General features: G+C 38.5%; 1 protein-coding gene and 1 pseudogene across 1 annotated transcript; both read left to right on the top strand.

Moving 5' to 3' along the window:
• The first annotated feature begins 76,062 nt into the window (after positions 1 to 76,062).
• On the top strand, positions 76,063 to 204,098 carry CSNKA2IP (casein kinase 2 subunit alpha' interacting protein). Its single transcript, XM_028131242.2, has 2 exons — positions 76,063 to 76,249; positions 201,428 to 204,098. The coding sequence occupies exon 2, from the start codon at positions 201,741 to 201,743 to the stop codon at positions 203,874 to 203,876; it is 2,136 nt and encodes a 711-aa protein (XP_027987043.2). The 5' UTR covers positions 76,063 to 76,249; positions 201,428 to 201,740; the 3' UTR covers positions 203,877 to 204,098.
• A 43,498-nt stretch (positions 204,099 to 247,596) lies between these two features.
• On the top strand, positions 247,597 to 248,958 carry LOC114229383 (nuclear prelamin A recognition factor-like; annotated as a pseudogene).
• Positions 248,959 to 288,358: the final 39,400 nt, after the last annotated feature.

Here is a 288,358-nt window from a genome sequence, read left to right as displayed (position 1 = left end):
GTTCCTTAAGTGCTGGGCTCCATGACCCACAGCGCACAGACACACTGCTCTGTGAGTTGGATGTCATGTTTGGTTCCACTGGCCTAGGCAAAAATAAACACCCACCCAGAAGTTCACCCCTCAGCATTCAGTGGAAATATCAGGACATTTCTTCAATGCTTCTAAGTTTCAGTATTGACTTTGTATCAGTGAAGTCAGTGCAAGCACGAATTTTTCTCTTTCAGGCTCTCATTTCACATTATTCAGATTGAATAACCCTCATAGGTTATTAAAGCATTTAAACTTATATTTGGGCAAGAACATTATTTGAGTCTGGAAGAAGCTTTCTTGTGATCATCACTGCAAAAGTAAGTTGTTGTAATTACTTTGTTCTACCCTGTTTGTAGCAGGACCTCAATAAATATCAAAGGTGTGAATGAAGAAATGAATGAATGAAGATAGCCAATATAGCATGACAAAGATCCTGGAATTTATTTCTGGCTTTGCCAATCATCAGATTTTAGAAAAAAGTAGAATTTTTTAAAATGGGAAGAAAAATTAAATGTTCTTTTGTTTCTTTTTCTATTAGAAAAGAGCTTCTAGGAAATTTTAGTTTTAATCAGCTGCATTCAAACACTGACTGTTTTAGTGGTATTCATGGTTGCATAGATATGCTTAAATCATAAAGAAAAAATTATAATAACTGACTTAGTATTTTGAATTAAAATTTCCTTTCATGGTAAATTTACCTTTTGGCAAATTAGGTAAACTATGAATTTACTTTTCTATGAAGAAAAGTATTAAAAAATGATTTATGTAAGTAAATAGGCTGCACTTAATCTACAAACTAATTCAAGTACAATTGCCACCCCGTGGTCACAGTGCTAAGAACAAGATTCAATCCAGTAGGACATTCTACTGATGAGAACACAGTCTTAATCTGTGATAGGTGTTATACTAAAGAGTGAGAAAACAACTTTTCACCAACATCCTGAGGAAAGATAAGGGGGGAGACACAGCTGTCAATGTACGTGCACATTAAAACATTGCCATTAGAGCTGGCTCATTTGGCAATGCCACTCACAGGAGTCACTTATTGGTTTCAGTGTGCATAGACCAGTGGTCGGCAAACCGCGGCTCGCGAGCCACATGCTTCTCTTTGGCCCCTTGAGTGTGGCTCTTCCACAAAATACCACGTCCGGGCGCGCACATACAGTGCGATTGAAACTTCGTGGCCCATGCGCAGAAGTCGGTTTTCGGCCTGGGTGAGTCTATTTTGAATAAGTGGTTCTAACGCCGAGCCACACTCAAGGGGCCAAAGAGCCGCATGTGGCTCGTGAGCCACGGTTTGCCGACCACTGGCATAGACTATTCTAAATTACTGCATAAAAGAGATAAGCTAAATGGGCAGATAATTTCCTTTGAAACTGGAAGCACTGGAGGTGAACACACACTCAGAATGCACTTGTCTGTGATCACCCAGAACAGCAGCATTGCAGTTGCCTAGGATTTGAGTGTCTATCACTGATGCAAAGATTTCCTTAGGCTATTACTACAGGTCACTAGGAAGGCTGGAACTGCCCATGGGTAATGATACTATCACTTTTGATCACATAAAACAATTTTTAGGGCAGCTTCTTGGTAAAGATTGCCTTCCTCCGGTCCAACAATATCTAAAGCTTGCTTTCTAGGGGCTGTTAGCCTTGCCTGCCTCAGACCATTCATTGCCCATTAACCGGCCACCACAGGCCTAGACTTGAGGGAATGACATCTTATTTTAAAGGCTCTATCGTATATTTCTGATTAGCTACCTCAAAATTTCTACAATGGAGGGAATTACTAAATCAAAATAATGGCTTTTAAAATTGTCTAAGACATCTGTTTTGAACTAGGGTTCTCCACTGTAGGGAAGCACAGGAGACCTGGTTGGAAAGTCTGTAAGGAAGAAATTCCGAAAAGGGAAGTTGGCTGAAGGCGGCCTGGCCCTGTTTATCAGAATTCCAACTTAGGGGAGTTGGCCGAAGGCAGCTGTCCCTAATTGTTCCTTGACCTTTCCAAACAAGTCTGTGCATGTGCAGATCCTTAGGTATTTACCTGAATCTTTATGCTTAATCTTTAGGTGTCCTTGCTTAAAGGACACTGCAGACACATGTGCCCCCCCCCCCCCCCGCCCCAAGATTACTTACCCTACTGATTGTATCTAAAAGATAAACTTTATCTCAAACTGCTGTTACAATAAAAGCCTAACAAGGCAGGTGATTGAGGCTGTCTGGTTCCATTAGCTAGGCAGTCCCTTAGCCCTCTCTTTCACAGCGATCCTGTGTCAGAGTAATCATTCATCCATCACTCAGGGTCTGCTGGTCAGCCCCGGCACACCATACTAGACCTGACTTAAGAGGCACAGTTGTAACTGGACTGCAGTGGAGACTCTTCAGGATGGTTTGATCATTCCTGAGCTAGAATATAATGCTAAAATGAAGGTATTCCACTTTCAAATCCTCCTATGATGACTGCTTCTCTTAGACACACAGAGGCTCAAAATTTTCACATTTGGAAAAAACTGTTACTATTAAAAAAATGAATTCTGCTGTTCCTATATCATATAGGAATGTGATAATTAATCATGGGGGTATGTGACTTTTTTGTTTAAGAAATTTCATTGACAGGACTTTAGGTTATATAAAAATAGGCCTTAGAACTTAGTCTGGAGTGAAGAATAAAGTAAATATAAAAATAAATTATGCTTTGTGATTAAATTAGAGGAAGTTGGGGATCTGGAAGGGGTGCTAGGTTGAAGGGGCCTACATGTGGGTAACAGGTTTTAGGATAGACTGCGACAGTGGGACTAGCAAATTTTACTAGATAAGGGCCTAGAAGACAAGGGACTACTGAGAAATTCCCTGTGGTGGTGATAGCTCAAGGACTTTGGAAGAAAAATATTTAATTATTTATGTTAAATTTATTTTTTATTTGGTCCCATGCCATTATCTCCCAAAATTATTCCTATGCCATTAGTAAAAAATAAAGACTATACCTTTGAGTACTGGTACTCTTGGAAATGCAGGAGAAGCTCTGTCTTCTTTTGCATATGCAGAGAAGACAGCAGCTGCAGTGTGCAAGATGGTGGAATAGGAGATTCAGACCTAAATCTGGCCCAAAAATTTGGAGCTAGTCAATAGTCTAAGGAATATTATGAAGATGTTGTATTTTCCACTGTAGTGTGCTCCTGGGGGCTCTTATAATTTATTTATTATTATTTTTAAAATACTTTTTTTTTTTTTTCAGAGCAGTGTTAGGTTTATAGCAAGGTAGTTACAGAGATTTCTCATTTGTCCCTGACCTGAAACATGCATAGCTTCCCTGATTATCAACATCACTCATCAGAACTGGACTTTTTTTTTTTTTTTAACTGAACATGAACCTATGTTGACACATCACAATCACCCCAAATCCATAGTTTACATTATGTTTGCTTTTGGTATGGTAGATTCTATGGGTTTAGACAAAGGTATAATGCCATATATCGATCATTATAATATCCCACAATGTATTTTCACTGCCCTAAAAATCCTTTGTGCTCTGCCTATTCATCTTTTCCCAAACCACATCTGGGTTCTTGTTATTTTGTATAGATATTAAAGCAAAGGAAGACTGGAAAATTTGGGGAGACTTGCTTATAGTAACACCCAAGAAGAGAGGGGAAAAGAGAAAAAGTGAAGGAACAGAACCCCCAATTCATGGCATTTGGTCTTTCACCTTCTCAAATTTGTATAGGTTATCTAACCTTTCCTACTGGTTAAATCAGGTTAAAATTAAGCTTTGAGAGAAAAAAGTATTAAAAAAACACAAAAAAACCCACAGCAAGCATCTGAAGACAAAGTGATTCCAGTAAAAGCAGGATGGGTCTATGCACTTGATCTCTATTGAAGAGGTTGTTTAACAATTCAGGCTTTTATTTTGCACCATCTGGCAAAGTCACATATTCTCCTTCAAACCCCAGGACCTTTCTCAATCTTCTAGTTTTAATGTCCTCTAGGGACGTCCCTGAGCGGAATCCAGTGACAAAAATGATGTACTTGACATTTTTCTGAAAATAGAGAGGAGGGCTAAGAGATGCAATCACACACCGTAGATCATCAGCTAGGGTTCAGAGGGAGGGGACATCCTTTCAGGAGTAGGAATACAGAAGATAATCTGGGCCAGCGCTGTGCTACATACAGCTCTAGGGGCTTGTACATGCTAAGCTGGGGTGGACTCTGGTAGCAGTTATTGGTTCATATAAGTTAATGTTAAGAAACTGAGCTCCTACTCTGCATGGTCCCCTCAGATTCTGTGATGCTCTTTTGTCATGTGTGGGGCACTGGGAACTTCTTCAATGCTGCTTGTGCCCATCTGTGACATCTACCCACAGGCAACACTGTTGAGTTCATGAGGTTTTGCAAGTGCCTTCAGGGACCTGTGTGCCCTGAAGAATTGCAGATGCTGCCTCATTCTTCTTGCCCAGCATGCATTCCTAGTCTGGGGTGAATCATTTCCCCATCCTGCTTCTTCAAAGCTACTGTGTTGATGTCTGTGAACTCTCTAAGTTCTCCATTGGGTTTTGGCTTTTGAAATTTCAAAATAGGACCTTTAAGCTACTCCATGGTCTGCCTCCCCTGAACCAATGAATCACAGAGGCTGCCAGCTGTCTTCTTTAAAAGGAGGGAAGAGAAAGTGGATATATATTGAGCAAAACAGTTAATATCTCAACTAACTTGACTTGATTAATAATTAAAGAACAATACAAAGCCTCAGAGAGTGACCTTTTCTTAGTAGATGTGCATTGTTTTATACGCGCATTTCAATACTGCCTTATTGTAAATGTGAAGGAGGCCACTTGAAGGATCTGAGAAAAGGACAAATTGTCAGCCCCTTCTGGAGGGGCTGGAGGATGTCAATCTTCTCTACTTTTCAAATTAACAGAAAATTAAGAGTATTCTTTTCAGAGAGGAACTGAATGGGCATGCCAGATGGGGATGGGTGGCCTAAGAAATCTGTCGGTGTTGGTGTTGGGTAGAGAACAAGGGCTGCACAGGCAGAGAAAGACAAGCATCACATGATCTCATTCACATGTGGAATCCAATGAACAAAATAAACTGATGAACAAAATAGATCCAGAAGCATGGAACAGGCTGATGAATTTCAGAGGGTGGCGTGGGTGGGGAATGATTAACTGGGGAACTTATATACATACTAGTGACCCGGTGCATAGATTCGTGCACATTGAAAGGAAATTAATTAGAAGGTGGCCAGTGGGGCTGGGACTGGACAAGACGGGCTGGACATGCCTTAGAGCCAACCTCCCTCAGTCCCTCCCCGGCTGGCCCCACCTGAGGTGGTGCCGTGGCTCAAAGGGCATCTACTGAGTAAGTGGGGTCCCTTTTGCAGGTGGGGTCCCTCAGCCTGGCCTGCGGGGATTGGGCCAAAACTGACTCTCCCACATCCCCTGAGGGGTCCCAGAGTGTGAGAAGGCATTCTGCAAAGTTGTTGTTGTACAGTGTGTGGAACGCAAACGCAAGTGTGCAGTAAACCAGATTCGGAGCCCACAGTGCCCCAGCAACAACATAACCCACGGCCAAAGGTGGAATCGTGTGGCCCTGTGAGGAATCGAGCTCCCTCCTCTCTGGTTTTGTGGTGCATCACCCGCATCACCCAAGAACTGCCGCTGCCAAGTTACTGCAGCTCAGCAGCTCCTGCGTTGAGCATCTGCCCCGGGTGGTTAGTGGGCATCGTAGCTTCCAGTTGGATGGACACTTAGCATATTAGCCTTTAATATATATAGGTATGCATAGCATATGGCCACAGAAAATAGAGTGGTGAAGGCCTAGGATGGGCGGGTGCAGGGTGGAGGGGGGCAATAGGAAAAACAAGCAAACAAACAAACAAACAAACAAGCAAACAGGACATCCATAATACTTTCAACTACTAGTATAAAGATTAAAAAAAAAAAAAAAAGAACAAGGGCTGCAGGGGGAGCATCGGGCAGAGAATTACCTAAGGAGAGTCTTCTGGGAAGTGATGCTCCACGCCTGAGGCCATGAGGTCAAAAGATTTTCAGCTTTTTCATCTCATGGCACGCATAAACTAGTTACTAAACTTCTGCAGCACACACAAAAATACATTTTTTGCCTGACATAAAGAAATAGGTATAATTTTGATTCATTCAACACTGGATGGCTTTTGAGTTGGCTGTTGTCATTTTTTTATTTTATTTTTTGACAATCTAAGGGAAAAGAGATCAGTGCCCCTAACTAAATAGTCAGGTATTACAGATTTTAAAAAATTCTTGTGGCACACTGGTTGAAAATCCCTCCTCTAAAGTGTAGGTTCTGAACATGAGCTTTCTGTGAGTGCCCAGAGAGAGCTTGCAGTATTTTTTGTGTGTTTGGTTTTCCTTAGAATGTGCTAAGTGAATGTTTGAGTTTTTGGATGGAGGTCAGTGGAGAGTTGCCAAAGGCATGGTGACTTGCCAAAGGGTGAAGGAGTTTTTCTCAGGACTTAGTTTTTCTACTGGGGTAGCTGCCCAGATGCAAGGCAGGGACATCTGACATCAAAGGAGGCATTGAAGTGGCCCAGGACCCAGAGAGGTGACCAGCACACAGACTCCCGTGTGAATACTCTTCACATTAGGCTCCGGCATCCGGGGCAGACAGAGTTGGTGAGGACAAGAACCAAGGGTCTGTATGCCAAACCAACTTGTAGTTAAACCAAATTTACGTGATGGTTAAAAAATGTGCACTGTAAAAAGGACTGTTTCCATGATTTTGTTACCCTGTAGTTGTTGCTTTTTAATTTTGTTTTTCCTTTAGTATTTTGGAGAGCCCATTTTGAAAATTCCAGTGTATCTCAGCTGAGCTATGGGATAAGGACTTTCTTCCTCCGCTGTCCCCAGTACACACACACCTAACCTTGGAGAACAAAGGGGTCAGTGTGAGGGTCACAGCTGCCCAGCAGACAAGTGGTGGGACGATATGGTCGAGCTAAGAGCATAGCTGGTGTTTCTGAACTAAAGACAGGGTGTGCTCAATGTTGAACATGTAGTCTTTAAACTGAACACTGTAGAATTCCCTGGTAGGGAGAACTTGCTGAGGTCAGGTTTGCAGGGGAAAATTTCGTGAAATAGTTTTCATTTGAACTAGACCTCTGTGTAAGGACTCAGAGAAATGCACTTAGGCAAGACCATGCTTCATCTTTACATGTTAGTTCAACGTTCTATTCCCTGAACGCTGCGTGTTCCAGGAGCAGCCTTCCTAAGGCATGGTTTTTCACGTTCTGGATTCTCAGTCGTGGCTGTGTGTGAATGAGGAAGGCAGGCAAGTTACCTTAAAAGTATGACTGTAAAGTAAGTTGATAGTGGATTAAATGAAGATATATGGAATGTTCTACAGAAATTCATTTTTAGGAAATCTGGAAACAATGGAAGAATCGTGGTTTTAACATCTCCTTATATTAGTTATCAGGTGGAAAATAAGTATTAACAGCAGCAAATTACTGTGCTTTAGCCTATGGTTAAGAGGACTCTAACCTTGCTTCTCATAGATTTACATGTGGAACACAAGGTAAGAAAATCATTTGATTAGCTTATTCATATGTATATTTATGCAGGATTTCTATTGAGAAATTGATACTGAACTATTGATATAAAATTTTGAGATGACTTGTTTAGGGAGAGAAACTTTCAATTCAGAAAGACCAGCTTCTAGATCTTGTTAGATACTAACCAGCTCTTTGGCCTCGGGCTACATACCTAATCTCTTTCTGTATTTGTGCCTTTTGAGAGTTGGTATATGCCAGTGTTCCTGATCTTTCTCTGAGTATGAGTTACTTTTCTTGTACCTTTCTGAAAGCTCTCAGTCTGCTAAATGTTTCTAAGTGCTAATTTGGTTCTGAAGATGGCTAACAAAGAGCTGTTTATGATGATTTTATAACTTCATGCAACTTGCTGGGTAAAACCCTAACCCTTCCATCTATGTCAAGGTATCTGGGATCAGAATTTGCAAATAATGAAATTGATAAAGTGTAGAAGTGCTTATTACTAATAAAATTCCTGAGTATAATTAAGAAGGGGCACCACTGACTTCTTTGCTGGAAATCCTAGAAAATTACAGGAAATAGGCATTTGTTGTCAAAATATCATTTATATCCCCACAGTGCTTAGTTTTCAGACCCAGAGTATATTTATTCTGCACCAGCTTATTTTTCCATCTTCTCAAAAGATTGTATAATTTACTCAAATCTGGAAATGAAACAGGTTATAGCCCCTAAAGATCTCCATTCCCCTTTGTTTTTACAACAATCACTTGAGGCAAGGACTGAGCTAAAAATCGCAGATCACTGTAGGCATGGCTTGTGCTGTCCATAGGTCCTGTTCCCTTGGCGACATGTTCTGTAGTCCCTTCTTTGAGTTTGGACCTGGGATAGTCAGGCTGATACCAGAGTATCGCATGCTCTACCCCCACTAAGGTGAGTTCCACCTTTGGCCTCTTTAGATAAAGAGCACTTTTTCAGTACTAATTATATAGAATATAAATGGTGTTAGTTTATACATATAGTATTTATATATTACTATTCCTAACACTTCTTTGGTTCCAGTTCCCAGAATTTCTAGTGCCACTCTTAGTTTGGGCCTAAGCAATCAGTAGGTAAAGTTGATTATATCTTTACTAGAGGCCTGATGCATGAAATTCGTGCAAGGGGCTCGGCTCTCACAACCCCAGCTGCCTCACAGCCCCACCCACTGGTCGCTCCAGAAGGTTGTTCTGCTGTCTGGTCTAATTAGCATATTAGCTCTTCATTATATAGGATTATATAGGATGAGGTGCCTGGCTTCTTTTAGAATCTAAACGCATCATTCTTTTTCTGAAATTCATACTGTCTGATTTTATGCAAGTGCTCTTAGTAGCCTTATTGCCTTATCTCCTGTCTCTGCTATATCCCAAGGAAATAAGCGTTTGTTGATTCAAGAAATCCTAATTTCTTGTGAGAATTTTGACTAAGTTCTTGTTTCTAATATTTTAGACCTTCTGTGTGTAGTCAATTTGTAGAGCTTAGTGACACACCAAGGCACAATATATACAGTAAAGAATTTGGCTTTACTCAAAGAGAAGTGACTCTTTTTTTTCTTCTCCTGGAAGGTAATTTCTAAATCTTTGAAATTTACCAAGTGGTCGGAGTGTCTTTGCTATTCCTAGTGGGTCCCTTAGACCTGTGGTCGGCAAACTGCAGCTCGCGAGCCACATGCGGCTCTTTGGCCCCTTGAATGTGGCTCTTCCACAAAATACCATGGCCTGAGCAAGTCTATTTTGAAGAAGTGGTGTTAGAAGAAGTTTAAGTTTAAAAAATTTGGCTCTCAAAAGAAATTTCAGTCGTTGTACTGTTGATATTTGGCTCTGTTGACTAATGAATTTGCCGACCACTGCTTTAGACCATACCTAATAGGTTATGCTAATGAGATGACTTAGGGTAGTGCAAGTCACACCAATAGTCTTAAAGGTAGGGTCTGGCCACACTGGAAAGATCATTTAGGGTATCGGCTTTGGGTCATGCAGTATTAGTTAACCTAGAGACTAAGTTCAGCCATGTGGGCAATCAATAAATCAACATGCCTAGGTAATGAAACCTCAGTAAACCTCTGGATAGTGAAGATAAGTAAGCTCTCAGGGTTGGCAGTACTCTGTGTGTATTGCTACATATCAATGACAAGGAGGGGGTAACGTGCCCCTAGGACAATGGAAACTTGATATCTGGAATCTTCCCAGACTTTGCCCTATGCATCTCTTCCTTTGGCTACTTTTAATTTGTATCCTTTCCTTGTAATAAATGTAACCATAATGGGTTCATTAAATTTTGTGAGTATTTCTAGTGAATTTCTGTACCTGGGGTTACTCTTGGAAAACTCCTAAACTTGCAGTTGGTGTCAGAAGTGAGAGTTTTCATATGTGGACTCTTCCTCCTGACTTTATAGTTGAACTCTGTTAAACACACACACACACACACACACACACACACACACACACACAACTTAATGGAGTAAATTTGAAGATCTAATTGGGTTTAAAATTTGGCAGCATCCCGCATAGCAACTGAAAGGGTGCTTGGAGGGGTTGTACAAAATTGAAAGTTTTTATAGGAAAAAGGGTAGGGCATGGGAACAATTAACAAAAGAAAAGAAAGGATTATTTTTGGACCAGGACATCTTTTTCTTTGGGAGGGAAAGTAGGGAAGAGTTTTTGTCATGCAGATTGCCTCTTCTTTCTATGGGGGATAAAGAAGACTCCCAGAACAGATATCTTACTGGTGTCTGAGCAGAAAATTCCAAACTGGTTGATTAATATTATGTTTCTGGATGAAATAGAAACTGCAATTAGATCAGGTCTAATTAAATGTAGGTTTGCTATCATGGGTTTTTAGCACAAGTGACACCATTTTGGGCCTGTGGTTTTCTCTTTAACGCTACTAACTCTTTGCAGGCTGGGCTCAGGAGTCTTGAGAAGACTTGGTGCTGAGCACACACATTTTGCCCAATGGAGCACAGTCCTTTCTCGGTTGTTAGCTGAATCCTAAGCCTTTGGTTTTCTGGGATGAGTCATCTGCAATCTACTCCCACTTCGGTTTCAGGAAAGTTGTTTTGAGGAGTATATTAAGACATATTTCACTACATATGGTTTATTTTAAATCATAATCATGCACATTAAAGTACAATTATTTTGCTCTACATGTTATTTAATATTAAACAAGCATTAAGATGGATGCCATGTCTTCTGTGCTTTACCCTTCCTATAAAAGGGTGATATAATAATAAATATATATTTGGTTTTCATCTCTGGCTTCTGGCCAGAGCTCCTAAAACCCTTGTAATTTCCTAAGTGATAAGAGCGGTAGGAGCATCTTTTGTTACAATGTTTTTTGTCCCTGGCTCCTGAGACAACTTTCCAGTAAAAAAATGTAAAAGGAATGTATTTATTCACAACAACCCCCTTTCAACTACATCTGAGTTTTGTAAATGAGGTGACTTTTGGAAAGGGCCTAAGCATGGGGGCTGGCTGCCATGGGAATCAACCAGGTGGTCAGATGGTTGGACCTTCCAGCCCACTTTCACAACCTCAGGGAAGTAGAGACTAAGTTCCATCACCAATGGTCAGTGGCCTGATCAATCATGTCTTCATAATGAAGCCTCCATAAAACCTCTAAATGATGGGTTTCAAAGACCTTCTGGATTGGTGAACACATGGAGGTGTTGGGGACTGGTGTGCCCAGAGAGGGCATGAAAGCTCGGTGCTCCTTCTTCATACCTCGCTCTATGCATTTCTTCCATTTGACTGTTCCTAAATTGTATTCTTTATAATAAACCAGTTATAGTAAGTAAAGTGCTCTTCTGAATTCTGTGACCCATTCTAGCAAATTATTGAATGGAAGAGGGGATTTGGGGAGACTAGGTCACAACTTGAGGCTTGTCATTGGCATCAGAAAAGGTGGCCGTTGGTGAAACTAAGCTCCTTAACCTATGGGATCTGTGCTTACTCAGGTAGTTAATGTCAGAATTGCATTAAATTATAAGACATCCAGCTGGTGTTCAAAAAGAACCAGAGAATTGCTTGGTATGGAAAACGAACACATTAGATGTCAGAAGCTGTCTTAGTTTGTTCAAGGTGCTATAACAAAATACCACAGACTGGGTAGCTTATAAACAACCGAAACTTATTTCTCACAGTTGTTAAGGGGGAAGTCTGAGGTCATGGCACTGACTTGTGGTGGCTGGTGAAGGCCACCTTTCAGACTGCAGACTGCTGACTACTCAGGCTGTGTCCTCAAACAGTAGAAGGGCGGAGAGATCTGGCTGGAGCCTCTTTTCCAAGGGCACTAATCCCAAGCATGAGGCTCTTCCCTCAAGACCTCCCTAATCACCTCCCAAAAGCCTTACTTCCTGATACTATCCTATTGGGCATTGGGATTTAACATATGAGGTTAGGGAGGACATAAACATTTAGACCACAGCAGAAGTATTGTATAGAAAAATGTTTTGTTTTTTTAACCTCCCTAATCCACATTTGACTTTGTGGCCTATGGGTAATACCCTTTGTTAATACTCTTGAATTTTTATCAGTGAAAGAATGAGGGTCTTTCTATTATATCATTTCTCTTCCTCTCTTATCACACTAAACTGGCAGGTAGCATTCTGGGAAGAGAAGGGAGTCAGGTCTGGGATGGAAGCCCCCACTATATGCTCCCAATCTACAGATCTAGGTTTGTCAATATCCAAGATCTCTTCTAGCATTGAAATATTAAAATTCAATATAAAAGTTCAGTAATATTAATGCCTTTAAAATGTCTAAATTTCTGAGATAGAATGGGAGCACAAAGTGACAAAATAAGGGGAACAGGATATAACTTAAGAAGAGCTGAAGTTCTCTTTGGTTGATGATACTAAGCATCACTGACGCATGCTTCTCTACATGAGTTTTCCTACCATGATAGAACTCTGTATGAATCTCAACATTTCTGAAAAGGGGCAGAGTACTCTTCCTATCTCCTTCCTATCTTTTTCCTTCCGGGATGTTACAAGCATATCTATTAAAAGTTCTGATTATTCTCTGGGCATGATACTTGTTGACTGGGAATTCAGTGTTTGCATTATGTGTAACAAACTTGGTGGGCAAGTGTTAAATACTTTTGAGCAACAAGGAAATTTTGGACTTTACATGAGGTGGGATCTTATTATTTTTGCCCCATGTTTCCATATTGGGAACACTGTCAACTAGTTTAAAAAATTAGATATAGATAGGAATATAACAAAGTTTTACATGAAAGTTGCATTTTGTCACATTTTTACATTTTTCTACCTTACCTTCAAAAGCATGTGGATTAGCTCTGAGAGAGAGGTACATAGAAATCACTACCTTTTCCCCATTTGACCCTAAGCCTCTGGAATTCTTGAGTCCTCAATTTATAAGAATTCACAACTTGTTTATATTTGTAACAATTAAAGTCACATGATCATTCCAGAATTATTACATATTTATAGTGTACAGATTATATGATACTTATAGTTCTAATTTAATATTGAACAAAGAGTTTCCATGTTACAAATAACTATTAAAATTATGGGAATCATGTAAATTAGATTTATTTGGGCTTTAGTGGCTGCCTGAATTCCACAAGATAAACGCCAGATTATTTTTTATTGCCAGAACCCATATTTAGGGAAACCATGAAAAACTTGGAATTTCCTAAGTAACTGTCACAAAGATACAGTTCAATTTAGACTCTTCTCCACCCCAAACATGGCCATGCCTTCCTTTCCCTCCAAACCCCAGTACTCCTGCCATGCTGCTCAGACTCTATTGACTTCATATTTGACATAAAATTCTGAAAATGTTATGACTATGGATTACTAGTTTATTATTAAATCAAAAGTCATAGCTAAATTTTATCATATTAATGTTTGGGCTAGATTTTTAAGATTTTATTTTATTTTTTTACTTTAAATAATTTTTTACTTTTTAATTACTATTGACATACAATTTTATATTAGTTTCAGGTGTACAACCCAATAAATCTTGTACCCATCTGATATCATACATAATTATTACAATATTATTGACTCTATTCCCTAAGTTGTATTTTACATCCCCATGACTATTATGTAACAACCAATTTGTACTTCTAAATTTCTTCACCTTTTTTACCCATCCCTTCAATCCTCCTACAATCTGGCAACTATCAAATTGTTCTCCGTATCTGTGAGTTCATTTCTATTAAGCTTGTTCATTTACTTTGTTTTATAGATTCAATTGCTGTTATATATGTATTTATTGCCATTTTATTTTTTATATAGTCTATCTTTTTTCCCCTTATTTTTTAAGAAGACCCTTTAGCATGAATGAGGGTGGGTTGGGGGGCAATGGTGAGATAAGGACACATATGTAATACCTTAATCAATAAAGAAAAAAAATGAAGACCCTTTAACATTTCATGTAATAATGATTTGGTGCTGTTGAACTCCTTTACCTTTTTCTTATCTGGGAAGCTCTTATATATGGCCTACACTTTTAAATTATTCTTTTGCTGGGTAGAGTTATAGATCCTTGCTTTTCATCACTTTGACAATTTCTTGCCAGTTCCTTCTGGCCTGAAAAGTTTAGTTTCAGAAAGCAGTTGACAGTCTTATGGTAACTCCCTTGTAAGTAATTAACTGCTTTTCTCTTGCAGTTTTTAAGCATCTCTCTTTGTTTTTAACATTTGGTATTTTAATTATGATGTATCAGGTTAGGGAAGTTTTCCATTATCATCATCATCATCATCATCATCATTATTATTATTATTATTTTTACATAGGATTATAATTCCTTGCTCTCTCTCTTCTCCTTCTGGCACACTCAAGATGTGAATTTGTCCCAGAAGTGCCTTAAACATTCCTCATTTATTTGGATATTTGAATTATTATTTTTTCTTTTTTTATTCAGATTGGGTGTTTTCTGCTTTCTTATTTTCTTAATCTCCAAATTGATCCTTTACTTCATCTACTCCAATGTATTCTTCATTTTAGTTAATGAATTCTTCAGTTCTGACTGGTTCTTTTTTATATATTATAGTTCCATTTTTATGTTTCTTATATCTTTTTTGAAGTTATCACTAAGTTCATCTCCTCTTCTCCTAAGTTCATTGAGCATCCTTATAACCAGTGTTTTTTAACTCTTCATCTGGTAGATTGCTTGTCTCCATTTTCTTGAGTTCTTTCTCTGGAGTTTTGTTCTGTTCTTTCATTTGGGACATATTTATTTGTCTCTTAATTTTGGCTGCTTCCCCATGTTCTTTTCTATGAATTAGGTAGAGCTGATATGACTTTGTAGATTGGCCTTATGATATAGGTGTCCCATAGGATCCAGTGGCACAGCCTCCCCATTTACCCAAGCTAGGCACGTCAGGTGTGGCCCCCCACCCCGTATGGGCTGTATACACTCTCCTGTTATAGGTGATCCTTGATTTCTAATGGCACATCACTGAGAGGAATTTACCCCCAGGCTGATAGGCTGCAAGAACTGGTTGCAATCACCAATCACCATGGAGGATCAGATGTGCAGGGGCCCACCCCATAGAACAGAACTTACTTTGATGAGTCTCTGGAGCCTGCTGAGTCCACCCCTTGGGTGTGTAATTTATGGTGGTGGTTGGGTGGTGCTTCAGTGTGGTTTAAAGCTGTCCACTTGATGTGCTGGCTCCCAATAGGTGCAGGCCAAGGTCAGCCACTGCCTGTGTTCTGCCTGGGGTCACCCATCATGAATTGCAAAGCTATCTGCAGATTGCTGCTACTTGTGCTGGGCTTGGAGGTGCTCAGGAGAGGCCAACCTACAAATCAAGGCTGGCTGCTGCTACTGCTGGGCCTGGGGCCACTTAGTGAGTGGTACAGGCACACCAATGCCAGATGCTCCCTGTTAGGAAAACCTGAAGCATGAGCCAAGATAGGCCATTTGTATGGAAAAGCCACTGGAAACAATTTAGGTGAGCCTGCACTTTGTGTGGGGCAGGATCTCAGGGTGCTACCAGGGCAGAACAATGATAGCTAGGTTGATGGAGACAGATATAGCTCACAACTACTGGCTCTGTTTGGGGAGGAGGGTTTCAGAAAAGAAACAGTGCTCTGTGACAGCACTTTTTTTCTGGCAGAAAGCTGCCCCTCCAGCTCTCCCCCTGATGCCAGACAATTCAGTTCCTCCCCACATGTCCCTGGTGCCTTTCAAACTACTGCCCCAGTACCGGAACTCAGAGGGAGTGAATCCAAGTAAGTCTTGCATGGTCTCTTTAAGAGGAATTGCCTGGGACTCCAAAAGCCCTCCAGCTCACTCAACCACAATCCCTGCTGGTTTTTATAGCCAGAAGTTTTGGGGATGGCTATTCCTGGTCCTGGAACCCTGAGCTGGGGAGCCTGGTGTGGGGCTGAGACTCCATGCTCCTCAGGGGGGACCTCCACAACCAAGGTATCCCTCCCAATTTTTATCTGCCACATGTGGGGGTGGGACCAACCCATTTTGCCTCTCTGCCACTCCTACCAGTCTCTATGTGGCTTCTTCCTTAAATCCTTAGTTGTAGGACTTCCATCCAGCTAGATTTCAGGTGGTTCTGAATAATGGTTGTTCTGTAGTTTAGTTGTAGTTTTGATGTGGTTGTAGGAGGATGTGAGTACAGCATTTACCTATGCTGTCATCTGTGGCTAGATTCTTAAGGAGTTATTCAAACTGCATATGCTATGAGTTCAAGACTCTCCTAGATTGGAAGACATACAATAACTCTCAATTATTCTTATCTTCTAATATTTGCAGGTGTGGTAAACAATTTAGAAGAAAGATTGACGTTTGAAATAACTCTTAGGAGACTATATATGAGCTTTGGCTAATAGTCTTTACTATTAGTTTAGTAAATTGACAAGAGAACTGTAGACTAAGGAATCAGAGATGCACTGATGATTACTAGTAAATTTTGGAAGTCAAAGGAGACAGATGACTCTGGGATTGAGAGTTCATGGTACAGATATAAATTTATCTGAATAGCAACTGCATGAGTAGATTTTGCTACATCCTTGAACTTTAAAAGATTTATGCCATATTTAATAGAAATTATCTGTGAAGTTTAAGATATATGCTTGTGAGTATGCATACATATATAAAAATATCTATATATCTACTTGTCTGTCTATCTATTATCTAGCCACACAAATATATATATATATATATATATATATATATATATATATATATATATATGTTAGAATTAGTTTATATGCTATACTAATTCTAATCTGAAGTTAAACATGTCTGGGGATATTTCTGAAAAAATATCTATTATTTGTCCTTCATTTTTGTCAGATTTCTGTTCATAAAGACATGTGTGACTCCTCTTCCCTGAAGATTTCCATTCTTTATTCATGTTATTTATTTATGGATTTCACTATGCATGTCAGTTTCACATAGATATTCCATACATCACCAGTAGGAAACTATAGTCAATATTCACTCTTATTTTTATATTCTCTAACTTTCTCATTTATTTTTGACTCGATTATATTCTTCTGGGTCTTTTTTCAGAGTCTCTAAGATTTTTATCCTTAACTCTGTGGTAGAATCAAGTCTCTGCCTTTCCCCTCATTGCAATATTATTTCCAAACAATGGACTTTTAGGATATATAAACATTAATTTCTGGTTGACCACTTTTGCAAGGTCATATTATTTTGCTTAAATTAATATCACATTTGAATATTTGCATATCCCATAGTGTCTTTGGATTAAATAGAAAACATGTGATTAATTCCATTGGTAGCCACATCACTGCTCTAAGATACCTTATTAACATATAAATGATTCAGTTGAAAATGAAATGTATTCCCTCTACATTTAAACACAATGTGGTAAAAGCCACCTCGGTAGTAATATTTCCTATGCATCTCTCTTATCCCTCCTCATCTAACATCCCCTACCCTCTTTTTTTCCTGATACCCATTCTTGCAATATCCTTACTGATAAATATTAGCTTCTACCCTGTGCTCAAAATGATATCTTCTTAAAAATTAAGTTTTATAATAAAATAGGTAAAAGTTTATGTAAATATTAGCCTGGCTTTTTCTTTAAGGAAACCAAATCTAATCCTAAGTAAATTGTTAATAGTGTGCATTTCAGGAAGGGTTTCAATTTTGATTTGTTGTTATGGCTATGAAATGAAGACACTGCCCAGAAGGTCATGATTATAATGTAGTTCTTAGGATGGTTATGCTGTGTACTCTAGCCTGGATTTAGGGAGAGGCATCTGGAAGATTTCTTAGAGAAATAACTGCTATAGTAGACCAAAGTTAGCCAAAGAGAGTGGGAAGGAAGAGATTAATAAGGAGAGGATATAGATTGTAGAGAGAAATCAAACGATAACAAGTATGTCAAGGTGGTACAACTGGAAGGACTCAGTGAGGCTGGGGTGTAGAGATAGAGGTCAGCCCAGACATTTAAGCAGAGACCAGCTTTGAAGGGCCTTTTATATTCATTAAGAGGCCTGGTGCATGAATTCGTGCATCAGTGGGGTCCCTTGGCCTGGCCTGTGGGATCGGGCTGAAACTGGCTCTGTGACATTTCCCAAAGGGTCCTAGATTGCAAGAGGGTGCAGGCCAGGCTGAGGGACCCCACAGGTGCACAATCGGGGCTGGAGAGGGAAGTGGGAGGTTAGCTGGCTGGGGAGGGACTGTGGGAGGGCTCCAGGGTGTGTCTGGCCTGTCTCACTCAATCCTGATCAGCTGTACTCTAGCAGCAAGCTAACCTACCAGTCGGAGCTTCTGCCCCCTGGTGGTCAGCGGACATCATTGAGGGCGGTTGAGTGGCTTTAGCATATCATTAGCATATTATGCTTTGATTGGTTGAATGGATAACTGGAAGACAGGACGACCAGACCCTTAGCATATTAGGCTTTTATTATATAGGATGGTGACATGAAACCCATCAACATACCTATGTGTTGTTAAAGTAATTAAACTAGGAGGCTATTAGACTGAGGTGGCTCTAATGCCATGGGGCCTATGTAAGCAAACTAACACAAAATCTAAGCCTGTAAATGCCTCAGGATTACAAAACCAAAAATGCTGAGGACAACCAGTCACAGTCAACAAGACTTTAAACTATAGACAATCCAATAATTTCCTTTCTTTGCTTTCCACGCTTTCTCTGTATAAGTCTTTCCCCTGGTTCTTGTTGGCCAAGGCCTCTTAACCACTTCCAATTTGGTGCTGCCCAATTGAAATAGATTTATGCTCAAATAAACTCTTAAAATCATTAATGTGCCTCAGTTTATCTTTTAACAGTTCCTAAAAAAAGAATGCTATTTTAGTCTCAATAAGATGAATGCTGTATTTTCTCTTAATGGCTAATGACTGTCTTAAATATTCTGAAATCTCAACCAATAAATTATTCAGCCAATATAAATAATGCAATATAACTTCTTTAAAGCAAACACTACCTCTAAGGAAATGATCTTATTTTGGCATTTCTTAAAATCTCTAATGTGGTTTTGGATCATTTCCCTACTTTTAAATGACATCTAGGTTAGTCCTCAGGATGTGACTGGTGTGTAATAAATTCTTAACTTAAATAAGATTTCCGAGTAATTCATGCCAAAGAAAAGTCTTTTAGAAATAACTTTTTTTTGATACAAGCAATATAATTAAGGGAAAGGAATTTTCCATAAATATTTTTATATTTTGATGTGAAACATCAATATCATGGAAACATTTATATAAAAAAAGTTAACAATTATTTAGGGAAAATTTTGGGAAATGCTTTAAGGCCCTTGGAGGAAAGCACACATTTACATTATTATAAAAGGTAAGAAATTAGTCAATGTAGACAAAGCCCCGCAGGTGTTAAGCATTCTCAATTGTCTTCAATAATAAAAATAATAAAGAAATAATATGAAAATAAGGCTACTGAGCATAAACCTTAACAAAACTTGCTTAAAAAGTTACCACAAAAAATTATAGGAGAGAAAAGAATCAGCCTTCACATATATGGTGCTGCTTCAAAATCAGCTTTTATCAGATGAAAGTGAAGATATGTGCAAACCTGTAAGAAATGCAGAGGAAAATAAAAAAAAAATGATGTGAGTAGAAGTAGAGGAGAAACAGATAAGAGAAATGGCAGCTGAAACTAGAAGCAATGTTAGCTTCTGTGCAAAATTATCAAGGATGAAAAAGCTGCCATGTGTGAAAGAGGGAAGAAACACTGACCATAAAAAAGACTGAATTGTGGAGACGTGTAGCAAAAGAGAAAAATCATACTTAAAAAATTCAGAGCATGCTTCTTTGCAACACTTAAAAATGTATTTGATCAGTCTAGGGATAAATTTAAAAAAATTTTTCAAATACAGGAAAATATCTTGCATCTACAAAATAATCCTAACTCATTAAAAAAAGACCAGTATGCTTGGTTTCTTTAAACACAATAAGAAATAGTATAATATATTTTAAAAATGTTTTCATAAAATGATTAAAACAAAATCTCCATTTATCTGAAATTCAATTTATCCAAATAAACCTTTTCTAAGCTCTATCTACTTCACAACTTGTCTCAATATCAATATATAAAAATTTATTTGTCTGAATTATCCAGCTAATTTTATTGTTGTACTTCATCTGTCTCCTCATTTCTTCTGGGTAGAAACAGCCTGATTTGGGTTCTTATTACTAAATTACTTCTTTTCTATATAACTGGCTTAATAGATCATTTTAAAAATTGTATAGAGAAGGATATAATCACTTGCTTTGTCAACCATTAAAAATTAGAAATCAAGGTTTCAATAATACAGTATGTGTTAAACTGGAATCTAGAGCATTCACTGTTAATGAAAATTATAATAGTAATCCCTTGTGCGTTAATATAGTGCCTGAAGAATAAATTGAAGCAAAATGCAAATGTTCAGACTTTTCTACAGTCAGAGGGTTTGGACATTTTCCATTTTTATCTGCTCAAACCACACTGCAGTGGGCTGCCTGAATTTTCTTATCTTTAGTTTCATACCTGAATTGGATGCACTTAGTTGTTTTTTCCATTTCCAACGTGTGATTCAATTTGAGAACTTCTTAAAAATAGTCTAGGGATTGTAAAAATACTTGGAGTGGGGCCAAATTTTCATGAATTAATATACACTCTTCTCTGCTCTCAGTTACACATGACCACCATTGACATTTGCTGTGTACCTTTTGTACCAATTGCTGATGTGTCACATGATGCTATTGGGCTTTTACAAACATTTCTCCCAATTAGCTTTAAGCAAGCAGTGTTCTCTCATTATGATGTGGTGATCTTAACAGGAATGTGTGATCAGAATCTAGTACAATAAACAGAATATGCGCAAAATCAAATTTTCAAAGATCAGCAGCTTCTTATTGCTACACACAACTTTGCATTTGCTAGTGATTAAAACTGTATATTAGCAAGAATTTTCTGTTTCAATTTCTCTGTTTATTTGTAATCTAGGAGAAAAAATCCTTTGGGGACTTAAATATTTTATCTTCAGTGTTTTCTGAAACCTCCTTTTAGAAAATATTTGGAATAGTTGTTTATTAAAATGCAGTAATTCTGAAAAGATACTAAAACATGGTGGAAAGATCATTTCCATTTGTTTTGTTTGTCTATCTATGTGTGGGCATGTGTGTATAAATGTATGAATATTAATAAATGTCTATTCACAATAATGTTTTCATAGGCTGCAGACCTTTAAAATGCTTCTATTCTAGGATGAATGCTGGGAATATAATGATATACCACCAAGTGTCCAGGGAAAACTATATAGCCTCACACAGACTTATCAGTAATAGCCTTATACAGCCTTTAGCATGTTTTGTGACCTCCCATGTGTTTACTGTAATGTGTGGTGAAGTTTATGAGGACCAAATATCAGATATAATATAAAATAAAAATGAAAGTAATAAAAAGAAAGTAATTTATGATAAATACTAGAGGCCCGGTGCACAAAATTTGTGCACAGGAGGAGGGTTGTCCTTCAGCCCGGCCCACACCCTCTCCAATCTGGGACATCCCTCTTACAATCCAGGACTTCTGGCTCCCAACTGCTCACTTGCTGCCTGCCTGATTGCCCCTAACCGCTTCTGCCTGCCAGCCTGATCACCCCCTAACCACTCCCCTGCCGGCCCGATCGCCTCCAACTGCCCTCCCCTGCTGACCTGATCACCCCCAACTGCCCTCCCCTGCTGGTCTGGTCACCCACAACTGCCCTCTCCTGCCGGCCTGATCTTACCCCCAACTGCCCTTGCCTGCCAGCCTGATCACCCCCAACTTTCCTCCCCTGCTGGCCTGGTTGCCCCTAACTGCCCTCCCCTGCAGGCTTGATCACCTCCAACTGCCCTCCCCTGCCAGCCTGATGGTCTCCAACTGCTCTTCCCTACTGGCCTGGTCACCTCCAATTGCCCTCCCCTGCCAGCCTGGTCTCCCCTAACTGCCCTCCCCTGCAGGCCTGGTCCCCATCAATTGCCCTCCCCTGCAGACCCAATTGCCCACAACTGCCCTCCCCTGCTGGCCTGTTCACCCCCAACTGCCCTCCCCTGCTGGCCTGTTCACCCACAACTGCCCTCCCCTGCCAGCCATCTTGTGGTGGCCATCTTGTGACAATGTGGGGGCGGCCATCTTGTGATGACGTGGGGGTGACCATCTTGTGACAACATGGGATGGCCATCTTGTGACGATATATGGGCCGCCATCTTGTGATGACACGAGGGCGAGACACCATCTAGGCTTTTATTAGTATAGATAAGGAATAAATATTCTAAAAAGATATTCTTAGTACATATTTGCTGGAGATGTGGTGTCCAGTCGAATTATATTAATGTGTTGTTTGCACTGGATGTTGAAACCCAAGTTTCTTCTGTTTGATCTGCTTAGTAGTGTCCTTGGGAAGAACTTGCACATCACACTCCTGCATAACCCTCCTACATCTCACTAAAGTCCTTGGTGTGGCTTTGCAGAGTGTATAGTTATGTATATTTCAGGTAATGGAAGGCATCCAAATATGACAGGTTAAGAAGCCAATTCCTGAGAGTGTGGAGCTATGAATTACTGGAATAGAAGAACAATCAGACATGAAATAAAAAAAATATCTCTAGATAACTTATTTTTGAAAGGCGTTTGTGCTGATGCTGTGTATGATTGCGGTAAAGTTTGTAGTAGAAACTGGTGGTGCTTTACCCTGATTCCTCCCAGCTGCAAGCAGGTACCCATGGTTCAGCTATGGTGACTGATGCTTACTAGAGACTCACAGTCATTTCTTTCTACAGGGAATTTCCTTTCTTTGACTGAGATCAGCTGCAGATGGAGTTGATTTGCAGATGGAGTGGGAGTCCATACTTTCCACCATCATTGTCCTCGACCCTTGGCAGACTCCAGCAGATGACTAATACAGAGGTCCAAAAAGCCTGGCCCCTTAGCTCAAAGGGACAAAACTCTGGTAGGCTAGTCATGCTCCAGAGAGCCCCATGGGGTCAGGCTTAAGTGAGGACTCAACTAACAGTGCACCTTTGCTTAGCTTCTTTCTTGGCCATGGCCTATTCCTCACTGCCCTACTGGTTTCTCCTGAGTGCACTCAGGAGACTCCCCAATGAATCCCTTGTATGGAAATCCAATTCTAGGCTTTGCTTCAAGGCAACTGAATCTAAGACAATGTTTATTCCACTCCCTCAGGTCTAGAATGCTTATTTAACAAATGGCTATTGCAGACATTGGGCATTCATATACAAAACTGGGTAGAACATTCCTGTTCTTAAGGCACTCAAGATCTTTTTGAAGGAGCACTTATAACAAGTCATTACAAAGTAATATGTTCTCTGATAGAGGAAAGAACAAGATCTTTGACATGAGGTGGGGTCAGGAGGCTTCACAGAGGAGATGATAAATGAGCTGCATATTTGTTAGTAAGAATGTGTTAGGCAATTGGAAGAAAAAGACAAAAAATTTTTTCTTTCCCCCCCGAAAAACACAAAAACATGATATCTTTAGGTACCCATTGTAATCTCAATATGTTTAGAGGTGTATGGAAGGGCAATGAAGAATGAGATTGATTTAGTCAGGTGTGTAGACTATGTAGGGGATCAGTAGACTTTTTCCTATAGGACATGGACGTCTGAGGAATGTCAAACATCAAAGGGACATGATCTTATTTAAAATAAAAAAAAATTGAAGATATAAATCTAGAGAAGGAAGGCGGTGAGGTAAAGAAAGGGAAGAGGGGCAGTGAGAAATACTGACAATGTAGGTAGTATATAGGCATAGAGAATTCTTTGAGAATGTGAGATAAGAGAGATAGAATATTTAGAAGAATCTGACAATTTATTAAATGTAGGGGATGAGAGAGAAAGAGTCTAGGGTAAATTTGGGGGACCTGGAGTCACATCACCAACAGTCGGACATCCCTCTCACAATCCGGGACTGCTGGCTCCGAACTGCTCACCTGCTTGCCTGCCTGATTGACCCTAACCGCTTCTGCCTGCCAGCCTGATCACCCCCTAACCGCTCCCCTGCCTGCCTGATTGACACCTAACTGCTCCCTTGCCAGCCCAAACGCTCCCAACTGCCCTCCCCTGCCAGCCCAATCGCCCCCAACTGCCCTCCCCTGCTGGCCTGGTCACCTCCAACTGCCCTCCCCTGCAGGCCTGGTCGCCCCCAACTGCCTTCTGACAGTTCCAAGAGCAATACAATTTTGATTCTAACACCAAAACTTTTTTTACTTATATTGTCTTGCAAATTTGTAATACTTCCTTAGTAGACAAATTCACTGGTGGCTGGTAGACAACAGGAGGAAAGATCTGATGATTTTTACCTTCTAAAAATCTTTAATGTCTCTTTCAAATTGCTACTGCTTCCCTAGTTCGCAAATTTAATTTTATCCCCACTCTTTTTATTCAACTCAACCTTTCCTGACAATTGAAAAATTTTATACATCCGTATCCTCTGGAAAACCTTGTTTCCTTATTTATTTTTAAACGTATTAAGTAGTTCTTAAGAACTACAAATTATGTGTCTGTTTCCTTTGCCAATAGTGCTCTGTTTAGAAAACTTTTTTTGTAAAAATGATACCCTGTCATAGCTTTCAGCATACTGTTAGTCCAAATGGTTTTGATTGAAGATACTAACGCAGTGCTTTCTACTATAATTGTCCCAAGCTTTCTTTAAGGGCGTGTAATAGAAGGTCCTTGTGCATATTTATATGAAGTTTGTATGGTACTTATAATCTATAGGGCAGTTAAAACTGAAGTATCACAAAAGTCCCTAGGAATTGGCCAGAGTAGAAGGATGTGTTGAGGCATCATGGGCACAGAAAGCAAACAGAGCCTCATGGAAAATTTCAAAGACAGATGCCCTGTATTGCAGATATTAATTGCAAACGAACTGCTTCTGAAATGGGCAAATTCAATGTAGACGAGGTGATTTAACAGCTGTACCTGAAATTTATTTATTTAATAATTCTCCCAAGGAACACTAACTAGAAAGACTGGTTTTAAAATAAAATATATATCTAAATTGAAAGTGAAATAAGAATATGTATGTAACCAGTTTTTTTTGTCAGAATAAAGTGAAGAGAAATTCTATTTCTAAATTATTATTTTTAAGTTTGGAAGTTTATTTTTAGAATACATTCTATAATAATCTTTGATTGTTAACTATAAATTTCCATTAGGGTCACAAAAAATATTCAGATGATTATAGGTCAAAATAGTTTACTTATTTATAATATTTTTATTTCTAGTGTGTCCTGAACTTATAACCTACCCATTTAACATGGAAAATAAAATTTATTTTTCTATTCCTGAAATACATATAAATACTGAAAATAAATAATATCAATCTGACTTTGATTCCTTACTTTGTTTTCCCATAGTACATTATTAAATAAAACATCTTTAACAGTTAAGTATTGATTGAACATGTACTAAATTTAAGACATTGTGTGACAATTTTATCCTATGAGGTAGGTACAGTTTCCTGTCATAATGTAAAAATGTTTTTTAAATGATGCCATTTTGGTACTTTAACTACTAAACTTTTTATTTATAAAAGCCAGTATAGACTCTCAGACAAACCTAATTAGATTTTAATATTTTACTAATCAATATAACAAAATATTCTCTCTAGTAATAATTTCATCTCAATATTGGTTGATGACAAACATTATCCTCAGGTATTATAGACATTTAGAACATGATTTTAAATTCTGAGACTATACAATAAGTCAATGGTACAGAAATAGAATGTGGAAAACAGAGTTCAAATAATGTTTGATTTGGTGACTGTAGATACATACAATATGCTATTGGTATCCAGTGAGAAACTGATATAATAGGAAATTATTATTTAAAAAAACTTTTTAAAATTGATATTTAGAGAGAGAGAAAGGGAGAGGGAGAGAGAGAAACATCGATGAGAGAACATAACATCAATAGGCTTCCTCCTATAGGCCCCCACCAGGGATCAAGCCTGAAACCTGGGTATTGACCCTGACTGGGAATCGAACCGGCAACCTTTTGGTGCATGGAATGACACCCAACCAACTGAGCCACTCTGGCCAGGGCTATCATAGGAAATTATTTTTAACCCAAACAAATGTACATTTTTGCTTCTGTATTATTTTACAAGGGCATTTCAATTTTACTACAATCAATTTTACCAAGGTACTAATGCCTTTGTCCCTGATCTGAGAACCTTTTACTTGAACCTGGCCTCCCAAATATGATACATATGGTTATGGCTGTGGTTTGTGGAAGGACAGCCATCGTGACCACCCAACCAACACTCAGTGCAATGTTATGGTGCAGAAGAGGAAACGTGCCAACGCAGATGAAAGAATTTCCTGTGCTTCCCTTCTCAAAGCATTCGGAATTATTGAGTTGGCCTCAGATATACAGAAAAATATTCATAACTGCAAAGTAATTTGTTTGGAAAGATTTTCTCCCATGTTGAACCATATGAAAATAACATCTATGTATTATAACATATAAGGTGAAAGTTGATATTCTATATCTCTAGGTAATATTTTCCTTACATGAGGGAAGTCTCTGGAGTCTTGATAATTAAAACTACCCCATAATACTGGCAAAGTGGATGTAGGTTGATATTTTCCACCACATAAGTATTGCCTAAGTTTTATTGCCTGAAAAAAATGTCCTTTTTCATTAGTGAGTTTTTCTATATTACTGTGTGCCAGTTGTAACATTTATTTTTGTTTTATACAAGTTTTGATTTTTCCTCATATAATTAAATTCAGACTTTATTGGTTGGACTTAGTTACGTGGAAATTTTTGTCCTCAAAATGATATCTGCAAATAACTTCCAAGTGGTCCTGTTTTTTTTGCATTGAAAAAAGTATGATTTAGGTGGAGAGGAAAAATGAGAAGCGAATCCTGCTGACAAATGAATTTCACTTTCATCTTGCTGCTTCCATAATTAAGAACCCTAAGTGTCTTAAAGCTCATCTCAAAAAGTACTAACTTATTTATTTAGCATTGGAGTTCTTTCATCAACAGACACTTTATGACCTTAATTTTATTTTTCTGCTGTTATCAAGCATCTTTCTTCCTGCTAATACTTACCTACATTTATCTATTTTCCTCTTCTGAAATTTTTCACATAATCTTCCTCCTGCCTAAAAAGGCTTTTCTTCAATTTCCTGGCTATTCAAATCTATTTTTATTTTTTTTTAAATTTTTTTAAATTACTTTATTGATTAAGTAATCACATATTTGTCATCAACCCCCTCCCCCCGTTCCCTTCCCAATCCCCCCACATGCAAGCCCCCCTCCCCCTGTTGTCCGTGATCACTGGTTAGGCTCATATGCAAGCACACAAGTCCTTTGGTTGATCTATCTCCCTTATCCCCACCCTCCCCTACCTTCCCTCTGAGGTCTGACAGTCTGATCAATGCTATTCTTGTTCTTCAGTCTATGTTGTTCATCTTTTCCCCTAGATGAGTGAGCTCATGTGATACTAGGAATACACTTATAGGAACTGAAAATGAGACAAGCAATAATGGTTATGCTGAGAGGCAAATGAATCAGTCTATAGTGAGTTTCTTTCTGGGCCAATGGTTCTTTTGAGTCCCGGTTTCTATGTCCAACAGTTGTTAATGTATTCATAACAGCACTGATAATTCAGTTCTGGATGGTGGACAAATGGTGGTAGTGGCTATTCAAATCTAACAGGTTCTTCAAGGCCTTGATGAAAAAGACCTCCTGTGAAGCTTTCTTAGGGAAACTGTGGCCAAGAAGGCTCTTTGTGTACCTCCGTTACTTTATTCATTTATTTTATTTTTAATTTATCTTTATTGTTGAAAGTATTACAGATGTCACCCTTTTGTCCTTCATTGACCCCCTTTCACCCCATTCCCTCTTCCTCTCCAGGCCTTCACTGAACTATTTTATGTTCATCAGTATGCATATATGTGTATAAATTCTTTGGTTAATCTCTGAAATTCATCAGTCTGCTGCATGCTTCAAGGTTTCTGTATCTATTTTGTTTATCAGTTTATTTTGCTCATTAGAGTCCACATATCAGTGAGATCACATGATACTTGTCCTTCTCTGACTGGCCTATTTTACTTAGCATAATACTCTCTAGGTCTCTTCATGCTGTCTCTAAGAGTAAGAGATCCTTCTTCTTTACAGCTGCATAGTATTCCATTGTGTAAATGTATCACAGCTTTTTTATTCACTGATCTACTGATGAGCACTTGGACCTCTGTTACTTTAAATGACTTTAATCATATACACTGAGTGGCCAGATTATTACGATCTCTGAATGCATAATAATCTGGCCACTCAGTGTATATCCTATATAATTAAAGGCTAATATGCAAATTTTACCCTCTATCAGGAGTTCGACCAGCAGGCAGGACGGATAATCACCCATGTCCCCTTCCCCTGGCCAGGCTGGCTGAACCTCACCCATGCACAAATTCATGCACCTGGCCTCTAATACTGAGTGGCCAGATTATTATGTGTTCAGAGACCACAATAATCTGGCCACTCAGTGTATATATGTGTTTTCTATCTATCTATCTATCTATCTATCTATCTATCTATCTATCATCTATCTATCTATCTATCTATCTATCTATCTATCTATCATCTATCTATCATCATCTATCATCATCTATCTAATATATATCTCCTATCTTTAATATATCTACTAGTATCATTTATCTACCTATATACCTAGCTTAAAAATAAATGCCAAGATTTTGGAGTCTAACTGTCTAGATTAGTACCTTTGAACTTTTTATCTCTCAAAATGTATAGATGTAGGTTACAATATCAGTTAGTAATAAAGGGGAAATTTATGCATAAATTCAGGTTGAGATGGGTTATTTCATTCTCAGATTGTTCCCAAGCTTTAAATTCAATGTTTTTTTTTTTTTTTTTATTAGAAAAGTCTTCATAGAAATTATGTTTGAGTTAGCTGAACCTTGAAGTTCAGTTGAATACCTGAAGAAAGCAGAGTATTCCAAACATGAGAATAGCATGAGAAACTTTCTGGAGTCAAGAAAGACTAAGGTGTGTTTATACAAACAACTAGAGGCCCAGTGCATGAAGATTCATGCACTCGGGGGCATCCCTCAGCCCAACTACCCTCTCACAATCCGGGACCCCTCGGGTAGGGTCCCTAGGCCTGGCCTGAGATCAGGGCCTATCGGGTCTTTCCTTCCCCAGTCTGCAGGAAGCTGGCCCCACCCCCGCTGCTGCCACTGCTTGCCATCTGTGCAGCACTGCCTCCCCTCCCCTGCCACCGGTGGCCTCCCTCTGCAGGCGACAGGCTGGGGTGCAATGGCTTGGCTGGCCTGGGCCTCCCTCTTTCTTTGCTGGGGGGTGGGGCCAGCCATGCAAGGGGCTGTCTGCCTACCTGATTGCCCCTAACCGCTCGCCTACCTGCCTGATCACCCCTAACAACTGGTCCGCCTACCTGATCACCCCTATCCACTCTGCCTGCCTGCCTGATTGCCCCTAACACTTGCTTGGGGGAGGGGCCAGCCCAGTGAGGGTCTGTCTGCCTACCTGATCACCCCTACCGCTGGTCTGCCTACCTGATCTCCCCTAACCACTTGCCTGCCTACCTGATCACCCCTAACCACTGGTCTGCCTACCTGATCACCCCTAATCCCTCTGCCTGCCTGCCTGATTGCCCCTAACCGCTTGCTTGGGGGCGGGGCCAGCACTGACTTCCAGTTGGTTAGCTTCTGGTTGTCGCAGGAGCCGACCGCCAGTTGCCTGCCATCCGTCGCAGGCTCTCCACGTTTGCCCAAGGCTGGGAAAGCCTCCGCAGGATGGTTTCCTGGTGGGCGTGGCTGGTGGGCGTGGCTTGTGGGTGTAGCGAAGGTACGGTCAATTTTCATATTACTCTATTATTAGGTAGGATATCAGATTAATAGAATATAATCTGCAAAATTGAAAGCCATTTAGCCTGCTGGTACCTTACAGCCCTTTTATTTTATGTGTGCTCTCTTTGCTTCCAGCCTTTGGTTTTATGAAATAATCAAAATATCAAGAATAATATGCATAGCACATTTCACCAAAACTATTTTGAGAAATATGAGCAAGCAGACAATTTTGGTTGTAAGACCTTGAGTATGTACATAACTCTTCTGGTTCAGTATATTAAATTCCTTCTTTAATTAGCAGTTATTTGCATATTATTTTGAGTGTTGTGCCTAATAGATTACTTAATCTCACACACACACACACACACACACACACACACACACACACACACACACATTTTAGGCCTATCCTAGTACAATTTTGAGAAGATTTTACATAGTGTTGATGTAAAATAATTTTCATTATTTACCATTATTTCATTCAACAAATATTTATTTAGTGCCCTCTATGCAAGATAGGCATTGAAATAAACACTTGTGATACATTCATGTACCAAACAGATAAAAAAAAATCCTTTCCTGTGGAGCTTATACTCTTGTGGTCATATGTTATGAAGGGAACATACTGCAGTGATTAAAAGCTTGAGCTCAGAAATTGGACAGGATTGGGGTAAAATTTCAGCTCTAACTTCAATTATGTTGAGTTACTTTTCCTCCCTATGCATCAGTTAGGGATAATTATAATATCTTCATATAGGATTTATCATAGGAATTAAATGAGATAATGCATTGAAGAGAATAATATTAATAATAATCTAGAATGTATTAAGTGCATTTTCTGTCACAGAAAATATTATACTATTATTAATATTATTAATACTAGAGGCCCAGTGCACGAAATTCGTGCATGGGGGTGTTGTCCCTCAGCCTGGTCTGCACCCTCTCCAATCCGGGACCCCTCAGAGGATGTCTGACTGCCTCTCACAATCTGGAACCGCTGGCTCCTAACCGCTCACCTGTCTGCCTGCCTGATCATCCCTAACCCCTCTGCCTGCCTGCCTGATCTCCCCTAACCACCTTTGCCTGCCTGATCGCCCCTAACCACCTCTGCTTTGCTGCCTGATTGCCCCTAACTGCTCCCCTCCTGGCCTGATCTCCCCTAACCGCTTCTGCCTCACCCCACACCTAGGAATCAGGTATCCCTCCGCCAGCTGGTCGCAGGCACTTGGGACCCAGGCTTCCCTCTATCTGGCTGGCCACAGGCATCCAAGACCCAGGGCAGCTTCACCTGGGCCAGCTACACCTGCAGGGAACCATGGGTGGGTGGTTTTACCTGGGCCACAGACGCAGGCACCCGGGACCATGGGGCAGGTGGCTTGTCCCTTTCCTGGGCCGCAGCCTGGCTGGTCTCCATTCCTCTCTCATGAGCATATTTGTGCCTGGCTGGTCCCCATTCCTTTCTTGCAAGCTTATTTGTGCCTGGCTGGTCCCCATTCCTCTCTCCCCAGTGTTGAGTGTCTGAGCCATTACTACGTGACAGAGTGAGGGTTTGATGACCATTTGCATATTAGCTCTTTATTATATAGGATACCTTAAAAATAGTAGTTTATTAAACAGAGAATAAATAAGGAAGATTCTTTGAATGTACCAACCTCACAAGTTCATTTGGCATTAATGATATTGTCAAAATGTAATATAAATATAATATAATCCTTTTCTCTTATGAATCTGCAAAATTGGAAGAGCAACACCTTGTTTACTGCAATAGTCTGAAGGGCAGTTTTTACTCTCCAGAGCCTCAAATGATCTCTGATTCTAAAGGAGTCAAACATTACATGAGTTTTTTACACATTCAGGGTTTTGCTTAGTAAATGACTAGTTTAATATAACAAATGGTTTATTTCTGGTCAGAAAAATGATCTAACATGTACCTAGGGGAGAGAGTTATTTGACTAATGACACTACTAAAAACTGACTCTGTAACTTACTCTTCTTATAGTGTTTTGTTTCTATTTCCATATTAGCTAGTTCTTAAATCAGAGGATAATATTTATCTAAACAACTCTTCATTTGAATTTATGGCAGTTAATGGCTTGGTTCATTTATTTATTCATTCATACTTTTAGTCATATGTTTGCTCATTCTTTCATTAGATTTTTTTTCATGTTACTGTGTTAAAATCTATAATAGAAGCAGAAAATTGAATAAGACGTTATGTGGGGAGAGATGTAGTGAATAGAGCAACTGGAAAATAAGGCTGCAATCTACCTGATAAAAGAGCAACATGCTAATTTACCGTACTTTCATGATGTCCACCAGCCAATCAGGAGTGAGTATGCAAATTAACCCAACAAAGATTGAGGTTTAATTTACATACACAGGCACCGAGTGGCTGGGGACAGGACGCTGGGCAGTGTGGACGGGACGCGGGGCAGCTGCTCCAAGCCTCTGGGCAGTGTGGGAAGGCAGAAAGGCGGCTCTGGGCCAGAGTGGAAAGGCGGCTCCAGCCAGAGTGAAGGGGCTGCTGGCAGCCAGGGGAAGGAAGGCCCATTCTTGCACGAATCTTTGTGCATCAGGCTTCTAATGTCGGTGTAATGCAACAAGAGTGAATGACTTATAGTGGTCAAAGGTAGCCCTCTTGGAGTCAAAGTTTGAAAAAAATGAACACTATGCCTTGGCTAGGAAGTAGTCAAATATTGGATGCATAAAAGGTTGGATGCATAATTATTCTTCAGTATTAGAATATTTTATAATAAAGTTATTTATTTCGTTTTTGAACAAAACACCCTTTAGTTAGGTAATGGGGTTTAAAGAACAGATAGCCAAAATAAAGCTTACTCTCTAAGTATTCTCTCTAAAATTTTGAAGCTGGTGGAAAATTTTCTTTCTTTTGCTTGACATTCTTTTTATTTATTTATTTTTTAAATTGTATTCTTACTGATAGGAAAATATGTTAAGACTAAAACACATTCATATACATACACACTGAAAACCACTTTAGCAGGATGTACGATTTTCCCTCAACCCATGTGGCCTTGAAAATGAGCATGTGAGGGAAGGAATTGGTCTATAGGGAAAGTGTCTCTGATTCTTGGGTGGCTTATGGTTAATGTTATTGTTTTTAAAAACCACTCTTGGCTTTGTGGTACATTGACCTGTGTATGGAATTTCAAAGTAAATGTTTTCCACTCTCTGGGACACTGGGTCAAAGACGAAAGATTTTGCTCCCTTTCTAGTAACAATTTTTCTCTCTCTGTATTCACATGATGATTTAAAGTCCTTCTCTTTATTTGAGGCAAACCTTCTTTCTTAGAACAAGCATTTCATAATTTGGGAAGCCAACCTCCAAGGCCTCATGGTCATTGTAAGCAAGGCAAGGCAATTGGTCTAATTGTAAGGGTGTAGAGGGATTTCTCTCTACTACAAGGAGCTGCTGTTCCTAGCATACTGAACATTTTGGTTAGGCCAGGTTTCACCAGCATGCTGCTATTAACACTCTGAGTTAAACCATTATCAGCTTGAACATAGATTAGTTTATTAGATTACCTAGAAAGATTAGTAGTTCATTAGATTATCTGTGAAGGGATGGGCAGTGGATGCATTTTTTTTTTTTTTCTTATAGGGGAGAGAAAAAGGGCAATTAGGAGCTCTATGCATTATTCAGTTGCATGATGGAAAAGAGTGAGATACTGTTTATTGGAGGCCACTGAGTTGGTGGATGGCTTATGAATAGGGAGGAGACTGAAAGTGAGAAAAGGATGGTGAAAGATGATGACCCCCTTGAAACAAACTACCCACATAACAAAGTTGTGTAAGGTATTTTTCTGTTTAGGGTGAGACCCTATCTGGAATTTCTGTAGAGTGCTGCCATGTCTGACTCACCAGGACATTTGGCCTATGAGAGAGCTACTCCAGGGATTCTTAGAGTTTGGATGAGACATTAGGGCTACATTATGCAAAGTTGGAGTAACTTAATGACTTAAGACCTTAACCCTTTGCACTCGCTTGCTTTTTTCTCGATTCCTTTATTCTAATGCTAACCGTGTCAAGTCACACTCAACATCCGAGTGCAAAAGGTTAATATCCCTCTAAAAAAATCTGAAACACCCTTTAGCATTTCATAGGACTGAATCGTCTTCAAAGTCTGAGACCTTCATATAAAGCTTGGTCTATGATACACTAAGGCAATTATCAGGACTTTGTCACATTGTTCTCCCTGATGGAATATGCTGAGCCATGTGATATCCTGAACTAGTTTTATATGGTAGTAGGCAGTTAGATAGGAGCACAGTAGAAACAACAGGCCAGGTGTGAAATATCACCAGGGAGGAAACCTGGGTGCTTAGCAGCAGGCAAAACTGAGGAAACAAGGACCCCGTTGCCAGGGTGACCTGTCCTCCTCTGTCACTTGGCTAGTCATGCAGTTTTGGACCCCTTTAGAGGAGTAACAAGGGGGCCAGAGAATAGCCTCATAAGACTCCCATACAAACCCTTGCACAGCCACTCCTTAAGCCCTCAGGACAATGAGGTTCTGGCCTGCATCAAATAATCTTTGGAAGAAAACTTTGCATCTTTTGACCACAGAGACAGAGTTTTGACCAAACCAGAGTTAATATCTAGGCCTTGGTTGTGTTTAAACTCCATGCCCAGAAAAGCAGCAAGTCCAGGCAGGGCAAAGCCATGGCTGACAACAGGACCAGCTATGATGACTAATGACCCCTGTCCTGGCACCTATCAGTCAGTATAGACCAGTGGTTGGAAAACTGCGGCTCGCGAGCCACATGTGGCTCTTTGGCCCCTTGAGTGTGGCTCTTCCACAAAATACCATGGCCTGGGCGAGTCTATTTTGAAGAAGTGGCATTAGAAGAAGTTTAAGTTTAAAAAATTTGGCTCTCAAAAGAAATTTCAATCGTTGTACTGTTGATATTTGGCTCTGTTGACTAATGAGTTTGCCGACCACTGGTACAGACCATGACCCTGAAAGGACACACCTAGAAAGCTGATATATATTCCATTGAGATCCTCCCTTGGGACATCCCCTAAAATCCCCACCTTTAGAGAGAAGATAAAAACCCTCAGGACAGAGGACCCAGTATTCTCTCTCAAGCATGCCTTCACCTTTCCTACCCTTTCTTCCTCTATGCACATACCTTTGTCTTTCTTTCTTTTGCCTTTGTAACTTGTTTCCTGAGCCCACACAGTTCAGCTGACTCACTTCTTCCATGGCTCACTTCTACCTCTGTGACTTTCTAAATAAACTTTTGCTTGTATTTGAACCTTGGCCATGAATTCCTTCTTAGCCAGAACTCAAGTACTGAGGTTGCTGAACCAAGGTCCAATCACCGGCAACATTCTGGTGGTATTTTGTGGCTAAAAATATGTCCTCTGCCCTGTATTCCCAGCCTTTCCCTTTCCAATGCTTCCTATATGTGTCTACACCAATGTCCCCCATCTGTCCTTAGCCCTGCCCTCATTTTTTGCTCTACCTCACTGTAATTTCTGAGAAAACAAAATAAGGTAGTGTAGGAAGAAAACAATCTCTTCTACCTGCCTTAGATTCTCCAGCTTGGGCCCTGGAAATTAGAGTGGCCAAAGCCAGAATAATAAGAGAAAAACAAACAGAAACTTACTTCAGCTCCTTGGTCACATTAAGCTCTTCTGCATCTTGGAATATCTGCCTGAAATGACATATTTCTTGCATGATCAAATCTTCCTATTCATCAAACTTTTAACTTTAGTGCTATACCAACACTCAGTTTTTCCATTCCAAGCATTTATCACAGTGTTTATTTAACTTATTTTTTTCTGTTTATGTATTTGTTCTGTTTCCCATACCTGTATGTTCTTTTTGAGGGAAGAGTTTGTCTAGTCTTTAAAACTTTTATGTAATTGAGATTGTAGTATAGTCTCTGACACATAATAGCTACTTAATAAATATTTGATATGCAAACAGCCAAAGCCACATCCTATTTCCAATACTTTTGATAAAGACCACCAATTAAGCATTGCTTCCCAAAACATGCCTCTGATTCTACATGTCTATGCCACTATAGATTAAAATAGCATCTGAGCCGAAACCGGTTTGGCTCAGTGGATAGAGCGTCGGCCTGCGGACTGAAGGGTCCCGGGTTCGATTCCGGTCAGGGGCATGTACCTTGGTTGCTCAGGGGCATGTACCTTGGTTGCGGGCACGTCCCCAGTAGGGGGTGTGCAAGAGGCAGCTGATTGATGTTTCTCTCTCATCGATGTTTCTAACTATCCCTCTCTCTTCCTCTCTGTAAAAAAATCAATAAAATATTTAAAGAAAAATAGCATCTGAGTGAATTGGGTGTACACCTTTTATAAATTTCTAGCTATTTTCCTTTAAATAAGCTGCTAAATAAGATTTTTGCCCCAAAAATTATTATTGTGAGAGTCATAGGTTTTTAAATATACTACTCAGCTAATCCAAAACCATTAATATACTGATTTTATAGTTTCCCCAAGCAAATCATGCATATCGTAAAACTTTTGAGATTTTACTTTAAAAATTGCTTTTCTAGCCATGCACATCTTTCTGTTTTCCCACCTCCTCACATCTTATCTAACTAGGAGAACTAATTGCAAGAAGTTCACAGATGTGAGTGCATTGAAATATCAGAATAAGCTGTTTTTTTGAAGTTAAACTGAATATGTAACTTAACTATAGTTATTAGTTCCAAAGTATATCTGACCCAATGGCATTCAGTAGAATATATCTCATCACTGTGTTGTGTAAAAGGCTTGACTCCAATTCAGGAGTTTAAACTTTGCTCACTGTATATTCACTTTTCAGTAATGTTAATTAGCTAATTTGAGACACACAAATAAGCTATAATTAGCATGGTGCTTTGATATTTTATTTCTAACAACACAAAGATGATTACCTTCAAAAATAATAAAAGATTTAGATCAAGGAGGATCTAAATTACAGTCATTGAGTTGTGAAGAAAAGTGAATTCAGTTAATCCCTATTTGCATGTGCCAATTAGTTAAGTATTAATCAATTTCCTATATAAATGGAAATGAGGAAACCATGATTCTTTAGTAAGATAATGTTTCTCATTAACACAAATACCACCTCCTGACATTTTATGGGAAACACACACACACACACACACACACACACACACACACACAAACAAAACACCAAAAAACTGCTTCATCCCCTTTGTATTTTTCTTCTTCAAAATATCTTTTGATATATTTCTCTGTACTTATGAAATCTGTACATCTAAATTTTTTTCAGAAATTTTCATAATAATAATAATAATATAGCTATTGAATAGAACTTAGAGCATTCATTAATTACCTTTCTTTATTAAAAAATTCAAATCTCAAAACTCAATTTGATATTTTAAGAAATAGGAAAGCAAAGTAAGAAGAAGCTAAAAAATTTCGGATGCATTGTGCTCCAATGAATTTATCTTCTCTCTCTCTCCCTCTCCTTTATTCATGTAGTGTGCATAAGTATACATGTTTAAAATATTTATATTTAAAACAAATATTGGAGTTTAAAAAATCAATTAAGTAGGCCAGATTTTTTGATATTTACAAAGGTATCTGGTACTTGAAAAACCAAAGGAACAGAAAATTTTAATGTGATTTAAATAAATGAACCATTTTTAAAGAAGTGCTTTTCTAGAACTTTTAGCTTGGGAGCTCACTTTTGCACGATTCAGGACTGACGTAATCATGAAGTTCACAGAAGCAAAAATACATCTACACGCTCTGCTTTTAGAGTTAGTCCTCTGGGGTCTATTTGCTCTATGGCAACCTGGCACCGTGTCATCATATTGACATACCCCTAAAATTCAATTAAAAATATTACTGCAGGAAGTGAGAAATTAAAATAAAACCAGGATGGGCCTTTGAAGAGTGGTAAATTCTGTACTAAGATTGTTACCAGACATCTTCCACCCTGGGGGGCTGGCCCTGCCCCAGGAAATCTCCTACTTTTCCCTTATCAGGCAACCTTCAAGACCTTGACTCACCCAGGGAAGAGTTCATGGGTGAATTGGAATGAGAATAAAGCAAGTTTTATTCAGGTAGAGAGAAAGAAAGAGGCCAGGGTGGGTTGCCACGTGAAAGAAGCAACATTTACATTTTTTAAGAATCTGTAAAATTTTATTGATGGTATTTTCTAAAATCAATATGTTATGAAGAATTCATCTGTCTTGGGGATAACTTAAACATTTTGGTTAGTTGTGGGTTTTTTGATGATTTTTGAGTATTTCCAGTAGTTTATGTTTTCTGTCAAACATGATTAATGATGAATAACGAAAAATTCCTAAACAACTTTTTTTTTAATTCACCAGGAGTTTTTAATTATAAGAAATTATATTTTAAAAGTGTAAAATATGAGGTAGATTAACTATATAATAGTTCTTTAGGAACAACAAATGCTAGTAAGGAAATATGGGTTGGCAATGACCATATATTCTTTTAAGCACCATAGTTAAAACGTGGCTAGGCTTGTAACATGATATTAACTTGCATTGCTTTTTAAAAAATCATATATACATAGCCAACCCACTGCTCTAGCCATTTAGTCGAAGCTTTCCTGAGGTATTGATACTTAGACTTTCTAAAGTCTTTCATTGCCACAAGCCACTTTATTTAATTCCTTCATCTCAGAAATGGGAATTCTACCGCCTTTCTGACATCAGTGACATGATTAATTAGTTAATGTTTGTAAAGTGCTTTGAGGATATAAAGTGCTAAATACGTGTTAAGCACTGTTAAGTTTCACAATCAATCAACATATTATTTTATTGTACAGAATCTCATGTGTTACTTCAAGTGCAGTATACTAATTTAGTTAATGTGCGAGTTTTTATGAAATTAGAACTATATCACAAAATTGGCAGAAGTTTCATAAATTACAAAGATGCATCAAAGACCATCTATTGATTCATTTATTTAGTGTTTTAATTTGTATCCATTATTTTCATTATTAATTAAAAAGAAATAACATTTCTTATCCCAACGATCCATTTTATTTATTTTAAATAGGTTTTTAGTGATTTTAGAGAGAGGAAAGGACAGGGGGAGAGACAGAGAGAAAAAAACAGATTCTTCTGTTGCCTCCTGCATGCCCTCTATTTGGGGACTGAGCCCACAACTTGGGCATGTGCCCTGACTAGGAATTGGACCGTGACCTCTCAGTGCATGGGTCGATGCTCAACCACTGAGCCACACCAGCCAGGGCTCAACTTTCCATTTAAATTTTATGTATTAAAAACACACATAAAATAATCTATGCTGGAATCTCCTCTCATCCTCAATTCTGAATACAGTATTTCATTACTAAAACTATTATTGATCTCTTTTCAAGACTATCTGAGAGTAAGAGCTGCAATTAATTTATCTTTCTATACCCATAAAACTTAATAAATGGCTTTGCTTTAATAAAAAAATAATTGGCAAGAATCTTGTACTATGGCTTTTAGATAATATAAGACAACTTTTCAATCTGAATGAGGTTTGATACAGTCCAGATATATTGACTCTAAGTTCAAATGAACAGAACAAGAAAGTAGGAAACATAAATTCATTTTCATTTCTTAAATCCCAGAGGACATTCATGTTCTTTGTGCAGAAATAAAGAATTAAATCAAGTTTATTTATCTATATTTAATATAGAAATGAACAAATGATATCTCAAAGACAATTCCTTATTATTAAAAATAGTTAATAAACTATTCTTAAAAATACCTGAAACAATGTAACTACATGAAAATATATTGTGTTCTTTGTTGCAGCATATGATTTTACTCTATGGGGGGAAGGTTTAAAGCAAGTAATGAACAGAATGAAAGAGCAAACGCAGTTTATGTACTCTAGACAGCTTTCTCTTGCCTTTGTAGACCTAAGGAAATTCCTTTTCTGTGTCGACGTCAGTACTTGCGTGAGAATAATCTGAGAACACCAAAGGGATTTAATTAGGTAATTGAGTTTGCAAAAACAAACCACACTTTAAAAAACAAACAGATCCAAGAATCTTCACTCATTCCGGGAAATTATTTCCTGGGTTCCTAAAATCATGTAGTGTAATCCTGTCGATGAGAACACTGCATTCCTGGGACGTGCCTGGGGCATAGGACTGACTGCAGAGCCCAGGGCTGCTCCATCCAGGGACCTCACCCTGCTGACCTCTCCTGTCTTTACAGGTGAGGAAGTGGGCACAAGTTTTGGGACTAGGCAGACTAGGCCTGGGCCAAGGTCTGTCTTTGTCACTTTGGATATGTGTAATTTTGAGCACATCACTTCTCTATCAATTTCAGTTCTTACAAAATGAAGAAATGATGCTGCTTTTCAGAGATGCTCTAAAAATTAGAGATAATGTACGATAACTAACCAGTGAGGAGCCTGACTTAAAGTCAGGAGCTCAATAATTAAGGGCCAAAAATATAACCACCCTAAGATCCCTTACACATGTTTATCTTAATTAGAAAAACAGCAATTATTATTATACTTAATTATATTAATTCTATCAATATAGTATCTTTTACTCAGTAACTCTACATTAATTCACTTAATTTTGTTGTGGGGTCGAACCCTGGAGTCAAAATAAGACCACTGGAGGCTGCTGATTGATTAAAAAAAGCAGGCCAGGATTTATTGAGGTGGCCAGGACGGCCGCGACAGCACCACACGCAGGTGGAGTCCACACTCACGACCGCGCCGTTTCAGGTGTAGGCAGTCTTTTTAAAGGTCCAAGCCACAAAAATTTTCCTTTGTTCTAAATTCTAAATTCTAAATGCTGGGAACAACCCACAGGGGGGTTCCCAGCCACATCCTGCTGGACATTGGAATGTGGCCCTATCTTGCAAAAGAAATTTTTTACAGAAGCAGAACCAAGCAGAGTTAGTAATCTCTAAAGGTTATCTACAGTTTCTACTCCTGGAGCTACTGAGTCAGTGGGAATCAATCTCCTGTAGTTCTGGTCCACAGGCACAGGAAAATTACCTTTGTGAGTCTCCAGGTCTCAGTCTGGAAGCTGAGGTAACTACCCTATTGTTTAAGCAAGTAAGTGCGTGCAGAAGCCAGAATAGCAGGGTTAAAATTCAAACAGCAGTTTTTACCTAAGTATGGTTGCTACCATACTTCAATTTCACAAGAGCTGTTCGGTTGTGTTTTATTTCTATGTTATAGATGAGAAAGCTGAGATAGTTATGGATATCTGTAACACAATCAAGACTCATGGAGAGAAAGTAAGCAACCCAAGGAGGACCTCACAGCTGGTGCCAGGAAACGGGACCTCTGTCAAGTGGGCCCATCTTCCCTTCTGCATCTTATCCTATACTAGCTTTCCCGTTGCAGGAAAAATCCTGCAATAGGATTTCCTGCTGCACTCTACCCCGCTTCCGTTCCTCCCTTGCCGCCCGCCTCGCCTTCTCCTCCAGCCCGTCCGTGTTTCCCTTCGCCCCCGGCCCCGCCTCCGCTCCGCCCTTGCCGCCGGCCCCGCCTTCTCCTCCAGCCCACCTTCGTTTCCCTTCGCCCACGGCCCTGACTTCACTCCTCCCTTCTCCTCCTCCCCCCCCCGCCCCCACTTGCTTGCTTCTTCGAAGCTTTACTCCCTTTTGCAGCTCTTGGCTTCTTTCGACACTGTCTTGATATGCAAATTAGCCGCCATCTTTGTTGGGATAATTTGCATACTCGTCCTGATTGGTTGGTGGGCGTGGCTTGGCTGGTGGGCGTGGTTTAGGTGTGACGAAGGTGCGGTCAATTTGCATATTTGTCTATTATTAGATTATATGGCTGCCTACCTAAATGACTCATTAATTTTAACCTGTAGCAGTGACCTTAAAGATAAGAAGGGGCAATCTCTCTAAGAGAGAAGAGTATAAAAAATGAGGCAGAAAAGGAGAAATAGATAAGAGTAGAAAAATTCTAAATGTGGTATGTAAGGTTCTTGAATAACCAATGTCATTGATACATTCTTTTACATTAATTACAGGATTTTAAAAACCCCACTATTTTGTTACTCTGGTGTAACCTTAACTCCTTAAGAATTTGAACTTTTTTCTTAGTCTTAGTGTACTGGCAGTTAGACGAGGTCAGTTTACATAATATCCTCTCTTTGCCACCAATTTTACTGACTAAAATAAACTCAGGGTAGTATCTGTTACTGATATAGCACTCATTTGTCATTGTGAATGCACATTATGTCCTCCACCGTGGCAGTGACTTTACCCACAGTTCCTTGGGGAACCAGAGTATATCACTTACAGTGCTTGGTGAGCTCATAAAGCTATTTATAATGTGTAACACAACCATTAATGGTTTAAATATTTATAACCATATTTAATAGCTATATATCACTGGTACAACAACAAAAAATATATGTGGAAAGAAAATGGTTTATTTCTCAAAGGCAAAACATATATCTTTGCCTTTAAATGAGCCTGTGGAAAAAAGTAGATTAGCATGTGCACAAAAACCATAAATGACCCCCGAGGAGGAATGTGTCCTAGGATTTTTGTAACATATCCTTATGGCATTGTTATTTACCTGAACACTGCATTTCATTTTTGTTTCCTTTTCCTTTTCCTACTGTACTGTGTCCCATTACTTCAGGCTGGCTTAATTTATCACACAAACATCTCAAAGTTAACCCCATGCAAAACTGAACACTTGATTCCCACCCTCCCAACTCTACTTAAAATTCCCAGATCCACTGGAACTCATCCCTTACCAATTGATGGCATGTTCCATTTTTTTCTGTTGCCTGGATGAAAATCTTTGAGCCATCTTTTTTGCGCTCTCTCTTTCTCTCTGCTCTCTCTCTCTCTCTCTCTCTCTCTTTCTCTCGATCCTCTAATTAGAAGCATGTTCTTCAACATAAAATATCTTACAGTTTTAGGTTCACAGATATTCTTAGCCTAGAAACTTTTTGGACATTGGATTAAGAACCCCTATCTAATGCTCCTTCCAGGTTTATAATCACATTATGTTTTACATTGAAAGTTTTTATTTGAAACTAGTGGCCCTCAGCCCAGCCTGCACCCTCTCCAATCAGGGACCCCTTGGGGGATGTCCGACTGCTTGTTTAGGCCTGATCCCTGAGAATTGGGCCTAAACTGGCAGTTGGACATCCCTCTCACAATCTGGGACCACTGTCCCCAAACCGCTCACCTGCCTGCCTGCCTGATTGCCTCTAACTGCCTCTGCCTGCCTGATCACCCCTTACTGCCCTCCCCTGCTGACCTGATCTCGCCCCCAACTGCCCTCCCCTGCTGGCCTGATCTCGCCCCTAACAGCTCTCCTCTGCTGGTCTGATCACCCCTAACTGCCTCTGCCTGCCTGATTGCCCCCAACTGCCCTCCCCTGCTGGCCTGATCTCACCCCCAATGGCCCTTCCCTGCCAGCCTGATCTTGCCTCCAACTGCCTCTGCCTTGGCCCCCACCACCATGTCTTTGTCAAGATGGAAGTCGGACATCCAGAAGATGGCCGGTTGACCTGGTCTAATTAGCATATTACCCTTTTATTAGTATACATAGATTATATAAGATAAGATTGCTTAAATGGGGGGAGGGGGGGAGGAAAGCATTTTTCAGAAGGAGGAGATGCTCTTGGCAGACAAAAATACATAATCCCTGTATCTGGACTGATAGCCAGCCATATACACTATACTGCCAAACCAATCATTAAAAAATTGAACCACTTTCTTACACCAGACACCAAACAGCTGTTGCCCTTAAAACCCCTCCTCAGCCCCCACTTTAGGTTCTGCCTTCACAGTTCACCCAGGTTAGGTTCTGATTGGTCGGTTTCTATGCCAGTCAGCGTCAGAAGCTCTGCCTCCTAGGCAGCCATTGGCTCCTCACAGTTCACCCAGATTTGGTTCTGATTGGTTGGTTTCTATGCCAGTCAGCATCTCTAGGTCTATCTCTGGGCCTGATCAGAGAGGCGGGGCTGATCAACAGCCACCCCAGGCTGCTACTGAGCAGGCTGAACTGCTGATCTCTCAGAGAGAGAGAGGCAAGGCTGCTGGCGAGGCCCCGAGAGAGAGAGAGAGAGAGAGAGAGAGAGAGAGAGAGAAACAGGGTCAAGCAGGATCCACAGGCTGTGGATCAGACCCTGCTTCTCTCTCTCGGGGCCTCACCAGCAGCTGCAGTAGCTGCTGATCAGCCCCGCCTCTTTCTCTTCCTGAGAGGCCAGCAATTCAGCAAGCTCGCCAGTCTCCACCCATCAGAGCCTGCTGTGCGTGCAGCCTGGTGTTCGGTAAAGCCTTCAGTCATTATGGACCCTGGGTTTTTATATATTAGGATGATAAAAAATAAAATATGACTCATTTTCCAACAAATAGATGCCCCTTTAATAGTTGGCTCTTTTAAACAACAGAAAAGAATATCTTAATTAGGACTTCTGATTTTTCTTCTCAAGTATTGATAGTATGAAAGTCTCAAGTGGAAAATTCATCACAAAGGAGCCTAAGGATCAGAGAAAACAATGTCAAGTCTGCCTTACCATATTCTAGAGAACTTAGATATTTACAATATCACCAAAGAAAAGGGTTTTAAATATTACTCTAAAATTGCAATATTAAAAGTGCAATAATTAAACATTAGAAAGTGGATTTTAAGAAACTCAGTGGGAACCTTACTCTGGTAATAAAATCAACAACGATCAAGTAAATATTTATTAGACAAATAGAAATTGCAATTGTATCATACAAGCTTTGTTGAATGTGAAAAACTCCTACCTGAGATTCTAAGACGTATCTGACCTTAAAATTATGACAAAGCCTATTGATTGCTTTGGAATTCTGCTTAACATATAAAGTTTTAACCAGTAATGAAGGAAATGATTTGTACTTGGTCATATCTCTTTTCCATCCCTCTCACAATATTCTTATTTTTAACAAAATTACATATTTATTTTAAGCTTTTATTTTAATTATTTATACATAATTTTGGCTTTTAATTAATATTTATAAATATAAAACAATAATTGAAAGATTGAAATATTGGCTATCAACCCTCTGGGATAGCAGAGGTAAAATTCACATGCTCGGAACAGAACAAATTGAAATTAAACTATTCTAGCGTACTCTTGTGTTTTAAAAGCAAAATGGGAGAGTTCTAAAGAAATTTTAGTTATTATTATCATAATTTTGGCATACAGTTAATACATTTTATATTCTAATCTTTAGAAAAGTTTATGGTTTAAGAAATTAAGAGATTTTTTTTTGCATGTATCTGTCCAATTTTCCCAACACCATTTATTGAAGAGACTGTCTTGACTCTATTGTATGCTCTTGCTTCCTTTCTCAAATATTAACTGAGCATAATGGCTTGGGTAGATTTCTGGGTTCTCTGTTTTGTTCCATTGGTCTATATGTCTGTCCTTGTGCCAGTACCAGGCAGTTTTGAGAACAGTGGCTGTGTAATATAGCTTGATATCTGGTATTGTGATCCCTCCAACTTTGTTCTTTTTTCTCAAGATTGCTACAGCAATTCAGGGTCTTTTTCGATTGCAGATGAATTTTTGGAGAGTTTGTTCTAGGTCTTTGAAGTATGCTGTTGGTATTTTAATGGGGATTGCATTGAATCTATAGATTGCTTTGGGTAGTATGGACATTTTCATGATGTTGATTCTACCAATCCATGAACACAGTATATTCTTTCTTTTGTTTATGTCTTCCTCTATCTCTTTTTTCAGAGTCCTGTAATTTTCTGAGTACAGGTCCTTTATCTCCTTGGTTAAATTTATTCCTAGGTATCTTAATTTTTGTGTTGCAATGGTAAATTGGATTTTTTTTTTTTTTTAGTTTCTCTTTCTGTGAGTTCATTATTGGTGTATAAAAAAGCCATAGATCTCTGGGTGTTAATTTTGTATCCTGCTACATTGCTGAATTCATTTATTAAATCTAGTAGTTTTTTTGATGGAGTCTTTAGGGTTTTCTAAGTACAATATCATCTGTGAATAATGACAATTTTACTTCTTCTTTTCCAATTGGGATGCCTTTTATTTTTTCTTCTTGTATGATCACTATGGTTAGCACTTCCAGTGCTATGTCAAACAAGAGTGATGAAAGTGGGCATCCCTGTTTTGTTCCTGTTCTTAGGTGAAATGGTTTTAGTTTTTGCCTATTGAGTATGATGTTGGCTGTAGGTTTGTTATATAAGGCTTTTATTATGTTGAGGTATGATCCCTCTATTCCCACTTTGCTGAGAGTTTAACTTACACCATACACAAAAATAAACTCACAATGGATAAAGGACTTAAATGTAAGGTGGGAAACCATTAAAATCTTAGAAGAAGCAATAGGCAGCAAAATAGCAGAATTTTTCGTAGCAATATCCTTACCAATACAGCTCGTAGGGCAATGGAAACTAAGAAGAAAATAAACAAATGGGACTACATCAAAATAAAAAGCTTCTGCACAGCAAAAGAAACCATCAACAAAACAATAAGAAAGCCCACTACATGGGAGAACATATTTGCCAATGTTATCTCTAATAAGGGTTTAATCTCCAAAATTTGTAGGGAGCTCATACAACTTAACAAAAGGAAGATAAACAATCCAATCAAAAAATGGGCAAAGGACCTAAATAGACACTTTTAGAAAAAGGACATTCAGAAGGCCAAGAGACATATGAAAACATGCTCAAAGTCACTAATCATCTGAGAGATGCAAATCAAAACAACAATGAAGTACCATCTCACACCTGTCAGAATGGCTACCATCAAGAAATCAACAAAGGACAAGTCCTGGAGAGGATGCAGAGCAAAAGGAACCCTCATGGACTGCTGGTGGGAATGCAGACTGGTGCAGCCACTGTGGAGAACAGCATGGAGTTTCCTCAAAAAATTAAAAATGGAACTTCCATTTGACACACTTTAGAAATATATCCCAAGAAAACAGAAACACCTATCAGAAAGGATATGTACACCCCTATGTTCATAGCAGCACAATTTACAATAGCTAAGATTTGGAAATAGCCTAAGTGCTCATCAGCAGATGAGTGGATTAGGAAACTGTGGTACATTTGCACAATGGAATGTGGTACATTTACGCTGCTGTAAAAAAGAAGGCATTCTTACCATTTGCAATAGCATGGATGGAACTGGAGAGCATTATGCTAAGTGAAATAAGCAAGTCAGAGAAAGATAAAGATCACATGATCTCACTCATCCTATATAATAAAAGCCTAGTATGCTAAGTGTTCAGTCATCTGGTTGTCCATTCAACCAATCAAAGCATAATATGCTAATCATATGCTAAAGCCACTCAACTGCTCGTTATGATGTGCACTGACCACCTGGGGTAGACAGTAGAATGGTCGGTCAGTCACTATGGGATGCACTGACCACCAGGGGGCAGATGCTATGACTGGTAGGTTAGCTTGCTGCTGGGGTCCGGCCAATTGGGACTGAGCGAGATGGGCCAGATACACACTGGAGCTTTCCCACGGTCCCTCCCTGGCTGGCCAACCCTCTCTGGAACTGATTGTGCACCGTTGGGGTCCCTTGGGCTGGCCTGCACCCTCTCACAATCCAAGACTCCTCAGGGGATGTCAGAGAGCCAGTTTTGGCCCAATTCTGCAGGCCAGGGGGAGGGACCTCACTGATGCACAAATTAGTGCACTGGGTCTCTAGTTTGTAGAATATAGTGAACAACATAAACTGATGAACAAAAATAGAACCAGTCAAAGAAGCATTGAAGAGACTGTCCAACCTATGAGGAAAGACGGGGGTGGGGTGGGGGGAGGGGAGGGAGAGGGTATAAGAAATCAACCAAAGGACTTGTATGCATGCATATGAGCATAACCAATGGACACAGACCACGGTTTGGGGGTTTGGGGGAGTGAGGCCATGTGCTGCAGGTTGGGGGTGGCTGGGGAGAGGTCAATGGGAGAAAAAGGAGCCTTATGTAATACATTAAACAATAAAGAATTTAAATTAAAAAAAAGAAAAAGAAAAAATCAAACTAATAGGTGTTAAAAGTCCCATTGAGTTATACATTTTTAAGAAAGTATAAAAATACATGCGTTTATAAAATCATTTTGAAATTTGAATAACATAAAGTCAGATTTTAAGATTATAGAATAAATAAAATACAATATCATTGTTAAAAATGAAATAAATGTTTCTACTTAAAATAATATTAGTATAAGTGGCTATCATAGAATTAAACTTCTGGAAACAGAAGGGACTTTAAGCGTTTATTTTATTTATAAGGATATACTATGTTAAATATATATGTTTAATATTGTTAATTGATTTTAGAGAGATATGAAGGAAGAAAGGGATGGGAGAGAAAGAGAGAGAGAGAGGAACATTGATGTGAGAGAGAAACATCAATTGGTTCCCTCCTGTATGCACCCTGACTGGGGTAGAACCCACAACCTGGACATGTACCCTGACTGGAATCAAACCAGTGACCTTTCGGTATACTGGACAATGCTTAACCAACTGAGCCACACTGGCTAGGGAAAAAATACTTTTCATCTTGAACCCTGATAGGAATATGAAGTCTAAAAAAATACATGACACATTTTATTGTCCTCATTATTTCACAACAAAAAGTATGTTGTGCAAAGTCTTCAATAAATGGCGTTGGGAAAATTGGACAGATACATGCAAAAAAATGAAACTAGACCACCAATTTACACCATTTACAAGAATAAACTCAAAATGGATAAAAGACTTAAATGTAAGCTGTGAAACTATAAAAATCCTAGAAGAGACCATAGGCAGCAAAATCTCTAACATCTCTCATAGCAATGTGTTTGCTGATACATCTCCTAGGGGAGTGGTGGGCAAACTCATTAGTCAACAGAGCCAAATATCAACAGTACGATTGAAATTTCTTTTGAGAGCCAAATTTTTAAACTTAAACTATATAGGTAGGTACATTGTTATTAACTTAATTAGGGTACTCCTAAGCTGGCCTTTGCTAAAAATGTCCTCAATCTGATTGAGGTACATTCGCTGAGGTCGACCCCTTCCAACTCTCCCATCCACATTCGTCTTGTATACTTGTTTCGTCTATCTCCTTTTGTTCTCCTCTCTATATGTCCAAACCATCTCAACATACCTTTCTCAGTCCTCGACACTACATCTTCTTTCACTCCACAACGTTCCCTAAAATGAACTTAATAAACTTTACTTAAAGTTTTAAGTCTTAAACTATAGTTATGTTGAATAAAACTTGATATCATATTTAATAACGATATTATTTATTGATAAAATTAAATTCCTTACAATTTACCTTACAATATCCATAAAATTAAATCATGATAATGACTGACAAACACTAATGTGAACAATGGCCTTGCATCTCCTTGGAAAGTTTGGGTAAGTCAGGTTTGTATGTTGTTTTTAATTTTAGGCACGATTCCAGGTTCTCATCAAGAAGATGACTTCTCAATTTACTCCTGATAAGGTTCATGCTTGAAAATGATTGTTCACATAAATATGTAGACCCGAATAAGGAAAGAACAGCAAACGCTAGTTTTTTCAGTTGATTATATGAGTCAGGAATACTATTCCAGGTGTTAAAAATCAACATATCTTCCTTCTCCAGGTCTTTCAAAGCAGACCACTTGTGCTGTGAACTAAGTTCACATTTGTTTTTCTCCAATATTTCTTATATCAGCACAAAGACTTTCAAATTTCGAGCTCCACAATTCTTTTTTTTTTTAAATCCAGCAATTGCATTTCAAAGTTGCCAATGTCAATATTAAAGGGAGAAAAATTTAACTCTGTTTTAGTAGCATTAAGAGGTTTTTTAACAAAGGCTAACATCGCTTTGCTGTTCTTAATTCCTGAAACCTGTTGAGGGTTATTTAAAAGTGTTGTTTTGAACTAGCAAATGTCAATATCAGAATTATTTTCTTGGTGATGTTTCAACAGGCTTGGAAAGTGAATCAAAGTTTCTCTTTCAAAATCTTGAGCAAAAAGAGATAATTTGTTTTCGAATGAAATAACTTCTTCTAACACAGAAAAAATTGTGTTTCCTTTCCCCTGTAGTTTACGAGTAAGCCGATTTAGATGAGACATAACGTCTACCATGAAATAAAATTTTTGGATCCACTGATCGTTCGTTAATTCTGGATAGTGAACACCCTTCTTAAGGAGAAATGCTTTAATTTCTGTTAATAAGGAAGTGAAACATTTCAAAACGTTTCCTCTTAATAATCAACGTACCTTGTTATGCAGCAGAAGATCTGCGTACTCACTCTCCATTTCAACTAAAAATTCTTTATATTGGCGATGATTAAGAGTTTTAGCTATAATGGAGTTGATAATGTTAATCACCAATTCCATAACTTTGCAAATTTCTTCTGGAAATGTCTGTGCACAAAGCGCTTCTTGATGAATGATGCAATGGTAAGTAAGTATCTCATGATTAATTTTTTCTTTCAAAATAGCAACAAACCCGTTTCTTATGTTGGTCATACTTTTCGCCCCATCTGTTGAAATTGAGACAATTTTATCGAGTGGAACATGATGTTTTTCAATGCACTCAGTTACAGCATTTGCTATATCCTCTCCACGTGTTTGACCTTTGAGTGGCAATAATCCTAAAAGTTCTTCTTTAGGACCTGTAGATGAAATAAATTGTACAAAAAAGTGAAACTTGCGCTGTATCATTTATGTCACAAGACTCGTCAACTGCTATTGATAAAGCTGAAACCAATTTAAGATCTTTGACGTGCTGGTTGGCTATATTCGACTGTTCTGTCTTTCACTGTTTTAGCAGACAATGGTAACTCTTTAATTTTTTTTAGAATATCTGCTTTGTTCTTAAAATCCCAAAATAGCTCTTCGGATGCATTTATAAAACAATTTTTTATGTATTCACCGTATGTATATGGTTTTCCTCTCTTAGCAGTCTCTTGACTAACCACAAAACTTGCAATATTAACATTGTTGGAAGATTGCATCCAGTAATTAAATACAGAACTTGATTTTTCTTGACTCTTCTGAAGTTCCTCAACTGCTTTCTTCCCTGCATCACCGACAGGATATTTAGTACTAAATGACACGTGTTTAGTTGTAAAGTGTCTCTCCAAATTTGATTTCTTGTTATGCGCCAATTTTTCCTGACAAATAAGACAGGTCGGAAGGCCATTTAAGTTTTGAATGAACGCGAAAGTCTTGGTCCATTCAACTTTATTTTATTTATTTATTTTTTAAATATATTTTATTGATTTTTCACAGAGAGAAAGGGAGAGGGATAGAGAGCTAGAAACATCGATGAGAGAGATACATCGACCAGCTGCCTCCTGCACACCCCCCACCGGGGATGTGCCCACAACCAATGTACATGCCCTTGACCAGAATCGAATCTGGGACCTTTCAGTCCGCAGACCGACGCTCTATCCACTGAGCCAAACCTGTTTCGGCTCCATTCAACTTTAAATTCACGATTTTTGTCTTCTGTTTTTCTTTGCTTCTTCTCTGTAGCCATGTCAAATAGAGCACCTAAAAAAAGTTTCATTTTTAATAAAGCCACCAACACAAAATAATTACAATTCTTAAATTGATGACAAAAATACCTGTAGGATTTGCAGCTGGTTGGGAAAATACAGGTAACTTTATGCTTCAAGTAGGTACTTTTGTCACCCGCGCGTGATGTGCGGACGCGACTAGCACTAACCACTGCACATGAGGCTGCTGACTGACTGGCTCACTCAACTCGTGCATGAATCACGCATGCCTCCCCTGCGCTGCGGATCCCATGGCCCCTCTGCGCCGTGTCTCCCGTTGCCCGACCGACCGACACCCCCACTTCTTCTAACGCCACTTCTTCAAAATAGACTCGCCCACACCAAAAACTGACTTCTGTGCATGGGCCACGAAGTTTCAATCGCACTGTATGTGCGCGCCCGCACAGGGTATTTTGTGGAAGAGCCACAGTCAAGGGGCCAAAGAGCTGCATGTGACTCACGAGCCGCGGTTTGCCGACCACTGTCCTAGGGCAAGGGAAACAAAGGAGAAAATAAACAAATGGGACTATCTATACATATAAAGAGGTAATATGTTAATTTGTCCATTACCGTGTCCCAGTCATGACCAGTCTGTGGGCGGGGACGGGGGCAGGGGCTTCCGCCCCGAGTGCTCACCTCACGCTGCCTGCGTGCGTCCCCGCCCAGCACTGAGGTGAAGCTGCCTGCGTGCGTCCCCGTTCAGCGCTGAAGTGACGCTGTGGGGGAGGAGGGTCTAGGCTTTAAGGGGGACCTCAGACCACGCCCCCTGCCCCTGCGCTGGGCCAGGGGACCTCAGGTTGCCCACCCTGACCTGGCGCCGGGCTGGGAGACTTCATGCTGTGTCCCCCGCCCAACCGCCAGTCTGGGGGACCTCAGGCTGCTTCCCCCACCTGACAGAGCTTGACAGGGGACCTCAGGCTGCACCCCTGGCCCCGGGGACCTGAGACTACGCCCCCCACCCGGAGGGGCTTGATGGGAGTGGGGCTGGCCAGTTCTGGGTCTCACCCAATGAAGGTGGGGCTGGCCAGGTCTGGGTCTCCTGTGTTTTCGAAGTCCATGCAGGTGGTGGACGGGGATTTGATGCTAGGTCCCACGGCGCATCCCAGACTCTGAAAGGAGGGAGACTTTATGTACATTTTACTACTTTCCTTTCATATCTGTCACTTCTATTATAGAGAAACTAGAGGCCCGGTGCATGAAATTTGTGCACGGGGGTCCCTCAGCCCAACCTGCACCCTCTACAATCCAGGAGCTCTCAGAGGATATCCTACTGATGGCTTAGGCCCACTCCTCGTGGTTCTCTGCTCTCTGCGGGCTGGGAGGTTTCGCTGTAGCCATGGAGATGAAGCCCCCATGCCATGCTGTCTACTCTCTGCCTGCTGTTGCCATGCGCCATGCAAAGGAAGCCCCAATGCCCTGCAGTGTGCTCTGTCTGCCAGGCCTGGGGGCTTTGAGGACACTGACACACTAAGGAAGCTCCCATGCCCTGCTGTCCAGGCTCTGTTTGCAGGGCCTGGGGCTTCCCTGCTGCTGCGGAAGCCTCCATGCCCTGCTGTCCCGGCCCGGCTCTGTTTGCAGGGCCTGGGGCTGCCCCGCTGCCACGGAAGCCATCATGCCCTGCTGTCTGGGCTCTGACTGCGTGACTCAGGGTGGATCAAAAACCCCTCTAGAGGCGGATCCAGCTTCGCTGTTCCTGCCAACAGGCTGGACACTCCAGCAGTGGAGCTGAGCGGACTGGGCACCGCCATCTTGTGGCTATGGGGGCCGCCATTTTTGTCGTGGAGTGATGGTTAATTTGCATATTACTCTATTATTAGATAGGATGGCAAATAGCAATATTAAAATATTTCTTCTAATTAATTCCCTTTTAATGTGCATGAATTTTGTGCACTAGGCCACTAGTATCAAAATAAAAAGCTTCTTCACAAAATATATACATAAAAAAAGAAATAAAAAAGTCTGACCAACATGGATCAGGGTTGAGCATGGACCTAAAACCAGGTCAGGGAATATGCCTGAGTTGCAGGCTTGATCCTCAGTGGGAGGCATGCAGGAGGCAGCCAGTCAATGATTCTCTCTCATCATTGATTTTCTATCTCTTTCTCCCTCTCCCTTCCTGTCTGAAATCAATAAAAATATATTAAAAAAAGCTTCTGCACAGCAAAAAAAACCCATCAGCATAATGAAAAGGAAACCCACTGTATGGAAGAACATATTTGGCAATGATAACAGGTTAATTTCCAAAATATATAAGGAACTCATACAACTTAACAAAAGGAAGACAAACAATCCAATTAAAAATGGGCAAATGACCTAAATAAGCACTTCTCCAAAGCGGACATACAGATAGCCAAGAGACATATGAGAACATGCTCAAAGTCACTGATCATCAGAGAAATTCAAATTAAAAAGACAATGAGGTATCACCTCACACCTGTCAGAATGGGTACCATCAACAAATCAATAAATGACAAGTGCTGGCAAGATGTGGAGAAAAGGGAACCCTCATGCACTGCTGGTGGGAATGCAGACTGGTGCAGCCACTGTGGAGAACAGTATGGCGTTTCCTCAAAAAATTAAATATGGAACTGCCATTTGACCCAGTGATCTCTCTTCTAGGAATATTTCCTAAGAAACCTGAGACACCATTTAGAAAGAATATATGCATGCCTATGTTCATAGCAGCACAATTTAAAATAGCTAAGATCTAGAAACAGCCCAAGTGCCCATCAGTATATGAATGGATAAAAAAACTGTGATACATTTACACCATGAAATACTATGCAGCTGTAACAAAGAATGAACACTTACCCATGGATGGACCTGGAAAGTATTATGCTAAGCAAAATAAGCCAGCCAGAGAAAGACATATATCACATGATCTCACTCATATGTGAAATCTAACGAACAAAATAAATTGATAAACAAAATAGATCAGAGACATAGAAGCATGGAACAGACTAATAAATTTCAGAGGAAAGGTGGAGGTGGTGGGTGGGTAGGGAGAGATTAGCCAAAGAACTTATATGCATTATGCATAACCCATGGACACAGAAAATAGTGTGGTGAAGGCTTGCAGGGTGTGGAGGGTAGGAGAAGTTGGGGGAGGGAGGAGGGTCAATGAGGAGAAAAGAGGGACATCTGTAATACTTTTAGCAATAAGGATAACTTAAATAAAACAGCATGATAAATATTTTGCTACTATTCTCTTCTCCCCCACCACTGGCAGTCACATACTAAATAAAAATTGCATACATATTTGAAAACCTGGGAGTGGCCTTAAAATACTTTTCAACACATTCCTTTAAGTAGTCATTTCTTATTGATCTGAGTTGGCTAACAGATGAAACTTTTTTACCATTCTCTCCTCATGGTACCACAGCTTCCATTTAGCTTATGATCTTGACTGGCTAAGAGTTATGTCTTTTTAACAAAATATCACACAACTTTTTCTCCAAGATTGTCCAACATACTGCTGTTGAATATTCCAGCTTTCTCTTAAAACTGGCTGATCTCTTTTTTTTTAATATTTTATTGATTTTTTTTACAGAGAGGAAGGGAGAGGGATAGACAGTTAGAAACATCAATGAGAGAGAAACATCGATCAGCTGCCTCCAGCACACCCCCCACTGGGGATGTGCCCACAACCAAGGTACATGCCCTTGACTGGAATCGAACCTGGGACCCTTGAGTCTGCAGGCCGATGCTCTATCCACTGAGCCAAACCGGTTTCGGCTGGCTGATCTCTTTTAAACAAATCCAAGAATACATTTTTCACATTTGTAAGAAATAGATGATAAAATGCATCTAACAATTTTCAGGAAGCCCAGTTAATTATCACAAATTCTAAAATTCTGAGTATAAGTAAACTAGTTCAGGAAATTGCACCAAATAATTTTATTTTAAAATATTAAAAGACTAGGGCACATTTAGATATACCTTTAGTACCCAGCAGCCTGTCCATGCTTAATAAAGATTTTTTTCCTTTATATTTACTGATCTAATTTAAAAGTGCCTTTGAAAGATCAGTATGCTGGCATAAAAAATAGCATGCATATCTTTATTGTAATAATCTTAGCTTTCCCTAACTTGAAGCATAAAAGCCTTTCAGTAACTGATGTTAAATTCTTAAAATAGACTACATTATCTTCAACCTTATTATCTGTTCCCATATGTCATAAAATGATAAGTTTCCACCAGAATACCAGGAAATATACAAAAGGAGTCAGTAAGTGGTATTGCTTTCCTAATGCCTTCTGGGAGACATGTTAAATTTGATTCTGATGTTTTAATGTAACATAATAAAATAGGAGGAAAAATATATATTTTCATTGTTAAAATCATAAGTTAGGAAACACTATGTTAAATTTTCCCTGATTTTAAACATTATATAAACATGTGAAAGAATAGATTATGCATTTGCCCTAATATTCATTTACTCATTGAACAAATATTTTGAGTGCCTTTAGATGCTAGTTCTTCTAGGTTACAGCAGTGAAAATCAAACAAAACAAATCTCTAGCTGTGGTAGACAGCCTGTCAAGGGGCTACCAATGATCTCAGCTTTCTGGTATTCACACCTTTGTGTAATCCCATTTCCTGAGTGTTTGCTGGACTTAATGATTCACTTTTAAGCCATATAATATGGTAAAAGTAATGGATGCCATTTCAAGATTGGGTTATAAAAAGACTGATTCTGTCTTGCTAAAACTGTCTTCTGCTCTTGCTCTTTCTCTTGATGAGCCCCCACTCTGGGAAAACAATCTGCCATGTGTGAGCTGCACTATGGAGAGGCCCACGTGGCAGGGAACTGATGTTTCTGGCCAACAGCCGGTGTAGACCGGGGCATGCCAATAGCCATCTTGGTGAACTTAGAAGTACATCTTCAGAGACTTCCCAAATAGACTGAATTTGGATGCAGATCTTTCCCCAATTAAGCCCCTGCCAATACCTCAATTTCAGCCTGAAACAAGGCACCCAGCTCAGTTTTGCCCATATTCTTGACCCACAAAAACTGTGAGATAATAAATCTTTATTGTTTTGAGCTCCTAAGTCTTGGGGGTAATTGGTGACACAGAAATAGACAATAGCCATACTTGATCTCATTTTTTATTTATATTTAAACTAGAGGCCTGGTGCATGAAATTGTGCATGGGGGGGTGTATACCTCAGCCCAGCCTGCACCCTCTCCAATCCGGTAACCCTCGGGGGATGTCTGACTGCCTCTTGCAATCCGGGACCGCTGGCTCCTAACTGCTCGCCTGCTTGCTTGACTGATTGCCCCTAACCACCTCTGCCTGCCAGATCACCCCTAACCACCTCAGCCTGCCTGCCTGATGGCCCCTAACTGCTCCCCTGCTGGCCCAATCACCCCTAACTGCCTCTGCCTTGCCCCACACCCGGGACCCAGGATTCCCTCCTCCGGCCGGTTGCAGGCACCAAAAACCCAGGATTCTCTCCCTCTGGGCCAGCCACAGCTGCAGGGGACCGTGGGCGAGTGACTTCGCCCGGGTTGCAGCTGCAGGCGCCTGGGACCACGGGACATGCAGCTTGTCCCTCTCCTGGGCTGCAGCCCCAGCCACTGGCTCCTGGACCGTGGGGCGGGCAGCTTGTCCCTCTCCTGGGCCACAGCCTGTCTGGTCTCCATTCCTCTCTCGTGAGCTCATTTGTGCCTAGCTGGTCCCCATTTCTCTCTCCCCAGTGTTGAGTGTCTGAGATGTTACAGCGTGACTACATGAGGGCTTGACGATGTGAGGGCATGATGACCACTTGCATATTAGATCTTTATTATATAGGATTTGTGATCTGACCTAAGAAGAAAACATTCTAGGGTATGGTGGATATAAGGATTAATGTGAACAGTATCATGATTCCCCCAAAATTTAAAAATATGACCCAACAATACCCAAAAGAGTTAAAAATAGGGACTCAAAGATATATTAGTACACCTATCTTCATAGTAGCATTATTCATAATAGCCAAAAGGTAGAAACAACACATGTCCATTGATAGATGAATGAATAAACAAGATGTGGTATACATTTACAATGGAATGTGATCCAGTCTTGAAAAGAAAGATAATTCTAACATATATTACAATATAGATGAAATCTGAATACATTATGCTAAGTGAAATAATCATACAAATACTGTATACTAGTAACTCCATTAAATAAGCCTCCCAAAGTAATCAAATTCATAAAGACAGAAAGTAGAGTGGTGACTGCCAGGGTCTGGGAAGAGGGGGACATGGAGAACTCATTGTTAAATAGGTATGGAATTTCAATTTTGGAAGATGGGAAGAATTTTAGAAATGGGTGATAGTGATGATTGCGCAACCATGTGAATGTACTAATGTCATTGAACTGTACACGTAAAATAATTACAATAATTAATTTTATGTAATATATGTTTTAACACAGTAAAAAACAAAACAAAACACGACCACACAAATAAATAAAAACAAATGGACAAAGAAGAACTGATATAAAGAAAAACTCTCCCTTCACTCCCACACTCTCCCTAGGCTCAGACAATTGAGGGTGACTGAATAAATTTCAGTTTGGTGTGCTACAGGAGTCATCGAGGTGGGATGTGAATGCTCTTGCAGCGATGAGAGACACTGGCTATGCTTTCCCATCCCCAGTGATTCAAGAAGGGCGAGAGTTCCTTGAATGCACACGCACACAAGGAATGATGGAATCAACCTCAACAGAAAAAGAGAGTAAAGACGTAGAAAGCCCAGATTACAGAGTTTCAAAGCAAGCCAGTATGGACTAGATTATGGTGACTAGATGAGACAAGTTACTAGAGAGTAATGGAGTGTGGGAGACATATGGCTAACCCTTGATTGTTCACTGATGGGGTGGGGGTGTGGAGCTCACTCTCAGATTAATTTTTTGTGTATGGGGTTTTCAGGACTAAGTCTATCATGGCACTTCACATAAATTCGAATCTATATATAGCTAGAAAAGAGACAGAATGGGAGGTGAGGATTTGGGGCCAGAGTGAGAGACTATATCCAGTCAGAAAACATGTGGCTGTGTATGGACCTGAGTCTAGTATCAGGCTGTTGCCTTTACCTGCAGGTAAGATTGAGAGGACAAAGGGAACCGGGGTTCTCCTGTGTGGAGAACAGATTATAACCTGCCCCCTCAGAGCACACACGAGGCAAGTGCAGACAACCTCCGTCTGGGGATGAAGGTCTCCAAGTCCTGGTGTTGCTTTCTTCCACTCCAGGTTTTTCTTCGTTTCTTCAGCATCTGACTACAGTGTGAAGGGAACTTCATACAGTTGAAAGATTACGTCCTGACTTATTTCTCAGGATCTTTGGTGCTGAGTATTGTCTCAGTGGTCATTTCAAAGCAGTTTGGTGAAGATCGTAGCAAAAACCTTTACTGACAGAGTAGGGTCATGGGACGTTTGAAAACAGAGTATTACACTGTTCTGAGGGGGTAACAGGGGAAAAAACCCCCAAAAAACAAGTGGGAGATTGCGATGGAAATAATACTAAAGGGTGGAGAAGCATTTTGCTCTTCCTACCAATGACCTGCTTCCTTTTATCATTTTCACTTCACATTTGGGTGTTATTTATATTACCAAATACTGACATTTCAATTATTAATACATGTTTGATTTAAATCACATCAGTATAATTGTGAAGTGAAGTGGATTGTAAATTTGCTATCTTTATCCATTTATATTATTAGATGTATACAGGACATTATAATTGCTTGCAAGGATACACAGATAATTAAATGTATACTCTTTTATGTTTTTTCCTGCAGCTGAAATAAAATGGAAGGACATAAACATTTTCCTTGCAATGTGATCAGTAGGATAGCAGAGGCATGGAAAGAGTACAGAGGAGTGCTTGTGGGGCGAGAGGAGCTTTTCTAGAAAAGATAAATGTTTATTAAAGAACAAAATTCAACTGAGTACATTTTAAAGATCTTATTGGCTTAATTCAGAGATTCATGAATCAAATAGCATCCAATCTGGCAAATAGAATGGAGCTTTGAAGAGCTGTCCAAGGCAAGAGCTGTCTAGAACAAGGTGAGCAAGAACAAGAGAGTTATTCTGGGTATTTGCTGGTTTGTTAAAATAGGTTTACTTTCCTTATATGGAGCAAAAGGAAGTCTTAGAGCAGGGTTAGGTAACCTGTGCTGAGCAGGCAATTGCTGATTGGTTGACTTAGGCCAGTGATGGCTAACCTATGACACGCGTGTTAGCACTGACACGCGGCCGCTGAGGCGGCCGCATGCCCAGGATGAAACATTTGCTGCTTCTGAGGATGAAACATTTGCGAAATAATGTTTTTTCCTCAAAGTGACACACTACCTGAGTTATGCTCAGCTTTTTTGTGAAGTTTTACACACTAAGCTCAAAAGGTTGCCCATCACTGACTTAGGCCTTCCTTTTTTGGGAGAGTTGAGCATAAAAACTTGATTAACTTTTGTCTTGCTGACAAAGGCCTTTGTGAGGCTTAATGTGAGCGACTCCATCTTGGGACTAATCTGCTTACTTTAACATGTTAACTGTCTTGCATAGGTAGTAGCTCATGGATAAGCAGAGGAATGTGAGAGACCATGAAGCCAGCAAATATTTTAATACAGCTGTAGCTCTGGGTGTGCATGGGGGGAGAGCATGAGATATGTCAGGAGAGGTAAGTAGAACTCAGACCCTGCTGGTTCCTGTGTGCCTAGCCTTGCATCCTTACAGACAGTGGAGGCCCTAGTGATAAAAGTGAGATAATCACTTTTGTAGATGAAAACCATAAAATGGAATTGTTCCACTATAATTATAAATGGTTTTAACTACATGAATTATGTGGCTCTTCTCCCTCCACTTTTTCTGTCTCCACCTCCACATTTTTGAGGTCAGCTGTGATTACTCAGATGTAGGTGATTCTCACTCCCGGGACACTACACATCCCACCTGGGGAGGTAGATATAGAGGATTGTGGTGAATGAGGTATAGAAAGGTTAAACAAAACTGTTCATTTATTTATTAAAATTCATTTAATATTACTATAATTTTTTTAGTTATTTTTGGAGACCTTTTTATCTGGGAGACAACACTGATCATTAGATTTCCTGGGTTCCTATGTTTTCAAATCAGAAGAAAGTAAAAAATGAACAAACAAAACATTCTTTATTTTCTTCAATTTTAAAATCTCCCCTTTTTCTTTTATTATATTTTTATTTAATCCTTAAATATTATAAGCACAGTTACTTTTATTTGTTTTTGAATGTTATCAATTAATGGTAATATGGTAAAAGTTTAACTTATGGAAAAAATAACCACAAAAGAAATATAAAAATAATATTTCACTGATGCTGGGAAAAAATAAAGACTTATCTCCTTAGATTATATAAGTATTTCTTTAGATAAGTTGCTTTGGTTCCATTAGTTGTATGCTGTCTATTGAATTATTTAAAAAATAAAATACTTGTATTATAAAATGAAAAGATGTAACAATTCCCCTATCATAAAAATTCTGTACTGTAAAGATAATATAATCACCAAGGGAAAATAGCTTGAAATCTTATAATATAAGGATTTGTTTCATGATGATCCTGAAAAAGATTAGTTATAGCTGAATATTATTTTGAATAGTTTGCTAGGGTTTTCTGTTCTTACTTTGGAATTTATTCCTAAGAATAGTATGTGCAAAAAATCAGTTTGAAGAGAATTAAAAAAATCCTCCTTGGATCCAGTGAAGAAGAAGTATATTGCAAAGTCAAGTAGCAATAGCAATAGCAAAGCAATAAGGACAACAAAAATAAACAAAACTAAAATCCTAGGCATATCTGAGTTAGTTTCTGGACCAAGACTAAATCTTATTTTTCAAGAGAATATATTTTCCTTGCATAATTATGAGTTAGAACTACTGCTTTCTGTGCCTTTCTATAATTCATTCATTAGACAATGAGCTTTTGAGTGAGTTCTATTGTATTAGTTACTATATATAGGGTTCTTCCGAGAGGTTGACAGTTGAGTGGAGGACACAGATCAGAAAAGAGTAATGAGATAAGAACTGAGAAGTTTCCATTGACTATAGCAATGAGGGGTGAGCCTTTGTTGGAGCTGCTTCCATAGAGTATAAGTCATTGTCTGGCTTGAGGGGAGATAGATAGAAAGGTATTGGAGACAGACTGTAGACATTTTCATCAAGTTTGGCTCTGAAGGTTGAAGAGGAGGGGTAGGGGTTTCCTGGGGGCTCAAAGGGGAAGGAAAATTTTTGTATTTCAAAATTGAAGAGTGTTATGCTTGTTTAAATGCTAGCCAGAAGGAAAGAGAAGCGAGAGAGGTTGAAGATATTGAGAGACAGTTACAATATACAATGCCATACCTATGAGTGGAAATAAACAATAAAACAATAAAACCTATGGGCTGGTAAGGGTAGAGATCAGATACCATTTCTGAAGTACAGAATAGATTGAACATCCTTTGGGATCCTTTCTTTCAGATTAGACTAGTTGAGGCAGATGGTGCCCTTTCCTACCATACTTCTTGCTTCTCTACCCAGATTTTCATAATGTGAAAGGTGCTGAGGTAAAAATAACTGAAGAAATGGACCATTATTGTCACATACTCTACCACCTTTTTCTTTTTTTCCTTTATAAAGGATAGCCTGACTGGTTTTAAAATGATTACTTTAAAAAAGTAATAAATCTATATGAGGCCAATAAGATTTCTTGTGAGCCTTCATACATTTGAAATCATTTTAGCAAAATAAAAAAAATATGAGGTATTACCTTTGTGAACTAATAACATTTTGGGTTATTAATCTATAGTGTTCTTGCTTTCTGTTTTCCTATTCATTATGTCCATTTAAGGAGGTATTTTGCTATTATGGTCGTCAAACCAGGCATGGGTAGAATGGAAAGGAAATGGCAAGTCTGTCTGGATTTTTTCTGAAGGCGAAATCTTTAGAAGAAATTGAAATGATGATGGAGGAGTTAAAGAGAAGGGGATTCATGGATATAGACAAAATTACTTGAACACATTGTATTGGACAGTGGTGTTTGCTCTCTAGGCTGGAAAGATCTCTCCAGGCATTAGACGTTCAGGGAAGATGCTGAAGAGGAAATCTCTGGATCCTGAAATTAGCAACTACCACTCCCTCTCTCCCACAGCACTGCTGGTGAGGCTGCAAGATCTGAGTGAAGAATGGCTTGTTGGTGCCTTGGCAGGAGGGATCCCGGGCAGCTAAGTTTCCTGTGGCCCCTAAGCCTGGCTCAGAGAAAGCAGAGCCATCAGAATGGACTTGGGCCACACAGCAACGGGTGGCTTAGCGAAATCTTAATGACTGTAGCCTGAAGACAAGATGCCCACACTGCCTCTATTTCAGTCACTCAAACAATTCTGCTCAGCATGATCTTACTGTTCCAGAAAAATAATTATTCTCATTTTGATGAATTTTAAAGGACAGGAAGGGCAAGCTCGAGAGAGAGAGAGAGAGAGAGAGAGAGAGAGAGAGAGAGAGAGAGAGAGAGAGGTAAAAAAGCAAAGAATCCAAACCTCATAGGTGCCACTCTCCCCAAAACTTGGTGTCTCTTTAACCAATGTATTCATACTGCAGTTTTTCACTTTGGATTCACTTTAGTATAGATTTATGATTCACCAGCACAGAAAGTAACCCACTCTTGAGGTATATGACCGCATTTCTGTGTTCCTATAGCTGAATCATACAGCTTCTTTATAAAGAATTAAAAACTGAGAATGCCTGTACGAATATATCGTAACCTTCAATAGAAAAAGGATGAGTATTAAATTACTTTTTATTTCAGTTTTATGGTAAAAAACCCCAGTGTACAATAAATGTTTTACTAATCTTTCTCACATCAATTGTATAAGAAAAATGATGCTTGAAAGTTAAGTACTTTTCTGAGGTGAATCAACTAGTAAGCTGCAAAGCTGGTCTTTGAATGCAGGTTTTTGTCCTCCCCTTTCTCTGTCATTTCTACGTCTTTCTACTAGTGTTTCTGCCTTCTTTCCATAATAGTAATATTTATTTTTTTAAAAATATACATAATTTATAGAATCTTTTGTCTCTAAAGCAGTAACTTTGTGCACATATTCTAATAGTATTACTTTTTACAAAAAAAAATAGAACATTTTTCTATATTTGCCTTCAATATCGGTTTATCAGCCATGTAAGAAAAAGAGTTTTATTTCATGTCTCTTCATAGCATACATGTCTAAAACTGACACTGGATTGATCACTGACAATTATTATAGGCTTGGTACTGGATTACTAGTGGATAATTTTAAAAATTCTTAATGGATAAAAAATATGACATCCGGGTTGACTTCAGAGAAAAATGTGTTATGAGGTCTTGAGGCAATTTTTAAAAAGCCTTACAGTGTGAGATCATAGCATTTGAGAACTGAAACAGATCTTTGTCCAACTTCCTTCCCAGCTCAAAGTTACTTTTAAGTGGTTTAACTGTGGTTTAAAGATAGCATACAGATTATCACATTAGAAACACAAAGTTTTTCAAGAAAATGTTCACCAAGAAGATTCATTTTCCATCTTTACACATTCTTAAGACATTTAATTCCAAGAAGGAGATTTAATGTCTACCACTAGAGCTAATGGAACATTGAAGACAGATTTCTACTTAATCCCCCTGAACCAAAGAAAGCTAATTTTTAAGGCTTCATATACAATGAAGATTAAGAATTTTATAAAATCCAGGTGGATAAACGATATTCATATTATATACTTAAAAATTTATACCTTTTCTTAAATGTGTTTTAATTTCATTTTTAAATAGAATTGAGGATTTAAATACTCTGGATTTTAATCATTATCCATTACTATTATTTTATGATGTAGAAATATTGCATATATTATGCTTCCTTATAGCTGGGTTAAATATGTTTACATTGTCTAATTCTTTATAATGGATAGTCACTTCTAACACTTGGAGGGTTGTTCTAATAGAATATCAACTTTCTTGTGACTTAGGACTTTTTATTGAATTTATAATCAGGAAAATAAATCTCAATACTCTATAGTTGTCCTATTTTATTCATAGGAAACCAAGTAGTATGCACTTTTATTTAAAGAAGCCAACTAGGTAATAATTCTTTAATGTTTGTTATAATACTTTCTATATCTGTAGTCTTCCATATAATATTAATAATTGCTCAAGATTACTATATATGGCCTAAAGTCAGCATTTAAAAAATATGCTGAAGAAGGGCTATTAAACATGTACAATTTCCTTTTCTGAAATATGTAGTCATTAAAACTAAGGTGTTTTTTTTTTGTGTGTGTGTGTGTGTGTGTGTGCCACGTGTGAAAATGTGTCATTGTGGGAGTAGTATTATTGATTTTCTAGGTAGAACACATTCTCCAAAACATCCAAAAATTTATAAAAATGTAAATACATGTGTCTCATAAAAATGTAGATTAAATAAAATGTTTGGGCCATGAATCTCCCTATTAAAATTTGAAATGAGATAAAATATTTTCAAATATCCTTAAATATTTATTTCCTGGAATTCAATATATATTGAACATTTAAAAAGCTAATTTACAAAATGTTCTGTTAATTGGTTTATCTAATTTACCTAATGAAGAAAATAGTTTTCAATAAGCCCTCTATATAATCCTTGAAATGATGTATGAATTTTTAACTTTTGATACATTTTTTAGCAAAACTTGCAAACTTTCTGAGACAATGTTATTTTAAAATATGTTGATTATAATGTTATTTGAGTAGATTGCAGCTTTCTGAGGTCAGAAAAATGTCTTATTCAGCCTAGTGTCCCTAGCACTTAGCACAAGTCTTAGGACTTGGACCTATTTTTTCAGTCTACTGAATTAATAAATGATTAATAAGTTTTTCTTTATGAGGCATCTTTAGGATATCTACAGCTTCTTTAATATATTGGATTTTTATTGTTCAAATAGAAGCATCTTTTTAGTTTCCTAATGAACCTCCAATCATTTAAAATATATTAATGCATAAGAAATAAATCAACAAGTTATTTACTGACTACCTGCATGAAAATAAAATACAAGTTACAATATGTAAGATTTTTAGCTCTTTGTGGAGATATTGTATAATGGCATTGCTTAGAAAAGATAAATTGGGCCAAATTATGAAGCCCTTGAAACTGAGGCATGAAATTTAAGCTTATTGAAGTAGGCAATAAAATCCATTTTAGGTCTTTATCAAGGGTTTAAGTATGATAAATTCAGGGTTTAGACTAAATGAGCCTCACTATAAGGAACTCTAAAAGATGGATAAGGTTGAAGACAGGCAGCTCAGCTGAGAGACTGTTGCTATAATTCAGATGTGAGCTGGGTGGTGGAAATGCGAATAGAGAAGAATATAATAGAAGATATTTAGCAGGAAATGTGTATAAGAAGGGATATTAGTCAAGGAGAAGTTAAATTAAAAATTTCAAGTTGGTCTGACTGTAGGCATGAAGAGAAGGGGACTGGAAAATTTGATGTCTCATTTTAGGCTCATTAAATTTGAAATGACAGTAAGAAATCAAGGATATTTTAATTCCTTACTGTCATTTCAAATTATATTACATATTACATATGTGCATATATTATATATATGTACTTCCAGGTGGATGTTCTATCACACACACACATACACACACACACACACACACACACAGCCAGCCATTTAGAAATGTGAATTATAAGGCAAAATGAAATACATATACATATATATATGTATATATATTAATATGTTTTAAAATTTATTTCAGAGAAGAAGGGAGAGGGAGAGGGAGATAAAAACATCAATGATGAGAGAGAATCATTGATTGGCTGCCTCCTGCACATCCCCTGCTGGTGATCTAGCTCACAGTTTGGACATGTACCCCGGCCTGGAATTGAATACTGACCTCCTGGTTCATGGGTCAACACTCAACCACTGAGCCACACCAGCTGAGCTGAATATATATTTTGAGCATCATCAGCAATGAGGGAGTGGTTGAAGTTATGCTAAGGCAGCATGCTGTGGGATAATGTAGAGACAGAGAGCAGTCACATTGAATCCTATAAAATAAAAATGAAAACTGGAGAAGGAACTACCTGAGAAGAAATAAGGAACTACCTGAGAAGAAATAATGAAGAGCAAAGAAGAGAACCAGGTTAAAGTAGGAGATGCAATGGGTAAAGAGAGTGTCAAGAAAGGAGATGTGGCTGTGGTAGGTAGAAGCTTATTTCTATCAGCTCAGAAGAACAGATTGTTACATTTTAAGGAATTTTATGAGTCAGTTTTTAAACACAGCCAATTTAAATTATATTAAATCCAAGTAAAAATATGTTAAAAACAGTTAATATATATAAGTTATCATTTTCTAAATATTTTACTACCTTTTACTGTTATTCATACTATTTAGGTTATTTATACATATTATATCTGTATGGTGGAAATACTATAACATGGTGTTCTATTCAATTGTCCATTTATTTCCAGCTCAACATGCAGTGATGTTCCATTGATAGCTTGAAATTAGCAATGTGGGAGTATTTACACCATAAAGATGGCAAGTGCCAAAATTTGGGCCCGGTGTATATTTCTGTTAATTATTTAGGCAAAGAATTTGCAAACTACATAATTTGGATCAAATCTCATTCATTGTTTGCTTTTGTATATAACTGTATTTGTACATACTTGGACTATATATATATATATATATATATATATATATATGTATGTATATATATATATATACACACATATATATATATTCTATATATATAAAACCCTAATATGCAAATAGACCGAACAGTGGAATAACCGAACAACCGAACAACTGACCAACTGGTTGCTATGACATGCGCTGACCACCAGGGGGTGTGCGCGGAACATGATGGGCGTCGGTAGCAGGTGGCAGAGTGTGGAACATGGTGGGCATTGGCCGTGGCTGTATGGTGGAGCAGGTGCGCGGGGACACCAGACCAAGGCGGGGTGCTGGTCGCTGTCATCAGGGTGAGACTTTGGTGGTTACTGAAAATTCTTGGCTCCCGTGTGCCATTGTCCCACCAGGCGCTTGCACCTGCAGCCAGCGCCAGCCCTGCTTGCACCTGCTGCTGGCACCCAGTGCCGGCCCCTATCGCCCAGCACTGTGCGGGTGTGAGTGGAGGCTGCTGGCCATGATTGCCCCTGAGGGCTTCGCCACCTCCCCCTGCTCTTGAGGGGAGATCGGTGCCGGCAGCTACTGCTTGCATTCACTGACGGCGCCAGCCCTGCTTGCACCTGCTGGTGGCTCTGGCCCCAATTGCTCCGTGCTGTCAGTGGGTGCGAGTGGGGCCAGCGCCATCAGTGTGTGGGAGCGACAGCGATGGGAGCAGGGCTGCTGGCAGACAGGGAGCTGCGGTGGGAGGGGCTAGGTGGGAGCACAGAGGATGGGCCAAGACCTGCCCCTGTGCCCACCGCAGCCTCGCACCCACAGTTCCTTTCAAGGTGCATGAATTCGTGCACTGGGCCCCTAGTTACAATATATAGTTCAAGTTTTATTGGAACACAAACATAACCATTTATTTATATACTGTCTATGTCTGCTTTTGCATGATAATAGCAAGTAAGATAAATCATAACACAAACTATCTGGCTTATATAGTCTAAAATATGTGCTATCTAAGCTTTTACAGAGAAAGTTTTCTACCCCTGATCTACACATAAGAAAGTGCTGAGGATCATGTAAATGCCAAAGGTTAAACTTAAACACACATTGTATGTACAGGTGTCACATTGTGAGGACCACAGAATTTGAGAAAATTTTCTACCAGTATTTGCAAATTATTATCTCACTTAGCAAAAAGTTGCCCACACTATTGACAAATGTGTGAAGTTCTAATATGTGTCTGTGTTTTGACATTTTTATTGTACTCAAAAACATAAACAAAATGTCAACTGATATCCACATTAGAATGGTCAGTTTCAAATATAGATTGGATATGGATACAAGAGTTCAGCAAAAATCCACAAAAGCTTTCTGTGAGGATCAATTGGCTATATATATGGAATTTTCAATAAAGAACATTGCACATATTATTATTTTTAAATTTTATTCTATACAATCTTTATGTCAGTAAAATTTACAATAAACTATGTACATATATACACGCATTACTTTCATTCAAAGAGCATGTTATTGTTAAACATTTACCAGCAGAGCCCTCTATGGCAGTTTAAGGAGCAATGGAGTTGCCTGGCTAGCGTGGCTCAGTGGCTAACGATTGACCTGTGAACCAAGAGGTTACAGTGCAATTGCTAGTCAGGGCACATACCTAGATTGTTGTCTTGATTCCCAGTGGGGGACATGCAGGAGGCAGCCAATCTAGGATTCCCTCTCATCATTGGTGTTTCTATCTCTCTCTTCCTCTCTGAGATCAATAAAAAATATATGAAAACAAGAAGCAATGGAGTCTTAGAAGAAGATAAAAACAGAAAACATCATTACATTTAACAAGTATGTATATATTTGTCATTCAGAAAACTATGAATCTGTTAAAAAATTGTCAGAGCAATTAACTGACTATTTTATTTACTTTGTTTTTTATTAACAAATATTTAATTGATTATATGCTCTGTACTAAGCATCATGCTAAATGATGGGAATACTGTGAAGAATTATGTAGGACACACCTTGTTTTGTGCAGTGTATAATCTGATATAGGATGCAGATGATAGAGGAGTAAATACATAAATAAAAATATAATTTATAAAATTACATAAACAGACTATGGAGTTAGTGAATAGTTAAAATGAGATGAAATTGACCTCCTTGAGCAGGGCATTCAGGCAGGTCTGTCTGCTACGTTAGCCTAGGCAGAGTTTGGGCTGAGAGATTGTGCCTGGACAAATATCCTGAGGACTTAAATTAAAAAAAATTATTCCCTTGCAATAGAAAGGTAATCACTTTGAATCACTTCATTAATTATAAGAGAAACTAAAATTTAAATAATATTACTCGGGATATAGGCAGTTACTTTTCTCTAAAAACCTTAAAGTTAATCATGTGTGGAAGTTAATTTCCCAAGTTTCCTTTTAAAGCTAGTGTGGAATTCTCTTTATGTTTATATATGACCTTCATTAGGGCTAAGAATTTCTTCATTTAGATTTTGGCTTTATTTGATGCTAATATGTTACGCCAGGTTGTTTCTCAATACTTTGTCGAAGGGGCATAACTATTTTCCTTCCTTCACTTATGTGTTCCTGAATCTCTGAGCCACACGGGCTCAGACAGGAAGGCATTCACACTCTTACCCATTTTGAATTGTTACGTGATTCATGAGACCTCAGAGTTAGTATATGTCTTTTGGTTTCATGAAAACATTGGGTTAAGTTCAGCATTACTATGGAAATCTACCTTGTGAAAAAAATATTAATTGCAATTTTTTATCTTTTAAAATTATTTTAGCTACATTTTTATTTAAACAAAAGGGTATCACAGGCATAATAAGTTCTTCAAGTGGTAAAGATTAGGGCTATTCTATGTGGATATTTTGAAGTATTGCTGAAATATCCTCTTTACCATCACTTGTTCCTTTCTCTGCCCCACCTTAATCTCTCACATTTAAACTTTTATTTTTTCTTTCCTTGGATCTTTAAGACCCTATATTCCCAGCAGGCATTCAGGAATTAGTTGTTTGATGTTAGTATTGGACAATTGGAAAAAAGGGGGGAGCAGAAAATCCTTACCTTTTAAATTTAAAAGCTTCACTTCTCAGACAAGAAGTAAGTGATTCGAGTTGTTTTCCTGAGCAGGATGCTGTAGAGAGTGCCTGGGGGCACACCTGAGCAAAGGGCTGTTGGCTGAGTCCAGCGGTGTCAGCAAAGTCCTGTCCTAGAAATATACCTTGCCAATGCCAGGGATGTTGTCAGCCCTGATACTTAGCTCAGGTGCCCGAGGGTGGGTGTAATTATCTGAGTTCAGCTAGGTGCCAGGGATGGATGCAATTATCAGAGTCCAGTCAGGCCTGACAATTCTGAGAAGCCACAAGAATGAAGAATGCAGCTTGATCTTTAAGCTTGATTTCACATAATTTCCTTTGTCTTAAACTCTAGTAAGACTTCCTGTATATAATAAACGTGCTGCACTAGCTCTGGGTCATTGCTTCTCTATCCAAGAACAGTGTTCCACCTGGTCCCAGATTTACCCACTATCTCTTTCTTTTTCTCAATCTCCCATCACTCCTACTCAGGACTCATCTCCTTTTTAGCTGTGCTGGTCAGGACTAGAGAACCCCCATAAGATGCAAGGATGATTTCTTTCCTGGGTTCTTGTCCAGATGGATTTGAAGAATGAAGCCATGGACAAAAGGTGGTAGATGAAAGGGTGGAAATTTATTGGAAGCAAGTACAGACTCCCACATAGGGAGGGGCTCCCAAGGGCATAACCCACTAAGCTCCTTTTTTCTAAGGCTTATAAAGGTTGCAGTTCTTTGTCTCTTCATACTGCCTTCGAATTATTCACTCTTGCAGAATATCAGCTTCAAAGCCCAAACCCCAGGTGGTACCCCTTTTTATTTTCTCCCCTTATCTTGTAATATTTCTTTATCTCTTGTGAAAATCTGTTTTCCTCTTTCTCCCATTTGCAGTCATTTCTCTATCCCCTGTGAAAGTTTGTTTCCTTTTTTTCCCCATACCCCGTGGCTTTTCTCTATCTTCTGTGAATGGATGTCTTCCTCTCTCCTTATCATGGGCACTTTTTTTTTTTTTTTCAGTGAATGTATGACTTTTGGCAGCTTCAAGCCCTCACTTATGCCTTCCTCCCCCATGGACCCTCTTTATTCCTAAATCTCCCTAAACCTGCCTATTTTATCCCTAAAACTCCTTTCAGAAATATTTAGGAAGAATGTTTGCTTTCCAATCCTGAACTTCCCCCATTATTGCCCAGAGTTGCAGTGACCTGTAGAGGAGCTTAGAACAGGAGAGGAAGAAAGAGAGCTATGTTCAAGGTCTGCTTCTGTTCCCAACCCAGGATTATTTCAAAATAGGGGAGGGACTATTGATTAAAAACTAGAAGGGTGAGAGGGAGCAGAGTTTGTCACCTTATAATATAGCTTTTGAGATGTTAGCTATTTTAACCTAGTTATTTTTAAGAAACAAAAGACTCAGGGGAAAGTATCTATCTATGTAAAACCCTAATATGCAAATCGACCAAACAGCAGAACAACCAGTTCCTATGACACACACTGACCACCAGGGGACAGATGCTCAACACAGGAGCTGCCCCCCAACTAGTGGCAGCGGTGAGGGGCAGGGCAAGCGAGCAGGCGGCACCAAGCCAGCCAAGGCGGGTGCAAGCAGGGGTCCCCCAATCGCCCTGCCAGTTGCCCCACAGATCAGCCCTGATCGCCGGCCAGGCCTAGGGACCCTACCCGTGCATGAATTTCATGCACCGGGCCTCTAGTAGTTTAATACAAGCTAGTGTGTAATACACAGGGAGGAATCTAGCAAGGCCCATTTGTTCAAAGTCCTCTTTGTGTCTCATTGTCCTCTTTCTCCCTCCTCATTAGCTCCAGAATGGTGGCATATAAGCCTCCATTTAAACTTTATTGCCCTAAATACCACAAACAATGTATCCTTGGGTCTCATATTCTTATGGCATCCCCATATTCACATAGGAATTAAATTTGGCCATTTTTACTGTTAATCTGTCTCATGTTAATTTGATTATTAGCTCAGTCAGAAAAAAATTTTTAAAAAAATATATTTTATTGATTTTTTACAGAGAGGAAGAGAGAGGGATAGAGAGTTAGAAACATTGATGAGAGAGAAACATCGATCAGCCGCCCCCTGCACACCCCCTACTGGGGATGTGCCCGCAACCAAGGCACATGCCCTTGACCGGAATCGAACCTGGGACCCTTGAGTCCGCAGGCCGACGCTCTATCCACTGAGCCAAACCGGTTTCGGCGAAGTCAGAAAAATTTTAAAAAGTAAGAGAAAAGTTGTTATTTTTCATCCATATAGGAAACTAGTTCTGGGATGTCAGCAAACTTTACCCTTGAAGATATTTTCCATATTGACAAGGGAGTCAGTCCTGAAGGCTTTTTGAGGTATTTAGGACAATAAAGTTTAAATTTAGAGTTTTTGTGACTCCAGAGAAATCTGGGAAAATAGCTAAATTTTCCACTGCCTTCAAGGAGGGTGCAAAATTGGCTGTATGGGAGAACCAGTGGAGTAAAGTGACTTCTCAGTTTTGGTTGTTTAATGGTACTGTGGACCATGGAGTAATGAGTGATTCTCAGAGATTAGAGTGGGGATGAATGTAGGAGCAGAGACAAGGAGAGGCAGAGGTCATCTCTGCAGATCACTGACTTCCCTCTCCTCAATATAAGCCCCTGAAAATAAGGTGTCAGACTGAGGAGAAAGAAAAAGATGAGAAATCTTGAATGAACTACACTTAAGCCTGAAATGACTAAAGATAGCAGGGAATGACTTTCTGTTTTCTGCCATTAGGCAGGATGGGGCTTTACATTTATTTATTCAACATTTATTTATTGAAAAATTAGTATGTGTCAGCCACTATTCTAGGTACATTAGATATACTTGGAGAAGAGAACTAGGCCTTCAGAAGCAAAGTGATTGGGAGGTTTGGATGGGGTGAGATTGCTGTAGTATTAAATTACTTTCAATGTAAGATTTGAGTAGACACTTGATAGAGGTGAGGAGGTTATCGAACCAAATATTTTGAACAAGAATATTCCTTGAAGAAGCAACAGCTAGAACCAAAATCCTAGAAAAAGAAAGTGTTGGAGAGTTGTAGAAAAGAGGTCAAAGGGGTAGTGGAGGTCAGATCATTGGGGTTTTCAGCTCATTTTTACAGAATTCGGCTTTTACTTTGAGTAAAATAGGATTCCATTAGAGTGTTGAGAAGAAGAATGAAGCGACCTGATTTGCCTTTTCAAAGGATCATTCTGCCTGCTGTGGTGACTAGAGACCAAGGGGGCAAAGGTAGTTACAATGCGAGCAATTAGGAGGTTATTGTTGTAATCCAGGCAAGGAAGGATAATGGCATTGTGAAGGTGAGCGAGCACAAGTGATTCCATTCTGAGCCTATTTTAAAGGTGGAGCCAACATAATTTCCTACTGATCTAAGAAGAAAGATATGACAGAGAGGGAGGAATAAAAAGAACTACAAAATTTTTTGTCTTGACTTACTGGAAAAAAGCAGTTGCAATCAAGTGAGAATCAAGTTTGGTGTTAGAGAAAAGATTAGGCGGTTGGTCTTGGACATATTAAATCTGAAATGTCAATCTGTCAGCTGCTTGAAATGTTGAGTATGCAATTAGATACATGAGCCTGGAAGGATCTAGACTGGAGATATTAGTAAAGAGTTTTCAGCACAGAGAGAATATTTAAAGTCATGCTGCTGAATTGAGGACTGGTTCCCCATTAACATGTTTGAGTAATCTAACAGACCTCCATCTCGCAAAAAATAATAAATCCTAAACAAAATACCAAAATAACTACTCAAAGGCTCTGAAGAACTTACAAATCAAGCAGATTATGGAGAAAAATCACAATTTGTGAGAAGTAATTCACATTGAGTGAGTTTTTCATTTTTACAACTTTTAGCTTGAGTACTATCTTCAGTAGTTTCTGTAAGAAATGCTTTTAACTTTATTATAAAAGCTTAAGTTTTTCTGGCTTGAAGAATCATCAGGCAGTGTGGGGCAACCACCGAGAGTAGAAAGTGAATTGGGAAACAGAGAGCCAGGGAGGGAGAGCCCTACTTTCTGTGTATACACTCTATCAAATCTCTGGCCAGCACATGAACCAGACATGACTGGAAATGATAGAAGAAGTGAACTGACATTTGAGCTACCTCTGATGAGACAGTTTGTAGTTTGAGTTCAATTAAAACCATGAGACAAAAAAAGTATTCTACTCTTTAGAGGAATAAAATAGAATGCAGAATCTCCCCCTCAGAACATTTATAGTGCTCTGAATATAAACCTGAAATCATTCAACATATGAAGAATCAGGAAAATGTAACCATTCTGAAGAGAAATAGCTATCAATGGAAGCTAACTCTGAGATAATGCAGATGTTGGAATTAGCAGACAAAGGATTTTAAAGTAGCTATGTTAACTGTGCCCAATGAGGTAAAGTAAGGGTGCTTATAATGGATAAATACAGAAAATCTTAGCAGTAAAACAGAAAACATAAAAAAGAACCCAATGAAAATTCTAGAACTAAAAAACACTGTACCTGAATTAAAGAATTCCCTGGATGGACTTAACAGTAGAATGGAGATGACAAAGAAAGAGTAAACTTGAAGAAAGATCAGTAGACATTATTCAGTCTTAACAAAGCAAATAAAAATAAATAAATAAAGATCCAGAAATTTGAACAGAGATTTAAGAATATGTAGACAATATCAAAAGGTCTAACACAACTGTAGAGTCCAGAAAAGTGAAATGGAAATGGACTATAAAAAGTAAAATGTCTGAAAAATTTTAAAATTTGGTGAAAGACACAATACTCTAGATTCAGGAAGCTAAGCAAACCCAGGTCAAGGCAAATGGAAACTAAAGGTAAAAAGAATATCTTGAAAGTACCAAGAGAAAAATGAGTCATTACCTATAGAAGAATGATTCATAAAATCACAAACCTCTAATCAGAAACCATAGACACCACAAGATGATGGAACAACATCTTTAAAGTGCTAATGTAAAGTCCTGGAACTTTGTAAGATCATTAAGAAAGTAGAGTAACCAAGCAATTAGGTGAAGTGATGAGAGATAGAAGAAATACTTAATGGGAGGTATGTTGGAGGGAATGATCAACTGCGAAAAATGCTGCGATTATGTCCAGAACAGAGAATTGAACATTGAACAACAAGGACATCAGTAATAATGTCAGTAGAAACAGTTTTGGTACAATGATGGCTGAAAGCTTAATTGGAGTAGTTTTAAGAGAGAATGAGAGGAAAGGAATAGAAAATTATAAGTAAAGGCAACATTTTCAAAATTTTTTTCTGTGTAGGGATGAAAGAACTGGAATAGTAGTTAATGTGTAGAGTATGGCCAAGAGAAGGTTTTGTTTTAATATATTAATTAGCAGAATCCATAAAAAAGCAAAGCAAAAGTGATAATTTGGATAAAAAGGGAGAAATTGTCCAGTGTTTTCAGATTTTTAGAAGAAAAGCAAAACAAAACAAAACAGCCAACTGAATTAGAATAAAAAATCATATACATGAATATGTGACTTGAATTCTCATATCTCCTATATTGGGAAAAACTCTGCTCCACAGACTTTACTATTTACAATTTGGTCATTTGTCAATGTAAAAATATTTGAAGAGTATGTCTATTAAATATTATGTAAAATCATATATGATATTATAGAGTCATAACTTTGATTTCTTCCTTTGCGTTTTTCATTTATGACCATTTCCTAAATTATAAACAGTGTTTCAAATGTTGGTTTGTAAGTTATTTAAAAATTCCAAATGCATTTTTTTCTAATAATATTGATGATATGTTTAACTTGGCGAGTCCAAAAAATCCTATATGTGACTGAGTTGTAATACTAATTACCTGGGAAGTTTCAGCTGTTTAGACTTTTATTTCTATGGAAAAACTTATTCTACCCAAGATTCTGGAACACATCTCCCATTATGAAGTGGGCTTGACGGTGGGAGTGGAAGCACAGCCTCCTATTCACACTCCCTACCCTCACCTTCCAGCAATGAGGGTAGGACATTGAGGTTCTCATGGCATCAAGGATTTAAGCAATGGGATAATGAAGATCCTGGACATTTATTTCTTCACCAGTGAAAATTAAATGAAGAGCTAGGAGGAATCCACTACCGTTATAGTGATGAGAAGGAAGTTTCAGCAGCTAGAGTGTGTTGGTGAGCATATATATATGCATGTTAAAGTCTTTCTGTGCTGTTTAAGGCTATGTGAATGCACATGCATGTTTGTCTATATGTACTTACACCTGTGTGCTGTTATTTCTGTACATATTGAAGTCTTATTGACCTGAAAATCCAACATCTAAAAATGTCTATGAATAAACTTTTGTTCAGATCTTTGATTTTATAATTAAGAGATACATGTCCATTAAATAAACTAAAAGCAGATTCCCCCACATCTCTTTTAAAGTGTGTACAGGAAAACCCCACTTCCCATGCATGTGCACTTACAAGACCCTGACATGGTAACAATGTATGTATTTAATGATGATGCTCACGGCAGGAAGTGAATCCTGAAGGAAATTCTGAGTCATCCATAGCTAAATATTTATAAATCTTTGAACATTGATAAACCATATAGTTCTTGGGTAAAAGGAATGTTGACCAGAACAGCTTCTAATTACAGGGATGAGAACTTATGGATGTTTCCTTAAGTGGAGAGACACTTTATTTAGACCTATTGAAGTATTTCTTTTTTACTTTTCATTTTGATCTTCTGAGTCATCCATTCACTATTTTCTACTATCTTGAAATGTAAAGCTGATATTTTTGAATACGCTTTGGACTTTAAGAATTGGAGGTGAGGGTACTGAATGATTTTACACTTGCTGGATGGGATCTTTTTCTTTTTATCTCACACACATTGGGGAAGCATTTGAGATCAAAAGATTTAGAGTCATTGTAATTACGATTCATTGAGAGTAAGAATTACAGCTAAGTAATTTTCTTTTCTTGTCTCAAAAGAAATGGGTACACAGATGTATATTCTGAATACTTCCAGAATCTTAATTGCCTGCCATGAGGTAGTATTTAGGAGCATGATTAAATGGGTTAAGACACATTTATATAGAAAGGAAACCTCTAAGTAAGAGAGAATGTACTTGTTAACATTGCTTCTGAGATTGAATTTAAGATTTATAGCATTCACCAGTTTTTTAAAGTTGCATATGGTTTATGTACACATTTTTAGAAACAAAATCATTCGAAATTGCCTATTCTATGCTGATTCATTGGCGTTGTTTCTCAAATACCAGTTGCTATTTCAAATCTTACTTTTCAAAACCTGCACATTCTTAAATGCCAAGATCTCTTCTCTATAATCTTGTTCTTCTAAGATATCACTGGTGGTGTTATCAGGAGCTATTTGTTCAATGGTGACCCGTGGGGCTTTCTTAACCTTTTATAAACTTAAATGCCAATCATAAAGCGGAATATAATTATGTTTTGGTGATTTCTTTGACCTTTGAAAGCTAATGGATAGCCACAAGTATTTAAGTAACGACTCGAACCTTCTTAATTGGTATAAACTGTCTGTAGTAACTTTACTTTGTCTAATATACCACCTGAGCAGCTTTATCTTAGATTTGTGTACTTAATTGAGAGTGTCAGTGGTACATGACATTGATGTGAGCCTTTGTATATGAGATAGTCATGCTAAGTTACATTTTAAAACTATATACCAACTTCATAAACTAATATATTTAAATCAATGTTTGTATGCTAGATCAGCAAATTTAATATTTTGTAGCAAATTTTGTTAGTCTTTTGTAAACATACTAAAACTTGTACAGCCAAATAATTGTGCCTGTGTTTTCACATTGCAAATTTATATGGACATACTTTTCAATTAAAATTAAAGTGTCCATGTTAAATTTATAAAACTATACCACATGACTTAATATTTAATTATAATAAAGAGATACTAAAATTCTTTTAAATTTTTTTTTTTTAATTTCTTTATTGATTAAGGTGTCACATATTTGTCCTCATCCCCCCATTCTCATCCCACCCCTCTCCCCACGCATGCCCCAATCCCCTGTTGAACTTAACCGTTGGATAGGCTTATATGCATGCATACAGGTCCTTTGGTTGAACTCTCCCCCCCCCCCCCCCCCTCCCCCTCCCCTCCCCTATCCTCCCTCTGAGGCCCGATAGTCCGATCGATGCCTCCTTGCTTCTGGTTCTGTTCTTGTTCCTCAGACTATGTTGTTCATCATTTCCCCTAGATGAGCGAGATCATATGTCACTAGATATATACTAATAAGAACTGAATGTGAGACGAGCAATAATAGTTATGCTGACAGGCAAATGAATCAATCTGTAGCGAGCTTCCCCCTGGACCAACAGTTCTTTTGAGACCCAATTTCAATGTCCAGTAGTTCCTTATGTGTACATGTCAGCACTGACCCCTCAGCTCTGGATGGTGGACAAATGGTGGTAATGGAGGTCCGACTCCCTCTGGTTTGGTCTCGGCCGAACCCAGGGGCACGGCGTCACCCAGACTAAGGGGCACGTGGCCTCACCCCTACCCAAGGGGCGCGTGGTCTCACCCGGGCCTGGGACCCAGCCTCACCCGGATGGATCCAGGGGCGCACAGCCTCACCCGGACCCAGGATCTGGCTTCACCCGTACCCAGGGACGCTTGGCCTCTCCCAGACCCAGGGGCACGTGGCCTCACCCGGGCCTAGGTGCACGAGGCCTCATCCGGATCCAGGGACACATGGTCGCACCCGGACCCAGGGACGCTTGGCCTCTCCCAGACCCAGGGCCACTTGGGCTCACCCGGGCCTAGGTGTACGAGGCCTCACCCGGATCCAGGGACACATGGTCTCACCCGGACCCAGGGACGCTTGGCCTCTCCCAGACCCAGGGCCACTTGGGCTCACCCGGGCCTAGGTGCACGAGGCCTCATCCGGATCCAGGGACACATGGTCGCACCCGGACCCAGGGACGCTTGGCCTCTCCCAGACCCAGGGCCACTTGGGCTCACCCGGGCCTAGGTGCACGCGGCCTCACCCGGATCCAGGGACACATGGTCTCACCCGGACCCAGGGACGCTTGGCCTCTCCCAGACCCAGGGCCACTTGGGCTCACCCGGGCCTAGGTGCACGCGGCCTCACCCGGATCCAGGGACACATGGTCTCACCCGGATCCAGGGACGCTTGGCCTCTCCCAGACCCAGGGCCACTTGGGCTCACCCGGGCCTAGGTGCACGAGGCCTCACCCGGATCCAGGGACACATGGTCGCACCCGGACCCAGGGACGCTTGGCCTCTCCCAGACCCAGGGCCACTTGGGCTCACCCGGGCCTAGGTGCACGAGGCCTCACCCGGATCCTGGGACACATGGTCTCACCCGGACCCAGGGACGCTTGGCCTCTCCCAGACGCAGGGCCACTTGGGCTCACCCGGGCCTAGGTGCACGAGGCCTCATCCGGATCCAGGGACGCATGGTCTCACCCGGACCCAGGGACGCTTGGCCTCTCCCAGACCCAGGGGCACGTGGCCTCACCCGGGCCTAGGTGCACGAGGCCTCACCCGGATCCAGGGACACATGGTCTCACCCGGACCCAGGGACGCTTGGCCTCTTCCAGACCCAGGGCCACGTGGGCTCACCCGGGCCTAGGTGCACGAGGCCTCACCCGGATCCAGGGACACATGGTCTCACCCGGACCCAGGGACGCTTGGCCTCTCAGACCCCGGGACACGTGACCTCACCCATGCCTAGGTGCACGAGGTCTCACCCGGATCCAGGGACACACGGTCTCACCCGGACCCAGGGACGCCTGGCCTCCCCCAGACCTAGGGGCACGTGGCCTCACCCGGGCCTAGGCGCACGAGGCCTCACCCGGATCCAGGGACACACGGTCTCACCCGGACCCAGGGACGCCTGGCCTCCCCCAGACCCAGGGGCACGTGGCCTCACCCGGGCCTAGGCGCACGAGGCCTCACCCGGATCCAGGGACACACGGTCTCACCCGGACCCAGGGACGCCTGGCCTCCCCCAGACCCAGGGGCACGCGGCCCCACCCGGGCCTAGGTGCACGAGGCCCCACCCGGATCCAGGGACACATGGTCTCGCCCGGACCTAGGGGTGCGTGGCCTCTCTCAGACCCAGGGGCACGTGGCCTCACCTGGACCTAGGTGCACGAAGCCACCCGGACCCAGGGGCGCGTTACCTCTCTCAGACCCCTGGTCGTGTGGTCTCACCCGGATCCAGGGGCTCACGGCCTCACCCGTACTCGGGACCCAGCCTTACCCGGATCCAGGGGCCCACGGCCTCACCCGGACCCAGGGTTCAGATTCGCCCGGACCCAGGGGCACATGGCCTCACCCGAACCCGGAATCCAGCTTCACCTGGACCCAGGGGCGCGTGGCCTCACCCAAACCCAGGGGCGTGAGGCCTCACCTAGACCCAGAGGCGTGTGACCACATCTGAGCCCAGAGGCTCGCAGGCTCGCCTGGACTCGGGTCTCAGCGGGGTTTCGTCTTCTTGATCCCAATTCCTGTTGGTCAATTCCCTCTCAGCAATTCCTTCGGTCATTTTCTCAGAGCTCCAAGGCGGCTGCCGCAGAACTCGTTGGGCGGCGGGCTCGGCAAGGCTCCGGTGTGCCCGGTGCCCGGCGGTGGGCTGGTCCGGTGTCGCTGCGTCGGCCCTTGGGTCTGCAACGGTGGCCAGTCGCTGAGCGTGCGCACCTGGCCACTTCGGGGCATTGAGATTCTTGAAGGACTCGGAGGTCAGCAAGCACGGAGTCTCCCACCCCATGTCTCCCAGGGGCTCGTCTGTCCGTGCTCGGCAGCGAGTGGAGCCGTCCCCTCAGCCGGAGACCGCCGGGGGAACTGCGTCGAGCACGTTCCTGGCCACCATTGTGTCGCCTGAGCCATAGTTCTTAAAGTGTGGACTTTGGGTCACCGGCATCAGCATCATCCTGCGTACCCCTCTCTTTTATTCTAGTTGTAGAGCATCTGCTCAGCCAGCCCCCCGGTCTTTCTGGCTGGTGTCTGCTCTGCTCTCCCGTCGTAGTCTCAATATTGTTGTGGTAGGCAACGATCAGGCTGCCGCCCTATGTCTCCATCTTGGTCCTCCTTTGTACAGTTAAGTCTTGATTGTTGTTGGTGTCACTGGGAGGAATTGTCCTCCAGGCCAATTGGCCGTGAGGACCCTCTTTGTCTATATAGGAAGAGTTGCTGTGCAGGAGACCTGTTTGTGGGCCGGGTCTTGATGCAGCAATGCCTTGGCGCTCACTGAGTCTGCCTCTAGAATGCCTCCCTTATGCAAGTGATTGAAATCTGGTGTCATCTCCCACCAACCACTAGATGCCCTCGTTTCTGGGTCTCCAATGCAGTGTGGGTCAGCCACTACCTGAGGCACTCAGCAGGAAAAAGCTTCTGCTCAGCTTGGCTGGGGCGGAGCTACAGGGTGGAGCCTACAACCTTGGCTTCCTGTCAGCCCCGCCCTATGAGGTTCCTGTGTCTGTGTCCCTCTGTACTCCTTGCAAACACCTCTGAGAGAAACGCGCCCTGGAGTTTCGCCCACTGCCAAACAGTCCAGTCCCTCCCCTAATGAATCTGGACTCCCAGATTCTCGTCTGGAACTGGGTTTCAGTGCAGTTGGAACTGGGTCTCAGCGCAGTCTGGCGTCCCTGTCTCCTTCCCAGCAGGGCCACCCAGTGGCGCAGGCAAAAGTCCGTCCTCTGCACACCTTCCAGTGCGCGCGTCTGGAGCCGCCGCTTCTCTGTGCCTCCGCCACCACAGCCCAAATTCATTCCCCCAGCGTGCGCCTGGCTTCCCAGGGTTTCGCCCGGAACTGGGGTTCAGTGCAGTCGGAACTGGGGTTCAGCACGGTCCTGAGCTTATGTCTCCTTCCCGCTAGGGCAGTTCAGTGGCGCAGGCAACAGTCCGTCCTTTGCGCCCCTTCCCGTGCGCGCCTCTGGAACTCTGCCTTCCACCGCTCCTCTGTGCCTGCGCCCCACAGCCCAGATTCATTCCCCCAGCCTGCGCCTGGCTTCCCAGGGTTTCGCCCGGAACTGGCGCTCAGTGCAGTCGGAGCCGGCGCTTAGCCCACTCCGGAGCCTTTATCTCCTTCCTGCCAGTGAACGCCGGCCAGGCCGTCAGCCGCCCCTTCCTCTCCGGCTCCATCCTCCCCGCAGGCGCGCGTGCTCGTGTCTCCGCCAGTTTCTCCATACCTCAGGCTTTTACGGCTCCCCCGATTGTCCCCGTGGCCTTCTCCTTCCCCCCAGCTGTGAGCATTTCAGTCCGCCAGCTCTCCTGTGGTTCTGGACGATGTCCGTTCTGACCTCTAGTTGTGCCTTTGAAATTGTTGTGCCCGGCTGCAGGTTAGGTGTTTCACCTATGCCGCCATCTTGGTTTTTTCTCTTTTAAATTTTTATTGAAGGATTTGCCGATGCTCTACATCAAAAATAATCAATGAATTTGAAGGATTAATTAGGTTCACAAGTTAATTTCTTTTTAAAAATCACATAATAAAATATACATTAGATATTGATCTGAATAAGGATCCATTGTTATAAAAGAAGCTGTGGAAGAAAAAAACGATTATAAATAGTAAAACACTTTTTGGAATTTCTCATTGAGAATTAACCTTAGTATCCCACATTTGGGCTAGCTAGATATTTCTGAATTCGAATCCCTGTTCTGCAATGTGCCTCTCATGTGATATTAAGCAAGTTCTTTAACTTCGATGAGCAGCTGTTTTCTCATGTGTAAGATAGGGAAATAATTATAAAGACTAGAATAATTATGTCAACTATTTAATATCTCTTGATATTTCATGGACACTCAATAAATGCTACCTCATTATTATTCTTCCCACAGAAGAAATGGCTTATTACTTTTTAATTGTACTTTGATTATAACCAGAAATTATGACCCAGATTTAGCTTTAGATGACCTTGAATTATTTTAAAAAACCTAAAATATTCCCCAGTGTATTAAGATCTGACACCACTAAAGTATTTCAGAGAATTTAAAGGCATTTTTCTAAAATTTAACTCCTTGAGTACCATTTATTTGAATGTATACATTTTGGTATATTTGACAATGATGGTTATATTCTATAATTAATCATATATTGACATATTTTTATTCATTGTATTCTTTTTCTTAATAGAGGATTATATAAAAATCACATAAGTCATTAAGTAAGTAAGTATTATTAAAGAGAAGTCACTAAACTCTCTTGCCTATATGTTGGTATGAATATATTATTTTTGGTGTTAGTTTTGTTTGATAGTTTTTATTTGAAAAGATGTTTATATTGTGTGTTTGTGTGTATTTGAGTATCAGCAACTAATATGCCATAATAAATAATTTTGAAAAAATCTTTACTATAATATTGTGAATGTACATAATTTGAGTGTTCTAATACCAGTAAGCTATGCTTTAGTACTGAGGAATATATATATATATATATATACTAGAGGCCTGGTACACAAAATTCTTGCACAGGGGTGTGTGTCCCTCAGCCCAGCCTGCACCCTCTCCAATCTGGGACCCCTCGAGGGATGTCTGACTGCCTGTTCAGGCCCGACCCCAGTAAGATCGGGCCTGAACGGGCAGTCGGACATCCCTCTCACAATCCAGGACTGCTGGCTCCCAACTGCTCACCTGCCTGCCTTCCTGATTGCCCTTAACCACTTCTGCCTGCCAGCCTTATCACCCCCTGACCACTCCCCTGCCAGCCTGATTGATGCCTAACTGCTCCCCTGCCAGCCTGTTTGTCCCTAACTCCCTTCCCCTGTAGGCCTGGTCACCCCTAACTGCCCTCCCCTGCAGGCCTGGTCACCCCTAACTGACCTCCCCTGCAGGCCTGGTCCCCCCCAACTGCTCTCCCCTGCAGGACTGGGTCCCCCCCCAACTGCCCTTCCCTGCAAGCCCAGTTGCCCCAACTTCCCTCCTCTGCCGGCCTGGTCATCCCCTAACTGCCCTCCCCTGCAGGCTTGATCGCCCCCAACTGCCCTCCCCTGCAGGCCTAGTCCCTCCCAACTGCCCTCCCCTGCTGGCCTGATCGCCCACAACTGCCCTCCCTTTGCAGGCTTGGTCCCTCCAAACTGCCCTCCCTTGCTGGCCATCTTGTGGCAGCCATCTTGTGTCCACATGGGGGCAGCCATCTTTGACTACATGGGGGCAGATATCTTGTGTGTTGGAGTGATGGTCAATTTGCATATTACCCTTTTATTAGATAAGATATATATATATATTATATATATGTATATATATCAGAACTTTTCTTATTAAAAAGGAAGAAGAATCATTTGCACATCTTCCTTGTGAGGAATAAAACATGCTGAGAGCCATGGTTTAAAAGAAAACAAAACCCAAATTGTATATATATGACTTTGCAACATTCATTTATTCTTGGAAACAGGTTGATGATTCTGGGGGTTGATAATTTTGGTCTTTATCATCTCCAGTTCCAGGAACTAATGGGTATAGCATAGTAATTTATGAAGAATTTTCTTTTTTATGGGTAGTCAGCCACTGGCCACATGGAATTATGAGCACTTAAACTTTGCTTGTGTGACTGAAAATGGAACTTTAAATTTTATTTACTGTTAATTTATTTTTACATTTGAATAGTCACATGTGGCTAAGAAATGCCTTATCAGACAGCGCAGTCCTGATTTATTAGCCATTTTCATATATGGTTACATTTATGCCTTGGCTTGCTTCTGACAATGCCCAGCGTACAAGTGCCTGGGGGTCCCCCTCCTCATCCTGTAAGCAGAGCCCATGCAGAAGACTGACTAGATAGCAACATAATGGCAGAGATGAGACTCAGATCTCCAGGTATTGTATCCCAGTCACAGAATCCCCAACAGAACTGAATTTCTGATTTCCTATGACAATTGATGAAGTTGCTAGATGGTGATAATGATATTCAACAACCACAATAATTAAACGCTATGCCCCTTCTGTAGTGTGCTGATAAGAAATGAGAAAAAGGAGACAGAATAAAGGGAACATTCTTATAATTAGTCTCTGCACCTTAACTGTCCAGCGAGTCTGTTGATAGAAATGGCCATACTCTTAATAAGCATTATTATTGGGCTTGGTTATAATCATTTGTTGAGTTTGGTAGGTAAAAGTCACTAATTTGAGCAACACATTTCTATCTGATAAAGAATGACATTGGAATATAAGTCCAATAAGCAACTTTTCAATGTTATTGTATGAAAATAAGATATAAACTATCATTATCCTGTGATATGGAGATCAAAGAGTCTTTGCACATAAATTACTAAATAAATAACAAAAACCATCTAGACTGAGATAAGAAACTATGCCTTCTATTGAGTCATAAACTAGCTGTTTGATATTTTGTTCTTTGGCTAGAACAGCTAATATACAAGAAACAAGTAAGTGCAATGTGACTTTCAAAGTTACCACAACAATGATGGAACAAAGAAGAAATTGCTTTCATTTTCCCAATCTAGATTTCACAAAGGATCTCTCCCAATGGTCAGTCTTTCCTACGATTAAGATTTATTTACTGGAGGGCACATTATAAGAAATTCTGATCCCTGGTGGGGGGTAGGTAGAAGAGGGTAAAAGTGGATAAATGGTGATGGAAAGAGACTTGACTAAGGGTGGTGAATATACAGATGATGTGTTATAGAATTGTACACCTGAAACTTATATAATTTTATTAACTGATGTCTCACCAATTAATTAAATAAAAAAGAAATTCTTATCCCTGGCATTTCACTAATCATAATTTTGGCAATGTTTTTACAGGATTATATTTTTAACTTTTCATGACTTCTAATCCCAAGTGCTAGAGACTTTGTGGTAGAAATTTAGTAGATACAAACAATATTTCTGCTAGATTTTGTAAACAGGCTCAAGTTCTATTTAAAAGGTACTTTTGCAATTAAGAATAATAAGCAAAACAGAGGCAGACTCACAGATAGAGAGCAGACAGACAGCTCTGAGGGTGGGAGTGGGTGTTAGGGGTGGAGGGATTGAGAAAAAAAAAAAAAAAAAAAAAACAAAGAGAGAGAACTCATGGACATGGACAACAGGGTGGTGATTGTGGGGGTTGCCTGGGGGGGTGGGTGGAGGTGAAGAGAGGGCATAGAGGGATAAATGGTGATGGTAAATAAAAAAAATAAAATAAACAAAAAAAGAATAGTAAACTGTTAACTATTTGTAGGGGCTCATCTTATGTTAAAAACTGTTTATAATATCCTGGCAATATATATATGAAATAATTCCCGTCACCAAGAAAACTTTGTTTGTAGAAAGGGCAATGCTGAGTTTCAAATGTTTATATATTTTGATCTTGTCACAAATGCATGTGCTTTTTATTTCCTTGAAACATTGTTTTAAAATCCTTTGTTTAACTTGTTCTTCTCTGAGCTTTAGTAATAATTATAGGTTCAAATTGAGCAGCTCATCAAATCCTGGGAAGATACCACAGCAATAATAGCAAGAAATATTCTGAGTTTAGAAGAACTGAGCCCCAAACTGAGTTCAAAGTTAATCACATTTATTTTAGGTCTATAGGATCCAACCTGATATCTACATGATTTGACATACTAATTTCTTTCTTGAGGGGCAACTTCTTTATCTTTGTAGGGCACTTGTGAATATAAACCTGACATTTAAACTTGCTGTCTCCAATTTCATTGGAAAGATCTTTGTTACGAACTACAGGAAATAAGGTCAAATTCATAAATTTTTCATAATAAATTAATAATAAAGTGATAGCTATCATTACTAAATTGTAAATTATACTGTAAGTCTTAGGAAATTTCTTTAGTATCTTAAACACCTAGGAAATTTCACTAGTTGGCAGCAATTGAAAATGCGTATTAATTGCAGGCTCCATCCCACATCTGAAAATAAAAGAGAATGTCAGGAATAGACTAATTCCAGTTTTCTTTTGAATATCATATTTTAATTTTTTCATGTTTCTTTAATCTTTTCAGCAGTGCTTAAGGATTTGGAAGATGTTGATTAAAGCATTTCCTCTGATTAATTATATTTTGGCTTTCAAATGTTTTATTTTATTTTAAAATGAAGTGCACACACATTGTCTGGATTATAGGAGCATCTGCTCTTCCCAGTCTCTGCAAATATTTATATAAATCTTACTGCCACCCTGTTCTCTCCAAGTTCTCACTGCTTAGCTAATCCTGATTGCATCTCCTCATCAAGCCATCTTCAGGATATGGAAACATAAATAAAACAGACTAGCAGCCTACATTTCAGGGATATTTGTGTGCACGACTTGCCACTTAACTCCTGCTATTAAATTCTCAGAAATCATTCTGAAGCCATAGGGTCTCCTTTACCTCTGCTTTCTTTCTACATATGTCTGATTATTATTAACCTAAGAACTATTTTGGATATAATGGCTACGCCCTTATCAAGAAGATAGTATTTATTAACCTTTTGCACTCGGATGTCGAGTGTGACTCGACACGGTTAGCATCGGTAGCAGCTCGAGAAAAAAGCAAGTGCAAAGGGTTAAGCAAGGTCTATGAAATTAATATAACTGAAAATATAGAATTTAGTAGGAGGTTTAAAGTTAATGCCAAAATGTTGAATATGTCCTATATTTGTTCTTCCTTTAACTATCCTTAGTATTTGCTACTTCTTTTCTTATTTTTCTGTACGGTAAAATAATATATAAAGAAAGTACCTCTCCATAGGAATGGGATGCTAGTACTTTTAATAAAGATTGTCCTTGACCTGGGTTTCCTTAACTAATCATGGCTTTCATATGGGACAGTACGTTAATCTGGGGTCTCAGCTTTATTTCATGCTTTGATACAGAGTGAGAGACATCTATTTGACATCATTTTACAAATTGTCCTGTGACCATGCAGTTTCTGTAGACAGAATGATTTTTCTTTTATAGTAACTTTCTGAGACTGAGAATTTCTGTTCTTGCAGCTTTATGTAATTATGTTCAAAGGAGTTTGAATTAAAATGGAACAGATGTGTCCATCTTTAATTATGGTGTAACAAATTGTATTACTCCAAGGCTTTATTAAGTGAAACGCTCATCTTTATGTAATAATTGGTCAGACAGTTTCAAAATGATATCGGTGAACGCAGTGTATTGCCTATTCCACGTAGACTTCAAAAGGACTGTTAAAACTCAGAGGCTACGCACGTAAAGCCAGAAGAAACTATGGGAATATACATATTGTTCTTTTAAATTCCAAGTTAAGTGAAAACAATTGTTAGAAACACATGATGAATCAATGTCATCTAAATAAGACAAAAAAGGCAACATTTGACTTGACAGATATATTAAAGGGGTAGAATTAGTCAACTCTCTGTATTGGAATATACCATTTTAGGGTTTTCTGAAAACGCTTTTATATTCCTTTGTGTAAGCACTTTCTTATAAATTAGTGGCCAGAAAAGGCTTTTAAAAATAATATCTTTTACCATTTCTAAATCAATACAAACAAAGCCCTGTTTTTAGGAATTCCTAGCAGCTACTCAGAGAACCCAAAATTAGCAAGAATATTACAGATAGGCACAAATCCTGTGATGTGAGTCCCATCCTAACGTTTCAGTTTCTGTCATTAGTACCATAATTCTTTTATGCTTCAGGACATCTTCAACTCCATATCTATATATTTTCCTATTCCCATAATCCAATCTGTCACCAGATATTACATTTATTCCTGAATTCTTTTCTTGACATACTCTCTCTATCCCCAAATCCAGGCTCTAGTCCCCTGCACCCAGATTATTGCAATAGTTTTCTAATGAGTTTTTTTGAACCTCTCTCCCCTTCCCATCGTCTTCTTCAATTCATTGCCAATCTAATGTAAAAATAATAATTCTAGCCGAAACCGGTTTGGCTCAGTGGTTAGAGCGTCGGTCTGCGGACTGAAGGTCCCAGGTTCGATTCCGGTCAAGGACATGTACATTGGTTGCGGGCACATCCCCGGTAGGGGGTGTGCAGGAGGCAGCTGGTCGATGTTTCTCTCTCATCGATGTTCTAGCTCTCTATCCCTCTCCCTTCCTCTCTGTAAAAAATCAATAAAATATATTTTTTAAAAATAACAATTCTACTATGACACATCATTTTCTAAAATATTGTAATAGATATCAGTTGTCTATTATATGCAGTCATGCTTTTAATTATGGTCTTTAGGATCATCCATAATTTCTAAACACCTTCTTCTCACTACTCCTCAGTAAAGCGAGTGATATGATCTTACTTTTCTAAAGTGACTACACCCTCAGTAATTAAGCACAGCTTCCTCCAGGCAGCGTTATTTACTGTATCCCAACACACGTGCCTTTATTCTAACCCCTGCCTATGAGGTCCTGGTCTTTTTCTAACTAAAAACTCCCCCTTTCTTGAAAGATTTTTCATGATGCCCTTTTTCTCTCTTCATTCTTCCTGTCTCTTAAGTTTTCAATTCAATTTTGACTCACACCCTCATGGTTTTGAGAGCTGGTTTTGAGTCCTGATAAAGATCTTAATCTACTTGCAAAGCAAGGTATTGCTCACAGAGTGACTCAACTATAATTATAAGTTGATTCATCAATCCACATACTTTCTTTGAGGAATTTATTGCTAAAAAGACTGACTTGGTGTATAATGGAATGAGCAAAGGCAGAAAGATGGGTAGAAAATAAAATTTTGGAAACAAATATTTTATTTTATTGTAATGCCTGTAAAATTGTTCCTCTTGAGGGAACAAATACATTAAATTCAAAGGTGAGAAAATATAGAGTAAACTTTACAGAGCTGTATGTATTGAACATCAGATGTTGAAAAAGATTCTTACCAGACTAGTCTACTTTAATTTTCTTCTCTAAGAGAATTGCAAAACAGAAATAAATAAATAGTAAAAAAAACCATAGAGAACATTGAGTGAGAAAGCAAAGCTGTAGATCTTAAAACAGAAGACACACCCAGGGAACCATTGTTAACATGTCCCTTCTCTTTGCACAGCAGCTACTCTGGGTTCTGCTCCTATAAGGATCTGCTCTCTTTGTCCCTTGCTTTTCCCTCTTTTCTCCCAAAAGACATGAACACTCACATTTTCAGGATCCAAGGATTTTCTGGGTCAGTCAGGGCAGGTGGATAGCCAGTATAGTTTGATACTTGCTCCTGCTAATCTTCAATACAGAACACACAATTCTTATCTAAAGACTAAGAACACCTTTAACTCTGATGAGTTAAAAATAAGACCAAAACTGCAACTGAGTTACTTATATAACATTAGAAAATGAAGAAATAATGATCACTGGGTTCATTGGGTTCACTAAATGTATTTTCATGACTTGAACATAGACACAAATGTAAGATTCTTCTTATCTTTTAAAAGCCAATTTAAAGGAACATATAACTTATTTGTATTAAAAAGTGTAGAGATGGAAATTAAAACTAATATATAAGAGTGGAATGTTACAAATAAATTATATCTTATTAGATAAATAGATCTCTTCTTGTAGATCAAATAATAGTGTAGTACAAAATAAATATGGTTTCAAGGAAGATGATTTCTTGTCTTTTATTTTTCAAATATAAAAATTATTACAATGTTTGTTGTAGACAATTTGGACAGAGAGAAAAACATGGAACAAAAATGTTATCCTTAATCTCATGCCACCGTCTAGTGATAGCCACAGTCAATATATTGGTGAATATCTTGTTAAGAGGTAGCTCTGTAAAGAAAGACATATTCACATTACAAAAATGATCTATAATAATAAAAGCATAATATGCCAATTATACAGGACAGCCAAACCACCTTCCAGACAAAGCCACTGTGGCGGGGGCCGAGGCAGAGGCGGTTAGGGGTGATCAGGCAGGCAGGTGAGCAGTTAGGGGCAATCAGGCAAGAATTTCATGCACCAGGCCTCTAGTATATTATATGCTGTTTAATAAAAAAATTTTCACTTAATAATAAACAGTCATTTTCCATGTCAAATAATCTTATATAATAAAAACCTAATATGATAAGTGTCTTGTCGACTGGTTGGCCATTCAAACAATTAAAGCATAATATGCTCATGATATGCTAAGGCCGCTCAACCACTCGCTATGACGTGCACTGACCACCAAGTGGCAGACACTCCAACTGGTAGGTTAGCTTGGGTCCGGCCGATTGGGACTGAGCAAGAGGTGCTAGACATGCTCTGGAGCCCCCCCATGGTCCCTCTCCAGCTGGCCAACCTCCCATGTCACTCCTCTACCCCGATCATGCACTGGTGGGGTTCTTTGGCCTGGTCTGTGCCCTCTTGAAATCTGGGACCCCTCGCGAGATGTCGGAGAGCTGGTTTCAGCCCTATCCCACAGGCCAGGCAAAGGGACCTCACTGGTGCATGAATTCGTGCACTGGGCCTCTAGTATAATAATATAGTAAATCTTTTATGCCCACTATAAAGCAACACTATTTTCTCTATTAGAAGGCCAATATTTGTTATTTTATTTTATTGTTTAAAGTATTACACATAGTAGTACATATATCTCCTTTTTTCCCCCATTGACCTTCCCCCAGTCTCCCCCACCCCCTATCACATGCTCTCATCCCAGTGTCTTGTGTCCATTGTGTGTGCTTATATGTATGCATACAAGTCCTTCAGTTGATCTCTTTGCCCCCCTCCCCAACACTCCCCAGCCTTCCTGCTGTAATTTTATAGTCTGTTCGATGCTTTACTGTCTCTGTATCTATCTTTTTGTTCATCAGGTTATAATGTTCTTTATTTTCCATAAATGAGTGAGATCATGTGGTATTTTTCTTTCATTGCCTGGCTTATTTCACTTAGCATAATGCTCTCCAGTTCCATCCGTGCTGCTGCAAATGGTAAGAATTCCTTCTTTTTTATAGCAGCATAGTATTCCATTGTGTAGATGTACCATAGAGAAGACCAATATTTATTTAGTTGCAAAGACATGCTTATTTTAAAAAATCTAGCCTTTCATGAGTAAAATCATATGGTTCTTAGCTTTTTCTGACTGACTTATTTCACTTAGCATAATATTCTCAAGGTCAATCTATGTTATAGCAAATGGCAGCATTTCATTCCTTTTTATGGCTGAGTAGTATTCCATTGTGTATATGTAACATATCTTCTTTATTCAATCCTCTAGCACAGGACACTTTGGATTTTTCCATGTCTTGGTCACAGTGAATAATGCTGCAATGAACATAGGGATGCATATATTTTTGTGAATTCATGATTTGAAGTTTTTTGAGTATATAACCAGGAAAGGGATTGCTGGGTTGTATGGTAGCTCTATTACCAGAGTGTTTTTTATAGTGGCTGTACCAGTTTACATTCCCACCAGCAGTGAATGAGGGTTCCCTTTTCTCCAGAACCTCTCCAACACTTATTATTTTTCTTACTGATAATAGCCATTCTCACAAGTGTGAGATGATATCTCATTGTAGTTTTGAATTGCATTTCCCTTGCTAGTGAGGTTGAACATCTTTTCATATATCTGTTGGCTGTTTGTAGGTCTTCTTGGGATAGGTGTATTTTTAGGTCCTCTGCCCACTTTTTTATTGGGTTGTTTGTTTGTTTGGTATTGAGTTTTATGAGTTCTTTATATATTTTGAATATTAAACTTTTGTCAGAGCTATTGTTTGCAAATAAAATCTTTTATTTGGTTGGCTGCCTATTTGTTTTTTTTTTTAAAATATACTTTATTGATTTTTTACAGAGAAGAAGGGAGAGGGATAGAGAGTTAAAAACATCGATGAGAGAGAAACACCGATCAGCTGCCTCCTGTACACCTCCTACTGGGGATGTGCCCGCAACCAAGGTACATGCCCTTGACCAGAATCGAACCTGGGACCTTTCAGTCCATAGGCCGCTGCTCTATTCACTGAGCCAAACCGGTTAGGGCTGCCTCTTTGTTTTGATGTTGGTTTCTTTTGCTGTGCAGAACCTTTTTAGTTTGATATAGTCTGATTCATTTATTTTTGCCTTTACTTCCCTTGCTTTTGGGATCAAATTCATAAAATGTTCTCTATGACCAAGGTTCATAAGTTTGGTACCTACGTTTTCTTCTACGTAACTTATTGTTTTAGGTCTTATATTTAAGTGTTTGATCCATTTTGAATTAATTTTTGTACATGGGACAAACTATAAACAACATTCATTCATTTGCATGTGGCTTTCCAGTTTTCCTAGCACCATTTATTGAAGAGACTACCTTTACTCCAGGGTGTGTTTTTGGCTCTTTTGTCAAAAATTATCTGCCCACATACATGTGGTTTTATATCTGGGTTCTCAATTCTGTTTCACTGATCTGTGATATGGCCATTTTAACTGTGTTGATTCTTCCAATCTATGAACACAGGATATTTTTCCATTTTGTTGTGTCCTTTTCAATCTCTTTTAATATGCTTTGTAGTTTTCAGTATATAGATTTTTCATGTTATTTATTAAGTTTAAGTTTATTCATAGGTATTTTATTCTTTTGGTTGCAATTACAAAAGGAATTTTTTTTTCATTTCTTTTTCTGAAGTTTTGTTGCTAGTATACAGGAAGACAGTGGATTTTTGTATGTTGATTTTGTATCCTGCAATTTGACTGTATTTGTTTATTGTTTCTAATAGTTTTTTTTGGTGTAGTCTTTAGGGTTTTCTAAAGAAATGATATAGGACTTTTTGTCATCCACAAAAAGTGAGCATGTTACTTCTTCCTTCCCTATTTGGAAGCCTTTTATTTCTTTCTCTTACCTTATTGCTCTGGTTGGGACTTCCAGTACTATGAGTAGTGAGAGTGGACATCCTTGTCTTATTCCTTATCTTAGAGGAAAATTTCTCAGTATGATATTAGCTGAGGGTTTATCATGGATGGCTTTTATTATGTTGGTGTACTTTCCTTCTATTCCTATTTTATTTAGTGTTTTAATCATAAATGGATGTTGTATTTTATCAAAAGCTTTTTATGATAAGATCATATGATTTTTATCATTTCTTTTGTTAATGTGGTGTATTATATTGATTGATTTGTGTATGTTGAACCATCTTTGTGCCCCTGGAATGAACGATATTTTTATATGTTTATAGTGCTGTTCCTGGAAATTTTATCCTAAGATATAAGTATTAATTAACCTAACTTAAGATTTTTAGTATTTTTGCTAACCTCTATAATATAACCATTTATCATATTGCTTTTAAAAGTGATCTTGTTTACCACAATATTAACACTTAGAATTATTTGGTCAGACTCCATGAATAACTATTAAATATGTGTTAAGCCTGTCTGGGGTGGCTCAGTGGTTGAGCATTGACCCAGGAACCAAGAGGTCGCCAGTTCGATTCCCAGTCAGGGCACATGCCCAGGTTGTGGGCTCAATTCCTGGTGGGGGTGTGTGCAGGAGGCAGCCAATTGATGATGTTTCTCTCTCATTGATGTTCCTATCTCTCTATCTTCTCCCTTTCTCTCTCTAAAAATCAATAAAAAATATATTTTAAAAAACATGTTGATTCAATTTTTTATGTTTGTTTTTATTAACTCCTCTATCTGTCTCTCTCTGTCTCTGCCTCTCTCACTCTGTCTCTTAATATCACCTACCTACAAATATATATACACCGAAAACTAAGATTGATGAAGGCAAGGGCTAATGTATTCACCCAATCCCTGCAATGCAATTCAAGACAAAGGGATTGAGACAGCATCCTTTGACAGGATTGGTTTTAAGCTAACATTTGTTTTTTCAGAGCTCATTTTGGGGAAAAGAAACGTATCTCGTATTTGAGCATGCAGGTTATAAAAAAGGGAATGGGGGGGTCATGTGAAATATGTGCTTGAGGGTTTTTTTGCTGTTGTTGTTTAATTCTTTTTTTTTAATCCTCACCCGAGGATATGTTTTTATTTGTAAAGATGTGACTGAAGTCTTCCAGGAAGAAATGTGAGAGTACAGTATTCTGATCGTCATTGAAAACATGGATGTGTATGACTTTACAAAGAAGAATCTCTTGATGTCAGGGCTATGTATTGTCAACATTCAAAGGGCTATGTGAAGCAAAGTGTTCTTGGGGAGAAGGACAGGGAAGAGAATAGAGAAAGGAACCAGGAACCTTGGCTATCTTGGATACCTAAGATTGGAGAGAACATGAACCGGAGATAATCAACACTGTGGAGCATGGCAGAAATGCTGTGGATTTGTGTTGAAAAATTTTGGTCGATTGGTGGAGGTTAAACCCAGATTGCAAAAAATAAATGAGGAAGGATGATGGTGGCGTGGAAGTAGAGTAGAATGGATGAGTGTAACTATAATTTCAAGAAGTTTGGCTGTAATAATGGGAAAAGAGGAGACATAGAGTGAGGAAAGTGGTTGTTGTTGTTGTTGTTGTTTTGTAAATAGAGAGACTTGAACATACATGTGCTCTGAAGCATCCATCTCAGACCCAGGCAAACAGAGCTGCTGTTTAGAGTCTACACTTTAAATGGACTCCCTCTGGACTCTTGGCTACATCTGTACCAAAAGGGGGTGGCCATGGAATAGCTGCTGTGAAGGTGGAGAGGTGAGAACTCCAAGGAGTCTAGGAATTCTAAATTTAAGCCTGGGTTTTCAGATCATTATAAAGCTGTACCAGTATTTGTCAGGTAACATAATAAAATATAGGGTGTCCCCCCAAAATGTATGCACACTTTGAATAATTATAAAGGCAATGTTTATTAAAATGCATTTCATTTTCCAATTGAGCTATCAGCTGTTAAAGTTTGTATACATTTTTTGGGGGACACCCTGTCTATCTAATGGTTTGTTAACTGACTTGACCTATTTTCTCAAAGTTTTGAGGTATAGTTAACATACAACACACTGTACATGTTAGAATTGTACAGTTTGATGTTTTGACATACATATAGACCCACGAGACATCACCACTATTCAGATGCTGAACTTATCCTTTATCTCCAAAAGTTTCCCTGTGCCCTTTGTGATGTGCCTTCCAGGCCTTCCTTCCTGACATGTCCCCGGTAACCTCCTATCTGCTTCCTGTCACTCTGAATTAGTTTGCATTTTCTTGAGTTTTATACAAGTGGAATCATACTGATCTGGCTACTTTCACTTAACATAATTATTTTAAGGCTCATTCATGTTTTTGCATATTTTTAAAATTCATTCCATTTTATTGCTTAGCAGTATTCCATTATATGGGTACAGTACAATTTGTTAAGCTGTTAACTTGTAGATGGTCATTTGTTTCTAGTGGTTGCCTGTAAAAAAAATAAAGCTGCTCTGAAATTTTCATACAAGTTTTTGTGTGGATATATGCTTTGTTATTCTCCTAGGTAAATGAGGTTTTTCAACCAGGCTTTGCAAATTAGTACCAGCTCATATGCCCAGAAAACAAAACAAATCATTGAGATTACACAAAAATTATTCATCACTTAAATATTCAACAGCATCAGAAGAACTATTCCTGAGTGAGGGAAAGAAAATTTTGCATTTTGTTGGAGTGAAGGGCTTGCATTGACCTTTTCATCAATGCCATAGAGGAACTCCAAAACCTACTAGGAGTAGGCCTATCTGAAGTTTCCTGCTGTAATAGGGGAATTTCCCAGAGTGAGTGAATATATATTGAAGGACCAAAGCCTGTGGAATTCCTGAGTTTCCTGGCTGTTGATTTAATGTTTGTCAGTAATATCATGGGATGTTAGCTTTCTAATGTCATCTTAACATGTTTTATTACTTATAGTATATAATAAAACCCTAATACGCAAATTGTCCCCTCAACCAGGAGTTCGACCAGGAGTTCGAACAGGGCTGGGGCTGGCCGGCCAACTGCAGGAAGGGAGGCCCTGGCCAGCAACCGGCAGCCACTAGGGACCGTACTTGTGCACAAATTTTGTGCACTGGGCCTCTAGTATTAATATAACATATTATTGTTATTATTTTAACAACAAACTAAAGAGGCTTATTACTTATATAGATTCTCTAATGGGGATGGAAGGAAAACTTCAGCCTAAGAAAGGAGAGCAACATGGATACTACCCAAAAGGATTATAATGTAATAATTGTCCAAAAGTAACTGCATTTTGGCAATGTTCTCTTCCCTCTGATTTTGTTTAGTGTGGGTTTTCTGCTCTGTAGCATTTGGTCCTCGGTGGAGGACTTTAAACTGTAGCACTTGGAGTCCCACATCCCCATAGACTTGTGCCAGCTCATGGATTTCCATCTGTGGCCAGTTCTATGATTAAAATGCTTCAGAGCATATTGGTGACAGAACAGCATTGGCAATTCCAGTGCACAGTTTGTGTAATGGTTGAGCCACAGTTGTACATGGGTATCATGTTGTCATCATGTTCTAGAGTGAGTTGACCAAAAACCAAATGAGGCAGGAAAGGCATAAAATCAACCTATAAAACAAATTAGAAAATAGAACTTTGTTTTCCTAAAAGAGATTTGAAGTTTTCATGTCAGCAAGTCTTAAATTTTGAATTGTAAATGAGTCTTGAAGTTGAAAACAAAATACTTTATTTCCTCAGGCAGTAATACAGTGCCCCCATTATGTTTATATTTTAATATGTAGCCATACTGAGTAATTTTAACTGGAGTGTCAAAATAATCACTACTTTTCTTGGATGAAAAAAGAGAAACAAGTCGTCGCTACAATAAAAGAGGAGAATTAGGGGCAAAGTAAGTAGAGCCAATGCAAGGAACAAGGAAACAGTTCTGAAATAGGGGCTTAATTGATAGTGCAAGCTAAAGTGTTCTTTTCAAAAACTTAGTTTATGCTTCAATCTGCCCTGTTATTATCCTCAAGAGGAGTTTTCTAATTCACAGGAGGGAACAGAAAAGGAAACCAAAATGAAAAAGGAGAGTCAAATAGTTACTGGGTACACTGAGGCTTCATCTGTGAAAATTGTATTCAGAGTGATTGTGAATAGGGCACTGAATATTAACTAGTAAAGTTGAAGCAAAGGAAGTGTCAGATGGACCAGAGGAAGGGTTTGGAGAAAGAATGCTGAAGACAGTGCTTGAGCCCAAGCTGAGTCTTATTTTTCTTGCAATGTTAACCTGTGTATTTGTAATTAAGATTAAAAAAAATGTCCACAGCTTTTAGAGATAACACAAAAATAAGAATTACTAAAGGGGCTCCATTTTTCATACTTACATTTTCTTAACAGCTGGAAGTCTGTGTTTTCAAAACTGACCTTTAACTTTGTTTTAGACGTGCTTTGGAAAATGGATCCCTAAGTCTGAAAAGGTCAAGCCCTTCACTCCAACAAAATGCAAAATTTTTTCCCTCACTCAGGAACAGATCTTCTGATGCTGTTGAACATTAAAGTAATGAATAATTTTTGTGTAATCTCAATGATTTGTTTTGTTTTCTGGGCATATGAACTGGTACTAATTTGCAAAGCCTGGTTGAAAAACCTTATTTAGATGGCATTTAATAAGAATGCAAGTATTTTGACTAATGGTAAGATGATAATATTTGATTCTTCTCCCAAATAAACAGATTTGTTTCCAGGAATATGAGTGATGGAAAAATGACCTTTAAACCTATTTTTCAAGTACAAGAGACTGTTTTGTTGTAAAAATTCAAATACAAATATTTTGGAGAGTGAAAATCTCCAAGGAATTGTAGGCAGCAAAAAAGCTGCGAGCCAAACAATATGGACTTAAGATAATATTGACATTTTTCTCATAAATAAACAGTTTTATAATGTAAATTTGGAAGATTTCTATTCTAATGAAGTTGTTAAAACTGTTTTGTTGTTAAAACTGTTTCCATCTGCCTGCTAGCTTGGCTCAGTGGTTGAGAGTCGACCTATGAACCAAGAGATCAGGGTAAGATCCTGGTCAGGGCACATGCCCTGGTTGCGGGCTCTATCCCCAGTAGGGGGCATGTAGAAGGCAGCTGATCAATGATTCTCTCTCATCATTGTTTCCATCTCTCCATTTCCCTTCCTCTTCGAAAACAATGAAAATATATATTTAAAAAAACTCACACTAAATCTAGCTAAATTGACATATTTCTGCTATTTTTCAGTTAGTAATAATTTGTTGAGTATCTATTAGCTGTCAAATCCTATCTAGGCAGTGAGGATACAGTAATGAACATGACAGTGTTTGCCTTCAAAGAATTGACATATTTACTGGGAAATGTAAATCAAAATTATGAATAATATAATATCAAATAGTGATAAATTGAAAAGGCAAATTAAAATAGTGAAGTTGACTAGACTGATTAAAAGGCTACTTTGCGAAAAGCTATCTGAAGAGGTACTTGAATTGGGATCTGAATGATGAAAAGCAGGAGGGGGGGTGCAAATTAAGATCTGAGGGAAAAGATAAGTAGAAGTAATAATAATTGAAAAATCCTGAAGGTAGAAACAGGCTTGACATTTTTGTGGAGTGGAAAGAAGGCCAGTATACTCTTTCAAAAGAAAGAGAAAAAATTCCAATAGTTTTAAAGCAATTAAGACACTTTTTGGCTCATATAACTAGAAGTGCAAAGGTCAGATAGTTTCCCGGGTTGTTTGATCTTGTCAAGCAAGTGGTGTCTGCTGTTTATGTTATGAGTAGAAGTCCAAATATTTCTGCCCACTTCATGTTAGTATTGAGTCACCAAGGAAAACAATATGCAAACACTGGACTGGCCATAGAAAAGAGGCAGAGCAAGATCAGCTTCTGAAGGCATTGGTCCCTCATGACCAGTAGGTCTCTTCTGGCTGCTGATATAGGGCAACTGGCCCACATACACCCTTCTTGTGCTGCAGCAGAAGGACTCCATCCACCCGCTGCAGGGAGCAGAGATAACAGCGGAGTTGGTCAGATGCCATATAATATATATGCTTAAACAGAAAAAAGGAGAACACATGAGTCTGAAATAGGAAAAGATTTCCATGCAAGGTAATCAGCCCAGCATAGGTTATAAGGATTCTTTATCTCTTGCCAAGTGGAATATTCCAGGCCCAAGGCCCATTCTTAAACCATTGAGAGGGTCTGGAAAGACTGCAAGAATGAGTCTCTCCTCTAAGATCCCATTATCGAGAACCCAGAATTCTTTCCCTTCTCTTCATTTTCCTCCCCAATATGTTTGCATTAAAATTTGATCTAAAATTAATTCCTGAATGTCTCAGAGTAGCCAGGAGCAACTTTCTCAGAAACTGTCAACTTTTCATATGCTACCAAAATCTTTCAAATGACCAATCCTGAATTAATTACTGGCCAGGGGAATAGAATTACCTTTAAATAAATCAGGTCTACCTCTGGATATGTCTGGGGAGGTGGAAAACCCTGTATCTCCCACATTCTTGAGATATGTAGCCTACCTGAAAAAAAGAAGAATATTAGAAAAATATTTTTTTTTCCAGAGGAGGAGAATGGGGCAAACCTATTGATTATCTGATACAGTTATTACAACTGTAGATTAGTGAACAGGAGGAGAGTGGAAAGAAATAAGGCCAGATTTAAGCAGAGGATAGATTATGCAGAGTCTTATAAAATATTGAGTTTGCATTCCACTCTAATTAAAGGTAAACACAATTTTTGGATTTTAAAGTCACTGTGTGTGTGCATGTGTGTGTGATATGATCTGATTTATGTATTAAATTGATCACTGATGGTAGGAGGCATGGCAAGTTCAGGCAATTTTTCCTACAGAAAACAATGACATAAACTGGAAAAAAAATCAAGCACAATAGTTTGAAGATACTGAAAAATGACCAAAGGCAGGCAGAGACCTGAGAAAACTTTACTATTGAAAGATTGCTACTGCATTAGGTAGAAAGTACAATTTTGTGGCTTTTTTGGAAAAACATAAGCCGACATGACTCAATTTCAGGGCAGCTTAATCACTGAATATTTAAGGGAAATTTTTAGAAGCAGGAGCACCACAAAAGGGCTAAAATAAAGTAAAAAAGAGTATAAACTTTGTCTAAATGTCAAGCTAACAGATCAGTAAAATATGCATATATGCAGGTGACCCTAGGTTTTTGGTATAAAAGCAGGGAGAATGTAGAGATAGGTCAGCTTTTGAAAGACAGAATTGCTTCTAATTAAGTATTGGAGTTTGTTATGCATTTGATTGAGTGTATTTCATAGTCCACAGAGAGCTTCAGGGGTAGAAAACAGAAGTCATACCTGATTGATTTGTAGGAGGGCAGAATTATGGATGGAAAAGCAAATGGAAATTCAGTCGGAGAGCCATAGGCAAGAAACCACCTAGAGAGTGAGCCCCCAATTCTGAATATCAATTAAGCTAAATTCCTTGGCAAACATCAAAACTAACCAGACATGGAGGAAATCAACATGGAGGTAGGCTAAAAACGCAGCAATTAGAAGCCAAGAAAACTTGTCAGAGACATCAGCTTCTCTACATCATGAGGGAGACAAATTTCAGGTTAAGTCTAGGCAAGTTAGTGGGTTAATGGAAAGAAAGACTGATAATCCTAGAAGAAGAAAAGAGATTTCCGGGACAATTCAAAATACTACCTGTTATGGACTAAATGTTAGTCCATACTCCCCAAATTTATACACTTACCCCCAGTGTAGCAGTATTTTGAGATGGAGCCTCTGAGGAAGTAATTAAGTTTAAAGGAGGACATAAGGGTGAGGCCCTGATCCAACAGGATTAGTGTTCTTATAAGAAGAGACACTAGAGCTCCACTGCCCTCCCTGCACACACACCAAGGAAAGGTCATGTATGGACATAATGAAAAGACAGCTGTCTGTGAGCCAGGAAAAGAATACTAATCAGAAACTGAATTGGCCAGAAACTTGATCTTGGACTCCTAGCCTCCAGAACTTTGAGATCTGGTGAGGACTGGAAAATGAATTTCTGTTGTTTAACCCACCCTGTCTATGGTATTTTGTTATGGCAGCCTAAGCTAAATAAGACATTATATATCATGACTAGAGGCCCGGTGCATGAAATTCGTGCATGGGGGGTGTGTGTGTCCCTCAGCCCAGCCTGCACTCTCTCCAATTTGGGACATCCCTCTCACAATCCAGGACTGCTGGCTCCAAACCGCTCACCTGCCTTCCTGCCTGATTTCCCCTAACTGCTTCTGCCTGCCAGTCTGATCACCCTCTAACCACTCCCCTGCCAGCCTGATCGACACCTAACTGCTCCCCTGCCAGCCCTATTGCTCCCAACTGCCCTCCCCTGTGGCCTGGTCACCCCTAACTGCCCTCCCCTAATAGCCTGATCATCCCTAACTGTCCTCCCCTGCAGGCCTGGTTGCCTCCAACTGCCCTCCCCTGCTGGCTCAGTAACCCCTAACTGCCCTCTGTTGCCAGCCTGGTCGCCCCTAACTTCCCTCCCCTGCAGGCCTGGTCCCCCCACAACTGCCCTCCCCTGAAGGCCTGATCACCCCCAACTGTCCTCCCTTGCAGGTCTGGTCCCTCCCAACTGCTATCCCCAGCTGGCCTGATCACCTACAACTGCTCTCCCTTGCTGGCCATCTTGTGGCAGCCATCTTGTGTCCACATGGGGGCAGCCATCTTTGAGCACATGGGGGAAGCCATCTTGTGTGTTGGAGTGACAGTCAATTTGCATATTACTCTTTTATTAGATAGGACAAGTCTGGAGCAACAAATCACTAACCATGAAAATAATTGGAAAGTGTGGCTCATATGCAGAAAGAAATCTATCAATACAAACTGATTGCAAGTGGGTCAGGATATTAAATGCACACAAACTTGAGAGCAGCTGTTATAGATATTAAATGAGTTAAAGAAAAATATGTAAAAAATTGAAGAAAATGTGTTATATTAGGTGAGCAGATAGGGAAATTTAACAAAGAAATGGAAACTAAAAATAACTATATAGAAATTCTAAAGCTGAAATTCACAAAAATTGAAACTAAAAATTTGCTACATGAGTTCAAAATCAGAATGGAGATGCCTTATGAAAAAATCAGCCCAGCTGGTGTGGCTCAGTGGTTGAGCATTGACCTATGAACAAAGAAGTCATGGTTCCATTCCAATCTGGCCACATGCCAGGGTGGTGGGACCGATGCCCAGTGGGGGGTGTGCAGGAGGCAGCCAATCAATTATTCTCTCTCATTATTGATGTTTTTATCTCTCTCTCCCTTTTCCTTCCTCTCTGAAACCAATAAAAATATATTAAAAATATTATCAAGCAAATATCAACCAAGATGCCTGTATTCAGCCAAGCTGTCCCTCAAAAATGATATTTTCCAATGAAAGAAAACTAAACTTATTGCAACACTCAAAGGAGACCTATATCACTAGAAGACATGAACCATCAGCATATAAGAATATTTTACTAAGAAACTGAATGAGATCAAATTGGTAAATGAGTGTAGATGGAAGAGTAAGGACTGTTATGAACAGATTGCTTTTATTTATTTATTTTTAATTTTTTATTATTTAAAGTATTACATATGTCTCTCTTTTCCCCCATTGACCTCTCCCAGTCCACTCCCACTGCCCATCACATGCCCTAACCCTCCTCAGGTGATATTTATCTTTCTCTGACTGGCTTGTTCCACTTAGCAAAATGCTCTCCAGGTCCATCCATGCTGTTGTGAATGGTAAGATTTCTTTTTTATAGCAGCATAGTATTCCATTGTAGAGATGTCCACAGTATTTTAATCCACTCATCTGCTGATGGGCACTTAGGCTGTTTCCAAATATTAGCTATTGTGAATTGTGCTGATTTGAACATGGGGATGCATATAACCTCTCTGATTGGTGTTTCTGATTTCTTGGGATATATTCCTAGAAGTGGGATCACTATGTCAAATGGGAGTTCCATTTTTATTTTTATTTTATTTTATTTTTATTTTTATTTTATTTTTTAATAATAAATCTTTATTGTTCAGATTATTACAGGTGTTCCTCTTTTCCCCCCCCATAGCTCCCCTCCACCTTATTCCCCACCCCACCCCATGCACTTAACCCCCGCCACTGTCCTCATCCATAGGTGTAAGATTTTTGTCCACTCTCTTTCTGCACCCCTCAGACCCCCTTCCCCCTGAGAATTGTCCGTCCCCTCCCTTTCTATGTCCCTGATTCTATTATATTCACCAGTCCATTCTGTTCTTCAGATTTTTTATTCACTTGATTTTTAGATTCACTTGTTGGTAGGTAGGTATTTGATGTCTTTTTGTTGTTCATAACTTTTAACTTTACCTTTTTCTTCTTCCTCTTCTTAAAGAATACCCTTCAGCATTTCATGTAATCCTGGTTTGGTGGTGATGAACTCCTTTAGCTTTTTCTTGTCTGTGAAGCTCTTCGTCTGACCTTCAATTCTGAATGATAGCTTTGCTGAGTAGAGTATTCTTGGTTGTAGGTTCTTGCTGTTCATCACTTTAGATATTTCTTGCCCTTCTCTTCTGGCCTGCATAGTTTCTGTTGAGAAATCAGCTGACAGTCATATGGGTACTCCTTTGTAGGTAACTAACTGTTTTCTCTTGCTGCTTTCAAGATTCTCTCTTTGTCTTTTGCCCTTGGCATTTTAATTATGATGTATCTTGGTGTGGTCCTCTTTGGATTTCTCTTGTTTGGGGTTCTGTGCGCTTCCTGAAATTGTAAGTCTATTTCTTTCACCAGGTGGGGGAAGTTTTCTGTCATTATTTCTTCAAATAGGTTTTCAGTATCTTTCTCTCTCTCTTCTTGTGGCACCCCAAAAATTCGGATGTTGGTAAGCTTAAAGCCGTCCCAGAGGCTCCTTACGCTATCCTCACACTTTTGGATTCTTCTTTCTTTCTGCCTCTCTGGTTGGGTGTTTTTGCTTCCTCATATTCCAGATCTTTGGTTTGACTCTTGGGGTACGGTGAACTACAGTTGAATTTCTGTATATTCTTTATTTCAGACAGTGTATGCTCAATTTCTGACTGGTTCTTTTCCATTTTTTTTGGCATTCTTATTAAGGTCCTTAAAGGTCTCACTAAGTTCCTCGGAGGTCTCTTCAAGTTTCTCAGCAGTTTTTAGAAGATTCTTGAGTAACCTTATAAATGTGGTTCTGAACACTGTGTTGTCCAGTAGTTTACTTTCCTCCATCTCTCCTATTCGTGACATGCTTCGGTGTCTCACTATTTTGGCTGCCTCCCTGTGTTGATGGAGTGGCTTTGTGTGGTCAGTGACCTATAGGGGCCGGTAGCTTCTTCCCCAATCACCCTAGGTGGTGGCTCTTGGTACACACCTTTGTGGGCTGAGTGCAAAGTCTTGGTGTAGTTAAGCCTTGATTGCTGTTGGTACACTGGGAGGAATTGACCTCCAGGCCAATTGGCTGTGAGGATCTGCTGTGTCTATAATGGAAGTACTGCTGCGCTACAGACACACTTATGGTACAGGACTTGTTTCAGTGGGGCTTTGATGCTCACTGAGTCCGTTTCCTGAATGTGTCACTTATGGATGTGAGGAGTTGAAATCTGGTGTCTCATACTGTCCACTAGGTACACTGGCTTCTGGGTCTCCAATGGGGTGCAGTTCAGCTACAGTCTGAGGCCACCCTGCAGGAGCTACAGTGAGAACTGCTGTCCTCTCCTCCCTGCTTGGAGCTTGGAGGCTTTGGAGCTGTCTGCACCGGGTTGCAAGTTTACTAGCTTAAACTGCAATAGAGAAGGCCATTCATGTGCAAAAGCCGCTGCTAGGAGCTTGGGTGTGTTTGTAGATTGTGTGGGGTGGAGTCTCAGGACGTCACTAGGCTAGGGCGTGGCAAACAGCGATGACTGGCAGTGAGCCGCCTCCAACCACGTCCCCGCATCTTGCGCCCCAACGCAGCCAACAATTGTATTGCCACGCAGCTCTGCTAGCAAGCCACCCTCACTCTCCGACCCAAAGGCAGACAGCCCAGTCTCTCCCCAGAAACTGGATTTCAGAGAGATTGGGAGCTTGTCTCTCTTCGGATTGAAGAAAGCAACGCCCGCTGCCAGTTGGGTTCGGCCGCCAGTCCGTATTGCGAGCGCGCTCCCCTGTACCTGAGTTTTTCAGCGTTTGTGCCCTGCTTGGTCCCCTCTCTTTCGGTCTAGTTGTAGAGCTTCCACTCAGCCAGCTTTCCCGTGGTTCTGGGTGATAGACGTTTTGTCTTTTAGTTGTAGTTTTGGAAATTGTTGTGGACAGCAGCAGCCCAGATGTTTACCTACGTCACCATCTTGGATCTCGGGAGTTTCATTTTTAACTTTTTGAGGAAACTCAATACCGTTCTCCACAGTGGCTGCACCAGTCTGCATTCCCACCAGCAGTGCACAAAGGTTCCTTTTTCTCCACATCCTTGCCAGCATATATCCTTTGATGATTTATTGATGATAGCCATTCTCAAAGGTGTGAGATGGTACTCATTGTCATTTTGATTTGCATCTTTCGGATGATTAGTGACTTTGAGCATGTTTTCATATGTCTCTTGGCCTTCTGTATGTCCTCTTTCGAAAAGTGTCTATTGAGATCCTTTGCCAATTTTTTGATTGGATTGTTTATCTTCCTTTTGTTAAATTATATGAGTTCCCTATAAATTTTGGAGATTAGACCCTTATGGGAGATAACACTGGCAAATATGTTCTCCCATGCAGTGGGCTCTCTTGTTGTCTTGTTGATGGTTTCTTTTGTTGTGCAGATGCTTTTTATTTTGATGTAGTCCCATTTATTTATTTTCTCCTTAGTGTCCATTGTCCTAGGAGCTGTATCAGTAAAGATATTGCTACAATATAGGTCTGATATTTTGCTGCTTATGGAGTCATCTAAGGTTTTTATGCATTCCCATCTTATGTATAAGTCCTTTATGCATTTGAGTTTATTTTTGTATATGGTGTAAGTAGGTGGAATAGTTTCATTTTTTTGCATATATCTGTCCAATTTTCCCAACACCATTTATAGAAGAGACTATCTTGACTCCATTGTATGCTCTTGACTCTGTCAAACATTAATTGAGCATAATGGCTTGGGGCTATTTCTGGGTTCTCTGTTCTGTTCCACTGGTCTATATGTCTGTTCTTATGCCAGTACCAGGCAGTTTTGAGAACAGTGACTTTGTAGTATTGCTTGATATCTGGTACTGTGATCCCTCCAACATTGTTCTTCTTTCTCCAAATTGCTGCAGCTATTCAGGGTCTTTTTTTATTGCAGATGAATTTTTGGAGAGTTAGTTCTAGGTCTTTGAAGTATGCTGTTGGTATTTTAATGGGGATTGCATTGAATCTATAGATTGCTTTGGGTAGTATGGACATTATAATGATGTTGAGTCTACCAATCCATGAACACGGGATGTTCTTCCATCTGTTTAGTCTTCCTCTATCCCTTTTGGCAACATACTGTAGTTTTCTGAGTTCAGATTATTTACCTCCTTAGTTAACTTTATTCCTAGGTTCTTAATTTTTTTGGTGGAATGGTAAATGGGATTTTTTGTTTTGTTTTGTTTTTTGTTGTTTTGGTTTCTCTTTCTGTGAGTTCATTATTGGTGTATAAAAATGTTATCGAATTCTGGGTGTTAATTTTGTATCCTGCTACATTGCCAAATTCATTTATTAAATCTAGTAATTTTTAAAAATATATTTTATTGATTTTTTACAGAGAGGAAGGGAGAGGGATAGAGAGTCAGAAACATCGATGGATCAGCTGCCTCCTGCACACCTCCTACTGGGATGTGCCCGCAACCAAGCTACATGCCCTTGACTGGAATCGAACTTGGGACCTTTCAGTCCACAGGCTGATGCTCTATCCACTGAGCCAAACCACTTAGGGCTAAATCAAGTAATTTTTTGATGGAGTCTTTAGAGTTTTCTAGGTACAATATCATGTCATCTGTGAATAATGACAGTTTTACTTCTTCTTTTCCAATTTGAATGCCTTTTATTTCTTCTTCTTGTATGATAGATATGGTAGCAATTCCAGTACCTTGTTGGACAGGTATGGTGAAAGTGGGCATCCCTGTGGAGAGTGGCAGCGTTAAGATAGGATAAAGTCTCAGACTGACTTGTGGCAAAGCCACATACAAGTCTCAGCTTGGAGCGCAAAGCCCTCCCAACACAATTATAGCCAAAAGGCTATGGTTGTAAGCTTGACCTTATAGTCCGGCCCTGCAGTCCTAGGTAGCTAAGGGATGATGCTGCAGGAGGTACAGCAAGTGCTGCCTAAACAAAGCTTGATATAGTTCAGAGAATGGCAACAACAGGAAAGAGGCAGATTTGAAACTCGCAAGAACATTGTAAACATCTTGCCCTTGTTTTGCTTTGTGTGATCTGACTGTGAAATAAAACCTCAGCTTATAGGTAGATCACTGTTTCCTTATCCAGGCACAGTGATCTACCTGGCCCCAACTGTATTCTCTTATCTGTTTTCTTTAATCCTTCACCTCCCCTCCTCCCCTCCTCAAGTTCACCACTGGTCTTGCTGGCACAGTTCACATCCCTGTCTTTTTCCCATTCTTAGGGTAAATGGTTTTAGTTTTTGCCCATTGAGTATGATATTGGCTGTAGGTTTGTCATATAATGCTTTTATTATGCTGAGGTATAATCCCTCTAGTCTCATTTTGCTAATAGTTTTTATCAAGAAAGGCTGTTGGATTTTGTCAAATGCTTTTCTGCATCAATTGATATGATTTTGTGATTTTTTTGTCTCTCAATTTGTTTATGTGATGTGTCAAGTTGATTGATTTGCAGATATTATATCAGCCTTGCATCCCTGGAATAAATTCCACTTGGTCATGGTCTTTGATCTTTAAAATGTAACTACTGGCCCAGTGCATGAAAATTCATGCACTGGAGGGGGGGGTAACTCAGCCAGGCCTGGCCCTCTCATAGTCTGGGAGCCCTCAGGGGCGGGAGCGACCCAGCGATCAGGGGAAGATGATGTCCCATGATTGGAAGTGTTCTTTCCTCTTGGACGGCCCTGGTTACCTGAGCCTCGGGCAGCCCTGGGTGCCTGGGCAGCCACCATCCGAGGCTTGCCTGTGCCTCAGGCCAGCCCTGGGCAGCTGGGCAGCCAACATCTGAAGCTTGCCTGCACCTCAGGCCAGCGCTGGGCAGCTGGCAGGCTGAGGGGACTGGGGGACTCTGGAAGCAGGCGCACAGAGTGGCCGGGCCCACCTGGGGGCTGGCCTAGCCTTACAGTGCACCTGGCATCCCGGCGGGGCTGAGGGGACTGGGTGCTGCCATCTTGTGTCTGTGGGCACCACCATCTTTGAGAGAGGGGCAGTCAATTAGCATATTCCCTCCTTATTGTCTGGGAATTGCTGCCATCTTTGAGGGCGGGGCAGTCAATTAGCATATTCCCTCCTTATTGGCTGTGGGCACCACCATCTTTGCAACAGCATGAGGGTCAATTAGCATATTCCCTCTTTATTAGATAGGATGCTGGATTTGATTTTCTAGAATTCGGTTGAGGATTTTAGCATCTATGTTCATCAGGGATATTGGCCTGTAATTGTCTTTCTTTGTAGTGTTTCATCTGGTTTTGGGATTAGGGTAATTCTGGCTTCATAGAAAGAGCTTGGAAGTGTTCTTTCCTCTTGAATTTTTTGGAATAGTCTAAGGAGAATAGGTTTTAGTTTTTCTTTGAATGTTTGGTAAAACTCCCCTGTGAAACCGTCTGGCCCAGGTCTTTTTGTTTGCTGAAAGTTTTTTAGTTACTGTTTCAATTTCCTCCTTAGTTATCAGCCTATTCAGATTTTTTTATTATTTCTGACTGACTTTTAGGAGATTGTGTTTTTCTAGGAATATGTCCATTTCCTCCAGGTTGTCCAGTTTGTTGGAATAGAGTTGCTCATAGTATTTTTTTATAATCCTTTGCATTTCTGTGGGGTCAGTTGTTACTTCACCTCTTTTATTTCCAATTTTATTTATTTGGGTCCTCTCTGTTTTCTGGTGAGCCTGGCTAGAGGTTCATCAATCTTTTTTATCCTTTCAAAGAACCAGCTCTTGGTTTTATTGATCTTTTGTATTGCTTTTTGGTCTTTATATTGTTTATTTCCACTCTGATCTTTATTATTTTCTTCCTTCTGCTTACTCTGAGCTTTTCCTGTTGCTCTCTTTCTAATTCTTTAAGTTTTAGGGTTAAATAATTTATTACAAGTTTTTCTTATTTTTTGAGGTAGGCTTGTAATGCTAAGAACTTCCTTCTCAGGAATGCTTTCACTGTGTCCCATAGATTTTGGATTGTGTTTTCATTGCCATTTGTTTCCAGGATGTTTTTCATTTCCTCTTTGATCTCTTTGGTGACTAATAAAAGCCTAGGTGATCCTCACTCCCTTGCTCATCACCCTCATGTCATCACAAGATGGCCGTCACAAGATGCCACCACAAGATGGCTGGCAGGGGAGGGCAGTTGTGGGCGACCAGGCCTTCAGGGCAGGGCAGTTGTGGGGTACCAGGCCTGCGGGGAGGGCAGTTGGATGTGACCACACCAGCAGGGAGGGCAGTTAGGGGTGGCCAGGCTGGTAGGGGAGGGCAGTTGGGGGTGATCTGGCTGGCAGGGGAGGGCAGTTGCGGGCGATCGGGCCAACAGGGGAGGGCAGTTGGGGCCCATCAGGCCAGCAGGGGAGGGAAGTTAGCAGCAATTGGGCTGGCAGGGGAGCAGTTAGGGAGTGATTAGGCTGGCAGGCAGAAGCTGTTGGAGCAATCAGGCAGGCAGGCAGGCGAGTTGTTAGGAGCCAGCAATCCCGGATTGTGAGAGGGATGTCTGACAGCCGTCAGACATTCCCCGAGGATTCCCAGATTGGAGAGTGTGCAGCTGGGTTGAGGGATAGGCCCCTGTGCTCGAATTTTGTGCACCAGGTCTCTAGTCTATACATATAAAACCCTAATATGCAAATAGACCGAATGGCAGAATAACCAAACAACCGAACAACTGAACAACCAGTTGCTATGATGTGCGCTGACAACCAGGGGCGTGCGCAGAACATGGTGGGCATTGACAGAAGATGGAAAACACAGAACATGGAAGGTGCCGGCCGCAGCTGGATGGTGGACCAGGTGAGCGGAGGTGCCAGATCAATGCAGGGTGCCAGTCACTGTCATCGGGGTAAGCCTCTGATGATTACTGAAAATTCTTTGCTCCCGCATGCCACAGTCCCGCTCAGCACTTGCAGCTGCTGCTGGCACCAGCCCTGCTTGCACCCACACCCACTGCCGGCGCCTGGTGCCAGCCCTGATTGCTCAGCGCTGTTAGTGGGTGCAAACAGCAGCTGCCAGCCCTGATCACCTCTCAGGGCTTCCCCAACTCCCCCTTCTCCTGAGGGGTTATTGGGGTTGGCAGCCGCCTCACACACTTGCTGCCAGAGACTGCCCTGCTCACACCCACTGCTGGAGTCAAATCTGCCGCTTGCACCTACTGCTGGTGCCCAGCACCAGTCCCCATCACTCGGCACCTGCAGTGGGTGCAATCAGCGGCTGCTGGCCCTGATCACCCTAAGGGCTTCTCCACCTCCCCATGCTCCTGAGGGGTGATCGGGACAGCAGTTGCCACCCGCACCCACTGATGGCACCAGCCCCACTTGCAACTGCTGCTGGCGCCAGCTCCACTCGCTCTGCACCATCAGTGGGTATGAGTGGGGCCGGTGCTGTCAGTGCATGGGAGTGGCGGTGGCAGGAGTGGAGCTGCCCATAGTGAGGGTTCTGTGGGCTGTGGCAGGAGGGGCCAGGTGGGAGCATGGAGGATGGCCCAAGACCTGCCCCTGTGCCCACCACAGCCTCGCAGTCCACAGTTCCTTTCAAGGAGCACAAATTCGTGCACTGGGTCCTAAGTTGTTTAATAACATGCTATTTAGCCTCCAAGGGTTTGAATTTTTGATTGTGTTTATTGTAGTTGATATCTGATTTCATGCCATTGTTATCTGAGAAGATGCTTGATATGATTTCTATCTTATTGAATTTGTGGAAACTTAGCCTGTGTCCTAATATGTGGCCTATCTTTGAAAATGTCCCATGTGCACTTGAGAAGAATGTGTATTCTGTAGCTTTGGGATGAAATGTTCTGAAGGTGTCAAGTCCATCTGATCTAGTGAGTCGTTTAGGATTGCTGTTTCTTTGTTGATATTTTTTCTAGAATATTTATCCAGTGATGTTAATGTGGTATTAAAGTCCCCTACTATGATTGTATTGCTGTCGATCTCTCCCTTGATATATTTCAGAAGTTTTTTTTTAATGTATTTGGATGCTCCTGCATTGGGTGCATATATGCTCATCAGAGTTATATCTGCTTATTATTATGTTATTTATCTCTTGTTATGTCCTTCACTTTGAGGTCTATTTTGTCAACTATAAGCATTGCTACCCAAGATTTTTTTTTTCATTTCCATTTACCTGAAATTCTTTTTTCCATCCTTCACTTCCACTCTATGTAAATTCATTGTTCTGAGGTGGCTCTGCTGTAGACAGCATTTATATTGGTCATGTTTTCTTATCCATTCAGCCACCCTATGTCTTTTGATAGGAGCATTTAATCCATTTATGTTTAAGGTTATTATTGATATGTATTTGTTTGTTGTAATTTTTATTCTTTATGCCTGGGTTCCTTCTTCCCTTTCTATTTCTTCTTTTTACAACAGTCTCTTTAGCATTTCTTGTACTGATGACTTGGTAGTAATAAACTCCCTTAGCCTTTTGTTGTTGAAAAGTTCCTGATTTGCCTTAAATTTTGAAAGATAGTCTTGCTGGATAGAGTATTTTTGGATTCAGTCCCTAGCTTTATATCACTTTGTATACTTCATTCTATTCCCTTCTGGCCTGATGTGTTTCTGTTGAGATATCACTTGATAATCTAATGAAAGGTGGGAGATCACTTGTATGTAACTCTCTCTCTTGCAGCCTTTAAGATTCTCTCTTTGTCATTAACATTTGCCATTGTAATTACTGTGTCTTGGTGTGGGTCTTTTTGGGTTCATCTTTTTGGGACTCTCTGTGCTTGTGTGACTTTTTTCTTCCCTAAATCAGGGAAGTTTTCTGTCTTTATTTCTTCAAATAGGTTTTCTAACCCTTGTTCTTCTTCTTGTCCTCTGGCACCCATATTATATGGATGCTGCTTCATTTCATGTCCCAAAGCTCTCTTAGGCTCTCCTTCTGCTTTCTAATTTATTTCTGCAATTCCTGTTCAGATTTGGTATGTTTTTCTACCCTGTCTTCTAACTTGCTGTTGTGGGCCTCTGATTCTTCTACTCTACTATTGACACCTTCCATTGTGTTTTTTTATTGTAGCTATATCATTCTTCATTTCCTCTTGATTCTTACATATGTTAGTATTTTGGTCATCCTGCCAGTTTAGGAACTGTATGATCCTTACTCTGAATTCTCTCTCTGACATATTGTTTCCCTCCATTTCATTTAGTTCCTTTTCTGGCGATTCTTCCTTTTCTTTCCTTTGGGAGGTTGTTTCTTTTTCTTTTAATTTTTGGTGTCTCTTTATGGCCCTTGGCTCCCTGCTTTGGGTTCGAGGGGTTGAAGCCCCTCGCAGTTCAATGATCCAGGACTCACTAGACTGGAGGCTGGGTCTGCCTTGAGTTTCACAACTTTGTTGTCTGTGCTCTGAGTTGTACCCCTTCTACCATGGTTCTGGTCCCTCAGTTGCCCATTTCAGATTTTCAGGGTCAGTGGGTATGCATGCGCAGTTCCTCTGGTGTACAACTCCCTGTGAGGACCCAGAGCCCTCTGAGATGCAATTCACTGTACAGCCCCAGCACCCATGGAAGTATGGCACCCTATGACCCTCTGGTAGTACACATGCAGCATGGTCCTGTGATCTGTGGCTGGTCACACCAGATTGCACCGGCAGCTCTGACCTGGGCCAGGGGAAGGGCACGTGCCGGGTGACAGTTCTGTCCAAACCTGGGACAAAGCATGTGCTGGCCTGGGCAGAGCTGGACTGGTTGAAGGCTCTTTCCATGCCTGTGCCTATTGGAAGGCTTTGTCTATGCCCGGAGCAGAGCACACACTGGTCTGCAGCTCTGTACTGGGACCAGGGATCAGGCAGGTGTGGGGTACCCTTGGATTGCACTCAAAGCTTTGGGGCTTGTAGCATGTGATCCTGGAATGCTGGGTGTGGGCTCTGGCAAGGAGGCACAGCTAGGGAGGTCTCTCTGGCTGCACTCACTGAAAATGCCTGCGACTTGTGGTGTGGTATACTGCTGCTCACTGCTGGGGCATGGTGGTGATTCCACATGGGTTATGGCTGCAAAAAGCTCTCTGCACAGGCTGGGGGTGGTGTCCAAGGTCCATCTGGGTATTGGTGTGGCTGTACTTCTGGCCTCCGTTGCTCCCCTCCACAAGATGGTGTGGACTCCACGCTAAAACTGCTCCACGTGGGAGTGCCCATGTGGTAGCAAGGGCTCCCTGTCTCGGAGAGCATGAGCTGCCAGTCCCCAGGACTCCTGCCGTCTAACTATTCCTCACTCCCTGCCACACACACCACACACATCCACACCCCCCCTCTTGTTCCTTTACTCAGTCACACTCTCTCCCTCCCTGCTGTCCTATTGGCTGCAATGTTCAAATCCTTTCCTGATCAGATTGCTTTTAGAAGCAAGAGCAAATGATGTGCTTCTACATCTATTCAACATTCTTAATTTCTTTATCTCTTGCAAAATTCTATTTCATGAATAGGGGCTCACTCCTGACACCCATATTCACCCAAGACACCATGCTTTCTTCATCACTTTGACTATGCAATGGCTACTCTATCCTTTTTCTATCCCTCTAGGCTAAAATTATTATCATTTTGAATCTTTATAGTTGCTATTTCCTCTTTCTGGATCATTCCTCCTATTGGTCTTCCCATGGTAGGCTTGATGACATTCAGATTATAGCTCATATTATTAAAACTCAAAAAGGTCTCCCTTGTCTTTTCTTGTTGAACAAAAACTATTCCTGCAGTCACTCTTTATATCATCGTCTGATTTAATTTACTTTAAAACTATTTTACTATTTAAGATTATTTTTTCTTTAGAGATTCTATAGCTTTTTCTAAAATGTATCATTAAACCAGGTTGCAGCTAAGTTTTAGAACTCTATCCTCTGTTGTTTTTTTTAAACTATTGTTTAATTTCATCTTTAAATTACAGTTTACATTCAATATTATTTTGTATTCGTTTTATTGCAATAATTACAATAACCAAAATATCGAACCAACCCAAGTGTTCATCAATAGACAAATGGGAAAAAAAAGTGGTGGAACATATATACAATAGGATATTACTCATTCATAAAAAAGAATGAAATCTTACCATTTATAACAGCATGGACGGACCGAGAGGGTGTTATGCTAAGTGAAATAAGTCAGTTAGAGAAAGACAAGTACCATATGATTTAACTTGCATGTGGAATATAAAGAATTCTATCTTTTTATCTGGTTTGAAAAGTTCAACCTAGGTTTGAAATTCTTCCCCTGCCCTCTACCTCCATTTTGATCCTGAATATCTTAATCTGTCTAGTTTTCTGACATTAACAGTATGTCTTAGATGTAAAAAAATTTAAGCCCTAATCAATCTTCTCTATTACATTTAATATTTTTGAACCCAAATTATGGCAATTATCTTAAAGTTTCTCAATGATTAATTTTGATAATTGAATGATTGACTGAATGGTGATCAACAATTTAAGATAGAATAAAGTTAATGCAAAATGTCTGATATTTTTAAAGCCATACATGGACATAGACAGTACATCACTAACTAAATGTTTCATCACTCCCTATTCATTTGTTACAAATAAGACTAAGACAGTGAGATCAATTAGTGCAAGTCATTTACTTTTATTATTGTTTATACTTTTTGTCACCAAGTTTTTCTTGGGAATTTTCAAGGAACCTAACACTGTGAAAAATAAAGAGGTGGTTACTGATCACAAGGTTTTTATGGCCTCAAGCTCTTAAGGTGACAATCTATTTACATATTATTAACAGTGGTCACAAATCATATTTGTAAAAAAAAACAAAACACCTCCACAAACTCTTTATTTTCAAATAGTTAATATGTAATTTGTTTAATATAAAAGATTAACAAGTACATATTTGCATTTATGAAAAACAATATATTTTGTTTCTTAGTCTATTATTTAATTTCATACTTACATAAAAATGGTACAACATAATTAGCTACTTCCTATATGCTATGTCCTAGGAGCTTATATAGGTTAGATCACATAATTCCATGATTTTAGAAAGCACATTTATTATTAATGAATGAATGAATTTATTTATTATAGTTTTATTCATATATAATTGACAAAATTGTATATATTTAAAGTGTATGATGTTATGATTTAATATATCTATATACATTGTGAAATGATTATCATAATCAAATTAACACATCTATCACCTCACACAGTTACTTTTGTATATGTGTGAGAATGTTTAAGATCTACTCTCTTAGCAAGTTTCAAGTATACAACATATTATTATTAATTACTAGAGGCCCTGTGCACGAAATTCATGCATGGGGGGTGTGTCCCTCAGCCCAGCCCACACCCTCTCCAATCTGGGACCCCTTGAGGGATGTTCGACTGCCCGTTTAGGCCCAATCCCAGTGGGCTGCTGGCTCCCAACTGCTCACCTACCTGCCTGCCTGGTTGCCCCTAATCGCTTCTGCCTGCCAGCCTGATCACCCCCTAACCACTTCCCTGCCAGCCTGATTGATGCCTAACTGCTCCCCTGCCAGCCCAATTGCCCTTAATTCCCTCACCTGCTGGCCTGGTCACCCCTAACTGCCCTCCCCTGCAGGCTTGGTTGCCCCCAATTGCCCTCCCCTGCTGGCTTGGTCACCCCTAACTGCCCTCCCCTGCCGGCCTGGTTCCCCCAACTGCCCTCCCCTGCAGGCCTGGTCACCCTTAACTGCCCTCTCTTATTGGCCGGTTGGACCCAACTGCCCTCCCCTACAGGCCTGGTTTCCCCCAACTGCCCTCCACTGCAGGCCTGGGTCCCCCCCCCCCCCCCGCCAACTGCCCTTCCCTTTAGGCCTGGGTCCCCCCCAACTGCCCTCCCCTGCAGGCCTAGGTCCCCCCACATTGTCCTCCTCTGCAGGCCTGGTCATCCCAACTTCCCTCACCTGCAAGCCTGGTTCCTCCCAACTGCCCTCCCCTGCCGGCCATCTTGTGGTGGCCATCTTGTGTCCACATGGGAGTGGCCATCTTTGACCACATGGAGGCGACCATCTTGTGTGTTGGAGTGATGGTCAATTTGCATATCACCTATTTATTTCATCAGGTTCCTGTCTGTCTTGTTCATTTCTGTATCACCAGATTCTAAAACAGTGTCTGTCTGGCACATTGTAGATGCTCAGCAAATATTTTTTGAATAAGTAAATGAATAATGAGAAGTTTTGATTTCAGTTACCTAACATGCCTAATTTCAGTCTAACTTCCTGTGGGTCTTCATGTACTTCTTCATCTTTTTTTCTCAAAGAGAAATGTATCCTCCTTCTCCAAGGCTGAGCTCTTTTGATGTTTTCTTAATCTCCCCTTATTTCACTAGCTTCAAAATTTAGTTGTGTGAATCTTTCTCTGTTTTAGCTTTCAGTCATCCTTTACCGTCACTTTGTTCAGCCTACAAATATTTTTAAAGCAAAAAATAAGCAAGAACTTTCCCTTGTTTCTGCCATTTCTAGAAGCTAGCATACTTACCCTCATTCCTTTTTTGACTAAACTTATTGAAAGAGTACCAACATTTGATCTTCAAGTCAAGCTTGGAAACTGGTTCTGGTTTTACCAACGGTTTTACTTTAAGGTCACCAGTAATTCCTAGTTATTAAAACCAATAACTTCTTTCAATTCCCATCCTCAACCACTCTATAGCACTTAATGCTGATGTTTATCCTTTCCTTTTTATAACTCTTTTGTACTTGGGTTTTCATCCACATCTCTCAATTCTCTATCTCAATTTCAATTATTGTCTCAGTTTAGCAATTTACCTACAAAGAGAAGATACCTTCAAGAATCCTTTTCCTCACTCTCTTTCCAATAGCAACCTCATTTGGTATCATGGTTTTAATAATTAACAATGTGCTAGTGAATATAAACCTGTAATTTGACTGTGTTCTTTTTGAGCTGTAGATCCTCATTTCCACTGTTTTTTTGGATGCTTCATCCTGAAGTTTTTGCCATAACCTCAAAGTCAATATTTCTGAAATGAAACCCATCATCATTCCTTCCAAACATCTGCTTCTCGCTAAGTATTGGTGCCCCTCTACCTAGACTTGGGAACTTTGGTATTTCCTTTGACCTCTCTGTTTCTTTCATCTTTCTATTTATTCTAGCTCTGCGTGTGTATAAACTTGTCCCCTTCTCAACATTCCTCTTGCTGCTACTTTGAATGATTGAGTCTGTATTCCAACTGCTTTTGTTTTTTCTCATCCACGTTGCATTATGCTGCTAGATTATCTTGCCTAAAACACAGATCTAATAAGTTGAAAATGTCACTATTAATAGTAATAATAGCAAAAACTTGTTAAATACTTAATACATGCTAGGCACTCCTTTAAATGCTTTACAATTAGCCCTTACACAAATGCTGTACATAGGAATTTATAGTATCTTCACTCTTAATATCTTTCTCTAGAAGAGGAAATTGAAGCACAGAAAAAAAGTAATGTTTTATGATCACACAGTTGAAAAGTGTTAAAGCTGGCATTTGATTATTTTAACCAACATACTAAGTACTACCTTCAACATAAAACTAGAAGACTCTTGTCTACACAGTGACTAATTGTTAATTTCACACAGAATTTAGCTATATGAATCTTTCTCTCTTTTAGTTTTCAGTTATCCTTTACATTCACTTTTTTCAGCCCACAACTATTTTCAAAGCAAAAATAAGCAAGAACTTTCCCTTGTTCCTGACATTTCCACAAGCTAACATACTTACCCTCATTTCTTTTGTGACTAATTTAGTGATTTTTAATACATTCCTGCAGCTTTGTAGGATAGTTCTACATTCGAAACCAGCTCTTTCCAATGAGCCTCTTCACAATGATGGAAATACACTGTCCCATATACTAACCATTAACCACATGTGGTTATTGAGCACTTGAAATATGGCTAATAAAACTGAGGAATTAAACTTTTAGTTTTATTTCATTTTAATTAATTTAAATTTAAATAGCCATATATGGCTAATGAATCCTCTACTGCACAGTACAACTCTAAACTGTCAATTCAGTACACTGGTATTGCTGAATAACCAATATATATTTAAAAACTCTATTACAGTAGTATGTAGCTATTTTGTCTTTTTGTTTATAGCTTTTGGGAAGGATCAGCATTTTATATTTTTTACATGTATTCTAATACATCTAGTGCATTTTTTCATGTGTAAAAGTATACAAAAATATTTATGTGACTAAACAAATAAGTGACCATCTGATGACTTAGTTTAATTGTGTTAATATTAGTGATATCAAAAGCTGCTCCATAATTAAATTTTTTAAGATAACAAAGATAAAATAAATGCTTATAATAAACAACTTGCCTTTATCTTTGCAATTGCCTGAAAGATTTTTTATGGTAAGTGCTTTCATTTCATTATTTTGCCTGGCATGGTAGAAATGAAAACGAGTATCTTGTTAACCATCTCAATTCCAAAGTCAACCAGACTGCAAAACCCCAGACTTACTATACCCAGGCAACAAACACCTAACACATTCACCTAGATTCACCATGGTTCTAATGAGCATTTTGCACATGGCAAACTCCCCATGTGGCACAGACTCCAGTGACACTCATCTCCTTCTAATGCACCTGTCTGCGTCCCCCTCTACTGGTTTCAGAAAAAACGTCTTGTCAAAAATGAATTAGATTTTGACATCTTTTTTCCCTATGGTTAATTGAGGTGATAGATACACTTGACATTTATCTAAGTGTGGAATAGAAGATTGAGACATACTTTCTACATACATTCTCTGCTTTAGAGGAGGTCACTTTCTGAGGCCCTTTTAATATGCCTGTGCAATTAATAATAGTGATAATTCTGTTTTGTATAATAATGTCTTTAAAGTATTGTCTTCAAATTGACAGATACACTTTTCTTTTTGGCATATTTGAATTAATTGAGTCTTCTTCAATTTCATCCTCTCGGTCTTCCCCCCTTCAGTCCTGTAAATTAACAGTAGTTGAAAAATACGAAGATAGTGTGCAAACCCACTTAGTTCAAAGAAAGAAGGAAAAGTGGGTTGCATTTGAGATTACCTTAATTATTGTTCCTAAATTTGTTAGGGTAATCCCTGGCATTTTTAGGTCTACAGCAATAATTTGAAATAAAGTTGGTAAGTTTCACAGTAATAACTGAAAGTTTTTTGTGATATTAAAAAGTACTTGAGCTTTAGTTATATTTGTTGTTATTGATAGAAATACAGGCTATTATTTTTAATTTTTCAAGGAGATATGTTTTATTTTTTAGCATGTCAAGGTTATTTCTTGTATATAATAATATCTGGTAGTTATTCTCATCATCCAATTTAATGTTAGGTATTTATTATAGCTACCATATTAAGCATTATATTATGTTTACAGTATTTTATTTTGGTTTATAAAACATTTAAATAAAAATAAAATGTACTAGTATATATTTTAGGATATCAATTTGTAAAAGGGATTATGAAAACGTATATGTGCTTTTGAAACTAATGAAATTAATCTTTGTTGTAAATATAAGAGATGATATTAACATTTATTGAGAGAAGATTAATACAAATAAATGGAAGATTAGGAAATTGTTATTTTTAAAGTAAAAATAATTTCAACTTAGAAAATGTACACCATTCTAGTTAGTCTTAACTATAAGCACAGAGAGTAGGCTAAGGCAACTAAAGTAATAATGCAAAAACAAAAAACAAACAAACAAAAAAAAACACTCCAAAAACCCAAAACAACAGCAAGAAACTCACAAATGTTTGCAATGTAAAAGGAAAATGAGCCAATTGGAATGTTAGATTATGTCAATAAATACAAAATGGATTTGGTAATAAGGGTTTTAAATTACATGTTAACTTTTAACTATTACATATGATTTTTATACCACTTACTAAGATCATTAATGTCAATAACACTTTTTAGTAAACTTTTTAAATGGCACTATTAAAACATATACAAATTTAACTATTTATAAATAGAATTACTTAAAAAATAAGGCCATTTAGTTATACTTTTGTTGATTGGCAATGTTCATGTAAAAGGAAGCAAAGTTGGTTAATACTTCTAAAATAGATTCAGAATTGAGACAAGAAAGGAACATAATAACTATAAGAAATAGAAAAGAGTAATAAGAGCTTTTTGCCAGGAATAGAAAATGAATGGCATAGATTCACTAAGTTTTAGGAGACAAATGATTCACAGATTTATTTTTATTCCTCTCACATGTTGAGCTATTAAGAATTAATGTCTTCCTGCTAGTGTTTAATTTATTCCTGACAAGAGGCTTTGATATTAGAAAGTTTGGGCTTAAAGTATCCCCTTCATGGGTGTATAAACATGGTGTCAGTCAAAGTAGAGATTAAATAGGTTCTCCATAGAAGTTACTTAAAATGCCAGGCCCCTGCTTATCTTAAGTGGAGACAAAAGCCCCTAAAACATGGAAAAGACACATATGCCAAAGTAGGCCTACGATCCAGCCACTGTCCTGAGGTTAGGGTGTGGTAGAGGCTTAGTTCATCAAGGCTACCACTCTCAGGAAATATGCTCCTTGAAAGTTTTATATGTTTATAAATGAAGACCTTTGGCCTTATCAAATGGAACAGATCAGTCAGTATCCTAAATATAACTCCTTGGAACTCCTTGTACAGGAGACCAAGTAGGACTCTGAATGGCTGTGGCCAAGACCCATTGGCAGGGAGGGGCAATGGTAGACAAGGGACCATCGTTTTTGTTGGTGTTGTGGAAGTGTTGAAGTCTTGCTGGTTGGAATATAGCATGGTGCTGAGGCAGGAAGTCCCTCACAAGCTCAGTCTTGGAACTATAATGTGGAATTAGTTGATAGAAGATGTCCGTGGTTCCTAAGAGAAGTGTGTCTTCAGACTCCAACATGGAGATTCACTGTGGCTACCTTGGCAGATGGAAAAAACATCCACAAGATTGGGCAAAAGTAAGCTTTAGTAGTAGCACAATTTAAAAAATGTCCTTTGATTAGAGATGTGGTACATATGTACAATGGAATACTGCTCATCCATAAGAAAAGATGAAATACTTACTGCCGTTTGTGACAACATGGATGGATCTTGAGAATATCATACTAAGTGAAACAAGCCAGACAAAAAAGTGAAGAACCATATGATTTCACTCATATGTGATATGTGAAGTTGAAAGCAACAAATGAACAAACAAGTCAAACAAAAACTCATAGACACAGATAACAGTATGGTAGGTGGGTGGAGGAGGCAGTAAAGGGTAGAGGGGGTCAAATATCTAGTGAAATAAGATTTGACTTTGGGTGGCAAACTCACAATGCAATATGCAGATAATGTATTATAGAAGTGTATACTTGAAACCTATGTAATTTTATTAACCAATGTCACCCTCAATAAATTTAATTAAAAAGCCAAATCAAAGTTTTTAATAAATAAATAAATAAAAGTGAGAAATGATGATAGTAATGGAAGGACCAAATATGAGATTCGTACAAGTGTTATTTCAGAAGAGGGTCAACTTTCTTTCTTTGAGTTTAGCCCTTAGTGTCCCAGGGCAAATGAGGAAGTGGGTTGCATTTGGAAGAAATCAGACTTCCTTCTGATAAGGCATATTGGGGCTCAAAAATGAGTTAAAAAATAAAATGAGGTATAATTGTACTTCAAATCAGTTCATATATAATGATAGAAATAACAATTATTCAATTAAGTTAAACTAAAAAGATAACTCTAACCAAGGATCAAGTTTGAATGTGTGCTCTATTCATTCTGAGAAAAGTGATTACAAGTCATTCCTTTTTTTTATTGTTAAAAGTATTACATATATTAGTACATATATCTCCTTTTTCCCCTCCCATTGAACTTCCCCCAGCCTCCCCTAACCCCTGTCACATGCCCTCATCATTCCTTTACACTGGTCTTCCTCTTTGTTTCTCTTTCCAAATGCTTCTTCACCAAAAGTTCTTACCAAATGAGGACTTGCTCTGTATCTTCATTCAAGCACCTCATGAGAAATGATTTAACTTGTTCAGTTATCCACAATTCAGTATAGAAAATTTCTATTGGATATGGTTCTTGGGCCAAGCCATATCAGAGTCAGCTTCTTAAATGACAGATATCTGCCTTTGAGATAGGAACTGATTCTTGGTACAATTTCTGTAGTTATAAGATCAGTATTGAGAAATTGAAAGGTAACTTGATCCCCATAAATTTATGGTTGAGAGATTCAGAGAGTGAGACTATTACAGATTGGGATGCTGGGCAGACGCCGCCAATAGATGATGCTTCATTAAGACTTCTAGAGACGACCTTCTGGATGAAGCCAGGGCTGTGAGGGCCGAGACCAGCTGCCGCGGCTGCGAGGGCTGAGCCCTTTGCACAAATTTCGTGCATTGGGCCTCTAGTAAATATATGAAACAAGTAATTACAGATTGTGTAAAGTGATAAGAAGGTAATAGTATATTCAATTAAAGTAACTGAAAGCAGGAAGGGTTTATTTTTTTATTGGATGGTTAGGGAATGTTAGGGAATTCTCTTTCTTCTCTTTTTATTCTTTCATTCTTCTTTTCTTGCTTTTTTTTCTTTCCTTTCACTGAGACCTAATTTTTTTTTTAAAGTAGCCATGTCAGGAGCCAGGAGAAGAAAATTATAAGCCACAAGAATAGCAAGTGAAAGGCTCTGAGTCTGGGGGAAAAAAATTGGCAGGAATGAGGAGAGTAAAGAAAGCCAGTGTGCCTGCTGCATGGTGAGATGTAATGGAAGGATAGAGTGATATATTATAAATAATAATAACCTGACAGGAGTAATTTTTAACCCCAAACAACAATGGGAACTCTTGGAACCATTTCATACAAAAATGACATGATTCAACTTATGTTTTAAAAGTGAATTATTTTTATAGTTATGGAATATGGCCTATAGTGAGATACAAATGGAATCAAGGAGACCAGAGTGAAACTTGCAGTTGTTCAGGTTGAAGATACTGATGGCTTAATTAGGACAGAGACAATAAAATTGGACATATTGAGATATAATTTGGAGGTAGAATTGAAATGACATATTTCAATGATGATAGATTGGATGAAGGGAGTGAGAAAAATGAAGCTAGGCTATAAGGAAATGAGAAGGTGGTGTGTCAATTTCTGAGATGCAAAATATTGGAAGAGAAGAGTATTAGGGAAAGAGAGAGCAAAATTTCTTTTTCAGATGGGATATATTGAAGAAGTCCAAGTTAAACTATATAAGTTGGAGATATAAAATGGACAGTTTGGTATAGGAATTTAGAATTTAAACAGTTAGGAATAGGAATATGGAACTGGGGAAAGGTGTTAGATGGAGATTCAAATTTGGAAATAGTCAGCATGAAAATATTTCACTAATGATCACCTTGGCAGAAAGTATAAGACAAAGAGAACAGGTGGTTCAGGATAGTATCTTGATTACAGTCCAAAATATTCATGTTGGTCACAGGAGGAATAACTAGCAAAGAAGATTTAAAAAAGAGGGACTAGTGAGGCAGGAGGAAAGCTGAAAGTGTGTAGTGATATAAAAGCCAAGAGAAGACAGGTATTCTAGAAGATGGAGTGGGAAATAATCTTTACTGTCACTGAGTCATCATTTAAGAATAGAAAAGACAGATGTAATTAAATTTGGGGATGGTCTTTGTTAATCTTGAAAGAAAGATTACCAATCAATCTCAGTAGCTAGAAATCATACTGAAGGGAGTTGAAGAGTAATTGAATACAAGGAACTAGGGGTAGCAGTAAACAGCTCATTAAATAAGTTTCAAAATATTTATTTTCTATTTAAATAAGCTGAAAGTGAGTTGGTCCCTGGAAGAGTATGTGGGGTAAAGAAAAAATTTTTTAAAAATATGGATGTGACTAGAACATATTTGTAGGCTGGTTGGGAATAATTAAAAAGATAGAGATAAATTGATATAACAGGCGAGGAGAATGCAACTAATGGAGTAAAATCCATGAGAAGACAAGAGCAGTTGGAATCTGTAGCTTAAGATGACTTCACCATAGTCAGTTATAGTCATGCCTAGCATAGTCATGTCACTTATTTCATTCTAAAAGCAAAAATAAAATATATAAAATATGGGTGTATATTAATATGAGTGATTTTTATATATTTAGAAATGGAAGAACAAGAGAGTTATCTTTCATGGCTTCTAATTTCTCCATCAAGTAAGAGGTCATTTACTACTAAAAATGGAAGAGGAGAGTATGGGCTTGTTGGAGGCCTTTGAAAAGGTGTAAAATATGAGCTGGAGGGTAGGAAATGCTTACTTGGAAAATGTAGTAAGACTGAGATTAATTCAATTCAGGTTGAAATTTATGAGTGGAAAATAAAATATGGAAGTCCATTTGGGAATTTTTTTTTGTAGCAATATTCAATTTCTTATAGAAAAAGTACAGAGAAAGGAGATAATTTGGTTAAGCCAGGTTTGAGATTTGACCAGGCAAGTATGTCTGAGAGAGGGCTAAGAATTGAGGCCATTTTCAGGTAATGATTTTAATAACCAAACCTGTATTCTAAGTTGGATTCAGAAGGTATGAAGAGGGAAGAAGGGAAGAATGAAATAACATAATCAAGAATAATTGGTGGGGTTAATCACATGTATGTTAGATGTTACAGTGAAGGTACAATTGTAAGTGAAATGAAAAAAAATGTGGTGCTTACTATGAAATGCCAAGATGAAATTTTTAATGTAGTGTAGTTTATTGGTGATAATGAGGCCCAGGGCTTGGCCATGTGAGTAGGTGGCTGAGGTGGGTGGTCAAAGATGAGGAAGTCAAGGGACTGAGAGATCAGTTGTCAGGTGGGCTATCCACCTGGAGGATGATGTCACCAATAATAAAGCCAGGCATTTAGATGGATGGAAGATCTCAGATGGAAATGTAGTGAAACAAAAGCTAAAATCTTTAATCAATAAATAGTGGGTAAGAAGGCACATGGTCATGAAGGTGAGCAAGAAACCTGGGAACTCTGTTTTCAATCTAGTCATTTTATAATTCTGTTTTCACTTTCAGCATTGTGACAATCACTATCCTTTTAATATAGTTGGCTGCAAACACATGCTTTTACTAAACTACCATCCTTACATTTATATTCTTATACTAGAGGCCCAGTGCCCGAAATTCGTGCACTGGGGGAGGTGGTTCCCGACCCCTTACTCCTTACTGCCCACCTGCTCGCTACTCCTAATTGCTCGGCTCGCTGCTCCTTAGCGCTGCCAAGGAGGCGGGAGTGGCTCCTGCCACCGTCGCTGCACTCACCAGCCGTGAGCCTAGCTTCTGGCTGAGCAGCACTGCCCCTGTGGGAGCACACTGACCACCAGGGGGCAGCTCCTGCATTGAGCATCTGCCCCCTGGTGGTTAGTGAGCATCATAGCGACCAGTCGTTCTGGTTGTTCCACCATAACGGTCGCTTAGGCTTTCATTATATAGATACTTGTATTCCACTTTGAAGACCTTATGTAGCCCCATGTTTCCCATTTTCTCTTAAACCGATTTTTTTTTTCATGAAAGTGCACTGCAATTTTGTGTGTAGCTCATTGTTGCTACATTTAATCTACAGGATAATATTGGTATGTGGATTTTATTTCTTTTTATTTTCTTCCACTTGTAATAATCTATAAGCCTTATTATAATTCTTTCCCACAGTGTTCTTCTGAATTTGGTTTCTGAATTAACTCTTTCCTACTTCAGCACAGTACTTACCTTATTTTTCCCCCTGGAGGCAGTTATATCATTAGATTTTCTCTTTTGCCATTCCTATTTTAGGCTCCTACTATTATCATTACTTCTTTACCAACTTTTTTCTATATAAATTTCTTATTAAATCACAAGACACAAATATATACATACTATCAGTGTCTTACATGAAAGAGTGGTCTACTTAATATCTATAGTTTTTTAAATGTAAGTCTTCTAGTCATTTTTGGTGTTAGGCCAATTATGTTAATGAGAGTGTATTGAGCAAAGTACATATTTCTAGTCTCTGCACATATATTATTCAATTTGATCAAGCTTCAATATATAAAAGCTTTTTGCAAAATGTAGTGTCAAAATGTTATAGTCTTTGGTCAGAAACTTGGCAGATTAAGTCAATTAAAAAGGTTAAAATAATGGTCCTTTTTTTTTTTACAGGAAGTGCAAATGTACAGAATTTATTACCTAATTAAATGCAAGTCTGTAATTCAGTATTAGGATAGAGACTATAAATGCATCCAAAATCAGGAAGTGGAAAAAGTTGGTGTATTAATAGCAGTCAGATGTGAGATGGGCTGTTCAGTTTGGTGCCATCTTATTTATTGCTCTTTGTTGTTCTGAAAAAAATATTTCTGTCCCCGTATAGACATAAACTTATTGTAGTTAGTCAAGTTGTCCTCATCATTAATTTTTGGTTGATTGAATAGTTGCCCAATTAAGGTTGACTTGTTGAGCCATAGAAAGTCTTCCATGGAGGGTATATATACTCTATATAAGGTTATTTTTCCCTCTGCCCAGTTTGATACCAATATTAGTATTGATTCATTTATCCATTTAACAAATATTCATTAATTATCTACAGCCTCTTTTTCACTATTCTTAGAGCTGAGCATATACCAATAAATGAAATAAACAAAAAGCAAATCTCAAAAGCCTGCCTTCATCAACTTACATTCTAGTGGGAGAAGATAGAAATAAAATAAATGTTGCATGGGCTGGAAACTAAAAATTGGATGAAAAAATGGAGAATAATGAAGTCAATACATTGTATCAGTTTGGATGGAGACAGGGTAGAATACTAGATGGAACAGTGGGTCAAGACAAGATGCTTTGGTGTTACTCTAGCCAGTATGTATTTTTAAAGGTGGAACAATATGATCATTCTTAAAAGCAGATGGGATTGAAGTTAAAAACACAGTTGTGATACGGTGAGAGGCAGATTATTAATAGTAAAATGTTCAGAGATGGAAGAGAGAACTGGAATACAGAAAATAAACAAGAGGGTTGACCTTGGAAAAAATGAATAGCATTCTTTCCTTCCTATCAGGAGAAAGGGAGAAAGGAAGAAAGGAGGATGGGTATAGGTGTATATTGGATTACATCCTTAGTGGTGAAAGTTGGAAAAATCTCTCCCAAATCTACTGAGAATATAATAAAAGATGGAAGTTTATAGTTTCAAGCAGATTACAGAAGGTTTAAATAGTCATTATATAAAATGGGGGAGAAAGCAACTTAGATAAACTTAGAGTCATGGAAAATTTTGAAAGCTGAAAGGAAGAATATTATTTTTTATATTAACCCATGTAATAAGTTTAGCATTTATTTATGGACAAAGGAATTTTAGAAATGGAAAGGGTGTAGTGGGTAACATGGAATAATAAAATAGGATGAATATAAATAGAGATATCGATTGATAGACAAATAAATATAAACAGGGTAGATAGACACAATGACAATAGGACAATGGTTCGATGGATCAACAATGTTTTTTAAAAGTGTAATTGCAGTAGCAGAGTGACTTTACAACACTTTTTCCATTCTTAAAGGAGATAGTGGTCAGGCAATGAGATTTCTAAAGTAATCAATGTAATTGTCTGGGTTATTCTGTGGTTATAGAAGTCTGTGGTTGAAATAAAATGTAGGAAAATGCCATTGAAGATGTAGAATTTGAGATGTAATATTTAAACTGTAGAACTTAAAAATAATATTATAGTCTGTCCATAGAGGAACAATGGGAGCTGGGTACTAAAGTTATTAGTAAATAAGGAAAAATGTCCAAGATATTGGTAGATAGTACAAGGAGTTAGGAGGGTTGAAGAACGGAAATGACATAAGCCACAAATGAACAAGGGTAATAGTCTGAAAGTAGTACAGGGGATAAGGAAGACACTAGCATACTCTATATAATTATGTATGGTGTGTGGTGCAATATGTGGCCTTTACTTGAGAAAACTACCAGGGATATGGTGTTCTCAGAGAATCACAAGGTTACACTTCAGGTCAAGAGCTATAGAGAGTGCCCAGTGAAAAATTTTATGATGTATACGAGATTGTTAATTAAGGAATATGTGAGCTGAACTACTCATGAACTTTTTCAGTTGGGTAGTGGTCACAGTATTTTTAGGTGAGAAAGAAATATAGAGTATCATCAAGGAAAAAGCATGTTGGGGGTTAAGTTTTTGTTGTAAAATTATTAAAGAAATTAGGGACATACTAGTAAGATGATTACTACAAATCCTCAATTCCTTGAGGATGGTGGGCCTTTTACTTCCCCACTTTGACAAGAGACAAGGTATTGGTTGTATTGACTAAAAAATTTCTTTTTCTTGTAGTCTTTTTCTTATTTTTTAATTCATAATCTCTCTCCCTCTCTCTCTCCCTCTCTCTCTCTCTCTCTAAATATACATACATATATATATATATATGTATATATGTATATGTATATATATATATATACATATACATATATATATATATATATATATATATATATATATAAATGTAGTGTCAAAATGTTATAGTCTTTGGTCAGAAACTTGGCAGATTAAGTCAATTAAAAAGGTTAGAGAGAGAGGTAACATGCAAATTTGTCTGGGACTCCATAACAGTCATGACCGGACAAATTTGCATATTACCTCTTTATAGGCTGTGTGCACAGATGCGGGGGAGGGGACTGCTACACAGTGAGGCAAGCCATGGATGGCGCAGGCAATGAGCAGGCGCACAGAGGAAACAGGAGCCGAGAGGCAGGGGGACATGCCCAGGATGCCACCACTGGGAGACAGTGCCCCAGCAGGCCTGCCTCTGTGCGTGAGCTGCAGAGGAAACACCTTTTATGACCCCTCATTGGCTAAGCTCCCTGTACGCCACTCTCAGTGTTCTTGGTAACTTGGGTAATAAGAATCCAAGAAGGTGACCTAGGGTTTTTCCACCACACTCCTGGAGGAAAAAACAAAGGTCCACTGCTGGAGGGGCTAAGAAATGTCATATCCTGCCCTAGCCAGTTTGGCTCAGAGGATAGAGCCTCGGCCTGCCGATTGCAGGGTCCGGGTTCAATTCTGATCAAGGGCATGTACTTAGGTTTCAGGCTCCTCCCTGGCCGGGGCCCAGGTCAGGGCTCATGCAGGAGGCAATCAATCGAAGTGTCCCTCTCACATTGATGTTTCTCTCTGTCTTTCCCTCTCTCTTCCATGCTCTCTAAAAATCAATGGAAAAATATCCTCAGGTGAGGATAAAAAGGAAAGGAAGAAAGAAATGTCATATCCTATGAAAGAGACATCTTGAAAATGCCCAAAGAAAGTTGTCATTTTTTCGTGGTGAAAGGACTGGAGTCCATGTTGATGAAAACACCTTGGTGGCAGTCAGTGGCAGCAGCAGCGGGGTGATGGGGGTGGTGCCTTCCCCTGATCAGCCTGCAGAGGGAGGCCAGACTGTGGTTTAGGCCAGCTTCCCGGAGCAGGCCTAAGCCATCAGTAGGACATCACCTGAGGGCTCCCAGACTGTGAGAGGGGCAGGCTGGGCTGAGGGACCGCTCCCCCCCCCCCCGACATGCACGAATTTCATACACCAGGCCTCTAGTATTTAAATAAATTAAAATTTCATTTATTTACTTTTGTTGAAGTATAATTTATGTACAATAAAGTTCACCCACTCCCAGTGCAGTTTGATAAGTTTCACAGATACATGTAATCACTACTACAATGATGTTATTGGACTTGTCCATCACTCAGAAAAGTTCCTGTGTTCCTTTTTCATCAGTGTGCCTAATCAGTCCCCTTGGCCTTAATCAACTAATAATTTGGTTTTGTTACTATAGAATACTTTTGCCTTTTCTAGAATTTTATATAAATGAATATTAGAATATGTGTGCTGTTTGTATAGGGATTCTTTTTTTCAGCATACGGTAATATTTTGAGATTTATTCATGTCATTTCACATCTTAGTAGTTCATTTCTTTTTACTGATGAATAGTATGCAATTGTACGGACATGGCAAAATTTGTTTATCTAATCATCTATTGATGTAAATTAAGGTTGTGTTCAGTTTAAAGCTATTGTAAGTAGAGATGCTATTTATACATTTGTGTATAAATCCTTGTGCGGACATTTGTTTTATTTCTCTTGGGTATTGTATGCTTACCTTTAATGTATGTTTGCCTTTTTAAGAAAGTGCCAAACTGCTTTCCAAAGTGGATATGTAATATATTACCACCTGTAATTTATAAAAGTTTAATTCTATCCACATCCTCACCAATATTTGTTGTTTTAAATTTTAGCCATACTAGTGTGTGGTGGACTCTTGAAGCTTTAATTTGTATTTTCAAATTGGCTAATGATATTATCTTTTCATAATTGGCCATATTTCCACACATTTATTGGCTATTCACATATCTTCTTTTGTAAAAAGTCTTTTTAAGGCTTGTGCCCAGTTTTTTGGGCTGTTTTTTATTGAGTTGTAATTGTTCTTTATGTATTCTAGATACAATTTCTTTAACACACACACACACACACACACACACACACACACACACACACACACATTTTTATCCTGGTTGTCTTTTCATTTTCCTCATGGTGTATTCTGAAGAGAAGTTTTAAATTGTTGTAAACTCCAATTTATAAATTTTTAATAGTTTGTCCTTTTCATTTATATCAAAGACATCTTGCTTATCCTAAGATCTGTAAGATTTTCCTATATTTTTCTTCTAAATGTTTATAATATTAGCAATTACACAAGCCTATGATCCATTTCAAGAGAAATTTTAAGAAGTATGTGAAGTAAGGGTCAAAGTTCAATTTTTTTCTGTGTGGGTTTATAGTTGTTTAACACCACTTGTTGAAAAATTTCCTCATGTAATTATCTTGGTGTCTTTGTGAAAATCAGTTGATCTTATGTGTTGGTTTATTTAAGGATGTTCTCTTTCCCATTCATCTACATACACTTACAGGCAATGTAAATCTTCTAACATTTTTCTTTTTAAAAATGTTTTACCTATTCTAAACCTTACACACTTCTATATTAATATTAAAATCAGCTTGCCAATTTCTAAAAACATGTTGGGATTTTGATTGGGATTGAATTGGATCTACAAATAAATTTGACATCTGTCTTTTTAAGAATATTGAGTCTTCCAATGCACTAAAATGGTATGTCTCTATTTTTTTCTTTCTTTTTTTATTCTCAAATTTTTTCTAGTTTCTTAACTTATTTTGATAAATATAGCAATTTTTCATATTTTTGTCATTTAAAGAGTATTGTTTTCACAATGCATTTTCTCACTGTTTATTGCAGTTAATAAATTATAAATGGTGGTCATATTAAACTAATATTTTTGAGCATATACTCTATGCATTCACTTACTTTATCCTGGATTTACCATGATGAGTAAAATAATAGGTTTTCTCTGTACCTTTTAGTAGAAGAAACAGACATTGATATAACAGTCACACAATAAATACAATATAAGAAGAGTACCTAGTTCTTTAGGGCATATAACTGGGCAATTTGACTTTTCCGGGATGATTAGGAAAGCTTCCTGATAAAATGCAAGGTTGTTGAAGTGTGAACAAGGATTGACTAGGAAAGAGAAAAGAGGAAAACTGACCAGAAGAAAGAACATGGGTAAAGACTCAGTGGCAGGAGGGAGCACAGTGAAGATGTGCTATTGAGGATGATCATGATAGAAGAGCACAAGAAACATGATGTTAGACGTGGCTTGAGAGATACCTTAGTGGCTAGATCATAATCTTAAAGCCATGCTTGTCTTTATCCTGGATAAAGTTTATCTGGGTGGTTTTATGCATAACATAACGTTATTATGATTACATTTTAAAAAGGTCAGTGTGGCTGCCATGTGGATAGTGGATTGGAGGGGAACAATACTATAGAGAATAATTAAGTGGGGACTGCAATAGTTCAAGATGGTGGCTTGCAATATGGTGGTGAATTGGAAATAAGGAGAAGTTTATATATTCAGGAGATAATTCACAGAAAAAAAGGAATGAGTTAATATTGGATTGTATATGGCAAGAAAGAAAGAGGGTAGGTTCAAGAAAGGTATTAATGTACCAAATACATGCCAGTGACATTTTAAAGACAAGCAAGAGGACATGTAAAATAATTGATAAGTGTGTTTCTTGCTCAGAACACAGATCTAAGTAATAAAGAAACATTTAATGTCCAAAGTAGTATAACTGTCAATTGAAGTCCTAGGTGAAGATAAAATCACCTAGGTAAGGATATTAGAATGAAAAGAGGAGAGGACCACTCTCAACTCCTGTTCTCCCTCTTTCTTGTTTAAATACATTTTAAGTCAAATATGTCAAGGCTGTTTTGTTTTGTTTTGTTTTCACCTGAAATTTCTAATCTTGTTGTTTTTCTCCTTTGATTTCTTATATTTTACCTTACATTTGTAATGGCTTACTTAAAATATTACACTTGTATCATACTAATCTTTTGTTAGTTTTAAATAAAGTAATAAGGATACAATAGTAATACAAAGAATAATGGTAGAGAATGTCAAAATGCTGGTAATTCCTCATGTGACACAACAAAATTGAGATATAATGGGTGTTTGGTGAACAAACGTGTAGGTAGGCACATTTATTTTGTAGGTGATCACTAGAAAGATATAAAATGTGAAATGGTTTACCCTCATTTAATAGGCTGGGAAAGAAAAATTGAGAATGAAATAGAAGAGATATGTTACAGTATCCATATTTATAAAATATTAAAATTATTAGTGAATGTGGGTATTGTTAAAAATCAAATTTCTATTTATTATAAGAGTGACAATTTTTTCCTTTCTTTTTTGCAAAATACCACCACAGTTTGAGACATCTCAATTCCAAATAGCAACTATTTTATTACAAAATGAAAAGAGCAACAAGTAAGTTGGTAATATATAAATTGTCCATTTTTCTTTGATATACCATCTATTATTTTATTTATTCATGAAACATCCTTAATCTGGGAGCCAAGCCAGTAAGTTGATTTAATTTCCATGATTTATAATAGCTTTTTGGATAAGAAACCATTGTTATAACTTAGTAAAATTGGGTAACTGTTTCCTGACAACCTACAGGAAAAATATATGATTTCCTATAATAAAACACTGAACTACATCCAATTCAGAGAAATATGCTGAATTCATAAACAGAAAATTAAATCCTCTAATGTAGAATGAATATAGATATTATTGTCGCTGGAATTGTTCTTAAATTTGAGCTGCTATTAGTTATGCAAAATGTCCAAGAATGATGAATGCCCATTGTTGAATTCATTAAACAAAAAGCTTTGATTTCCAACAGTGATTTTAATCTAGACTCATTATATGGCTTAGAATAAGATACTAAAATATCCCAAGCTTCTGTTTCATCATCATTGAACTAGGAAGAAAAATATACTTTCTTGTTGTCCTTGAACTCTTAAAGTTGTAAAGAATAGTAATGCTAGCATACCCTACATATAGAAATGCAAAAACTTCATAATTTAAAATCTGTTTAAATCCAAACACTAGTTATGTAAATTAATCCTAAAATATAGTAGGACTTAAAAATATTTCAAAACTATGTAAATTCCAAGATATATGTTCCATCTTTATCAGGCAACTATTTCCTTCCAGATAGGCTTACTGTTAAGAACAGTGGAAGGTAGCATATTGAGTGCAAAGAAAAACCATAGATATCAGAATCAAAAAGCTGGGGACTCTATTTAATGATTATAATTTGAAAACTAATCTGCTCATAGGTATTAGAAAGACATCTTGACTTATCTATAACTAGGAGTCTTCTATATGGAGACAGATAAGTCTTTACTGGAGTTGTTTTACTTTCTTAATACATGATGACATGCAGCTCCCACAGTCACTTGTGCATATTAATGCTCAATAAACATCTGAGGAAGGCATGGCATCTATGGTGAGATATGTACTCATTAATTAATTTAATTTTTTTCAATAAATAAATACTGTCCTACGTTCTAAGGGAATAAAAATGTATTAGACAACACCAAAGACTTCAAGATCTGTCACAGAAGAAATTTTTAAAAAGTATAATAAAACACTAATTCATAAGATATTAATGTTGATATACTGTATATATTTGAATAAAGTGATTTTAGTCAGATATGTTTTCCAAAAACATGATGATCAAAAGAATTTTTGAAATACTTTTGTAATTATTCTGTTTACTATGAATTCTGTTATGGAAGATTTTACTTATACTTCATTCGTAGGCCAAAATGGTTGTCTTGGGCCTTTTCATGAACATTTTGTAGAAGACAACTTTTTTTACTTTTTTTTCTTTATTGATTAAGGTATTACATATGTGTCCTTATCCCTCCATTACCCCCCTATCCCCCCAATCATGCCCTCATCCCCCAGGTGTCTGTGTCCATTGGTTAGGCTTATATGCATGCATACAAGCCTTTGGTTGATCTCTCCCCTTTACTCCTCCCCTCCCCTACCTTCCCTCTGAGGTTTGATGGTCTGATCGGTGCTTCTCTGTCTCTGGATCTGTTTTTGTTCATCAGTTTATGTTGTTCATTATATTCCACAAATGAGTGAGATCATGTGATATTTATCTTTCTCTGACTGGCTTATTTCACTTAGCATAATGCTCTCCAGTTCCATCCATGCTGTTGCAAATGGTAAGAATTCCATCGTTTTTACCGCAGCAGCATATAGTGTTTCATTGTGTAGATGTACCACAGGTTTTTAATCCACTCATCTGCTGATGGGCATTTAGGCTGTTTCCAAATCTTAGCTATGGTGAATTGTGCTGCTATGAACAAACATAGGGGTGCATATATCCTTTCTGATTGGTGTTTCCAATTTCTTGGGATATATTCCTAGAAGATGGATTACTGGGTCAAATGGGAGTTCCATTTTTAGTTTTTTGAGGAAACTCCATACTGTTCTCCGCAGTGGCTGCACCAGTCTGCATTCCCACCAGCAGTGCACGAGGGTTCCTTTTTCTCCACATCCTCACCAGCACTTGTTGTTTGTTGATTTGTTGATGATAGCTATTCTGACAGGTTTGTTGATTTGTTGATGATAGCTATTCTGACAGGTTTGTTGATTTGTTGATGATAGCTATTCTGACCAGCACTACCCCCCTATTGAGGTGGGGGGCGATCAGGGGTGGGGCCATCCAGGGGGAGGGGCTGCAGGCCAATCAGGGTGGTATGGGCTGATCAGGGGTAGGGCCGGACAGGGGAGGCGGGAGGAGGGACGGGGGGGGGGGGGCGGGGGGGGACGCCTCAGATGTCTGCCACCCTGTTGAAGCCCCACGCACAGGCAAGCCTCTGTTGTTGGCTGCCCAGTTGCCTAGGGCTGGCCCTAGGCTCAGGCAAGCAGAAGGCCAGGCGCAGGATCTTCCTTAAGAAGAAGAAAAACAAACAAAAACAAAACCAAAAACAGAAGAACATAATTATATAGCATATAATGGCAATAAATACATACCTATCAATAATCACTTTAAATGAAAATGGCTTCAATGTGCCAATCAAGAGTAGGATAGCTGAATAGATAAGAAAACAAGACCAATACATATGCTGTCTATAGGAGACCCACCTCAGAATTAAAGCTACACACAGACTAGAAGTAAAAGGATAGGAAAAATAAGTTTATTGCAAATGGAAGTGAAAAAGAAAAGATGGGGTACTAATCATTATAGCTGACAAAATAGACTTTCAAAGACTATAGGCAGAGACAAAGAAGAACATTACCTAATGATAAAAGGAGAAATACAAGAGGATATAACACTGGTAAACATTTATACTCACAACATTGGAACAACTAAATATATAAAGCAAATCTTGATGGAAATAAAGGGAGTTATCAACAGTAGAAGACTCATAGTAGGGGATTTTAACACACCATTGAAATCAATGCACAGATATTTCAGACAGAAAACCAATAAGAAAATGGTGTCCTTAAATGAAATACTAGATTAGATGGATTTAATGGATAGAATGTATATTCCTGGAATATTTTCAAAGATAGGCCACATGTTAAGGCACAAAACAGGTCTCAGTAAATTTATTTATTTATTTATTTATTTATTTATTTATTTATTTATTTTTAATTTCTTTATTGATTATGGTGTTACATATGTGTCTTTATTCCCCCATTACCCCCCTACCCCGCCCCTCATGCCCTCCCCCCTGTTATCTATGTCCATTGGTTAGGCTTATATGCATGCATACAAGTCCTTTGGTTGATCTCTCCCCCTTACACCCACCCTCCCTTACCTTCCCTCTGAGGTTTAATGGTCTGATCAATGTTTCTCTGTCTCTGGATCTATTTTTGTTCATCAGTTTATGTTCATTATATTCCATAAATGAGTGAGATCATGTGATATTTATCTTTCTCTGACTGGCTTATTTCACTTAGCATAATGCTCTCCATCTCCATCCATGCTGTTGCAAATGGTAAGTTCTCCTTCTTTTTTTACCACAGTGTAGTATTCCATTCTCCAGTCACAGTCAGAAATGATGGGGGAAAACTGTAGTACTGCAGTTTCTTAATCCACTCATCTGCTGATGGGCACTTAGGCTGTTTCCAAATCTTAGATATTGTAAATTGTGCTGCTATGAACATAGGGGTGCATATGTCCTTTCTAATTGGTGATTCTAGTTTCTTGGGATATATTCCTAGAAGTAGGATCACTGGGTCAAATGGGAGTTTCATTTTTAGTTTTTTGAGGAAATGCCATACTGTTCTCCACAGTGGCTGCACCAGTCTGCATTCCCACCAGCAGTGCAAAAGGGTTCCTTTTTCTCCACATCCTCGCCAGAACTTGTCCTTTGTTGATTTGTTGATGATAGCCATTCTGACAGGTGTGAGATGGTACCTCATTGTTGTTTTGATTTGCATTTCTCAGATGATTAGTGACTTTGAGCATGTTTTTATATGCCTCTTGGCCTCCTTCTGTCTTCTTTTGAAAAGTATCTATTTAGGTCCATTGTCCATTTTTTGATTGGGTTGTTTATCTTCCTTTTGTTAAGTTGTATGAGTTCCCTGTAAATGTTGGAGATTAAACCCTTATTGGTGATAACATTGGCAAATATGTTCTCCCATGAAGTGGGCTTTTTTGTTGTTTTGTTGTTGGTTTCTTTTACTGTGCAGAAGCTTTATATTTTGATGTAGTCCCATTTGCTTATTTTCTCTTTAGTTTCCATTGCCCTAGGGGCTGTATCAGTGAAGATATTGCTTCGGCATGTCTGAGATTTTGCTGTCTGTGGATTCCTCTAGTATTTTTATGGTTTCCCATCTTTTGTTTAAGTCCTTTATCCATTTTGAGTTTATTTTTGTGTATGGTGTGAGTTGGTGGTCTAGTTTCATTTTTTTGTATGTATCTATCCAGTTTTCCCAACACCATTTGTTGAAGAGACTGTCTTGTCTCCATTGTATGCTCTTGCCTCCTTTGTCAAATATTAATTGAGCATAGTGGTTTGGGTCGATCTCTGGGTTCTCTATTCTATTCCATTGGTCTATATGTCTGTTCTTGTGCCAGTACCAGGCAGTTTTGAGAACAGTGGCTTTGTAGTACAGCTTGATATCTGGTATTGAGATCCCTCCTACTTTGTTCTTCTTTCTCAGGATTGCTGTAGCTATTTGGGGTCTTTTTTTATTTGAGATGAATTTTTGGAGACTTCATTCTAGGTCTGTGAAATATGCTATTGGTAATTTAATGGGGAGTGCATTGAATCTATAGATTGCTTTGGGTAGTATGGACATTTTAATTATGTTGATTCTACCAATCCATGAGCACAGTATGCTCTTCCATCTGTTGGGATTGTTATTTTTTTATCTCTTTCTGTAAGTTCACTATTGGTGTATAAAAATGCCATAGATTTCTTGGTGTTAATTTTGTTTCCTGCTACATTGTTGAATTCATTTATTAAGTCTAATAATTTTGGATGGAGTCTTTACCGTTTTCTATGTACAATATCATGTCATTTGTGAATATATCATGTCCAAATCCTAAAAAAAATATTTATATCACTAATGCAAGGGGTATCCAGGGTAAGCTTAGAAAGTGGAGTAGCCAAATCTACATATCCACACTGCTCCAGCATCCAGTCTTTAATTTATCATTTCATTTATTCATTTGATAAATGTTGGTTAAGTGCTTACTATATGTATAGAATGTGTTGGACATTGACCTAAAGTGATGAATAAAATGACTTTTCCTGGTAGAAAAAAATAATATAATGGGCGCATAGGTCTGAGACTAAAGTGGGGTTTCCTACTTCTTCCTAAATGACAGATGTGGTAGGCCCAGGATGCTTCTCCAGTCACAGTCAGAAATGATGGGGGGAAAAGAGAAGAGAAAATGTACCCATGTGCAAGGTCGCTTGCTGTAGTATGTTTCCTATGAATGAGAGCTCAAAAGAAAGTGAACTGGAGAACAGGTCTTTCCTTTAGACACAGAACCAACCCAAATTAGTAAAATATGGCACATAAACTATGAATAATGTATATTAAAATGAGTGATTGAAAAGCAAATGAAAAATATAAAACATTACATATAACAGAAACATCATAAAATGAAACAATAATTATTATATCTGAGAGTAGAAAGTATTTATCTTTGTATAAAATACAAGATATATTATAAGTTAGTGATCAGATGATAAATGCTAGAAAAACTTTGGGTGAGAAACCCACTTAATCTGACATAATTACTGATGCTTCAAAGAAATGTTATCTGAGCTGAGCCTAGAAAGGCAAGTTACTTCATTTAGCAGTTAACAAACATTTGCTAAAAATCTATTTAGCAGTAATGAAATGAGCAGCTACACTTGTAAAATAAGGTTAAATGAAATTATCTTTAGTCTGAACCATCCACTGTATGCTCTCAGTCTGTGGGCAGAGGTAAATTTTGTTCGGTGGCTAGAATAGTAGAAAATTGTGAAAGACTAAATTATGGTTCTCCAATATCTCTGGAACCCTTGAATGTGTTATTCATATTTGGCAAAAGATACTTTGCATTTTTAATTAAGCTAAGGACCCTGAGATGACAAAAGTATCCTGAGTTATTCTGGTGAATTCAGCCTGATTGCATGGGTCCTAAGAGCTGGAGAAGCTACCTTAGTGTGGTAAGAGAGAGGGAGATATGACTATGGAAGAATGGTCAGAACAATGTAACACTGTGGCTTTGAAAATGATAGAAGGAGGCCACAAGCCAAAGAAGGGTGGCCTCTAGAAACTGAAAAATAGAGCCCTGATAACACCTTGATTTTAACCCAGTGAGACTTGTGTTGGACATCTAACCTATAAAACTGTAAGGTAATAAATATGCATTGTTCTAAGCTGCTAAGTTTTTGGTAACTTTTGTATTAGCAATAGAAAACTAGTATAATAGTGTTCGTGTGTTAGTAGGTCCATGATGCAGAAAGATAAAATTATTAAGTATTTTTGGTGAACAAAAGTAAGACATTGGAAAAAAATCTAGCTGAGTTGTAGCAGGTGTGTAGAGGAATGACAGAAGATGCATCATGGGTCATGCTATTGAGGGCCTTGAAATTAAGGGAAAAGAGTTTTACTTATCTTATTTTTTATTTAATGAAAACTAATAGAAAGTTATCAAAACTTGTTGAACAGTACATGAGTTGAATTAGAGAAGAAAGAAAAGGCAAACTAATGCTATTGCTATTTTTTTTGATAAATTATTAATCACAAATCATGAATGTCAAATATAAATCCTTCTATACTAATAATAGAGGAATGTGCAAATTGTCCATGATCACAGTAACAGCAATGACTGAACAGCAGGCTGGCAGGCTGTGTGGGATGACCAGGCTGGCAGGGGGTGGTTAGTGAGGGATGGCCAAACAACTGAACAGCAGGCTGCATGGGGTGACCAGGCCGGCTAGGGGAGGCTGTTGGGGGCAACCAGGCTGGGAGGGGGCAGTAAGGGGTGACCAGGCTGGCAGGGGGGGAAGTTGGGGGCGATCAGGCCTGCAAGGGGGGCAGTAGGGATGACCAGGCCAGCAGGGGCAGACAGTTAGGGGCAACCAGGCTGGTGTGTGTGTGGGGGAAGTTGGGGGCAACCTGGCTGGCAGGGGAGGGCAGTTAGGGGCAATCAGGCCGGCAGGCAGAAGCGGTTAGGGGTGATCAGGCTTGCAGGGGGGTAGTTAGGGGCAATCAGGCAGGCAGGCAGGTGAACAGTCCCGGATTGTGAGAGGGTGCAGGCTAGACTGAGCCCCCCGCCCCCCCCCCCCGCATGAATTTCATGCACTGGGCCTCTAGTATAATAATCATATAGAATATATATAACTACATTTTGATTATTTCACATAAATTTATATCCTCTAGAATTTTTACAAGTAAGATTGACTCCAGCAAACTGTATCCTTATTTAAATATAACCATTACCATATTTATCCATATGTTACAGGATTATTTAAATATCAACACTAATAATAAACAAGAAGGCTGTTAGGTAATATTCCTTATTTAATTTATGTAGTTCTTGCTAATGTATGGATTCACAAATTTTTATTTAATTAAAAATATTCTAGGAACTAACTATAGAAATAAAGTCTTTTTTTTTTTTGCAAAAAATTTTATTCAGAACAGTTTTAATATTACTATAATGAAAATATAAATTACTGGAAAGAGTCAGCCTTTTAGGAGAAAGATGGGTTTATTAGGATTGTCAAACTCCAAATGAAGAGTTAATGAAATCCTCTAATCCTGCTGCTGTATTAATGAAAAGACTTAAATGCAAAGTCTGTGGGAAGTTGCAATCATTTCATGTTTAAGAAGTTTCACTTTACAACTGAGTATATTTAAGGGGCTTTTATTAAACAACAACAACAAAAAGACAAACAGGAGGAAAAGGAAAGGGAGGTAGGGCATGAGAAATAGAGGAAGGAAAAGAAATAGGGATATCTAAGGATGCTATCCTATATAATAAAATCCTAATCTGCTAAGTGTCCAACCGGTTGTTCAACCATTTGACCAGTCGCTATGACATGCTCTAACCACCAGGGGGCAGATGCTCTGACTGGTATATTAGCTTGCTGCTGGGGTCCAGCTGATTGGGACTGGGTAAGACAGGCTGGACATGCCCTGGAACCCTCCCATGTTCTCTCCCTGGCCCCAATTGTGCACTGGTGGGGTCCCTCGGCCTGGCCTGTGCCCTCTCCCAATCTGGGACCCCATGGGGGATGTCAGAGAGCCAATTTCCACCTGATCCCTGCTTTATTAGTTAAGTGAGCTCTTGTTAAGTGTCTAGATAATTTGGGGCATAAGGAAAATGGGACTGAACACATGTCTCTGCTTTGGAAAGAAAGGAAATTTGCTATGTTTCACTGGTCATTCTTTGGGAACTCATTTTAATACCACTCAGGGTAACATTCTAAATAAGTACAAAATGGGTTAAATGGAAATTTAATAAGCTACTTCAAATCCATAACTCAGTAATTTACTACTTAAATGACATTCACTTGAAAATTTGTTTTAACTTTGGCTTTTAAATGAAATATAAACAATCTTATTTGATTTCACATTGTGTTCAATATTATTTGAACAAAAATATTTAAAAATTCAGACAATATCATATGCTGGTAAGAATATGAGATAAAGGGAACCCTTATATGTGGGTAGTGGTTCTATAAATTGATAAAGCAAGTTTTGAGGACAATTTGGCAATACCTAGTTAAGTTGATCAGGATCCAGCATTCCACTTCTAAGTGCTGCTTTTACTTCAGAAAAACTCTTGCATATGTGCACAAGAAAATATGCACAAGGGTTTTCAATGAGATGTTGTTTATACACACACACAAATAAAAAAACCAAACCAAAATACCAACAACCCAGAAACAACTTAAGTATCCATTATTGTAAGTGGATAATTTTATATACAGTAGTCATGACGAATAAAGAAAATAAACAAGAAAATATTGAGAGGAAAAGGCAAAATCTTAAGAATTCATATAATATAATATCTGTTACTTAAAATTTCAAAACATGCAATAGATAGGTCTTAAACTGGTCATCCCTCTCACAATCCTGGACTGCTGGCTCCTAATCGCTCACCTACCTGCCTGCCTGGTCACCCCTAACTGCCCCCCCCCCCGCCCCCGCCAGGCTGATCACCCCTCACTGCCTCTGCGTGCCAGCCTGATTGCCCCTAACTGCCCCCCTGTTGGCCTGGTCACCAGTAACTGCCCCCTGCTGCCAGCCAGGTCACCCCCAACTGCCCCCTCCCTGCTGGCCTGGTCTCTCCTAACTGCCTTCCCACTGGCCTCGTCGCCCCTCACTGCCCCCCCTGCCAGCCTAATAACCCCCAACTGCCACCTCATGCCAGCCTGGTCGCCCCCAACTGCACCCCCTGCTGGCCTGGTTGCCGCCAACTGCTCCCCCTGCCGGCCTGATCACCCCTCATGGCCACCCCCACTGGCCTGGTCTCCCTATGCAGCCTGCTTGTTCAGTCGTTTGGTCATTCCTCACTAACCCCACTGCCAGCCTGGTCACCCCACACAGCCTGGTTGTAGGCAGCCATCTTGTGAGGGCATGAGGGTTAATTTGCATATTACCTCTTTATTATATAGGATTGGTTGCTTTTTGCATGTACTCTTTTTTTTAATTTAAATTCTTTATTGTTTAAAGTATTACATGAGTCTCCTTTTTCCCATTGATCTCTCCCGGCCCCTGCCACCCCCAGCACATGCCCTCAACCCCTTACTGTCTGTGTCCATTGGTTATGCTCATATGCATGCACACAAGTCCTTTGGTTAATCTTTTACCCTCATCTACCCCTGCCTTCCCTCTTAGGTTAGACCAGTGGTCGGCAAACTCATTAGTCAACAGAGCCAAATATCAACAGTACAATGATTGAAATTTCTTTTGAGAGCCAAATTTTTTAAACTTAAACTTCTTCTAATACCACTTCTTCAAAATAAACTCACACAGGCTGTGGTATTTTGTGGAAGAGCCACACTCAAGGGGCCAAAGCCGCAATTTGCCTACCACGGGGTTGGACAGTCTGATCCATGCTTCTATGTCTCTGGCTCTATTTTTGTTCATCAGTTTATGTTGTTCATTATAACCCACAAATGAGTGAGATCATGTGATATTTATCTTTCTCTGACTGGCTTATTTCGCTTAGCATAATGCTCTCCAGGTCCATCCATGCTGTTGCAAATGGTAAGAATTCCTTCTTTTTTACAGCAGCATAGTAGTCCATGTGTAGATGCACCACAGTTTCCTAATCCACTCAAACTGCTAATGAACACTTAGGCTGTTTCCAAATATTAGATATTGTAAATAGTGCTGCTATGAACATAGGCATACATATATTCTTTCTGATTGGTGTTGCTGTTTTCTGGGATATATTCCTGGAAGTGGGATTACTGGGTCAAAGAGAGTTCCACTTTTTTATTTTTTGAGGGAACGCCATACCGTTTTCCACAGTGGCTGCAACAGTCTGCATTCCCACCAGCAGTGCTAGAGAGTTCCTTTTTCTCCGCATCCTCTCCAGTGCTTGTCTTTTGTAGATTTGTTGATGATAGCCATTCTGACAGGTGTGAGATGGTACCATTGTTGTTTTGATTACTTTGAGCATGTTTTCATAAGTCTCTTGGCCTTCTGTATGTCTTCTTTCAAAAGTGTCTATTTAGGTCCTTTACCCTTTTTTGATTGGATTGTTTATCTTCCTTTTTTTTAAAGTTGTATGAGTTCCCTGTAAATGTTGGAGATTAAACCCTTATCAGAGAGAACATTCTCCCATGCAGTGGGCTTTCTTGCTGTTTTGTTGATGGTTTCTTTTGCTGTGCAGAGGCTTTTTATTTAGATGTAGTCCCATTTGTTTATTTTCTCCTTAGTTTCCATTATACTAGGAGCTGTATTGGTAAAGATATTGCTACCACATATGTCTGATATTTTTCCACCTATGGGTTTTTATAAGATTTTTATGGTTTTCCATCTTATGTTTACATCCCTTATCAATTTTAAGTTTATTTTTGTGTGTGGTGTAAGTTGGTGTTCTAGATTCATTTTTTTTCCGTGTATCTGTCCAATTTTCCCAACCCCATTTTTTGGAGTGACTTTCTTGTCTCCATTTTTATGTTCCTGCCTCCTTTGTCATATATTAATTGAGCACAATGGCTTAGGTCAATTTCTGGGTTCTCTGTTCTGTTCCATTGGTCTATTTGTCTGTTCTGGTGCCAGTACCAGGCAGTTTTGAGAAGAGTGGCTTTGTAATATAGCTTGATATCTGGTATTGTGATCCCTCCAACTTTGTTTTTCTTTCTCAAGATTGCTGCAGCTATTCAAGGTCTTTTTTTATTTGAGATGAATTTTTGGAGAGTTTGTTCTAGGTCTGTAAAATATGCTGTTGGTATTTTAATGGGGATTGCACTGAATCTCTAGATGGACATTTTAATGGGTAGTATGAACATTTTAATTATGTTGATTCTACCAATCCATGAACATGGTATGTTCTTCCATTTGTTTATGTCGTTCTCTATCTCTTTTTTCAACGTCCTGTAGTTTTCTGAGTACAGGTCTTTCACCTCCTTAGTTAAGTTTATTCCTAGGTATCTCTTTTTTTTTTTCTGCAATGGTAAATAGAATTGTATTTTAGGTTCTCTTTCTGTGAATTCATTATTGGTGTATAAAAATGCCATAGATTTCTGGGTATTATTTTTGTATCCTGCTACATTGCCAAATTCATTTATTAAGTCTAGAAGTTTTTTGATGGAGTCTTTAGGGTTATCTATGTACAATATCATGTCATCTGCAAATAATGACAGTTTTATTTCTTTTTTTCCTATTTGGATGCCTTTTATTTCTTCTTCTTGTATGATTGCTACGGCTAGCAGTTCCACTACTATGTTGAACAAGAGTGGTGAAAGTGTGCATCCCTGTCTTGTTCCTGTTCTTAGGGGAAATGGTTTTAGTTTTTGCCCATTGAGTATGATGTTGGCTGTACGTTTGTCATATAAGGCTATTATGCTGAAGTTTGATCCCTCTATTCCCACTTTGCTGAGACTTTATCAAGAAAGGGTGTTGGATTTTGTCAAATGCTTTTCCTGCATCAATTGATATGACTATGTGATTTTTGTCTCTCAATTTGTTTATGTGATGTATCATGTTTATTGATCTGTAGATATTGTACCATTCTTGCATCTTTGGAATAAATCCCACTTGGTCATGGTATATGATCTTTCTAATGTAATGCTGGATCCAATTTGTTAGAATTTTTTGAGGATTTTAGCATCTATATTCATCAGGGATATTGGCCTGTAATTCTCTTTCTTTATAGTTTCTTTATCTGGTTTTGAGATTAGGGTAATGCTGGCTTCATAGAAGAGATTGGAAGTGTGCCTTCCTCTTGAATTTTTTGGAATAGTTTGAGAAGGATAGGTTTTAGCTCTCCTTTGAATGTTTGTTAAAACTCCCCTGTAAAGCTGTCCAGACCAGGGCTTTTGTTTGCTGGAATATTTTGATTACTGTTTCAATTTCATCAGTAGTTATTGGCCTATTCAAGTTTTTTTATTCCTTCTGATTGAGTTTTGAAAAATTGTATTTTTCTAGGAATATGTCCACTTTGTCTAGCTTGTCCATTTTGTTGGGAGTAGAGTTGTTCATAGTATTTTTTTGCAATACTTTGTATGTCCATGGGGTTGGTTGTTACTTTATCTTTTTCATTTCTGGTTTTGTTTATTTGGGTCTTCTCTCTTTATTTCTTGGTGAGTCTGGATAAAGGGTCATCAATCTTGCTTATCCTTTCAAAGAACCAGCTCTTGGTTTTATTGATCTTTTGCATTTTTTTTTTTTTTTGGTCTTTATGTTGTTTATTTCCACTCTGATCTTTATTATTTCCTTCCTTCTGCTTACTCTTGTTGCTCTCTTTCTAATTCTTTAAGTTGTAGGGTTAGATAATTTATTACCATTTTTCTTGTTGTTATTATTATTTTTTTGAAGTAGTTCTGTAGAGCTATGAACTGCTGTCTCAGGACTGCTTTCACTGCATCCCATAGATTTTGGATTATTGTATTTTCATTGTCATTTGTTTCCAGAATGTTTTTATTTCTTCTTTGATCTATTTGGTAACCAATCATTGTTTAATGGCATGCTATTTAGCTTCCAAGTGTTTTATTTTTTTCATTGTTTTTATTGTAGTTGATTTCTAATTTTATGCCATTGTGATCTGAGAAGATGCTTGATATGATTTCAATCTTCTTGAATTTGAAGAGACTTTGCCTGTGTCCTAATATGTGGTCTATCTTTGAAAATGTCCCATGTGCACTTGAGGAGAATGTATATTCTGTAGCTTTGGGATGAAATGTTCTGAAGATGTCAATTAGTTTCATCTGATCTAGTGAGTCATTTAGTATTGCTGTTTCTTTGCTGATTTTTTGTTTAGTGATTTGTCCAGTGGTGTCAATGGAGTATTAAAGTCCCCTACTATGACTGTATTGTTGTTTATCTCTCCCTTGATATCGTCCAGAATTTTTTTAAAAATGTATTTGAGTGCTCCTGTGTTGGGTGCATACATGTTTACTAGAGTTATATATTCTTGTTGAATTGTTACCTTTCATATTCTGAAGTGGCTCTCCTTATCTCTACTTTTGGCCTTCACTTTGAGGTCTATTTTGTCAGATATAAGTATTGCTACCCCAGCTTTATTTTCATTTCCATTTGCCTAAAATTTTTTTTTCACCCCTTCATTATCACTCTGTGTGAGTCCTTTGTCCTGAGGTGGGTGTCTTGTAGGCAGTAAATATGTGGGTCATGTTTTCTAATCCATTCAGCTACCCTAAGTCTTTTGATTGGAGCATTTAATCCATTAACATTTAACATTATACTTGTTTGTCGCTATTTTTATTCTTTATGCCTGTGTTCCTTCTTCCCTTTCTATTTCTTTTATTACAGTCCATTTAGCATTTCTTTCATTGAGCACAGATGTCTTTTTTTTTTTAAAAAAAAAAAAGACCATTATGCATTTGATGATCCATTTATAAACTTATTTTCAAAATATCTATAGAAGTAAACTCTGCAATATTTCTATTAGTTTTATTTTCCAGATTAATTTAAATGCCCCAAATATGATTCATTAAGCACTAGGTCTGGAAAAAGATGTGATCTGAGAAGATGCTTGATAAAAGAGATGGAACTTTATTCTGGACTGGCTAGTCTGATTGACTGAGATGATATGTGCCCTAGCTGAGAAAACAAAACAAAACTGGGTTATCATTAAAGATGATCTTACTCATTGATACCAAGGGATTATAATGTTATTTCATCTTCATCCTTGGGGGAACAGCCTTGACCCCTTAGCTCGCTTTATTACCATCTTTTACAATAAATCATCGGTCCATCATTGACAGCCATTTAGAGAGCAATGATAATAATAGTTAACATTTGGAGAGCTTCTATTATTTGCAGCACTGTGATTAACACTTTGCATGGATTATCTTATATGATCTTAACAACCTATGAGGAAGAAGCTATTATTATTTACTTTTTAAAGATGAAGGGACCCAAGCTTAGAAGGGCCAGCAAACTATCAAAAAAAATAAAAACTCTAAGCAAATGATAGCATTATCCTAAATTAACTTATACATCAAAAAGATTTCATTCTGATTTGGAAAATGTTACAGCAGAAGAAGTCTATGTTTTGATTGGCAAAGTAATCTGAAAAGAAGTTGAAAATTATGCTTGCTCCTGGAAGAAAAAGGAGAGCTATGGATATGTGGTAGGGGCAGAATTAGACAGGGAGACTTCCAGTAAAGGGAAGCAGGTTCTATTCTTCTTGATAATATTATTAGATGAACCCGACATACTTGATGTATTTATCTTTGTTTTCTACATACTTTGAGGGTTCCTGTGGAAGAAACCAAATTCTAAATAACCAGAAGCAAGACAGAGCAATATGAGAAGGAAAATGGTGGACGAGGGGTAGATTTCGGATGTACATGGCATTGTCACAGGGAAGGTGCATATGGATGATTTGTTCCTGAAGCTTGTGGGGCTAGTTGTGGGTAAAGGCAGCACAGGGAATTCCAGGAAAATCAGGTCACTAACTATGAAGAGAAATGCTACAAAAGTCTCCTATGCCAAACCAGGAAAGAAAAAGAATTTTAGATGAAGTGAACATTTTGGTAGACTGAAGGGGTTTGGTAAGTCTCAATTATCACATGAAGCTTACATGTTTAACATTGTATAAATGCTAAGGCAGTGCTATTTAATAGAACTTTCTCTCTAGTCCAGGTCCAATTGGGACAGGTTTACATAAAAAAAAAAAAAAAAAAGATTTTTTTTCTTTAAACTTCTGTTTGTACCCATCTCACTGTCAACCTTCTCTCTTTCTGTCCCAACTTTTCCTTCTCTTCTGCATTGACCTCTTTTTCTCTTTGTCCAGAAACCTGATTTTACAATTAATTATCCAATACAACTTTCTCATTCTGCACCGTTATGCCCCTTGCACTAAGTTAATACTTTTTTGTTCCTAATTCTAAAATTGATGTCTCTTTCTCTTTTAGCTCTTTCCCTGGCATTTCTTCCTTTATTGACACTTCACCTCATGCCTTTATACTCTTTTAGATTTGCACTTTTTCCTTCTCACTTGTTCCTTTTCCAGGGAGTCTGACCTATATGGACAATATATCAAGAGGTCCTCTTAAGTTCTAGTGAGCTTACTGTGAGAAGTCTGCTGGAAAAGAGCAGAGGAAGGAGAGAGTTCAGTGAGTTCAGTCCCATTTCCCCCACAGAAGGATCACCTCTTGACCAAGCAGCTTTCCATACAAGACTCTCTCTTTGACTTCCAGAAACCATATTTCTTTCCTCAATTTAGGCCTGGGGGTGGTAATAGTTTAGCTATTTCTAGCTCTGGACTCTGGTGGTAGTTGCTGTGATTTCTTTGTACTGCGCCCGCACCTTGGTAAATAGTTCATTTGTTAGATCCTCTTCTAATTATTCCAATTGGAGCATGTCATCTATTTGCTATTGGGACTCTGACTGAATCAACTGTTTTAAGGCATTTTTTTTCTCTATTTCACACTTTCCTGACTTAGTTGGTCCCAGGCACCCACTTATTTATCATGTAATTATTACTCTGTTTTAATCTTTAGTCCATTAGAGAGCTTGTAGAATAAAAATATTTCAAGATTGAAAGTCTAACATTCCAGTGTTAGCTTTGCCATATACTAGCATATGATCATCAATAGATCACTTTATTTCCTCCAAACCTCTTTTCTAAATTTATGAGAATTTTATATATAAAATTATATATAAATTTATATATATAATTTTTCTCAAAGAAATAGTCCTCAACCAAGTCACAATAAAGTATAGGCTATAATTAAGCAGTCAATGAGATTAATAAAACATATATCCTTAATATATATATATATATATATATTATTGATTCCAGAAAGGAAGGGAGAAATGGAAACATCAATGATGAGAGAGAATCATTGATCAACTACCTTCTGCATGCCTTACACTGGGGATTGAGTCTACAACCTGGGCATGTGCCCTGACCAGGAATCAAACCATGATGCTTAACCACTGAGCCACACTGGCTAGGCACTTTTTATATTAAGAATAAAAAATTTAAATGAAAGAAAACAAGCCTAATGATTTCAAGACAAAAAATCCTATATCATAAAACTCAAATATGCAAATCGAATGAACAGCTGAACGACCAGTTGCTATGATGCACACTGACCACCAGGGGACAGATGCTCAATGCAGGAGCTGCCCCCTGGTGGTCAGTACACTCCCACAGGGAGAGTGCCATTCAACCAGAAGCCAGGCTCATGGCTGGCAAGCATAGTGGCAGTGGCGGGAGCCTCTCCTGCCTCCGCTGCAGGTGGGTGGTGAGGAGCGAGGGGTCCCAGATTGCAATGCTAGCCTCTAACGGTTTCTTTTACAGATTGCAAGAGCCCCAGACTGTGAAGGGAATATCTGCCTGCCGGGGGATCAGGGGGTCAGGGGATCAGGGGATCAGGCCTAAGGGGATTAGGCCTAAGCCAGCAGGCAGACATCCCCCAAAGGGTCCTGGACTGCGAGAGGGCACACCGGCTGAGGGGAACCCCCTCCTCCCAGTGCATGGTTTTTGTGCACCGGGCCTCTAGTTCCAATATAATGCACAGAATAAATAACTGTCTTTATTGTGTAGCTTTGAATTTTAAATTTAAACAATAAAATTCTATTACAAACTAGAAGCAAAAAGAAGAAAGTGAAGTGCAGTAAACATTGATTTTATGTACTTTGAACCTTCTGATTCAATGAATACAATTTACTTAGATTTTCCAGCATGGGATATGGGGAGAGCCAGTTGCTGTAAATTTTATCTATAAAAGGTTCAGTTTGCAGTTGAACTTTTCCATTTCATTTTCCTCTTATAGCTTTAGAAGGGAAGAGATAATTTTTTTGAATTACATAACATTCTAAAAGAGAGAAAGAGACACTCTACACTGAATAGTCAGATCTCAGGAAATATTTTGTCTATATTTTAGCTGAAGGATATAAGATTGAGTCATTTTAAGATAGGATTTTTGGTCATTGTTTCATTGGACTTGATATTAAAAATACCAAACTATATAGTATGATACTAATTAAAAAAAAAAGGTTGAACATCTATCTTTAGTTGGAAGGTGTTTTTCTCCAAAGAAGTCAAGCAAATGCACACATGTTAATAAAATTATTTATTTTTGATAGCTCCAAAAAGAGAAAAATGTCTGTAGTGTTCAATATCTAAATTCCGTACTTGAGGCAGACTCACGCCGCCGTGCAATTGGCCACAGAATTCAGTTTCTGTCACGGAATTTGCCCTGTGGAGATCACCGTGCAGCTACACTCTCATGTGGCTGACAGAGAGGCAAGCGGGAGTATTGCATTTGCTTTGCTTTGCTTTGGCTCTGGCTTAGGAAAATTGTTCAGGCAATTGCTCTTTGTAGCATGTAATGCTGTTAGTTCCTATCGCCCTGCTAACAGCCCCTCATCCCCAAGTAGACCACAAAGCGGATGGAAGAAAGAAAAAAAAACAACTCTACTTCTATTAAGCATGTTGGTCAATGAATCAATAGAGCTGTAGCTTTGCAGTCCCACCTCCTGAGATGGTGTAGATTTGAGGATGGCAGTGGGAATAATCTCCTCAATGTGGAGCCAGGTATTAATCAGCACTGTGCTAACATTTCTTTTCTAATTCAAATAGATGTTTTTAAAAGAAATAAAGTGAAAATTAGAAAAGATAGAAAAATAATGGGGGAAATATACATTTATTGTAATATTTTTGTGCTAAATGTGTCAATATGTCTATTTTATACTTTTTAAAAAATATATATTTTATTGATTTTTTACAGAGAGGAAGAGAGAGCGATAGAGAGTTAGAAACATTGATGAGAGAGAAACAGCGATCAGCTGCCTCCTGCACACCCCCCACTGGGGATGTGCCCCCCAACCAAGGTACATGCCCTTGACCGGAATCGAACCTGGGACCCTTGAGTCCGCAGGCCGACGCTCTATCCACTGAGCCAAACCGGTTTCGGCTATTTTATACTTTTAAGAATTGATACAAAAAAAAGATACTGCTGCTAAATTCAAGTCAGCAAAATGAGGAGCTGACTTTGAAATTTGATCAGCTTCTTGGTGGCATATGTAGTGTTGACAATAATCTCCATTTTTGGCATGATAACCACTGCATCTGAGGGAGGCCAGTGTGTCATGCCGGTGGCGACACAGGTGGCCATGAAGGCTGAGAACACACACTTTTTTTTAATGGCTTAGAGCTTCTTTCATAAGCAAAGCTCTGTAAAGGCGATGTCCTTTGAAGAGATTTAGAGGAAAACCATGGCTTGAATTTGTTTTTATATGTAATGAATTAATTTTAAATATATATTAAAGCAGTACATTCAGTATAACAGAAACAGAAAGCAATTCATTACTAATTTCACTCATTCAATGGGCAAATTGCTAAGATAAGAAATAGAAAGGAAACAGTTTTCACAAGTCATGTCTACTGAGCTAGTTTTCACAGAGGCAGTAGAGTGAGAGAAATGTAGTTTTCCCCTAAGGAAAAGAGGCAATAAGGAGGTTTACTTATTTTTTATTGTTCACTGAAAGTCTGACAATGCTAGCCTCTAATGGTTTCTTTTACTGAACTCAGTAATGAAATTAATTTTCCTTGTCTATCCAACCATTTTTTTCTCAAACTAGACCTTATGGGAATGTTAATCCCTCAAGACTATGTGAAGATGGAACAAAAAAAGAAGAGTAAAGACTTTTCCACTAAATCACCTGATTAATCTTAGATAAGTAAAAGGTTAGATAATCTTAAATAGAACAAAAAAATAAAATTTGTGTTTACCTTGACAATTCAAAACCATGCCAGTGCCTGAGCATGCCCTCAAAACTATTATTAATCATAAAGAAAAGCACCCTATAAACTTTATTTTACCTGAAACAAAACACTTTACTAATTGCCCCATTCAGGGGAGACAGTCCAAAACTCATCTACCAAAATGTACATGTTCAAGTTTGGCTGTTCTGAGAGGGGCCACTATGATCTGGAATCTGCCTCTATCCCAAACCAGACACTTCTATCCCATTATTAAATGATGCCAAACTATTCATCTCAAAGACCCGAGTATCTAACAAGCTAGCAGGACTCCTTTATGTTTGGATGTTTTGGTGGATTCATGATCAGAACCAGTTTTCTTTAACAAATATATAAATAACTTCAGACTCCTGAAATTGATTCAAAATAAATCAGCCATGACCATTACCGCCTACTGAGACCATTGGAAAGGGGCCCTGGAATAGTGTAATTAGTTGCCATTACAGGGCTGCAAGCCTGCAATTTTCCTCCTAACTCTGACACTGCCTTGCTGAAGTATTTGCACGCAAACTCATGATAATTGATCCCCTTCTGTGTCAAGGGTCTTTATAACTTTAAAAATTAAAGATGCAAAGTGTCTCGAGTGGATTGGGTAGGCAATTTTATTCCAATTTTATTATCTCAATGGGTCCATAATATGCATGGAGTGTCTCTTTCTGATTAGCCATGCCTCAGCAGTTATCCACTCTATTTCCATGTTCGCCTGTTTTCCCCTCTTCTGTTTTTCCTCCTCTTCCAATCCAGGCTGTCCTCATTTTCTGAGAAAAATGGAAGAGGCTGCTTGCATGAAGTAACTAGCTATTCAAATTAGCTGTGCAGAATCAGGGTTGGCTAAGGCAAGATGGTATCCCCTGCAAAATCAGCTGTCTCTATCACACATAAAAATTTATATCTATCACTTCAAAGATTGGAGGAAAATTCCATGTTCAAATGAAAAGTTACTCATTAGAATATATTTTCTTAATTCTCTCATTATCAGATTATAGAAAATGAGGCAAATAAAAAATTAGCTTATTTAGCAGACCGAAGTGACAAAAATATTCTTAGACAATTTTAGTACACAAGCACAATACTATATGCACATTGGATATAATTTAAGGAGCAAGTTATTTAGTCACAAGATTATTTTATTTTGTTTTCTTTAGTTTTTTTTAATATTCTTGTTTTTGTTCCATTTCCTATTAGAGTCAACAGTTTTGTACTTAATTGTATATTAGAATGTATAATATTCATATTATTGGTCCCAAAGTGAAACAATAAAGACCAAAATTGCTCCTTACTGTACGAACAGTTATAAAGTAATGATAATATCTAACATCTGTAACAAATGCATTGGGGTGACATTTTTAGCTCCCCAGGCCCATTGTCTGAACCTGAATTAAAACCACTGTGTCACAAGAGGCCTTTCCCCAGCAGTAGTTGAAAAATCCTGTCGGAACTAGCTCGGAAAATCAAACTCCAAAGACTCTAATAAAAAGAATACAAATTTTGTCACAAAATGACTAAAAACATATGGACATTCATTTTATTTCACAGGAAAATGTGGTTCGCCAATTTCAAAAAGAAGGCTCTGTGAATGAAACCATGAAAACTGCACTGGGGAAGTAACTTTAATCAAATTCCACAGTTTAGAATATCTTAAAGATGACCCACTCCAGCTATTTCCAAAACTGAGAGGGTTTTTTTTATTTTCTATAGTGATTTATTCCTATAACGATCAATGGAAAGGTTCTGATCCTTTGTATCACACGTGGAAATCAATGGAGGCACATGAAAATTGAACCCAAACCTGAGATCACTGGGAGTCTGACATTAAAAACACTGGCTATTTACAGAAACTCAAATTTTTCTTCCATGATTTGTTGCAAGGTAAACCACTGGCCCATTCAGGAAGCTCTTCTGGCACTCAAGTGCTCTGAAGGAACTTGTCTTCTGTGGCTGATTGACAGCTATTCAATAAATCTTCAAAATGATTGTTCATGAGAATATAGACATTAGTTGTTAGCTTTAAAACTTGTCTTTCTAGGTTAAATATAATGTATTTCCTACAAATTTAAACATTTTATTCTTATTTCTGGTCCTCCATCCCATTATTGTAATATGTAAATATCTAAATATGAATTTAATTATTGTCAAATGATGCCATTTGATTACTTCCTGGCTCTAAGGATAACTTACCCTTATGAATTCTTCACAATGAGCTCTTACACTGGTAGTGGCTTATTTTGGTGATAAGCACTTGATGTCAGTGCCCAACATTACTCATCTATAAAATACTTTTGTTGGAGAGGAGCCAGAATAGAACCCAGCAGAGGTTAGAGTCCAGCAGGTGGAGCCCAGCACCAATGTGGGGACTACTGTCTGCTTGCTCTTTTTCTTTCTTCTTCTCTCCAGGGAGGAGGTCAAGGTACAGAGAAAGCCACTCAGGACTTCCTGCACCAGATGGTAAGAACAACTAAAGCAGAGAAGATGAGCAAGATGGCGGCATAGGTAAACACAGTACTCACTGCTCCCACAACCACATCAAAATTACAACTAAAATACAAAACAACCATAATTCAGAACCACCTGAAATGTAGCTGAACAGAATTCCTACAACTAGGGAATTAAAGAAGAAGCACATTGAGACTGGTAGGAGAGGTGGAGAGGTGGGGTAGTGTCAGAGTACGTACTCCATGATCTTGCTCAGCTACGCCAACTGTGGGGGCACAGGTCCTCTGCTAGGAACTGGACCTTCATAGATGCCGGGTGTTAGATGGAGAAGATATGAGCAGTAGTAGGCATATAAGAGAGAGTTTATTGTAGACCAAGTAGTAAGGTGACCAGATTGTCCCGCTTTTGGCGGGACAAAACCGATTTTTAACAATTTGTCCCGGGTCCCATGGCATTTTAAAAAAGTCCCTATTTTTGGAAAGATTCTTTCCAAAACGCCGTGGGACGCGAGACAAATTGTTAAAAATCGGTTTTGTCCCGCCAAAAGCGGGAAAATCTGGTCACCTTACCAAGTAGCCATTGCTACCAAGAAGCCATCAGACAAAGCAGTTCTTCAAAATAGCCTTACAAAGTGGCCACAGGAAACATAGGAGCCCTTGCTGATACAGTAGCAAAACACAGGAGCCCTTGTAAACATAGCAGCCCTTGCTAACAAAGCAGCCTGACCAAGCAGCTGCCACCAGTTGGTCAGTAACACATCTTTATACCAACTGAGACCAAAGAGGCTTCCTGCCAAATAGTGACATCAGTATCTGGGTTATAGAAAGGTACGCCTGGGTAGTGCATACAGTAAGATTGCTGTGTCCTTGCTCAGATTAATCTTGAACATCTGGTGTACTCGGATTAGGGTTCCCATGATCCAATTGGCTTTGAATATCCGGCGTATTCTGATTAGGGTTCCCACAGGTGAAATCTGGGAACTGGCTGGTCTCTCACACCCATGTGGTGGTTTAAAATCAGCAAAGATATCTTGGCTATGGAGGTTTCCCAGCCCCAAACCAGGCCCCTCAGTCTAGGCTTCCAGTGCTGGGAAGAGAAGTCCCCAAAACTTTGGGCTGTAAAAACCAGCAGATCTACTCAATACATAGAAATAAGCACAAGGAAGTAGCCAAAATGTTGAGACAAAGAAACATGTCACAAATGAAAAAACAGGGGAAATCTCCAGAAAAAGAACTAAATGAAATGGAAGCAAGAAAACTATCAGATACAGAATTCAAAACAATAGTTATAAGGATGCTCAAGGAACTTACTGAGAACTTCAAGGAACTTAGTGAAAACATCAACAACATAAAAAAGGACCAGTCAGAAATGAAGAATACACTAATTGAAATAAAGAATAATTTACAGGGAACCAACAGTAGAGGACACTGAGAATAAAATCAAGAATTTGGAATATAAGGAAGCAAAAAATACCCAATCAGAAGAGCAAAGAGAAAAAAGAATCCCAAAATATGAAAATAATATATGGAGCCTCTGGGACAACTTCAAGCATACCAACATTTACATAATGGGGGAGCTGGAAGGAGAAAAGAGGGAGGAAAAAATTGAAAACCCATTTGAAAAACTAATGACAGAAAACCTCCCTTACCTGTTGAAAGAAATAGACATACAAATATAGGAAGCACAGAGTCCCAAACAAGAGGAACCCAAAGAGGCCCACACCAAGACACATCATAATTAAAATGCCAAAGATTAAAGACAGAAAATCTTAAAAGCAGAAAGAGAAAAGTAGTTTGTAAGACAAGCAATAACAAGTATTAGAGAGGTTGTGGAAAAAAGGGAACCCTCATCCACTGCTGGTACAACAGAATATAGACTGGTACAACCACTATGAAAAGAAGTCTGGCAGTTCCTCCAAAAATTGAGAATAGAGCTGCCTTAAGACCCAGCAATCCCTCTCCTGGGTATCTACCCGAAAAACTCAAAATCATGTATTCACAAATATATGCATCCCTATGTTCATTGCAGCATTATTCATGGGGGCCAAGACATGGAAACAACCCAAAGTGTCCTGCAATAAAAGATTTGATAAAGAAGACGTGATACACATACACAATGGACTACTACTAAGCCATAAGAAAGGATGAAATCGCACCATTTGCAACAACATGGATGGACCTTGAAAACATTATGCTAAATGAAATAAGTCAGTCAGAAAAAGCTAAGAATCATATGATTTCACTCATATGTGGGATATAAAACTGAATCTCATGAACACAAACAGCAGTGTGGTGGATACCAGAGGGAAAAGGCTGTGGGGAGGAAGGGGTCCTAATATATAGTGACAGGCGAAGATTTGACTTTGGGTGGTGAGCACACAATGCAATATACAGATATTTCTAACATAGAAATCCACACCTGAAACCTATCTATATATATAAAAGACTAAGTGACCTACTGTCCATGTGTCCGACCATCTGACTGACCAACCAGCCAGTACATATGATGCACACTGGCAATTTAAAAATAAACATTGATTCGCGCATGCATGATACATATAAAGCTTTTGCTGGTGCCAATTGCACATGTGTGTTTAGATATGTCATTGTCGATTGTGAATTTGATTGACACTTCTATTATAGAGAAAGGGCAAACAGCGATATTAAAATATTTCTTCTAATTAATTTCCTTTCAATGTGCACAAATTCCTGCACCAGGCCACTAGTAAATTTAATTTAAAAATAAATTTAAAAATAAATAAAATTAACCCTAATAAATTTAATTTAAAAATAAAATTAACCAAGAAAATAAAGTAAAAAAAAAAAAGGAAAGCAGTTAGTTACCTACAAGGGAGCACCCATACAACTGTCAGCTGAGTTCTCAACAGAAACTTTGCAAGCCAGAAGGGAGTGAGTGACAAGAAATATTCAAAGTGATGAAAAGCAAGGACCTACAACCAAAATTACTCTACTCTTCAAAGTTATAATTTAGAATTGAAGGTCAGATAAAGAGCTTCCCAGATAAGAAAAAGCTAAGGGAGTTCATTACCACCAAATCAATATTACATGAAATGTTAAAGGGTCTTTTTTAGAAGAAGAAGAAAAAGATACAAAATATGAACAATAAAATGGCAATACATACATATCTATCAACAATTGAATTTAAAAATCAATATAAATGAACAAACAAAACAGAAACAGACTCATAGATACAGAGAACATTTTGATGGTTGCCAGATGGGAAGGGAGTTGGGAGGATGGGTGAAAAAAGTGAAGGGATTTAGAAGTATAAATTAGTTGTTATAGCCCAATTGCAAGTGGCTCAATGGTTTTTCATCGACCTATAAACCAGGAGGTCACAGTTCAATTCCTGGTCAGGGCACATGCCTGGCTTGCGGGCTTGATCCCCAGTGTGGGATGTGCAGGAGGCAGCCAATCAATGATTCTCTCTCATTGTTGATGTTTCTACCTCTTTCCCTAATCTCTACTCTCTGAAATCAATAAAAAAATAAATTAGTAGTTATAGTGTAGTCATGGGGGTCTAAAGTATAGTTTAGGGAATATCCTATCTAATAAAGAGGGAATATGCTAATTGACCATCACCTCTCACAAAGATGGTGGCACCCACAGCCAATAAGGAGAGAATATGCTAATTGACTGCCACACCTTCAAAGATGGTGGCACCCACAGCCACAAGATGGCAGTGCCCAGTCCCCTCAGCCCCACCGGGGTGGCAGGCGTATGGCACAGCCGGGCCCACTCTCAGGTGGGTCCATCTGGCCACTCCACATGCCTGCCTCCAGAGTCCTCCAGTCCCCTCAGCCCCCAGCTGCCCAGGGACAGCCCGAGGCACAGGCAAGCCTCAGATGGCAGCTGCCCAGCTGCCTAGGGCTGGCCTGAGGCGCAGGCAAGCCTCGGATGGTGGCTGCCCAGCCGATGCCTGAGGTGCAGGCAAGCCTTAGATGGCGGCTGCCCAGTCACCCAGGGCCGCCCAAGGCTCAGGTAACCAGGGCTGGCCAAGGCTTGCGCTGCTGGCAGTGGCAGCAGCAGAGGTGTGATGGGGGCACCGCCTTCCCCTGATCGCCGGGTCACCTCCCACCCCTGAGGGCTCCTGGACTGTGAGAAGGAGAAGGCTGGGCTGAGGGACCCACCCTCCAGTGCATGAATTTTCATGAACCGGGCCTCTAGTAGTCAATAACGTTCTAACAACTAATGGGTATGAGATTTTTCAGGATAATCACTTAATAAATTTTATAATGTCCAACCTTTGGGGTATGCACCTGAAAATAATATAACATTGTATGTTAGCTGTAATTAAAAAATAAAAAATATTTAGGGTTTAAAATTGAAAATATTTGTGGGATAGTACTGGAAAATAAGTTTTTGTTTGTTAAATTATGCATTGCTAATTTCCTTATACATAACAATTGAATTTTATATTCATTAGTCATTTTTAATTGAGAAATATAACATCATAATAAGGATAATTTTTTCTTACTAACACTAATTAGGAAAACATCAAAGAATGATGTTAGATTGAAATGCACTTAAAGCTATAGTTTTTTTTGTGGGGCCCAGATCAAATCTCAACTTTTTCCCAGTTTTGAAGCAAACATGTTATCTTCCTTTTTCCAATCCAGATATCTAGATATTCTATAAGGTCTACAGTGACATAAAATTTATTATGCGTTTTAGCATATCTATCTATCTATCTATCTATCTATCTATCTATCATCTATCTATCTCTCATTAGCTTGGACTAATGATAGATAGAAGAATGTCATTAGCTGAGTACATGGTAAGTAAGTACTGTACGCTAAAGATATTCACTAAATTGAATCTCTGCTCAGCTACTAAGCAGATGTGGATTCTCTAGCCTTTCTGTCTGATATCGTAGCAACTAACCCCATGTTATAGTCGAGAACTTGAAATGTGGATTGTGTGAGTGAAGAACTTAATTTAATTATATGTAATTTAAATTAATTCCATTTTACTAGGTAATTTAAAAACTGATACTTGAATCACTTAATGGAATTGTTTTTAAAGTTTGTTTTGAAAATTGGGTAATGTGAATCTACGTTTTCAACTGTAGATACACTAAATCTAAATGCATGCTAAGTATTGCTGATTATTTAGTGTCTGAAATAAGATGTTTATGATTATAAAATACACTCTAGATTTTAAAGAATTAGTATTGTTAAAAAAATTTAGATCTAGTTGGCTTTTATTTAGTGATTTCTGAATTGAGAAGCATCCAGTCTAGAAAACACAAAGGAGCTTCAAAGAGTTGTACAAAGTGAGTAGGTTTTATAGTTCAAAGTGAACAAGAACAAGGAAGTTATATTGGGCATTCACTGATTGGTTAAGGCAGGGTTACTTTCCTTATATGGAGCAAAGGGAAGTCTTGGAGCCAGGGCAGGTAACTTGTGCTGAGCAGGCATGGGATTATTGATTAGCCTAAGCCTTCCATTTTTGGGGAGAGCTGGGCATAGAAACTTGGTTAAGTGCTGATGTGGCTTAGCATAAATGATTCCATGTTTGGCCTAGTCTAGACACTGTAATGAATAAAGAACATAAAATATTTTATTAATAATTTATTTAATATTGGTTAAATGTTAAAATGCCAATATTTTGGGAATATTGGGTTAAATAAAATATATTATTAAAATCAATTTCACATGTTATCTTTAATATTTTTAATGTGGTGACTAAAATGTTTCAACTCAGATACATGGCTTCCATATATTTCCATTTGACAACACCGTTAGAAGAATGTCTCAAGAGAAAGGGTAATATAATATGCCCTGTAACAAAAATAAATTTGAAGTGAAATAGAGTTTGATGTAAAAAATGTCATAAACAAATAGATAAATATTATTTTATCTTCAGATGGTTAAATGGTTTTATCACAATTAAGAAAAATGAATAAATCATAAATGATACACTGATTTGACTATGTAAACTTCATGACCTATGGGTTTCTGTGTGTGTATATTTTAAGAATCCATCATGAATGAAATTAGAAAGCAACAGTTCACTCTGTTATGGAGGCAGTTCTTACCTCCTATCAGAAGAAAAGGTTGTCTTCTCATTCCCCAGAAGTGGATAGCATTGGGATCATCCTTTTGGACCCTTCCCCTAAGGAAGGTATAGCTTAACTCATTCTTATGATTGCATGTTACATTCTGGTCTTTATCTTCTCTTTTTGGAAGAACACATTGTCTTCACTTGTTTTTTTTTTTTTCTTATATGTATCAATTATTAGAAAATATTTAAGTATGCTTGGAACAACTTTGATATGCAAATCTGCTTTTTAATTGTATATTTATGAAATCCATATGGTTGTGAGTAGGGATAAGGTTACATGGCTTGTCAATTTTTTAGCCACACAGGGTAGGATGAACAGATTAAATTGATACATTTTAATAGGTAAAAGTAGGTACCCTTAAAAAAAAAAAGTAGGTATCCTTCTTTTGGCTTTTTGGTCCAAGCTATATGTTTTCTTAATTTAAAATTTATTATTTATTTAATTGGGATATAATTGATATGTAACATTATGTAAGTTTAAGGTGTACAATGTATTTATTTGATACACTTACATATTGCAATATGATTACCACTATAGTGTTAACTAACACTTACATCACATTTCATAATTGTCATTTCTTTTTTGTGATGAAAACATTTAAGATGTAGCCTCTTAGCAACTTTCAAGCATATATTCTTTAATTTAGTACTTGTGGGGAAACTTTGGCTAATAAAACTGATAGTATATTAACCCCAATCTGCCTTGTGGAACTTAATTTAATTTACTTTTTAACAGGCACAGATTCATGACTCAATGCATTGGGAAGTATGTCTAATTGCCTATGTGTGCTCTTGTGAGATATGTTTGACCTAAATCTAATGATGAAAAAACTATCAGATACATCTAGAAGGTGGTATATTCTACAAGTTGGTTGACCTAGATTCTTTTTTTAAAAAATATATTTTTATTGATTTCAGAGAGGAAGGGAGAGGGAGAAAGATAGAAACAAAAATGATGAGAGAGAATCATTGATCAGCTGCCTCCAGCATGCCCCCCAATTGGGATTGAACCTGCAACCCTGGTATGTGCCCTTGACCAGAATTAAACCTGGAACTCCTCAGTCCACAGGCTGATGCTCTGTCCACTGAGCCAAACCAGCTAGGGCTGACCTGGATTCTTTGAGAAGATAATATCATGAAAGACCAAAGAAGCTCAGATAGATTGAGGGAACTGACAAAACATTATATAGTAAAATGCTAGGAACACTGGATTCTGAAAAAGATATTTTGAGGACAATTGATAAAATGTGTGTATGGATGTTGGATAATACTATTGATTTTCTAAGGTGTGATAATGATGTTGTGGTTTCATAGGAAACAATTTTCCACTTCTTACAGGATGCATGTTAAAGTAATTAGGGGTGAAATGTAATGATATCTTCATTTGGAAGGCTTGACAAAAGGCAAGTATGTGTGTGTGTGTGTCTATGACTGTATATGTGTGTGTAGATAGATAGCAGGAATGGCAGAATGTTAGCCGTTGGTGAATCATGCAGGTTTTCCCATGCTCTTTATTCAAACTTTCACTGGACTTAACATTTTTCAAAATAAAAATGTATACATAAACACTTTTATGAATATGTGGTATAAGGGATTAATTATCCCAAACCTCCAACATAGAAGAGGTAAATATTTGCAACTTATATAACAAATGCTTAATAAAACTAGTAAGAAAATTTTAAGATCAATAAGAAAAAGATAATCACCTTAGTAGAAAATCTATTAAATAACATGAATAGGTTATCAACAGAGGAATAAAGACAAAGGGCCAATAGACAACAAAATGTTTCTTACTGATAATCAAAGATAGGAACTTAGATACAATTATGAGTTGGAAAAACTCAGTTTCCACCCGTGTTTCTTACTCTCACAACAAAACATTTCACTTCTGCTCCCCAAATGTCTGTTTGTTTGTTTGTTTTTACCCCCCACCAAATTGTTCTTTGCAACACCAGTCAAGAGTCCTATAATTGATTCAATTTTAACACTATCTACCTGTCAGATCCCACAGGTTAAAGGCTCAGTACTCACAAGACTATTCCCACACTATTTCAGATGACAATCACAAGAAGTGGGTCCCTAAGTTACCCATAACTTCTGTCCAATTTGGCTACAAATCAGAACTCAGGGAAACAGACTCGTTTATCAGTTTATTAAAGAATATGGTAGCCCTAACTGGTTTGGCTCAGTGGATAGAGCATTGGCCTGCAGACTCAAGGGTCCCAGGTTCGATTCCAGTCAAGGGCATATACCTTGGTTGCGGGCACATCACTAGTAGGGGGTGGGCAGGAGGCAGCTGATTGATGTTTCTCTCTCATCGATGTTTCTAACTCTCTCCCTCTCCCTTCCTCTCTGTAAAAAAATCAATAAAATATATATTTTTAAAAAGACTATGATAAAGGATACGGACGAATAGCCAAATGAAGAGGTTCACAGGGCAAGGTTTGAGAAAGTCCTGAGTGCAGGAGCTTCTATCCATATGGACTTGGGTATGTTACCATCTAAGTAGATAAATGTGATCTTCAACCTAGAAGTTCTCCCAAACGCTTATTATTTGGATTTGATGGAGGCTTTATCAAATAGACATGTTAATTACTAACTCCATTTCCAGCCCCTCTTCCTTCTCTGGAGAATGAATGATGAGGCTGAAAATTCCAGGCTTCTAATCATTGCGGTCTTTCTGGTGACCTGTCTTCGTCTAGGAGCCATCCAGGGGGCCACCCAGAGTAGCCTCAATAGAAGGAAAGATGCACCTAGCACTCTTATTTATTAGGAATTTACTAGGAAATTTAAGAACCGTGTGTTAGGGATGGAGGTCAACGACAAATGTTATAACAACACATGCTCCTAGTGTTCTTATCACTTAAAAATTACAGTGTTTTTTAGGAGCTCTGGGCCAGGAACCTAATGTACAAAATAAACTGATGAACAAAATAAATCCAGAGACATTAGAAGCATGGAACAGACTGTTAAACTTCAGAGGGAAGATGGGGGAGGGTGGGAGATCAACCAAAGAACTTGTATGCATATATGCATAAAGCAAGGACAGACAATAGGAAGATGAAGGCCTGAGGTAGGGGGTGGGGGCAGACTAGAAGAGGTCAATGGGGGGAAAAGGGGGACATATAAAATACTTTCAACAATAAAGATAAAAAAATAAAATAGGAGGTTTTTATAGGAAGGAAGAAGGTGGACAAGGAAGGTAAATGAGTGGATTACTTCAGGCTAGGTCACTTTCCCAATGGGGAAGGCCAGAAACTTTTTCAGGCAGATTACCTCATTAGTGCTGACTAGGATATTCCAGAAGGTTTAGATTAAAATTTCACTCCTGGGAGAGGCTGAAATTGCAATTAGGTTAGAAATTAAGTTTTGGTGGGGCTTACCACTAGTGATTCCATTTTGGGTCTGTTGTTTCTTTTTTAAAAAAAAAATTTAAATTCTTTATTGTTTAAAGTATTACATGAGTCTCATTTTTCCCATATTGACCTCTCCCCGGCCTCTCCCAACCCCCAGCACATTCCCTCACCTCCTACTGTCTGTGTCCATTGGTTATGCTCATATGCATGCATACAAGTCCTTTGGTTGATCTCTTATCCTCTCACCCCCCCACCATCCCTCATAGGTTGGACAGTCTGTTTGGTGCTTCAGTGTCTCTGGTTCTATTTTTGTTCATCGGTTTATGTTGTTCATGATAGTCTACAAATGAATGAGATCATGTGATATTTATCTTTCTCTGACTGGCTTATTTCACTTAGCGTAATGCTCTCCAGGTCCATCCATGCTGTTGCAAATGGTAAGAATTCCTTCTTTTTTACAGCAGCGTAGTATTCCACTGTGTAGTTGTACCACCATTTTTTAAACCACTCATCTGCTGATGGGCACTTCAATCCAGTCCCTGAGGTCTCTTAGGGGCTATTCAGATTTTTTGTGTCCTTTGTACAACTTAAGGTGTAGTCTGGGTGTAGCTGTATTGGTTGCCTGGAGACTGCTGGAAGGGGCTAGCTCTTCTGGAGAAAATGGCTTCTTAGGTCTGGAGGGTCAGGAATGTCCCAATGCTGACTCCTGATCACCTCACCCCAACCTGTTCCTCTCTACAGCCTCTCCCCAGACTCCATCAGTCTGCACCTCCACCTTTTCCTCAGCCATGGGTGAGTGTTTGTATTTGAAAGGCCCTATGAACTGGGTTTAATGAATAAAAGCAAAGACCAAAAAGAACGGGGAAACAACTGCAGCACTGTGAGTTTCTCTCCCCCAGCACTGCATGGCTTGGGCAGTTCTTCTGGCCGCTCCCTCTGGGCTCAACCTCTCATGGTTGTGGACTTAGATATAGAATCCCCTGCTACCAGCAGCTCTGTGTACTTCCTTTCCACAGTCAGATGTTACATCTGTCCCCGAGGGATGCGAACTTGCTGCTGTGTGGCTTCCTTCTGACCCTCTTGGCTCAGAAGTCTTGCAACTCTCTCCAGCTCAGATCCCCGATCCAACTGTTCTCCAGGCATCCTCTACCCTTCCCGGCTGCAAATTGTCTCACCAGCTGTGTTCACTTCACCAATTCTGGGTGGATGTTATTCGATTTAGATACTCCTTCTACCTGGTTCAAGATAAGGCTTGGGACACGTCTGCCTATTTGGCTGCCATTTTGTCACTGTTGTTTATTTTTAATAGAGCGAGTAATGATGTTCAGTTTAAGACAACATAACTATAAATCCTAATCTATTATTTTTTTTAAAGAAAAGTTCTTGAAATTTAAATTGCTTGATTAAAAGGTGATATTTTATTATCCAAAATATAGCAACTTTTCTTGTTTGCTTAACTTACAAATTAGGCAATGTTTTTCCTTTTTAATTGCCCATGCTAACATTAGTGATACTGCAACATGAAACTAATTTAGATTATTAAGAGTATCTTTATGAATTCTCCAAAGTTTATTACATTATTAAATATTACATAAATTTTTCAGTGTCCATTGTACCAAACAAATATTTTTTATTGCAAACAGGATCAAAACTAAGTTGCATTACTACTTAGGATTACTATTATGTTAGATTATATTTTATATATATTTTAAACTAAAAAGGCCTACCCTTAATTTATGTACTTCACTGTTTGAATCACAGGGGAAATGTGATGACAGAAAAATAGGGAGGCAATTTAGTTTTCTTTCACAAAAAATAGCCATGTTTGTTGGTTTTATTTTTGGTTATCTGGCCCTGAGAGAAGATTGATTGGGAGTGGAAAGAGTGGGCATTTAAAAACCCAACTATTTAATTACCTCTCCTTAATGGTTCAGAGACATGTCCTTTAGAGAACTGAGTGCTTTGGCTTGGGCTGGTGCTTGGTTGTGTCTGAGAATGGATATTTGGTACTCACTCTGGGGAAGGGAGCAAGTTGAAAAGTTGTCACCTTTATATCAACTCCTATTTGCAGCTCTATCATTTTAAAGAATTAGAGGCCCAGTGCACGAATTTGTGCACAGGTGAGGACATGCCAGCCTGGCCCCAATCGGGGCAGATTGGGGCTGGGCCTGTTGGGAGGAGGAGATGGTGGGAGGTTGGCTGGCTGGCCCGCCCTGATCAGCCCCATCAGGGCTGGGCAGGCTAGGGGAAGGGGTCACAGGCGATTGGTCAGTGGGCCCTGCCCCCGATTGGGGTTGGGGGGCTGATTGGGGGTAGGGCTGGCCATGGGGAGGGGCTGTGGGTGGTGGGTCATCTGGCCCCTCCCCCAAATGGGGTAAAGGATGCCAATCGGGGGCCCAGTGGCCTGGGAGAGGCACTGTGGGTGGTTGGCTGGCTGGCCCTGCCCCTGATGGGGTGGGGGAGCCAATCTGGGGTGGGGCCAGGCAGGGGAAGGGGCTACAGGAGGTTGGCTGGCCAGTCCTGCCCACAAATGGGGTGGGGGGTGCGATTAGGGGTGGGGCAGCCAGGGGGAGGAGCTTCAGGAGGTTGGCTGGACAGCCCCACCCCCTATTGGGGTGGGGGGTGCAATCAGGAGCGGGCTGATCAGGAATGGAGCAGGCCCGGGGGAAGGGAGGGGGTTTTTGGCCATAGGCCCGTGCTTGATCGGGGTGGGAGATTCCAATCAGGGGCAGGCAGGCTGGGGGGAGGGGCTGTGAGGTTGGCCAGCTGTCCCCACCGCCTGATCAGACTGGTTTGCTGGCCACAGTGGGTGTCATAGCATCCAGTCATTATGGTGGATATGGCTGTTATGGTCACTAGCTTTTAATATATACCGTATGTATTTTTCGGCGTATAAGACGACTGGGCGTATAAGATTTTCCTGGGTTAAAAAGTCGTCTTATATCCCAGAAAATACGTAATTGTAACAGGAACGATGGAACAGAGGGTGGGGATTGTTTCAGAAAAGGTACCGTATTTTCTGGCATATAATACGACGTTTTAACCCAGGAAAATCTTATATGCCCAGTCATCTTATATGCCGGAAAATACGGTATAGATGGTGGATTTCCAGACTGGACATGCTGAGAGCCAGCTACAAGTATAATAGACATGCTAAACAAGATGGCTCATTTCTTAGTCAGATCTCATTGTTCGTTCTATTTTATAGAATGATCTCAAATTTGCTTCCATGTAGCTGCCACCTACTGGTCCTGGTTCCTCTTCCTGAAGCAACATGAAAGAGCCCCCCCTTTTCCCCTACGTTATAGCTTTTGTCTATTTGACATTTTCTATGATTACAAAGGTCCATATTAGAACACTAGAGGCCCAGTGCATGAAAATTCGTGCACTGGGGGGATCCCTCAGCCCGGCTTGCCCCCTCTCACAGTCCAGGAGCCCTTAGGGCAGTGGTTCTCAACCTTTCTAATGCCACGACCCTTTAATACAGTTCCTCATGTTTTAGTGACCCCCAACCATAAAATTATTTTCATTGCTACTTCATAACTGTAATTTTGCTTACAAATTCCTGACCCACAGGTTGAGAACTGCTAGCAGGGTCACCTAAGACCATCGGAAAGCACAGATATTTACATTACAATTCATAACAGTAGCAAAATTATAGTTATGCTCCCCAGGGGGGAGCGGGCCTAAGCCACAGTCTGGCTTCCCTCTGAAGGAGGCAACCAGGCTGATCAGGGGAAGGCACCACCCCCATCACCCCACTGTTGCTGCCACTGCTGGCCACCACGGCTGCTGGCCCTCGGCCCTCGGCCCTCGGCCCTCGGCCCTCAGCCCTCATTCCTTAGCATTGGCCCTGCCCCCCACCCACTAGTGGGTGGGGGGCAATCTGGGGCCAGAACGGCTGGGGGAGAAGTTGTGGGATGTTGAGGCACAGCAGGTTGCACCCTGTCCAGCTTCTGTGGAGGCGTATAACCGGGACCGGGTCCTAGCCACTGCTCTGTGGCTGCCTCTGCGGAAGGGGCAGCACTGGGACCGGGACCACACAGCCCCCTCTCCCGCTGCCTCTTTGGAAGGGGCTGTGGCATTGGACCGGCCCGCAACACGGCCTCTTCAAAAGGGGCCGCAGCACCGCCTCTCCCGCGGTGCCGCCTCTCCTGTGCTGCTGGCCCTCGGCCCTCACAGCTGCTGTGGCTTTGTCTGGAAGGACATCCAGAAGATGTCCAGTCTAATTAGCATATTACCCTTTCATTAGTATATATATTATATTTCTACTTGTATTGCCTAAAATAATTATGTATTTGCATATCCATATTAGAATAGAGAATAGTCAATTATTACTTAAAGGTCAAGTGCTAACCCTACTTGGGCCCTAAAAGAAAACTTTATTATAGCTTTTTTGTCACACCGTAAAGAATTTGGGAATTAGTGAAAATGTGATTATGTATTAAAAAATATGAGAAATTGAGACTGTAGTAGATTTTATAGTTGTAATTGTAAAGAAATATCTTGACCAAATTGAATAATAAAACATACTTCTAGGGCATTGGAATTCTTCTAAAATCAGAATTTATTGGTAATTCCTTTGGAATGTGTGAGAGGGTGCATGTCACTTGGGTGGTGAGAGGTGTTTTGATAAAAGCCAGTGGAATAGTCCTAGGATTTCATTTTAAAAGAAAAGAAAAAGACCATGGTGCAATTAATATATTGCATGCCTGTTGGCATCTAATTTTAAAGCACTTTGCACACAAGAGTAATTTTAATAATTAGGACTGTCATTATGCTACTGCTGATAACTTCCAAATGTCTACTGGGAACCGAAGGTCAGTGTGTGTGTGTGTGTGTGTGTGTGTGTGTGTGTGTCCATTTGCATACCTTTACCCCATACTCTTCAGCAGCATTTAATCTGGCATAAAATCAGATTTACTAGTGAGAATTAGTCTTGGTCAGAGGGCAGGTGAGAGCAGGATGTAAAATTCTAATATTAATGTTATTTGAAATTAGGGTTTGGTTCACTATTATTGTTTGTGTTTTAAATTTTTTTCTCTTTAATATGAAGAATACTTAATAGCAAATAAAACTTTTATAAATCCCAATAATAAAACAAGCACAAACAAAACATCTTTTGCTTTAAGTGTCAAGTCAATCCTTTTTAAAGTATTGTTTCATATTCCTTTAAGAGCAGCTAAAGGATATTCTGCAGTCCAAAAGGCTCTACAGAGTTATCCAGAATCAAGGCAAAAAGAAAAACCAATGCTTTCTCACTCACACTCCACCAGCATCAGAGTCACCTGGGATTATATTTTAAAAATGCTGATGAGGCCCACACACCTTTTAGAGAAATTCTGATTTTATTAGTCTGAGATAGGACTTGGGTATTGGTATTTTTAATATATTCTTAGATGATGCTAATGTGTAGCTGCAATTGGAACTAGTTTACTTTAGAAAATTATAAACATAAAGGGTTCCACATTCATGGAGATATATTTCACTGTCTCTAACTAGTTGTGGTGCTTTATTCAGTTTCAAAAAGTATGATTGTTGGTTTTTACTCTACCCATTTTTCTGATGTCTGGCTATCACTTAACAATAAGACTAAATGGCTAATCTGTCTTGTCTATCACTGCCCTTCCCACACCCAAAGCAGGCATTTCTAATAGTCCTCAGTCATCGAAGAGCCTAAATAAAGCATCATGGTCATTTTTGCTATAATATTTAAGGCAGGCATGACTAATGTGTTAGAATTGTCTGATATAAAATCTATATACCACTTCTGCACAGAAGTCAAAGCACTGAGGATTTCTTCAGAAAGATGTTTGGAATGAGATTTATATAAAAGATATATGTTCACTGACTGTAGTATATATAATAATAGCTAATTTTTTATAAAATTGTTTATAAAACATTGTTTATTATAAAACAAGTAGGAATAAACATTCATAAAATTCTACAGCAAAAAGTGTTGAATCAAGAGTAGATTCTTTCAGGAGGGTGACATAAAATAATTTAGAGGGAAAGTGAAGTGCAAAATTCTGAAGAAACAAGATCAATATTTAAATTATGTTTAGTGCCCAGACCAAGGGCTTTGTCCATGGGAATATTTGTTACATATATTATGACATGTGAGTATATGACAAATAGTAAGGCATAAATTAAGAAGAATGCAATATGATTTGGTAGGGGCAAAGGAAATAAATGTTTTTTGGTCCTATCTGAAATAATCTCTTGTTCATTTACAGAGGTTCCAACCTACATATATCTAAAGAGCCAGGGTCGTAACATCCAAAATGACCGAAGGCTTGACCGAATGCCAGGCTGCACGCAGGTGTCAGTGGCTGCTGGCGAGGCCCAGAGAGAGAAGCAGGGTGACCAGACCCTGCTTCTCTCTCTGGGCCTCGCCAGAAGCCATGCCTCTCTCTCTCTCCCAGAGGTCAGCAGTTCAGCCCGCTCGCCAGCAGCCTGGGGTGGCTGCTGATCAGCCGCACCTCTATGATCAGGCCCAGAGATAGGCAAGGAGATTCTGACTGGCATAGAAACCGACCAATCAGAACCAAATCTGGGTGAATTGCAAGGAGCCAATGGCTGCCTAGGAGGTGGAGCTTTTGACGCTGACTGGCATAGAAACCAACCAATCAGAATCTACTCTGGGTGAACTGTGAAGGCAGAACCTAAAGTGGGGACTGAGGAGGGGTTTTAAGGGCAATAGCTGTTTGGTGTAAGGTGTAAGAAAGTGATTCAACTTTTTAATGACTGGTTTGGCAGTATAGTGCATATGGCTGGCTATCAGTCCAGATATAGGGATTATGTGTTTTTGTCTGCCAAGAGCATCTCCTCCTACTGAAAAAGGCTTCCCTACCCCCCATTTAAGCAATCCTATCCTATATAATCTATCTATATTAATAAAAGGGTAATATGCTAATTAGACCCGGTCAACCAGCCATCTTCCAGACTTTCGACTTCCTTCCGGACAAAGCCATGGTGGGCCAAGGCAGAAGCAGTTAGGGGTGATCAGGCCAGCAGGGGAGGGCAGTTGGGGGTGAGATAAGGCCTACAGGAGAGGGTAATTGGGGGCAAGATCATGCCAGCAGGGGAGGGCAATTAGGGGTGATCAGGCAGGCAGAGGCAGTTAGGGGCGATCAGGCAGGCAGTGGGGCAAGGTAGGGGTGATCAAGCCAGCAGGGGGGCAAGGTAGGTATGATCAGGCCGGCAAGGGGGGAAGGTAGGGGCGATCAGGCTGGCAGGCAGAGGGGTTGGGGGCAATTAGGCAGGCAGGCAGGTGAGTGGTTAGGAGCCAGTCATCCCGGATTGTGAGAGGGATGTCTGACTGCGGTTTAGGCCCGATTATGAGATTTACACACTGTTTTTTATTATTTCTCTATTACTTACATCCTTATTCAGTAGAAAAAAAAACCCTTTTCATGATTATACTAATGTCACTGTGTCCTTGTTTTGGTTCTTTCTTTCAACATTGAAGATATGTATGTATGTAAGGAACCTCTGTATTAAGTTCATCTAATATTACTATAATTCCACAAGGCAGCACTGCCATCATCTACAGTTGTGTTACTGCAATCAAAGTTTCTCTTTAGTTTGTATGAATTTATTTAATACTTTTGGTACTTTAAAATTATTTTCATTTCACAAAAGGAAAGCATTTCCTTTCTTCTATCAACAAATTAAACTCTACCAACATATCAGGACTTCCCCAAACCATCTGGATTTGCCCTTAGCATTGTTGTAAGCTTACTTAATAAGGTCAACTTTTAACAGCAACTATCCTAGAAAAAAATTTATTCAAAGGGTCTGTATATTTTTTCTAGGAAAAATATAAATATTCTTCCACCAGCATTTAAAGCATAGATGTAGCAGCATAGTGGTAGTAAGAATCCATGTGCTATTTAATTGCTCAATTAGCAATTGTCTCTATCTTACAGCATATGTGTCTAGTATTGTCTCTATCTTACAGCATATGTGTCTCTAAGTTTTTAGAGCTTTTTCTTAATATTTATTTGTGTGTCTTTATGTTTATTTTTTCTACATGGCTCTTTTTGAAATATTTATAATGGACTTTAAAAAATGTTTTTTACTGATTTCAGAAGAGGAAGGAAGAGGGAAGGAGAGAGAGAGAGAGAGAGAGAGAGAGAGAGAGAGAGAGAGAGAGAGAAACATCGATAAGAGAGGAATATCAATTGGCTGTCTCCTGCACACCCTCTATTGGGGATCTAGCTGAGACCCTAGCATGTGCCCTGACTGGGAATTGAACCAGCGACCTCCTGGTGCATGGGATGATGATGCTCAACCAACTGAGCCACACTGGCTGGGCTATGATGGACTTTCTTTATGTCCACACATTTGTATTTATATCTGTATCTATGACCTTATGGGTCCTGCAATAGACAGAGCATTTATTTCTTCCTTTACCTTCCTGTATATTCACTATTTGACTTTCATGTTCCTTTTCTCATTACATTTTCATTTTTCTTTCTCCTCACTTCTTGTGTATCTTTATTTGTCTGATTAAAAAAGTTTAAAATTTTTGTTCTTAAACTTAAACATGGATGTTTTGGTTGGTTATCTTTCTCTTAATAACAAAGTAACTAACACAAACTAATACTCTGCTTCTCTCCCACAAGGCTGTGTCAATGTTGTTACCCTTTTCTTTAGTAGTTTAATTACATTTTTTTCTCACTGAAACAGAAAATAAAGCTTTTTCTCATACCAATGACCTAGAAGCAGTCCTACCAAAGTAAAACAAAACAATACAGCCTTAGAATTACATATTCAGAAATATTACTAACTTAAATGCTATTTCAGAAAGAATAAAGTAAATATTGTTCCAGAAAAGGCAATTGTTAATTTGGTATAAATTTTAGATGATTACAAATATTTTCACAGAGGTAAGAAACTGAAAATATTTTGTCCACTGTTGCTCCTTTTTTTTCTTCTTCCACTGTTACTGTATGAATGGAGGAAAGAAAGCATTTTATCCTGGCAGGCTAACAGCCCCTGGGGTGTCTTGTAGGTCACACATTTGAAAAGTTAGCATTTTCGACCTATGTCCCTTTCAAAATACAAGCTTTGACAAACAACTTTCATTAGGCATTTTTCTATAAGTAACATTAGAATGCCTTGTTTCTGATTGAAAGCAAATTTGAAAACAAATAACAAAAACAAAACAAAAAAATACAACCCCCACAAAACAATGTAACTGAAGTTCCATCTATCTTTGAATATCTAGGATAGAAAGGTAAACTATTAAATTTATTTTTAAATATGAGAACTGGATGATTAGTTTAGATAATAAACTCCGTAAGGGCAGGGGATTATGCCTGTCTTACTGCTTATGATCAGGTGTGTAGCACTATTTGTCTGGTACTCTATTGAGTAGGTGCTCATAATTACTTGTTGGACAAATTCAAACATTTAAAAAGGAATTTATTTCTGAGTAATTTTCCTTAGTTTTCTGTACTTGAAGCTAGTACTAAATAATTTTATGTGTGCATTTGACCCCTTATTCTCTGGACCTGTCAAATGAGAGAGTTTGGGTTAGAATAATCCATCTTTGAGGTGTGATGAGAGACCTAAATTGGCTGCAGCTGCTGATGGAGGAGCCCAGACTTCATCCACAGGCAGTGAGAGAGGCCCTCTCACTGGAAATGAGGAGAAAAAAAGATGGGAGAGAAAAACTTTTTCTATAGATTTTGACTTTAATTTTTCAGTGGGGACATAAGGATGAGGCTTTAGAGACTGCATTGGACTTATACACAATTATAGGGAATTAGCATCTAGAAAAAAAATTGAATCTTTTAATCCATGAACATGAAATGTACTGGTATCTCAATTTATTTTGATTTTTAATTTACCTACCAACATTATGTACTTTTCAGTGTACTATTCTTACCTATTTCTTGTTCAATTGATTTCTGTATATTTCATTCTTTTTGGTGCTATTGCTAATGGAATTGTTTCTTAATTTCATTTTAGATTGTTCATTGCTGGGATATAGAAGTGGAATTGATTTTTATATTGATCTTGTATCCTGTGTTCTTGTGTTATTGTGGATTTCTATATATAGGATTATGTCATTGGTGAATAAAATGTTTCCCTTCTTCCCTTGTAATTTGGATATTGTATAGTTCTTTGTTTATTTGCAGCTTCCAGATAATTTTGGAGAAGATGTATTTTTGTGGATTGTTATTTTGCTGTCACAATAACAGATTATGTAAATTCTCAAAAAAACTATATGAATCTTAAAATTTTAAATTGGCCCTAACTGGTTTGGCTCAGTGGATAGAGAGTCTGCCTGTAGACTGAAGGGTCCCAGGTTCGATTCCGGTGAAGGGCATGTACCTTGGTTGTGGGCACATCCCCAGGTAGGGGGTGTGCAGGAGGCGGCTCATTGATGTTTCTCTCTCATCAGTGTTTCTAACTCTCTATCCCTCTCCCTTCCTTTCTGTAAAAAATCAATAAAATATATTAAAAAAAATTTTTTTAATTAGGTTTGGACTCAAAATTCAATTAGGTACTCATATCTCTTATGTTCCACATAAACTTACCACAAATTTTCATTTCTCTCTCAAACATGCCATGAATTTTTTAAGGGTTCTCTGTGTCGTGGTTACCTGTGGTCTTTATTTTTTTTCATTTCTACTAAATTCTTGTTCTTTGTTCCTATCTTGGAATTTTTACTTCATGGTTTATATCCTACCTATCCACTATTGCCTTGACCAAATAACTATAAAAATGAATATTTGCATGTATTAGAACTTTATTTATTGTATAGAACTTCTGATTCTTCTGATGGAATGGTATTATATAGATAATTGTCCTGCAAAACATAAGCAAACTTAAAAATCACATACCACAATATTTTTTTATTTATTAACATCCTTTTGGCAGTTTAATATAAAATGCATCTCATTGGATTAATTAATAATCACAGGCCTGGCTACTCTCACCATCTTGATGGCTCTTCTCTACCCATTTGAACTCTGATATAAATAAGTAATAGAAATAGTTGTAATTAACATGTTATACTTTGATCTTTTAAAATCATAACTATGGTATCATTTACTTTCTCTTGGGTGAGAGTATCTATTAAGGATTTAGCAAATATTGGCCAGATTTTAGATTTGGAGTTTCATTGGTAACACACTTTTTAAATAAATCCTCACTGGAGGATATGTTTCTATTAAATTTTTTTTAGAGAGAGGAAAGGAGGGAGGGAAGAGGGCGGGAAGGGGAGAGAGAGAGAAACATCAATGTGAGAGAGAAACACTGATTGGTTGCCTCCCTTACTGACCCAACCATTGGTGGAACTAACAACTTGGGTATGTGCCCTGACTGAGAATCTAACCTGCCACCTTTTAGTGTGGGGACAATACTCCAACCAAATGAGCCACCTGGCCAGGGTGATAACACATTTATTTTAACAACCTCAGTAGTCTCATACTTTATTTGCTTTCTTTGATTCCATGGGCTAATGGCTAATAACCAATACCAGAATTCTGTCCAAATATGGTTCTCAAATCTACTCATCACCTAGAAAGGTTCCAGCATGGCACTTAGCTCCTCTGCATGTTCCTTAGCTTCTGCTTATTACACAATGAGCTGGAGCAGTAAGACAGGGAAATTTGCCTGTAGGCTCTGTCCCATGATGAGAGTCTTCCTCTTGATGTTATTTTCTTATGTGGGGGTGGGGGAGGGGAGCAGCCAGCAGAACATGTATGAAGAATCCAATAGGAAGGACCTTGGATGCACCAGGTGAGGACCCCTTTTGCCACTTCACTGGCTCTTCTTTTTCCCAATCTTATCTCCTGCCACCTGTGCTTTTTATCACTGTGACTTAGCTTACATCAACTTTAATTTAGGGCAGAGAATTCCTCATTTGAAACTTCGAAATAATCTGATGCTCAGTGTAGCTAAATAGCAGGCACTCTGAACAAGACTCTGTTCTCTATAATTTCAGTTTCAAGTGCAACAGCTTGGGCTAAAGCTCATCATTTTCTAGCAGGTCTTTATTGAAAGTTTCAAGAAATGTGCTAAACTTTTTAGAGCTTGACATTCTCCTAAATTCCAGCCTCCATAGGTGCATTTTCTAAGACCTTTTCTAAAACAGGTGGCAGTTTGACATTTTAATTTGCTACACTTTATATATATGATTAATTTTTCAATGAAAGATAGGGGGACTCTTTATTGTTTAGCACTTCACCTTTTAACTAGTGTTAACTATTCCTGTAAGAGAGGCTTGGGAGGACACTGTATCTACAGAACAAGAAAAAGCTGCCATATATATGCCTACATATATATGCATACATATACACATATCTATAGTAACAAAAACGTAATATGCTAATTAGACTGAATGTCCTTCTGGACATCCTTCCAGACTACCTTCCAGACGAAGCCGGGGCTGCGAGGGAAGCCCAGGTCCTGGGTGCCAGAGGGAAGCTGGTGCCGGCAGCCAGGGGAAGGAAGGCCTACTCTTGCACAAATTTCATGCATCAGGCCTCTAGTCCTATATAATAAAGAGGTAATATGCAAATTGACCCTCACATCCTCGCATAACAAGATGACCGTCCCCACATTATCACAAGATGGTCAGCATGGGAGGGCAGTTGGGGGCAACCAGGCCTGCAGGGGAGGGCAGTTTGGGGTGATTGGGCTAGCAGGGGAGCAGTTAGATGTCAATCAGGCCAGCATGGGAGCTGTTAGGGGCTTATCAGGCTGGCAGGCAGAAGCGGTTAGGGGCAATCAGGCAGCCAGTCAGGTGAGTGGTTAGGAGCCAGTGGACCCAGATTTTGAGAGGGTTTAGGCCCACAGGGATCGGGCCTAAACTGGCAGTCAGACATCCCCCAAGGGATCCCAGATTGGAGAGGGTGCAGGCCAGGCTGAGGGACACGCCCCCCACAGTGCACAAATTTTGTGCACCGGGCCTCTAGTATGTTATGTAAAAAGATAATGCTCCTAAAATTTGAAGACAATTGCTAAGGAGTCATATTCAATAGAAAGGCTAACCATTTTATTAATAATCCAGATGATACATTGAAACTTGAGAAAATCTACCAGTGTACAGAGAGACAAAGATACAGAAAAGGAAAACAGGTAAAAGAAATGAAGGCTAGATATAGAGAATCCAATATGAGGCTTGTCAGAATTATAGCAGGAGAAAATAAAGCCAAAAGAAGAGAGAAAATAAGATAAATTTTCCAATTTTTAGAAAAACATCCTATCACAAAGGAGCAACTCAAGAAAATAAATAACAGCAATGTATCAAAGTGATGAGGGGAGAAAACCCTCATACACATAGCCCCTCAAAAAGATAAGCAACATAATAGTGAAATTTTAGACCTTTAAGGATTAAGAAAAATTCCAAAAGCTTCCAGAAAACAAAATGCTTTTTTTTCCCTAAATAGATGAATGACATTATTTAGAAGTCTATTTAGATTTTATGTCAGCAATACTGAATGTTAGAAGATAATAGAGCTAAGACTTCAAAATTTTGGAAAATTATTTGCAGTTACATTCTTAGAAAATAATTTGAGCAAAATAAATTATTGGACTTCAAGAATTACTGGAGGTTCCATAAATATAATACATAACTTTCAAAATAATAGCAAATGCAGCAACCTTACAAGACATTGGCCCAACTCAGCATATAAAATTTGAGGGTTTTGAGTAAAGTTGGGAATTTTTACACTAATTATATGAATAGATCCTAAAAATTCTTGATGAGTTGTAGGTATGCGTTTTCTGCTAATAAGAAAAATAAAAATCAATTGGAAATTCTTGGAAAGATAAAGTTCTAAAAAAAAAGTGTTCCATCCAAGCCTGTGTGGCTTAGGGGTTGAGCGTCAACCTATGAACCAGGAGGTCATGGTTAGCTTCCTGGTCAGGGCACATGCCTGGGTTGCAATCCATAGTGTGGGGTGTGCAAGAGGCAGCCAATCAATGATTCTCATCATTGATGCTTCTATCTCTCTCTCCCTCTTCCTTCCTCTCTGAGATCAATAAAAATATATATTTTTAAAAAGTGTTCCAAAAGTGAAAGAAATATGTAGCATGCTTTTGTCAAAACAATTATTCTTTGATTAGATAGTTCAGAAGAGAGAACACCTACTGTAATTTATAAAAAAAGTCTTTGGATTTATAATAGACTAGAGGCCCAATGCACGAAATTTGTGCAAGAGTAGGCCTTCATTCCCCTGCTGCCGGCACCGGCTTTCCTCTGGCACCCATGATCCGGGCTTCCCTCTGGCTGCTGGCAGGCCCCCGGGACCCGGGCTTCCCTCATAGTCCCGGCTCTGTCCAGAAGGTCATTCAGAAGGATGTCTGGTCTAATTATCATATTATGCTTTTATTATTATTGATACAGGCTCTAACCATGTCTTCATGATGTGGTTAATTCTTTTCCTTTAAAAGTATGCTATTTTTATGGAATATTTTAATTACATTGCAACATTTATTTTTTAGCATCTCTAAATTTTTTATATCATTATTAAAATAGTAATAATGGAAAAATAGTAAAAATAGTAATGGTAGATTCCCTACTGAAAACTACTTTTATAGTTCCTTCAAGGAAGAGACTCAGGGAGAGGAGCTGCTCACACAAACTTTAGTCTGACAGGACACAGAAGTGCAAAGACTCAAAACTATGACAATCACTTTTACCATTGATACTAGCTTGTAGAATTAAGATCAAAAGCCTGCTAAGGTGTTTATGGATTTCTGTATTGCCAAAGAAACCCAAGGCTGACTGAAAATAAGCTAGCACTCAATCCCTAAATCAAATCCTATGTCACCAAACTACATTTAAAAGAAAAAGGGCTATTAGCGTTGTAAATCCCATCTCAAATGTGACCCTAGAGGAGATCAGGGTCCATGGAGGCTGATAGGAAGGAACATTCACCTCAGAAAACTGAATTCCAAGATGGTTCTGTTTTTTGCCTGCAATATCCATTTCACCCCACATCCTAAGTGAATATTGTTGAAGAATCAATCCCTCTCTGCTCAGCCAAGTGACAAACTCTAATGTCCTCAACTCCAGGGGCTAGAAGTTGAAAGATAAGCCTGTTTTGGTAATCCCAGCTCTCTGGACAAAAAAAATCATTAGAGAATGGGCCAGAGTGCTGATTCTAGCCAATAAGATGCAAGACAAAGTTCATTGGTGGACTTCTGGGAAGAATTTTATGATTCTCAAGAAAAAGACACTGTCTCTGAATGTTTCCATGTGTGCCTGGATGAGATGCAATGAATATATAGTATAAAATCATCTTTTATATACAGTGATGAAGGCAGAGTCAAGTCATAGTTTACAGAGAAGTAGATCAGAGGTTATCTTCGCTCTGAATCCACTACCCCTCTGGATTTAATGCTATATGAAATATTTTCTCACTTGTTAACTAGGAAAGTTGGATTTTCTGTTACTTGAGCCTTTAAAAATATCCTAAATGAACATTCTCAGGGCACATATAGTACTACATAGACATAGCCCAAACTTCATCGTCACATGGTAAGGATTTATAGTAACTTAATGTGGATATTCTCTTAACCAAATGGTTAAATGAGAATATCTGATTCTTGTAAATTGTAGGACTGAATCAGCAGAACATCTTGAAATTTATAATTAATGGGGCACTTTTTGAGGTAAATTTTAGTGTGTATAAATATATATATATATATATATCATATATATATATATATATATATATATATACACACACACACTAGCATTCCCGTTGCAGGAAAAATCCTGCAATAGGGTTTCTGCTGCACTCTACCCTGCCTCGCCTGCTTTTCTCCCTTCTCCCCTGGCCCCGCCTGGGCTCCTCCCTTCTCCCCTGCCTCACCTTCTCCGCTAGCCCGCCTGCTCTCCTTCCTTCTCCCCCAGCCCTGCCTGTGCTCCTCCCTTCTCCCCCACCCCGCCTTCTCCACCAGCCCGCCTGCTCTCCTTCCTTCTCCCCCAGCCCCGCCTCCTCTCCTCCCTTCTCCTCCCCCCCCCCCTGCTTGCTTGCTTCTCCAAAGCTTTGCTCCCTTCTGCAGCTCTTGGCTTCTTTCTATGCTGTCTTGATATGCAAATTAGCCGCCATCTTGGTTGGGGTAATTTGCATACTCGTCCTGATTGGCTGGTGGGCATGGCTTGGGTGTAGCGAAGATGCGGTCAATTTGCATATTTGTCTATTATTAGGTAGGATATCAGGAAAAGGATGAAGAGAAAGAGATAATGGGAGAAGTGACTAGAAGAGAAAGGAACAAAAGACAGTCATGTTTATTGCACAATAGTTTTTAATATATTTTATTGATTTTTTACAGAGAGGAAGAGAGAGGGATAGAGCAGTTAGAAACATCGATGAGAGAGAAACATCGATCAGCTGCCTCTTGCACACCCCCTACTGGGGATGTGCCTGCAACCAAGGTACATGCCCTTGTCCGGAATCAAACCTGGGACCCTTGAGTCCGCAGGCCGACGCTCTATCCACTGAGCCAAACCGGTTTCGGCTGCACAATAGTTTTTAAAATCTGAATTATTTTATCCAAATTAGCAAGGTGGAACACATTATGTTTAAACCTGTAAATACTTTAAATAATATGCCTTACCAGATGCCAAATATGTTGTGAATTTTAAGTGGTAACATTTGAAAGAATGAAAGATTAATCAGTTATTCTGCACTGAAATGCTGGATTAAATAAAATTTAAAAAGTCAAAATAGAGAGGTCAATTGACATACTACCAAGTTAATTTTAGGTTTCAGAGAAACTGATATGCAAAAACGTATACATGAATTTTTTTTTCTTTCTTAAAAAATATCTTTAATCCTAACAGTTACTTCTGCCCACATTTCTAGTCAAACTGATGGTTGAGTTATAACATGCTAACAGGATTGCTTTTCCATTAAACATAATCCTATATAATAAAAGGCTAATATGCAAATAGACCAAATGGTGGAACAACTGGAACAACAGAACAACGGTCGCTATGATGTGCGCTGGCCACCAGGGGGCGTGCACGGAACATGGCTGGCGTTGGCCATGGCAGGATGGTGGAGCAGGTGAGCGGGGGCACCAGACCAAGGCAGGGAGCCGGTCGCTGCCATTGGGGTGAGCCTCTGGTGATTACTGAAAATTCTTTGCTCCCTCATGCCTTGGTCCCGCCTGGCGCTTGCACCCACTGCCAGCATTGGAGCCGCCGCTTGCACCCACTGCCAGTGACCACCCCACTTGCACCTGCAACCAGCGCCTGAGCTGCCACTCACATCAATTGCCGGCTCCTGGCGCTGGTCCTGATTGCTCAGTGCCATCAGCGAGTGCAAGTGGCAGCTGCAGGCCATGATCGCCCCTGAGGGCTTCTCCACCTTCCCCTGCTCCTGAGGGGCGATTGGGGCAGCAGCTGCCACTCACACCCATTGAAGGCACGGGCCCCACTCACACCCGCTGCTGGAGTCGGCCCCAATCGCTCTGCACCTTCAGTGGTGGGTGTGAGTGGAACTGGCCTCATCAGGGCGTGGGAGCTGCGGCAGTGGTAGTGAGGCTGCTGGCAAACAGAACTGGGGGCTGTGGCAGGAGGGGCTGGGCAGGGATGCGGAGGATGGGCTGAGACCTGCCCCTGTGCCCACCACATCCTCACAGCCCACAGTTCCTTTCAAGGTGCGTGAATTCATGCACTGGGCCCCTAGTCCTTTTATAAAATTTAAACAAAATCTAAATTTAATTATAAAATACAAAATTGTAGAAACTTTTAAAAGAAAAGACATACTACATAAGTTCATAATTAAAATAATTAAAACAACATTGGTCTGTTTGAAACTGATGAGCTATATCTCCTATAAATGCTATCTGATTATTGAAGAGGAAGGAAAATCCTCATATGGTCCTAATAGCAAATGGAATTTTGGTGGGTCATTTAGTTTGCTGGGTAGTTCCTTTTGCATTGCAACAAGAAAAAAACAGTAGAATTCATGGAATGCTATTGTTAAATTGAAATCTTCATAGTATAGCCAGTGCTTAAAATTTTAGAACAAATCTGTTTGTAATTGTGTATATGTGTGTGTTAATAGAATTTTTAATAAAAATGTGTGAATCATACTGACTTTTGGTCAAAATTTTTAGTGTTCTTGGTCAAGAAAAATTTACTCTAGAATGGAATTAAGTTCAATATTCTTAAATATATTTTTTATTTCAGAGAGGAAGGGAGAGGGAGATAAAAACATCAATGATGAGAGAGAATCATTGATCATCTGCCTCCTGTATGTCCCCTACTGGGGATCGAGCACACAACCCGGGCATGTGCCCTTGACTGGAACCGAACCTGGGACCCTTAAGTCTACAGGCTGATGCTCTATCCACTGAGCAAAACCAATTAGGGCTAAGTTCAATATTCTTGAAAGTAAAACTCTAACTGATCCTTATTTATTTGAAATCTACTGCTTATGCAATAAATGTACTATTAATTAGAGCAAAAAATGATTGGTGCCTTTTTATTATCCATCCCAAACTACTCTCTTTCAAAATTTTAAGTAAATGCCAAGTATATTTTTTCCACACTCACTTAATTTTCCATTTTTCTATTTGATGTCTAAGTAATATAATGCTAATGGTACTAGAGTCTCTGCTTGCTATTTTTCTCTTCTAAGATCATAGCCTGGTTTGAGGGTACCTAAAAATTATCTTTTTGGAGGGCCATTAATGGAGAACAAATTCAAATCCCATTAATGGTCTTGTTCAATTTGAGGCAGATGTTTCATAATTCATGGCACGCTGCCCTCAGTTAAATGGAAGCTACTATATTTCAACTTCTACTGGAGTTTAGAAAGAACCAGAAAGTTTTGTAATACCTTGGTAATTACGAGCTACAGAGAGACTCTTCAATCATAATATTATTACAAAACTCTTCTTAAGCACCTTCAATCTCATCTCATATTGAATACATGCTGTATATTATATTAGAAAAAATTATAAATTAGAAAAACTCTGGTAGATAAGAAATGGGAACTGCTTCAGGGAATATGTGCATGAAGTGGATATGAGAATGGGTATATGACTGCTTGGGGATGGGTAAATTGCATAAAATGTTTTAGAGCTCTCTGGGTAATCAACACTAATGGTTCTAGAAATATAATTTTTTATTGAGTTTCATCCAAATTAAATATTAGTATTGATTACATTTATATATTATTGTTCATGTAGAAACTAAAGCCCTCCACCTCCAAAGTGGCTTTAGAGGTGGGTGGTCAGTTTTCATACCATGTACTCTAATGTCTAGAAGTTGTCTGCATTTCTGAAGTCGCATAGAAGTTATCTCAGCATCTTTATGTAGCATTTTTTATGCAGTCATCCTGTTACCTCATCCCAAATGCCAGGAAATAGCCTGACCAGATGCAGATAAAAATATTACACTCTGTTTTAATGCCATTATTTGAATTTCAAAAAAGAGGAAATGATCCTTAATTGTAAATTCAATTGTTATTTGCAGGTGCAAAAGGGAACTTTGGCTGCCTGATTTAATAACTTGTACCAAGAGTTCAAAGGTGAATTAAAAGGATAGTAAAATTTAATAAATGCTTGATTTAACTAGGTGTTGCCTAGAGCAGTTTATGAGTCCTTCAGGGAAGGAACAGTACATTATATTAGCAAAAAGAACTTATATTTAGTTAATCACACACCATCAGAAAGGTGTAAACCTGTTTTTCTTTTTAAAGATATCATTGCCTAATTTTTTAATCTCTTGCCAAGAAAATGATTAAAACTTGTTGTTATTCATGGTCTGGGTTTGGAAGACTTAAGTGTGTCTGAAACTTGCCTACTCCATATTTCTATTCAAATAATTTAGCTTCTGCAGAGGGATATTTTATTACTGTGGGAAGAAAAATAAAGAAATAGGGATAAATGGAATATGTTTCTTGGTTTCCTGTATTAACTGATTTTGAGGTTATTTCTTTCTTCAGCTGTTGTAACAGGAAAAAAGCAATAAAAAAGGGCATTTCTATGATTGATTATATGCTGGGATAGATAAATCCTTAAACAGTAGAGTTGTTTTCTTAGATTCTTCAGTTTCAGTAGTCTGATATTTTGTTGAAAATGCTTATACATTTAAAAAATCTGATGTGAAATGGAATATAAACATTTAGATAAAGAACACAAATTTTCTCTTTAGTTAAGTAGAATTGTCTCATACTGATTGTGAAATTATCATGCTACATCTAGATGCAAGTTTTGCTTTACATGTAAAGTCTTTCTTGTTTGTTCATTGTGAACTAATTGTCTGTACACACACTTTATATTTTTATCCACATGCATGCTTTAAGTATAACAATCAGAATAAAATACCTGTATGTGACTGTTTTTACAGGAGTTTCTACAGCCAGAGTTTAGCTTCTAATTATCATATTTATAAAATGTAGTAGAGATGTCAGTTAAAAAAATCCTACTCAAAAACAGCAACAAGGTTTAGGCAAACTTTTGGAAAAAGAATTTGTGAGGCTTGAAAAAATTATATAGTTCTTGGGAAAAAATTAAAAATTAAATAGCTGAACAGTAAAGCCAACACCAGAATTGAAAGATAAAAATCCCTATATATCATGTACATTTGTCAGGCTAGATTAGGATATACATATCTATGATACACACACAATAGTCAGGTACTTTTATTTCTATTTGGCTTCTGAAATCTTTATTCTATGTCATACATATATCTCAATATTTTATTTCCTTATAATTATACTAGAGGCCTGGTGCATGAAATTCATGCACAGGGGGTGGGGGTTGGGTGTCCCTCAGCCCAGCCTGCACCCTCTCCAATCTGGGACCCCTCGGGGGATGTCTGACTGGCAGTTAGATATCCCTCTCACAATCCGGGACTGCTGGCTCCTAACCTTTCACAATCCAGGACTGCTGGCTTCTGCCTGCCTGATTGTCCCTAACCACTCCTCTGCCAGCCTGATTGATGCCTAACTACTCCCCTGCTGGCATCATCGTCCCCAACTGCCCTCCCCTACTGGCCCGATCTCCCCCAACTGCCTTCCCCTGCGGGGCTGAGGGGACTGGGGGACTGAGGCTGGATGAGGCTGGATGGTGCAGGGACTGAGTGAGGCAGGGTTGAGGGGACTAGGGGACTCCGGCTGGATGAGTTGGGGATGAGGGGACTGGGGGACTGAGGCTGGATGAGGCGGGGCTGAGAGTACTGGGGAACTGATGCTGGATGAGGCGGGGCTGAGCAGACTGGGTGCCACCATCTTGTGGCTGTGGATGCCGCCATCTTGTGAGGGCGTGGCAGCCAATTAGCATATTCCCTCTTTATTGGTTGTGGGTGCCATCATCTTGTGAGGGCATGATGGTCAATTAGCATATTCCCTCTTTATTAGATAGGATAACTAAGGGACGCCATCATAGGTTCCCAAAGACAAGAATATACAAACAAATTTATTGTAATGAATTATGGGAGATGTATTTACATAATTTACATTTTTACTACATAATGGAGCAGTGATAATTCTTTTATAATAATAAGAATGCCAATTTATTGATCATATATGATTTATTACATGTTAATCTAAGCACTTAAACTATATTTTCACAATTTCTCATAGCAAAAATGTGAGATATGCACTACTGTTATCTTTATTTTATACTTGAAAAAACTATGGTTTATAGATAATTTGTCCAAGGTCATAAAGTTAGAAAAGAACAGAGTTGAAATATATTTTTTGGTTTACCAAAATGTAGGAAGCGGCTCTAGGGTCAAGCCTTGGGCTGACCTGTGGCAGGGCCACAAACAAGTCCCAGCCTGGAAGGCAGAGCTCTCCTAGCATAATTAAGCGTGCCCTTGTAGTCCTCCCTAATTTCTTTCTAAGTAGCTACTGGGCTATGGGAGGTGCAGCAAGTGTTGCCAAAACAAGAACATTTGTATACATGTTAATCTGCCCTTGTTTTAATCAGACTATGAAATAAAGAATCAGTTTGCAGGCTGAGTCTTTTGTGTCCTCATCCAGGCACAGGAGATCCACTGAGCCCCAGCTGTATTCTCTTGTCTGTCTTTTCTTCAATCCTTCACTGCCCCTCCTCAGGTTCACCCTTGGCCGTGCTGGCACACCAAAATACCATATCTAAAGTATGTAAATTCTATTAATCCAGTTGCATAATTTTCTTCCTGATCACAATGAGTTCTTATAAAATCTTACATTTTTAAATATACATAAACCTGGGTATAATCAATAATTACATATTATAATTACTTAAAATTTGAGATGCTTTAACTACAATTTTTTTATGTGAAACCAAAACCTACTTATTCTTTTTTTAAATTTTATTTTAATTTTATTTTTGTTGACAGAATTACATGTCTCCCATTTTCCCCCCTCTGCTCAGCCCCTACCTGCCCCCTCAGATCTTCACCACCCTATTGTTCTTGAACATGGGCTATGCATATATATATATATATATATATATATATATATTATATGTATATGTATATGTATATGATTAAACAATATAGAAGATTAAAAAAAAACAAAAAAAAAAAAAACAAGGGAATGTTAACCACAACATTCAGAAGAGAGGCACCACGTGGGGAAGGAGTGCATAGGAGGGCAAATGGTGATGTTCTAATCCTTGGGTTGTGCAGTGAGTTTTAGCAGTTCATTATGCTGTTAAATTAAACAATGTAATCCTAAATAATAAAAGCTTAATATGTTAAGTGTTGGGTTGTCCAGTAGGCGGTTTAACCAATCAAGGCATAATATGCTACTGTTATGCTAAGGCCACTCAACTGCTCGTTAAGACGTGCACTGACCACCAGCGAGCAGATGCTCCGACTGGTAGGTTAACTTGCTGCTGGGGTCTGGCTGATCAGGACTGAGTGAGATGGGCTGGACATGCCCTGGAGCCCTCCTGCAGACCCTCCCTGGCTGGCCAACCTCCTGTGACCTTCCCCGGCCCCGATCATGCACTGGTGGTGTTCCTCATCCTGGCCTGCACCATCTCTCAATCCGGGACCCCTCAGGAGATGTCGGAGAGCTGAGATGTCCTGATCCTGCAGGACAGGCTGAGGGACCCCACTGGTGCAAGAATTCGTGCACTGGGCCTCCAGTAAGTATATAAGTTCTTTGGTTTATCTCTGCTCGTCCCCCCACCCCAATATGAAGTTATGTCAGTCTGTTCCATGCCTCCATGCTTTGGGTCTTATTTTGTTGTTCAATTTGTTTTGTTCATTAGATTCACAAGTAAGTGAGATCATGTGGTATTTGTCTTTCTCAGTTTGGCTTATTTCACTTAGCATAATAGTTTCCAGGTCCATCCATGCTGTTCCAAAGGGTAAAAAAATCCACATTTTTTGCAGCTGCATAGTATTCCATTGTGTAAATGTCCTACAGCTTTTATATCCACTGATGGGCACTTGGGCTGTTTCTAAATCTTAGCTATTTGTAAATAATACTGCTATGAACATAGGGGTGCATTCTTATTGGTGTTTTGGCATTTTTAGGATATATTCCCAGAAGTGGGGTCTCTGGGTCAAATGGCAGTTTCATTTTCAAATTTTTGAGGAAACTGCATATTGTTTTCTACAGTGGCTGCACCAATCTGTATTCCCACCAGCAGTGAACTAGTGTTCCCTTTTTCCACATCCTCACCAGCACTTTTGTCTAGTTCTGTTGTTTATTGATTTATTTATGAAAAGCATTCTGACAGGTATGAGGTGATATCTCATTGTGATTTTTATTTGCTTTTTTTCTGATGATTAGTGACTTTAAGCATTTTTTTGTATGTCTATTGGCCATTTGTATGTCCTCTTTGGAGAAATGTCTATTCAGGTATTCTGCCCACTTTTTAATTGGATTGTTTGTCTTCCTTTTGTTGAGTTGTATGAGAACTTTATATATATTGGAGATTAACCCCTTATCAGATGTATCATTGGCAAATATATTCTCCCGTACAAAGAGTTCCCTTTTCATTTTGATGGTGGTTTATTTTGCTGTGCAGAGCTTTTATTTTTATTTAGTCACATTTTTTTCCTTTGTTTCTCTTGTCCTAGGAGATATAGTGACAAAAAGTCTGCTTTGTGATATGTCTGAGATTTTACTGCCTATAGTTTCACCTAGGGTTTTTATGGTTTCATGGTGTACATTTAAGTCTTTTATCCATTTTGAATTTATTTTTGAAAGTTGGTGGTCTAGTTTCATCTTTTTATATGTGTCTGTTAGTTTTCATAACACCATTTGTTGAAGAGACTGTCTTGAATCCATTGTATGTTCTTTCCTCTTTTGTCAAATATTAACTGACCATAATGATGGGGGTCAATTTCTGGGGTCTCTGTTACATTTCGTTGGTCTACATGCCCGTTCTTATCCCAGTACCAGGCTGTTTTTGTTACAGTGGCTTTGTGGTATAGTTTGCTATCTAGTACTGTGATCCTTCCAACTTTGCTCCTCTTTTTCAGGATTGCTGCAGTTATTCAGGTCTTTTATGGTTCCATATAAATTTTTGGAGTATTTGTTCTAGTTCTGTGAAAAATACAGTTCACTGAAATTTTTATAATATAAACAAGCCTCATATTCTACTCTAATTGCATTCCTAATCAATCCTTCAATGGGTATAAAAATAGAAATAAATACATGTGTTTGCTTTTAACAGTGATGTTAAGATACAAATTCCATACTATGGCAAATCCAGCCTAAAGAAGTTGTGAAAATAATATAGAAGCATGATTTTTCAATTTAAATGATTTCTATTTTTTTTTCTTATGCACATTTCAATACACGGGCTAGCTTATGAGTTAAAAAATATATATTACTTAGTTTAAGAGGGTTTGTAAACATACAGTTTATATTAAATGTCTGGTGTTTGGCACTGCTGTTCCAAACACCAGACATTTACCTCAAATACTTAAAATTGTTGACACAGCAATTTTTGATAGTATTATAAGTGAGAGAGCATATAAAAACAATGAACTTGATATAAAATAGAGGAAATGTTTAGGAATAGGAGTTAGAAAAAATTAGTGCAAATTGAGAAAAGAGGTGCATAGATCTGGGTCAGAGAGAAAAGGTCAGAAAGATGGAAAGTCTTGGAAGGTATGTAGAGGATGACTGAAAACAGATGCTGGCAGAAGCAGAGAGAAGAGATGACGATTCTGAAGGTTATTTATCCTTTAAAGATAGAGAAACACAAAATAAATGGCCTTTTCTATCCAGTAGGAAATACCAAAAAAAAAATAGTTCTTACCAATTTTGAACAGAAAAATAATGAAGCCAAACCTAGTGTGGACTACAGGGCCTGGTCATTGTTCTGCATAATAATGAAATTAGTATGAATCGCTACTAAAAATGGTTGTTGTAGAGCATTTAAAAAGTTAATGCATATATCAAGGACTGACTAAGCGGTGAAAATTATTATTGTCTTATTACCATCAAAATTTTTCAATATTACTTCAATTGTCATCCCCTGGTTTTCTATGCATAGACATATTTGAGTAGTAAAGGAATAGGGAAATAGTAAAGGGATAATGGAGCCATCTTGATTTGAGATATTTGTGATGTTACAGGTCTAAATAGAGTTTTTAATTTTTTTATACTTTCAATGTAATGTTTTAGAAAAAAGATATAGCAAAATTCCTTTTATTGTATCACAGATAATGTCTTCAATATAAAATATTGCAAGATTGTCTCAGATTAGAATATTTTAAAATATGTAAATTTAAAAAAAGAAGACATCACTTAACTAGATAAATAAGATAATCAAAAGTTGATTTATCTTTGTTTATAATTAGGTTGCTTTTTTGAAGGATTATTTGAAAAAATATTGCAAAATGAGTAATACTGGAGCTTAGATAAAAAGTTTTTAATTCTAAAATCAAGGGCATAGAAGAATAAGATTCATGTCTTAAAAGATCTTCTAAATCTAAAGTAGTGAAATTTTAGGTGAAGGCATTAATAGTAGTTTATTTCAAAAAGTCCTATAAACTTATATTCCCAAAAACAGTCATGCAGTTATTATACAAAGTAAATTATAGTAACTAAAGTGTTACCTGTCATCATGACAATATTTTAGTTTTTGTCATGATGAGAAAACTAATGTCATGGATTTGGAAAAGAAGACTAATATTGCTAGCTATTTGCCAAATATGATATTTTAAAATATCTCATTTCATTATTATCTTAAAATAATTAGCATTATGTCATTAACAATTACATGAAGATATAGAAATAACATGTATATCCATTAACTAGTTTAATGGATTTGGAACAAAATCTGCATTACTGAAATTTATCATTTAGATTCAGACTGCAAGGGGTTTTCTGTCAAGTGAAAAACACAAATCATATTATGAAGGCAATGTGTAACCTACCATATTATCCATTGGAGGTTATGTTCTTGAGTTTGTATAAGCAAAATATCTTGAATCAGACATGCAGTGTAATCAACAGGTCTCTTAATGTGGCCTGGCTTTCCATAAGGTTCTTCCCTCTGTTTGCACAGCTGCGTTCTACAGACCTGTAGATCACATTTCCCTTAGATTACTGTCACTGCTGTTTTAAACCTAGTGACCATTTCCAGGAAGAAAGTCGCTTGCACAAATATCTCATCTTATGAAAACTTGATCTATTCTTTCATTATCATTGTTAGTTTCAACTTTCATATAGTCAAGGTATTTGGATTATTCAATATACTGTTAAATGGTGACTTCATTAAAAAAGGAAGAGATGTTTATGCAAATTTTAGCCCAGAGAATCTAGTAGAGCACATTAGTGTCATTAAATAATTTTATTAGAAATATTATGTCATGAAGTAATTGATTTACAGATTGATTTACTGGCTTTGAAGATATATCTAAAATCACAATCTCAAAGGTTATATTGGCTCCAAAATGAAATTGATAAGTCAATAATGTATGATCTTAATGACATGATTCATTTTTAAGCATATGCACTTTTAATAAAACACACTGAAGTCAATAAACTCTGAATCAGCAATAAGCACCCAAGTAACAAGACCCTGTGCTACTTGGTTCTTACCTGGGAATTCACAGTCTGAATTTTCACGTTTTTGTGAATCCTCACCAGAGGATATTTTTTCCATTGATTTTTAGAGAGAGTGGAAGGGAGGGAAGGAGGGGGAGGAGAGAGTGTGTGTGCCAGAGCCAGAGAGAGATAAAGAGAGAGAGAGAGAGAGAGACAGAGACAGAGACAGAGAGACATTGATGTGTGAGAGACAAATCAATTGGTTGCCTCCCACACGTGTCCTGACCTGGGCCACGGGATTGAACCTGCAACCCAGTTATGTGCCCTTGACTGGGAATCAAACCCTTCGGTGTGCAGGCCGATGTTCTAACCACTGAGAGCACCAGCTAGGGCTGAATTTTCACATTCATCTGAACATCTCACTTCCCTAGCTGACTGTTTCTCCTGCTCATAAGTTACCACCAGGATAAGGTATGTGTTTTTAAAAACAACAAGGCCCTTCTGCATCTGTGTCCAACCTCATCTTTCCAAGGGTAATCACCTGCCCCTACTGGTCCAGTATCCCGTTACCACCACAGTGAATTTCTCACTGCTCCTGAATGTTTTAGGCTCTTTCATTCTGGTGTGCCTTTTCATAAGATGACCTTTCCTTGATTTTCAATGGTGCAATGATCATTCAAAAATCCAATTCATATGTTACTTTGTCTCTGAAGCCTTACTGGACTTCCCATCTGACAAAGATGTTCACATATTCCACAAAACCATGACTATGAAAGTGAAGCATTCTTGATTTGACAACACACGTTTCTCTTGAAAGTAACATAGAAGGATCCTCAAAGCTTTTTCGGCGTAGTTTTTATATTGAATAAATTAATGGTCCTTATAATTAACATTATAAATATTATAATTATCCTATATAATAAAAGCCTAATATGCTAAGTGTTCGGTCGACCAGTAGGCCATTCAACCAATCAAAACATAATAAGCTAATAATATGCTAAGGCCGCTCAACCACTCAGTATAAAATGCACTGACCACCAGGGGGCAGACAGTCAATCAGTCGACCAGTCGCTATGATGTGCACTAACCACCAGGGGGCAGACACTCTGACTGGTAGGTTAGCTTGCTACTGGGGTCCGGCCTATCGGGACTGAGAAAGATGGGCTGGATACACCCTGGAGCCCTCCTGTGGTCCCTCCCCAGCTGGCCAACTTCCTGCATCCCTCCCCAGCCCCGATAGTGCACTGGTGGTGTTCCTCGGCCTGGCCTGTGTCCTCTCACAATCTGGGACCCCTTGGAGGATGTCGGAGAGCCGGTTTCGGTCTGATCCCATAGGCCAGGCCGAATGGCCCCATTGGTGCATGAATTTGTGCACTGTGCCTCTAGTAATATAATAATATTATAAATTGATATTATCAGACATCAGTTCTATTTATTTTGGTGTCAGTCATCTTGGTAATTCATTGTATCAACTTTGTTGGAACTCTTGGTTATGTTCTTATAAACATCAAAAGTAAGAGTCAAAAAATATAAATCTGGAATAAAATAATAATATTGGGTGGACCAGAGCTAATCTGACAAATATAATGAACATTTTAAGCAAGTGACCTAGGGAAAATATTTGCAGTATTTATGACAAAAGGAAGACATTATATAAAAAATCTTATACTCAATGACAAAAAAATGAACACACTTACTGAAGAATAAGTACATATATTGACCAAGGACTTAACAAGTAGAGAAATGTAGATAACCAAGATTTAGCTGATATTTAAGATATAAATATTAAAACAAGTGGTCATGGATGAAAGGCAAGAAAAAGATAAATATTTAAAATATTCTAGAGCCAGAGTTTGCATGTAGCTAAATATCACTTCTGTATTACTGATGTGAATGTATTATTTTTTTATTTTTTACAAATTAACTGGTGGAAAATTTAGCAATATATTTCAGTCTTAAAATATAAAATTTTATCCTCAAATTCTAATCTAGGAAGTAATCTAGGGATTTTTCCAGATGGCGGTGGAGTAAATGGAAGCTGTAATCACCTCATTCCAGGACCAAACTGGAAATAGAACTAAATTAAAGAACAATCATCTTGAATGATGAACTGTTGAAGAGTCATGTAAGCAAGGATTTACAGTAGAAGCCACATTAATACTGGTAGGAAGGGCAGAGATGCGAAAGGGGCTGACCCCGCTTGAGCAGAGGATTGTTGAGGTTTCAAAGGGACCTCTCAGCTGCAGGAGGTTCCTACTGAGAACCGTGGGGCCTAAATCCCAGGCTGGGCTCCCCAGCCCAGAACACCAGATCTGGGAAGAGGTGCCTACATAACATCCAACCATGAGAAGCAGGAGGGTTTGTCTGCCAGGGAGAGATGGAATCTGATGGAGATGCAGGCACACTCTTAAGGCACCTACACACAAAATTTCTTTTGCAGCCACTCACCCTGGGCTCTGGCAGAGGGAATCTGGAGGGAGGGCAGAGTAGACTAGAGTCATCTGAGGAGTATCTGGGTTTTTTGGCTCTGGTGACAGGGTTGGGGGAAAGCTGACAGGATCCCCGTGCTGATTCATTCTCCAATATTGCTGTCTTGGGCGGATGCAGCACTCCCCTCCAAGGGGCATTAGCATGGGGGAAAACAATTGTCCCACATACTGGACTCCTTCTCACCCCACCCTGTTGAGTTTAGGCCCTGCTGAGGAATCAGATGCCTTGGCTGGGGTTTAGAAGTCTGGGTGGACTCAGGAGATATCAGTGACGGAGTGTCTGGCTTTGGGGTGGGAACCAACTGAGCCATACCAGCCAGGGCCAATTTTTAATTTTTTGAGGAAACCCCATACTGTTTTTCACAGTGACTGCACCAATCTGCATTTCTTCCAACAGTGCACAAGGGGTCCCTTTTCTCTACTTCCTTGCCAATACTTGTTTTTTGATTTATTGATGATGGCCATTCTGACAGCTGTGAGGTGACAATTCTTTGTGGTTTTAATTTGCATTTCTCTGCTGATTAGTGACATTGAGGAATTTCACAAGTTTTTTCACTGATGCCTTTTTGCTGATACAGAGCCAATCCAGCATACCACATTGCCTTTAGACATTATGTTTAGATTTCTCCAATTTGTGACAGTTTCTCTGTCTTTTCTTGTTTTTCATGATTTTGACACCTTTAAAGAGTACTGGTGACCCTGGCTGGTGTGGCTCAGTTGGTTGGAGTGTTGTCCCATGCACCAAAGGGTTGTGTGTCAAGACCCAGTCAGGGCACATACCTAGGTTGCGGTTTGATCCCTGGTCAGAACACATATCCAGATTGCAGGTTGATCCTGTTTGGGCATGTAGGGGAGGCAACCAATCAAGGTTTCTCTCTCACATATTGATGTTTCTCCCTCTCACTATCTCTTCTTGTCTCTCTAACTCAATAAAAACATATCCTCTGTCAAATCTCAGAGGGAAGGTGGGGGTGGGTGGGTGAGTGTAAAGAGATCAACCAAAGAATTTGTATGTGTATATACACAACCATGGTCACAGACAATAGGGTAGTGAAGGTCTGGGGCTCAGGGTGGGGGCGGCCTAGAATGGGAAACGGAGGGAAAAAAGAGGATATATAAAATACTGTCAACAATAAAGATAAAAAAAAAAACACATATTCTCAGGTGAAGATTAAAAAAATAAGTACTGGTGAAGTATTTTGTAGAATTTTCTTCATTTTGGGCTTGTTTGATGTTTTTGCATAAGATTGGGTTTATAGTTTTGGGGAAAAGCATTTAATTATCCTTTTTATATATTATTGGATTTGACTGGCTAAAACTTTGGAAGTTATGAGGAATATTGGTCTATAGTTTTTATTATAATCTATTAATGTTTTCATTTCAATTTGTTATCAAATTGTAATGCTTGATTCGTAGGATGAGTTAGGAAGAAATTCTTCCATTTTAATTTTCTGCAAGAGTGTGTGTGGAATTGGTATTATTAATTTCTTGAAAGTTTGGTAGAATGAACCAATGAAGCTACCAGAGTCTGGTGCTGATAACCTGAAAGGTGAGTCCAGGGTTATTCCCGGGGTCGTGTCCCGCCATGCCCAAGAATGAGCTCCGCGGACCAGAAGATTTAAGCACAACTATGGAAAATTTATTACGAGCAGATTCAGACTCCCCTCACAGGGAGGGGGGCCCAATAATGGGCTGTGCAGTGAAGGCTTGTAGCCCACGGGTATATGTTTGCTACAAGCCTGCTTCTATACCTGATTGATTCCCTCAATTGTTCTTGCCCAGCAACGGACCTGAACTTTCCCTGTTTCTGTGTTCTTTCCCTGTTCCTGTGCTGAACTTTCTCTGTTTCTATGTGTCAGTAAACCTTATTGTTGCAGGCCCTCCCTTGGTTTCCCAAGCCTCCTGCTTTGAGTGCAGAAACATTTTCTTATTTCTGCTTGGTTGGTTCCTGTGGTTAGGCTGCTCACACTGCTGTGTCTGCCCCTGCCTAGGTTCCACCTGCCTTTGTTTTCCACGGGACCCTGCCTTAGCTGCCCGAGTTGCGTTGCAAGTTAACCCTCTTAGTGTTTTTTTTTTTTTTTATGGGAAAGTATTAAACTCAAATTCAAGTTATTTAATAGATATAGGGATCTTCAGGTTTTCTATTTATTCCTGAGTAAACTTTGGCAGTTTGTGTCTTTCAAGTAGTATTGTCCTTTTCATTTGGGTTGTCTAACATATTGGCATAATAATATCCACAATATTATTTTATTATAATTTTTAATATTGGTAGATTCTGTAATAATGTCAGCCCTCTCTTTCCTGACATTTGTAATTTATATCTTCTTTTTTCCTGATATGTCTGGCTAAATGTTTTCAATTTCATTGCTCTCTTAAGAACCAGCTTTTGGTATACTTGTTTTTCTGATTTCTATCTTATTGATTTCTGTTCCCAGGTGTATTTTTTTCTTTCTGCTACTTAATTTTGGTTTAGTATACTATCCTTTTTCTACTTGATTAAAGAGAAACTAATGTCATTGATTTGAGAACTTCTTTATTTTTAATATTGTCATTTATTTCTGCAAATATTATCTCCTTCTAAATTTTGCTTTGGTAGGATCCCACACATTTTTATACATATGTTTTCATTTATTGCATCAGAATTTCTAATTTTCTCCTACTTTGATTCATTGGTTATTTAGAAGTATATTATTTAATTTTATATATTTGGTTATTTTTCATAGTTATTTCTGTTATTGATTTTATAATTTAATTTCATTGACAAATTCAAGGACTATGTATGATTTGAACCCATTTAAATTTATTGATACCTAGTGTATGGTCTATAATATTTCAGTGAATATTCCATGTATACTTGAAAAGAATGTTTTAGATTGAAGTGTTCTGTGAATATCAATTAGGTCAAATTAGTTGATAGTACTTTTTAAATATTATATACCATTACTAATTTTCAGCTTGTTTCTATCCATTAGTGGAAAAGTTATTGCAATTTCCAATTATAATTTTTCTATTTATTAGAAATATGTTTTAAAAAAGTAATTGGAATCTAGGAGCAATGAGCAACTGTGAATTGAAAAGGTCAATTAAAGTTATAAAAGAAGCAGACATAGCAAACTGTTCTGTTTCTTTGGTAACTAGGCATTTGTATTGTTTTTCTGTAAAATTTTTAATTAATTGCTCATTTTTCTAATAAAGTGTTTGTGTTTTTATTTAATTGTTAAAACTATTTTTATAGAGTATTTATAGTCATATAGCTTGTTAAATGTTGATATTTAGAAAATTTAAAAAATATATTTTTAATGATTTCAGAGAGAAAGGGAGAGGGAAAGAGATAGAAACATTAATGATGAGAGAGAATCATTGATTGGCTGCCTCCTGCACATTAGAATTGAACCTGGGACCCTTCAGTCTGCAGGCCGATGTTCTAGCCACTGAGCCAAACTGGCTAGGGTAGGAAATTTTTTGATACATTTATAGTGACTTAGTGAAGTGTGACTTCACTGAACTTTCTGAATTATATCACTGATTTTTTAGTTTTCTGTATTCTAAATTAGTTTTTCAACAGTTAATGCATTTTTCCTTTATTTTTTCTTTAATTAATTAGCCAAATATTTCTAAGCAATGGTAAATTGTAGTACTGATAGTGGATGTGCTTGTCTATTATCAGTTTATAATGGGAATAGCTCAGTTTTCAATATCAACTGAATGATTTTATTTTGTCTTTAGATTCATATTTATTTCATTACATAGTTTTTTCTTAGTACTTTATTGAATTCTATAAGACATAGTGGTTGGATAGCATAAAATGATTTTTGAGCAATCATTAAAATGTATTTGTAAGCTATGCACATAAATTATAGGTTCTTGCCAAAACCGGTTTGGCTCAGTGGATAGAGCATCGGCCTGCAGACTGCAAGGTCCTGGGTTCGATTCTGGTCAAGGGCATGTACCTTGGTTGCAGGCACATCCCCAGTAGGGGGTGTGCAAGAGGCAGCTGATCGATGTTTCTCTCTCATTGATGCTTCTAACTGTCTATCCCTCTCCCTTCCTCTCTGTAAAAAAAATCAATAAAATATATTTAAAAAATTATAGCTTCTTAATAATAAATCATCATTACATTGCTCAAATAAGATCAAATTGGTGACAGTTTATTGTTTCACTGTAATATTAAATTAAATGTTTTATTTTATTTAGGATTTTGCATATGGAAAAGTGATAATACTTGATTAGTTTTCTTTTAATTTTGAACTATTTGTCAAATTTTTACATCAGAATTATATAAAACAGTTTTATGTCTGTATGCAATATAGTATGCTAATTAATCTCCATAATCACAATTTTTGCCTTTGTTAGTTTTATTTAGTCACATTCTGATAATATGTAGTAGCATCTCTCTGTGGTTCACATATACACTTCAGTGGTTTGCAATGAGGCTAACCTTTCTTTTTTCATATATATATTAGTATTTGGATATCCTCATTTCTGAAGTGCTTGTTCGAGTGTTTTGCCCATTATTCTAATTACACTGTTGTCTTTTTTCTTAGTGCCATGCAGAGGTTACCATGGATATGAGTCTCTTTTTGGATATATGTACTATAACTATTATTTCACATTTTTATTTGCCTTTAGTTTTTCTAAATAATGCTACATTTTGATGATTGGCAGTCCTTGATTTTAAATGATCATTTTTTAATGGTTATTGATTTTTATAATTTGTTCATGAAATCTTTTCATATCTCAAGGTCATGGAGTTATTCCATATTATCATTTAGAAGGTGGTTAAGGTGCCACAGTGGGCTGTGATGACCACGTCCCTTTTTAAAGCATTAGATGTCAAATCACATCACATACAATCCAGCAATCACAAGTAACTTCAGTGTTTATAACTCATGCAGAAATAAGCAAAACAAAGGAAATCCCTGAGTGAGCAGAGGCTCTATCTCACCAGCAAGAGTTCACTCTTGAATTTCTAGTAGAAGAGAAGGAAGAGAGTGAGTGAGATTATGAGGAAAAGATAATGTAGGTTAACACACTAATATATTAATCTAGATGAGATAAGCCTATAGTATACACTGAAAGAGTATAATTGGAATAGAAAAAGGTGTGTTAAGATATGGAAGAGGTAAAAGCAGCAGGTCCTGTTATCTAAATGGTTTTGGAGGATTAAGGTGTTCTGGATAATTTCAAAGATTCTGAATTAGATGACTAAGTTTTAGGAACTGAGATACAAGGTATAGAAAAAGAAAATTTCTCTAGAGGGGAAAATAACTTTATTGAATGTCTTGTGTTTAAATTTTCTTTGGGACATCAGATAGGTAAGTCTGATGATTAGTTGGAAATATAATTTTTAAGCTAAAAAGAAAACCGGGACTAGAGACTATGGATTAGAAAGTCATAGTGTATAAATAATATTGTCGGTACTTGGAGAATTCCACAAAGTATGACTCAAGACTTAAAAACAAGTGAATTGAGATACCAGTAAAATGAATTTTAAAATGTAAATAAGATTAAATATGTAAAAGCACACACTGATATAAGTAAAATATTCTAGCAGTAATATAAGTGATAATAAATTATTTGGATAAGTTGGCACACATGAGGAATAAATTTGTCCATCAGAAATTGGGTTGGTAAGTCATGGAAGTGTAGAAAAAAATCATGAAAGCAAATTCTGATAGTTTTCATTCTTTAGGGCTCTTAAATCCAATAATTTAATTCGCTAATTTAACCAGGGTCTATTGTAATTAGTCTTAGTTCTTTTGTTTGTTTTGGTCATATTTTGTGTTTTAGCCTTAAAACCAGAAGATAAATACACAAAAAATAGTGTTATATTCTATATTGCTTTTTAAGAAGCAGCACATCTATCTTTTCTGAGTGGAAAATGCTTGCATTACTTTTGGCCAGTGGCAAGGTTCTGTTTTTTATAAAGTTAATTTTTAAATCCTAAACATAGCTAAGGTGATACTTAGGAATACAATGAAAATAGAAGACAGCTGGTGATATAACTCTGAGAAGTCCATTGAGGTGAGAGCAAAATAATCCAATGAAATATAACATAGAAATAAGAAAATAAATGAAGAGAATCAGAGTAGAAAGAAATAATGGCCATGAATGAAGACACTAATTTTAAAAGGTAGTAGTCAACAGTTTCAAAAGCCACAATGGTGACAAATAAGAACAAGACTAAAAGTATGCAATAGATTTTCAACTAGAATTTTGGACTTTTGGAAGTAAGCTAATAGATGATAATGATGGATAATTGATTTTTAAATTGAAAACCAACATTTCAGAAGAAATTTCATTCCACTTTTCTCTAAGATTCTCTTATTTTATGCAAAAGAACTTATCGCGTGTATTTTTTTTTATTACTCAAGCAATTATTAAAAGAGTGTCAGAAATAGCTATTACTTTTTATTAGGCATCTTATATCCTGGGTGCTGTTACATGTTATATATATATATAATCTTAATTAGTATTTAGCACAATAAATTAAATATTATATTTATCTATTTTACAGATGGGCAACTGGGTTTAGAAAGCTTAATTCAAAAGTTACACATAGAGTACGTGACTGAAAGTTAACGTGAAACCTGGGCTCTGGTCACTATAACAAATTGTTTGAGAAAATTAATATCCCTCTCAGGAGCAATTCTGAATCCTCTTTACTATTTTTTCTAACAGGAGTTATTTCCTCAAGAGAAAAATAAAATCTAGGAAAATAAAAAGAAGATAGAAAGAAAACCTCTAGGAAACTACAAAGAAGACAGGAAAAATTTCAAATTGTGACTTTTTTTTTCCAAACCACATCTACAAGTCAATTTTGAAACACAACAATATTTGGGCATTAACAGAGCTTAAAAGATAGAACTTAGAAACTATCAAAGACTTTATTTAAAGTATCTATTGTCCATGGAATCCAGCTAAAAATCTCTACCAGTTACCAGAACATCCTTACAGACCAACTTCTTTCAAAAAGACCTACTACTGTCACAAAATGGTGCCACTAACATATTATGATCAACACTTTGCATCTTTAGAACACTCTTACCAACTGGCCTCAACCAACTCATTACCACATCAGTACATAGGAGAAAATCTAAATCAACCCAATAATCAATCTGTGGTTATAGTGCAATCTGATAATAATTACCTTGCAGCACCTCCACTAAGCTCTAACCAGAAGATACAGAGATCTTTTGCCAAGGCTCAGGACACAATTTCACAGGGCTTCTGTAACGGAGTTCTGAAATCACCCAGACCCCAGCCCAAACATCAGGATCCACCCTCAGTAGACCTCCACCAGAGAACTTCATTGCAGTCTAATTGGAGAACTCTGAGCTCACCTTTACCCCTCCCCAAACCTCAGACCTCTTCACTTGATCTCAACAAGACATCATTATCATCACTGGAACCCAATCAAACAACCTTGAGCTCACAATTATCTCTCTCCAAACCTCAGAATGCAACTTCCTTAGACCTTTGCTGGACATCACTTGCACTGAAGTCTAATAAAAGAGTCTCAAGTTCATCATTATTCCCCTTCAAGTATCAAGAAACTTCTTCTCAAGACATCCTCTGGACATCATCATCTTTGAAATCTAATCAAAGAGCCCTTAGCTCAACATTACCTCAGTCCAAGCCTCAGAAATTATCTTCATCGGACAGCCTTTGTATGTCTTCATTAAATAACCAGCAAAGATCTTTGAGCTCACCATCACTTACCTCTACACCTCAAACAAATGACTTGCTTCAGTTATCACCTTCATTGCAGCCCAATCAAATGGCTTTTAGCTCACCTTTACCTGATTCCAAACCTCAGATACCACCTGTATTGAGCCCTAATTCTTGTGTTCTGAGCTTACCACCATCTAATTCAAAACCAAGGAAGTCACCTTTACCACATTCTGTCCACCAGACTCAGAGTTTGCCATTGTTTCAGCCCAAATCCCAGACAGTGCTTACACTGGATCATACCTTCAGGACCCCGGGTTCACCAGTTAGTGACTCCAAGTTTCAAAGCACCACTTCACCAAATGACAAACACGGAGTCACAGATGTGTCTTCACCCCATCTCAAACCAAATATCTCAGGTCAATCATTATCGAGATCCAAACACTGCATCAGGAACACAGCTGCTACAACACGGGGCTCAAGAATCCAGAGCAAAAGCAACTTTGATCATTATGCAAAGAAATATTCAAATAAAGAAATTCCATGGACTTTAGATTATATTTATCCTTGCATTGTTAAAGGTGGGACTGTCCCTGATAATGTTGTAAATAAAGTTATCAATTCTCTCTCTAAGACCAGAATCCAAAGGGATCTCAGTAGGCAAATTATCTTTCGAAGAATGAGGGGAAGGCCAAATCCTCATCCTGGTCCCCGTCTTTCATCAAATTACGTGGTTTGTTTAGCTTGTGCTTCCTGCATAAAAACTCATTGTAATCATCTTACAGGAAAAAAAGATCCTCGTGGTGCAATGCTATCTGTCATACCGACACTGGAGCCCAGTTCTGAGGGGAAAATTGAGGTGAAATTAGTTTTCATTCTTTCCGTACCAGAGACTTCTTTCTCATCTTGTCTCCTATTCCCTGTGAAAAAAAATCAACCTGATGAAGCCCTTGAAGACAACCTTAAAAAAATGGAGAAGATATCAGAGTTTTTTCCTACTAAAACTGATAACATCCGTGGGCTGACGGTAGTCTCTGAAAACAAAGTTGTAAGCCAACAGCCCCAGGCTATTGACTGGTTGCTTTATGTAAAGAAAGGTAATTCTCGGCCACAGACTAGACTCCCATCATCTTCCTCCTCCATATCTTTCTCTTCATCTTCCTCTTCGTCTTCTTCCTCCTCTTCCTCTTTGATTGCACCCTCCTTACCCTTTCCTCACGAAGAGTCTATGACATCTACCCCCTCAGGTTGTTTGTTCACTAAGTTAGTTAGTTACCACCGTTTGCCTCCAGGCGTCTCCTGGCTTGAGTTTATATGTAGCAAAAATTACCAGCTACTTTCTGGAAAAAGACAACAAAGTCACCCACCATCTACCAACACAAATCCGATGAGGAATAGCACCATAGTGAAAGGGCCAAAGGGGTCAAAGATACTGTTCAAAATTTTCCAGGCACAGTAAATGAGAGAAATGTTGATTAAATTAATGTTTTGTATCTTTGAAAGCAATTGACCTTTAGTTCTTTGAGACTAGAGTTTGATTTCTTATCACGCTTATTAAAATTCTTGGTAATGACTGAATGGGACTCGATATTTCAGTTGGTGATGCACCCAGTTAAGGGAACTATTACTCTCAAGTCTATTTCCTATTTAAGAAATAAATTACAATCCCTAGAAATCAAAACTGAATCTCTTCTTTGTAACCAAATGCCTAGCTTATAGTAGCTACTATATAATTATTGTTAAATTAATCATAATTGGCTATTGAGGAGAAATACCTTATTGGTCCTTTTTTTTTTTTTTTTTTTTCCTGTGCCTCCTGGTTTTCTCATCTGCAATTTTTTTTTTTTTTTACAAATTGCTCATTTATTGCTTGTTATAGTTTTAAATCACCTTTCCAGACTATTATTGACATCCAGAATCCTGAGTTTAGTAATCCAAACAAATCTAAACTCTAAATTTAAATAATTACCTTAATGTTTTGTGGGGTTTTTTTTTTCAGTTTTTTTTTTTTATTAAAAAAAAACACAAAACGATTTTAAATATGTTACATGCAATAAACCTTAATATTTCAAGAAAAATGATTTTAAATATGATAATGTTACATACAATAAACACCAATTATTCAAGAAAAATGATCTTATAAAAATATTACATGCAATAAACATTAATATTTTAAGAATAAAAGGATTTTAATTATGATAATATTACCAAAACTGTACTAACATAGTATATCACAAAAGTTGTAGAAAATATTAAAAATCTGTAAATAAAAGGATTACTTCTATTATATTCTAGAATTGTTTTTCTCCTCTGGTTCTATTTTTGTTCATCAGTTTATGTTTTTCATTATATGCCACAAATGAGTGAGATCATATGATGTTTATCTTTCTCCAACTTGCTTATTTCGCTAAGCATGATGCTTTTAAAGTCTATTTTGTCGGAAATGAGGATTGTTTCTCCTGCTTTTTTTTCTTTTCCATTTGCATGGAAATTTTTTTTCCATCCCTTTACTTTCATCCTGTGTGTGTCTTTTGTTTAGAGGTGGGGAAAAGTTCTTCTATGCTAAGATCCCATACTCTGAAATCCAATGATTTATTCAATCTTAGTTAACAAATTTCAGGAGAGAATAGCTAACTGGTACAGATAATCCTATCTCATGCTGACTGTGCCAATATTTAAATAATGAGCTCTAAAGTTCATCACTTGCAAAGTGGGTTAATAAAAATGTTTTAAAAATGTCTTTATTCCACTGGGTCTACTGGGAAGAGAAGGAAGTTGTCTTACCTACTCACCTTAAGTTATTATCTGCATCTCCAATGGCTGGAATTAGGATTTCCTGCATACAGTGAAAACTCACATTTCTGCCTCTCCACTCCACATCTTTCTGGTCACCAGACTACATAGTGGGCATTTCCAATGGGAACAATACACAGTCATTTCAAACTCAACATGGCCAAAACAAAATTTATCATCTTTATATTTACAATTTACACCTTACGTTTACAGTTCTTTGCCCCTATGTTCTCAAATTCAGTTTGTTTAACATCACCCATCAGGGAGTCATTGCCAGCTCCTCTCCAAGTCCATGAGTTCTATGGTCTTATTATCTCTAGACTTTAGTCTTTCCTTTTCAACCAGTTGTCACTATACTAGTTGTGGTCACAGCCATTTATAACCTGGAGTTACTACAATAACCCTTAAACATGCACTGTAATTTTTGAATGCATTTCTAAGACACTGATTTGATAATGTCCATCCACTGCTTATAATCCTTTCATTATTGCCCATTGCTTTTTGTAGGAATGTATAAATTCTTTTTGTGATTGAATTATTATTGACTCGCAAAACTGATTTCTTATTTTCCAGTCTCCTACTGGGTGCTTCAGCCATACTAATTTCTTTACAATGTATAAAATATACTAAGGCCTCTCTTACGTTGTACTTTTAAATCAACAGTTCTGCTGTCCAGAAAGATCTTTCCATCTATACATTTTTATCCTACGTGGCTCTATTTTGTCTTTCTTGACATCTTCTGAGAAGCCTTGTTCTGATCCACTTACAAAGCTTTCCTATTACCATGAAACGCTATGTCCACTCTTTGTACTTCTCAATAACATTATAAAGCAGTCATTTATTGTCTATTTTCATTCACCAGACTGAAAACTCCTGGTTCACTATTTCTGTGGGTTTTTTTTTAACATAGTCTTCTGAATAGAGTAATACCCTAAAAATATGTGTGTTGATATTGTGTTGAATCAGTACTATTGAAGCTCTTCCTCTTTTTTAATTCTCTGAAATAAGTGTTATTTCATCAATCTGCTTCTTTCCCATAAGATTAATGTTGAATTGTTCTTTGTACCTTTTGTCTTAGTGCAAGCATACATAAAAATGTTACTGATGGCAACAGTCATCCTTGTCATATTTCTTACATTAAATGTGTTCCTTACTAAAATTCAATATTAAATACGATATTGGCTGATGCATAGCTGATCAGTGATGATGAGGAAGAACACATATATGTGATAATGTTTTCAAGGCTTTCTCCAACTTCTTTAGGAAATCTTTGAACTATGCCTTATTCATCCTGAACTTCTCTTTTGTGGCATATATCATTTTTATAATTATTAGTTTAATATATTCTGTACTAGATTAAATATGGATGGAGGTTCTTTGTCTATCTTGCTTACCACTAGGTCCTCAGAACCTAGTGGTAAATGACACATACCAAGTATTCAATAAATATCTATGGAATTAAACCGAAGAATTCAACTGATTTTTATTTAATTTTCTATCTTTTAGGTTATTTTCTAAAGTTGATACCTCATTTAGTTTCTATTGATTTTTAAAATTATTTTTTGTTCTATGATTTAGTTGTTCTTAACTTCTCTATTGTATTGGCAGTTATTTATCATATTCCTAATTATAACAGTGTCTACTTTAAAAAAATTTTCAAAAGAATTCTTTAATCAATATTTTTTAATTTTCTAATTTGGAAATAAAACCACTTGAAACCTATGGGAAAATGCATGAGTAACAAATATCTAATTCTTTCCCAGCTTTTATGGATACCAAAAGATTATTAAAAATAGGAAATAACATGCCAGAAAGATCAAGAAATTTCTGTCAGATCTTGTACAGATGAGATCACATTTAAGATAGGCAGGAGTATTCAAAAATCACTACTTCATTTAAAGAAAAAGATAATCTGAAAAGTAATAGAAAAAATATTAAATAGAAAGGGCTGACCATGAGAATATAATACATATCAATTGGGAAATAGAAAGTGGATCCTATGAGTTGTTACATTTTGATATGACCAATTGATGTAAAGTTGTATGACATAGCTGGATGATAATTTGACAATAACATCAAAATCTTAAAAATATATATAACTACTATTCTTATGGTCATTTTCCTTGGAATTTATTTTTTTTAAATTATCATACTGTGTAGAGTTATATAAACAAGTAAGCATTGTGTTTATAATACAAAAGGATTGGAAAAAACTTAGATGTTCATTTATTGAAAAATGTTTTTTATACATACATGATCCTTACATGATATACTAGGATCCATACATGTTATGTTTTTCCTAGTGAAAAAATTGTAGCTTCCTTTATTTCACCTATATTTATGTTAGGACTAGAACTACCTTCTTTAGGAAGATATCTTGTTAACAACCTTTGGGCATGGATTATGATCTTGAGCATATGTTGGAAGAAGAAAATAAAGTAAAGAGGACACAGCTAAACTGTATTTAAGATTTAATGAGAGTTAGAAATAGAGAGAAAATATATCATTTATGATTTGTTTTAAGTGAAAGCATACTCAAATTATAAAACAAATCACATGCAGTTTTCATACGATTCCACCATTGAAAGTATGCATGTATGTATGTGTCTGTATGTTTTTGTGCTCACCCCTGTGTATACAACCATCCAGGATCCTAAGCGTATCTTGCACTCCCCAGCAGTAATTGCTGACATGAATTTGCTGTAAATCATATTTGCCTTTTTTTAGAAATTTATTAAATATTGATGGGGCCACAACAACCTAGTCTTTTGTATGTTTTAAAGCTTTGTATGTATTTAACATGTTAATAATGTATGTTTTTATATAGAATGTGTTTTTGAGATATTTTTATTATAACATATAGATAATTTATTTTCATATACATGAAAATATGTATATATAAAACATATACACACATACATACATGTATATTATATAACTGCATAGTGTGAATTTATTACAATTTATGAATTCAGTTTTGGGTTTAATAGTTAATTTTTATTTTTTATTATCATATACAATATTGCATTGACATTCTTTTAAAAATTATTGAGGTATAATTGATGTAACTTTATGTTATTTTCAAGAGTATAACATAATGACTTGCTATTTGTATATATTGCAAAATGATCACCACAATAAGTCTAATTAACATCCATCCTCATACATAGTTACAAACATTTTTTCTTGTGATGAGGACTTTTAAGATTTACTCGCTTAGAGCTTTCAAATATGGAATACGGTATGATTAACTATAGTCACCAGGAACATTAGTCTTCATTTCCTATTTTGCACATGTGTGAGAAGTTCTCAAGAGACATGCTGTGCAACATTTGGTCTGTGGATTAGCTGTATAGGTATCACCGAGGATCTTGTTAGAAATGTAGAATCTCACCCCATCTCAAATATCCTGAATCATAATCTGAATTTTATAAGATCATCAGGTAAGTTCTATGTACATTAAGCATTAGAGAAACACTGCATTAGAGTATCTAACAGTGAAACTGATGATTATAACAGTGCCTTCCAATAAAAATATAACATGTCATATATAATTTTAAATTTTTGTAATTATATTAGGAAATAAAAAGAAATAAGTAAAATTAATTTTAATACTGTATTTTACTTAATATCATATATCAAAAAGTTTTCCATTTCAACAAGTAATTAGAATTGTTGTTGCCCAGGGTGGCTTTTGTCCCAGGAGATACTTGGCAATGTCTGCACGCATTCTGGATTGTCATGACTAGGAAGATGTTTTAGATGTTCTAGGTCATGACTAAGTAGAGGCCAGGATGTTGCTAAATATCATACAATGCAAAGGATAACCCCCAACAAAGAAATTATCTATCCCCTCGTAAATGTTAATATGGTCAAGATTGAGACATCTTGAATTAATGTAACAAATATTAGTGAGACTTTTTTGCCCTAAATCTTCAAAACCTGTTTAATTTAACACTTAGAACACATCAGAATTCAGGCTAGTCACATTTTCACATATTCAACAGCCACATTAAACAGTACAGGGTTATAATGTGTGAATTTTAAAATTTATTATACTGCCAAATTGCTCCTCCAAGTATTTATATTAATTAATATATATGCCCAAGACAGTGTATGATAGTTCTCACTGCTCTGTAATCTCACTAGCACTAGGTAATTTTCAGACTTTTACTTCTTGGCTTATACTAATAATATGGTTTGTACTAATAAAATGATCTTTTATTATATCTTTAATTTTCATACCGTTATTGCTAGTTACCTTAGACATTTGTTCATGTTTATTGACATCCTGGGTTTCTTTCTCTGTGACTTGTCTTTCATAATCTTTGTTTATTGGTCTATTGTGTGCTCTGTTTCTTATTAATTTATAGAAAAATGTTATATGTGTGCTAGGGGCCCAGTGCACGAATTCGTGCACCTTGAAAGGAACTGTGGGCCACAAGGCTGTGGTGGGCACAGGGGAGGGTCTTGGTCCATCCTCTGCACCCCTAGCCCGGCACCTCCTGCCTCACCCCCCTGTCCTGTCTGCCAGCAATCACGCTCCCGCCACCTCCGCTCCCATACACTGATGGAACCAGCCCTGCTCGCACCTACTGACAGCACGGAGCACTTGGGGCTGGTGCCAGCAGTGGGTGCGAGCGGCAGCTGCTGCCCTGATCACCCTTCAGGAGCAGGGGGAGGTGGAGAAGCCCTGAGGGGCGACTGGGGCTGGTAGCAGCTGCTTGCACCCACTGACAGCACAGGGCAAACAGGGCTGGTGCTGGGCGCCGGCAGTGGCTGCGAGCGTGGCTGGTGCTGGCAGCAGGTGTGAGCACCCAGTGGGACCACGGAGCTTGGGAGCAAAGAATTTTCAGTAACCTCCAGAGGCTTGCCCCAATGACAGCGACCAGCACCCCACCTTGGTCTGGTGCCCCCGCTCACCTGCTCCACCATCCCACCATGGCCAATGCCCACCATGTTTTGTGCTCTGCCACCTGCTGCTGATGCCCGCCACATTCCATGCGTGCCCCCTGATGGTCAGCACACGTCATAGCGACCAGTTGTTTGGTTGTTCGGCCGTTCATTTTATTTGCATATTAGGGTTTTATTATATATACTAGAGGCCCGGTGCATGAAATTCATGCACTGGGGAGGGTGTACCTCAGCCCAGCCTGCACCCTCTCCAATATGGGACCCCTCGGGGGATGTTCAACTGCAGGTTTAGGCCCGATCCCTGTGGAATCGGGCCCAAACCTGCAGTTGGACATCCCTCTCACAATCCGGGACCACTGGCTCCTAACTGCTCACCTGCCTGCCTGATTGCTCCCTAACTGCTCCTTTGCTGGTCTGATTGACACCTAACTGCTCCTCTGTGGGCCTGATTGCCCCCAAATACTCTCCCCTGCTGGCCTGTTCACCCCCAAGGCTTTTATTAGTATAGATATGACCCTGCACAGAAAATTTTACTAACCCTGCTTTACAATAAGGGCTTGACGATTGAATCATTAGTGCCAGACACCAAGATTTCCTTTCCTTGAATAGTGGAGGGAATAATTACCTTGTCTTTAAGTTGCCTGGAAATTAAAATGAGATAATGACTTAGAAAAATATAAAAGTATAAAAGCACCATATAAAGACAACTCTTTAAAATGAAAAACACTATTTTTATTCTCCCCTTCCTTCCTTTACAGCTTTTATTTAAACTTTGAAATTTATAAAAATTTCACTCCAATTTTCATTTCTTTACATTCAACATTATTTTGTATTGGTTTCAGGTTTCATATTAGTTACAGAATAGTGGTTAGACAATCATACTTTACAAAGTGTTCCCCGATATTTCTAGTACCCACCTGGCATCATACCATCATTACAACACTATTGACTATATTCCCTATTTAAGTGACAATGGGTTTACAGGTTCCTTTCAATCTTTCTTTTGTGTTGCTCGTCCTTCCTTTTCTTTCTCACTTCTTCCCACATTTTCTTTATATAGTATCTCAATTGGCCATCAAAGCTCAGTGAAGGCACTGGGACACGCTTCATCTATTTTACAGACCAGGAAACTGAGGCCAATTCCAGTTGGCTGTGGAACTTGACTCAGCACACAGGAAGCCCTCAGAGCCATGCTCTTTGTGCTTCCTAAGGGGCAGCCGCCTGGCAAACAGAACAAACCTTCCAGTCAGGCTTCTGAGCCTCTTTCTCGAGCACCTCTTCATTGCGGATGCTCCACATTCTTTCCTCTCCCCGTCCCCTGTCCCCATTCTTTACTGCCCCCACTTCTCTGGAGCAGGTGGAAGGCTTCGCACTCACTGCCTAGGCATGCTCTGCCATGGGGCAGGGCACCGCGGGCTTGCTTTTGTGTCAAGGCAGGAGCAGGAGTCACTGCCTTTGAAGTGTGAAGGCCGCCTGGGTGAGGTAGGTTAGCACTGGGAGCTTCTCTGAATCACATCATTCAGTCCAGTACCCTGCAGTGCAGCACCCCTCCACTGAGGTGGCACCACCCCTCAACCCCTGCCTCAGGGGTGAGGGTCCTTGCCCCTCTGCCCGGGAGTCCTTCCATGCCCCTTGATCCCTGGCTGGGCCCACCCACGTCTTGGGGCCACAGCAGAACCTCTGTCTCTGCAGATGAGGCAGATTCCCTTGGTCTCCGTGAAGCTATGAATCTGTGGCCAGAGGCCAGGTCTGGGTCTCAGCAACCCCATGCCGGCGATGTTCCCAGGGACCCCCGGGAGTGGCTAGGCGGTCCGGCCTTGCCTCCCTGGGGCGGCGATGCTCCCAGGGACCCCTGGGAGCGGCTAGGTGGTCTGGCCTTGCCTCCACCTCCCCGGGGCGGCGATGTTCCCAGGGACCCTGGGGAGCGGCTAGGCAGGCCGCTGCCCCTCCTGGGGCCTGCGATGGACCCGGACCCCTCCTGTGCCGTCTGGCGCTGCCCATCCCACCGCCTCCCCGGCCGATGGACTGGTACCTTGTGGGCGGTGTCTGGCGCTGCCCACAGGGCCTCCTCCACTCCCGATGGACCTGTACCCCCAGAAGCAGGCCATGGTGCTGCCCGCCCTGCCTTCGTATGCAAATTAACCACCATCTTTGGTGGGTTAATTTGCATACTCACTCACTCTGATTGGCTGTGGGCATAGCGAAGGTACGGTCAATTTACATATTTTCTATTATTAGGTAAGATATATATATATATATTTATATATATATATATATTTATATATATAGATTCCAAACATAAATTCTTTGGCATGTCTTTTTTTGTTGTTGTTAATCCTCACACAAGGATATTTTTTCCATTGATTTTTAGAGAGGAAGGGAAGGAGAAGGAGAGAGATCAATTGGTTGCCTTCCACACATGGCCCGACTGAGACCAGCGATAGAACCTACAACCCAGCTACATGTCCTTGACCAGGAATCAAACTCTCAACCCTTCAGCATGCGCACTTGGGCTGACACTTTAACCACTGAACAACACTGGCCAGGGTTGGCTAGTCTTGATATTAAACTATTCTTCCACTATCTCAAAAAATTATTGGTCATAATATGTTGTTATTAATCCTACTGAATTTAGTTCCCTAAAACTGACTTATAATTACACATCCATGTTCAAAAATATCATAGAAATAAATGAAGACCAACCAAATAATAGGCAAAGGCTATTTTTTCATGGCTTATTATATAGCAAGGAAGCCAGTCACCATTACTTGCATTTGGCAAAAACTCAAAGGCAAGCAGAGGAATGGGAAAGCTTTATGCTAACTAATAAAAGGGTAATATGCAAATTAACCATCACTTGGTCACAAAGATGGCGGTGCCCATAACCACAAGATGGCGGTGCTTAGTCTTCTCAGCCCTGCCGGAGTCCCCCAGTCCTTGGGGGGCGGCCGCTGAGAGTGGGCAGCGTGAGCGGCCTGGTGGAATGCTTGCTTTATCGTCATGGCGATGAGGCAAGCGTTCTGCGCCCAGCTGCATATCGGCTCCTGTCAGCACTCACTCAATTTACCTGAGTGTGTGCTGACAGGAGCATGTCATCCCTGTGACTAATTTTAATTGGAGGGAAAGAGGGGTGCAAGCTAGCAGTGCTGGAGGCCCAAGGAGACGTGCAGAACTCCACTTGGGGAAATCCAAAAGACATGGCTCATGCAGGCACAGCCACTCTGGGCACTTCACAAATGAATGGGGTGTTTTCTTCCTGTTCCTGCTACACTGAGCATGCAAATGCCAGAACCAAGACTATATAACACAGGTAAAACAGATGGGCCTCTGGGCTGCAGATGGGCTTCTGGGCCACAGAGAGCCTCTGGGCAACGGGCGCGGAGCAGCCAGGCCCCGCAGAGAGCTACTGGTGCATGGATTCGTGTGCAGGGCTACTAGTAGTGTATAAAAGGGAAGGCTTCAGGTATGCCCTGATGAGAAACTGTTGGCATGGAGAAGCTGTAGGCAAACTAACTAGAAGAGGGGCACCCTATGTGATTGGTTAGGGGGTACATAATTTGGCTTTCTCTGAAGTCCTAAATTGGAAATTGGGACAACAATTAGGGGAGTTGTTAGTTATTAATCTTGTCCTGGCCAGTTTGAGCCAATTGTTACAGAGGTTATTTGGCTTCCAGGATTGTTACTAGAGACAGTGGTCTGGCCTCCTATAAACCTGACGTGTAGTAGCAGGCTGGCTTCCTGGGCTGGTTACTGCATATAGTGGGTTGGTTTCCTGAGCTGCTTGTTGCAGGTTGTAGGTCAATGTTCTGTGTTTACATATGGTCTGGCCATTGTCTCTCTCTCTATATGCAGTCTCACAGTATGATGTGCCTTTACTTTTCTTATACTGCCCTTGATATTTTTGTTCTTGAATTATAAATGAATTTGACAGCTTTTAAAAATATTTTTACTCTCTTAAACACTTTTTATCCCAGATTTTGATAGTCATTTTTGTTTGGTTTTCTTTTATTACTCTTAGAAATATCTAGATGATTTCCTGGTATTTACTAATCTAGATTACTCTGATATTTGATATTTTGTAGATATATTTTTCTCTGCTTGGACTCTTAATGATTTTTTTCCTTTGACATTTTACCTTAACAATATTGTCAGCAAGTGCTTTTTGGGAAGTGCTTTCAAAATATGAATATATAGTACTTTTAAAATTTGATTATTTTTCTTCTATAACTTTGACAATTGATTTTTTTAATCTGTTGTATATTTTTATGGTCACTAGACAATTATGTCTCTGTTCTTAATATCTTTTATCTCATTATATCATTATTACTTTTCTCTGAATTCTGAGATATCATCTCAAGTTGTTGTTTTTTTTTTTTTTTTTTTAATATATATTTTATTGATTTTACCACAGAGAGGAAGAGAGAGGGATAGAGAGTTAGAAACATCGATGAGAGAGAAACATCGATCAGCTGCCTCCTGCACACCCCCCACTGGGGATGTGCCCGCAACCAAGGTACATGCCCTTGACCGGAATCGAACCTGGGACCTTTCAGTCCGCAGGCCGACGCTCTATCCACTGAGCCAAACCGGTTTCGGCTCAAGTTGTTGTTTTTTAAAAATATTTTTTATTGATTTCAGAGAGGAAGGGAGAGGGAGAGAGAGTTAGAAACATCCATGACGAGAAAGAATCAATCAGCTGCCTCCTGCACGTGCCCTACACTAGGGATCAAGCCCACAACCCAGACATGTGCTCTGACAGGGAATCGAACTATGACCTCTAGGTTCATAGGTCGATGTTCAGCCACTGAGCCACACCGCCAGGTTCTCAAGTTGCTTTTTAGATCAGTAATTATGCATTATCATTTGAGTTTCTGACTATCCCCTCTGGAGTTTTAATTATTTTCTTATATAATTTTAGTCCCTTGTATTCCTTTTTTTTAGTAGTGTATTTATTTATTTAGTTAGTTAGTTAAGTTCTTTATTGTTTAAAGTATTACATAAGTCTCATTTCCGCCCCAGCCGTTCCCACTACCCAGCACATGCCTTCACCCTCCAACCCCCACTGTCGGTGTCCATTGGTTATGCTCATATGCATGCACACAAGTCCTTTGGTTGATCTCTTACCCCACCCCCCACTCCTCTCCTGCCTTCCCTCTTAGGTTGAATGATTTATTTGATGCTTCGCTGTCTCTGTATCTATTTTTGTTCATCAGTTTATGTTGTTATATTCTAAAAATGGGTGAGATCATGTGATACTTATCTTTCTCTGACTGGCTTATTTCATTTGACATAATGCTCTCCAGGTCCATCCAAAACTCTCCTTGTATTACTTTTAAATATCACCATCACCAATATATAGTTCTTTATGGCTCTGAGTTTTTAGATTGATTTTTCTTTTATATGTTTTACAGAATATTACAGATCCATTTGAAAATCTCTTTACACACTTTTGCCCATGGAATAGTTATCAAGATATTTGTCATTTGAAAAGACATAAAATTGAAATACATAAAAACCACAATCCTTACAGGCATTGCTATCACAGCTCTTCTTTTCTCTGCACACAGTTGGAGAAACTAGATTCCCCAGGATCCAGGGCACTGCAGACATTTCCAGCTCCATTCTTCCTATTTCTCTTTAAGAAGAGAAGCTCCCTTCTCTACTTCTTTTCTCATCCCCCTTCTTCCAACAGTAATTTTCTGTCTGTGTATTTGGTAGCAGAAGTGCTCTAAGTGTATCCAATGATAACCAAATACATTGGTGGATCACCAATTTTTTAGTTGATAGAATCTTCAGGTGTCAGAATTGGAACACATTTGGAGGGGGTTTATGAGGATTCACCTGATCTTTCTTTTACACGTTCATCACTCACCAAATATTCTTAAGTTCGGGGGGGGAAATATTTAAAGCAGCCTGCCTGAGATTCCTAATCTATTTCTTTTTCTTGGGAAAGAAAACCTACCACCACACCCAACCACCCACTTCTAGGGAGGAAAAGTCAGCTGACTCAGTCTAATCTTTTTATCAAATTCTTTAAGCAAACATATGGCATTTGCTATAAGGAATAGTCCTTATTTGTAGAATGCTTTCCGCAAAATACCCTATGTGTACTATTATCATTACTTATAGTAAATTATGAATTCATAAGGTATGACAGTACAGAATGTCAAATAAGCTAAACAATTTTCTGGGTATAAAACAAGGATATTACATAACTTAAATGAGCTTCACAGTATAAGAATTGTGAGAAAGTGGTCTGAAATAGGAAGTATACCTGTACTATAAATAGCAGGTATCTCACAAACATCTCTTGCAAATCACTTGCAATTTTCTAGAACAGGGAGCAGATGTGGTATGTAGGAAGGATAGGATCTTCCTGGAATGTCCAGGTTCTTTCTCCACTCTGTCTATGCCCTTGATTACTTGTATTTTTGAAATCTTTAGGCAAACTTTGTTACTGGGTAAGATTTCTGATAGTTCGAATCTGACCTGACAAGTTTTTTCTTTATGTGAGCTTAAATGCCCATTATTTGCCAGACTCTGATTTAGTGCTGGGAAGAGACCTGATACAGCAAACCAGTTGGTATAAAATATCTAGATAATACTTTCATAATAATATCAAAACCTTAATAATATACATACTTTTTCCTTATGACCCTCCTCCATAAAGTAGCATAAAAGCAGCCATAGATAATATGTTTAAAGGCGGGGGGATGATTGTGTTCCAATAAAACTTTATTTACAAAAACACACGGCAGACCAGATTTGGTCCCTGGTCCATAGTTTGCTGATTCTTGGTCTTCGTAGCGTGATTTGAGAAACCTTCTTTGATGAGTGATGGTTACCTTTGAACTAAAGACAGGATATGTCATAAAGAAAATCTTTGATAGGTTTTTTCTCCATTGTTTATAGTATGTGCAGTGGTAATAGTTGTTCAGTTTTAGTGCTGAGTACTGAGTTTTATCTTCAATATATTTAAATAAAATTTGAGAGGATGAAATAATGGAGGTCAAACAGATTTTTTTCTTATGTGTGCTGTTTTTTTAAACTTAGAATGGTTATAAAATTTATTTTATTAACTTTAAAAATGATACTTTAGCTATTTTTAGTTTAATATAAATTCATAAAATAAACCACTAAGGGAAAAGATGGATAATTGGGTGCCTGGAGGTTTAGAAAAAAAAATAAGGGAGAACATTTCATTTGATTGCAATGGACTTGGGGACAGGCCAGTGGACGAGATTTTCTCTCTGTGTCTTTCCCTTGTTAGTGGTTTCAGCTAAGTTTTGATTCTGTGCCATCTGGATAGGCTGTCTTTCTTCAAAACCAATTTGCAAGTTATTGAATTCTATTGAATAAAGTGGGATTTTTCTATTTCTTTCCTTTTTCTTCCTTTTTCTCCATCCCTCCTCCTCCCTCTCCCATTCTAATCTAGAACAATTTATATAAATTCTGTATCAAATAAATGTCTCAGGAAAAACTATTTTGGTTTAAACGTCTTTCACTGGCTCCTCCTCCTCCTCCTCCTCCTCCTCTTCCTCCTCCTCCTCCTCCTTCTCCTTCTCCTCCTTCTCCTTCTCCTTCTCCTCTTTCTCCTTCTCCTTCTCCTTCTCCTTCTCCTTCTCCTTCTCCTTCTCCTTCTCCTTCTCCTTCTCCTTCTCCTTCTCCTTCTCCTTCTCCTTCTCTCCTCCTCCTCCTCCTCCTCCTCTTCCTTCTTTTCTTTTTTTTTTTAACATTTAATGTCAAATTAAATTTACTTTTGCAGTCCCCTCCCAACAACCACAATCCCTTTCCCTCCCTGCCCCCCAACACACACAAAAAGAACCAATGAATTGGTGACTTTCCTATGCAAGACACTAGATATGGTTTATCCATTAACAGGACCCTTGGCAAGCAATTTAGCCTGTAGTTTATACACTTGTATAAAGCAAAAGAGCTAAAGTGTATGGTTTTTAGAATTATTTCATATTCATGCATAGTCTTTTATAATCCAAAATTGTAGCTAAATCTAACTATTCCCCACTTAATCACACAGTATATGACTTACTTTTTTAATACTTTTGTTTATAGGATTCCAAACACCCATAATAACTATATGGTTACTTACATGTCACATTAATTGATCCTGTGTACATTTAATAAGAGCTATGTAAGCCACCACTTGTTTTTCCATTATTTAAATCCATGAAACATGCTAAGTGCTAAAAACAAACAAAAAAACTGTAGATGAAACCAGGTTCATTCCTCTTTCCATTCATTGACATAACATCAAGTGTTCATTTTATACAAGTCTCTTCACAAGGAAACTTTTCAGTTCATGAATCTCTGGAACATCATTTAAACTCTCTGTGTCATAAACTGTCTCCCGAAGGACAAAAAAAGAAAAAAGAAATAGAAATAGATTATCTTTCAGGTCAAAATATTTGTTTCTCTTCCAGGTTGAAAAAATAAAAAATCACCTTAACAATCAGGAATAGTGATCATGTGTTCTGCACTCTTAGGCTCAGACACTCTCAGACTCAGCCTGACTCTAACTGCAAACCTTTGACTAGTTAATCACTGTGAAAATCTGTCCCTTCAATAGAAACTGGTGGTATGTGATATAAGGTGAGCATCTGGCACATAGTAACCCTGAAATAAATGATATCATTCCTATCTTGATTATTATTTTGTTGAATTTTTTTTTTCATTTGTGGGTTCACTTTTTGTTGTAATAATTACAGTTTGGTAACATAACAAACATTTTTGATGCACTAGGATAATAATGGCTAGAGATCCATATTCAAAACTTCAATGACAATACTCCACAGTGGTCTCTCTTCTGTCCATTAAAATTGCATTCCATTTTAACCATCGCTACTCAGGTCAAGCCTTACTGCTTTTTGAGCAAGTTCCAGCCCCTTTCGCCTGTCACAGAAGGTCCTCCATAATTTTGTCTACCTCAAACTCTCTTTCATCATCTTGTATTTTCACAATGTACTATGTCCATAATGTGCTTCAAATTCGTGTCTTCTTTGCCTCTTGCAATTTTTCAAATATACCCAGAACTTGTCTGCCCTGTAGACCTTGCTCATGCTGCTTGGCTCCATTTAGATTACCCAATATTCACATTTAAACTATGGCAATGTCTTATCCATTACTTGAGTTCAGATCTGTTAACAATATATCAACACCCCTAGTAATTTTTCCTTTGCATGCCTATGCATCTGGCCTGGGTTTGTTTACATTTACACATTGATCCTTTCAACTTATTTATTTACAATTTTTATTTCACTCATGAGATTGTAAGTTCCTTGAAGTTTAAATCTTTAAAACATATTTTTTTACTCTTTATAGTGCATAGTGTCTTGCCTTGATATTTAGAGAATATTTGGTTTTGGATAGGAAGTATAGGGAAATAGGCTGAGATCAATTATTGTTGCTAGTAGAAAATTACTTTTCTAAAGCTTGTTCCTAAGGTGAGGAAAATGGTGTGTCAGAATCACATTCTGGGATTTGTGCCAGGCTTACACTTCAAAGTGAGAAGTATTTGAAAATGTAATGCTGAAGTGTTAGAATCTTTCACTAAAGAAGTGTTAATTGTGTTACTTTAGAATATGAAATTTAGTTGAAGTATAACAACACACTTCTCAGTCAAACAAAAAATATAAAAGGTAATAGATATATAATGAATTGGAAATTATTTTTTACAAAGGTTGAGTTCATAGCATATTATTCATGATAGAAAGAAAGCTATTGAGGTCTGTAATATGAAACAGAATCATAGTATATGATACTTCATACTCTTATTAATGACTAAACTACAAGTTAACTGCCATCTCCTTTTCAGTTTTATTGAATGTTCATTAGAAAAAAACCACTATATACTTATTCTTTATTTTCAGTAATAATAATAATATAATATTAATAGTTATAAAAGCCACTTGCTTTGAGAAAAAAATATTACCTTTACTGAGGATTATATTTTGTAATTCAAAATTTATCCCACTTAAAATACTTAGATATATTTACTCTAAATCTGCAAATCTGAATGAATAACAGCACTATCTTAAATATGAAAAATTATCTAAAGAATTTTTTTAAGAATTTTTAAGAGATGACTTAGAGATTTAAAAAGATAAATAACTATTATTTATTAACACCTTGTCAGAGCCAGCAGGAGCACTGCTCAGCACTGCTGCTCTGAATTGCTCTGAGTCCCTGTATTCTTCTAAAGTCTTCCCAACTATGCCAAGGCTGGGTTTTCCTCAAACCCTACCCAATGTACTAACTGTTGGGAACTTAGTCCAAGTTCCTCCTTTATCCTCTGCTCACTATCCTCTGCCTTGGGCTGGACCTCCTTGGACACTGGGTCTTAGATGGAGAAGCCATGAGAAGTTGTGGGTGTATAAGAATGAGTCTTTATTGCAGAAGCCAGTGGCCGCATAGCCATCAGACAAGACAATTCTTCACAGCAAAGTCCATACAGGCAGGCATTTGGACACATCTTTCCCACAAAGCAGCATCAGTCTCTGTACCCACAGCTATGATCTGAGCAGCTGCACACTGCCTCTTAGACTCACAGCCTCACATCATAGTGGTACCTGAGCTCTCTGCCTCATCAGCTTCTCTAGCAGCCTGTCCAGCTCAGCAGCTTCTCCTGTCTCTCCTGCCCAGCACACTGGCTGGTTAACATGGCAGCTATATCTGAGCTCTCTATTAGCTCTTAGCCTTCCATCTTAGCAGTACCAGCTCTCAGCTCCATCTGAGCTCTCCTCTCTCCTGCACACATAGGAGCTACATTCCCTTTCCCTACTGCCTCTGATTCTCTGAGCTCTCTCTACCCTCTCTCTGGTCAGTAATCTGTATATTACTCCTTAGACAAAGAAGGCTACCTGCCAAGAGTGACATCAATCATTTGGGTTACAGAAGGGCACAGTGTACCATGTGTCCTTGCACCCCTCATGGTATCTTGGACTTGGGCACCCTGATAGGCTCATGCTCAGAGTGGCCTTGGCCATTCTGGTGTATTGACAACAAGGCCTCTGTGCTCCTATTGGCCTTGACTATCTGGGGACCTTGGCATGGTTCCCACATACCTCCAATGTGACATCTCCACTAGAGCTCTATAATACCCTTATGAAATTTGAAGCATGTTATCTCAAGTGTATTGAAGAAGAAATGGAGGTCCAGAGAAGGGCTTAGTATGATACCATCATGTACATAATGGTCAAGGAAATGTTTTTTTCTAATGTCTAAAACTGCACTCTCCAATACAGTGGCCTTTAGCCACATGTAACTATTGAGCACTTGGAATGTGGTTAGTGGCACATTTAAAAATTTTAAAGCTGAAGACATGTGAATAATTTTCAGTAAATATCCTTATAGTTTGGGTAAGACTTCACTTCCTTTAATTATTGTTCCACTTTAAGCTTTTATTGTTTCATTTAATTGTGTATGTTGGACATGTTCATTATTTCCAGTATTACACATAAATGCGTTGAAAATCTAGTTGATATCAACATTCATTTAGTTCAAATGATCTTTTTACAAGCTGATGTAATATTTTAATGTTTATATGAATATTTTATATGGACAGCACAAGTAACAGTAACATGTAAATAACTTGTAATTGGTAATTAAATAAAATACCTAAAGGTTTTAGTTATGATATAATTAAACTATTTTTAGTTTACAAATAAGTATGGACACATTTTTAATTTAAAATGAACACACTACTGTGCAGAATGAAATGGCGACATGGAAGCTGGTACTATTGTTATAGGATTCCAGAGCAGGCAAAATAGGGAAACTGAGACAGGAAAGTTAAAACAAGGCCAAACATTGTGGGCAACTTTTTGCCAGCTTGTAAGTAACAAACCATTACCATCCCCAGCCAAGGATACCAGAGCAAATGGTTAAAAAAACCTCCCTAATGAGAGAATGCAGAAAGGGAGCAGGGAAGAGAAAAGGAAAAAAAAGGCAGTTTTACTCCCTAAGCAGAAAAGCCAGTAGTCTCAAGGCCTGGCAAGATAAAATTGCTGGGTGCTTCTCATGAATTTTGGGAAAGCCACAACAAAGTAAAAAAAAGAAGGACCTTGATAATTAATCTGTACCAAAATAGTCAGCAGAGGAATTTTGAGCCCTATAGAGAAGAGAGTATATAACACCTCGACCCCCACCGAACTCGCTCTTCCTATTAGCTGAGAGCCTGTCTGTGCTTCATAAGCCAGGTGTATAGGTTTGCTTGCTTTGGTTTTCAATAAAGGTGCATGCTTTAATTGCTTTAATAAATTGGCTTTTCATATGCAGTTAAGTAAGGTGTCTCATATAAATTCATTTATATGAGCAGACAAGGATCGAGGTTGGGAAGAGCCCTCTCCCACTGGCTCAGGGGGCTGCCCAGTAACACATCTCTGGTGCCAGTGAGAAGTGCCCACCATCTTAGGACTAAACCAATAGAAAAAGAGTGGAAGAAGGTTTGCCAAAGTTTTATGATGTATTGCACTTGCATACATCATTTGCTTTTAGAGCAACACAAAAATGCTTATTTGTTCATTGTGTTAAAATATAATATAGTGAACAATATTTGGAAACACTTTGAGCAAATACATTATTATTTTTTTATATATTTTATTGATTTTTTACAGAGAGGAAGGGAGAGGGATAGAGAGTTAGAAACATAGATTAGCTGCCTCCTGCACAGTTCCCACTGGGGATGTGCCCACAACCAAGGTACATGCCCTTGATTGGAATCGAACCTGGAACCCTTCAGTCCGCAGGCCAACAATCTATCCACTGAGCCAAACCGGTTAGGGTGAGCCAAATACATTATCTACAGTCAAAATGCATCAACACTATTAGTTGCCTGAAATCAGAATTAAATGTCTAACAAAATATTTAAAAATTATTTTTAACAGATTTTTTTTCTAAGTCAGTATTGACGTCATTGGAAAAAAAAAACCACAGAGAAATTAATAAAGACTTGGAAGCATAAGCATAAAGTAAATTTAAGCTATTGACCACTAATAATATCTAAACTAAAAGATGGAATTAACAAACTTTAAAACATTTTAATAGTCTTACAATCTTTAAAAGAAAAGTAAAGATATTGTGTTAGTTTTCTGAGACATAATGTGTGACATTAAAATTACATGACCAACTATAATAGGGACAGAATAGGGCAGATGTTTCAAATAATTGAAAAGGAAAAACAAAAATAAAAAACCATATCCAATTAAAAGCAGTATGAGCAAAAATGTTTAAAGTAGTTTTTTAAAAACAGTAATGAGAAAACAAAATAGGAGGATCGATCTAAATCGTAACAACCCAATTATTGAAAAACAATGCATGAAATAAATTTGCCAATTCTAAATATATTCAAATTAGTATTTAACAATCTAAAACAAAGAATTTATTAATTCAGGTTATCTGACTAAAAAGTAAAAGCAACAAAAATTAATGAAAAATTAATATTTCCCAATTTTATTTGTTTAGTTTTTAAACAGGATATAAATTTTTAATTTTGACAGGCCCTACCTAACATGTCTTGTATTCTTGCACAATAAAGAAATTATTTTTATATGGAGAGATGAAGAAATTTTTCTTATGGAACCTGTTATAAAATTAAGAGGAAAGACTAAAAATGACATTTTACAAAAGTGAAGTCTTCAATTAAGCCATCAAACAATGACTCTTAGAATATGAAAATTTTAATCAATATAAAAATATGCTTAATTCAAAATTTGAAACATTGCAAATACTTTTCTTAGCTTTAGATGAATCATACATTATGAGAGACACTGTCCAATAAATATTTTGGGAGCACTTCAGAGAACATTCAAGTTGACAAAGACATGTCATTTAGCAGCAGAAAAATGGAACTTGTAGCTTAGGTGTTTTTGAATCCTTTCTAAATGAATTTCAGCTAGATAAAGAAAAATTAATTTCTGTCCTGATGTACAGTTCTCCAGCTTTTTTATATTAGGTCAAAATTCCATATTTATTGGAATTAAAACTGATGTTTCCTTTATTGTTTTAGTCCACTGTTATTATATATTAAAAATATCTGTGCTCAGTTTCTGAAGAAATTAAATTAAAGATATAATGCATACAGTTGTTAAAATCATTCATGATATGATACAAGTGTTATATATCACTGCCAATTTATGGAACCTGTTGAAATAGAGAAGAGACTATGAATTTAATGATCTTGTGTTTTTTGCCAGTTCTTATTAGTTGGATTTTGGACAAAAGAAAATTTACTGTGCTGTTAATTCAAAAATTTCTTGAAACAAAATGGATGCTTGCCAAATATTCAATAATTTAAGCCAAATAAATGGCAGTGTGAATTATATATTTCATCAATATGACATTGCATATGAACAAGTGAAATTTGTAGTACCAAAAAAAGGGAAGTCTTATTTGTGATCTGGCTAAACAGGTACAAGAATTTATGTTGAAATAAAAACTTTTCATAGTACAAGTCAATAATAATGACTACACATTTTCCAACATGAATTCATATGCAGATTTTAATTGTATTTGACAGCATTCTATACATTTTTCTCTAAACATAAATGAAAAATTTGAAGGACACTAAGCTGAGTTGACACAAGAGTTAAGAACTGTACTTGACTTGGACAGACATAGTGTTGAAACCAATATTCAAAATAAAAATCTTCTATAAAAGATAAAAAGTTTTGTTAATTTGACTATAAATATTAAAACAAAAGATTCCTGGTAATTGGTTCCATTATTTGAAACTGAAATATATTAAAGACAATTTGCATATATAAATATACTTTTTTATTTCTTTATTGATTAAGGTATTACATATGTGTCCTTATTCCCCCATTACCCCCCACCTTCCACTCATGCCCCCACCCCCCTATAAATATACTTTTCAAACTGTACATTTATCAACTCAATATGAACCAAATATATATAATACAATTTAGCATTCAAATTGAGATGTTATAAGTGTAAAACACACGTGATTGCAATGAAGATGGCACAAAAACTGTAAAATATCTCATCAGTAATGTTTACATTGATTACATATTAAATAAAATATATTATTAGTGCTAATTTTACTAGTTTCCTTTTTTAAGGATGACTACTAGAAAATTTAAAATGACACATGTGGCTTATTTATATCTCTACTAGACAGTGTTCGTTGGTCTAGAATGGAAATAAGGCAGGAATGTTGAGTATCTTGAAAACCACATTTGCCCAGGCCTAAGAGAAATCTTGGCATATGGTTGGTAATTAATAAGCATGTTTGAGTAAAAAAAAATGGACAGTGTGTTTCTCTCTATAGAAATTTTATGGGATGTGTAAGCAGAACTGTATTTTTTCTCCCCCTGAGTCTGTGTCTCTACTTCTTTCTCATTAAACATGATTGTCACAAAAATTCAAAAGTTAGAAAGTTTAATATCTTCTGATCTCACTCTGAGAGATAACTACTATTAATAATTTGGTATATCATTCTAAACTTGGTCACAGCTATCATTCTATTTCCCTACATTTTTTTTATAAACATAACTGGCATCATTATATACACAATTTGTTGTTACCTCATCAAAGAGTTTTACAAATTTTTATTGTAGTCATGCTTGTAAAAATTCAGACATTAACTATACATACACTGTAGAATTCCAGTATATGTTTCCCTCTTAAAAAATTCTTAGATTTCAATGTATCATTTCATGTTTTGTCTATGCAAATGCATGCTATATTTTAGTTTTTTTTTTTTTTAAATTGGTGACATAATATTAGAATAAAATGGGCTTACCTCTTCACTGTTATCTGCCTTGATAATGTTAGGATTAACCTCATTTGCTTTTTCAATTAGTCACTGAGAAAAATCTATACCTAGAGTTATCATCACTTCCATCCTGTATGGCACTGCCTTTCTTAGCTTCTCTTCTTACCTCTAACCCAAAAATACTGAAACCTTTTCTCTGAGCCCTATGCTACAGTCCATCTTCAGCAAAAAAAAACTTAAATATATATATATATATTTCAGAGAGAGATGAAGGGAGAGGGAGTAGGGATAGAAACATCAATGATGAGAAAGAATCATTGATCAGCTGCCTCCCGCATCCTATCATAGGGAGAGAACCCTCACCCAAGGCATATGCCCTGACCAGGAATCAAACCATGACCTCCTCAACCATGGAATCACACTGGCTGGTTTCAAGCAAAAATTTCTATATCACATGCTCAACTCTTCTCTGATCATTCCCTTCTCAGTAAGCTCATTGGGGGAAATTCAGTTCTTTTCTGGCACTGTATCCTACAGTTTTTTGTTTTTGTTTTCTTCAACATGGCTTATTTGACTCTTTTTTAAAATAGGGGAAGTTTCACTATTTAATTCTTACTGGTATTTCCAAAACATTTTCTCTCTAATTCTTAAATCTCCCCTCACCCCCAGCTTTAAATGTCATATTATGAGGCAGTATCTTCAACTATCTGATGTATTTTTTGGGGGGAAGGGTGCACTCATTTTCTAAATTCTGTATCATTCTCATTTGGATCTTGGCTGACTTTCATCCTCTTCAATAGTACTCCTGTTAAAACTCTTATGATTGTTCTAACATCCTGAATTTTCATCTCCATGATTTCGCCATCCTACTTGTCCATCTTCCTCTTAAACCCATGTTCAGAATCTAGATATTTTTATTATCAAACCTTAAAAATTTCAGTTTCAAGCATCCCACTCATTTCCTTAAGTTTTCTCACTCCAACAGCATTTTCATTCAATCAGGAACCACAATTCACTGATCTTACAAATACTTTAATATCCATTGTCTCCTTCATGGCTTCTTAATCTGTCTTAATTTTCATGGTTCAATAATATAAGCACTACTAAATATTCTCATGAATTTATTGCCACATCCTCATTTTGTTGTTATTTTATGGTAAAACCCCAATCCTAGTTAAATTCAATTTTCTACCTCCTACCCAGTCTTGCATCCCTGCAGGTGAATGTGGTTATAGAAAAACCATCATGCTAACATGTCTTATTTTAAACCTCAAATGAACTTTTAATGCTGCCCTAAATCCATACCTACCCTCCAAAGTTACTACTTTATACCTTTTCTTCTCTTTGACCATTCTCACATTCAACAAATGCATTGTTTTGTTTGAGCTTTCTTTGCCATGATCTAAGACCTCTCCCTTTGTACACTTGATCTAATCTTCTTTTAGCTACAAAAGGATAATTATCTATCACTTGTCCCCTGTATGACCAATTCTCCCATTTCCCAATTTATTCCTATTAACAAGCAAAAAAGAATGAATGTTTCATCATCCAAAAAAAAGGAAATTCATTTTTTTCCAGCTCCAGCTATTGCTTAATTTTCTCACTTATGTTACCATTCAGGAAAGTTGTTATGCATGCTCTAAATATTTTTTCTGCGTTCCTTTATATACCCAATCTAACCTGGTTTTCACTTACATTGTTACACCAAAATTACTCTAGTCAAGGATATTATAGCTCATTGTGTTGCTAAGTAAAATTCTCAATCTTCATCTTAGTTGGATTTTCAGTAGGATTTCACTAATTAATCCATCTTCCCTGAAACACATTCTTACTTGGATTACTTGGTACTACATGTCCCTGTTTTTCTTTCTTTCCTTTTCAGTCTCATTTGTTACTTTCTTCCTCATTACTGTAATGTCTAAATACTATAATGTCCCAACATTTAGTCCTTGGACCTTTTTTATATCTATACTCATTTTCACACACACTTTCAAACTCTTAGCTGATAATCCCTAAACTTAAACCTCCAGTGCAGATATCATAACTCCAAATTACTTACTCAATATTTCCAATAGTAATACATATTTTAAACTTAATAGATTGCAAAACCCTCTTATCTCTGTTCTTATATTCCTACCTCAACCCCAAACATGTTCCTTCTGAAGTCTTCCCCATCTCAATTAAGAGCAACTGTACTCTTTGGATTAATTTGTGGGGAACTGAAAACTTTACAATTTTATATTTAAACTAGAGGCCCAATGCATAAAAACTCATGCAAGAGTAGGCCTTCCTTCCCCTGGCTGCTGGCACCAGCTTCCCTCCAGCACCTGGGACTCTGGCTTCCCTCCTCTGGCCACCAGCAGGCACCTGGGACCTCCAGCCCCGGCTTCGTCAGGAAGGACATCCAGGATGACGAACGGAAGATGTCCAATTTAATTAGCATATTACCCTTTTATTATTATAGATAATGAAGCATAAGTTCTTTTTAAGATTATTTCCAATATAACCTACCAAACATCATAGTTTTGCTTAGCCTACCTTATATCTGCTCAGAACAGTTAAATTAGCCTACAGTTGGATAATTATCTAGAGTTTCACCCCAAGAGTAATTGCCTTTCTCTTCTGCTTCTCACTGTACAGACACAATGAGATGCAAAAACAAACACACACTATTTTAAAAATGCTGGCAACACAATTCCCTGTAGATTATTAGTGTTTATCTTTGTGATCTCATAGCTCACTGAGAATCATGGTTCAATGTTGCTGCCCCATATCATAAAAAGGCATCACAAAACATATAAGTAGCTGGGGAAATTATCAAAATTCAATGACATATGAGTTATACTGAATAAATATCACTTTTGTATCATCCAAAAGTTGAAAAATTGCAAGTCAAACTATGGTAAATCTGAGATCATTTATATTGATTAAACTTACAGGTAGATAATGAGAGCCAGTTTTTCTTATGGTCTGAGAAAGAAGTTACAAATAAGAAAAGGGAGACGACTAACATTGAGTATATGGAATCATGATTATTAATGTGATCTTTAAAAAATTATATATATGGATAGATAGATACAGAGATAATTATAGATGTGTGCATGTGTGAGTGCATGTATGAATGGGGTAATCTACAGACATATATATTCCAGGCCTATCAACTCAGAGGGAGTGGAAGCAGTGAAACCCAGATAGCAATTAGCATACCAGTACCCTGAACATGGTTTCTAAGTATCTTTCCCTAGTGAAAGTACACAAGGCTTCTTAGAGATCTAGAAGCTCTCCAGGACTAAGGCAGGAAAAATATAAAACTTTTCTGGAGCATTTTGTAGTTCCAGAAAGTAAAGAAGTACAAAAACAACAACAACACAGGAGAGGGCACATGATCCCACATGGAAGAGCTCTCAGTGGCTGAAATTGAAACAACTTGAGCAACAGAAGAAATTATGTTTTTAAATTATATTTCAAAGTTGTTGTTTTTTTTTTTAAAGAATCAGTATAGATACAAATAAATAAGTGAACAACTGGGGAGTAGAGAAAATTCTTCCTGATGGAAAAATTTCAGTTAAGTGTAGATAGAATAAAGGAAATAGTAAATCACCACTAAACCTCCAGGCAAGATTCACTAAGAGATGTAAAATTAAGGGGCAAGAGTTAAACAGAAACATGATATTTGTATAGTCTAAAATTATCTTTCCCCAAATGTTTAGTATTTACTAAGGAAAAAATAGTAACTTTACAGAGAAAAATCCTGGCCACTTTGACCATGTGATTAAGATTAACATGACCAGTAATACTCATGGGCATTGTATGTCTTGAAATAATGCACCAAGGAAAGCACACGGACAAGACCTATTTGAAAGCCATTCTACCAAATAACTGATAAGTATCCTTGTGAAAGATAAGGAAAGATTGAAGAACTGTTAAAATTTGGAGGAGATTAAAGAGATATGACAATGCAATGAATTGTAATCTGGGACAGAATAAAAAATACTTAGTAGAAAAAAGATGAAATCCAAATAAATTCTGTAGTTGAATGGTCTTGCTTTAAGGTTAATTATTTATGAAAATTGTTCTATGGTTATGGGTAAACTTAATATAAGGGAAAGAGGGATAAAAGGTATACTGTTTTTGAAAATATTATGTAAGAAAATTATGTCAAAAACAAAAAAAACTTTGTCTGCTTCTAGTCAAGGTTGTACTATAAAGAGATGTTCAACAATCCCTCTCCTTACTCTAAACCCATAAAAATAACAGGTAAAAATAAAAAAGTAAAATTATAAAAGATAATACCAAGTTTCTGAAATATAAACATATTGTCATGGATCAAATATAGAACAAAGCAGTGGTTAAGAGGGCTGAAGCCACAGGCCTAGTCAGCTCTGGGTTTAGAAACAGGCCTGTGTGACTGAAACAGGATAATGGGAAGGAGAAATGCTTCATATGAAGTACGGCAATGAATCCACTCTTAGTGAAAAAGGAACCAGGGAGAGGAGAGACAAAGAGACAGAGATCACAAATTGAATTATTCAACAATCACTACAAACCTTTTCTCCTTAGCTTATATAAATAAAAGTGTTAGCATTCTCAACTTCCTTTAAAGCTAAATTATGATGCATTTCTAGTCATTGAGATGAGTGTTAGTTTTGTATAAAAATGTCTTGGCCCAAATATAATCTTATTTGAAGAAAATCCTTGGGCCATTTTTATTATTTCTGCTTGAAATATCTGGAGGTGTAGCTATTGTATTCAGAACATAAGGATAAAAGCATACATTATGGATGACAGAGTATGGAGATAGACAGAACCAGATGTCATCCTAGGGCTCTTACCAGCCATAATTTCTTGCCTCTCTATACCTTGTTATGTGAGAAAAACACACCCTTCTTCATTTGTTCAAGCTATTGCTTGATTTTTTTTCTAACAGCAAAAGGCAGTTGTAGCCAAAACCGGTTTGGCTCAGTGGATAGAGCGTCAGCCTGCGGACTGAAGGGTCCCAGGTTCGATTCCGGTCAAGGGCATGTACCTTGGTTGCAGGCACATCCCCAGTAGTGGGTGTGCAGGAGGCAGCTGATCGATGTTTCTCTCTCATCGATGTTTCTAACTCTCTATCCCTCTCTCTTCCTCTCTGTAAAAAATCAATAAAATATGTTTAAAAAAAAAAAAAAGGCAGTTGTAACTAGGTCAGAGAAAAGCTAAAATCATGCTACTCAAGGTGTGTATGCCATCAAAATTCTGAAACATGAGAATAAACCTTAAAAAATACAAGTAAAAAACAATCGTAAAAACATGAACTCACTCTAGCAGGGATGAAAACATCAAGAAATCTGAAACAGTCTTTAGAATAAATGTATTTTGAATTCAAAGTGATAACTGAAGAAATAACAGCCATAAAATAGAACAAGAATCCATGAAATAAAAGATTTAGCAATAAAACAAGAACTGATGGGTTTAGAGGGGAAGAAATTGAAATCATAAAGAAAATTTATATTTTAAACCCTTAAAACTAGGAATAGAGAGGACCTTCTTAATTTTATAAAAGATATCTAAGATAACATCATACTCTTATGATGACAAATTCATACTCTTAAATGATGAAATGTTGGAAGTATTTTATATAGATATTAGTGTATAAAATGTGGTTTTATAAATTCACTTTAATTTCAGGGTTTGATAAGAATTGATCATTTAATAAATTATATACAATAATGAGAACCAACAATAACCCAAACAATTTTGAAGAAAATAAGAAATTGTAGGAAATATCAATTTTTTAAAGTTATACTTATTAAAGAACTGTGTTTTTGTCATGTTTAGTACTAGTGTTGACTTAATAATTTATTAATTTAGTAATAGTGTTTAGTTTACTATTATTGCAGGAATATGCATAACACAGATTAATACATACATGACAATTTAGCAAACAATAGAGATACGAAAACAGATAAATTGTTAAATAATGAAAGACTTTGATAAATGTTGTTGGACAACTGGCTCTCTAGATGGATAAAAATTAAATGAGATTCCTGACTTATATGCAAGATAAATAAGTATCATTAAAAACAAATTATAAAAAGTTAGATCTTAAAATTGAATTTTAGAAGAAAGTAGAACCTAATATTTTTATAAGGTCATAATAATTAAATATTTCTTGAACAAGTCACCAAAACAAAATTATAAAGGTATTGATATTGTAGGTCTAATTGGTTGATCAAAGGTAAAAAAGTCTAGCTTCACTAAACTTTATATTGTTACTGAAAGTCTATATTTAAGTGCTACTGAGCAAATCCAAGTCAGAAATAATAAGATTAAAGTCTCAAACCTAAGTTAAAAAATTCAAATATTTAGACAGTTCTTATTTAATCTATTAAAAAGGACTGTCCAAAGGGATGCCAGACTAGGGTAGAATCATCATGAAAAGCACAGACAAAACTACTCTGGTCATGTATTGTCCATATTTTTTATGTGCTAGCTCAGCTACTCTGAGAAGGTAACCCTAATTCTTTAGGTTGGGTAAGTAAAACTGTAATTGCAGAAAAAAAAAAATAACAGTAAGAAAAAAACAAAATGAAAAAATTAATCCCATGGTATTATCAGTTATATAATAATTTATTTGTAAGCATCCTAATGATGCATGATGATTTTATCTGCATTTTTAAAGTGCTTAAAGCATTTATGAGATTTACACAAGTTAGGGTTATAAGGAGAGTAATGAATTAAGTTTGCAATCAATATTCAAATTGACTTTATAATTTTATAATTATACTAGAGGCCCAGTGCACAATTCGTTCAGGGTGGGGTCCTGTCAGGAGGAGGAGATGATGGGAGGTTGGCCAGCCAGCCCACCCTGTTTGGGGCTGATCAAGGCCGGGCTGGGGGGCCAAATGGGGTGAGGGGCCAATCGGGGGTCAGCAGCTGGGGGAGGGGCTGGGGGAGGTGGGCCGTCCAGCCCAACCCCTGATTGGTGTCAGACGGGGCCAGGGCCAATCGGGTTGTGGGGGCCCATCAGGGGTGGGGCCAGCCGAGGGGAGGGGCTGCAGGCGGTTGGCCAGCCAGCCCTACCCCTGATTGGGGGCTGCAGGAGGTTGGCTGGCAGGCCTCATCCCCTATTGTGATAGAGGGGGGTGATCAGGGGCAGGGCTGGCCGGGGGGAGGGGCTGCGGGCCTATGGAGTGGTGGGGGCCCATCAGGGGTGGGGTAGGCTGGGGAGAGGGACTGCAGAAGGTTGGCCGACCAGCACTACCCCCTATTGGGGTGGGGCCATCCAGGGGGAGGGGCTGCAGGCCAATCTGGGTGGTGTGGGCTGATCGGGTGCAGGGCCAGCCAGGGGAAAGCCTCAGATGTCGGCTGCCCAGTTGATGCCCCATGCACAAGCAAGCCTTGGTTGTTGGCTGCCCAGTTGCCTAGGGTTGGCCCGAGGTGCAGGATCTTCCTTAAGAAAAAGAAGAAAAACAAAAAAAACAAAAACAGAAGAACATAATTATATAGCATATTATGGCAATAAATACATACCTATCAATAATCACTTTAAATGAAAATGGCTTAAATGTGCCAATCAAGAGTAGGATAGCTGAATAGATTAAAAAAAAAACAAGACCAATACATATGCTGTCTATAGGAGACCCACCTCAGAATTAAAGCTACACACAGACTAGAAGTAAAAGGATAGGAAAAAGAAGTTTATTGCAAATGGAAGTGAAAAAGAAAAGATGGGGTAGTAATCATTATATCTGACAAAATAGACTTTCAAAGACTATAGGAAGAGACAAAGAAGAATATTACCTAATGATAAAAGGAGAAATACAAGAGGATATAACACTGGTAAACATTTATACTCACAACATTGGAACAACTAAATATATAAAGCAAATCTTGATGGAAATAAAGGGAGATATCAACAGTAGAAGACTCATAGTAGGGGATTTTAACACACCATTGAAATCAATGCACAGATATTTCAGACAGAATATCAATAAGAAAATGGTGTCCTTAAATAAAATACTAGATTAGATGGATTTAATGGATAGAATGTATATTCCTGGAATATTTTCAAGAATAGGCCACATGTTAAGACACAAAACAGGTCTCAGTAAATGTATTTATTTATTTATTTATTTATTTATTTATTTTTAATTTCTTTATTGATTATGGTGTTATATATGTGTCTTATCCCCCCATTGCCCCCCTATCCCCCACTCATGCCCTCATCCCTCTGTTATCTGTGTCAATTGGTTAGGCTTATATGCATGCACACAAGTCCTTCGGTTGATCTCCCCCCTTTACCCCCACCCTCCCTTACCTTCCCTCTGAGGTTTAATGGTCTGATCAATGTTTCTCTGTCTCTGGATCTGTTTTTGTTCATCAGTTTATGTTGTTCATTATATTCCATAAATGAGTGAGATCATGTGATATTTACCTTTCTCTGACTGGCTTATTTCACTTAGCATAATGCTCTCCAGTTCCATCCATGCTGTTACAAATGGTAAGAACTCCTTCTTTTTTACTGCAGCATAGTATTCCATTGTGTAGATGTACCGCAGTTTTTTAATCCACTCATCTGCTGATGGGCACTTAGGCTGTTTCCAAATCTTAGCTATGGTGAATTGTGCTGCTATGAACATAGGAGTGCATATATCCTTTCTGATTATTGTTTCTAGTTTCTTGAGATATATTCCTAGAAGTGGGATCACTGGGTCAAATGGGAGTTCCATTTTTAGTTTTTTGAGGAAACTTCATACTGTTCTCCACAGTGGCTGCACCAGTCTGCAGTCCCACCACCAGTGCAAAAGGGTTCCTTTTTCTCCGAATCCTCGCCAGCACTTGTCGTTTGTTGATTTGTTGATGATAGCCATTCTGACAGGTGTGAGATGATATCTCATTGTCGTTTTGATTTGCGTCGCTCGGATGATTAATGACTTTGAGAATGTTTTCATATGCCTCTTGGCCTTCCTTTTGTCTTCTTTTGAAAAGAATCTATTTAGGTCCATTGCCCATTTTTTGATTGGGTTGTTTATCTTCCTTTTGTTAAGTTGTATGAGTTCCCTGTAAATGTTGGAGATTAAGCCCTTATCGGTGATAAGATTGGCAAATATGTTCTCCCATGCAGTGGGCTTTCTTGTTGTTTTGTTGATGGTTTCTTTTGCTGTGAAAAAGCTTTTTATTTTGATGTAGTCCCATTTGTTTATTTTTTCTTTTGTTTCCATTGCCCTAGGAGCGGTATCAGTGAAGTAATTGCTTCGGCATATGTCTGAGATTTTGCTGCCTATGAATTCCTCTAGGATTTTTATGGTTTCCCATTTTGTGTTTAAGTCCTTTATCCATTTTGAGTTTATTTTTGTATATAGTATAAGTTGGTGGTCTAGTTTCATTTTTTTTTTTGCATATATCTGTCCAATTTTCCCAACAGCATTTATTGAAGAGACTGTCTTGACTCCATTGTATGTTCATGCCTCCTTTGTCGAATATTAATTGAGCATAGTGGCTTGGGTTGATTTCTGGGTTCTCTGTGCTATTCCATTGATCTATATGTCTGTTCTTGTGCCAGTACCAGGCTGTTTTGAGAACAGTGGCTTTGTAATACAGCTTGATATCTGGTATTGAGATCCCACCTACTTTGTTCTTCTTTCTCAGGATTGCTGTGGCTATTCGGAGTCTTTTTTTATTCCAGATGAATTTTTGGAGAGTTCTTTCTAGGTCTGTGAAATATGCCGTTGGTATTTTAATGGAGATTGCATTGAATCTATAGATTGCTTTGTATAGTATGGACATTTTAATGATGTTGATTCTACCAATCCATGAACATGGTATGTTCTTCCATCTGATTATGTCTTTGTCTATCTCTTTCCACAGTGTCCTGTAATTTTCCGCGTATAGGTCTTTTACCTCCTTAGTTAAGTTTATTCCTAGGTATCTTAATTTTTTTGGTGCTATGGTAAATGGGATTGCTTTTTTAGTCTCTCTTTCTGTAAATTCAGTATTGGTGTATAGAAATGCCATAGATTTCTTGGTGCTAATTTTGTATCCTGCTACATTGCCAAATTCATTTATTAAGTGTAATAATTTTTTGATGGAGTCTTTAGGGTTTTCTATGTACAGTATCATGACATCTGCAAATAAGGACAGTTTTACTTCTTCTTTTCAAATTTGGATGCCTTTTATTTCTTCTTCTGGTCTGATTGCAATGGCTAGTACTTCCAGTACTATGTTGGACAGGAGTGGTGAGAGTGGGCATCCCTGTCTTGTTCCTGTTCTTAGGGCAAATGGTTTTAGTTTTTGCCCATTGAGTATGTTGGCTGTGGGTTTGTCATATATGACTTTTATTATGTTGAGGTATGATCCTTCTATTCCCACCTTGCTGAGAGTTTTTATTAAGAAAGGGTGTTGGATTTTGTCAAATGCTTTTTCTGCATCAATTGATATGACTATGTGATTTTTATCTCTCAATTTGTGTATGTGATGTATCACGTTTATTGATTTGCAGATATTGTACCATCCTTGCATCCCTGGGATAAATCCTACTTGGTCATGGTGTATGATCTTTCTGATATACTGCTGGATCCGATTTTCTATAATTTTGTTGAGGATTTTGGTATCTATGTTCATGAGGGATATTGGCCTTTAATTCTCTTTCATTGTGTTTTCTTTATCAGGTTTTGGTATTAGGGTGATGCTGGCTTCATAGAATGAGCTTGGAAGTGTTCCTTCCTCTTGAATTTTTTTGAATAGTCTGAGGAGGCTAGGTTTTAGTTCTTCCTTGAATGTTTGGTAAAACTCCCCTGTGAAGCCGTCTGGCCCTGGGCTTTTGTTTGCTGGAAGCTTTTTGATGACTGCTTCAATTTCTTCCATAGTTATTGGCCTATTGAGATTTTTAGAATCTTCCTGATGGAGTTTTGGAAGGTTGTACTTTTCTAGGAATGTGTCCATTTCCTCCAGGTTGTCTAGTTTGTTAGACTAGAGTTGTTCATAGTATTTTTTAACAATTCTTTGTATTTCTGTGGGGTCTGTTGCTATTTCTCCCCTTTCATTTCTGATTTTGCTTATTCGGGTCCTCTCTCTTTGCTTCTTGGTGAGCCTGGCTAGAGTTTTGTCAATCTTGTTTTTCCTTTCAGAGAACTAGCTCTTGGTTTCATTGATCCTTTGTATTGTTTTTTTTATCTCTATGTCATTTATTTCTGCTCTGATCTTTATTATCTCCTTCCTTCTACTCACTTTGGGCTTTTCTTGTTGCTTTCTTTCTAATTCTTTGAGTTGTAGAGTTAGATGATTTATTACCATTTTTTCTTGTTTTTTTGAGGTAGGCCTGTAGCGCTATAAACTTCCCTCTCAGGACTGCTTTCATTGTGTCCCATAGGTTTTGGATCATTGTGTTTTTATTGTCATTAGTTTCCAGGATGTTTTTTAATTTCTACTTTGATCTCTTTGGTAACCCAATCTCTGTTTAATAACATGCTATTCAGCTTCCAAGTATTTGAATTTTTTTGCCTGTTTTTATTGTAATTTATTTCTAATATTATGCCATTGTGGTCTGAGAAAATGCTTGATATGATTTCAATCTTCTTGAATTTGGGGAGACTTTGCTTGTGACCCAATATGTGCTCTATTTTTGAAAATGTCCCATGTGCACTTGAGAAGAACGTATATTCCGTGGCTTTCGGGTCAAATGTTCTGAAGATGTCAATTAGGTCCATCTGATCTAGTGAGTCACTTAGGATTGTTGTTTCTTTGCTGATTTTTTTGTCTGGAGGTTTTATCCAGTGATGTCAGTGGTGTAAAGTCCCCTACTATGATTGTATTGTTGTCTATCTCTCCCTTGATATCTTCCAGGAGTTTTTTTTTTTTTTTATGTATTTGGGTGCTCCTGCATTGGGTGCACATATGTTTATCAGGGTTATATCCTCTTTTTTATCAATCCCTTTAGTATTATGAAATGGTCTTCCATATATCTTGTTATGGCCTTTACTTTGAGGTCTATTTTGTCAGATATAAGTATTGCTACCCCAGTGTTTTTTTCATTTCTATTTGCCTGAAAGATATTTTTCCATCCCTTCACTTTCAGTCTGTGTGAGTCCCTTGTTCTAAGGTGGGTCTCTTGTAGAGAGCATATATATGGGTCATGTTTTCTTATCCATTCACTCACTTGATGTCTTTTGATTGGAGCATTCAGTCCATTTACGTTTAAAGTTATTATTGAAAGGTAATTGTTTGTAGCCATTTTTATTTTTTGTGACTGTGTTCTTTCTTACCTTTTTATTTCTTCTTTTTACATCATTCCCTTTAGCATTTCTTGCATTACTGGCTTGGTAGTGATAAATTCCCTTAGCCTTTTTTTTTTTTTTGTCAGTGAAGCTCCTTATTTCCCCTTCAATTTTGAATGATAGCCTTGCTGGATAGAGTATTCTTGGATTCAGTCCTTTGCTTTGCATCACTTTGTAAATTTCCTTCCATTCTTTTCTGGCCTGCTGTGTTTCTGTTGAGAAATCATTTGATAATCTAATGGGAGCTCCCTTGTATGTAACTTTCTGTCTCTCTCTTGCAGTCTTTAAGATTCTCTCTTTGTCCTGAACATTTGCCATCGTAATTATGATGTGTCTTGGTGTGGGTCTTTTCGGGTTCATCTTGTTTGGAACTCTCTGTGCTTGTGTGACTTTTTTCTTCCCCACATCAGGGAATTTTTTGACATTATTTCTTCAAATAGGTTTTCTAACCCTTGATCCTCTTCCTGTTGTTCTGACACCCCTATTATTTGTATATTGCTTCGTTTCATGTTGTCCCATAGCTCCCTTAGGCTCTCCTCCTGTCTTTTAATTTTTTTTCTCCAATTGCAGTTCAGTTTGGGTGTGTTTTGCTTCCCTGTCTTCTAATTTGCTAATTCGGTCCTCTGCTTCTCCTAGTCTACTGTTGAAACTTTCCATCGTGTTTTTTTATTGTAGCTATATCACTCTTCATTTCTTCTTGATTCTTACATAAGTTATTGATTTTTTCATCCATTTCTTCTTGATTCTTACATAAGTTGTTGATTTTTTTCCTCCATCTGGTTTATGAACTGTATGACCCTTATTCTGAATTCTTTTTCTGACATATTGCTTGCCTCTGTATCGCTTAGCTGCTTTTCTGGCGCTTCCTCCTTTCCTTTCCTTTGGGGGTTTCTTTGTCTTCCCATTTTTGGTCTCACCGACTGATCTAGATGTCTAGTTGTGCTGGGGCTGCTCCTTGGGTGGCAGTGGCTCCTCGGGCTGCAGTTGCTCCTCTGGTTGTCACTGAAGTGGCTGCTCCTCAGTTAGCAGTGGCTCCTCTGGTGGGTGCTGTTCACAGCAGTGGTGTCTCCTCTGGCTGGTGGGGGAGGCTGCTCACACAGCTGCTGTTATTTGGATGGGGGTGGGCTGATTATGAGGTTGCTGCTCCTTGGATGGGGACGGGTTGCTCGTGTCCGCTGCTCCTTGGATGGGGCTGGCTGCTCACTTGGCTGCTGCTCCTTGGACAGGGGTGGGCTGCTCGGGTGGCTGCTGCTACTCGGATGGGGGCGGACTGCACGCTGATGCTGTTCCTCAGATGGGACGGGCTGCTTCTGAGGCTGCCGCTTCTTGGACAGGAGCAGGTTGCTTGCCGGGCTGGTGCTCCTTGTACAGGTGCAGGCTCCTCAGGCAGCTGCTGCTCCTCGGACGGGGGCGGGCCACTCTCCTAGCTGCTGCTCATCGGACAGATGCAGGTTGCATGTGTCTGCTGCTCCTCGGACCAGTGTGGGATGCACAGGACTGCCGCTCCTCAGACATGGGCAGTCTGCCCGTGTGGCTGCTGCTCCTCAGATGGGGGTGGGCCGCTCAGCCAGCTGCTGCTCGTTGGCTAGGTGCAGGCTGTGGGTGGCTGCTGCTCCTCTGACCAGTGCAGGCTGCACAGGACTGCTGCTCCTCGGATGTGGGTGGTCTGCTCGTGTTGCTGCTGCTCCTTGGTCTGGGGCGGGCTGCTTGGGTGGCTGCTGCTCCTCGAATGGGGGAGGGCTTCTTGCGGCACTGCTGTTCCTCATACCGGGGCGGGCTGCTCACACAGCTGCTGCTCCTTGGACAGGGGATGGGCTGCTTGTGCGGCTGCTGCTCCTCGGATGGGGCAGGCTGCGCGGGGCTTCCACTCCTCAAATGTGGGCAGGCTGCTCTTGTGGCTGCTGCTCCTCAGACGGGGTATTGGGCCACTTATACAGCTGCTGCTCCTTGGACAGGAGCCAGTCACGTGAGGCTGATGCTCTTAGGCCTGGGGCAGGCTGTTCGCGGGGCTGCTGCTCCTCAGACAAGGTGCGGGCCGCTCACACAGCTGCTGCTCCTTGGACAGGCCACGTGAGGCTGCTGCTCTTCGGACAGGAGCGGGCTGCTCACGTGTCTGCTGCTCATGTGGTTGCAGTGCCCTGGGCTAAAGCGTTGGGCCGGTCAGAGGGGAGCTTGCTTCAGAACTCACAGGAGCCTGCGCCCAGGGTGGTTGGATACTCATTGACCATGGGACCACAGCCGAGGTAGCAGGACCCTGGCAGGGGTGGCTTTAGAGTCCCAGGTGTTCTCTGAGGGCACCCTGGGTGGAGGGAGATGAGGCTGGGATCCCAGTGACAGCAGCTCTCCCCTTCAAAAAGGCTAGGCCTCTGAGGACAAATGGCCTCCCGGTACTGTTTGCAATGGTAGCAGAGGCTGCCTAGTTAGGCAAGCCCGGTTAGCCTGTCCCAGAAGGTCCTGCGGGATCTAACTGTGCCTCACTCACACACACACACACATCCCACATGACCACACTCTCCTCTTTTGCTCTCTCCCTCACTGCCACCTTCTTCCTGCCTCTGTAGTTGGGTCTGGGTGTTATTGACCCATTTGTGGATGGAGTTTCCTCTCCAGGTGTCTGGTGAATGTGGCTCACTCTCTAGCTCCTGGCCAGACAGGATAAAACTTACCTCGACAAGACACAACACAAAGGGAACAAAGCATGAATACACTCACAGCACCAATGTCCCCACTATAAGTAACCACCTGAGAAAAGAGAATTAGGAGAGAGAAAAGAGAGCACAAATTATATCAAAGAGAGAAAAAGATAAGAGAGAAAAGAAAAAGGAAGAAAAAGGATAATATATATATATATATATATATATATATATATATATATGGAAAACACCACAGAACCATTAGATAAACCAAAAAAATACAAACACCAAACACCCAGCAAAGAGGGTGGGGGCAAAATCTGTAGAGGTTGAGCTTATATACAGAAAATAAGGTTAAGAATTGGATGAATATGGGGAGGTCCTCAGTTCAGTATAGAGGAAGTAGAAAGGGGATGGGTGGATAAGAAGAAAGAGAATGAGAAGAAAATAATAATAATAATAATAAATTTCCAAAAAAAGATTTCAAAAATGGCATAAAAATTAAAAAAATAGCAAATAAAAATAAAATAAAATAGAGTGATGGAAAAATAATGCGAAAATAAATAGAAAATGAAGCAACAAATAAAAACAGGGAAACAAAGAAAAAAGATAAAATAATAATAAAAAAATAAAAATGAAAAAGTGAAGTGTCATTCCTTTGGCTGGCTTAAGATCCCAGTCTTCTATACTGTCTTTAGGCCAGTCCCTTTGGACTCTCAGGGATTATTTGGGGTTTTTTTCTCTCAAATCCTTTGTACTATTCAGGGTGGGATCTGGGTGTGGCTGTATTGGTTGCCTGGAAACTGGAGGGAGGGGCTATCTCTTCAGGACAAAATGGCTGCCCAGGTCCCGGGCTCAGGTATGACTCAGTGTCAGGCTCACTGCCACCTCTCCTGGACCCCCTACTCTCCCCAGACTCCAAGGGTCTGCACCTTCTCCCTCACCCCAGCCACGGGTAAGTGTCCGTATCCGAAAGGTCCTATGAACTAGGCTCAGTGGAGAAAGGCTCAGGCCACCGAGAGGGGAGAGACTGGGTCTCTGCAGGCTCCTCTCTTGCCAGTGCTGTGAGGTCTGGCTAGCCCTTCAGGCTGCACCCTCTGGGTTCAACCCTTTGTGACTGTGGACCCAGTTCTAGAATCCCTTGCAGTCCAGCAGTCCTGTGGCCCTTCTTTCCACAGTCAGACACTGTGCCTGTCCCCAGGGATGCGGCTTGGTGCTGTGAGGGTTCCCTCCGACCCTCAGGGCTCAGGGGTCTGGCAGACTCGCCTGCCCAGCTCCTCGATTTTACCCTTTTCCAGGGATCCTATGCCCTTCCCAGCTGCAAACTGTCTCACCCGCTGAGTCTCCTTTGCCAATTCGGGTTGCATGTTACTCGTTTCAGCTGTTCTTTCTATCTGCCTCAGTAAATTTAAGGAGATTGAAATCATATAAAGCATCTTCTCTGATCATAATGATATGAAACTAGAAATCAATCACAAGGGAAAAAAACACACAAGGACATACAGACTAAATAACATGTTACTATACAATAAATGGGTTAACAATGAGATAAAGAAAGAAATAAAAAGATACCTTGAAGCAAAAGAAAATGAGAACAAAACAACCCAAAATTTATGGACACAGAAAAAGCAGTCCTAAGAAGGAAATTTATAGCATTACAGGACTACCTCAAAAAAAAAAAAAATCTCAAATAAACAATCTAACTTTACATTTAAAGGAATTGGAGTAAAAAAGAAACAAAGCCCTTAGTGAGTAGAAGAAAGAAAATAATATAGATCAGAGGAAAAAAGAAACAAAATAGAGTCTAAAAAAAAAAAAAAATCAATGAAACTAAAAGCTGGTTCTATGTAAAGATAAGCAAGATCATCAAACCTTTAACCACTCATCAAGAAAAAAGAAAGAGGTCCAATATTTCAGAAATAAAATCAGAAATGAAAGAGAAATAACAACTGATGATACTACAGAAATACAAATAATTGTAAAACATATTATGAACTAATATATGCCAAAAACATTGGACAATCTGTATCAAAAGGATAAATTCTTAGAAAGGTACAATCTTCCAAAACTGAATTAGGAAGAATAAGAAAAATTGAATAGACCAATAATAACTGATGAAATTATAGCAGTAATCAAATAACTCCCAGCAAACAATATTCCTGGACCAGAGGGCTTCACAGGGGAATTTCATCAAACTTTCAAAGAAGAACTAAAACCTATCCTCCTCAAACTATTCTAAAAAATATTCAAGAGGAAGAATTACTCCCAAGCTCATTTTAAAAGGTGAGCATTATCCTAAGTCCAAAACAAAGAAAGAAAATTATAGGCCAATATCCCTGATGAACATAGATGCTGAAATACTCAACAAACTATTAGCAAAGCAGATCCAGCAATACATTTAAAAAGATTATATATCATGATCAAGTGGAATTTATTCCAGTGATGCAAGGTCAGTAAAATATCTTTCAATCAATAAATGAATACACTATATAAATGAAATGAAAGATAAAAATTACATGATATCAATAGATGCAGAAAAAGCATTTGAAAAAATCCAGCACCCATTTATTTTATTTATTTATTTTAAAATTATCTTTATTATTGAAAGTATTACAGATATCCCCATTTTTTCCCATTGACCTCTTCATCCCACACCTGCCCCCCCACTCCATGGATTATACATATATGCATATAGGTTCTCTGGTTAATCTCTCCCCGCCCACCCACCCTCACCTTCCCTCTGAGATTGATCAGTCTGTTCCATGCTTCTATGTCTTTGGATCTGTTTTGCTCATCAGTTTATTTTGTTCATTAGATTCCACATGGGAGTGAGATCATGTATCTTTTTTACTTGACTTTCTCTGACTGGCTTATTTCACTCAGCAAAGTGGGAATAAAGGGAACATACCTCAACGTAATAAAGGCCATATATGACAAACCCATAGCCAACATCATATTCAACGGGCAAAACCTAAAAGTGTTTTCCTTAAGATCGGGAATAAGAGAGTGATGTCTGCTTTCACTGCTTAGTCAATGCAGTACTGAAAGTCCTAGTCACAGAAATCAGACAAGAAGAAAAAAATAAATGGCATCTAAATTGGAAAGAAAAGAGTAAAACTATAGTTGTTTGCAGATGACATGATTTTGCATATAGAGATCTCTCAAGATTCCACCAAAAACTACTAGAACTGACAAATTATTTCAGTAAAGTAGCAGGGTACAGAATAAATATTCAGAAATCAATTTGCAGTCTTATACACCAATAGTGAACTATCAGAAAGGGAAACTAAAAAAAAAAAAACAAAAAACAATCCCGTTCACAGTTGCTTGAAAAACATAAAATACCTAGGAATAAATTTAAATAAGAATATGAAAGACCTGCACTTGGAAAATTGTAAGACACCGAAGAAAGAAACTGATGAAGATACAAGTAAGTGAAAGCAAATAGCGTGTTCATGGATAGGATAATTAATATTATTAAAATTTCTGCACTACCCAAAGCAATCTATAGATTCAATGTAATTCCTATCAAGATACCAATGGCGCATTTCACAGAACTACAAAATTTTTTACAAAAATTTATATGAAACACAAAATACCCCATATACCCCAAAATACCCCACAGAAATCTTAAGAAATTAGAACAAAATAAGAGGAATCAAACTCTGATATCAAACTATACTACAAGGCCATGCTAGTCAAAACATCATGGTATTGGCATAAAAACAGACATATAGATCAATGGAACAGAGTAGAGAGCCCAGAAGTAAATCAATACCTTTATGGTCAATTTGAGAAAGCAGGCATAAACATACAATTGGGCAAAGAGTGAGTTGGGAAAATTGGATAGATACGTGCAAAAAAAGAAAACCCCACAAAAAACTAGACCACCTTCTTACAACATACACAAGAATAAACTGAAATTGATTAAAGACTTAAATGTTAGACTCAAAACCATAAACATTTTAGAAGAATACATAGGCAGTAAAATCTCAGACATTTTTCAATGTAAGTGTTATTTCTGATATGTCTCCTTGGACATTTCTCAATGTAATTGTTTTTTCTTGAAACAAAAGAAAAAAATAAACAAATGGAAGGACATCAAACTAAAAAGGAACACAACAAAGAAAACCATCAACAAAATAAAAAGACAACTCACTGAATGGGAGGACATATTCACTAGTGATACATCTGACAAGAGGTTAATATCCAAAATTTATAATGAACTTATACAACTCAACACCCCTCCCCCAAAAAACAACAATAAACAATCCAATTTAAAAATGGGCAAAGGACTTGAATAGACACTTCTCCAAAGAGGACATAAAGATGGCCACCAGACACATGGTTAGATGCTGAACATCACTAATCATCATAGAAATGCAAATTAAACCCGCAGTGAGACATCACCTCACACCTGTCAGAATGGCTATCATCAATAAATCAACAAACAAGTGCTGGCGAGGAAGTAGGGAAAAGGTTACCGTCATGCACTGTTGGTGGGAATGCACACTGATGCAGCCACTGTGAAAATCAGTATGGGATTTCCTTAAAAAATTAAAAATGGAACTGCCTTATGACTGAGTGAATCCATTTTGGGGAATATACCTAAAGAAACTCATAACACTAATCTGAAAGATCATTGTAGCCTTATTTACAATAGCAAACATCTGTTAACAGCCTAAGTGTTCATCAGTAGATGAGTAGATAAAAAAAAAAAACTGTGGTACATTTACACAATGGGAAAAAAGAAGGAAATCTTACCTTTTGCCACAGCGTAGATGGATCTGGAGAGGATTATGCTAAGTGAAACAAGCCTGTCAGACAAGACAAATGCCATATGATTTCACTTACATGTGGAATCTAATGAACAAAATAAACAAACAAAATTGAAATGACTAATAGATACAGAGAACAGACTGACAGCTGGGGGAGGTAGTTGGGGGGTTGAGTGAAAAGGGAAGGTATTAAGAGATAAAAAAACAACAGGAAAAAAACACACCTCATGGACACAGAAACAGTTGGTGATTACCAGAGTTACCAGAGGTAAAGGGGTTGGGGGAGGTAGTAAAGGATAAAGTGGGGTGGGGGGGAGATAAGTGGTGACAGAAGACTTGACTTGGGGTTGTGAACACGCAACACAATATACAGATGATGTATTATAAATTGTATACTTGAAACCTATATAATTGTATTAGCCCATGTCAGCCCGATAAATTCAATACAAATTAAAAAAAAAAAGATTTGAGGTAGTGGAAAAACATAAAATATAATCTCAAATAACAATAATTTCTGTAGAAAAGATAAAACAGAAATGCAGGCTAATGCAGTGGAAAGTGACCAGAAATTAGTACGGTTGCTACTTTGGTGAGGGTGGGTGTGGGGGTGGAGATGGGCAGACTTTTTTTTTTAATCTAAGGCTTTGGAATAACATTTTGGCTAAGTATAACAAATTGAAATTTGTAAGAAAATATGCTACTTCTTGCATTTATTAAAAGACAGAATGTCTATCTCAATCTATACTGATTCATTTATATTTTTACAAAGTAACTGTGAAGATAACTAATCACCTTGTAACAGAGTTTGTCTCTGAGAAAATGAAGGATTGGGGTGTGAAATACAAATTTTTGCTTCTACTCCCATCTAAAACATTTGTGTATTTTTGAAATCACATGGCATATATTACCTATTAAAATGAATATATAACAACTACCTTTTAGAAATCTAACATGACCTTAATTATTACATTAATTAGAATAGTTTAAAATTTTTCTGCTTTCATATAATATGTTTAGGGGTATAGGTGAAAATGTTTTTTTGGAAAAATCCATTGACATAATTTCACATAAAATATTTCATCACACTCTAGCTGGTTTGGTTCAGCTGGTTTGGATAGACTCTGCCTGCAGTCTGAAAGGTGTCGGGTTCTATTCTGGTCAAGGGCACATACTTTGGTTGAAAGCTCCCCAGCCCTGGTCCAGGCATGTGCAGGAGGCAACCAATCAATGTGTCTCTCTCACATCCATGCTTCTCTTTCTCTGTCTCTCCCCCTCCCTTCTACTATCTCTAAAAAAATAAATGGAAACATATCCTTGGGTGAGGATTAACAAAAACAAATATTTCTTCACACTGAAACATTAGTTTGAGTGCAATCTTATTTGGAGGTAGAAATGTATGTGACTATCTCAAAAATTGAATTATAATTTAAGTTTGGAAATCACTGGATATATATTCTTTGTCCATCCTAATATATAAAAAACCCATAGTCCATAATGTCCGAACGGATTACCGGTCCATCCCCTGGCCCTCAGGCTCCATTGATAAGGGGATGGCTAACATAACTGGGTCCCTCAGGCTCCAGTGAATGCATGGCAGCAGCGACTGGGGAGCGGGCAGAAGGCAGACCACTTGCTCCCTCCCCCAGCCCGCAGGCTCCCATTGATCAGGGGATGGTTAACAGGGAACCGGAGTGAGTGGCGCAGGGACTGGTGAGCAGCTGGAAGGCAGCCTCTTGGTCCCTCCTCCGGCCCTCAGACTCCAATCAATCCGTGGTGGAGGTGGGCAGAACTGGGGACTGGCTCCCTTAGTAGTCCTGCAGGTTTAATCTCCAGAGGACAGGACAGGCACCAATGGACCAGCGCCTCTGGCACGATCCCCGACAGTGCTGCCGGCCTCCTGGAACTCAGCCTCAGGCACTGCGGCCACTTCCCCTCCCTAGACACTCCACAAGGAAGAAAGGATACCGCCAGCAGCTCCAGGGGTGACCAGCGGTGACTGACTGCTCTCCCTGTGCTTCCTCCAGGTCACTGGAGCTGGCCCCCGCCCGCCCAGCTCCAGATGAAGTGTGATCACTGCACACGGAAGGAATGTAGTAAAAAAACAAAACCAATGACCAAGAGAATGCCGCAGTCAATGTCCCGAGTCCAGCTCAGGAGAATGGAGGGAGAGAAGGGAGAATTCCATAAGCTGGCCGATGCCAAGATATTTCTGAGTGACTGCCTGGCGTGTGACAGTTGTGTGACCACAGAGGAAGGGGTCCAAGTTTCTCAGCAGAACACCAAGGACTTCTTCCGTGTTCTGAACCTTAATAAGAAATGTGACACCTCACAGCACAAGGTGCTGGCAGTGTCCGTGTGTCCTCAGTCTCTGCCTTATTTTGCTGCTAAATTCAGCCTCAGTGTCACTGATGCACCCAGAAGGTTCTGCGGATTTCTCAAAAGCCTTGGGGCGCACTGTCTTTGACATGAAGATAGCTGCGGACTTCAGCATCCTGGAGAGTCAGAAGGAATTTGGGCATTGGTACTGCCAGCACCGTGAGGAAGAGCCCCGGCTACCCATGCTGACCTCCGCCTGCCCCGGCTGGGACCGATATGCAGAGCGTGTGCTCGGTCACCCCATCACCCCCACCTCTGCACGGCCAAGTCTCCCCAGCAGATCATGGGCTCTCTGGTTAAGGATTACTTCACCAGATGGCAGAACCTGTCCCCAGACAAGATTTTCCACGTCATTGTGGCCCCATGTTATGACAAGAAACTGGAGGCCCTTTGAGAAGATGTTCCCACAGTTTTACATAGTTCCCAGGGTGCTGACTGCGTGTTAACCTCAGGTGAAATTGTCCAGATAATGGAGCAAAGTGACCTGGCCTTGAATGCCACTGCCATGGACACTCTGTTTGGAGACATGAAGGAGGAGGAGGTGAGGCTCCACGAGGGTGCCAGCTCCATCGGGTACCTGGTGCACATCTTCAGGCCCATGGCCAAGGAGCTGTTCAGTGAGGACGTGGGGGTGCTCACCTACCACACCCTGAGGAACAAAGACTTCCAGGAGGTCACCCTTAAAAGGGACGGAGAGGTTCTGCTACGCTTTGAGGCTGCTTACGGCTTTCGGAACATCCAGAAGTGGTCCTGAAGCTGAAGAGGGCCAAGTTCCCCTGCCACTTCGTGGAGGTCCTGGCCTGCGCCGGGCATGCCTAAGTGGCAGGGGCCAGGCCCAGGTGAAGGACGGGCATGCAGACAGGGCACTGTGCGGCAGATGGAAGGCATCTACACTGCCATCCCGGTGTGGCCCCCGGAGACCAGTGCCCATGTGCAGGAGCTGTACCAGGAGTGGCTGGTGGGAAGGGCGACTCCTCCCGGGCCCAGGCAGCTCTGCACACTGCTTAGTAGGGCCAGGGAAGCCTGCAAGGACATCATGTGGTAAAGGTCCAGCAGGCGCCGGGCTGCAGGCCGCCTGAAGAGGGGTGTCAGACACGTGAAGGAAAGGCTTAGCATCTCTGTCATCGCTTTGGTTTTCATAATTCCCTGCTCCCCATCTGTCAGCTCCCTCCCTCTGAGGGGTGCTGTCGTCCTCACATGGGTGCAACTGGAATATTGTATCTCGAGAGGATTGCCCCAATGTACATATCCTTTTATCCGATGATGAAAAAATCCCAAAGAACAAGAATGGCGACAGACTACTGTCCTTTAGGCTTAAAAAACCTCGGAAGTGTCCTGCAAAGAGCTGAGACTTGGTTCTGTCCATGCGCCTCAGAGAGATGGGATGAGGAAATGGCCTGGTTTGGCCCTGACTTTACCCACTTATGTTACTCTTGAAGGTGTCTTTATCACAATGTGAAAAACTGCCACCTTTTGGAATAGGGGCTCATACGAAAGTCTGCATTCCCAACTTTTCTTGAAACAGATCTATGTTCTGCAGCTGTGGCCACCGTCCTGAGATCAGGTCCTATCGACCAGGTCCTGTTGCTGGGAATCAGGGGGCACTGGAGTGGAGTCCCCCCTTTCCCCCATGCCCTTTTACATTCAGGGATTGAGCTGAACTCACTTTGGGGGAGGCCTGGCAAGGGTGACAGGTGTCACAGATGGAAGGATGGAGAATGGAGAGGCGGACACCCTGCTCAGTCCCTCCCTGGGTGGGGTCAGGCAGATGAAGGCCGGCCAGCCCGCCCCACAATTGGGTGAGATAGCGTCCTCTGTGTCCACCTCTCACCCCTTGGGCCCGGCCACTCCCCTCAGCTCCGGGAAGCCCTCTGCGTTCCACAACAGCACGCTCTGCCCTCACATGCTGCTCGCCGTAAATGAGAAGGAAGAGAGCAGTTGGCCCACAGACAACTACATGGAAAGATAGGACTCACGGCTGGCAAGCACAGTGGCAGTGGCAGGAGCCTCTCCTGCCTCCATGGCAGTGCTAAGGAGCAGCAAGCTGAGTGGTAAGGAGCAGTGAGCAGGTGGGTGGTAAGGAGCGAGGAGTCCTGGACTGCGAGAGGGTGCAGGCCGGGCTGAGGGACCCTCCCCCCCCCAGTGCATGAATTTCGTGCACCAGGCCTCCAGTATATATATATATAAACACTGGTGAGGCCATACAGAGAAGAGGCCTCACGCCTCATGTTCACATACATTCCTTTATGTCTAAGGGTGACACCCAGGGTTAGTGGAGTCCCTAGGAATTTTATTGAAGGATTTGTTAATGAAAAGTTGATAGAACTAATGATAAAGAAGAGTGGTTTTATTTTCCCTAAAATTATTTTATATAAGAAAGCACTTTAGTCATAATCTTTAATCAACTGTGTTACTTTTTTATTGCCTTCATATTGCATTTATTAGGATCTCAGTATATAATACTTAATTTATTTTTCATGTTTTCAAACATAAATATATAGATTTAATTTTGCAAAGAGCTTAGTATGCAGATTTCTTATCTCTGCTCAATGGAAGTTTTATACTTTTCTAGAGTTGTAGGAATAAATATGTTCTGAGAAGCACATGATATAAATGGAGGTTTTAAAAAATATATATGTAATTACTGTTTTGAGAGGAAACAGAAAATGAGATAAATTCATTTCTTATACTATTTGTTTCGGGTGAAACTTTAGCATTCTGATAAAAAAACGTCTATTACAGGATTTTCTGCCATAAACAATTTTCCATAGAAATCTTCCTTCTTAAATTCACCATGAAGTTCACAGTTTCAATTTCAGACATTTCACTACCAAAATATTCTCTTACAATAACTCTTATTTTAAGTTGGAAGTCAAGTAAAATTTTAAAGTGAGTCTTATTATAGGCTAAATATGTTTTATTATTATAAATATTCTGATATAATTAGTAATCACTAGAAAGAGTTTATAGAATAAAGGCTATGCAGAGGCAAACTTGTTTTATATTCTGTACTATAAGGTGTGACACTTTTCTCTCTTGTTATGTTTATCTCATTTGAGAGAGCTTAAAGTTGCTTTTGCTTTATTTAGAAATTTTACTTACAGCATCACACATAAATAAAAATTTATATCATTTAAAAATAGTTCTCTGGGCTGCCATACTGCTCTGGAGAGGGAGAAGAAGAGGGAGAGGGAGAGGGAGAGGGAGAGGGAGAGGGAGAGGGAGAGGGAGAGGGAGAGGGAGAGGGAGAGGGAGAGGGAGATGCCCCTCCCCCGAAAACACAGATTCTAATGTGGAAAGTAAGTTAAACATGCTCTACTTTATTTTCCCCTTAATACAAAACAAAAACCAACAAACCAAAAATAGTGATCTTTATAGATTCTATGTCCCTCCATTTGCCACCCCACCTCTATACTGCCCTTCACACACAAGCTTCAAATACATTTTATATATACATATGAATGTTTCAGGAGCATTGGAGTTTAAAGTGAAGACAGTAGATTGAGTAAAGAGAAAGATATATATATATATATATATAAAATCTTCATTTTCTCACTTTCTCTTTACTCAATCTATTGTCTTCACTTTAAACTCCAATGCTTCTGAAACATTTTTGTTAAGTTCATTAATTAATGGCCTCCTGTGCTTAATCAATAAACATAGTCCAGTTATCAAGTTACTTTATTGCTAAGAAAGAACCTCACATTTCCCTCCTTTATATTTTTAAATACTTTTTAGTTTTAATTACATTTTATTTACATTCAATACTATTCTGTATCAGTTTCAGATGTACAGCACAGTGGTCAGAAAATCATGTACTTTAAGAGTGGTTACCCAATGTTTCAAACACCCACCTGGACCCATATAGTAGATACTATAGCTACTATTGACTATATTCCCTATGCTGTAATTGACATCTCTGACTATTCTGTTATTACCAATTTGTAATTCCCTCATTTTAAAAATAGTCTCTTTTACTGGCTTCTGGACACCATGCTTTCTGGGCTTCATCATGATTGATTGCATTTTACAGAAAAATTCTGAAATGATGGCTAAAACAAGAAGTACTTTTTTTTTTTTTCATATAAAATAGTTTCAGTGCTAGAAAGTCCAGGGTAGTCTGAAAGCTCCAGGGCATCATTGAGGAACCAGGATCCTATTTTTCAGTGCCATGCCTCAAGGTCACCTCCTGGCCCAATGTGGCTACTAGACTCCAACTATATGTCTACATTGATGGCCAGAAGCAGGAGACAGATGGGAAGACAAAAGTGTTCTTCCTTCCAACCAAGTCAACTCCTTTATGCCAATTTCTTCTTACTCCCCACTCTACTCCTTGAGATAATATAGTCATATGGCCATGCCTAAGACAAGGAGGACTGGGAAATAGGAAACATCACAATCTGTAATAAAATTTAACTTCTTTGAAAGAATAAAGAGAAGTGGGATATTGGTTGTAACCCTCCACCCTTGCCAGATATACATGTCTTCTTTCTCCTGCCTCTACAACTTCATCTTTTGTACTAACATTTAAATTCAGTAAACATTCTTTTTTCTTTTTTATCTTAAAACAAAATAACTATAGGCAAACTTCCAGATTTGAAATCCCAGCTCTACCAAAGTTCTTAGGTCCCAGGGAAGTGACATAATCTCTCATTCCCCAATTTTCCCCTCAATAATATAGTAATGGTGGTAGATACAAACTCCTAGAGTTGGTGAGAGGGTTAAATAGTTAATATTTATAATACACTTATAACATTACTGTGGCAGGTAGTATGTGCTATATTATTGATACTGATGCTGCTGGTAGCATTTGAATTTAACATACACCCACTCCCCTGTCCCCTCAGAATGTGAATCTGTATTTTGGCTCTAACTCCACATGTTAGCAGGAGGAATATATGGCTTCTGTGATTCTAATAATTTCAGCCAGAAGAGATGTGCCCACCAGCTTCTAAACTTAGTGCCCACTGTCCTCCAGGTAACTTTTCAGACTGAATTCAGACATTTTTTTTCCATCTCTATTTTTATAGGCCAGCAAAAACGTGTAATCCTAACATCATGGGTTCTCTAAAACATCATCACCTAATTAGTTAATGCTCCTGAACCAGACTCAACCCCAGCCTATTTGTACAACTCCATCATACACATCTTTTCACTGTGCCCAGTAGAATCACAGCTTCATAACTATCAAACTTCCCTCAATTGGCAAACACTTCAATGAGTGTTTTCTTTAACATCCTTGTCTTAAGTGAAACTCCCACTCTCATGAGAAAATTTATTTGGCAGAAAATGTTCAAAAATGGCTGTATTTTATAGCTCAAAAACATGAGGTGTGATTGATGTTATTCCTGCTCCATGTTTCTCCATCCATCCAGATCATTAAAACAAGAACCTGGTTAATTCTTTCATATATATTACCTAACCCCTCCTTGTTGCTGTCATGTGATGGCTTCCAGACAATTCACTCTAATCTGGTAAAGACTTTGACATATATTTAACAGAACTTGTTAAGAACAGAAGCACTGCCATTTTTCTGGGTTACACTTAAGTGACTTATCTGTCTTCGTATGTAGTCCTTGACCTTTTTACCTCCAGAGTCATCCACATTAATTTCTTTTCAATGTCCTACATTCTATATTTTCTAATATCTTGAGCATCTCACTGTGACCTATAAACAGATTTTGATCAGTTAAATTAATTAACTTATTTTCCATTAATCAAAACTCCAAAAGCAACTTTGCAAAAGGTCCAGAAATAGAAAGCAAGATATTTAATATTGGAGAGAGTCTATAAAGTCTATTTCCCACATTATTGGAAAGTATACCAGTTTTTTTTCCCTCCATTCAGTATTTGAAAAAGCTAATAGATTCCCATGAGTAAGACCACGGACCTTAAAACTGATATCCCATTGGGGAAAGAGTGAGTGACTTTGCCATCTATAATGTTATGGTTTCTTGATTAAACTTTGTCTCTATAATCAGGGGTGGGAACCTTTTGCTGCCAAAGGCCCCTTGGATATTTATAACATCTTTCACAGGACATACAAAATTACCCACTTGAAAATTAGCCTGCTATATTTGGTCAAACATTTAATTAACTCACTCCTAATGCTTTGGCAGGGCCAGACCAAATGATTTCACACGCCTTATGTGGCCTTCAGGCTGACGCTCCCCACCCCTGCTTATATTAACCTCATTTTGGGAGGAAATAATTGTCTTAAGGTACAACAATAATGACAAAGTAGAAGAGCAAGTGGGAAAAAATAGAAAATTTACCTATTGAATTCATAATTCATCAGATTTCAGAATTAAAGCATAAACTCTGTCCTGGAAGGCCGGAAATTGCACTGAAGGTAGAACTATACAGAGAAAATTAACATAGCTCCTATGCAAAGCTAATAATTCATCCATAAACTAGTCTTTATTTTTTATTTTCTATGACCATCCAACTCCAGCTTTCTCTGTATGACATCTTAGGAACTGTACTTCTTCTACTGTAGCATTTATCAAGCTACATTATAATTTTGTTTATTATAACTTTCTTATTTTAATTTCCATAGAGGGATACACTGTATTCAACTTGCTCAGCACTATTTTTATAGCAAATGAATGCAAATTTTGGCACTTATTAAATTCTCATACATAAACTAGAGGCCCAGTGCATGAAATTCGTGCACTGGGGGTGGGTGTCCCTCAGCCCAGCCTGCACCCTCTCCAATCTGGGACCCCTCGGGGGATGTCCAACTGCTGGTTCACAGGGATCGGGCCTAAACTGGCAGTCGGACATCCCTCTCACAATCCGGGACTGCTGGCTCCTAACAACTCTGCCTGCCTGCCTGCCTGATTGCACCTAAGCGCTTCTGCCTGCCAGCCTGATAGCCCCCTAACTGCTCCCCTACTGGCATGATTGACACCTAACTGCTCCCCTGACAGCCCGATCACCCCCAACTGCCCTCCCCTACAGGCCTGGTCGCCCCCAACTGCCTTCCCCTGACAGCCATCTTGTGACAACGTAAGATCGGCCATCTTGTTGTGGCCATCTTGTGACAATGTGGGGGCAGCCATCTTGTGATGACATTGGGCAGCCATCTTCTGGTGGCCATCTTGTGATGTGAGGGTGTGAGGGTCAATTTGCATATTACCTTTTTATTACATAGGATATCTGAGTGAATTATAAAATGAAAAGAGTACCTGCCAGTGTGGCTCAGTGGTTGAGCCTCTACCTATGAACCAGGAGGCTACAGTTCAAATTCCTAGTCACAGTACATGCCTGGGTTTTGGGCTTGATCCACAGTGTGAGGTATGTAGGGAGCAGCCAATCAATGATTCTTTCTCATCATTGATGTTTCTGTCTCTCCTTGTCCCTTCCTCTCTGAAATCAATAAAAAATATATTTAAAAAAAAATGAAAAGAGAAGTATCCTAAAAGAATAGTAGAAAATGTTAAATGAGAAATAGATATACTTTAAAGGAAATATTGAAAAATCTCTTTTATAATAAAATCCTTGTTCTCATTATAAACATGAGTGAATCTAGAAATTAATTAGGAAACTAAGTTAGAATGAGTGCATATGACAGAAGAAAGGGTTTTTGTGATAGTAATTTAAACAAAATCAGCAATAGATTTGTTGTTGCTGTTAATTATCACCTGAGGATATTTTTCCATTGATTTTTAGAGAGAGTGGAAGAGAGGAGAGACACAGAGAGAGAAACATTGATCTGAGTGAGACACATCAATTGATTGCCTCCTCCCCCAACCAGGGCCAGGATGGAGCCTGCAACCGAGGTACATGCCTTTGACTGAAATTGAACCCAGTACCTTTCAGTTTGGAGGCTGACAATCTATCCACTGAGCCAACAGCAATAGATTTTGACATAATTATAAGCTTGAGAATAAATATAGGTATTTGAACTTTGGGTTTCTCATATTTTTTCTTATTTATTTAAATCATCATAGCTATTTTAGTGAATATTTCATTAAATACTTTAAATGTTGTTAATATTTGTGAATAGTACACTTAAAATTTACTTTCACATTGGGACAGAATTCTAACATACCAACATTTCAAAAGTCAAAATTATATTAAATTGCTGACATTCTAAAGTTGATATAAATTTAACTTTAGAAGTCAAATGTAGAAAAATAATTAGAAAATTAATGATCATCATAATAATAGGCTACTATAATTCAAAATATTGGGTTTGCTAATATATAGTACTTTCTAATAAAATAATAAGATGCCATATTTGCCTAAAATATAATAAAATTGAATAACAAACTTTACTTTAAATGTAAAGAAATAAAAAAAAATTAATTTGATTTTTTTGACTTCTAAATCTCATTAAAAACCACAGAAAACAAACATAAGTAACAGAGAGATAAATATGGTCTTGAATGGAACAAAGAAATATACAAATCCTAAACTATAAGAAATATGTTCCAAATATATAGAATTAGGGCCAATAGGAGAAAAATTATCTAGAACCAACAGACAAGATATTTGGCTAAATTATTTTTTTAAGTGTCATAGCACTGAAGAATTTCTACCCTTTCTACACTGTTCTCTACAAATATGTTCTGAAATGAGCATGGGATGGGATAGAAGAATTTGTTGTTACCTCAATCACACCTCCCTCTGCCTTTCATAATAGGAGCTGAGCATCTTGGTCCACTGCATGTAGTTATGATTCTAGTTTTTAAATGTACTTATTTTTCATACAAAATGGTCTCAAATGTAAACCAATATTTCATCTGGCACTAAAAGGAACAGAAATCTCTTGTAATGTTTGAGGAAAACTTGGCTCTCTTGGATTTATTGTGAAATGATATATGGGGCTTCCAGTGAAACATCCCCAAAGTATTTTTCCAGGGTAGGTTTTCCATTCCAGATTTTTACTTCATTATATTACAAATGAGATTCTCTTATAGATAAACTGCTTCCTAATTTAATAAAAAAAAGAAAGCCAAAATATACAAAATTATAGTTTAGAATAGAGAGAGAGATTTGAAGAATTTTGCTCAATTTTTAAAAAAATATATTTTATTGATTTTTTACAGAGAGGAAGGGAGAGGGATAGAGAGCCAGAAACATCAATGAGAGAGAAACATTGATCAGCTGCCTCCTGCACACCCCCCACTGGGGATGCGCCCGCAACCAAGGTACATGCCCTTGACCGGAATCGAACCTGGGACCCTTCAGTCCGCAGGCTGACGCTCTATCCACTGAGCCAAACCGGTTTCGGCGATTTTGCTCAATTTTATGAACAGTTTTATAAAAGCTTTTTATATTTATACTAGAGGTCCGGTGTACGAAATTTGTGCATGGGGGATTCCCCTCAGCCCAGCCTGCACCCTCTCCAATCCTGGGGATCAGACCTAAACCGGCAGTCGGACATCCCTCTCACAATCCTGGACTGCTGGCTCCTAATTGCTTACCTGCCTGCCTGCCTAGTCACCCCTAAATGCCCCCCTGCCAGCCTGTTTGCCCCTAACTGCCCCCCTCTGCCGACCTGGTCGCCCCTCACGGCCCCCCTGCCGGCCTGGTTGCCCCATGCAGTCTGCTCGTTCAGTTGTTTGGTCATCCCTCACTAACCCCTCTGCCAGCCTGGTTGCCCCACACAGCCTGCTTCTTTAGTTGTTTGGTCGTCCCTTACTAACCCCCCTGCTGGCCCAGTTGCCCCACACAGCCTGCTATTCAGTTGTTTGGTCATCCCTCCCTAACCCCCCTGCCAGCCTGGGTGTAGGCAGCCATCTTGTGAGGGTGTGAGGGTTAATTTGCATATTACCTCTTTATTATATAGGACTAGAGGCTTAGTGCATGAATTCGTGCACTGGTGAGTTCCCTCAGCCTGGCCTGTGGGATTGGGCCAAAACCAGCTCTCTGACATCCCCTGAGGGGTCCTGGATTGCGAGAGGGCACAGGCCAGGCCGAGGGACCCCACAAGTGCACAATCTGGGCCAGGGAGGGACGTGGGAGGTTGGCCAGCCGGGGAGGGAACATGGGAGGGCTCCAGGGCATGTTGGGCCCTTCTCACTGAGTCCTTGCTGAGCAGCAAGCTAACCTACCAGTCAGAGTGTCTGCCCCCTGGTGATCAGTGCACATCATAGTGACTGGTTGACTGGTCGACTCTCTGTCCCCTGGTGGTCAATGCATATCATAGTGCATGGTTGAGCAGCCTTCGCATATCATTAGCATATTATACTTTGATTGGTTGAATGGCTGACCAGATGACCAGACACTTAGCATATTAAGCTTTTTTATATAGGACTAGAGGCTCAGTACATGGATTCATGCACTGGGCCTCTAGTATGCATATAAGATCTTTGGTTAATCTCTTCCCACCCTTCCCCCTCCCTCCTTCTCTCTGAGATTTATCAGTCTGTTCCATGTCTCCATGCTTGTGCGTTGAACGTCTGTCCCCTGGTGGTCAGTGTGTGTCATAGCTACCAGTCGAATGGTTGCTTAGGCTTTTATATATATAGATTATACTAGAGGCCCGGTGCACAGATTCATGCACTGGTGGGGTCCCTCAGCCTGGCCTGCAGGGATCAGACTGAAACTGGCTCTCTGACATCCCCTGAGGGGTCCTGGATTGGGAGAGGGTGCAGGCCAGGCCGAGAGACCCTACCAGTGCACATTCGGGGCTGGGGAGGGACTGTGGGAGGGCTCTAGCTAGTGTCTGGCCCATCTCGCCCAGACCCGATCAGCTGGACCCCAGCAGCAAGCTAACCTACTGGTCAGAGCGTCTGCCCCCTGGTGGTTAGTGTGCATCATAGTGTCTGGTCAAACAGTTGAATGAACAGTCAGACACTTAGAATATTAGGCTTTTATTATATAGGATATTTTTATAAAAATGAGAAAAATTTATTTTCAAAAAGTAAATAGAGAAATCACTACGGAATAAAACTATAATTTTTTCAGACTTCTAAATATGTAAAAAATACTAGACAGGCCCAGATGTGTTCGTAGATGATCTCTTCCACAATTTCAAGGAAAAATCAGTACGTAATTTAAATTCTCCCAGGTCAGAGGGAAAAAAAAGAAACTTCCAAAGCTAGAATAACATTGCTACCAAAACTTGAGAAAGATTACATACACTCCCCACATAACTCCAGAGCGTATTCATGTTTAATTATTCATGTGGAACTCTTACATAAACAATTTTTAAAACACACAATTCACCAAAGAATTTTATTCATTGATTGTAGAATTTTAATTCAGAAATGCAAGGATGGCTCAGTATAACTATTATATTAAAACATCCAAGGAGAAAACATCATTATATTAATAGAAACTGATGATCATTTGAAAAATGTGATATTCCTTTCTAATAACTCTTAACTGATGAAAGTAATTAGAATTTTCCATAGCCTAATTAAAATAAAATAAAAACTCTTTAAAAACTTGTTTAAAGACATTTTCCCACTTGTAGTAGGGAATATATGGTCTTTTCTGATTTACAGATGCAAAAACTCCTGCTCAGTTTTAATCTTTAAAAAAAAAAAAAAACTTATGAGAGAGATAGAACTAGAATCTAAGGTTTTTCACCCCAAATCTTAAACTCTTCCCACTAATTGGAAAGAAAACAATAAATACATCCCCCCCAAAAAAAAACCCCACAAAAATTCAATATTCTTAATGCTGAAATATACAAATTTCTATTGAAGTGAGAAATAAAACATGTTTTAAAGAACATATGCACACATTTTGCCTCACTCCACTATCCTACCTAATAAAACAGTAATATGCAAATTGACTGTACCTTCACTACACCCATAAGCCACGCCCACCAGCCACGCCCACCAGCCAATCAGGAGCAAATATACACATTAAACCAGCAAAGATGGTGGGGGGTTGGGATCCAAGCAATGATGGTGGACTGGGGCAGGCAGTTAGCGCTGGCAGCCGGCTGACCAGGTCCACAATCAGGGATCACGGACCAGGGCAGGCGGCATGGGTTAGCCCCGCCAGCCACCTGACCAGGTCCCAGATAGGGGCTTGGAGTCTAGCATAACAAAAAGAATATTCAGCAAAAGCAGGAGACAAGGTTTCATAAGTTCTCCCCCAGGTCACCACTGTTCTCTTATACATTTTAATTATCCCAGACTTTGCCTGATGGGATTTGATTTGAATTATGCCTGATAGAGATTACATGGCATGAATTGTAGGCTCATTCTTTTTGTGGTTGCCTGACTGAGAAAGGCCTTGGAATGAGAGAAGGCACTTTTATTTTCCTTTTTCATTCTATAGAGACTGAGGAATTACAGTTATATGAAGAAGTTAGTGATAGAATGAAAGTTTCATGCTGTATTTTTCTGTAAATTTTATCATGTGGACTATCAAAAACTTGGTGGGATCCTTTTCAAGAGGTGTTACAAAAATTATGTTGGAATTAACATTCAAGAGTAAAAGGAGAGAAGTGACTGGTGGGTAAAGGAAAGAACTTTGTCCTAGAAACCAAATAGAAGCCACAAAAACCTTCAGATTCTTACTCATTGTGCTTTGGAGGTATTAAAGGATAATTTTTTAAAAAGGTAAAATCATGACTTATAATCTGTATAGATAAAAGGCTAAGTGACCGACATTTGTCCATCCGTCCGACCAACTGGTACATATGACGCACTGGAAATATAAAAATAAACTTTGACTCGCACACGTGCCATACATATAAAGCTCTCGCTGGCGCTAATTTGAATGTTGCATTTGGTGGGAAAGTTCTTTTCAGAGGGGATTTTTGTGCTGCCATGCTATACGATTGGCCATAGTACAAACGAGTTTAAAGTACTGTAGTGTTTGGGGATGTTTCAGACAGTTGTCTCTTAAAACAAATATGAGATCAGAGGATTCTGCTTATAGTGAATGGTTAGTAAAACTTGGAGATGGCAAACTTGATAGCAGTTTTCATTTAGGAATGGATATTATTGAAATTCCCCATGAAATGATTTTTAATGGATCTATTATTAAAACCACCTTTGGAAATAGTATATCTATAGATAATATTAAAAATATATCTAAACGTGCAATTCTTTGTCCAAAAAAATGAGCACGTTCAAAAATTAAATGAAGAAATTTTGGATATACTTGATGGAGATTTTCACACCTATTTGAGTGATGATTCCATTGACTCAACAGATGATGCTGAAAAGGAAAATTTTCCTATTGAATTTCTTAACAGTATTACTCCTTCTGGAATGCCGTGTCATAAATTAAAATTGAAAGTGGGTGCAATCATCATGCTATTGAGAAATCTTAAAAGTAAATGGGGTCTTTGTAATGGTACCAGATTTATTATCAAAAGATTGTGACCTAACATTATCAAAGCTGAAATATTAACAGGATCTGCAGAGGGAGAGATTGTTCTGATTCCAAGAATTGATTTGTCCCCATCTGACACTGGCCACCCATTTAAATTAATTCGAAGATAGTTTCCCGTTATGCCAACATTTATGATGACTATTAATAAATCATAAGGACAAACTCTAGACAGAGTAGGAATATTCCTACCTGAACCCGTTTTTGGACATGGTCAGTTATATTATGTTGCTTTTTCTCTCTCTCTCTTTTTTTTTTAAGTATTTTTAAAAAATATTTTATTGATTTCTTTTACAGAGAAGAAGGGAGAGGGATAGAGAGTTAGAAACATCCATGAGAGAGAAACATCGATCAGCTGCCTCCTGCACACCTCCTACAGGGGATGTGCCCGCAACCAAGGTACATGCCCTTGACCAGAATTGAACCTGGGACCTTTCAGTCCACAGGGCGACGCTCTATCCACTGAGCCAAACCAGTTACGGCTGTTGCTTTCTCTTGAGTTCAAAGAGCATGTTACGTTAAAGTTAAAGTTGTAAATACTTTATCTCAAGGGAAATTAGTCAAGCACTCTGAAAGTGTTTTTACCCTTAATGTGGTATACAGGGAGATATTAGAATAAGTTCAATCACTTTATCAGTCATTATTTGCATCAATGTTGTTTTTATATTATGAGTTTGTTATTGTTGTTATATCATTTTGTTATTGTTTAGTTATTAATAAAATTATGTATTATTTTCATATACATTGTACTCATTTCCTTTTATCTCTCACACTTTTATTATAGAGAAAGGGCAAATAGCAATATTAAAATATTTCATCTAAAAAAATAATAAAATATTTCATCTAATTAATTCCCTTTCAATATGCATGAATTTCGTGCACCGGGCTACTAGTCTATAATAATAAAAGAGTAATTAATATGCTAATTAGACTGAATGTCTTCCGGATGTCATTCTGGACGTCCTTCCTGATGAAGCCGGGGCCAGATGGAAGCCAGCCCGGGCCCCAGGTGCCTCCAGGTGGCCCAAGGGAAGTTCACCTGTGTCCCAGGTAACTGCAGGCGGCCAGAGGAGGGAAGCCCCGGGTCCCAGGTGCCAGAGGGAAGCCGGTGCTGGCAGCTGGGGGAAGAAAGGCCTACTCTTGCATGAATTTTCGTGCATCGGGCCTCTAGTTAAGAAATAAAGCTTATTTCTTTCCTGGGCTGGCCTGTGACTATTTAGTCAATGGAAGACTGTGAAGTGATACTGTACTCATTTTAATATAAACCTTAAAATAGTCTTGACAACTTCTGTTTTGGACTGTAAAGTACAGATATGTGAGAAATATGACTACCCTGCTGGAAAATAATAGGAAGCAATCAAGTGGTAAACTTGGAGGAGAAGGTTTGTGACTATCTGGAGCAACCATTCTAGCATCTCAGTGGAGACTCCAAATGACTTCAGTCTCCACTGTTGCCATCTGTCTGCAGTTGCAGGAGAGATCCTAAGCAAGACCAGCAAATGAACTACCCTGTGGATCCAAGGCAACAAAGAAATATATAAGGTCTACAAAATATTCTTTGTTTTAAGCCTCTATTATTTGAAATAGATTGCTATAATATACTTCTACTATTTTCAGTGAAAAACAGCTTTAAAAAAATGGTACTTAGAAGTTGCCCCGTAAGAAAAACTAACACATGGTAGATATTTTTATTTTAGTGACAATATTAAGGAAATGTTTCAAAAATTTATAATCATATTAAGTGTATGTTTGCTAAAATGTTTTGTAAAATACTCTTCACTGGCTAAGAGATCTCTTGCATCATTTTGATATTCTAAGAATTGTTATCATACATACCTATAGTAAAAAATTTTCTGTTGTCCATATATTTGGCTGTTAGATAAAAATTTTCTTCTTTGGTCAAAATAGAAGACATTTTATTAATTGATTTTTTATTTATTTAAAATATATTTTATTGATTTTTTACAGAGAGGAAGAGACAGGGATAGAGAGTTAGAAACATTGATGAGAGAGGAACATCGATCAGCTGCCTCTTGCACACCCCTTACTGGGGATGTGCCTGCAACCAAGGTACATGCCCTTGACCGGAATCGAACCTGGGACCCTTGAGTCCGCAGGCCGACGCTCTATCCACTGAGCCAAACCGGTTTCGGCTTTTTTTATTATCTTAAACCATCTTTATATTTCTGGAATAAATTCTATTCATCATGATTAATTATGTTTTAATACAGTGAAAGATTCGATTGACTAATTATATTTAGATTTTTTGCAACTTTGTTACAAGTAAATTTTTATTTATTTATTTATTTATTTATTTACTTATTTATTTAATACCATGATCAAACTTTGGTATCAAGGCTATACAAGCCTCTTATCAATGAGCTCTATTTTCTTTCTTTCTTTCTTTTCTTTCTTTCTTTCTTTCTTTTCTTTTCTTTTCTTTCTTTTCCTTCTTCCTCTGAGCACCATTTTCTGGAAAAAATATAAAATAATTATTGTTCTTTGAGAGTTTGTTAAAACTTCCTGATAAAATTGTGTGGTTATTATTTTGTTTGTCGAGGGATTTTATTTAATACCAGATGCCTGGTGCATGAAATCATGCATGGGGGAGGCAGTCCTCTCATAATCCGGGACCCCTCAGGGGATGGGTCCAAACTGCCGGTTTAGACCCAATCCTGCAGGGACATCCCTCTCGCAATCCAAGACCACTGGCTCCTAACCACTTGCCTGCCTGCCTGCCTGATCACCCCTAACCACCTCTGCCTCAGCCCCTGCCGCTGCAGCTTCATCCGGAAGGGCGTCTGGAATGACGTCCAGAAGGTCATTCAGCTGTCTGGTCTAATTAGCATACTACGCTTTTATTATTATAGATTTTAATTTCTTTGTGTTACTTGTCTATTCCAATTCTTAATATTCTAGCTGAGTCAATAGAAAATATATTTATTCCCAATTTCAAATTATCATCATATTCCTGAAACATCTATTTTTCCGTCTCCATCTGTCTACTTTTTCATCCATTCATTCATCCATATACACACCTCTTACTATTTTCTTTAATCAACATGTTTTTTGAAAACATAGTTATTTTGAATCATCAAGTGAAATTTTTGCTGTTTATTTTCATTACAAATATATTTTACTTTATTAAATACTAGAGGCCTGGTGTATGACATTCATGCAGTTGGGGGTCTCTCAGCCTGCCTGTGCCCTCTCACAGTCCAGGAGCCCTCAGGGGATGTCCCACTGACAGGGAGCAGGCCTAAGTCGTCAGTGGGACATCCTTAGTGCTGCCGCGGAGGTGGGAGAGGTGCCCGCCACCACCCCTGCACTTGCCAGCCATGAGCCTAGCTTCTGGCTGAGTGGCGCTCTCCCTGGGGAGCGCACTGACCACCATGGGGCAGCTCCTGCATTGAGCATCTGCCCCCTGGTGGTCAGTGTGCATCATAGTGACCGGTCGTTCCGCTGTTCAGACAATTTGCATATTAGCTAGCCTTTAGGATATATGTTATGCTTCATACAGAAGGTACATTACATATAAGATACTTTAAAACATTTTGAATATTAACTTTTATTCTTTTATGGTTTCTTTATATCTTTGAATGTTTATTTTCATGGAAAAGGTTGTAACTTTAAAATATTAATATGTATTACAATAAGCATTGTTCCTTCATCTATATGCAGCTGTTGCATATTTAGTTTTTCCCACAACTGTGTGAGAGAAATTAGTTAAATTGGTAATTCATGACCTTGAACATTCAATTATAATATGCATATGTCAAAATACACTACACTGTTAATCTCCATGTCATTACTTAGTTCTCATTGGCTTCACAGGACACAAACTGAATGACTCACATGGGGAATCTTTAATTATACAGAGCTCAGGCAGTATAAACAATGAGCATTTAGACATTAGAAGCATTACTTCTTAAAATACTCTCTGGCTCTAACCGGTTTGGCTCAGTGGATAAAGCGTTAGCCTGAAGACTCAAGAGTCCAGGGTTCGATTCCAGTCAAGGGCATGTACCTTGGTTGCAGGCACATACCCAGTAGGGAGTGTGCAGGAGGCAGCTGATCAATGTTTCTCTCTCATCGATGTTTCTGACTCTCTATCCCTCTCCCTTCCTCTCTGTAAAAAAAAATCAATAAAATACATATTAAAAAAATATTGCTCTACACCTTTAAAAATAAAAAAGACTCTGGAAGTCTTTTAAATTCATGCTTCTAGTCAATTATTGATAAATGTAAGAAGCCAAAAAAAAATACAAAAAATGACAGGTATTAAGGATACCCACATATGTTAATTAAATCACTGTCTTAGTTACATATAATAATATAATTATAAGGTAAGCACTTGAATCAAAGAAAAATTTACCTAAAAAGAATCTTAATAATAAGAGAAAAACCTGCAAATACATATGTACTTTGAAAATCATTTTAAAATGCTCACTGGATTGAGCAATAAAATATGAAAATGACTTCTTTTATCGAAAATTCACTTTGGTTATTATCATTATTATTTTGCAACACGCTGAATTTCAATATTTCTTTCACAGGTAGCAGTGAATTTTCTCTGACTTTGAAACAACTTAGGACATTCTCACCTGTTTAAGCTTTTCCCCCTTTTTATAGCTGTTTAGCCTTTGGATATTAATTGATTGAATTATGATTGATTTTTTGATTGACAAAGAATAAACTAGTGAAACATTAGTCAAACTTCAGCAGGAGAAATAAGATTTCTTAAGTGAAGTATAATTTTTACTCCTTTTGTATATAACTAAGCCAGTTAAGTTGGATAAGCACATAGTTCTAACCTTTTTCCTGTCTGCTTAAACCACAGAATATTTACATAATGTTGAAGATTAGAATTAATAACTTGACCCATATATTTTTATACATATTCTACTGTGGGAGATTCAATAGATCTATAGGGAGACTCTGTTTTAATTTAACTGAAAATCTAATTTTTCAAGTAAAAATAGTGTGTTATTGTATTAAAAGAGAGCAATGCTTCTTTAAAAGACTGTTCTTTGGAGACTCTTAAAAGACTACTATATTATCATGCTCTCAAAGATTTTATGTGGTGCTCATGAATGTATAATATCCAATAAAATTGTTTTCAGCAAAGAAATCATAAGAGGAGGCAAACATATGGAAAATTATATTAGAAAATAGTTGAATGATTTATTTTCTTAAAATCCTCTTCAGGTGAATACTTCCATACAAAATAGCAATTGGCAATAACATTTGCATTTTTTTCATTTATGGAAACTACTACTACTAATTATACATTATTTCCTGGTGGACAAGTTAATACTTTTTAAGTATTTTTTGGAGATTCCCTTTGCACTAGCCTGCTAAAAAATGTACTCATTTAATATCCTTTCTTTACTGAATTGTTTTTAAAAATGTTTTTTTTTTCTATCCACAAAGCTAAGTCTGCCATAGGATTTCACATATAATAATCTTTTAGAATTCCCAGTCATCTCTAAAAATGAAAAGAATAACAGCATCACTTTTCAGTAATATTGCCTTGCTGCTGCTTGGAAATATTTTATGTTATATTCAAAAGCAACTGGATAAACTCACTTTACCAGCATATCTCTAACTTCTGAAAACTAGAAGCAAGTAGTCCATTAGATCCAAGTCTCCAAACAGAAAAGTAAACTTTTATTCAAGTGATGGAGTCTAAAAGTAGCACAGCTAATGATTATCATATAGCATTACTTTATAAGATATTTGCAAGCATGATTAACTTTATAATGCATGCCACTGGTAAAAATGCTAACATTTGTAGAACATGCATTAAAATGGATTTGGTTTATACAAATGCTCATTTCACACCACCTGAAAAACCTTTCATGTTATGAACTGGGCCAGGGAAAAAAGCTATAACTATTGCTATAATTAGATATGTAGATACAAGTTAGAAACTAGAGCTCTTTGACATTCTCAGAAAGGTAAACCTTAATGGCAATAATACATTCATAAATTGTTGTTATTTGAATTTTTTACATATCTCACTAAACACTTAAATCTGCAAATTAGAATCAGCTAAATAAATGAACAAATGCTGATATTTCTTCAAGTTTTCTAGGAGAGATCCAGATTAACTATTTCTGGGAGCTTAACCATTTTCTATGCTGAATATTGTAACAAAAAAATCTATATCTATATAAAGAAGGATGTGAATTTTTGTTATACGGTACTAGTAACTCTTGACTGATATAGAATTTGCTTAGATGAGCTGTGTAATGGTTAAATTTATGCCTCAATCTGGTTGGGCCACAATGGCCAGGTATATGATCAAACATTTTTCTGAAGTTTCTGTGCGGATATTTTTGGATGAGATTAACATTTAAATCAGTAAAGCAGATGTCCCTCCATAATGTGAGTGGATCTCATCCAATCAACTGAAGGTCCAAATAGAACAAAGAATGGCCTCCTCTTAACAAGACGGGGTTCTCCCAGCAGTCAGCCTTGAGAGCTGAACTGCCACATGAGCAATTCTTGGGTTCCCACCAGCAGACTTTGGAACTTGCCAGCCTTCATGATCCTCTGAGCCAATTTCTTAATATAAATATGCATCCTATTGGTTCTGTTCCTCTGGAGAACCATGCCCACTGCAAGCTGTTCACTAGTCACTTGAAGTCTCCAGCAGCAGGAGGTTGTTTTGATTCTGGATGTTCCAGAAGCTTTAGGCTGTATGAGAAGGAGCTTCCCAGGAGACCCTTCTTTGTGAGGCATTTCTTGGAGGCTCTTTGTAATTTTAGGTTACAGTTGATTTGCTTTGCACGTCTTGGCTATGATGATGGTTTAAAAGCTAGAGATCTGCATTTTCTTTTGCTTTCTTGACACCTCTCTCCCTCATCTATTACTGTTGAGCCATATGGCATTCTTTTAGCTACTTCTCTTTCTTGGCCGGAAAGCATTTAGACAAATTCAAGTGGGAATCAGATGAGTGAGGATGCTCCAGTAGGTGTATATGAAGCTAAAAAATATGCTTACTCCATTTTCTTGAATGGTGTGACCTTCTACTTCCATGTTTTGTTTTCTCCCTTATGATAGATACGTAGGTATAGATAAGATTTTCCTAGGATAAAATAAATAATAATGGAAGGCCTATGATAAAAGGCAACTGACTTTGGCCTTCAGTGAGACAACAGGGTTGGTGGATAGTATGAGGAACTGGAAATATCATACTATTTGAAAACTTGAGTATATAACTCTTTTGAAGTGTTAGCTTAAATTTATAAGAGGAAGTTATATAAAATTTACTCTTTTATCATCTACTCACTGTACTTTATATTTTATCATACTACGTCTATCATACCTCAGAATTAATAGTAATGCATTATATTACCCCAAAACTTTAAACAATTCACTATATCAGTTGGACTTTGGGAACCTTATTGATACATTAGATTTTTCAGTAAATTAAAGAAAACAGACCCAGATTCTTTTCTCCAACATCTCCTACAGAGGTGATAGAGACTTTGGTACTTTAATTGGCAGGTGTGTGTGTGTGTGTTCATTTGTTTGTTTCTTTGCCTATATTCAGCACTTAATTTTTATCTGCTTTGGCTACCTCTAAAAAAACTTAACTCTACCTTAATCTTCAAGTAAATAATTTCAGGTGCTTTTCAAATATTTGGATTATGAAAACTCTTTAAAAGTGCAAGTCTAATAAATAGTACCTATGATAAATGTCTAAAAGATTTCCAGCCCACACAATCATGTATTTTTTAAACTGCCTACTATGACATATTTTGACTCTTAATATAATTTCATTTGGGAAATTGTATTTTATCATCTCTACATTGAAAGATATCTTACAAACTAAGCTTATCCAAATGTTTTTATTGCATTCATCTCGTAGATGTTATTTATGATATTTATAAAGAGTTATTGGAGAATTATCAAATATCTTAGTTTAGAAAAAACTTGTTTTGTTTTTTTCTTTTTTCTCATATCTTTCTATGCTATTTTATTCCTTCCTTCTTAATTATTTTTCTTACAACAATCTACAGGGGGTATTTATTTTTATCCTCTGGGCACTGCAAATCATGTATTTCCTCCCTAGAGGGTAGCTGGCAAGCTTAAAGTCAAATTTCTATTCTTCCATTTAGAATGTATTCTCAAAATGACACTACATAGGACTTTCCTATTCTTCTTCTTTTTTTTATTTTTAAAAAATTATTTAAAGTATTACATGTCTCCTTTTTCCCCCTGATTTATTCCCCCCAGCCACTCCCACCCCCGATGGCAAGCCCCCACCGCCCCAGTGTCTGTGTCCTTTGGTCATGCTACTATGCATGCATACAAGTCCTTTGGTTAATCTCTACCCCACCCCCCCCCCCCAGACGGTCAGCTCAGTGCCACCTTGTCTCTGGATCCATTTTTGTTCATTAGTTTATGTTGATTACTATATCCCACATATGAGTGAGATCATGTGATATTTAGCTTTCTCCAACTGGCTTATTTTGCTTAGCATAATGCTCTCCAGTTCCATCCATGCAGTTGCAAATGGCAAAAGTACCTTCTTTTTTATAGCAGCATAGTATTCCATTGTGTGGATGTACCACCCTTTTTTAACCCACTCATCTGCTGATGGGCATGTAGGCTGTTTCCAAATCTTAGCTATTGTAAATTGAACATAGGGATGCACATATTCTTTCTGACTGGTGTTTCTGGTTTCTTGATATATAGTCCTAGAAGTGGGATTACTGGGTCAAATCCTATTCTTCCTTTTTTAATTTTTCTTAATTTTATCTTTTTTTTTCATTGCAGAATATATACATAAATACACTGAGTGGCCAGATTATTATGATCTCTGAACGCATAATAATCTGGCCACTCAGTGTATATCCTATATAATAAAAAGCTAATATGCAAATTGTTCCCTCCACCAGGAGTTCGACCAGCAGGCAGGCTGGCCAACTGCCCATATCCCCTCCCCCTGGCCAGGCTGGCCGGACCGGACTCTAATATATATATATATATATATATATATATATATATATATATACACACACACACTGAGTGGCCAGATTATTATGCATTTAGAGATCATAATAATCTGGCCACTCAGGTTATATGTCTTTTTAACATGACCCAATCATCCTTGGGGAAAGGCAGAGTGTAAATTAAAGTCATAAATTTGATGCCTATAAATGGAAGGGACATTAATGTATGAACTACCAGCAGTATAAAAAAAATGAGGAGAGAAAGGCTCAATGAACCCAGAGCTACTTCCCTATCCAAATGCATTCAAATTCAAATAACTTCCATTAGAATTCCAATCTAACCAACAAACAACATTCCTAAGACAAATTCAAACTGTGGAAACATATATTTTCCTCAAAATCTTCAATTGACAAGTAAGCAAACAACTACAATAAACAAATATCTAAATGGATCTATACTAATAAAAGGGTAATATGCTAATTAGTCCAGACATCTTCCTGATGTCCTTCTGGACAAAGCCACAGTGGTAGGACCGAGGCAGAGGTGGTTAGGGGCAATCAGGCCAGTAAGGGAGAGCAGTTAGGGGGATCAGGCCAACAGGGGAGAGCAGTTAGGGGAATCAGGCTGGCAGGGGAGAAGTTTGGGGTGATCAGGCAGGAGGCAGAGTGGTTATGGGTGATCAGGCAGGCAGCCAGGCAAGTGAGCAGTTAGGAGCCAGCGGTCCCTGATTGCGAGAGTGATGTCTGACTGCCAGCAGTCAGACATCTCCCGAGGGGTCCCAGATTGGAGAGGGTGTAGGCTGGGCTTAGGGACCCCCAACCTGTGCACGAATTTAATGCACTGGGCCTCTAGTAGATAGATAAACAGTTAATTCTATTAGTATATCTTGAAATTTACATTATTTCATCTAATTCTTTCCTTTCCATTGCAACTTCTACCACTCTACTTAAGGGTACAATAATTATGAATTATAAATAAAACTAGTGGCCCAGTGCACAAAATTCATGCACATTAAAAGGGAATTAATTACAGGAAATATTTTAATATTGCTATTTGCTCTTTCTCTATAATAGAAGTGTCAGAGATGAAAGAAAATTAGTAAAAAGTATATGAAAATCTCCCTCCTGTCAGAGTCTGGGGCATGCTGCGGGACCTAGAGTCAAGTCCCTGCCCACAATCCACATGTGCTTCAAAAATGTAGGAGACCCAGACCTGGCCGGCCCCACCCCCATTGGGTGAGACACAGACCCAGCCGACCCCATTCCCGTCAAACCCCTCCGGGTGGGGGGTGCAGCCTCAGGTCCCCACGCCCAGCGCTGGGTCAGGGGGGGCACAACCTAAGGTCCCCATCAAGCCCCGCAGGGCAAGGGGCACAGCCTGAGGTCCCTCGCCCCAGCCAGGCACCATGCAGCCTCAGGTCCATGCTGTTCGGTCATGACATTACGGTGTCCCGGCTAATTTGCGTATTCCTCTATTATATAGATAGACTAGTAGCCCATTGTGCGATATTGCGCACAGTAGGCTGCCCACTGCTTCTGCGGGAGGCAGAAGTGAGCTGCTGGCGCACAAGGGAGCCTGGAGGGACCCACGCCACTTCCTTGGGAGCCGGGAGGGAGCCGTGTTGCTTCTGCAGGAGGCAGGCCTGCTGTGTCCTCTCTGGGCCTGCACTCGGCCGTGGAGGCTGCGGGCCAGCATCCCTGTCCCTGTCCATGTCTGCTCCGGCTCTGGGGGGCTGGCCCGAACTGGGGCGCGGCGGCTCACTGGCCCCCCTGTCTGTCTCTGTCTCTGCTCTGGGTCTCACCTGCGCGCGCAACCTTCTCCTGTCCAGTTGTGACCCGTTACGGTGTCCTGGCTTAATTTGCATATATCCTCTTTATATATATACTAGTGGCCTGTTTTGCAAGAAGATTCCTGCAAGACTTCAGGCGGGCTTCCCTCCAGCCACCGCCACCTCTCCCGCCCCCCCACCTCTCCCGCTGCGGCGGGCTGGGCAGGCGGGGCTCACCCCGCCCGCCCCTCCCACCCACCCCTCGGTGCCCACGGCCACCACCGCTGCTGCCTCCACAGCCGCGCGCGCCACTGCCTTCACGGCCACCAGCTGCGCATCCCGTACACCCATCCCACTGCGCCTGCAGCCACTGCCACCACCTCTGTGGCCCTGCATGCCCCTGCCGCTGCTGCGCACCCCAACCCACCGCTGAGTGCCCCGACCCGCCACGCCTGCCACTGCCGCCCGCCGCTGCCTGCCTCTGCGGCCGCACGTACCACCCACGCTTTCCCTCCAGCAGCCGCCTTGCTTTCCACTTTCCCTCCCTCTTCCTTCTATCCGGTCTTCAGTCTTCACTCCTCCCTCCCTCAGCATATGCAAATTAACCGCCATCTTGGTTGGGTTAATTTGAATACTCGCCCTGATTGGCTAGTGGGCGTGGCTTGGGCATAGCGAAGGTGTGGTCAAATTGCATATTACTCTTTTATTAGGTAGGATATATATGGAGAGAGAGAGAAGAGAGAGAGAGAGAGAGATAACCTTCAATTGTTCTCACTATCGTTGACCTCTAACTTATATAATACATGTTACACAATGACATCATCTTAATTTCAGTTTATTTTATTCTTAGTATCATATGTATAAAAAACAAACTTTTGGAATTTTTCTTACAAATTTGTGTCTCTAGCCATTTTTTGTGCCTCCCCTCTTTGTTTTAAACCTCACATTCAATCATAAGCAAATACTTTTGCTTTGTCTTTGAAATATACCCAGAATCAACCCTATTGTCTATTATCTGGCTTATTGAAATAATATCCTAACTGGTCTCTCTGCTTCTTACTTATTTACAGTTTTGTTGTTGTTGTTCAGTAGCAGCCAGTAATGACCAGAATAGTCACTTTTTGGAAGATTTTCTTTTGAAAGGTAAAATATTTACCCCATTCCAAATGCAGAAAATATAAAAATGGCATGTGGTAAAAAACTAATCTCTCACTGATCTAGTTCCTGGTGTCCTCTTCATAGGTATCATTCTTCTTAGATCTTATGTACTTTTCAAATCTTATTTTTATCGGCATGTATATCTGGATTTTTGTCTATTTTATTTGTGTGTTTTTTTAATATCACACTTGTTAGCAATGAATCTGTACTTTAGAGAGATTTTGGTATTACTACATACAGTGCACCTTCTTTTTTTAAAAATATATTTTATTGATTTTTTTTACAGAGAGGAAGGGAGAGGGATAGAGAGTTAGAAACATCAGTGAGAGAGAAACATCGATGAGCTGCCCCCTGCACACCCCCTACTGGGGATGTGCCCACAACCAAGGTACATGCCCTTGACTGGAATGGAACATGGGACCCTTCAGTCCACAGGCTGATGCTCTATCCACTGAGCCAAACCGGTCAGGGCAAGTGCACCTTCTTTTTTAAAATCTGCCTTAGAGTAAATTATATGATTATAATATAATTTACATATTTTTCTCTCTTATTGATGTATATTTAGGATCTTTCCACATATGCTGTTATAAGTAATGTTTTATCTAACATTTCCATGGACATGGTCAAGTTGGTCTCCATGGGGGTTGTACCAATTTGCCCTCAGTTGTGGATGAAAGTGCCTATTTTCCCACACACTCAGCAGCAGAGTGTGTTATCAGATTTTGGGATTGCTGTCATGTTGATACCATTATAGCAACCTGGTTATTATTTAACTGAAAAGGAACAAAGGGAAGCTGCAATATGGACACATGCCCAGTAAGGTCTGGGTGATGTGGGAAGGTGCTTACTTGTCAGTCACACCTGGTAACAGGACATTGGCCAAAGTAGGCATGTAGGCATGACCCCTGCAAAAACAGAAAGATTTTATATTTAGGCTCCTGAACAAAGGAGACCACCCTCCTCTCTTGCACACTTGGCCCTCTTGCTCTCTTGAGACTCTTGTTGCAGGAAGTGCACTCCCCTGCATTCACATGGCTGTGAGCCATGTGGGACCCACACAATGGACTGATGGACTGAATCTAGCCCAGTGCTGTACCAACTCAACTCCACCATGAAATGGAAACTCTGGATATTGGCCCCGCTTTTAGCTCTATTGAACCCCCAGCTGCGTATTTTCCAGAATTGATTTAAAGACAATGGGGCTTTGGAACGAAGAAATATAATTGCACACAAATAAAGCTTTCTACGGCATCTCATCCTCCTGTGGGGCCTCCGGAAACTCTTATTCCAGTGGCACCCCAAGAACCCCACTAGCAGCAGAGGAATTCCATCCATCCAGTCCTCCAGCAACAACGTGATACCTCGCAGATCAAATATTTTGTAGATAGCAGGTGCTCAAGAGCTTTTTTGGGGACAAAGGAAACAAATACAGCAGTCAAAATTTCCTTCAGCCAGGATTGGCTCCTATTGGATTATTAACTCCAAGTCTCTTCTAGATATTTCAGTAAGTGGCGAGTACACAGGGAGTGGAGATAACGTGTGTGGCTTAACGGAGAAGAATGTTTATTTCAATTCCAGATAGTTTGAATAATGGGAGTACTTACACTCTGGTTTACTTGTATTTAAAGGAAGAAAAATCCAGTATATCCTTAATCCATTTTATTCTAACCAAATGCAGCAATGAAAAGATCATGGATGTGGGAATAGAAAGACCTGGTGCCGGAAACCGAACATTGTCACTTGGTAGTTATGTGAAAAGGGAACCCAGGAAGGCTGGTCAACCTTGAAGCTAAAGGTCAGAGCAAACCACTCCCTATCTAATTGAGACAATGGTAACTGAGGCAACTTCCCCACCAAATAATCATGTAAATCCTTATTGATAAGATAATCTGTCTGTTACTGGAATTACCTGCATAAGGGCAATGGGTGTATCTCAGAACCCCAATAAAAGGGATAGCAAAGGCCAGAGCGGGGTAGTCCTCCCACTAGAGGTGGGCTCCAGCCTGGCCCCACATTTTCCAAATTGATTCTTTTCTAGCTTCTCTTCATTTTGATTGCGGCCTTCTCCAGAAACCGGACCTGAACGGGATCTCTGAAACACGCGGGACGTGACAAGGGATCACACACAACCTGGCTTTGTGTCATAGCAAATTAATTCACCAAAGAATAACAAATAATATTTGTAAATGTCTGTTACTAGAGCTAAGTTCTTTACAATTTTTATCTTATATGTCTTTACAATAATCATATGAAGCAGGTGATGTTATTAACAACATTTTACAGATGTAAAAACTGACTTTCAGAGTGATTAAGTCACATAGTTTGCCACAAATACTAAAACTATATTCATATTTTCTTCCTATTTCAGGAGACCTAAAATATTCAAATGCTCACAACTCCTTCTTTAGCTATTACTGTAGTCATTTTATGTTTTTCCTGCTATGCCACATTATATTTTAAAAGATTTTGATTGCATGCTAGCCCTATTTGATAGCACATATGCCCAACAATTGCTTAGTTTCTACTTGGTCAATCTAAAGAGGAATGCAGTAATTGGGCTGGATCCACCTTCATCGACATGACTTCAACAGGTAGAATAAATTGTGTGTTTTAAATTTCCTGTTTCATAAAAAGGAAAAATGATCTGGCAGGTGAGGTGGATTTATATTTCTTTTGTGTATGTGTGTGTTCACTGGGAGATAATTATATTTTCATCTGATCCTTTTCAATATTACTGTTCTTACCCTAGAATAAGCTATGCTTTTTTATTATTTATTTTGTGGTAATTTAATATAAATTGTTACTAGGTTTTAGTCTGGGAAGATTCCCAAAACTTCAGATTTTGTATCTAGGAAAGGCATTGGCTCAATATGTATCTCACTCATTTTTTTTTTTATTCTCTTAAATTTTTCTATTCAAAAGATACAATATTCAAGCAAGTAGCAAGTAGGAATTGTAAGAACTACAGTTTCCTCTGCACTTTTAGAAATATTTATGGAAATGTTTATTTTGAAAAATATGCCCTTTCGTAATAATTTGTTACACATATAGAAGTCATATGAAAAAATATAAATGTTTTGTGTGTTTTTTTGCTGTACAGGTTGGTTAATCTCTTTGTATCATTAGTTTATAGATTTAATATATAAAATTGATAACTTTAAGGTAGATTAACAAAATCTACCAGGGAAGTACTGAACAAACTACATAGAGGAAAATACATTAAAAATAGGAGTTTGGTTTAAAACATAACTTTTCATGAATATGCCTCTTAGTAGTTTGGATTTCTCCACCCACTTGATTAGGGAGTATGGGATACAATCCTCACTTATAAAAGAATGGAATAATTGCCCACTATTTGTATGATATTATAGCTGTAATTAAAGCCATTTCTGAAAAGCTATGTATTCTAGTGTAAATCATACTCTTTCCCTGACCCTTATTAATTACTAGAGGCCCAGCACACGAAATTCGTGCATGGGTATGGTCCCTAGGCCTGGCCTGCGATCAGGGCCATCTTCTCCAGCTGCTCAAGCCGGCCCCGCCCCCTGCTGCCACCCACCCCCGCTTCCCCATTTGCCTTCGGGTGATCGGTGCCTGACAGATGGGGGAAGGGACTGAGAGGTCGGCTGTTCCCGCCCACTTGCCGGCCCTGCCCCTGCCGCAGGTGGCCATCAGGCGATCAGAGCCTGTTGGCCAGGGAAGGGGACCAAGAGGTGGTCAGTACACCTCATAGTGACTGGCCCAGTGGTTGTTCTGCTGTTAGGGTCAATTTTCATATTACCCTTTTATTATATTGGATTATTATAGCAAAAGGTGTTTTTTAAGTGGATCCTTTATTTTTATTTTTTCTTAGTTTTATTTATTGTTGACAGTACTACAGATGTCTCCCATTTTCTCCCTTTTTTGCCCCCAACCACCAACCCCCACTCTACCCCAGGCCTTCCCCGTGCTATTGTCTGTGTCCATGGTTATGCGTATATGCACATATGTTCTTTGGTTAATCTCTTCCTGCACCCTCCCACCCTCCCACTGAGGTCTGTTATTCTGTTCCATGCATCCATACCTCTGGACTCATTTTGTTTGTCAGTTAATTTTGTTCTTTGGATTCCACTTGTGAGATCATGTGATATTTGCTTTTCTCTAACTGGCTTATTTCCCTTAGCATAATACTCTCCAGGCCTCTCCATGCTGTCTCAAAGGATAAAAAGTCCTTCTATTTTGCAGCTGTGTAGTATTCCACTGTGTAGATGTACCACAGCTTTTTTTTTATGGACTGGTCTATGATGGGCACTTGGACTGTTTCCAGATCTTAGCTATTCTAAATTGTGCTTCTATGAACATAGAGGTTCATATAACCTTTCTGATTGGTGTTTCCAATTTCTTAGGATATCTTCCCATAAGTGGGATTGCTGGGTCAAACAGCAGATCTATTTTTATTTTTTTAGGAACTTCCATACTGTTTTCCACAGAGGCTGCACCAGTCTGCATTCCCACCAGCAGTGCACTAGTGTTTCCTTTTCTCCACATCCTCACCAGCACTTGTTTGTTGACTTATTGATGGTAGCCATTCAGGCAGGTGTGAGGTGATACCTCATTGTTGTTTTGATTTGCATCTCTCTGATGATTAGTGACTTTAAGCATTTTTTCATGTGTCTGTTGGCCATCTGCATGTCCTCTTTGGAGAAGTGTCTATTCAGGTCCTTTGCTCATTTTTAATTGGATTATTTGTCTTCCTGGTGTTGAGGTATATGAGTTATTTTATATTTTGAAAATTAACCCCTTATTAGATGTATCACTTGTGAATATGCTGTCCCATACAGTAGGTTTCCTTTCCATTTTTGTTGAAGCTTTTTAGTTTGATGTAGTCCCCTTTCTTATTTTTTTCCTTTGTTTCCCTTGCTATAGGCAATATAACGGTGAAAGTACTGCTAAGTGAGATGTCTGAAATTTTACTGCCTGTTTTCTTTTAGAACTTTTATGCAAAATTAGTTTTTTAAAAACACAGTGCAGTTTTTTGCTTGTTTGTTTTTGTTAATTCTCACCTGGACATATTTTTTCCATTGATATTTAGAGAGAGTGAAGAGGAGGGAGGGAATGCAGTTTTGATGAAAAAAGAGAAAGAGATGAGTTTTTATAAAGTCAGCTTTCACCCTAAAATGTCTGCACGAAAGATGGGAGGAACTGGTATTCTTCTGTGTTCTGATTCCCTGCAATACAGAGAAACATGTCCAAGGTGGCTGTTATCACTGGCCCTCCCCAGGGGTAGTTCCTTCTGCCTGGGCACTTACAACTTAGCTTCCTGCTATCTGCCATAGGTAACAAGGAGTTGCTGATATTGTGGCAAGCCCATGAGAGACTTTTATGAATATTTATAATACAATGGTGACAAATATTCTATAAAATTGTATATTAGGTTTAAAATCATTATGCAAAATTATTATAGTGCCTTATATTCCTAAAACTTTCAGAATCTGTAGGCATTTAGAATAGAAAATAGCAAGATTGATTTTCCATGGCATTCATAAACTCATTTGTGGTAAATTAATTCTGTGTTTTAGACGTAGTTAAGGTCATTCTTCAACAGAAGTCAGAACAGCCTCATGTTCTCATCATGTGTGCTTACATGATTACTAATGTTGTTAACATAAGAATTTTCAAAGAAATCCTATACCTATTTCTTCATAGAAAAGGAAGAATATTTATATAAATTCAGCATATCTGGTTATCCCTTACATATTTATTTATTTTTGTAACTTAGCCCACATAGACACGGTCTAAGTGCATTGTAAAAAAAGAGCCACATGAATAAAAAAAGAATGCTTATTTAGTAAAAGTAATATAAAAAGCTAAGCTAAATAAATGCAAAACTACATCTTAATATCTCCAAAGGGATCCTTCAGTCATCTCAAAAGTGCATTAAAATGATCTACCCAAAGATAATTGCATTTGAGAAATTTCTGATTGAATTTTTTTCTTTTTAACAAAATAAGAATGTACTTTCAGGTTAGACCCAATTTTGTGAGGCCTAGGCTGATACAATTTTGTGTGGTGGGACTATTTAGTGGGTAAGAATATAAAATATATCTTTGCAAATTTCCAAAACCATGTGACCATGTGAATGCCTTGCTAGGACCCTCCCAATCTTGGAAAAGGTTCAGCACAGTGTGAGGCTCTGAGGTTTCAGCATCATTAGCTTCAGCGTAAATGCCTCTGTGTGTTGTTAGAAAGAAGATCCTTAAATCATTAGAAAAGGAGGCACTTTTTCTATTTGGCCACCAGGAACTATGCCAACCTACATACCCATTGACAGAGATGATCAGAAACAATTTCCCTAGATTTTCCAACCTGCTTGCAGTCATAGATTTAAATCTTTAACCATTTGGTAATGGAAAGGAATATCATGTTACCTAGCTGATGCCATATGGGGGCCTAGTCGGTCTCCAATGGTAGAGATTAGGCACTGACCGTTATTGTTAGCCAGGTCAGTTTTGGTAAGAGGACATCCGCGTTGTTGAGCCCATGGCCCCAGAGCCATTTTTTTCATGTATCCATTGAACAAGTGTTGGGATGCCTTGCGAAAGAGGTTGGCAGCCACCCATGGAGCTTGTCATTTTCCTGCCTGATTACTAAGAGCCTCCTCTGAGGGAGATGCCCTTTGGTAGGCATTTGCAGCATAGGCACAAACATCTTCATGGTTTGTGACCATTCTGAGAGTTCAGCTATATGTTATACCCAGATTTTCTTGTTACCAATATTTTATAATCCTCTTCTAAGTCTGCAATCATCCAGCCAAATAGTTACTAAATGCCAATGAATCAATGTAAAACTGCACTTCAAACCATCTCTAACCCCAGACAAAATGGTCCACAAAGTGTTGTCAACAAAACACTTTTTGGAACCAGGAACTAGGGGCTGGGACTAACGAAAACATTGTTAGGAGGGGAGAACCACTGGGTTCCTGGTATAATATTGCCTGAAGTTGTGACATAGGAGCAATGAGTAAGCATAACAGAAAGAGAAGATGAACCCTCCTTCAGTGCCCTCCACTTCCTTCTACTGATCACACTTAGTGTCGCATCAGCTTGCAAAGTGGAAACATATACCGAGTCCAGTTCAAATTTTACAAAGCAGAATACTGAAGTGCATATGCAGAGCTAAGAAGCAATTGATTTGTACCTGGGACATGTATATGACCTCATTTAATCATCATAATACAACTACATATTTGTCAACATTATTTCTCAAGCCTAGATGAATTTCTATGTTAACTCAGGAATGACAGAAGTAGTCACAACATAAAGAGATGAGCTGATTCTATAAAATTGTAAAAGCTTGTATACTTAACAAAAAAGAATCAAAACAAAGACTACCAATAGATGGAGGACATGGATCAGTAGCAAGTATTACAAGAGAGGTTAAATTTATATATGAAAAAATATTTTATTCATTTAAATAAGAAAATGATTAATGCTTCAATATGTAAATGAGAAAAATTCACAATTGGAAATAAAATTGGTAAAAATGCATACATAAAGGATATTAATTTAAACAATTGGAAAGTGCCATATTTTGCTTGTGTAACTGGACTAATTAGTCACTCTATCCCTTCACTGCCCTATACCTCTTTTACACATCAACAAACTGGAGACTGTGACCAACAAAAGACACTTAGAGTCCTTACAAGGATTTGCAAGCCAGCATCTTTCTTGTAAAAAGAGCAAACTTTGAAAGGTGTGTGCTTTTTTTTCTAGCAGGCTTCAAAAGGTAGCAGAAATCCAAACATTTTGGCTAAGAATAGCACTTACTGATGTTAGAAGAGAATGCATCTTGCTAATTACAAAGCAGTTAATAAAATGCTATGCTTATTTCTCAATATGAGACTAGTCATTACATTTATATGGATTGATGTCTATGTTTATATACATGCATACATATTTAACTCAATAGGTAGAATAACTACAGAGACAGTCTTGTGTGCAGTTCTCCAAGAATGGAGTATTGCAAAAGAAATCAACCTGACAGAATACTCTACCACTCTCTCTAAAATTTGAAGACTTGGGTACCAGACGGCTACATCCCCTTCCTCAGAACACACTTCTCGTGGTTTATAAGTCAGGATTTATTGTGTAATAGCTTCATTCCCTTCTACTGACTTTCACATACTTAAAAGCAATGCAGTGAGTGTGTATATATAACTTTGGAGATGAAAGTGAAAAAAAATACAAAAGGTTGAGAAGTCCCAGGTTGAGTGCTGGAGGAGAAAAACAAAGCAGAGGCTTGCTGGCTGGAGGCTGAAAACAGACTCACGGAATTTTTAAAAATGAAAACGTGTTTTGTTAGTACATTCCCTCTTCCTGCTCCCTTACAGGATATGAGGTAATTCTCTAGCAATAGCAACTGCTCTCGCAAAACGAAGCTTTGTTTGGGATGAGCCAGAACATAGAGTCCTGACTATGGGTTACACCAAATAAAGAAGCTTTTAATTTTTATAGAGAAAAACAATAGCTTCCACGTCCCACCCTGAAATGCTGGGAAAATATACAGAGTTCATCCCTGTGCAGAAGCTCTAAAAGTGTAAGTTTGCTTAGGTAACCTCTTTTCTTGGTTGAATCCTGCTTCCTGCCCAGGAATTTTTGGGGAAGGTAAAAGAGAAGAGAATGGGGAAAGAGAGAGAGAGAGAGAGAGAGAGAGAGAGAGAGAGAGAGAGAGAGAGAGAGAGAGAGAAAGGAAGGAAATTAGTGAATGATATCAAAAGTCTAATATTTATGTTGAGGAAAAGTATAAAAAGGGAAAGAGTAAATGCCAAAATAATTCACTGTTTATAATGTCAGTATGAGACGTTTATTTTAAAATGCGGATTAACCTTTTAAGTCAGGTGTCACTTCCAATACATATCCATGGGCATACATGCCAATTATTAGGAGGATAGAGTCCTGATAATTTGCAAAGGTGAGCATGAAGGTTATGTCTTTGACTGACAGTTGCAGATTGGTTTGTCTACAGTAATACCATCTCTGAGTGAAAGACACCCAGCAGCTGTACCTCCCCATTCCAGCTGTTCCATTAGTGTCACTGGCCTCCCCAGGGTTTTGTCACCTCTTACCTTGTATATTTATGGATACGCATTTATTTCTGCTATTACACTTTTGGGAACAACTGGTCTTGTTTCCTTTAGTTGCTTTTTCCTAGTGTCTCTTTCTCCTAAAAATTCTCAGAATGTTTTCAATAATTAAATCAGCAGTAAGAACATAGCTGTATATTACTGGATTTGATTAAAAATCAAGAGCATTCAGAATAGAATCATAAAAAAGAAAACATCTACTTAACTACCCATGACCTAATTTTCATTAAATTTAAAGTTAGTTTAAGTATTAATAAACCACTTTATTTATAATCTGAAATAATATCTTTACCTTTAAATTATTTTTAAAATCTTTTATAATTAACAATAAACAATTATTTTTTAAAAGAAGCAATTAATTTATTTGACATTAAATTATATACTGTTTAACTAATATAAATAAAATATCAGTTTATTTAAATTATGCAAGATACAGAATGCTAAATCACACACTACACATATTTAAAGAAATTTCTGATTTTCCCAGGAGAAACTCTATCATTTTTTTAATATAAGTTGCTATAATTCTTCGGTAATTTGTACCTGGGATGGGGCAACATGACATACATTAAAACAAAAGTGAAAGTGGTGTTGCCAATGATTTATACTTTAAGTCAAGTCACTTTATTCATTTTGGTCTTTGGGGCTTTATCTGCAAACTGATAATTATAAAATATATCTCACAAGGTTTACTGAGAAAACTAAATAAGGGCCGAAACCGGTTTGGCTCAGTGGATAGAGCGTTGGTCTGCGGACTGAAAGGTCCCGGGTTCAATTCCGGTCAGGGGCATGTGCATTGGTTGCGGGCACATCCTCGATGGGGGGTGTGCGGGGGGCAGCTGGTCGATGTTTCTCTCTCATCGATGTTTCTAGCTCTCTATCCCTCTCCCTACCTCTCTGTAAAAAATCAATAAAATATATTAAATAAAAAATAAATAAATAAATAAGGGAAAAAACCCTAGCATGGTGCTATGCACATATTATGTACTAAATAAAATGTAGTTAAATATGACTATTATTTATCAAGTAATGGAAAAAAACACTAGCATAGTGGAATTTTCACTCCTATAATCTAGAATTTAGCCACTAAGATGCTAGAGTTAATACACTGTGACATTAAGTAAGTCAACTAACCACTCCATACTTTAGTTTTCTCATTGGCAAAGTGAGGATAAAAATAGCACCTACCTCATAGGATTATTAAGAAGAGGAAATGAGGTTTATAACCATAAAATATATGGAGCTGGGTATGACATTTATATATAAGGTTTATATAAGGACTATATTTTGTATAAGCATTATATAATTATACAAGCATTATATAAGAATTTGTTAAATGAATGGAAAAATTAAACATTTAGAGGTTTCACTACTTTTTAAATAAATGCATTGTAGAACGAAACTGCTCTTCAATGTAAGCTTTTATGGTTTATATGTCTTGATTAATAACTACTCTGCAAACTACACATCTCAGTGACAAATATTTATGAAGGAGCAGGTGTAATTTCTATGCTCTTGGCTGGAACCTCACTACTTAAAACATGATCCTTGGACCAAGAGCATTGGCATCATGCAATTATTAGGCACCACCCCAGCACAACTGAGTCAGCATTTAAATTTCAACAGGTTCAACAGTATATAATATTTAATATTACATATTAAGTATAATACTTTAACATAGACTACATCTCCAACATCCCACTTTTGTAATAAAGAAACAAGATTAGAAAAACTCACAGCAGAGTGGCATCTATTTTTCTTTGGAAGAACATTTCTGTTTAAACAACAGATAAAACATATACAGATTAAAAACTTATAATGAGTAGTTTCTTTTGACTACAGGCATTTTTTTTTCCCCAGTCTTTCCTTTGGTTTGTTTTTCTCTTATTAGTATAACAAAGTCAATATATTTTATTATTAATGGTTTCCACTTTTAGGTTTTTAAAAATATTTTGTATTTTATTTTGTTTTTAATGAAGAAGCATAGAGAAAACATCTTTCTGACAGATAAACTTACTTTCACATTTCTGAGGTCATGTATAATTGTAGGAATTGCAAGATTAAAGACCACTGGGAAAAAGAGCTGTCCAAAGGTGAATGAGTGTCCTTACTGCGGAGCTTCTGGGAAGGAAAAAATGATGGCAATAAGTTAATAGGTTTGACAGCACTTTTGCCAATTTGACCCAGAGGTCACTGGTCCTCTGAGTGACGGAGTCTACTTGCTTGAGATTTGAAAGGAAGGGTTTATGTTATTTGTCTATGGGGCCACATTATCCACTGGAATGCTTGGACTCTGAGCCCATCCAAGACTAAATATGTAGAGTCAGTCTAGCACTTGGCTATTTGAAAACATGTGGCATAATATTATGAAAAATACCACTCACGTGCACACGCGTCACATACACCTCCTTAGTAGCTATCGCAGGGCAGTTCCCTTGTATCATGACATCATGGAAGCCCTGTGCAATTTTGTGCTGTGCTGCTGAGGGTTCGATGAAGACATTTGTACCAGTCTCGCTGATGACCTGATGGCTCCTTTGTATCTGAAGATATCTCAGACAGCTTGTGCTTTTTATTTTCTCCTTTAAGAATTGATTTTAGGGAAATTTTATATTTTAGAAGAAATTGTGTTATAGTAAATTTTGTGTATTTTAAAATAAGCTGTGCAGCCCAGCAGGTATGGCTCAGTTGGTTGAGCATTGTCCCAACCATGTGCCAAGAGGTCTCCGGTTTGATTCCTGGTTAGGGCACACGCCAGGGTTTTAGGCTTGATCCCTAGTAAGGGGTGTGCAGGAGGCAGCAGATCAATGTTTCTCTCTCATCGTTTCTATCTCTCTCTCTACCTCTCCCTTGCTCTCTCTCTAAAAATCAATAAAAACATATTTAAAAAAAAAATAAAATAAACAGGCACCTTAGAAAAAATTATTTGTTGATGCTAGGTGTTTATAGCATGGCAACATGCTATCAGGTTAAAGCTTTCAGAGCAGAAGCTTTCAGTTATGAACTTGAACTCTGCATAATATAATTAGGCCATGGGAAGGGGCTCAGAGGGACTGAGGAAAAAGTAGCAATGGAACACGCTGTGTTGTTCTGTGTGTCCTCTCTTCTTCCTTCAAGAATTAGCATGTATTCCTTGGTATCCTTTCCTCTCTCATCGCTTGCCTTGCTGCAAATGAGCAAACACAGCCAAGTAGATACATAGACGTGCATATTCCCCAAAAACCATCAGGAAAGTCAGGGCAGAGGGAGCAAATAATTTCAGCGTTCCCTAAATTACCCAGTAATAAAGGTTTATGTGTAATGCTTTATATATATGTGTGAATATTACATGTATATATGGTATATATGATGTTATAATTTTCTAATGTAATAAAAATAATCAAATGAATTGTACTCAGGACTGAATCTTAACCTTCATATGATGTTTACCTCCAGTTGCAGGTTAAACACTCACATTTGGATCTGGTTGGACCCATCCTAGTGTCATTATATGTCATCAGGTTTGACAAGGCCTATGTGTACACCAAAAATTTCCCAGGCCCAGGACATCCTTTCTTAAGGGACTTCTTTTTATCATGTTTCTTGTGCTCTGAGGGTCAAATGTATTGGTGGTCTGGGAGGGCTAATGACAGGGCTTTCCACCCATTGGCTTTGTCAAATCGTAGCTCGAATTAGTCATGGTCGTAGATTTCCAGGGGTGTAGAATCTCTTCTCAGCAGAATCTTAGCCCAGTAGAAATGACAGTAATGTTTCTCATATTAGGAGCAGGGCTAATTTATAAACACTCCTTGAATATTGCCAAAATATCTGTTGAGAAGTTGAAAAAACATTTTTAATGGGGTTTGAGTTCCTGCCTGACAAGGAACTTGTGCCATTAGCTTGAATGGTTACTGTGGCATAAATTTTATGGTTATAAGCTAGTGAGCATTGAAGATATTTATATTTCTTGTATAATGAATCAAACATACTGCCTAATATAGTAGGTATTTAGAAAACGTGTTTATTCTTTTTCATGACAATATTTTATCTTTTTAGTATAATAAAGAGTAAAAAAGTCAATTAAAAACAATTATACTAAATAATAATAAATGCAATAATAACTTCTAGTATTAGAATTTAACAACTGCTGTTATAAATACTAGATTCAATGATGGGCATAGTATAGTGATTATAAAAATGTCAAATATGAGTTTTATTTCATTGTATTGTAGTTCATGAAGTCCTTTTATATACCTTATTTGTTCTATTTCCAACAACCTTGAGTTAAGTATTACTTAGTACATTTTATAGATGATAATCATAGAAAATGATTTAGAAATACAGTTAAAGAAAAAATGTATTTAATATATTAGTTAGCACACAGCATTCATGTACTTTCAACACACGAGTAGGTAAAAAGCATTATGCCTACAAAAAAATAAAAAATTATTTGATTTTTATTTTAATGTAGTCAAAATTCTAAAAGAATTGTCAGGTGTAAAATATGATTTAACAGTGTTTTACACTGTTTCACTGGTATTTCAGATTAATTGTGCAGAAGCTGCTGAATAGATGAAAAATTAGCTAAATTATAATAACAGCTGGATATATATGCATAATTATCTGTTATATTTTTATTGGGATCAAAAATGTCTGATGTTTATTAATGTTTTCATAACTGAGGAAACTAATAGGATTAGTAGATATTTCTCAGCCCAAAAGAGAGAACCAAGTCTAGTCAGGTCCTAAAGAAATATAGACAGATAGGAACTCACTCACTGTAGGGGAGCAATAAAATGAAATCATACTTATAACCATATATGAGTTAGTGTATTTGAAAAATAAAATGACATGGAGGCCAGATATTCAGTAGAGTAAATTATACAGGTTTCAAATGTAAAGCAACATACATATGTGTTTGTCATATATGGTACAAAGAAATGAGAGTGGGTGTAACAGTTTTCCTGCAGGAGGACCCTTTGTGATACATCCCCATGCTTCATGTGAGTAAATAGATACTTATTAATTTTAATGGATTTATTATGTTTTAATTATTTTGATACTAAACCTGAAAGCATATCTTATTCTAACATTGGTTGACAAAAAGAGGGAAATGGTCCAAAGAGAAATAACTAAAATAATCTATTTACTTAAAGAACTAACTTAGATTATTTGATTTCTCCTTAAGTCAATATACATTAAAGTAACCCCACACTTATTTAGTTAGAGTAAAAATGGTAGTACATACTTTTGAAAACAACTGTATCAACAAAGATGATGATCATGATTCTAAATAATAAACCAAGAGACAAATTTTGAGTCTCATTATGGCTTGATTTTGATTGCTGTTACACTATTTAATTCTTACTTTTTAAATATCTAATTTAAGTATTTTGAAAATGCTATTCCAGGAAAATCTATTAATAGTCAATAATCCAATTATTTCTTAAGCTAAAGTACAATTTACTATAGAGCTACTTAATGACTTTCCCTAATGAAAACTTTCCACTCATTATTCACTTAGCTCTATTCATTTGTTTAAATTGATGGAAGTCTACTGGGAAAGGACTTTTACATTTATTTTGCACCCAACCAGAGATCAACAAACTTTTTTCTATAACACATCAAATGGTAAATATTTTAAAGCCTTTGCAGGTCCTAGAGTCTCTGTCACAACAACTCAATTCTATCGCTCAGATGCAAAAGCAGCCATAGACAATATATAAATAAATGGGTATAGCTATGTTACAATAAAAGATTTTTTATGGCTGAATTTGGCATGCAGGCCATAGTTTGTCAAGATTTGACCTAGACTATTATGAATTCTTCAATAACAATGACAATTAAAAAAATTTAAACTGAGATCCCTGATAGCATTAGAAAGTAGGTATAATATGTGGTAAAGTCTACAATGTAACAATATAATTATTATCAGAAATGTTTCAAAGAAAATCAGACTAGCCATAGCTCTATTTTGCTGATTTATTTGACAGACCAAGTGTAAGAGGCAAATCAAACGTTAAGGTAATGCCAATTAAACACCTATTTAATTTTTGCTTTCATTATGCTATTGTGTGATATAAGTATTCAAATGAATAATAAGTTTCCATGACCACAAGTGGATTCCATTCTAGTTTGAAG

The sequence above is a fragment of the Eptesicus fuscus genome, chromosome 3 (assembly GCF_027574615.1).
Source record: "Eptesicus fuscus isolate TK198812 chromosome 3, DD_ASM_mEF_20220401, whole genome shotgun sequence".
Classification (NCBI taxonomy): domain Eukaryota; kingdom Metazoa; phylum Chordata; class Mammalia; order Chiroptera; family Vespertilionidae; genus Eptesicus; species Eptesicus fuscus.
The sequence above is the reverse complement of the archived record's forward strand: the minus strand, read 5'-3'. Positions and strand labels throughout refer to the sequence as shown.

Coding starts and splice junctions, on each gene's coding strand:
- CSNKA2IP (XM_028131242.2), top strand. CDS start 201,741: ATGGTGCCACTAACATATTATGATCAACACTTTGCATCTTTAGAACAC.